This window comes from Lissotriton vulgaris, chromosome 12 (assembly GCF_964263255.1).
Source record: "Lissotriton vulgaris chromosome 12, aLisVul1.2, whole genome shotgun sequence".
NCBI classification, from domain to species: Eukaryota; Metazoa; Chordata; class Amphibia; order Caudata; family Salamandridae; genus Lissotriton; species Lissotriton vulgaris.
The window spans coordinates 696,230,691-696,519,048 of NC_141700.1; the positions used below are offsets into that span (position 1 = coordinate 696,230,691).

At 43.9% G+C, this 288,358-nt stretch overlaps 1 protein-coding gene across 5 annotated transcripts; it reads left to right on the forward strand.

Annotated features, from left to right (window-relative positions):
• Positions 1-1,372: 1,372 nt before the first annotated feature.
• On the forward strand, positions 1,373-168,822 carry LOC147678018 (uncharacterized). 5 transcript variants are annotated; one of them, XR_015302476.1, is made up of 9 exons: positions 1,373-1,742; positions 15,338-15,473; positions 16,969-17,051; positions 55,796-56,005; positions 106,121-106,348; positions 125,044-125,181; positions 137,421-137,461; positions 139,070-139,150; positions 168,003-168,822. XR_015302476.1 is itself a non-coding variant. In XM_086945898.1 (9 exons), the coding sequence occupies exons 1-8, from the start codon at positions 1,670-1,672 to the stop codon at positions 139,147-139,149; spliced, it is 993 nt and encodes a 330-aa protein (XP_086802024.1). In that variant the 5' UTR covers positions 1,373-1,669; the 3' UTR covers position 139,150; positions 168,003-168,096. The 5 variants fall into 5 exon arrangements, 4 of the variants coding, with proteins under 4 accessions (XP_086802024.1, XP_086802023.1, XP_086802025.1 ...); XM_086945898.1 differs by having other exon boundaries at positions 137,417-137,461; positions 168,003-168,096; XM_086945897.1 differs by lacking the exon at positions 168,003-168,822 and having other exon boundaries at positions 137,417-137,461; positions 139,070-141,099.
• The last annotated feature ends 119,536 nt before the right edge of the window (positions 168,823-288,358 follow it).

Consider the following 288,358-nt stretch of genomic DNA (forward strand, 5'->3'; position numbering starts at 1 on the left):
CTCAGACACTGTTACCAGGTGTAAAAATGACAAAATAATGAGGTAATAGTATTACAAAATATGGCACATTCTGCCACCTAATTTGCAGTTTCTTGCCGCATACTTTAGTCAAGCCTGCCGCATAGTTTGGTCCTCCTCTGCTGCATAATTTCACTGACCCTGACTATAACCTTTTAAGTAAAATGTCCTAAATGTTTTGAGTTAGTCCAGTAATATGTTGAGATCCTGAACACCGCAGAAAGATTGAGGACAAGAGATTGTAAAATCATTATCTCGAGCCAGTCAGGTGGCATCATCCTAGTCATTTAGAAATGGTTCCATCCCAGGCCCCACTCCAAATCAAGAATGCGCATTATTTAGCAGGTACTTTTTGTTTAGGTGCTCTTGGCACTGCCCAAAGGCCATCGCTGTAAGAATCATTTCAATGATGTTGAACCTGGTGGTTGGGTACCATTTTCCTACTGATGAAGATTGGGAGGATGGTGAGGGGCCATCATTTTCGATTGACACTGTTTGGCAGGAGTCTGCTGAACATGATGATGGCAAGGTTGGTCAAGGCATGGCAGTGTTCTACAAAGTCTAGCAGGAAGGCTGAAGATGGAGCTGTCTGCTGATGTATTTGTCTAGTGATAATGCTGAGGTGGTTGGTGATTGGGCAACTGTTTACTACTGACTGACAGTGATGGGGAGGTTGTTGGCGATTGCACAGTTTACTACTGAAACTGACGCAGAGGTTGGTGGTGAGTCAGGTGTTTACTGCTGACAATGTTAGGGAGGTTGGCCCTGGAGCAAGTGTTGCTGCTGACAAATGACAGGTAGTTAGTTATTTACTACTGATTCAGATGGAAGGGTTCAGATGGGGCAACATTTTAGCACTAACACTTATGGGGAGGTTCACATTATAGTTTACAAATGGCAAAGAGCAGAGAGTTGGCGATGTGCTGATTGTTTACCACTGATGATGGGGAGGTTGGCTTACAACTGGTGATAACAGGGGCACTGGAGAAGCAGCAATTGTGTATTACTGATCGTGATAGGTGTGGTTGACAATTGCGAAATATATCAGAACTGAGAATGATGGAGGGCTTGGTGATGAAAGGCTCCTACGGGTGTCCAGTGCGGGGGGGTGGGGGGGGGGGGGACTGTCTGCTTACCCCCCATGCGCAGGACTTAAAATGAGGAGGGGTGGGTTGCGTGTTCTCTGGCACAACACGTTTTGCTCGAGTTAGAAAGTTAGTTGTTGTGACAAACAGGCAGTTTCCTGACAGATCCCAGCATGTTAGGCGATAATATCGCACCTCTCCTTGCTTTGGGGCACTGGCTCGCCAGCTCAGTCGTCGCGGAAAGTCCAAGTCCGAATGTGAAACCGAAAGCAGCAGAGCCGTTGTACAGGAGCGCGAGGCAGCGGCAGCCATTCCGAGCAGCGTCGGGGAGCGCAGGAGGTGGCCCCATGGGGACCTCTCGCCCCTTAGTCCCGAAAACCCAGAAAGAAATCATATATCACCCGCGGGGCACCCCCGCGCCGTGCTGGATTAAGAGTTGTTGGGGTATTCTGGGCAAAGGCGCTTGCTCCCACCGGTTTGTGATGAAATGTGGAGCCACGGGGTTTGTTTGTATGTGAGAGAGTAAACCCAACCCCAGACCGCAGCTGTGACCCACGGACGGCAGCATGGCGTCTCCCCCCTCAGCCGGTAGCCAGGGGGCTATCCTCGCCTTCCTCTTGTTTCAGCTCATGAACCCCGGTAAGTAATGCATGTGTTTGTGCGTTGCTGATTGGTGGTTAGGGGGTTCGTAAATGTCCTCGTGAGTTTCACTGAGTCAAAACAATCTCCATGCAGAAGAAAGCTGTGATTTAGCTCTAAAAATGTATCCGCCGGGTCTTTATTTTAAAACATAGGACACAGAAGCACCTCGCTTTCATTTCTAAAGTCATTTCTTCAGTGTTCGTTTCTAAAGAATTGCTTGACTGTTCGCATCAGCGGTCGCTTGAGCCCAGCCTCACACCCGAGTTTATTGCAGCCCTGGCTTGGCGACGGGAGTCTTCAATTATGTCATTTCTTTTATCCGGCTTTGTCCGGTCCCTAGGGTCGGGGAAGCTTGTCATTGCCAACAACTAAGAGACTGTGAATATTGAAACAAGACGCGGGCACCGCAGCCAAATGTTTCTCGAAGGGCATTGAAATTAAGGCTCCCTGTTTTCCGTTTTTACGGATCTTTAAAAGATAAATACAGACAGAAATCAATGTGTTCTCTGTCTGCATTTATTTTTAAAAGTGGATAAATACAGAAAATTGTGCTTCTTTTAAGTGATTCTCAGTGCTGTCTTTCATGAATTATACGATTCAGAAAAGGGGGTGGTGATGAACAGAGTGTCTGAATTAAGCAGACCACTCTTACCCAGTCCAAAGATCAGGGCTTGATCCATCACCGTTATTTATCTCACTGCACCATCCCAGCTCAGAACCTGGCTATATGCAAATCAGTCTGTCCCTGGCCCAGTGCATCATGGGAACAGGGCAGACTGAACTACCAAGCCAATTCTTCACCAGAAAGGAGACAAGCTACCGGGGACCGGTTTCTGGCATTTCAGCCGTCTTCGGCCCGGCTTGCTTGAATCCTGATGGTGCAGTGAGAAAGGGACTCATGTCTGAGTATACCCTGCCACACCTATAGTGGCCAAAAAAACGGTGATGGATCAAGCCCTGATCTTTGGACTGGGTAGGAGTAGTCTGCTTAATTCAGATACTCTGTCCATCACCACCCCCTTTTCTAAATCATTTTGTCCACCATAAGCGTGGAAGGGTATACTCAGATGTGAGTCCCTTGCTCATTGCACCATCAGGATTCAAGCAAGCCGGGCCGAAGACGGCTGTAATGCCAGAAACCGGTCCCCGGAAGCTTATTTCCTTCCCAGTATAAGAATTGGCTTGGTAGTTTGGTCTGCCCTGTTCCCATGATGCACTGGGCCAGGGACAGACTAATTTGCATATAGCCAGGTTCTGAGCTGGGATGGTGCAGTGAGCTAAAAAACGGTGATGGATCAAGCCCTGATCTTTGGACTGGGTAGGAGTAGTCTGCTTAATTCAGATACTCTGTCCATCACCACCCCCTTTTCTGAATCATTTTGTCCACCATAAGCGTGGAAGGGTATACTCAGATGTGAGTCCCTTGCTCATTGCACCATCAGGATTCAAGCAAGCCGGGCCGAAGACGGCTGTAATGCCAGAAACCGGTCCCCGGAAGCTTATTTCCTTCCCAGTATAAGAATTGGCTTGGTAGTTTGGTCTGCCCTGTTCCCATGATGCACTGGCCCAGGGACAGACTAATTTGCATATAGCCAGGTTCTGAGCTGGGATGGTGCAGTGAGCTAAAAAACGGTGATGGATCAAGCCCTGATCTTTGGACTGGGTAGGAGTAGTCTGCTTAATTCAGATACTCTGTCCATCACCACCCCCTTTTCTGAATCATTTTGTCCACCATAAGCGTGGAAGGGTATACTCAGATGTGAGTCCCTTGCTCATTGCACCATCAGGATTCAAGCAAGCCGGGCCGAAGACGGCTGTAATGCCAGAAACCGGTCCCCGGAAGCTTGTTTCCTTCCCAGTATAAGAATTGGCTTGGTAGTTTGGTCTGCCCTGTTCCCATGATGCACTGGGCCAGGGACAGACTAATTTGCATATAGCCAGGTTCTGAGCTGGGATGGTGCAGTGAGCTAAAAAACGGTGATGGATCAAGCCCTGATCTTTGGACTGGGTAGGAGTAGTCTGCTTAATTCAGATACTCTGTCCATCACCACCCCCTTTTCTGAATCATTTTGTCCACCATAAGCGTGGAAGGGTATACTCAGATGTGAGTCCCTTGCTCATTGCACCATCAGGATTCAAGCAAGCCGGGCCGAAGACGGCTGTAATGCCAGAAACTGGTCCCCGGAAGCTTGTTTCCTTCCCAGTATAAGAATTGGCTTGGTAGTTTGGTCTGCCCTGTTCCCATGATGCACTGGGCCAGGGACAGACTAATTTGCATATAGCCAGGTTCTGAGCTGGGATGGTGCAGTGAGCTAAAAAACGGTGATGGATCAAGCCCTGATCTTTGGACTGGGTAGGAGTAGTCTGCTTAATTCAGATACTCTGTCCATCACCACCCCCTTTTCTGAATCATTTCATGAATTATACGACAGCAGCTGAGCAGATCAACAGCATGAGAAATTACAATACAGGATGACATTTCTTTACATAATCATATATATCAACATACATTTATGGCATATGCTAGTAATTGCACTGTATGATTGGCCTGGTGCACACCTTTCCTTTGCATTATGTTGATAAAATAAACGAACTTGGAAGAAAAATACATCTGTTCATTGGCATTTGTGTAATGCTAGTAAAACATAGCTGTGCGTCCGGAGAGGGGCGGTATGCCGCTCCTGTACAGAGCATATGCTAGTAATTACCAATGGATGTATTGTTGTGTAATATTTGGTAGCTTTATTAGCTAAAACACAACAGACATCAAAGTATGAGTGTGCGCCTGTCAGTAAAAACAATATGGAAATGTACAGTTTTACAACTTGATTTATACGCTAACCACAAAATAAATATGGATAAAAACAGATAAAATGGCCCAAAAATAAATATGGATAAATACATACGGAAAAGGCCAAAAAATAAATACCATAAAACCGGGAGCCCTAATTGAAATTAAGGACTTTATTCAAGAGCTGGGTCCTGAAAGAATGTCACCAGTCTGATGTAAGAGGGGAGCAAATTCACAGCCTGGCCAAGAAATAGACCCATTTGAAATGGGTTCTTATGTTTTTTTAAAGCTTTAAAAAAATCATACAAAGTTTTTTTTCAAAGATAAAAAATTGACACGTACCTTGTTTTTTTTCTCGAAAGTTCGCATAAAGCTAGACCTGCGCGTAATTCAAATTAGGAAGCCAGGGTTGGTGACGTGGTTCACTGAGTTGGCACACCTTTACTCGTCCATTGGCTGGATCAGCCTCAAGAATGCAACGTCACTGATGACGTTTTTGCCCACACAAAGCTGATAAGTCAACTGATGGATATCTTGAAACCTTACAGGAGCTGTCCAGCCCACAGGAGCTCCAGATACTTTCCCGGTCCGATGCCACCTTAGCCCAGGTAGGGAATGTGCCCCTGCCCGGTGCCTGGAGCCCTTGCTTTGCCCACCTCTCACAGTGGACTACAGAAGCTCTGCAAGCCCACAGGAGCACCAATAGTACTCCCTGGTCTGATGTCACCATGGCCAGGGTAAGGATTGTGGCCCTGCCCTGGCTTCGCCCGCCTCTCACAAGGGTATTATGAGACCTGCAAAGCCCGCAGAAGCTACAGACTACTCCCGGTCCAATGCCACCCTGGCCTGGCAGGGAAGGTGGCCTTGCCTTGTGCCTGGAGCCCTGGCCTTGCCTGGTTCTCATGGGGGCATTGCGGGAGCTGTCCAGCTTGCTGGAGCCCCAAAATTCCTCCCTGGTCCAACGCCACCCTGGCCCAGGTAGGGAAGGAGCCCCTGCCTGGTATCCTGGCTTCGCCCGCCTCTCGCAGGGGAATTACAGGGGCTATCCAGCTCAGAGAATTCCCAGACTCCTCCCTGCTCCAACCCCACCCTGCCCTGAGTAGGGAACGTGACCCTGTCTGATGCCTGAAGCCCTTGCTTCTTAGGCAAAAGCATTGGCTTGCCCACCTGTCGTAGGGGATTACAGGAGTTGTCCATATGACAGGATCCCCAGACTCCTTCCTGGTCCAATGCCACCCTGGCCCAGTTAGGGAAGATGGTCTTGCCAGGGGAAGGGGAGGATTATGTTAGCTGTCTAGCCTGTAGGAGCTCCATATTCCTTCCCGGTCCGATGTCACCCTAGCTCCGGGGAGGGAAGGTGGCCCTGCCCAGTGCTTGGAGCCCTGGTTTCGCCCGCCTCTCACTGTTGGATTATAGGAGCTTTCCAGCCCACAGGAGCCCAAGCCTCTCCTTCATCCCAACACCATCCTGGCCTGGGTTAGGCGGCTGGCCCTGCCCAGTGCACGGTGCCTGGAGCCCTGGATTCTCAGGGAAAAGCCACTGAATTTTACTAATCTCTCATGGGGGTGGCAATTATGGGAGCTGTTCAGCCTGCTGGAGCCCCAGACTCCCACTCCGTCCAATGCCACCCAAGCCTGGGTTGGGAAGGTGGCACTGCTCAGTGCCTGGCTGGAGCCCTACCTTCCCAGGGGAAAGCCATGGCTTTGCCCACTTCTTACAGGGGGATTACGGGAGCTGCCCAGCCAGAAGGAGCCACATACTCCGCCTGGTCCAAAGTCACCCTGGCCCAGTTTTGGCTTGGGCATTCACATTGGCTCCAATCTCCGCTCCCCACCTGTGGAAGGGCACAAGTGTCCTCCCCAGTCTGCAGCCATCATGCCCTGGGAAGAGATGTCACCCCCAGTCCATCGGCTAATGATTGCCCTGGGTTGGTGCCTTCAACCTATCTGGTGCCTGAGCCTGGGGAGCTAAGGAGGGTTAAGCCCCCAGCCAACTCACCTCTCCCATTGTCCTGCCTGGAAAGCCATTTTTTCTCCACTATTAAGTCTCTTCGAAGTGGGGGCTTACAGAACCGGGGGAGGGACGAATACAAAGTCAGAGTTAGGTGCTCCAGCCATAACCCCAGCCATCTGGTCGGTCAGCCACCAGCAGGTCAACTGGTCATCCAGCCTGGCACCATGTTGCTCGGCCCGACTTGGTGACCGGAATGCCGAGGCAGCAGCCAACGATGAGGTTAGCACTCGTAAGGCCCCCTTGATGAGCCACCCACCGGCTTCTTATCGCCAGGCAGCTCTGCTGGTGCCTGCTTCGGCCGTTTGGCCACCCTGCTGACCTGCTAGGTGTCATGCCCCTATCCCTGCACCCAGTGGCGGAGGGAGAGGCCCCCATGTCAAACCTCATGTGCTTGCAGATAGAGGGGCCCTGTGGATGCACCCACACCCATAGACAGAGACAAAAGCTTGTCTTAGAGGATGACTTTGAATACATCGCAGCAATGTAGCTGCTCTGCTACTTAACCCCTTGGGCGCGGCCGGGATTCTGCGCCTGTGCGGCCGTTTTAAAGAGTGGGCGGGTTCATGCCGGCAGGGGCGGCTCTAGGCTCATGGTGGCCCTGGGCAGGGAGTGTAGATAGGGAGCCCTGGAAGAGGGGGTCCGGGTGGGGCGGAGCCCCCCCTGAGCTCAGGAGGGGGGGTCAGGGTGTTAGGAAGTGGAACAGAACCGGACACCCAAATCCCTGTCAGGGGCCGCCACTCAAATATGTATCCATCCACAGAGGATTATTATATTAAGGATATATATTGGCGTGGAGGCCCCTGGGGTTTGGTGGCCCTGTGCAGGTGCACAGCTTGCACATGCCTAAGGCCGGCCCTGATGCCGGCCCCCAGCCGTCATCAGCACACGAGCACCGTGATGCATGACGGCTGGGGGCCGTCATCAGCATGGAAGAGGTTAAGAAACCCCAACTTTGAATCAGGCCGTCTACAAATGATTTAGATTTAAATGGCTAATACAAAAGTTTCTTAGGAAAGAAACATGTGCACATTGACCTAGCTTGTTGATAATGACATTCACTAACCAATAATGATGTAGTAATGCATGAAAGCACAGGAACATTGATTTGCAACTCAATATGTAAGGCAATCCCTCCTTACCACCAGAGTAAAATAGCTTCTATAAAACATACAATGTTGCATGCTGCAAAAAATAAGCCTGCCCATGCAAGCCCTTTGTAATTGAAGGGGGTGGGGACTCTTTCATCAAGTTTCTCATTAATGTTGAGAACTGGCCTTCAGTTTTGTTTATTTATACTCTGTGTTCACACCACAGGTATCTGCAGTCACCTCTAGATGTTAAGAAATAGTATTGTAAAACAGTATTTGACATTGCATAATTTTGTAGGCACTGTGGATCCTTTAAAAGAAATGTAAACAGGTATTTCTCTGTTTCTTGAGTGCCATCTTGACATCGTCGGTGGTTTGGGAGCACAGCCTGTGGTTTAGCATAAACTGGTGAAGAAAAATATCTTCTTGATAATAAAATTAATCTGGCTTAATTTTCATGTTGCAGACAAAAGCCCTTCTCCGTGCGTAAATAGAGATAATTAATGTTATCTTGGCTTCTCCTGTTAAAAACTTCTTAGACAGCCATGCAAAAGAAATTTTACACGCACTTCTGTACAACAAGAAGTTTCACAATCCTTTGACTTCCCTAATGTTATTAATTGCATTTTTTTGCCTTGCTTAGCGTTGTTTTACTGCTATTTATTCACTCTTTTTGCATAATTACCAGAGTATTTCATACTATATACCATGCATTCCCTTTCCCCCTTTCCTTTTCTCCCCATAAATGTGTTTTACTTTTTTAATTGAATATTTATCTTTGATTATAATGTATAATTTTATTGTATTGCAATTAAACGCTAATAAAATTACTTTAAACCTTGAATGCCATCTTGGCTTACATTTCAACTCGTTAAAACGATTTTAATTCCTGAATGTAACAAAAAACAACTGAAGTTTACCCATTTACATTTGCAAAGTGCATGCCACTGTACTGCACTGTGTAATCTACGCATTTGAGTAACTTTTGATCCTTTAATCTATAAACAAAATTGTTTTATTGAAATCTGCAAATTAAGCTGGAGACCTGTGCAGCAAATCCACTGTGACTGCAAAATTGCATAAATCCGGTGCCGCCAATTCAGACCCATCATCCTAAGAGTTGGTGGATATACCTACATCTCTAATCCCCTAAACAATTGCATCAGCAGAGACATTTAGCAAGCAAAAACTGCTAAAAAACTCTCTGTGGTAAATGTCCCTACTGTTGTAACTTGAGGTCAGGCGGAATGTCTCAAGTTGTGATATTGTTTCCTCCTCCTTGTTCCCTCATTATTCTGGAGTAAATAAAATAGGCGGCGTTAAGTTGGGTAACAATCGCTATGGTTAACAGTGCTGCTGAAATGCAAAGCTGCATTGAAAAGTATAATTACCAAAAACCAATACAACAGAGTGTGAGTAGACACATACGTTTGGACGCACACAACCCTAGCTCTACTTCAGTTGCTGAATTGTTACAATGATCCTCTGATTGTAAACGTCTAAAAAAGTAGGAGAAGTATGCACATCTTTGACTTCCTGTGAGTGTTAGACAGGGTTTGGAGTGCACATTCCAAGGAGTATTGTGTGATGCGGATCATCCATGGGTGAGGGGTGTTCATCAGCTGGTCGACCTTCCATGAAACAAGTAGAGAGAACGGTGGACCACTCAAGGTGGAAGACATTGGCCCGATCATCCGAGATGATATTGACAAGCGATATTGACAGCGTGGACCATCCATGGGTGGGGTAAGTAAATGGGTATGATTGGCCATAGGTGCTTTTTATGTTTATACCTCATGCCTCCTTAGCCTTCATGCTATCTCGTCCTTGAGGTTTAGACAGCGGAATGTCTACGGGATGCCAGAGGTTGCCTATCCAGGTGGGTACTGGAAGCTGACCATGCATCGTTGAACACATATAAACTTATAAGTATGAACTTCACATTTGTTCCAAGGCAGATCTGGGACACCCTCTATTGTTCAACGACTCATGCTAAATTGGGTGCTAAAATCTGGTGGTGTGTTTTCTGATTGCCCCAGTCTTAACCAACCAGTGTAGTGTTGTGTGGAACAACTGGAGCAAACAAGGGTTGCACTTCATACTGTGCTACTGTTTGTGCCCGATTGTTAAAACCAGCTTGTAGCTGGAGACAAAATTAAGAGTTCTATTTCCGCTGCTTTGATGAATAAAAAGATTGTTTTTTGTATAGCAGCTTAAATGCCGAAATATATAATGCCCATCTCGCAAATGTTATATGCACATACCAATATGGGAATAAATACATCTTTAAAATGTACCATGATCTAATATTTTTGTTAAAAACCACAATATAGTATATGGGTTTCTAAAACCAACGTATTGACCTGATGTTTATCATTCTGATTGTTGCCAATCTTTCATTTTTCCACAATATCACAGCTTCAATGCCTGATTATAAGTGCAAATTTCGCAGTTCTTATGTGCAAAACAAATATGCAGAAATAAATATATGTTTAAAAATCGGTACCGTTAAGCTTGTATTAAAACCCCAATATACTATTTGTTTTTGTGCAAACCACACATTATTCAATAAATAGGTACTTCATACCGGATCCCTGTGCACATTACTGCATAAATACCAAAGTACCTGTGTAAAATAAGCAAAGAATTCACTGGATATATTCTTCTAAACCCAATGAGTGTGCAAATTGCGCAAATCTAGGACTTATAGTCATACTGTTTAGTCATTATGCAAATTACTGCCTCAATGCAGTAGCGTATGTGCAAAATAAGCAAAATAAATGAATATGTAGCTGCTTATATTATCATTCCCAATTGACAAATGTAAAACGTTCCAAATGCTGGATCCTAGATAAAATCACAGCTTTAAATAATGCATATCCAAAGACAATGCTGAAAGTGCTAAGTGTCAATCCACTGTGCAAAAATAATTTAAACATACATTTAAAACCAATGAACCTAATCAAAGAACTGAGGCTACATATTTAATGTTTCATAGACGTATCTACTGTTTTGGAGACCTCATCCAATACAAGCCTGTATGGATGGACAATAACTAAAATTATTATATATTATAGAATGGTTCCCCTCAAACATAGATAAAAGAAAGCTTATTCTGAATTCACCAAAGGACAGTTGTATATTTAGAGGAAGGTGTGCTAATCCTCCGTGTTATTGAGACCATTTGGAAATTTACTGTCCAAATTTAAAATATATCTGGTTTCTAATTGTCTCAATAACTGTTCCCTGTTACCTCCTCTACGTGGCAGGGGGACGGAGTCGATTACATAATAATATAGACAGTTAATGTCCTTGTTATAAACTGCCTTAAAGTGTCTTGCGACTAGATAAGCCGGATCACAGTTCATGATTGCTCTAATGTGTTGAAGTATTCTCACGTGCACCTGGAGCTTTGTACTTTCCAAATACCTCAGCCCACAGATGTACGTGAGAACATAAACTGCTAAACCGGTACAGCAGTTATACTTGCCATTGATGTCAATCTCTTTGTCCCTAAACGGAGTATCATATTTATTGGTGTTGACATCAAATATACATGCCCGACATGTGATACATTTGAAGAAGCCTTGTTTCGTTTTTAACCAGGCATTTACAGGTGCTCCTTCACCCTTTTTCCTCGATAATTGTGTTGCCATTGATTGTGATTTTCTAAAAGCTATTACAGGTTTGACAGGTAATTTTTCATTTAAAATAGTATCTGTCAAAACAAGTGGCCAATTTTTGTTTATAATTGTTCTGATTTTCCGTTCTTGGGCACTGTAGGTGGTAATCAATCTCGGTGCTTCTTCAACTTCTCTGATACTATTATTTGTCTCATTTTCCCTGGGCAGTAGATAAGATCTAGATCTAGTACTGGCTTTTGAAACTGCATTAGTTAATATCTTTTCAGTGTAACCTCTATTTCTCATTCTATCAAGGGCTTCAGATTGACTTTTACTGAACTCCTCTGGTGCACTGCAAATGCGTTTCAACCTTAAGATCTCCCCATAAGGGATACTGGCAATGAGATGATTCGGATGTGCACTAGTAGCATGCAAGGCCGAATTTCCTGCTGTGGTTTTTCTAAACGCTTTTGTGGCCAGTATATTCTTTTCGACATACACACACGCATCCAAGATTTCAATCTTAGTGGGACTCAAGTGTGAGGTAAAGTGCAAATTAAAACTGTTAAAATTGATGGTTCTAATAAAATCCTCTGCACTTTCAATATCTCCCTTCCAAAGAATAAAAACATCATCTATAAATCGCAACCAGTGCATAATCCTATGGTCACAAATTTCTCTGTATTGTCCCCTGAGGACCTGCTCTTCCCAGAACCCTACATATATATATATATATATATATATATATATATATATATATAGAGAGAGAGTGGTGGTTCAATCCTGTTAACGTAGCTGGTAAAGTGTTGCAGTATTTGATGTGGACAGGATTTGGTGTTTCATATATATATATATAAAATATATATATATATATGAATCACTGACACAATTGCGACCTCCAAAATTTCGACCTACAGGAATATCGAGTCAAAAATATCGAGGGCAAGAATATCGACATCCTATCTACAACATTGTAAGTACAAAAGTATCGAAAAAATAATATAGATGTTAAAAATATCGATGTTAAAAAAATCGTTTTTTTTTTACATATAAATGTAAAATAAAGTAAATAACACTAATAAATAAAGTCTACATAGTTAAAAGTATCTAATAATGTTTAAAATTAATAAATAATACATATATAATAATAAAACATTATTTAAATATATACAGTAAATATATAATATATATGTACTGAACAATAAGTTGTAATAATTATTTTACTAATTTATAAATTAATAAAATATATTCTAAATTACACATACATTTACAAACATAAAACAATAACATAAATAAAATGTAAAAAACATACAAAATTAAATATACTTTTAATATTTTTACAATTAATTATATAAAACGTTGGATTGCGTAAGGGTAAAAATTACTATTCCCACACCAGAGAGTGCAACAGTAGGGAAAGCGTTGGATAGCGTATGAGTAAAAATTACTATTCCCACTCCAGAGAGTGCAACAGTAGGGAAAGCGTTGGATAGCGTAGGGGTACAATTTACTATTCCAACTCCAGAGAGTGCAACAGTAGGGAAAGCGTTGGATGGCGTAGGGGTAACAATTACCATTCCAACTCCAGAGAGTGCAACAGTAGGGAAAGCGTTGGATAGCGTAGGAGTATAAATTACTATTCCCACTCCACAGAGTGCAACAGTAGGGAAAGCGTTCAATAGCATAGGGGTAAAAATGACTATTCCCACTCCAGAGAGTGCAACAGTAGGGAAAGCTTTGGATAGCGTAGGGGTAAAAATTACTATTCCCACTCCAGAGAATGCAACAGTAGGGAAAGCGTTGGATAGCGTAGGAGTAAAAATTACTATTCCCACTCCAGAGAGTGCAACAGTAGGGAAAGCGTTGGATAGCGTAGGAGTATAAATTACTATTCCCACTCCACAGAGCGCAACAGTAGGGAAAGCGTTGGATAGCCTAGGAGTATAAATTACTATTCCCACTCCAGAGAGTGCAACAGTAGGGAAAGCGTTGGATAGCGTAGGGGTACAATTTACTATTCCCACTCCAGAGAGTGCAACAGTAGGGAAAGCGTTGGATAGCGTAGGGGTAACAATTACTATTCCAACTCCAGAGAGTGCAACAGTAGGGAAAGCGTTGGATAGCGTAGGAGTAAAAATTACTATTCCCACTCCAGAGAGTGCAACAGTAGGGAAAGCGTTGGATAGCGTAGGAGTATAAATTACTATTCCCACTCCACAGAGTGCAACAGTAGGGAAAGCGTTGGATAGCGTAGGAGTATAAATTACTATTCCCACTCCACAGAGTGCAATAGTAGGGAAAGCGTTGGATAACGTAGGACTATAAAATACTATTCCCACTCCAGAGAGTGCAACAGTAGAGAAAGTGTTGGATAGCGTAGGGGTAACAATTACTATTCCAACTCCAGAGAGTGCAACAGTAGGGAAAGCGTTGGATAGCGTAGAGGTACAATTTACTATTCCCACTCCAGAGAGTGCAACAGTAGGGAAAGCGTTGGGTAGCGTAGGGGTAAAAATTACTATTCCCACTCCAGAGAGTGCAACAGTAGGGAAAGTGTTGTAGAAGCGTAGGGGTTTAAATAACATACTTATAAATAAAAATTTTAACTATTAAATAAATATAAACCATACACAATGCCTATACTATTAAAGACATGATTACCAAAATATATTTAGCCCAAATTAAATATTAAAAAATACCAATTTATATTATTTAATGACCAATTAATAATTAATTATCAATTATATTATTAACAAAACAATTAATTTAAATACATTATTACTTAATTACATTTAAATTACTTCCCACCATATTCCCCTATTAACCCACTACCCGCAACAGAACACATTTATCTATTTATGAATTAATGAAAATTATTTACCAATTAATTAAAATTAATAACCAATTAATTAAAATTAATTAGCAATTATTTCAAATTAATTTATAATTCCAACTAATGAATAAATAATTAAACATAATTAAATTACTTCCCACCCTATTCCCCTATAAACCGACAACACGCTACAAAACATATTTATCAATTTATGAATAAATTATATTTTATTTCCAATTAATTAAAATTATTTAGCTATTAATGAACATTAATTTATAACTCCTACTAATTAATAATTAATTAAACATAATTAAATTACTTCCCACCCTATTCCCCTATAAACCCACAACCCGCTACAGAACATATTTATCAATTCATTAAAAATAATTTCCAAATAATTAAAATTAATTAGCAATTAATTAAAATTAATTTATAACTCCTACAAATTAATAAATAATTAAACATAATTAAATTACTTCCCACCCTATTCCCCTCTGCTTCTGGGTCTGCCGCCTCTCACCAGTGAGCCACACTACCACACTACTAAAGGGGTGACATTCACATTCTAAGAAGTGAGCCATCTAAGAATGAGATTTAACAAGCAGTGAACCTGAAAATAAAGAGGAAGCCCTGCATATTGCAAGAAGTGAGATGTCTCAGAAAGAGGTATAACATGAGGTGGCGACATTAAAAATAAAGGGGTTGACATCCACATTATAAGAAGTAAGCCATCTCGGAAGGAACTATGACATGTAATGGCATTAACAAAATAAGGGGTGACGTTTACATTATAAGAGTAGACCTATCTCGAAATGAGGTATAATAGACAAAGGTTCTGAAAATAGAGGGTTGACATCTACATTTTAATTCTAAGATCGTATACAATCAATCAATCATTTGTAAAGCGCACTACTTACTCCTGAGAGTCTCAAGGCGCTGGGGGGTGGGGGAATGCAACTATGACTTGAACAAGTGCAGGGCCAGACTTTTCCGACGCCATTGGACAACGGACTCCCCTTGTACTGCGCATAGTAAAGTCCACATAGAGGGCCATTCCCATTCTCACCAGCTATTAGAGAGGCCAAGAACATTTGTAGAGCGCATCCTTCTCTGGGGTGAGTGATCGCCTGTCCTAAAGACGAAGAAGCGAGCAGATCAAAGGCCAACCATACAATGATCATGATGGTAAGGCAAGGAGGGGGTTATATTGTCTGGCCTCATAACACATATATTTTGTTTTACAGGTTGGTGCCAGCAAGGATATATGAGTGGACTATGCGAGGATTGTAAAGGTCGTCTGAAGGAGAACCTCAAACCGGAGCAGATGAATTATTATGCTAACACTACTACCAAAATCCTTGTGTGCCCTCCTTTTATCAGGTAAAGAACCCCTGTTGTAGTGTATTCACCGTCAGCTTGGGTGTTTGGGGGGCTTGTAAGGTGCCCGTCCCCTAATTGCATGCCCCTGCTTCTAGTGTTCCTGCCCCATAATCTTTCTCACCACAGACTGGTGAACCTTCTCACAATCACCAGGTGGTAAGCTGTAGGTTCAGTGGAATCTAGAAGGACATCTTAATTAGCACCTATGCTATTCTTTACTCTACCCCTTCTCCATCCTCCTATGGGAGCGGTAATCATGTGACGTCATGGGCGTTACCCATCAATCACCCCTAGAGACCAAAGCCTGGCCCTGAACGTGAGTCCACCGCTGATCAGCAGTCACAGTGCACAACCTGGTCACCAACCCCGTCCCTTACCTTAAATTATGCTCTTAACTAGATGCAACACTCAAACCTAACAATGCAAAGTAGTTTGCCTCCAAGTATAAAGCCCCCCGCTAACAAAATGCTAGCCATACACCCCAAATTCCTATCAATCTAACTCTCCACCCATCTCCAGTTAACCTAAACAGTTCATCAAATGGCCCTAGGGTACAGCTTAACCTACCTCCTACTAACCCTACTCTGACTATCCACACTCACGTCTGAGCCTAAAACACAACTTAAACCCTGAGCACCACTACAATCCCTGAATCCTATGTTTAAACCACAATAATACCCATAACTCCTGAACCCAGCAATAACCCTCAATTTAACCTGTAGCCCTCCAACCTTCCAGTAGTGACATCCTTCAACACAACTCATTAACCTCAAATGCAATCATGCATCATAAATCTACCCATCAACGTGACCCCTGCCCTCTGTTGTTAATCTGTGATATACGTTTGAGTCAAATAAAGAGAACGTTAAAACTACAGAGATTTAGTTGGATGTTTTGTTTTTTTATTTAGTTTGTTGGGCAGTATTTTAATGTGTGTGCACTTTTATTTTCATTTTGTTTTAACTAGTGGGGGGAAAAGGTTCCATCTGCTCTCCATGTTCTTCCCTCTTCCTTTACCTCTTCCTTCTGCATTCTTTACATATTTGCTTGTGCTCTGTCCCTGCTTTCTATCTATTTCCTGCTACTTTTTTTCTTTCATATCCAGCACTTTTACACTGTCTCTTTTCTGTGTCTACAAGCCAGGTCGACTTGTGAAAAGGGGCCTTGTGGGAGGACTTGGCCACGTTTTGGGTTATGCACCTGAAATGGATGTTTAATTTTTTCACTGTGACTCTTTAACTGAACCCTTAGCACTCCACCCTACACTTGTATGTCATTCCTGAATCTCACCCATGTCTTGACTAATAAAGATAAAACATACTTCTTTACCTTAGTCAACTGCCCTTAACCTTCACCCCTAAACTTAACCCTATGGAAAGCCCTAGCTCTACCCCTACAGTCATACACTAGCCTCTGGACCTTACCACTTAGTCGAAGCATTTTGCTGACACACACCTTTTTCCTAAATCTGCCTACTGTTGTTTTTCTATTACAGATTTGAGTTGAGAAAATTTTTTATCTGTGGAAAATCCAGTGAAGAATGGGTGAATAAACTCAGGAATTGTATAGAAACTAAAGGTATGTACTCTGTACACCCGCCTATAGCAAATAATTGGTAACATAGGCACTATGCCCCACTGAACCAGTGTCAAACCGCAGTGGACAGCAACTAATTCGGAATAAAAACCCAACGGATGTCAGACGTTTAGTGAAAAGCTCTAGTACCGCTAATATTCTGTCATGGGTGATGTCACTGAAAACCTCATGTTCAAAACACGTTTGTTTGCCAGCCACACATCAGAACAAATAATTAATTCTGAGTCTAAATAATTAAGAGGTGACATCCGCACCTTGAGTCCGCCCAGGTAGTACTATTTTTCTCCTTCCTCCTCAAATCCTCTTTATAGTAGCAGGGTGCCACTCACCACCGCTTTGTGACCACTGATGTTAGTTCATATTTTTTTGGCCACTGATGCATGTGAATGCTTCAGCATCTGCCGCTCCATGTTGGCTTCACCCGAAATCTGAAGGTGGCCATTTTGGTTTATTAGTATTTTAACTTTCTTTGTTGGTTTTATTGCAAACTAAAGAACGCTAAAACCCCAAACACATTGAACAAGTGACAAAAGCCACTTGCAGTGCAAAAGCAGTGAATAAGAACCATCCCTCTGAAAACAATTGTCAATAAGTGAGAAACCACGTTTAGCAAACAGACTGTTGCGACAAAAGTCTATCTTATGTTTTTCTTGCAATGAACCTGACAGTATGCCAGTGCACTGTAGGTGCCCCCACTCTTCGATATCCTCTTCATCATCAGAGACAAGCTCTTCTAGCAGTGGCCACCCAGACAAAACCTGGAGCCTGGGTGAGGGTGACTTCAACCCCTTCAGACTGTGGTGATTGGATTCTGAATGGTAGTTGAGTGCATCTTTTATAGGATGCACTGACCCTCATCCACTGAAGTGCCATCCTTCATCATCGGCTCGTGCTCTTCGCTGGGTGGGTGATGCAATATGCAATGGGACCTCTGGGGAGGGGGGAAGTTGACAGAAGCCTTATACTTTCTATGCCCTGTGTTAGTCAAGCAATAGGATGGTACCCTTCTCTTAACTCTAGAGAGGATGTGGTAAATTGGTAATATGTATGGACCTAAAATTGGCTGTGGGCTACAGGATGCCAAATTTATTACCAGAGGTCTGATCCCTCAGACTCTATTTTTGTATAATTGTTGGATGAATTAATGTTTTAAATACTAGTAATTTATTTATTACCAATGAAGTCACTCCTGATCTGTAATTTTAATTTTTCAAAACGTTGTGTAATAGCATTGTAAATTTTTACATCGCCGTGTGTTCTCAAACTCTCAGATTGTTATTTTACCTTGTTATGATATTGTGCTTTTATGGGTATCAAGGTACCCGAATAATGTTTATCAACTGAACTGATTACCAGAGGTTACCCATGACCAAGATTAAAATATCATGTAAACCAATGGGGCAGAAAATGAGCCCTAGGTTCTAGCGACAGTCAACATGTTTCTTGGGGCTGGTGGCCAAATTAATCAGCGGCTTTTCTTCAGGAACAAGAGTTAGTGTTCTAATCTACTCAGGGTCAGATGTATGAGAACGGTGTCTGGTGCACCATTGGATCCTCTATCTCCTAGGGTCTGGAAGCAGCTTGCTGATTATGTGGCAGGTCCACAAGTGACTATACGCAATCAGTCATTGCAGACAGCCTCAGTAAAAGACTGGAAAAAGGCACTTCTGGGCCCCCTTTTGAAGTGCTGAAATGGTTGGCTTCTTTTTTGGATGTAAGAATGAAAGCCATCTTTCTTTCCACCTTTTGCTCATCCTTCAGAATAATAACAGGAAGTACCTTGAGCTCCTCCCTTAGTCCAACACTGTTTCAACCTATTACCTGGCTGATTAGATCCCATCTATGCTGATGACACCCAGCAGCTAGTTTCGATATTCCGACCCAATCATGTATTTTCATAAATGTATGAGAGACATCTACCAAAGGCTCAAAGTCAACTCTCTTAAATGTAATGGGTACCAGACCGGAATAATGAGTTGTTTTATTGGATCGCCAAGATGATCTTTACCAGCAGAATTCTGGCCTCCTGAAGGCCATTCAACCCCTGTTACAGTTGAGTCGGTGCAGGATGTAGGATACACATAGATAATGACTTATCCCTTATCTCGCACGTAGATGAATTACCCTCTACGTCCTTTGGATTAATAATGTCTTTATGTAAAATACTACCACTGCTGCTCACTCAATATCAGCCTCGGGTAGTCCAAAGTACAATTTTAGGCAGAATGGATTAAGGGAATCCTCTGTTCCTGGGTGTACCTAAATATCTTATTCAAAGCTTACAGCTTAACACTTTTCAGCTTCAGCAGCTCTTGACTCACTTCACTAGCTTCCTGTCAACAAGCGCATCATGTTTAAATGCTTGTGCATTGCACCCAGAGCCTTTTATATAAAAAAAAGTCCTTCTCCGCTTTGACACAACTTGCAAGAGTAAATGCGGTCTCATTTATGAGAAACGACGCATCACTGCGTGAAAGCAGCGATGCGTCACTTCTCAGTGCGCACTCCTTGCGACATTCCTGATGCGTCATATTTAATGTATGACGCATCATGTCGCAAGGAGTTACAGATACGTCAGTATTTCTGACGTATCTGTAAGCGCAAAAGTGACGCATTGCTGGAGTGTGTCACAAAAGTGACGCAACTCCAGCAATGCGTCCTTTCACATGGGGCAAGCCCCATGTGAAAGGGCCTGCGTCAGTCTTACGCCTGCTGTGAGGTACGCACAAGATTTTGACGCAACGGCGTCCTAAAAGTGACGCAGTGAAATCTCATAGATTTCACTGCGTCACTTCTATGACCCTTCCTTGCATCAATACGCCCCCCCTTGCATACATTATACCGGGCGCAGGTATAATGTGGCGCAGGGGTTTACAAAGTGACGCATCTACCTAGATGCGTCACTTTGTAAATATGGCGCAACAAGGCGCATTGTTTACGCCACTGGTGCATCACAAAAAGTGACGCACCGGCGGCGTAAAAGTGACGCACAGCCTCATTAATGAGGCCCATGACACGCAGACTTGTGCGATCATCCACTGCAAAGCTGGTTGAAAGCTCCCACAATTAAGACATGCTTGTTCTGAGAACGCCTTCTCCATACAGTTAACCTATAGAACAGCTTGCGAGTCACTGTTCAGTCTATACAGAACATTTTTGCTTTCAGAATAGCCTTAAAAGCCTAGGTGTATAAGCTCCAGCCCTACATGTCACAAATAAATTAGGAATCTGATATTTAGCGCCAGGGTGCCATTTTTGGGTAGCAGTTTGGAATTTATAAAAATTGTTGATAACAAAAATAATAGAGCATGTTGCCATATACCCTTCAATTCAAATGGTTAGTGGTGGTGAATATTCTTATCTTAAGTACAAGGGTGTGTTATTACCTGTTTTATGAATAAAACAGGTCCTTTTAGAGTGCCAGGAACAGCTTCTGATGCAACAGAAACTTAAAAAAACTCAGGCTGATTATAGTCATGCATGGAATCAACAAAATCTTGCTGCTATGGTGCAGAGGTTTTACTAATTTTTAGGTCGCAGCCCACTGTTTCTGGTTGCTAAAGACATCTTGGGGACAGTCACAAAGCTGACCTAGAAATGCATCCCGACCTTTGCTTACTATTGGCTTTGTGGTTTATAGCTCACATTTTCTAGCCTTCTATTTACTGGCTTTATTAGCTTTAGGCTGGCCAGCTTGAGTTTGTCCCTTCCATTGGTTGCCCTTCGCTTGTTTACTGTATTCTTCCGTGAACCCACTTTCTGTAAACCGGCTGTTAAATCTTGTTCTTATCATGTCACATTTGCTGTATATTCAAAGACAGAGGTCAAATGTCAGGGTCTCTCTTCCAGGGCACTTGGTGTTTATTTTTATTTCTCTTACTTCAAAGTGAGAGAATTTATGTGATAATCCTGCTGAATACCTATGTCACTAACAGGAGATGGTGTAGGATGCCTTTTTCAAGCACAGGAGATGCTGGAGGGCGTTTTTTCTTCAAGTACACAACAAACAAAATCAACTGTTCTGATGTTTTCAGAATATATCAGAATTAGTATAAATGAAGCACATTTTGTGTTGTAATTCTAATGTGTGATGGAAACAAATATTTGAGTACGATCAAAACACACATCAATACACTAGGCGATGACGTTTGCACACATTATCATTTGCATGCATAAAAACCGTATTTCGGTGCAAATGTAATGGTCATTTCAATTGTTTAGTTCAGTTCAGTAAATCTTTATTTTGAAGAATAAAATTCCTCATAAAAACACATTACATAATAAAATGTCATTATATATCATTCCTGAACTTTTAGTAAATAAAAACTTTAAAAAAGAGAGGGTACAATTCATAAAGAGAGTCTGATTATTTACAAAGATAAATTAATTTCTTGTGTTCCTCAATCTTACGGCTACTTTTAAAAAGCTTAAAATGGCACATAAAGTATGGGTATCACTAGCTTTCTGTAGGAACAACAATGCAGCTCTTGCATGGCGAAATTTCTGTTTCCTAAGAATGTCTACCAAGAACAAACGTCTAGGGTTATTTCAATTGAACATGTGTTGTCTATAATGGCAGTGTGCTGTCGCACCACACATACTCCACACTACACCTCTCAGAACTTCCGCTCTATGACACAACACTCTATTGTACAACATGCCACTTCACTCTACGACATGCCACTCCACTCTACGCCCCTCCACTCTAAGACACTCTGCAAACCCGACACATCACTCTACCCCCCCTCCAGTCTAATCTATCCCACTCTTCTTCACATCTATGTGCCCTTGTCTACCCCGCCCAACCCCACTTTGCTACAATCTACCCCAATCTACTCCACACCAATCTACCCCACTCTACCAATTTACCCCACTCCACTCCAATCTACCCCACTCTAATCTACCCCACCCCAATTTACCCACCCCACACCATTCCAATCCCACCATCCCAACACTCCAATCTTCCCCACTACAGTCTGCCCCACTTCATTCCACCCCACTCTAACTAAATCCACCCCACTCAACTCCAACCGACCCCAATCTACGCTGCTATGATCCAATCTACCTAACTCTACTACAATCTGCCCCAGTCCACACTACCCCAGTTGACCCCATTCCACTCCAATCTACCCCACTCCACCCCACTCCATTGGACCTCAATCCAACCCACTTTTCTCCAGTCTACCTGACTCCACTCCAATCTACCCCACTGCACTCAACTCTGCTCCACTTCAATGTACCCCAGTCTAATTTACTCCCACACCATTCCAATTTACCCCACTACACTCCAAACTCCACTGCAATCTATTCAGCTCATCTCTATATTAATCTACCACGCAGAACTCCAATCTACCCCAGTCCACCACAATCTACCTCACTCCAATATACCACAATCTACACTCCAATCTACCATAATCTACCCAAGTCCACTCCAATCTACCACACTCCAGCCCTCACAGTCATCCCCACTCCTCTCTATTCCAATCCACCACATTCCAATCTACACCACCCTATTGCAATATACACTACTCCAATCTTCCCATACCCAATCTACCCCTATCTCCTCCACTCCACTGGGGTCTACCTCACCGCACTCTACCCCCATTTCAATCCACTCCATTCCACTCCAGTCTACCCCACTATGCTCCCAACTACCCCACTCTGCCCACACCTACCCCACTCTGCTCCTATCTACCCCAATCCAATCTTCCCCACTCCAATCCACTCCACTCCAATCCATTCTACCCTACTCTACTCCATCTAATCTACTGCACTCCACTCTAATCTACCCCACCATGCTCCACTCTAATCTTCCCCACTCCACCCTTCCACAGTATATCTCACCCCAATCCAATCTCAACTCCACTTCAATCTATTGATCCCCACTCCTCCCGACTTCACTCCATTCTTACCCACTCCGCTCTACCTCAAAATACCCCACTCTGCCCACTATAATCCGCCCAATTCACCCACACCACTGTACCCCAATCTACCACACTCCATTCTACTCTACCCAATCTATCCCATTCCACTTCACTCCAGTGTACCACATGCCCTGAAATTCTACCCCACTCCAGTCCAATGTATCCCACTCCACCCCACTCAACCCCACTCCAATCTTATCTACCCTACCTCACTCTACCGTCACCTTCCCTGGTCCAATATACGTCATCCAATATGCCCCACTCCAATCTACCCTACTCAATTTACACTAGTCCGCCCTACTCAAATCTACCCACTCCATCCCAATCTACCCCACACCACTCTATCAAACCTCACTCCAGCCTACTCCACTGCAATCTACCCCTCTCCACTCCAAGATGCCCCGGTCCAAACTACCCCACTCCTATCTATCTCTGTCCAATCTACCCCACTGTACTCCAATCTACCCGACTTCACTCCAATCTACCCTACTATAATCTACCCAATTTATCCCACAACAATCTACCCCACTCTACCCCAGTTGACCCTAAGCTATCCAACAACACTCTACTCCTCTCCACTCCACTCCAATCTGTGGAAAATGAGCCCATAATTCTATCGATGCCCAGGCCGCTGGCACAAACCGCCTCTTAGTTCCCATGTTGAATAATTACCAAATAAAGAGACGGGCGCTGGAAGCAGGAATCAAGAACAGAGTTTAATTCTCATGAGGAGAGCCAGTCATTTCGGACACGAAACACAGTGTCTTTCGGGAGGTGCTCTAACAAGTGAGCTGAGACTCTTGCTTTTATACCTTACAAAACACATGATAGTACAATCAGGACAGTATGACGCAAAAGAAAGACATCCCTATAATCCTCGTGTCAATCCTACCCCACATATGTTCACAATGGGGACCCTTGACCTGCTGATAAGAGGGGAGGGCAATCACGCAGCTGAGTGTTCCGTAGAATGTGTACGCCTGATTATAGCCCCGGGGGTGGGGTGGCTAGGATCAATAGTGGATCCTTTGAAGAGGAGTGACTTCATACAATAAGGGCAGTAAATGGTATCTCCTGGCTCAGGCGATGGCCTCGGACATGTGTGGTCAGCCGGACTCGGGGGAAGGGGTCATCAAAGGAGTGGTATTCATGCCGCGTGGACAATCGAGCGCGGAGGGAAGGCTCGTCAACAGAGGGGTATTCATGGAAGGAAAGGAGGTGTTGGTCAGGCGCGGCCGTGACTCTCAAGGACAGGGCCTTGCAGAAGAAGAAGGTTTATGACTTGCCCATGTGAGGAGAAGGGAGGGGTAGCCAGGGTGGACACAGGGACAGAGTCACACAGAGAGAGAGAGAGATCTGATGACCCGTGCTTGAGAGAGCGGGGGCAGTCAGGTGCAGCTGGGGAGGGCCACGTCAGCCAAGACGAAGGATGCCTCTTCAAGAGGGAATGGGGGGGGTTTTGTGCGGGTCAAGCAGGAGAGTTGCCTTTCGCAGCAGGGTCGCGCAGAGGGAGAGGGTTTCATGGTCTATGCATGAGAGAGAGAGTTTTAAGATACGCGCAGGAGGGAAGCCGGGGATTCCAATGGGTAAAAGGCCATGGTGCCTAGAATGACGGTGCATATGCATATGGGTACGGGCCCTTTACTGGCAGAATGATGCGGTCAATAATCTACGGTATTCATGGTGCTCACAGGGAGAGGAGTGGGAGAAGAAGGGGAATGAATGCTGTCTATGTACATCAATTCCTTCAACTTTCACAGTCGCCCCTTTTTACATAACAGCAGTCATTTTTGCAATTGATGGGTTTACAGGTAGACAGGCATCGTTGATGAATTAGCATTTTGTCGATACTAACATTTGACGTACAATCATAGACAGTCGAGGTGATGAGCAGAATGCAGCACATAGGAAATTGCATTTTCGTTGTGTTCCTGACAATTAAACGCACTACATAGCATAAATCTTTCTAACTTAAAAATGTGACCAATGAACAGTTTTGACCAGGTAGTTGAGAGCGGAATTCAGTTCAATACACAAGATTTCTTCGTCACAGTGTCTTTTTATCATTGAGCCATCACTGGTAGGCTCTAGTCCGAGTACTTTCGTTGGCGCTGTTGAGCACCGGCGGTGGAGCTATAGGTCCAGCTCAGTTCTATCCTTTCGCGTTGCAGGGTGCGGTCAGTCCTCTGCTGTTAGACCACAGTCCTGTTCCCTAAATAATCCGTTTGGCGGCGCCTTATGCTCGGCACCTATATTTCTGTGGCAACACCCTATTCCCATATGGAGGCAGTTCTTCCTTTTGGCAAAAAGTCACGTGGAAAAGAGGGTGAGCATGGTTCAAATAGTCGATAAGAGAGAGGGCGGAGTTGGGTCAGAGTTCCTGGGACACACAAAAGGGACCAAGGGGGCAAAGGATAACAAGCAGGCAGGCCCATCAATCGGGCCCAAAGAAGGGGGACGGAGACTCCGGGCACACGTGGGTTAGCAGACGGAGGGCTTCAAGGCGGCCCGTCATTTTTCATTTTCCACGTTGAAATTGCGGTCTCGTCCCGTATCCTGTTGCTCTGCGGCTCCACCTTTGGTCGAGGTCACACGTGTCCCAAGATCCGCAGTCGGGCTGTACATCACATCTGACCCATCTCCTCCGGTGATCGTGAATCTTTGAATAGGTACAAGACAATGTTTTAGAGAAATGGCAGAAGAAGATATCTACGCATGTGAATTCCTCCCTCAATTCTACGCATTTGGGAGATACGCTCATTGGTCACAGTCAGAGGTCCATTGCTAAGCAGTGCACGTGTCAGCATTCCTACTGAGTTCATGGCAGGTTTATTCATCGTCCTATTTATAACGCAAGTGAGGTAAATGGGATTCCCATCAACTGTGCATTACATCATATTCAACATTACGGAGCATTTCCCTTCAGGACTGGCTAACCTTTTCAAACAGGGCGGGGGTGCCATCATCGAAAGTCAGGCAGAACAATATTTTCTCGATGGTCAACAGTTACTCATGGTCATCATGTTTGTATTCGGGACAGCAACTGGGGTCTATCAAAAATGGGGCGGGGATGCTTCGGGCGCTCGCGCTTGGGTGCAAAAAAGAGGGTGGGGCAATCTGGGCATTGGGGGTCAATCTAGACGTTGGCGTTCGTCTCTGAAGAACAGACATAAGGTGCCATGGACATACAGTTCCCCTATAAATGGCCAGATTTGGGGGACTTTAGTCGTCTTACCTGTCCTTTCGTTTTCAGCCAATTCAAGTTCATTCATTTTGCAGAAAGGAGAGGCAGTAATATGGCGAGATACAATCATTTTAGTTTCGGTCAATTTCGCTGAACACCTTCGCGTTCAATATGTATCAAATCAGACTGGTGCCGGTGGGGCACAATTTTACCAAAAAGAGGGAGAGAAATTAGGGAGACTCTCATAGAGAGTGAGAGTCGTCCGCAATCTAAACGAGCCATTCGGTACACGTATGACATGTAGAGAGAGAGGGAGAGAGAGAGAGAGAGAGAGAGAGAGAGAGAGAGATAAGGGGGTGGTGAGAGAGAGAGAGAGAGAGAGAGAGGGAGAGACGTGTACGAAAATAGGTCATTTAGTGCGCTCACAACACAGAACAGCAAAGGTCAGGTAACACACAAATACAGACAGAGGGAAGACATAAATCCGTACATTACACACACACAAACTCAGACAGGGAAGACGGCACATGTATTACACATATATAAGACATTCACGACAAGACAGGAAACAATTGTTAGCCTACAAGATCTGTTTTATATATCCTACGTATCTTTACTATCCTATTTATCTACGTGCTTAGCTCTTTCTACCCTTCCCTCCTTTTTCTTCTAGCTTGTCACGTCTGCGAGCGTTCCCAATTACCAATACTCACACCTCGGTTGGTCGATCAGAAATTAACCTGGTCGTGCTAGTTACCCATGGTTGGGTCTTAAACCATTTTTCAGTTCCCTCCTTTGGGGTGAAGTTCTCCAGGCTGAGGCAACGGCAAGTATTGATCGGGAGAACAGTCCGACAGCTTGGCTATATCTATAAGAGTGTGAGAAAGGGGGCAGTGCATTTTGAACATCAGCAACATTTCTAACTTCCTAGACGGGTGGTGCCGTGGCAACCCTTACCCGTATATTTTTCTTTGTCCTTTCCCTACCTAGTCAAACGTCCAGTTACATTATTTAACGCGTCATTTCTAGTCAATTTTTCGTCATTCAGTACCTGTCCAGTTTCTATGTCAGTCCATCCTCTCAGTCGCTATGTCCTAAGGAGGAACAGTCATGTTTAAGTCCACGTCTTTTTAAAACTTATCGTTATGAGGACTACACACTTATTCCCTCTTTCCCTTTTCGTCGGTGGTCCGACCATCGCTCTTCCACACTTCAGCCGCCGTTCTGACGGAACCTGCAGAAGGGAGGAAAAAGAGGGGGTGGGGGGCAGCATTCAAAGTACATCAGCATGCAGTAGTCCGAAAATGCTTTTACCTACCACTTACTCCACGTACCGCCTTTCTTTACCATCTCGGCGTTTAAACCCAGAGGGACCAGTAATGTCAGATAGATAATCATTGACGATCTGCGTATCTACATGAGTTACTTGGTCGTAACCCTCTTTATCGGGTGCTAGGGTGACGGTCAGGTGGCATTTCCGTGGTGTCGTTTTAAGGGTGTCTAAAACACTTTTCCGGCTGCCTGTGACACATAATGTAGCTGCTAAATATCTGATCCCTTTTGATCTACATCCTTCATCATACTTATTCTTTGCTCACAGTAGTAAGGCATCCAAAACTCATTAATGCAACTGCTACAACCATGCTTTCTTTTTTTTCAAAATACTTTTAATAAACGAAATTGGTGGCAGTTCATTGCATAAAGTGCAGCAGTGCAATAAAATCGTATTAAAACTTCCCTACAGAGCAAGCATGATGCATGTCAGTAATTCATCTTTAATAAATTCATAAATTCATTATCCAATGTCCATTCATTACCTAAATTACACCAATTCATTTTCCAAATCATAATCAGTACCCACCCTAAGTCAGTTCATTGTCCAAGCACATACTCAATATCCTTCATATCTACTTTCATTATCCAAAAACTGCATATATATCTCGGGACAAAAAGCTGCGCAATCAGGGTGCAACAAAGTTTATTCAAAACGTCTCATTTTGTGTCGGCGCCATTTTGGGTGGGGTCAGGCGAGTTCCAGCACAGTCAGAATGTCTCTAGTCTCGCATGGTTGGCCCAGAACCTTCCGTTGGCAGTTCAAAAAGTTTTGTGCTATGTGGTTAACAGTCTAACAAATATGGACCATTAGTCAAAGAGTGGGGAGGGCGGCAACAATTTTCCTACCGGGTCATTCTGGTGTTCCTCCGGAACTGAACAAGTCCGTGCCGTGGCTGCATTTTAGCCATTTCCAATCCGAGGCTGGCGCCGGCAGGAGTTGCACCGATGTCGTGGTTCCCAGTGAGGGGGCGGGGGCGCCCATGCGGAGGGATCGGGGTGCCCCCCGGCTCTTATAGAATCTTCAAGGTTGAGGAGAGAAGGCATGGGGTGCGTGCCCGTCCTGGGCAAAAGACCGCTTTTTGATGTTGACCCTCTTTAAGTAAGAGCATTGGGGTGTCGCTGGAAGCCTCCACCTGGAGGGAGGTGGGGGAGGCTCGTTCGCGCCGCCTCCCCCTTCCAGCGACCCCGCGCCGTTCCTCGGCTCCGTCGCTTCGATATTGGCCGTGCCAGCCATTGAAGATGGGGGGGGGGGTCGGTGGCTGAGGCAAGACATCCCCCCCTTTTCTCTTGACATGTGGCGGGACTACCTGGAACTGTCCAGGCGTCGACATGTGGCGGGACTACCTGTAACTATGCAGGCGATGGCATGTGACGGGACTACTTGCAACTGTCAGGCGTTGGGTGTAGTTGCCGCCATTATAGCACAAAGAAATGCCGCCATCCTCGCTTTGGCTTCGGCCGTGGACGAAAGCCGGATCGGGTGAGAGAGAGGGGTGGTCGGTGGCCGAGGCAAGACAGCCCCCTCTCTCCCCGCGGCCTGCAGGGCGGCAGAAGAGAAGAGATGGAGAGGTCCTTGTCATTCTTTGGACCGCCTGCCCAACATCATCTCCTACTGACCGCGGCCAGGCGAACCCCTCGTGCCTCGAGGCCTCGCCTTCCGGATGGGCGTAACCGCGGACCTGTTGCACTTCGGGAGCTTCCGGAATGGGGGTAGGTACCTATTGAATTGTTTCTATTTCATGTGACCGTTATTTTGGGCGTGGCAGGCAATGAGGCAGACATGTTGGGAGCAGGAATAGGCAGTAGAGCCTAGCTACCTCGTGGCTATTTTTGTTTTCAAACTTTTCACCATTTTACATTTCTTATTACGAACTATTTCTAATGTTTCTTATTTTTAGTGAAGTCAAAAGCTCATCAGGGGGTTACTGACTTAGCCTGATTTCTTTTTATTTTTCTTTCTCTTCCTTAGCGTGTTTCGAGCTAAAGTTTTCTGTTAGTAGGGAACGGTGATCACTTCATATTTTTATGTGTCCTTTTCACTAGGGGGTACTTCTGGACGGACCAGACGAGTTCCCTCCAATAAATGGTCCGGGGTGGAACTAGATTATCGATCAAAAGGGGGACATATATTCCGTCATTAGGGTATCATCCTGGACAGACCAAGCGATGTACTTCCACTTACTAGGGTAGCCTCCTGGACGGACCAGATGGTCTACTTCCGCTAAATGGCCCATGAGCAGGGAGCATATGTCCTCCATAAGGGTAGTCTCCTGGGCGGACCATGCGAGCTACCCCCCAAATAACCAAACAGTGGGGAGTGGGTAGGACTGACGAATTCACAAAGGGGTATAACCTACCCTTTACTACTTGCAAAGACTAGACAGAATATTTCTATTCCACGTTGTTTGCAAGTAGAAAATACCTCAAACGAAACAATTCCTGGAACAACAATGTCCAGGCAACCAACCAATCAGTGGGGAGAAAAACAGGCATGACGGATTACAACGGGGACAAATGTCTGCATTACCTGCCCTTCGCTATCCAGAAAGGAAGACAGAATATTTCTACTCGTCTCAGTTTGTAGACAGGGAAGATCTCAAAGAGCAACAATCGATTATTAATCGATTTCAAACAGTCCAGTGGGGAGAAAAGTAGGCATGACGGATTACGACGGGGACAAAAGTCTGCATTACCTACCCTTTTCTATCTGCAAAGAGGGACGACGTTCCTATTCGCCGCTGTTTGCAAACAGAGAATGTCTCGTTCTCAAAAGAGAACCAATATGTCAAGTAGCATTCAAAGCTAAATGAACCAATACCAACAATATCAGTATACAAATACCGATTTCAATACAATCAATCAATCAATCAGGTGGATAGAACCACCCTACCAATCAGGCGTAAAAACACCCTACTTAATCTTACCCGGACCGGACCATACGGACAGTTCTTCGACTTCCTCCTCCAGCGCCCGATCGTTCTCTTACTCCATGTAGCATTCCTGTGGGATTCCAGTCAGGACAATAGGTCACTCAAGAGAGGTCCGTTCAGAATTGGTGAAGTTCTTTCGATCGGCAGCCGGGCGAGGGCCCTCTCAAGGCAGGCATACCCCGATCATTTAGATGTTCACTTCTTCGTCTGGATCTCTCTTACCGAACCTTATGTCACTGATGGACCCCGCGTTGGGACGCCAATTGTGGAAAATGAGCCCATAATTCTATCGATGCCCAGGCCGCTGGCGCAAACCGCCTCTTAGTTCCCATGTTGAATAATTACCAAATAAAGAGACGGGCGCTGGAAGCAGGAATCAAGAACAGAGTTTAATTCTCATGAGGAGAGCCAGTCATTTCGGACACGAGACACACAGTGTCTTTCGGGAGGTGCTCTAACAAGTGAGCTGAGACTCTTGCTTTTATACCTTACAAAACACATGATAGTACAATCAGGACAGTATGACGCAAAAGAAAGACATCCCTATAATCCTCGTGTCAATCCTACCCCACATATGTTCACAATGGGGACCCTTGACCTGCTGATAAGAGGGGAGGGCAATCACGCAGCTGAGTGTTCCGTAGAATGTGTACGCCTGATTATAGCCCCGGGGGTGGGGTGGCTAGGATCAATAGTGGATCCTTTGAAGAGGAGTGACTTCATACAATAAGGGCAGTAAATGGTATCTCCTGGCTCAGGCGATGGCCTCGGACATGTGTGGTCAGCCGGACTCGGGGGAAGGGGTCATCAAAGGAGTGGTATTCATGCCGCGTGGACAATCGAGCGCGGAGGGAAGGCTCGTCAACAGAGGGGTATTCATGGAAGGAAAGGAGGTGTTGGTCAGGCGCGGCCGTGACTCTCAAGGACAGGGCCTTGCAGAAGAAGAAGGTTTATGACTTGCCCATGTGAGGAGAAGGGAGGGGTAGCCAGGGTGGACACAGGGACAGAGCCACACAGAGAGAGAGAGAGATCTGAAGACCCGTGCTTGAGAGAGCGGGGGCAGTCAGGTGCAGCTGGGGAGGGCTACGTCAGCCAAGACGAAGGATGCCTCTTCAAGAGGGAATGGGGGGGGTTTTGTGCGGGTCAAGCAGGAGAGTTGCCTTTCGCAGCAGGGTCGCGCAGAGGGAGAGGGTTTCATGGTCTATGCATGAGAGAGAGAGTTTTAAGATACGCGCAGGAGGGAAGCCGGGGATTCCAATGGGTAAAAGGCCATGGTGCCTAGAATGGCGGTACATATGCATATGGGTACGGGCCCTTTACTGGCAGAATGATGCGGTCAATAATCTACGGTATTCATGGTGCTCACAGGGAGAGGAGTGGGAGAAGAAGGGGAATGAATGCTGTCTATGTACATCAATTCCTTCAACTTTCACAAATCTATCCCAATCCATTGCCCTCCACTCTTCCCTAATCTACCTCACTGCACTCCAAATGACCCTAATATATCCCACTCCGCTCTACCCCAGTTTACCCCTCTCAAAATTACCCCACTCCAATCTATGCCACTTTACTGTTATCTACCCCACGTCATCCCAATCTAGCCCAATTCAACCTACCCTACTCCCCCACTCCAATCTACCCCACTCCAATGTAATGCACTACACCCAATCTACCTCAGTGTACTCTACTCCAATCTACCCACTCAACCCCAGTCTACCCCACTCTACCCCAAACTTCTCCACTCCACCCACCCCATTTCAATCTACCCCGTACCACTCCAATCTACCCCCACTCCCCTAATTTAACCCACTAAACTCTACCACACTCCACTACACTCTACTCAAACCTACCCCAATACACTCCAATCTTAGACTTTATTTCAAAACATGATCATTTTATTAAGAGTTCAGAAAAATAGCTTTTTTATAGAATTCAGTAAAGTTTAGCAAAGAACAGATAGTTCCAAATTCAGTCTCTCCTAACATCCCTGACTAACACCCTCATCTTATCCTAACAGTCCTGCAAAGCAAACAAATAAGAATTCATAAAGGTTCTTACATCCAGGAATCGGTCAGCAAACGGGCAGCATCTCCGATAGAAATGGAAAAAGCGACCCCAAACTTACAAATCCAGGGGTTTTTATACCCTAATTCTCAACTTAATCTATCTAGAAAAGTAACTAACATCACCATCTTGTGGTCCGATTGGATAAATTCGGGTGGATGTGCACTTCCTCACCATTACAGCATTTGTTATTCACGTGATACAGCTAAATTAATAAGCGTCCATTATTTAGGCAGTCCGTGGCCTAGGCACATTGCATTTTAGCAACATTGCCCTTCTTTCCCATGGCTTGGATATACACTCGCTCATGCTTGGCACCCCTCCTAGGTTCCGGGTGACACAGCCTTGAACTTCTTCCTCAAGCACAGTCAGTTCACTTGCGCTGGCAGAAAACTTTGACGCGCCTGCGCAGATCAATACCCACTCGCAGTAGCTGAGAGCGGCCATTTTCTCACTAGGCCTCACAGGCCACATTCGGAACTATCATGAAAACAAACAGAAATCCATGTTAATTTTAATAATGAAACCCATTCTGTTTACCTCCCCCCCATGCTAATGCTTCCCATTAGTCGTTACCTAGCAATATGCCACACAAAAGTGTTTTATACTTACATAATCGGCCCTCTCCTTTCACAAAACATATACAAAAGCACATTTAAATAGCATTTTATTTATACTAAAGCTATGCATTAGTCCACAACACAACAACAATACATTATTAGCTAGTATTATTGCAACATATAAGCAGAATTAGTATTCCCCATGTGTAATTTCAAAAACAAAAACAAAATAACGTGTGCATCTTATTCTATGGTTGCTTATTTTCACAAAACATGCAATTAATAAACATTATAGTTATGGGACATTGATTTCAAGAGGGGTACACAAAATATTGTGTTTGCCACCTCGCTCCATCAATTCCCTCATCTGGTGATTTTATCACCTAATACCTCCCAAAATTTTGTAAAATTTACTTGAACATGTTTCAGTTCTCTTTCTTGTTAATATCATCTATACTTTTGTCTCTTTCTCTTTTGAATCTTTGAAAACCTTTTCCTTTATTTCTTCCATTTCTATTTCATTCTTTTCTCTCATTCTTGCCTGCTGTGCTTCATTTCTTTTCTTTATTGACCTTCTAAAATCTTGTCTACCTTTATATATACAGCACAATCTTATCATAAAAATCACTATTACTATGACTGTTATTGGAATTAGTATCTTACCTATAATTGAACTACCTATTTCTTGAAACCAATGTTTATTTGCTGTTAAACCTTTACCCAGTTTTTCGAGAACACCCTCAACCTCCAGTGGTTCAATATCTCCATGCAAATCTGTAATGTTTATAATTTACTTTTCAATATTCTGACTTTTATCTGGGATATAAGTACAACAATGTTGCACTTTCAAAATCCCACAGACTCCTCCCTCTTTTGCTAAAATTATATCAAGAGCAAGTCTATTTTGCAAAACCATAGTTCTCATAGACAGCATTTCAGTATTCACCATTAGGAATCCTCTTGCAGTGTCTGTTGATAATCGATCAACAATTGTGGACAATTTTCTAATTCTATTTGCATTGAACGAAATTCCCACTGCTGGTATCAGTGCTCCAAACACATCACCTATTATTTCTAACACAGTTTCTCTTCTTTTTCGACTTAGAACTTTACCTATCTCATGCTTTCCGTTAGTACCTCTATCTACATGAAAAATTTTAGGAAAGACCAAACCCACATAACCTGTCCCATACCAGTGGTTAGGCAACCTATAATAGGCTCTGTTCCCACAAATAAAATAAATTCCAGGAAAAACAGGATCATTTCCTCCTTTAAATCCCCAACCCCCTACAATTCTATAAGTATCTTCACATTGACTTGCACACACAAAATAATTGTCATACGTGGTGTTATCTCTTGTGATACAAAATTTTCCCATCATTGGCGCATCTATATTTATTGCTACATTCACAGTTTTATCCTCAATATTCTCACCATCAAAAATATAATATTTTGATTTTTCGTGCTCCATTTTCTCTTTTCGTTTATAATAAATTCTTCGTTCCTCAACCATGCCTAAAAAAGTTTTCTCTTCAACTCTCATTTTACATGTCAAATTATGAGCAAAAGCATATTCATGTGTTAATTCATCTACTTCTAGGAAATATTCTCCCATCACCTCTGCATGTTTTCCCTTATTCAATTTATTGTCAATCTTTAATTTTGCAAATATTTCATCCACATTGGAATGTTGATATTCCAATACAGGGAGATCTAAGGCTAGAAAACAACAAGCCTCCTCTGAACACTCTCCGAGACAAGACGCCCTTGCTGCCAGAAGAAAGCTGAGCTCAGCCTGGGGTACAGTACTGGACTTGTTGCTTAAAAAGGGAATGCAGAGCAGACTGCAGAAAGACCCTGTAAAAAAGATTATCCAAAACACACTGAACAACTCCGCCAACGAGGAAATAATGCACAGTCCGGGAGCAAACATTGGTAATTCTGGGAGTCCCTTAGCAACACCGGAGCTTGAGCCTCTTCTGAACACCACTATGAACTCTTTGGTTGGAGTTACCTCTACTTCTGCTACCACGCCTCCAGGACAGCCCCCCCCAATAGTCACCATAACTGTAAGTAACACTGATGCAGCTGAGTCTGCTCAATCTGTTCATTCTGCCCAACCTATTACACCTGAGGGGATCTCGACTAGTGATGTTGGTCGTATTCAAGAGCTGGAAGGACGCTGTATGTCGTTTTCAGGGGCAGGGGAAAATGTCTTGGGGGTACAAGGCGAATTAACTCCGCTTGGGGTAAAACATTCCACACAGGTGTTATCTACTGAGCTCCCGACTGTAGCATTACCAGCCATATCTGTTGGGCCCCCAAGCTCATCCCCACCCCTCCAACCCATTGACAATTCTGGCTTGTTGGTTGGGAATCAAGTGTTAGACCCAAATACGTCGGGGGAAAGCTCTTTAAAGCCTCATCTGCTGGAGGAGAAGGATAAAGAACCAAGCGAGTTCTACTCTTTTTCCGACGAGAATGGAATTAATGCTGTAGATGAGTGCTCGGATGAATCTGACTCTATAGAAGGCTCGGAAGTTGAAGAGTCTGAATCAGAACCACTGCTCAGCTCTTCCGAGGATAGCTACGGTGAGGAGAGTTTGAATGTTAACACTGTCAGAGCCAAACCCAAACCGACATCCAGACTTAAACAGTGCGGTTCGGTCGATAACCACTTAGTTTCTAACCCGGTGTTACATTTGGGGGGGGGGGCCCTACAAATTCAGCTACCTCGGAGATATCACACTCAGCAGTAGAAACCATTTTGCAGGCTATTGCAGCTCATAGGGAAGAGACAGCTTTGGACAGTAAGAGATCCCGGGCTGCACTTTGTAAAATGCAAAGAGTTGTTAGGAAACTTTCGAAGTCCTGCAACCTGATAGGGGAAAGAGTCACAGAGATGGAAGCCAGGGTTATGACGAACGAGAAATAGGCCACTCTGAACTCTGAGCGAATTAAACTTCAGGAAGCCGAACTCATAGACATTAAATGGAAGCTGGAGGAGTGCGAAAATCGACAGCGTCGCAATAACCTGCGTGTTCTGGGAATTCCAGAGAAAATGAAGGGGGCGGATACTCGAGCCTTTGTAGTAAAACTATTTAGAGAGTCTATGCCTGATCTTAAAAACTGGAACTGGGATGTCGAAATCCAACGAGCCCACCGGATGCCTTTTAACCTGCCACCCAAACCCGGGGTTTATCCCCGAGCCATTTTAGTTTATTTCGGAAATTTTTTGTTAAGGCAGACGGTGGCTGATAAAGCGAGACCAGACCACAAGTTGGTATACAATGAGATCTCTTATTTTACAAGACCAGACTTTTGCCACGTAACTGTGGAGAGACGGTGGCGGCTCCGCTCTTTGATTAAACCGTTCCAAGATAAAGGTGCCCAAGCATACTTGAACAACCCTGCGAAGCTTAAAATTGTATTTGGTGGCTTCACAAAATTCTTTCATTCCGAGATCAAAGCAAAAGCATACCTTGAAGAACTGTCTTAGAAATGACTCATATAACTGACGATTGCTCACCTATGTTTTTTTTTTTTTTTTATATAATGATCTTCGGTTTGATTATCTGGCTTGGTTCGTTTCAATCTTTGATAAATGCACACATTTAATCAGGATATGATTTTGATATGGTTAAGAAGGGAGGCATTGAAACATTTTAAGGCTGCCATTTAACATTTAATTGTATGTTGTTAGTATAGGTGGTATTGCGGGTCTCCTCTTTTCCCTTTTCTGGGTATTCATTTATTATTTCTATCTCGGTACTTTAACTGGCGGTAGCTCAGATGCTGTGCTGTAACTGCATCACCTAGACTCTGGTTGAGTCTGATCGCCTACTGTTTGGGGGGGGCTTCAAGGGGGTGTGTGAGGGTAGGGAGGGGAGGGAGGTAGGGAAGGGGGAGTGGGGGTGGGTTGGGGGGAGAAAATACTAAAAAAAGAACCAGTTTTGTCAGCAAGAGGCTTAAGTAAGGGGAAGCTAAATGGAATAGAACTGGAGCTGGAGCAACATCCTAAAACAAATTTCTATTTTCCTAAAGTGATCTTACTATCTTTTCCTATAAGTAATGGGTAGATTAACTGTCCAAACTTGGAATGTTGGAGGGCTCTTATCTGGGGATAAACGAAGACGGCTGTCTGAGCTATTGAAACTAAATCCTGTTGATATACTTTGTCTTCAGGAGACTCATGTTCCATGGGTTAAGAAATCATGGCTGAACCTGAAGGGGTATAACTTATTGATAGCCTCTACACAATCTTCGAACATAAGGGGCGTAGCAGTTTTAGCAAAATCAAGCCTTGGGTTAGGAGTACGTCACCTCTCAGATCCCCAGGGTAGATGGGCTATTATTAAACTCGCTTGTGGAATTACTATTTGTACCATATATGGGTCAAACCACGACGATCCAACTATCTTTGAGGTATCTGAAGCTGAACTGGCCACTTGGCAGGGCCCACTAGTTTTATGTGGAGATTTCAACGTCTCACTTATACCGTTGTGTCCAACTCTCCCTCCAAACAGAAATATGATGGTCGCAACCCTAGGGTGTATCAGGCTGTTAAAAGACTGTTGGGTAGCTATGGATTAATTGACGTCTGGCTACAAAACAATGCTCACGACCCAGGGTATACTTATTTCTCACATCCTCACCAAAAACAAGTTCGGATTGATTACATTTTCGTCTCCGAAGACTTAGCTCCACAAGCGACAATTAATAAACCCCTAAGAATAATCTCCGATCATAATGCACTCATACTTTGGATCACAACCAACTCGCAATACACTCAACGGCGGTCCTGGTCGTTCGATAGGAAACTCTTGTCTAATCACGAATTTATTACTCATATTAAAAACTGGACAGAAGAGTTCTTTAACATAAATCGGTTTAGCGCCTCCAGAAATACAGTGTGAGACTCCTACAAATCTGCTTTAAGGGGGGAGATTATTAGCTTTCAGAACTTCGCCAGAATAAAATCAAGAATAGAACATGAGTCAAAGGTGTCAGCACTGGCTAAAGCGGAGCAAGACCACACTTCCTTAATCGCACAAGGTTGAGATGCTAGTAGCCAGATGCTCCAGGTAGTTGTCATAAAAGCTGAGTTAAATTCTGATCTTAGCCAGAAAGCTTCCCAAACTTATAGAGCTCATAGGAGGAAGGTTTACGAAAGCGGTGAAAAGGTGGGCAAGCAGCTCGCACTCCGAACCCGTCAAAAAAATGTAACAAATAACATCTCTACAATTGTAGACGGTGGCAGACCTTTTCGCAAGCAGCTGATATCATCCTTCAATTTCAAAAATACTATCAAAGGTTGTATTCAGAAGAAGCTTTTACCACCAAAAAGGATATCGATTACTTTCTGGCGAACTTTCTCAATAACTCGGAGGCTGTTAGCCTATTAGATGATACCTCCAGGGAAGAGCTAGAAAGTGAGATCACGTTGGCTGAGGTAGAGTCTGCATTATCGCTTTTAACATCTGGCAAAGCAGTGGGCCCGGATAGATTGCCGATCGATATTTATAAAATTCTTGGCCAACAATTATGTCCCCTTCTATATGATCTATTTCTGGGGGTTCAGTACAATGGTGTTTCTCCACTCTCCTGGGATGAGGCCAGCATTATTGTATTCCCAAAGAAGGGAAAACCACCCGAGCAATTAACATCCTATCGCCCAATATCTTTGATTAATTCGGACTCTAAATTATACGCAAAGGTGATGGCTATTAGACTCAGTGGGGTCATTGGGCATCTGGTCTCTCCGTGGCAGCATTGCTTCATCCCGGGCAAGGGGACTACAGACCATACCCGTCGGGCTATTGCCCTATTTGATGCCATATCTGTCACGGGGGGCCGGATGTCAATGATCCTACTTGACGCTGAGAAAGCCTTTGATCGTGTTTCATGGAACTTTTTGTGGGTAGCCATGGCACACACTCATTTCGGCCCTAAATTTCTGAAATCTATTAAATCAATGTATCTACATCCCAAAGCAAAACTTCTAATGCTAGGTTCAGAATCTGGTTATATTAATATTGCAAGAGGCACAGGGCAGGGATGTCCCTGTTCACCCCTTCTTTTCGCTCTCTATATTAACCCCCTAATTCTTAAATTATTGTAAAGCAATAATATTAAACCAGCGCTTTGTAATCAATTTGAGACAAAAGTGTTAGCTTATGCCAATGACATCGCGGTTTTAACACCTGGCCCGATCGAAGCGATCCACGAAATTGAGCGAGTGGCCTTAGAATATGGTAATTGCTCGGGGTATTCTCTTAATAGAGGAAAGACTGTTATCTTATGTACCGATAATACTGTCTGCCCAGATCAAAGAAGAGCCAAGACAGATACTTATCTTGGAGTAGTCATCTGCTCTAATACTAAGCTTGTAGTGAAACTTAATTTTGATCCGCTCCTGGAAAAGATAAAGATTGATTTGGATAGGGTAAATGGTCTCTACCTCTCCATTATAGGTAGGGTCAATTATTTAAAAATGAATGTACTGCCTAGATGCCTATGTTTATTTCGAGCTATTCCTTTATCTGTTGAACCTAAAACTCTTACATTGATCCACGCCCTCATGTCTAAATTTGTTTGGCAGCACGGAAAGATTAGGCGATCACACTCTTTTCTGTCTCTTCCACTGGATAGGGGTGGGCTTACTCTACCTAATATAACTTTCTACCTCTGGGCCGCTTTTCTTAAACAGCTAATTCCTATGGTGTTAGATTCGATCGAAGAAAATCAGACTGATACAGTGTCAATTCCCTCAATTTATGAGCTCGTACTCGGCCAAGATGCTAAAGGTTTATTATTAAGAAGGACCGAGGCAAGTCATTACAAAAGAGAATAAGGGAGAAATCCTAAATAGCGCCTGGAAAATCTGGGATAAAGTAGCCAAACACATGCAAATTGGGAAAATCAATCGTTATACTCCTCTGTGGCATTCTACTATTACACTTGGTCTTGATTTTGAATCTACTGCAAGGAAATGGGAAAGACTGGGTATTAAAACTGTTAACGAGTTTTTGCTAAAAGGATCTGACACTGTTTTTATTGATTTAAAAACGAAATATGGTCTCTCTAATGGGGACTTTCTTAAGTTTGCTCAGTTATTCGCTAAGCTAAGAGCCAAAGGGTCTACATTGTGTCTTTCAAAAATTGATCTAATTGAGGCAATGGTTAGACCAAATACTAGGATAGGAACGTTTTATGACACCCTTCTGACTGAAACACAGGATGATATAGAACAGACGGAAACTAAATGGGCGGCGAAACTTAATAATCCAGATATTGATATAGACAGAGTCCTGGAGTTGAGCCATAAATTATTTATGGCTAGTAACCTAAAAGCTCAACTGTTCAAAACAGTATTCGATCTTTATTTTACCCCGGCCAAACTTTTTGCGTGGGGTAAAAGAGAGAGCGATCTTTGCCTGCGATGTTTACAAGGACCCGCCACTCTAATCCATATGTTTAGCAATTGTTCAGAACTCACTGTTATAAAAAATATGATTGCTTCTTTTTGGGAGAAACTATTTTGTCACAAACTCCCCGAGTCTGATACCCTATTTGTCTTAGGTTTTGACAACTCTTTAAAGCTTTCAAAAACTGAAGAAAGGTTGTTGTTTATTGGTACAGCGGTATTGAGATAAATTCTGTCCGCCCGTTGGAAAGAAGCTTCCCCACCTAGCTTTCAGATGTGGCTAGCACGCTTTTTAGCGGTTTACAGCTACGAATCGGCTACATTTGCTACTAGAGGCTTCAAAGCTAGGCTTCGAGGGGAGGCGATCTGACGGCCTGTCTCAAATTGGAAAGCCGGGATAATTCCAAGTGGAATTGGTTGAGGTTTACAAGACTCTGTTTGATTGTTTCTATGCCACTTAGCAGCTCTTAGTTTTTGCATTCAGCTCCACAGTTCTTAAATGTTCTTAAATGTATGTATAATGTATCCATTCTTGAAGCTTTATGCTCTTTTTTTTTCTTTTTCTCTATTACTTGTATTTTTTTTCCGTGTATATACTGCTTAAAATTATCTCTGATTGTCCTATGCTGCTACTGGTTCTTTAATAAAAAAAATTAAAAAAAGGAATGTTGATATTCCAGCTTTCCAGTTTTATAAAACAAGCTTGCAATTACACTACAAGTTACTCCATGTGTAAGAGGAAGATGGTGATAGGTCACCCCTTCTGACACTGATACTGGTAATTTTACACACACATAGCAGTCATCTACATTCATAGTTTTAATATATTCAAGCAGTAATTTCGAAAAACTGTTTTTACTATAATCACTTGCAGCCTGATTCATCAAGCTTTTTTGCGCTCGCAAAGGACCAGATTCTGAGAATCCGGCCCTTTGCGAGAGCGATTTTTGCATTTGGGATTCAGCATCCCAAATGTAAAAATCGTTAATTGCGATCTCGCAATTTTGCGAGTAATGACATTTAAGGAATCTCTATTTGAGATTCCTTAAATGCAATTCAACATCCTATTTAAATTTGCGAAATCGCAATTCCTAGGCGCAATTTACCGCGAGGTCAGACCTCGCGGTAAATTGCGAAAACACAGAAAAATGCATTTAAATGCATTTTTCTGAGTTGCATGTTACACACACACATGTCCTTTGGACATGTGTGTGTGCAACACCTGTGTCACAGATCATTTGAGGGGTGCTACAGGGTGTCCTTTGGACACCCCTGGCACCCTTCAAATCGCTATCTTATTGGCGATTAGCAAATTGCTAATCGCAAATAAGGAATACTCACCATTCATTCCTATGGGCCTTTTGGCCCATAGGAATGCATGGGGAGTTTTTCCTTATTTGCGATTAGCAATTTGCTAATCGCAAATAAAGAATGTGTAGGAATCGCAAAAAATATTGCGATTCCTACATGAATCCCGTTTTGCGAGTCCTTAATAGCGATTCGCTATGAATCGCTATTAGGGCCTCGCAAAACGGGAGAACGATGAATCTGGCGGTAATTGATCTATCTTGATGCAATTCTGGATTGTATACATGAGTCTCAGGTACCTTTCTTTTCTCAACTTGCTTACTTGAGCTTGCATTCGGTTTTAATTTTGTCAAATTAGTTTGAAAAGGAATCACAATAGCTAATATTGTCCATATTACTACTAACAGAGTCATACAAATAGTAAAACACCTACACCATTTTCTAAAAATAGAACATTGCGTACAGTGGTTATTCATTGCCATTTTCCCTAACAACGTTTCTTCGACCTTTTGTCACTTACAAGTTTCACACTACTCAGCACTCTAACAAGTTTTCTTCGACATTGTGTCAACTCTGACCCTTTCTATATTTACAAATCCGTCTCACAGGACTTCAGGCTTTTTACTTTAATATCATATACTTTGAGCACCTATAATTTCATTTCTTAATCAACCTTTTTTACTCACTATTCCCAATTGGCTCTGGGTCATATAGATTTTCTTGACTGCTATTTACTTCAACAATTGGTGGCAGGACAATGTATGTCCACTCAGGTGATTTGCACTTCTGATTTGGACGTCTCACTCTTTTTGGCCTTTGAATAGTCTCTATTTTCTTTCCCAGTGTTTCTTTTTTTTTTTTTTTTTAATTTTTTGAAGACCTTTATTGAACGAAAATCGCACATACAATCCAGCAAGGAGCCCGAGGGCTCGCAAATACAGTACATTGCAACAGAGAAGGGCGCAAAGGATATGGTACAGAGATACTGAGGTCTAATTTTTAAAGGTTTTTTCTGAAGGATAGACAGAAACAGGATATCGCAGAACAACGAGTTGGTTCCGGCCTCGTAGGAACAGGATAGACAAATATAAAATGTAATGAGATGCCGGAATCGCTGCCTACCACACATGTAGAAACGTCTAAACCCAGAAAAGAAGGAAAAAGAAAAAGAATAGAAGGCCCATAGAACCAAAAAGAAAAAACAAAAAACCCCTCCGTCCACCCCCCGCCCTGCACCCCTGCAACTGGCTACGGCCTAACCCCCCCTAGCAGTGTGCCTGTCGCCCAGTAAAAGGAGTCCCGAAATAGAGAGAGTAAGAAAAGAATCCTAATCTATAACTCTCAGTAAATAAAGAAAGGCGGGGAGGAGCCCACCACCCGTCCCCCGGCTACACCATCCCACAAGTTCACTAACAACACAATGTAGAAAGCCCGGCGATATTAATCAGTACAATCAGAGTAAATTGGAGGTACAGAATCGACACACAGCGCAGTAAAAGGCAGCAACACACCACCCACATGCCCAGGTCAGCAACAGGAAACCACCAAACCATAAAAATAAATGTTCACCCCTGGCCCGTTCTCTCTCCTCTACCACTGCGAACCATGGAAACCCAGATAGCCCAGGGAGACGTGCAAGATAGTCCAAACGGGAAACATTGACTTGAGCACCCAACCATGTTGTGTATACACAGGACCAATGTTATCATGCTGGACCAAAAGTACACCACACTTGTGGCACAGAGCGAGACCGATGCAGGGAAAAAAGTCTCAATGTCCGGCCCCTTCTGGAGCGATCTTCAGGTAGAGGGAGACACGGTGCAGGAAGAGAACTCCCGTCGTGATTGCAGTCCGTGGTGTTCACTTCGGCCCGGGCAGTTACCCCGGGACCTGGGGTCACTGAGCCAGCACCACTACGAAAAGCCGCCATCTTGTCGCATGCAGACGTGGAACAAAGAACACCGCTACAGTCCGGCGAGGCAGCCATTTTCAAGCATCCAGGGGCACTTAGTAGAGCGTCCACCTTGCCGATCAGGGTTCGTGCAGAGTACAACACATCGTGACGAAGGGAGTCAATAGCCGCCAACAGGTCTCCATAGCCCCGAACAGTTCCACGCTCCCTTCCGATATAGTCTCCTTGCACCACACGTCCACGATCTCTCCATGACACAGGCTCCCCAAGGCTGCCCTCCATTATGCGCTTCGCGATCACCAATGGAAACACCTCGAGTAGTGCAGGGCTGCCGACAATGAGCCTCAGATTTACACCTCAAGGAAGGACGTAAAACAGGTCCGAAAAGTGGCCATAGGCATTGTCACTTAAACAAGCAGCCCCGCTCGATATTGTAGGGGTGGAAAATTCGGGAGCCTCCCGCCGCTAGCGGGGCTGTGTTCAAACATTCCTCCGCATTCGCAGTGTGGGTTTCCTCACTCGTGCAATCCCCCCGGATAACTCGCCAGGCACATCCAACTCAGTACCTGCAGTCCAGCGGGGCGCGCGTTCCAAATTTGGCCGCGTCTAGTGGAAGTGGTCCGACCGGTTCCAGACAGCTGCTGACGCCCGGTGTTGTTCACCCGGCAGCCGGCCCCAGCGTCCACTCGAGGCCCCGGTCTCGGGTCCGCTGCGGGCCGCAAACTTCAGTCGGACATTACACCCGCTTGCAAGGGATCGCAAGCCTAAGGATTTCTCCGCGGGTTGCCTGAGCACGTCGGCTTCCGCAATGTGCCTTCTAAAAACAGGATCGCCGGCAGGATAGACACAAAGAAGGAGATGGTCTCCGGAGCCGAGGGACTACACGTCCGATCCGGTCGCCATCTTGGCTCCTCCCCCTCCCCAGTGTTTCTTTTTGACTGGTAATCTCGTTCACTTGATCTTCTTGCTCTTTTGCTGTATTCACTATTTTGAATCTCAATCCTCCAGCTCCTTTAGGCCAGTTGTCTCCTTTGCAGACTTTCTTAGTCTTTGGCTCTGTTATATTATGCTCCACTCTCCAAGCTCTTTTTCTTGTGCTTTTTCTTAATGGAGACTCGTCTGCACTGTCATCAGTTTCACTTTCGGTGTCTTCTACTGTATCATTAATTATGATTTTCACAATTTCTTGGTCTTCATTAGATTTAGTTTCCTCTACTGTTACTCTGTTAGGAACACCTTCATAACTGGTTCTTGGAATCTCATTTTCATCATGAGTTACTTCCTCTTCCCCTGTTTCAGGATTTTCGTTCCTGCTTCCAGAGTCTTCAGTTTGCGGTTCAGTTTTCTCCTCTTCAGCAACTTTCTTTTCACTTTCTGTTCCGTCTTTACTGGTGCTTGCTTTTACCGATTCTCGATCTTGAAGTTGATCTTCTGAATCTGGTATTTAAGCAATTTCCCTCTCACCTTCACCTTCAGACGCAGAACTGGCTTCTGATACTTCCAGATATCGAAGTTCTTGTCGATCTTCAGTATCTGCATCCTTGTCTGGTTCACCTTCAGAATCAGAGTCAGTTGTACTTTCACCGTCGTATGGGTATTCGGGTTCTGACACACGGATTGTGTGACTCGCATGAACCCACCTCTTCAGTCCAGCACACTTGACTGCAGTAGTACTAACCAAGATAACTTGACGTGGTCTTTGCCGCCTTGGTACCAAACAATTCCTCCTACGGTGAACTTTCACTCTTACCCAGTCCCCAGGGACTAAGTCATGAGCTGGATTTTTCTCTTTGGAATTTGCTTCAGTTCCCTCCTGGTGGAGCACAGAAGTTACCACATCAGATAGATTTTTGCCGTAATCCAGTATTATGTCATCATTAATGGCTAACAGCTTATTAACTGGTACCTAAGCCTGTCTCATCACCCTTCCCATCAAAATCTCGTGAGGGCTTAATCCAGTTTTTCTGTCAGGTATGCTCCTCAATGTCATCAAAACAAGCGGCAATGCGTTAGGCCATTTCATTCCTGTTGCCAAACACATCTTTGCAATTCTATTCTTAACTGTTCCATTCACTTGCTCAACTACCCCTGAAGCCTCAAGTCTATATGCACAATGCAGTTTCTGGCGAATATCCAGAGCTTCGCAGATCATCTGCAGAAGTTCATTCTGGAAATGCGGGCCTCTGTCCGATTCAATCGTGACCGGAAACCCGAACCATGGTATTATCTCACGTAAAAACAGTTTTGCGACAGTAATTCCATCATTTCTCGGTGTAGGAAAAGCTTCAATCCATCGTGAAAACAAACAGATTATCACAAGAACATATCGGAGTCTATTACATGGAGGTAGCTCAATAAAATCCATCTGAACTCTTGTGAATGGGCCACCCTCCCGTCCTATGGTTCCCAGACTTACAACAGTTTTTCTGTTTGGGTTAAATTGTTGGCACACCAAACACCCTTGTCACAAACTTTCAGCAATCATTCTAAATTTGGGATTATACCAAGTCTGTCTAAAAAGATGGATCATGGCATCTCTTTTAATATGGGCCTGACCATGGTACATTCGGGCCATATCTGAAATCATGTTACTGGTCTTTCATCTTTGTACATCCAAATTTCATCTTCTTCCCTCTGTCTACAACCTGATTTTATCCAGATATCTTTCTCCTCTGCTCCTGCCTCTTCCTGCATCTGCTTCACTTCCTGCCAGGTCTCAACTACAGTGGTTAGCATCAAAGGACTTGGAACATGTTCTTCAGCTTTTCCCCGATTTATAGAAATTTGGTTTTTAGCACAGTGTTTGGCAATTGCATCTGCGTAGTTGTTTCCTCGGGTTATATAATCATCACCTTTTTTATGAGCAGAACATTTTACAAAAGCCAGTTTCTTAGGCAATTGAATCACATCTATCAATGTCTTCACAAATTCTGCATTCCGTATAGGTGTTCCTGCTGAGGTCAAATAACCTCTTTGGGACCAGAGCTGCCCATAACCATGAACAACTCAGTACCCATATTGACTATCTGTCACTATGGTTGCTCTCACCTCTTTTCCCAGCTCACATGCTCGTATCAAAGCAATCAATTCCGCTATCTGAGCAGAATGAATTTATTTCAGACAAGATGCTTCCAGCACTTCAGCTACTGTACAAACAGCATATGCAGCACTTAGAACACCACTCTCTGTTCTTAAACATGATCCATCCACAAACATTACATAATCTGATTCAATCAAAGGCTCATCCTTAATATCAGGGCGAGGTTTGGTACAATATTCCAAAACGTCCAAACACTTGTGATCAAGCTCACCTTTCACTTTTGCTTCAATGGTTTCAGGTAACAATGTAGATGGGTTTACGTTCACACATCTTGCAATTGTCACATTTTCAGCCCCTAAAATCACTTTCTCATAATGTGTCAATCTGCTGTTAGTCATGTACTGCGTTTTCGCTCTTGTGAGGAGAATCTCTACTGAATGAGGTACATACACCCTCACAGAAAATCCCATCCCAATTCCTTCACTTTGTTCTAGACTTACACTCGTTACTGCTACTGCTTTCAGACATCCTGGCAAAGCTTTTGCAACAGGGTCCAAAACAGCTGAGAAATACGCAATTGGTTTTCTCATTCTTCCATGTCTTTGGATCAATACTGACAAAGCACATCCTTCCCGCTCACTGCAGTACAGTTCAAACTCCTTTTCATAATCAGGCATTCCTAATGCTGGTGTTTCACACAGTTTGTTTTTTAATTGTTCAAATGCTTCCATCTCTGTTTTGGTTAGAACAATTGGGTCTCTGATATCTGCCTTTGTCAGTCTCTGCAATGGTTTTGCAATTAATGAAAATCCGCTTATCCACTGTCTGCAATAGCCTACCATTCCCAGTAACATTCTCACCTGTCTTTGAGTTTTTGGTGGTTGCATTCCTTGTATCATTTTAATTCTTTCAATGGTAACTTGTCTGATTCCTTTAGCAATCTTGTGATCTAAATATTGTACCTCTTTCTGACAAAACTGTAATTTCGATGGAGACACTTTATGTCCCTCTTCAGCCAAATGATTCATCAATGCCACTGTATCAGCTACACAGGCATTCTTTGTTTTTGATGCAACCAGTAGGTCATCAATATACTGCACTAACACAGATTCTCCAGGCATGCTCAAAGTTTCTAATGATTTCTTCAACAACTGATTAAAAATTGATGGACTTTTAGTGTACCCTTGTGGAATTCTACACCATGCTAAAATACGATTTTGGAATCGAAATGCAAAAATTGGCTGACTTTCTGGATGCAATGGAACAGTAAAGAACGCATTGCACAGATCTATCACTGTGTACCACTCTGCATCATGAGGAATCTGATACAAAATCACTGATGGATTCGGAACAATCGCACAGCATGGAACAACAATCTTATTGATTTTTCTCAAATCCTGCACAATCATGAATGTTCTGTTTGGCTTTTTCAGTCCCATAATCGGTGAATTACATGGACTGCTCTCAATTTCTCTCAAAATTCCCTGCTCAATCATTTTGTCAATTACTGGAGTAATTCCTTCAATGACTTCTGCAGTCATTTTGTATTGTGGTGTATTAGGATAGCTAGCACCTTCTTTTATGGTCACTTTCACAAGATCAACCCCTTTCATCAAACCTATATCCTTTCCAGTGAAATCCCACACACTTTCTTTTTAATTCAATAGGAATTCGCTCTTTATCAAACACAGGAAACAATTTATACTGTTCTGCCTCCATCATGAGCATTGTCAATTTATACAAACTATCTTCATCTGGAGTCTGCAGTTCTATGCCATCTGGTGAACAATATATGGCACAGTTCATCTTACACAATATATCTCTTCCTAGCAAATTAACAGGACTACTGTCGCACACCACAAACTAATGCATATCCTTGTATGTCCCAATCCCTATTTCAACTGGTTTTGTCAAGGGAGTATTTATTTGTCTGTTGGTTACACATATAACCTGGATCGTTTCACCCGAGAGAGGAAGATTTTGAATTTCCACTGATCTAACAGTAGAACCGGTAGCACCAGTGTCCACTAGGAAAGTTATTTCCACATCATTCACCTTTCCGCTCACAAATGGACCTGACTGATCTACCTCAAGAGTGGCTCCAAGCATACACTCTTCTTCCTCCCTCAGGCACCGTCAGAAACTTGAAACTTTCATCCGGCTCACTGCTATTCTCTTCTTGCAGCCAATATTGTGGACACGCATTTACTCTTTGCGGTCTTTTTACCTGCTCACCTCCGCTGAATCCTGTCTCTGCACTGTACTTCTGCTGATTTCCACTATTTGGCAGTGGCGGTTGTGGCACCTGACTTTGCTGATTTGCTATCTGCTGTTGCTGTGACTGCTGCTGATTTACCTCAAACTGCACCTGTGGATTCAATGATGTATGTTCCCCATTAACTCTAGGCGGACATTTACACTCTCGTTTCCAATGCCCTACCTTGCCGCAATTAAAACATTGTGTTTTCTTTTTTATTTCATCAATGTTTCCCACCAATTTAGGTTTGCCTTTAAACCCACTCTGATCCCCTGCATTCTTGTTCTCCATCTGCGCCACTTGTTGTTCTGCTACTTTCACTTGTGCCCACATAGCTTTCTCTTTTAATGTCTTTTGTTTCGCTTCAATCTCTTCACTACAATATTTTGCTTGTCTCAATACCTTGTCTACAGAACTCAATTGCCAATCCATCATGCTATGTCTAATCATATCTGAAATTTCTGGCCTTAATCCACATATAAATCTATAAACAAAGTGGCTCATATCCTTCTCACTTAGCTCCTCATAACCACTATACTGTTTAAAAACCAACAACAACCTTTCAAAAAAAGAATGCACAGTTTATTTCGGCTCCTGAGTAGTTCTGTCTATCTTTACCCAATCAGTCTCTTTTGGAGGTATTTTGTTTTTCAACCACACTATTACTTGTTCATACTTTCTCATCACATCCGGTGATGGAGCTCCTGTCTTTGGATCCCTAGGATACTCCTCCCTTGGCCAATCCACAGATATTTTACATTCTGTCCACAAATCTGCTGGCACCACTATGTCAAATAATCCTTCTAAATCAATCCACAATACCTTTGACACCTTTACAAATCTGTCAACTTGTCGGTACCATTCTACTGGTTTTTCTCTTAATCTAGGGAAATCATTTGTAAATGACAATATATCTTGTCTGCTCCAAGGAACATGTACATATCCTCCTCCAGGAACTTCTGTTTCTTTTTCTCTAATTGGAAAAGCTAATGTTGATTTATCACTATTCTCCTCTTTCTTCTTTGCCCATTTGACTCGCCATTTGCCTACATCTCCCCATTTTCGCAAAAGCACAATTAAATCTTTTATCTGAAGTAATCTTCCAGCAGTATTCATGTTCTCAATGTCTCTTTCTGCAACATCCACTCTATAGGTTTTCTGCAATGATTTTATTTTTGCAAACTCTATTCCATATTCACTTGCCACTTCTTCCAATTGATCATACATTGTTTTAGCTCTCCATGTTATACTTTTGCATAAAAACATTAGTTCATCATCCTGGTAATTCTTTAATCTATATGTTCCAATCGTTCCAATTATTAATTCCTCCATATCTACTTTTAGTTTGGCTACATCCAGCACTTTTCATTCCTGCTGTTTTAATTTTAGCGTTTTAATCCATTCACTCAATTCTCTGTCTGATGGATCTCTGGGTGTTTGTGTTAAATCTATTTTGTCTGTACTTCTCTCTGGAGTTGCAGAGTCAGATGCTGCTCCTGTCGGGAATGCGCATGTCAAATTTTTATTAAAAGTTAGTTCTGGTGGATTTACACTTGTATTCTGTCTTATTTCTGATAAATCTGGATAAGTACTTTCTCTCGCTCTCTGCAAACTTTGTTGTAATGGAATTGTTAGTCTCGGTTCTCTTATTTTCTGATCATCAAATACTGGTATCACCGGTCCTATCGTTACTGGAACGGTTACAGCTTCCATGTTCCTAGTTAAATTCTGAACGAACTCGTGTGCAGATCGTTCGTATTCAGACATACTTGACTGCTCATTATTTTGTCTTTCTGGACTCAAAACAATCCTGTGTAAATCATTACCTCGTACAGGTGTACCTGTAATTCTAGCTTCTCCTATTGGTGTACTCAGGACATATCTCGTTTCTACTCTTTCAGGAAAATCTCTAAAATTTGATGGCTGTTCTGGTGTTTCATTAACTTTTTCTTCTATCATTGGGGCATTTGGAGTAGTCCGTAAAGGACTTGGTTGGTATGGTGGCGGTCTTCTATTTAATATTTCCTCTAATACAGCATCCTCTGATTCCCTGTCACCATAGCCTTGATTCCCTGAATCAATATTCCTTCTTTTCTCCACACTTTTTCGTCCCTCATATTCTTCTACTACTCTGACCGGATACATGCCATCGCACATATTACTGTCTCTCCATCTCCCAATCCTAGTCTCATGAGTCTCTCTCCACAAATCTCTACCTCTACTTCTTGGTCTAAGATACTTACTCAATCTTTCCCTTTCCATTTCATGCATCTCATCTTCCCACTCAACCAATGCTTCAAACTGAGTTTGTCTAGGTCTCGGTTCAAGTTTCATCATATTGTCTCCCAAATTCCTCAAAATTGCCACATCAAATGATCCTCCCTCCGAAAAGGCTAACACACCATCATCCTTGGTATACTGTACCCAATTATCCAACCAAACACACGTATGATATCCATATTTCGACAGCATGTAAGAAGCAGGTGTTTTCGGCGAAGGAAGTATTTTTCCCTCTCTTGTAACTACCTCCTTGTCTTTTACAAACACATTTTTCAGTCTCTTAAACCATGAAGGTTTCTTCTTGTCATCGTCATAATAATAATATGACATTTTCGGAAAACTTTCCCTTCTCTCAAAAGATCGCGCACTACTCTGTTGCTGATTCCGTAAAACCAACCTATCACAGCGCGGTTCACACTAATGCACCAGTAAGAAAACGATGCGTCACTATAGTGCTTAACCAATAGCTTCTGCTGCTTTCTGTGATGAACCAATCAGCTCCTACTCTAACTTAGTCACGCGGACCAATCCCAGCGCGACCCTTTTGACGTCACCAGCGCTCCTGCTTCTGCAGCGCAGACTGACCCCTCCTTTACAGGGTTTTTTCAAAAAGCCGTATTTACAAGATATTTCTCAAAAACCAGTTAGTAACTTACAAAAAACAATTCCACTAATCTGTTTCGCTAGTAAAGTGATAGAATTTTCAATCGCACAAGTATTCTGTAACCTGGAGTAGACAACGCTTATCTCCTCAGAATTTTTAGATTCGCCGTTAAAGCAACACTACTGGCTTTACCCTTCTATCAGGCAATAACGATCTTGCTTCTCTAAGAAAGCACATACAGAGTTCTTTTTCACCTCCTTAGAGACAATCCCAGAGTTTCGCTTGAACGCGTATTGCAATTACATTTACACACGTTCATACAGAAAACCCTATTCATATATACATAAACTCTGTGTTACCAGTAGCAGCGCGTCCACTAACCCAGCACAGAATTCCTCTATTGTTAGCAAAAGAGAGAAGCCACTCCCTTTACCCTTCAATCAAGCTTGAGTTAAGACCTATTACTCTCCCAGCAGTAAGTTTTAGTCGGGAAGCACGGAATGATCCCTATACTTGAAGGCTGAAATTTCATAGACTGTCCTCACTATACATTTATCCTTTCACACCTAAGGTCCCTGAACTGTGATATACGACAATACCACTGCAGTATATGACAATACTACTCTTTGAAACAGACTAATGCACTGTGCGACTACCTTGCTACACTTCCTCCACCTGCAGACGGAGGCACTGGCTTCACCCTACTCTATGAAGCCTATTCAAGACCACATTTAACATAATACAAACTCAACAGATGTTAGTTATAAATCTGTACATCAAACTATGTATATATAGCACCTTATATATAATCCTAGCTAATTTCCTTAGCAACCACTACTCTGCTACCAAGCTAATACTGTTACAGCGCGACTCCAGAAATAATTTCTAATCATCACTCACCATTTCCCTGAAACCTTTAAACACTCAGGGCATGCACCAGTGGGGCCCATAACACTGCGCATTTACCCTGTTCACTTACACTTGGCTTCAAGGCTTCTGGTGAATCGCACTAGAGAAATGCTGTAACATTTGGTGGAGCGTCTAAAAACCTATTTAATATTTACACTAAAAGTTCAAAACAGTTTACCATGGTTTCATATTAAACACATCTATTCAGACACACCACCATAAGGGCAATGGATCTGCTAGAATGAAAATTAGGCGTAGGAAGAAACAAAGACCAGCTTTTAATTCTTCATTTATCTAATTTTTATTCGAAGAAAACTTTTAGTATGTCCGACATTATGCATTTATTTGTTCTTTATTCAATCATTCTTAGACTTTATTTCAAAACATGATCATTTTAGTAAGAGCTCAGAAAAATCGCTTCATTATAGAATTCAGTAAAGTTTAGCAAAGAACAGATAGTTCCAAATTCAGTCTCTCCTAACATCCCTGACTAACACCCTCATCTTATCCTAACAGTCCTGCAAAGCAAACAAATAAGAATTCATAAAGGTTCTTACATCGAGGAATCGGTCAGCAAACGGGCAGCATCTCCGATAGAAATGGAAAAAGCGACCCCAACCGTACAAATCCAGGGGTTTTTATACCCTAATTCTCAACTTAATCTATCTAGAAAAGTAACTAACATCACCATCTTGTGTTCTGATAGTATAAATTCGGGTGGATGTGCACTTCCTCACCATTACAGCATTTGTTATTCACGTGATACAGCTAAATTAATAAGCGTCCATTGTTTAGGCAGTCCGTGGCCTAGGCACATTGCATTTTAGCAACATTGTCCTTCTTTCCCATGGCTTGGATATACACTCGCTCATGCTTGGCACCCATCCTAGGTTCCGGGTAATACTGCCTTGAACTTCTTCCTCAAGCACAGTCAGTTCACTTGCGCTGGCAGAAAACGTTGACGCGCCTGCGCAGATCAATACCCACTCCCAGTAGCTCAGAGCGGCCATTTTCTCACTAGGCCTCAGAGGCCACATTCGGAACTTTCATGAAAACAAACAGAAATCCATGTTAATTTTAATAATGAAACCCATTCTGTTTACCTTCCCTCCATGCTAATGTTTCCCATTAGTTGTACCTAGCAATATGCCACACAAAAGCGTTTTATACTTACATAATCGACCCTCTCCTTTCACAAAACATATGCAAAAGCACATTTAAATAGCATTTTATTTATACTACAGCTATGCATTAGTCCACAACACAACAATACATTATTAGCTAGTATTATTGCAACATATAAGCAGAATTAGTATTCCCCATGTGTAATTTCAAAAACAAAAACAAAATAACGTGTGCATCTTATTCTATGGTTGGTTATTTTCACAAAACATGCAATTAATAAACATTGTAGTTATGGGACATTGATTTCATGAGGGGTACACAAGATTTTGTGTTTGCCACCGCGCTCCATCATGCCCACTTAAAAGAAGAGTTATTCAAGGACTGTTTAGTTGCATATTTATTAAATGGAAGTATCTCAGTCTTATTCATATTCACTTTATATCCTGAAACCTTCAAGAAGGACATCATTTCTGTGAGTAATGCCAGAAGAGTCAGCTCAGGATGAGAAATACAAAAAAGAACGTCATCAGCATAAGCTGCTAATTTTTAGGATTGCGTACCATATGGAAAACCTCTTCTGTTTAAAACGAGAAATATTTATTTATTTATTTATTTATTTAATAATAATATTTATAGAGCGCGAACAATGGCCCTTGGGCGTCTCGGTTTAAGTGCTAAAACCAAAAGTGCTAAAACCAACAATAATAGGGTAAGAGGACATCCTTGTCGAATTCCAGGGTAAAGGGGAAAGTATAAGGAGAGCATATCATTAAATAACATTGAAGCTTTAGGGGAATATTATGAAAGCAAGATTATGGCAATAACTGTAGGACCAAAGCCATGGCAAGATAGAGATTTTAGCATTAATGGTTATTGCTGCAAGTGGGGATTGAAGAAGAGGAGCTTTACTTAAAGCAATAATAAAAAAAAAGAGTATCATCAGATGCTAATCATCCTTTTATAAAGCCTGATTGTTCCTTACAAAAAAGATGTGGAAGGTAGGCTTCAATGTGAGATACTAAGATTTTTGCAAATAATTTATAATCCACATTTAGTCAAGAGATAGGTCTATAGTTTTTTCAGTGAGCAGTATATTTGCCATTTTTATGTATAACACATATTGAGGCTTCTTGAAATGTACCTGAAGTGTAACCAACTGTTGTAAAAAATTGGAACAATTTTAATAGGTTAGGAAAAAGAATGTTAGCGAAGGGAAGAAAAAACACCACAGCGAAGCCATTCAGACTGGGCTACATCCCCAAGCATAATAATATAGGCGCGTGTGAGATTTTCAACAGGGAGATATATTTTTTTCTAAAGGATTGAAGGCTATATTTGCGGTAATGGGGTTTGGAGGATTCTGGAGATAGGAGTCAATGTGGGCGGATTGCACTTGGGATTCAGAAGTATATAAAGCTTTCTAGAATGTAGTAAATGTATCCAATGTATCCTTATCTTTAAACAGAGGAACCTCTAGTGAGATAGTCAATGAGTCTATCTTGAATTACTGCTCTTTGATCTTAAGATAATTCTCTAATAATTTACTAACTTTATTTCGGCCACCAGATAATGTGGCACTGCTTTTCAGCAAGATTGAAGAAGCCTCTCTAACTTCTAATGTGTGAGCAGACTTTGCCTCTGTCTGTTTCCAACTTGATTTATCTAAAGTTCATACATTAATTCTGAGAAATGCAGGGTTTTATGTTTACACTTTACATACCATTTATGCAAAAACACAGGCACTCTACACTGAGCCAGTGCATCACATCATTACATAGGCTCCTATGTTGTACTCTGTTGTTGTTCTTTTTTTCACTCTGCTATTTAAAGATACTGCTTTAAAATATATGTTTAAACTTTTCCCACAGATTTGCGGACATGCAAAACAGTCAAAATCAAGAGTGTCACCACTGCCCCAACTTCGGCATTTGTACTAACCACAACTAAAGGCACGGAATTGACTACCCATCACACGTCAACAGCGAAGAATCCCAACTTCCCCCAAAAAGATGAGCACAAGAAAACCCTGGAGCCAAACAATGATGCAACCGACGAAACTAAAAATGATCCATTAGCAGGTGAGTGTTAGGGCACAAAGACCCAACTTCAAGAAAAAAGGGGACGGAGAATGAACAAAACCTAGGGAGGGCAATAGTGTATCTGTGTATTAAAACGAGACCTGGTCCTTTATTTTTGTTGTAAACAAGTTAACTGCATACCTTCTTGGCATTTGTGTTATGTCTGTTTTTATCAGGAGCTTCCTCTTTTCAGTTCAATATATATTCCGATGTGCACAGTCAACTTTGACAGCGCCTCCCATCTACAGATATCTTTGTTCATGCCTCTCGTGTTTGAATTTTTTCAATGGTATTTCCTAAAACCAGATTTCTTTCATGGCACCTCATCCAGACTAGTTTTTAAATTGTTTCGGCTAAAAGCAATACCTTGTTAAAAATAGAATTAAAAGCATATGACACACAATACCCAAAATACATTTTTTAAAAAGCAGCATAAGATTAAAGTTTAGAGCAAACAAACATTTTTAAAAAGGATGCATTATGTAGTAGAAAACATGCAATGAGGACAGTAGTTTCAAATGCTTAATCTTCTCTACTCGCAGAGGAGATGTTCCCAGTCAGCCAGCAGAGCCTCATCTGACTAGGAGACGTGTGACAACCAAGGAAACATTGATTTCATAAGGTTCTTCAAAGAGTCCCACTACAATACATCTCCTCACTTTCTTTACAAGGAAAACAAAATTTAAAAAAAGGTAATGACATGTCTTATGGTATAAAAAAATATATAGCATGTTACACATGAATAATACATACACTTATGGCAAACATATAAACAAATGGCATACCTCAAAACAAAGAATACCCAAAACAACTTTGATTCTGTCAGATGTAGAAATATTTTTAATAAGAAACAAGGGAACCCACTAGGTAACGAAGGACCTGGGGTATCAGCTAAACTAGAAACAAATGGTCCTTGACAAGAGGGAATATAAGCTTTGCAATAATTATAGGCCACAATAAGCTCTATAACAAAGAAAAGTCCAGCCAGACTTTGAATTTTATTCAATGTTTGTTGATATGCTTAATCAGACGAACCAACAATAAAGCAGTGGGACACAGTCCTGCATCCACGATGCTACACACACAATCAAAACATACAAGTACTGGGGTATTTCAGGCATTTAGAAGGCATGAGCAAAGAGAGTATTTTGAATGCATTTGCCTCACATATGTAGGGAACATACAATTTTTGGCACATAATAGTACACTTATTGTTTAGCCCACATATTGTGTTGACAGTGTTTCTATCCAATTGTTAATAATGGATCATCATCAGGACATCCAATGTTTGCCTGAATGTAGAGAGCCTCAAGGGGTGGGGGTATGGACGATTCTGGTTGCTGGAGGCACGGCCTCATAAGGAACGGGTTCCGACGGATATCTTAGAAGGTGGTTGGTATTGCTCCCAGTGCAGAGCAAGGAGTAGATAATTCCGGGCAGTAGTCCAGTATCGAAGGATAATTCCGGGCAGTAGTCCGGTATTGGTTGCTGCACTCGCCTACGAATAGGGCAAGAGAATCTTGAACAGGATGCCTTTAAATTAGGGCTCCTAGAGTTCTCGATGGAACTTGGTTCAAAACGTCCCGGTGCACAGTCGCGCCGGCACTCTTTTCATTCTGGGTTGTTTGGACCTTTAGGTGTCACTCTCCACCACATTGTGGAAATAAGAACCATGACCACCTTGATGCCCAGCACCTGTAGGAATCAAAAAATCCACTTCTCAGGTCTCACTGATACTTAGTCCATTCAAACCAATAATTAAGAATTTGGCACAGAAGCTGGAATATAAAATAACATCTTTATTAAACTCAAATGAGTGAGACTACGTCACACAGAAGCCTTAGCAACTGAATGAGGCAATCTGCTAGAATGGTCTCACTTCACATATTATATTCTCTCTATCCTGCCCCAGGCATGTAAGGGAGTTGTACCAATTACATTCCTAAACAAAATGGAAAATCTGGAGCGTCAGCAGGTGAGTAGTCTTTGGGGTTTTAGCAGGATATCGGCGAAACATTATAATTACATAGTTCACAAAGGTTAATCTGATTTAGATGGCACTGCAGGGCATGGCATGATTACATGTACAGTATCCCAACTCAAAAGTCAATCATTAAGAATGTCCCAAATTCAACCTCCAAAAGCCGGACAAACCTATAATAGAAAGCATAACCCATGTAATGAAGAAACATAAAAAGAAACAGTAACAGATGATGAACAAGATAAGGCATGTGCAAGGAAACTAAAAGTTAACGATGTCCTGAACATCGATTGGCAATCTCAGACATAGATCGATCAGGGAAATTGGCTTTGCGAGGTCAGTTTCAGGTGAAGAGGTCAGTTTCTATAGTTCACTCCAGTGTCAGAAGGAAACCTAGTTAATGTGTACATGAACCAAGAAGGCCAGGTCACTTTGTTCATCAGGCTGCCTTCATGAGCCTACGTGAGGGCAACACAGAAATGGTGGCACAGTACAAAATGGAACCCATATTCTAAAGTGGAGTTGTGCAATCTATTGTACTTGGAAATTACAGAACCTCAGACCCTCCTTTTGCCATTACGTAGGCAATAACCTAAGACTCACTTTAATCTTAATCTAGGTCTATATCAATGTTCATTAGGTCATCAAGGTGTCGCTGTAACATCATCTTATTATTCTCTACTTCTCTCTGGACAGGTCTCCAAAACACACATAGTAGCACAAAGACTCACTTCTGGTGGACCATTTTTGGATGCTAGAGGTGGAGCCACTTCCTCTTCCATAACAATTCAGTCAAATGAGAACTTAATTACCATTTACATTATACAATTGCACTGGAATCGCTTGTGCAACTGTGCCCAAAATCCGTTCAAAGCCTCTCTGGCAGGCTTCTATCGTCCATCAAATCTGCTTCCATTGTTGCATGGGCCTCTTGATTCAGGCCTTCCATGAAAATAGTGCTTCTCAGTATCCGTTGGAGTGCCCTCCTGGAAAACACTCACAGCTCACTTGAAAGTCTCAATGCAGTGCACCAGTATCTCTCCTCTGCGGCAGACACTACAGATAGTGTGCTCTTCATTGATCATGGGTACAGATCATCTCGTGCAGACCTGGGTCTACATCCTCAAGCTCCAACACTCATTATTCAGTGTCAGAGGATGCTCAGGCTGCTCTTTCATGGGCACCATAATGTAGTGCCTTTTGCCAATCTTGGATCCTCCGGTGCACTGCTCTTCCGTTGGAGCAAAGGAAAAAGGGGAAGTGTGTGGCCAAAACTCAGGCCAAGGGGCTCAAGGGACTGCACAATGTCAGAGGTTACCAGTACATGACAGGTAGCTTTTGCTTTTTTGCACTGAAACTCTGGTTCTGTGGCAAAACCAGATCCTCATGTTTCTCTGATGTTCAACGCCTTCTGATGAAGCAAGCACAATGCTCTGAAGATGCAGTTGATGAAGCACTTTCTGGGTGTTGGGACTGTAAGGCCAAGGTATGTAGCCCTCATCCGTAGCTGACACTGATGAAAATTAGGACTCATCATTATCACCGTTCTGCAGGGTATCATTCTCCCTTTGACTCTGGAAGAACCCGCAGAACCTAGTGATGTAGGAAATGTGACACAGTTGTTAGTTTTCTTCAATTTAGTACAAAAACAGTTCAATATTTAACAAGAGGACTGCAAACAGGTGGCCTGCAATCTTCAAAGGAGTGGCCATGGGACTATTGTGATCTAAAATACACTGTCATTCTCATAGAATACAAAGACAAAGGCAGTAGGCAAAACAGTGACTCTAGCCTCTTCAATTGGGTTTCCATGTGAGAGCATATCCTCTACCATCTAAGGGTAGATAACTACATGAGAATTCTATATGAATGGATGTCCTCACACATAGTGACATCGTCTAATGGGGTAAACATTTTTTCTCAATGATTAAGTCTAAGTGTTCCTAAATTCCTTATCTAGAACACCTCAAAAGCAAAATCACATAATCCAGATTATCAGGGACATATCGATACCTCCCTTTTAATAATTGTGCATCAGGCGCACTATTCACTACAAAGGCTAATGATCAAAATGTGGAAACAAAAGACAAGAACGAGAGAGTCCTAGTGTTTCCATTATTAAAACACATATGGTCTATCAAAAATTAAAGCAGCAGAAAAAAAGGAGCTGAAAACCACATTAGAATAGGCATTGAATTTGTCATATTCAAAAAATAATAAACATAAGGTATCTCCTATTGAGATGGAAAACTTATCCTACTATAATATTAAGTCAGTTAACCAGTCTATCACTACCCTGACAGTCAGACTGGAAAACATCGAAGTAGGCCTAAAGAAAACTCTTGAAAACCAGTCTGGTCATACCAAAAGGGAATTATACATAATATGGGGGTCCCTGGTACATCACTGCAGTCTGGAAGTGTGAACCTGAACAATACACCAATTATAATAAATGAGCTGACTGGTGAAAAGAATACGGAAAAGGGTAATAGGAGTAGGACACAGCTAAAATCCCCAGTAACTAGGCACAATGCAATATCAGTCAGGGGAGAAGCGGCAAAAGAAAAATCTATAGGAAGAACAAAAGAAATTACTCGGGTGATAGTCAAGTTTGTGACACAATTCCAAGAGTATGGGTGATACACAAAAATAAAAATAGTACACAAATGTTAGCTCTACCGTTGGCCGCTACACCATATACGGTAATCTCAGCTAATGTTCCAGTTCCTTTTTCAAGGGAAAACATTTTTAAAAGTTTAGGTCACCTTTAGCACGAGCCACAAATCTATAATTTCATCCTTAGGTCCAATCAAGGAAACATAAATCTAGGGCTGCCTGTTCCTTGAGGGAAAGGGCAGTCATAGCTAACTGCAGGTGACACGATTTGATCCAGTATATCTCTTTTATTTTTCTTCAATATTATATAGCCAAATTTGACATACACTGGTGAAGTGTTGTCTGTCTTGTTCACAACATGAAAAATCATATCTGTGAAATTTAGTATCAGCGCAAATTTACCCAACTGTTGTGCAGCGATATGCATCGTCATGAAAAATCCCTTCACAACATAGGGGAACTTGTAATAGTATCAAAAGCAACAACATAAAACAAAAACATGCAATAACCTAAAAAATACACACATGCCAAGCCATCAGATATACGCGCTGTATATCAGGCACAAAAAGCATAGAAAAAGTAAAATAGCATATGTAAAAAAGCGGTGACACACAACACCATTGCATGCACTTTATGCACTGTGAACCTGCAGCCCAAAACCCAATATTCTGGCCTGCTTAATTTGTCAGGCTTAAAATCGAAATTACACCAAAATTACTTTCTTTTACTTTCCTCACTTTTGACAGCAGATCACTAGTCAGTGGAAATCAGCTGTCAAATACAACTTACTGTGTCGCTTCTAACACACAGGACCAGCAGGAACAATTAATAAAAGGATAAAATGCAAAATCATGAAAAAATGCACGAACATTTCTTTTCAAAGAAGTCATAATAAATAAAAAAACATATTTTTTCAACTTACTGCTGATACTGCACATAACACACAAAATATCAACTGTAACCAACCATCTTTTGTAAACATGCTAAACCACCTTAATTTTGACTGTCCAAAAATAAAACTCTTTCACAGACACTCTGCGTGTCCCGTGCGCCAACCCCCTTTAAGGCCCTGCTATTTTTGCAAGGCTGGTCAGAAATGCACTTCTCGGAGACAAAGCCCTAATGTAATAGGCTGCAGATGTCGACGTGAAAGCCTCGCAATGTGCAAGCTTTAATTTCTGTTTGTCAGAGAAGCTTTTCCAAGCAGTGATTTCTCCATCTGTTTTCACTTACTTCTAAATGTAAATGTAAATGTAAATGTATTGCGATTTATATAGCGCACGTATCACCCGAAGGCATCAAGGCGCTTGCCTTGGGAACCCGTCCTGGTATTCCCCTATGAGATGACCCCAGCAGGGTATCCACAAGGTGAAAGCCAGGCATCCCGCCGCGAGGGGCCGTAGTGGAGATTAAGCAAGCTATTGCCCAGAGTCGCAGAGTGTGAACCCGTGAGTCGAGTAGGCACCGGAACGAGAATTATCGAGTCCGTGGAATTTATGAGCCGAAGACCCGCCGAGGCGGGGAATTGAACCCTGGTCCAGGACCGATCTCAGCTTCCGGGTCTGCCGCCTCTAACCCCTGAGCCACACTTCTCCACTGACCTTAAGGTCAAAATCTGCCTCGCGCGCTCCGCGCGCCTCAGCCCCCCTCTCTTTTCCCTCATCCCGACGCTGACAAAGACAAAAAGCCTTCCTAACTCTCTCTAACCTCCAATAATCAACCCTATTGAGAAACACGTGTTATATAAATGGCTTCTTTTAGGGGCTAACATTTATTTATTCTTAGATTATTAAAACATTTACTGTGAATAATTCGCAGAACATAATAACATAACATACCAGCTTTAGAACAAATGTTTGCTACCACCCTATGCAATGGTGCTCATTTCATCAACCTTAAATGGATGAACTTCTCAGTAGGCCCAGCTAAAGTTAGAACCTTCAACCCTGATATTAAACACAAACCTCTGCACCGGGCACATTGGCTCACTGAGCCATTAAAAGCAACCTCAAATGGTAACAATCTGCATGTTTGTATTATACACAAATGTATGCATTTACTGAAGCCTGAGACACTTTAAAGCTATTGTAAATGGCAAGAATGCTGTTTAAAAGTCTATTTAACTCAATTTCGACTTTGATCTCTGGAGCACTTAAAAATAAAGATCCTACAATTGCATTACTTATTAATCTTCCTCAGAATGTTCTTTACAGATTGTAGAGATTGGACATTAGACATCTCTCATGTAATTCCTTAGAAAAATGAGTTTTTACGCCTACGCCAAGTGAAAACCCCACATGCTAATGTCCTGATTATGCAGTAACACACAACTTAAATTAAATTCTAATGCTAGGAGGTCTTAGTATGAGTATTAAGCTTTATAAATATTAAAAAACAAATTTAGAAGCACCTATTTTTAATAATTATTTTTCATAATTAATAATTATTTTTAATGAACCCAATCATTTTTGATAATTCCACATATAAAAGCAAACTGAATCTCTTGCCTATCATTTTTAGACGCATTAATTTATGAGCCTAAGCACAGAAGCCTAACTGAAAACATGACAGATTTTCGCGCCACTTTTTTAAAAGGACAATTATCATTTAGCAACAGAACCAAGAATTATGCTTACAAAAATGCTCAAAGAGAGGAAAACCGCAATTGAAATGTCTTCCTGTGATACAAAATAATGAACCTTATTTTTGTAACCCTGTAAAACACTATTCTGAAATGCAAAGTTCCAACCGTGATTAACTAACGGCTAAGTCCTGACTAAATAAACATTCCGATGTTATTTGTGGCCTTCAAAAAACAACATCTGCTTCCTTAACGGCAGTAAGAGCCCTGCACAGTGTTGAAACCTGAGCACGGTGGCAGTCTTACTTAAAACAGACATTTCAAGTTTTAAAATGCGTGTGCAATAAGATGCTTTTAAATTTGAGCAAAAATCCAATTTAGCTGAAGTGTTTGCCTGTTTACATGTAATACAATGAATGTAAGTAAAAAATGCTATAATTTCGTTTTTCTACAAAACACACAATTTCTTTTTGAGGCCTTTCATATTCCTAGTGAATGTAAATTTTAATTTTATCTATTTTTTTAAGCATTTAACAGTTTGTACATATGCGTTTTTACTTAGTCTATACATTAAATAGCAACATATAGCTATTTTAGCATGTGACATGGTAAATTACTGCATTTTTATTTAATTTCTACTTAATATTAATTAATCTGACATTTTACTTAACAGACTGAAAAGATAAAAAAAACACAAACACAAATTGAGCTCATTTCAGACATAAACAGAAAGGGTTCAAACACTCAGGACACACAATACAGCGCTTTAGCCATTTGTTTCATAAATTGCGCCATCGCTATTTAGTTACAGAAGTTACACTAATGGGAAAACTACATAGACATTTAAACACACATTTAACCCACAGATCAACATATAGGACTGAAACAAAGGACAGCCCACAGACTGTACTTAAACCAAACCATTTGTAAATACTAGTTGTAAGTCATATTTACAAGAAACGCTTCTCAATAGTGTTCCAAAAGACTGCAAAAAAAACAGTCCAACAGACTGCTGTATGTCCAAGAAGCAAAAATACACTCAATTCACTAGTTTTGGCTGGCAGAGCACCAGAAATCGCTCTGCATATCACCGTTCATAAAATTGCACAGAACAAAGGATCCTTATATGTATTAAGTCCATATTTTAATTCCCTCGGGATACAAAATCACCAAGGAAGAAATATGTTTTTATACCCAAACCTATTCAGGTATTCCCTCTAGGGGAGCTAGCTAATTTTAATTCACATCTCACTATGGTACCTTCCAAAACAGCAACACATTCTTTGATGTGAGCTTGAAAACAGGCATGCCAAAAATATTGCAGAATATACAATATTATACCCAAAGTAGTACTCTTCGTACGTGCACCATTCAACAAAATCAGATAGAGAAAAATCTCCTCATTACCTGCCTACACAAATTGCAATTCGCATATACAAACCTATACAAATCCAAAGTTGGCCAACACATAGTCCAAATTTCCAAAGCTATACCAAACAAATGGTTGTCCAAATTCTAAATGCCAAGTTCTAAATGACCTAACGGTCTTTTTTTAAAATACTCACGCCAAAAAGGTTCTCAGTCAGGAGTAACATCATGTGGAGGATCAGAAATATACTGGGCTGCAGAGACAAAGAATCCCCAGAACCTCCGTGCACAGAGTACCTCCTTAGTAGAGTCCTGTCCTGTCCTCCTCAGTAGATTTCTGTCTTCTGACAAGATCACTCCGTCATTTGTAGAAATCAAAAAAATCCACATCTCAGGGATCTCACTGATACTTAGTCCATTCAAACCAATAATAAAGAATTTGGCACAGAAGCTGGAATATAAAATAACATCTTTATTAAACTCAAATGAGTGAGACTACGTCACACAGAAGCCTTAGCAATTGAATGAGGCAGTCTGCTAGAATGGTCTCACTTCACATATTATATACTCTTTATCCTGCCCCAGGCATGTAAGGGATTTGTACCAATTACATTCCTAAACAAATGAAAAATCTGGAGCGTCAGCAGGTGAGTAGCCTTTGGGGTTTTAGCAGGATATTGGCGAAACATTATAATTACATAGTTCACAAAGGTTAATCTGATTTAGATGGCACTGCAGGGCATGGCATGATTACATGTACAGTATCCCAACCCAAAAGTCAATCATTAAGAATGTCCCAAATTCAACCTCCAAAAGCCGGACAAACCTATAATTGAAAGCATAACCCATGTAATGAAGAAACATAAAAAGAAACAGTAACAGATGATGAACTAGATAAGGCATGTGCAAGGAAACTAAAAGTTAACGATGTCCTGAACATTGATTGGCAATCTCAGACAAAGATCGATCAGGGAAATTGGCTTTGCGAGGTCAGTTTCAGGTGAAGAGGTCAGTTTCTATAGTTCACTCCAGTGTCAGAATGAAACCTAGTTAATGTGTACATGAACCAAGAAGGCCAGGTCACTTTATTCGTCAGGCTGCCTTCATGAGCCTACGTGAGGGCAACACAGATGTGGTGGCACAGTACAAAATGGAACTCATATTCTAAAGTGGAGGCATGCAATCTATTGTACTTGGGAATTACAGAACCTCACACCTGCATCCAATTTCATGCCCTGAGTAACCACTACACCTCTCAGATACTTTGCATGTGACATCAGCATGGCACCACTACAGTTACTATCATCATCTCCCTCACAAGTTGTATTGCCATTGAGATTTCCTCTTTGATAAAAATCGACTCTGTGCTTGTTGCATCTTTGGCCATTATGCAAGTTAACATCATTTCTTTTCATGTCAATAACTTTGTATGGGCCTTTAACCTTAGACAAACCCAAGTCCACAAGTCTGGGATTCATTTTCAATCAGTCACCTTCATTCACCCACTTGCTTCTAGTACACCCCTTCATCTTACTAACATCACAGGTGCCATCACACTCGGTGACCTCCTTCAACTAAGATGGAATAAATTTGGTCTCACGAACTGATACTCTCATCATAAAGAAATATGTTTGACCTTTTGCATTGTTCACACAACCACTTTGCGCTCACCTTCCAACACTGTTCTCTCCACTTCCAACCTACTGCTCTCTGCCATCTCAATGACTCCTCTATCCCTAAGGTTTTACCCTCTCTACCATACCATTTGGTTGAGGATTGCATACAGCTCTTTTACTTACTCCCGCAATTGCCTCAAAGACTAATAATTTCAATAGAAGCTAGTTATGTCTCATTGTCCGTGATAAGATACAATGGCACAGCCACTCTAGCAAAAATATAATATTCCTGAGCATCCTGATGGCAGTAGCGTTTATTATGTCTTTTAGAATTTCAACCTGAAAACACAGTGTATGTATATTTATTAAGACCAGAACAAAATGCAAGTTGTCCGGCACAGCATATGAAGTCCTAAAACACCGCCTGCATTGCATACCACAATCTTATATGTGCAAATCTGCACTTCCTCCCACCTTCAACCTTTTCTCTGATCTTAAATGGCCTACTCATACAGTTGTCGCCACCAAAACTGCTCTTTGACATGCTTGATAATTATAGTCTACACCAAGTGACCTTTAAGTGTGAATTCACATATTTCTACCTTAAACTATAAGGTGGTATGAACCTTCCACCACAGTTCAGGGTTGTATGGCATTACAACGCAGGCTTTTACCAAGGATGCCATTACACCGCTGTTTTTACAACGCAAGTTGTTACAACGACTTGCGCTGGATAGTGGAATAGTTTAATTTTCTATTCCAACTCCAGCCCACGTTACAGTAGGGAAGGTGTTGGAATAGAAAATTAAACTATTCCCTATCCAACAGCGTCCTCCAGTGCAAGTCGTTGTAACGACTTGCGTTGTAATAGCAGCGTTGTAATGGTAGCACGTGTTAATACCCGCGTTGTAAAGGCTGTTCCCCCATCAGTACATCCCACTTTCAAGAGACAGCTTAATCAATGCCGTAAAGAACATTTTTGCTCCGACACTCAGACCACGTTCCCTGGGACACTCCTTAGTCACAAGGCTTGGCTCTTCCTCTAAAATGTCATTTTTGTAATGTGCTGCTAACCACTCGTCTTCAGTGATGAGCCCTTTAAATTCCACCAACTCATCATCCACACTAGACACCACCCTCTTCACAGTCTTCATCTCTCCCAACTAACACAAATGGTAAAGGAAATCCAAATAGGCAGTCGGTTTGTTTGTTGCTCCACCCTGCGACTTACTTAAACTTGTACTGGGAGTTTGGCAGAATGAGCAGCCAGCCTAGCCAACTGTGCAGACTCATAGAATGTCCCCATAGGCTGTAACACTTAAAATATAGGGATGTGATCCATGCATGAAACCTCATTCACATCTCTTACATAGGTCCAACAGTAATCGATGGCCCATCCAAAACATCTCTTTAAATAATTAAGTAATTATGCTCACTTCCTTCAAAGAGCATGATGCAAAATCAACATTTCCCTTGAAACCACCATGCACCTGAGACAAAACAGCTCAACTGCCCAATCCACTTGCGTCTACAGTCACTCTTGTTCATCTAACATCAAAACGTGTCAGCATCTTAGAATTCATAATTTCGAATGCTTTGATCTGATCAATATGCCTCTCACAGTGCGTTCCCATCTAAACAAACCTCTCAGGGGCTCTGTTTAGTGTGAGAAAGTCTTGACAATTTTCACATAGTGCATCACAAGATCCTTTAAGAATCTTGACTCAACCTGTATACCATGGTTTCAGGAGCATGTTTTTTGGCCTTGACAAAGTCAGCTTTTTACTTAACACTCTGGGCAAATGTTGTACCCTAGATATTACACCTCTTCTTCAAGGAACTGACATTTTTCAATAAGACGAATCATTCTCGCTCTGTCCAACTTGTCCAATATTTAGTTCAGAAGGTAAAGTGGCTTCACATGCTTTTTTTGTGTTCAGTAGCCTCTAATTCTCTCATACACTCGACCCCTCAGCTATCGTTACACTCTCAATTGCTTCCCTTAGTTTTTTTTCCGCTACCCTCAGTCTCTCCTGTATTTTTTTCTGCTGTGGCATTAGATGATGAGCCGGTCTTTTATCAATTCATCTGTCATTTTGTCAAACTGGCATTCTCTGAAGTGAACAACAAACTCCACAACTGATTCATTTTGAGGCTGCGTATAAAACATGTGACTAGTCATTGCAATATTCACTGCTATAGCAAATATAGTTTCCACTTCCTGGTTTTCTACCATGTATAAATCTTGAATAGGTTGAGCTTGGTGGTCTTTTGTTACAAGCAAATATTTAAAAAGTGTTGTCCATATTTGCCCAAAATGCTTAGTAACATGCATATCTGTTTTGACTGAATTCTAGGCCATTCAATGTCAGCAAATAATTTTCAAACAACTCCAGCCTACATTTAAGGCTGCAAAGGGACTGGGTAAAATACTTGGAGGTTGGATCATGTCCTGGTTGTTTTCCTTGTTGGTTCAGATGCTCAGATAAAACAGTACAATATACAGAAAGTTGTTAGATACAATTGTCATGGTAATACAAGGATAAGCTATGCTTACAATATTGGTCAGAAGATGGCAGTGCTGGATACAATAACACCAGATTGGAGCTTGTCAGTCTTTTGTTTGGATGAATAACAATAGAGGGTGTGGTCACAGTAAAGAAGCAGACGTCCAAACACCATGGTGTTGCTAGGCACAACTTCCGTCTTTCATACCAATTGGTTGAAAAGGCGCGTTCAGGTGCTCACGCTTGAATCCGTTTCAAGCTTCGGGATGAACCAGCATGTGTCAGTATTGTCACTCTTGTAAACAGCTGTGCGCTCCTGCAGGTGGCTCGCAGTCAAGTGACGCAACACTTATCGACAACCTTGTGCTCTTTGGTGGTCGTTGGAGCAGTAGAGGTGCTTGTAGAAATGTGGAGCAAACTATACATTAAAGCGTTTGATAGTCTTTGCAGGAATGATTAAAAGTACAGTCCCAGCTAAAAGTCCTCAGAGCTGCATCTGTATATAGGTAATGAATCATCAGTTCTAAAAACCTCCACGCACGAGGTTCCTTCTCCTCCTCTGTGAGCATTGTCTAGTGGCTGCTGGTCAGTGCTTGTTGCCAAATTATTGTAGTAAACACATCCTTGTAGACCACACCCACTTGATCTCTTCCCAGACAGCCAGAAGAGTCTCAACTTACCAGGAAACTCATGGCAACAAGGGAACTATTGATGTCATACGTTACATAAAGAGGAAGATTACATTACCACTTCCAAATACCAGCATAGAGAATCTGGCCCGTGCCTTATCTCTCAAATTTTAGTTTATGTTTAAAACACTTCATTTATTACCAGTGCTGTAATCACAAAAAGCTCATTTTTTAATGGCCTTCATGACAGGTGGACTTTATGAACTCCACAACTTTGAGAGAAACTCATGAGTAACTTTCAATACTCATGAGGAAAATTCACCTCCCAAGACAGGGAAGAGAACAGGAAATGATGAAAATTGTCCTTCCCCCACAGGCATTAGCCTACAGGGCAACACTTTACCCATCATTCCTCCAGGAATATGGGTGGAAGGGACGTAACGAAGGGGCCAAGGACAACCAGGACTAAGACTGATGAAAATTACCGGCAATTGAAACATTACCTCAACGTCGTTATTTCTCCATCCCGTTCATTACTCATGATGAATACCAAAGTAGTTCCAACAAGACCTTCATACTTTCCAAGCCAAAAAACAACAGACTCAAAAAAACCTGCTGCTGAGAACCACAGGTTTTTTTTTTAATGAAAAATGTAACCAAACAAAATAAAACTAGAGAAAGGCAAAAGCCAAACCCCCAAGCCAGAGATTCTTATGAGCATGCAAAACATTTTGAAGGGAATAATGTGTAAAACAGAGTATTTGGACCCACCCTAGAAGATGCTCTATAGATTTCAGCAATGGATGCACCCCGTGCCTAAGCCCTGGAGGAGAAAAGACTTCTAGTAGAGCAACCGTGAATGACACACAGTAGGGGGGGGGGGGTGTTACTGAGTAAGCCAGAAAAATTGCCTGTCTTCTATTGGAAACCAAGGAAATGTTATCACTCTTGTGAAAAGAGCCGAAATAAACAAAAAGCGAGTTAGATCTATGTAACGATTCAGTCCTGATACATCTCCATTGCCTGTTTCATATCCAGTAGTTGCCAACCTATCTCCCGAGGAGCCTCCGACACCTCCAAAAGAGTTGGAAGCACAACTTACTGATTCCTCTGAAAAGCTGAAGCCATCTTCTAAACAAAGATGAGTTGGGACGAAACACCACCCAATCGGCAAAGAAAGTAAGGAAAGGCTCTCTTGCCATGAGAGCAGCAAGTTCCCCAATTTTTGAGGCCGAAGTAATAGCCACTAGAAAAAGTCCTTTAGGGTTACAAACTCAATGTCTGGATGTCTGGATGGAGTCAAAGATGTCAGCACCAAAGTTAAATGCCACAAGGGAAAGAGAGGCTTAGTCAGTTGTCGTTTCGTTTCGTTTCAAAATGCTTTATTCAGTTTGTACAAGTACAACCATATAGCAACATTCATAATGCAGTTGAGGTCACATTTGTAAAAAGGGGAAAGAATAATGAAACTTTTTCTAAAAACAATTACATTGATATCCAAGCCAATCAAGTTAAAACCTGCAATATATATCGCATTTGTATACAGTAGAAATTGATCACTATATGTAGCAGCAATTTAAAAGTTTGGTGCAAAACATGCCAAGTGGAATGGTACTGAACAAAAAGGCCTATGCTGGGCATAAAGTGCAATAGTATGTGCAAAATATGCAAAACTTGAACATTGTATTTAGCAGCAATTTAGAAATTTAGTGCAAAACATGCCAAGTGAGGTAGTACAAATCAGAGAAAGGCCTACGCTGGGCATAAAGTGCAATAGTATGTGCAAAATATGCAAGGATATGACTAAAGTGCAATGTCTTTATAGTCTCTTACGTATTTTAGCAGCAGTTTGTATACGAGAAATTTTAAAAGGAATTAGTCCAAAAGGGTACAAAGCCGGGGGACAATCATTACCCGGATACAAGACAAATATAAAGTACATAGTAACCAAAATTCATGTATAAGAGAAATGCATGTGGTTTAACAGTAGCTCACAGTTGGTCAATAGGTGTCTTTACCAACGGGGATCATATAATGATTGATTTCCTGTGCCCGATGCATTTAAGAACATAGATGGCTACACGGTAACACACATTCGGGGACGACAGGTCAAACAACAATTGCATTGCAGCTCTTATATTACGCGTACTGTATTCTAAAAATAATTGCTTTAGATAAAACTTTCTAAAACCAGTATAAAAATTACAAAATAGTAAAAAGTGGCAGATACTCTGTTTAGATTTCCCATCGCATGGGCACGGACATGACCCGGGCTTTTTTACAGTAGGGAAAGCCACCAAATGGTGAACTATACCCAGCCTCAGGCGTGCCAGAACGAAGCGATGGGAGTTAATATTGACAAATGTAAGATAAGATGGGAATCCTGTGCTTAAATTATATTCCAGGTACAATTTGAATGTACTTTGTATAGCATACCCCTTCATTCTAATCCCTTTTGCATGATCCATATAGGTGGTTTTGAGGTCACGCATCGTTAAAACTAATTCTGTTGGGATATCTTTGAAAATATCCTGACCAAAAAGGGTCTTGTACCAATGGAAAATGTGTTTTAGCCAAGGGATTTTTTAGTGCTGATCCAATTTAATACAGTCTAAAATTACTTCCTGAGTAAACTTGGTTTCATCTTTAGCCCAAATGGATCGCCAGAGGGAAAGGGGACGTAGTGCAATCAAATCTGTGGCATGATGTATGCCCAGCTCCCTATGGGTGATCTCGTTTGATGCTGAAGCAGGGAGACATAATAAGCGTTTAAGGTACTTGTTTTCTTCCTGCTGAATGGATAGGGCAATCTGCGAGTTATATCCCCATATCCCTGCTCCATATAGAGCAGAGGACATGCACCTGGAATTATAGATGGAGATCATCTCTCTTATTCTGCGCCCCCCCAGTTTGGAAGCAAATCTGAAAATACAGTTTGTATTTCTAGTCATCTTCATGCCTACACAGGATTGCTCGTTTACCCATCTCCCATCCCCTGAAAAAGTAATGCCTAAATAACAGAAGTGTTGCACAGACTCAAGTTTATCCCCATCAAGGAAGAATGACTTGCTTTTCTTTAATTTCTTTCCACAGGTCATGGTCATAGTCTTACCCTTGTTAATTTTAAGCTTTCTGCCCTTGATAAAAATATTAAATTTGTCAATTAGCTTTTGGAGCCCATTCGCGGTCCTGGAAATCAGGACCGCGTCGTCCGCATATAAGAGGACGGGTATTTGTTTACCATTAATCATAGGGGCATCAGCAAAAGATTCTTGTAGGGACTGGTCGACCTGGTTTATAAAAAGGGAGAACAACAAGGGGGCGAGAACACACCCTTGCCTAATTCCTCTGCCAATTTTAAAAAAGGGGGTGCATTCTCCATTCGGTCAGAATCTGACTTTACTTGATAAGCTGCTATACATTCTGGCCAGCAAATGAATAATTTCAGGGGGTGCGCCCATAGCAAGTAATGTTGGCCAGAGCAGTGTGTGTTCCACTAGATCGAACGCTGAGCTTAGATCGGCAAAGCACATGAACAGATTCCCTTCCTTGGCTTTTGTGTACTTGCCGATAATAAGCTCAAGGTTCACACACTGCTCCATGGTTCCTATGCCCCTTCGGAACCCATACTGAATTGGTGACAGGACATTTTTGTCCTCGACCCAGAACTCTAATCTTACCAGAAGCACGCGACTCGGTATCTTTAGTGACGAGTCCAAGAGGGAAATTGGGCGATAGTTTCGTGCTTCAGCCCTTGAACCTTTTTTAAAAAGTGGCACCAAAATAGATTGACCCCATGAGGTAGGTAGCTCGTCCTCAATTGCAGCATTAAAGTAGCGTGTTAAAATAGGGGCCCATAAATCAATCTTGGATTTAAAAAAGTCCACAGGGACCCCATCTGGGCCCGGGGCTTTCCCCCCCTTGCTTTTCTCAATTGCGTCCCGCACCTCATTTAAAGATACCAAAAACAATAATTTCTCCCATTTAAAACAGGTTGGAATTACAGTTAAAACATTAAGATTTGGAACCGGAATAGAATCAAAGGTACAATCAGAGTTAAAAATCCCAGTAAAGTGTACAATTCAGGCTTGGCAACTGACATGCGAGGTTAGTTCGGGAATGTTGTCGTTCTTTAAGAACGGGCTGTTTACAGTGTCCCAGAAAAGTTTATGATCTTTTGTTTCTGCAGCCTGATCTAATTTAGCCCATGCCTCGTCCTGTAGTTCTCTCTTCCGAGTGGGTAGTGCAATTTTGTAGTTATAACGCTCTTCCCTGATCTTACAAGGGTCTCTTGGTTTGGCATCAAGCGAAATTTTTAACCTTTTTAATGACTGTGCACAATTGTCATCAAACCACGCTGTCTTAACTTTTCTTGGCTCCCGTGTTTTGCGTGTCAATGATTTCTCGATGGCTTGCGTAATAATTAGAAATTTAGATAGCAAGATTTCTGGGCATGGTGTTGGGGATAGACAGTACTCCACCTCTCCATAGCAGTTTGTGATTACATTAGTGACAATTTTAGCGGGGTCAGTTGTCAAGACTGAGAAAAAATCTTCAAAAGCGGGGGACCAAATCATCAGAATCTTTTAAATAGCCCCAAGGATCCTGAAAAGCCTTGATTGCAGCCCACTGGTTTCCCAATGTAGAAACCGACAACTGCTTCTCATAAGAATCCCATAGGAACTGCAACACATTAGGGAAGGGAACAAGCTGCTGGAGAGAAGGAATGACCCTCACCCCAGGACTGGAAATGTGCCCAATGATGCCCATATGAGTGCAAAGTCGAAGGACAATGAGAATTCTGAACTGCCATTGCTAGGCGGTTGGCCAAACCGTTTTGCTGCCAATTTCTCCTCTCAACATCCACACCAACAGTTGCAGCCTGTGGAAGAGGACTGTTCTCGAAAACCAGGAGGGGGAAGGATGAAGAAGAAGCAAATGAGGATCTTAAAGAGCCGGTGACATGAGAATCATGAACCATGCCCTCCGTGGACAAAATGGGACCACCAGAATCTTTACCTTGTCTTCCCCCAGCAGCCTGTCCAGAAGTCTGGGAATCAGAGGAAAGGGAGGGAATGAATAGTGCAACTCGTTCGGCCACAAGACTAAAAGGGCATTCACCCCCATGGACCCTCCTGTGGGACTCTTGCACAAAGCCTTCAAAGGTGGGTATTGATCCATGAGGCAAAAATGGCCAGACTGTCTAGCTACCAAATTCAGGGACCTTGACCTGGTGCCTCTCTGATTGTTTATGTAAGCCAGTGACACTATCTTGCCTGTCCTGATCATCACATGATACTCCTGGAGGACTGCCAGAAAATGCACCAGACCCTGTCTGACAGCCATCAACTCCCTCCAGTTGGAGGATCGCCTGCTTTCTGCCCAGGACCAAAGGGCCTGCGTGTAGGCAGTCTTGAGAAATGCCCCACGCCTGAAAGAGTTGGCAGAACATTTGGGAGGTCCGGTTACAGTTCCATTACCCTGGATAAGAAATCTGGGTGAAGCCACCAAACCAGAGCCTCCCTGAGCTGTGGTGTCAGAGAGACCATCTTCTCGAAGTCCCTCGAAGAAGGCACTCAGAAGGCATGAAGATGACTCCAAAGAACATGAAGATGTAACTTGGCCCTTGGAACTGTAAAGACTGTTGCCCCATGTGCCCCGCAAGCTCGAGGCAATGGTGAACAGATAGAGACTGACTCTGGAGTGCCTTCTATTCTGAAGAAAAACTCTGAAGCAGGCACCTATGAAGATCTGCTCCTGTGCAGGCTGTAGTTAACACTTGTCCCAATTGAGAAGGAACCCATGCTCCTGAACCTGCACTAGTACCCTCCTCAAGTCCTGCAGAAGTTGTTGTTCCATGGGTTCAACTAGTAGTCAGTCATCTTGAAAGGGATACAGAAGGATACCCTGAAGATGAAGAGATGCCATCAGAGGAGCCAACACCTTGTTGAACACTCGAGGAGCCATCTTAGACCAAATGGAAGTATATTGAACTGGTAGTGATGGTTGTTGGAAACAGAAACACGGATACTTCCTGTGAAGTGGGTGAAATGGCACATGGAAGTAGGTATCCTGAAGGTCTTAGATGACCATCCAATGGGCCCTGCATACCAAGGGAATAATCTGTTACAGAATCTCCATTTTGACGGTCTGAGAAAATGAGTTCAGAGGTTTAAGATCTAGCAGCATTCGGAAACCTCTTGAGGCTTTCTGTACCAGAAAAATGATGGAAGAGAAACCTCAAATCCTGGACTCAGAGGAACCTATGAAATCACTTCCTTCTGAAACGGAGCCTCATTACCCTGCTGAATAGCTAGCTTTTTCTTCTTGTGTGATGGCCATGGTGTCGGTCTCACTCCAGATTCCAGTGAAAGGGCCACAAACTACATCCTGAATCCCTAATAAACAAAAGTGAAAAGGAGTATATTATTTCTATATGTATTACTTAATTGTAAGCACAATAAACTACATGAATCAATCGTACCGAATTCTATTCATCGATGAGTCTTTTTCGTCTATTTCAAGTCCACTTTTTTGAAGTCATATTAAAAGCATACATCAAACCAGCCAATGCACTTCGTCAAATAGGACTTCATCAGGGCTGTAAAATAAAAAAAATTATACAAATAAACCTATATATCTTCTTATAAAAATACTAGCAGCCCGCCCCAGCGTTGCCCGGGGCAGAAGGGGGCTTGGGGCAGCATTTCAGGCTTGCGTGCACCTTACCTCAGCGCTTGCTCCCAGTCGCACAAACCCAGGCCCACTCCAGTCCGCCTCACTTCACCGCCCCCCACTACTCTCACTTAAATGTCTGCACCAAATGTGAAAGCCGTTTTAAAACCTATCATTTATTTTGCTATCCCACTCCAGTCCGCCTCACTTCACCGCCCCCACTACACCAAGCCAGTCTACACGCCCCGCTGCAGTCCGCTATCCCGCTCCATTCCTCCTCACTTACCGCTCCTCCCGCATACTTCACCGCTCCTCCCCGCGTTTCACATACCTCATGGCGCTGCAGTCTTGCTACGTTCTACGCTCCTCCATACGCTGTTGTCCTCCATTCCGCTCCAGTCCGCCTTACTTCACCGCTCTTCCCCGCGGTTCACGTACCTCATTCCCTCCAGTCTGGCTAAGTTTTCCGCTCCTCCCGGCGCTGTTGTCCGCTCCTCCTCGCGTTCCTGTCCTCCGATGATGTCAGCACACACGTTGTTAGCACACACGGCCGGCGCTACTTCTTAGGGACTACTTTTTTTTATTGTTTATTTTTTAAATAACATTTATTTTTATTTTATTTATAGCTTATGTCCATCTACTGGACCCCCCCCTTTCCAACGCTGTATTGGGTGTTGCGATTGGTGGTGTACTTTTCGAGTTTACCTGGCTCAAAGGACACAGTTCTCTCTTTATAATAGTAGTATAGATATATAAATATATATATATATATACTGAAAAAATTCAAAGATTACAGAGACATTATAGTTAGGTTCACATTTTACACACAAAAAAACATAGATTTTCAGCAGTTATAGTTAGAGTTATCTCAAGTAACTATAACTTGTGGCCTAAGGTAGCTATAGTTCGTGCCCCCACAATGCAAAGTTTTCTCATCAAAAATGTTACAGCAAATGCTGCATTGATATTCTCAATGTTGGTATAGAAGATGTTATGAGTGATGTAATATATGGGGCAGTTAGCAGTGCATGCTGAGGGCACGAGAAATAGTTATCTTATGGCACGAAAATGCCAGTCAACAGATGGTAATTTTCAACTTCTCTAAAAATAAAGCAGGTAACTATATAGTTCCCAAGTTTTAGGTAGAGAGCAGCTCCTTTATATGGCACACCCTACAACACTACTGACACTCTGAATCTGCTGACCTCAAATGTCTGTTTTTCTAGTAGAGTTTTTAAGCATAGGATTTGCACAATGACATCTACACAGAGCAAGTAAGTGACAAATTCTTTTGCCATTTATACAGCGAAGTCTTTAAGCATAAGATTAGCACAGTGTCATCCACACTGAGATGAAAAATGGCAAAATCATTTTTCCAAAGCAGGAATACTATGACAGCTTTGTATTGGTAAAATTCCAAACACTTGGTTTAGTTGGAGTTGAACCGCAGTTGCCTGGACTACAAAATCTTGGCTAAAATGAAGCACTTTCCCCATGAAACCTATCATGTATGAGATATGTCTCACCATGGCCCATTCCTGCTCCAGCCAACAGCCTCAACTTTCTTCTCTAAGACAAACATGTATATGTATGTTGAATGAAATTGCTGTCAACTGCAAGTGACATAGTTTTGTTCTAAGTTTGAAGGTTCACCAGAGTGCACTTCTGAGGTTTCCTTTGTGTGCGTTCCAGTTCCACAGGCTGTTTTCAATCTGCGAAACCCAGGCTTGGCTGAGCTTATCACAAAGCGAACATGAAGTATTTTTTTGCTGGTTTGGTGTCAGCAGAGCAGATAAGGAGCCGCCTCAGGGAACCAGGAATAGGGAACAGAGAACTGTTGCTCCAGCCAACCAATGAAGTCCCTTTGTGCCGACATGTGTGTCCGCAAGTAACACAGAGATACACTGCTGCTGAAGCCGCTATCCGTCCATCGTGCTTCTGGAATAGAGACCTCCCTCGTGCGTGCCCTTTGTGCATAGACAACTCTTGTCCATTTTTTGTTGCCTGCCGTTTCCTAATGTTGCTGCAGGTGTCTTTCACTTCTGCATTGTCGAGGCTTGAGTCTGCATTATTGTGTTTTTCTGTCACAGAGTTCTACTGCTGTTGTAGTTGGTGTGTGCATCAGTTTGTGTCAAGTTGCACATTTCCGTCAAAGCATTTTGTCTGCTGCAGACGCAGGGATGTGTCACCTTGTGTATTCCTGCCACGCACCTTTCCTGCATATTAGGCCCCACTCGCTTTTCTGTTGCAGACACACAACACTGTTGCTGACACCAGCATCTGTCCGTCCTTGCTCGGCTGTCAGAGTCCTCCAGTGATCGGTATCCCTTCTGTACCCATTGTTCACAGCCCTCTCTGAGCGCATGGTTGGCTTTTGCCTCATTATGCATATTTCGCAGATCTGTTTCTGCTCTTGACACATCAAAAATTCCTGTCACACAGGCTGCGATTGGTCCATTCCCCGGCGTCCATGCTTGTCATTAGTGTCTCCTTCTCCCTAAAGTTGCATTTCTGACAACGGCCTCATACTCCCGAGAAATGTATATCTCAAACCACGTTTATTTCTGAGGCACGTGTCTGGCACAGCGCGCATTTCTGTCAAAGAACGTCTTAACTGAGCGCAAGGCTTGGACTTGCACGTTTCCGTCACTAGTGACACTTTGTGCTCAGCGCAGTGCCCCGTAGAGTGTACGTTTCTGTCACAAATCACCCTTGGTGTCGATGCGATTGCTCTGCACGGCGCTCATGTCTGTCAGAGTTCAATTTATGTATGTATGTGGCTCGTGCGTGGCGCAAACCTAGCCACAGGGCCGCAGGGAGCTGTACAGAGCCAAAGGCAGTGACGCAGTGAAAAGTGATTGACGGGGATCTGTCGCTGGCACTGAAGCGTACTTACACCACGAACATTTCCGGTTCTCGCAGCTCCTCCCGGCCTGTTGTCCTCCGCTCTTCCTGGTTCTGGTAAACGCCGCTCCTCCCCTCACGCAGACGTCGCGGCCGGCGCTAGTTGCAAGGGACTACTTTTTTTCATTTATTAATATTTTAAACAACGTTTTTTTTTATTTTTATGTAGCCTATGTCCTTCTGCTTGCCCTGAGGTTTTCTAAGATGTCTTGGGTGTGTAGATTGGCGCTGTGGTTCCCGAGATTACCTTGCCCAAAGGTGCAAGTTCTCTCTTTATAATAGTAGTATAGATTTACAATATACCAAATCACCATTAAATCACAATGTTTATAAACCCAACACTCAAGACCCCCTGCCCTGAATACCCAATATTTACACAGATCGTTTTACGCTCTAGTCCTATGAATAGAAAGCCACTCACTTGGATATGTTTTTCCAATAAAAAAAGTGTCTTCATGCAGTAGTAAAGATGGGTGAATAGAATCCCAAGCACCTTCAGTTCCAATGTGTTTACAAGGAATATTACCCTCTGGTGTGATCTGTAATTCGGAATAGGCAAAAAAAATCACTAATATGTAAATCAGGTGTCTGTTCTACTTGTGACATATAAAATATAAATTGACACACTTGTGAAGTAAGGAGATGTCCTACATCTATCACTAGACACCTACCTAAATTTAAAGAAATCCATCTAAAAACACAACTTGTAAACCAATCTCTGGTGGTCAAATCTATCCCTGCAAATAATTATCTAAATATATCGAAGTTGTCTATCTTTGTCCAAGTTTAAAACCGCCATTGTCATATTTGGAACCAAAGGCCAAGTGGACCATCGAAAAATAGGCTTGCGGTTTCACTTTTGCTACTTTATCTAGTATCCAAAATTATAGAACAGACAACCAACTAACTAGTCCCTTGGCTCAAAGCAACATTCATAATTTATGATGAAGCTAAACCACATTAATTTAATTCAGCTTTTACGAAAAAGCGGGTCTTTAGTATCAAATTCGCCAGAGAGACAGGAGCTTTTTCATGTACTCACCTGCCTCATCCGAGTCAGTATTCCAGTAGCCGATCTGTGTTTGTATGTCCTTCGCGGTTCATGCAATTTAAACCAGTCTTTAACCAATCACTTAGCAGTTAACAAGCAAAATATCCATATATATTTCCGGCTAGGAAACCGTTCTATGCTGTTCAATGTATAAGATGCCAGATGCCTTGTGAATCTGTGGATAGTTACATGGCAGGTCTAAGGTCACTGGCAGCCACATGGAACTACAGAGGGTTTCTTGATGAAATGTTAAGAAACTAGTTAGTGTTGAAGGTCAACAACAGGAAGGTTCAAAAGAAGTTGTGAGAACACCGGGGGATTAAAATTGCAAATAGCTGTTTACATTATGAAGAAAACAGAAATCCATACTAATATAATAAAGAGAGAGCCCAAACCTTTGAGGCAGGTAATCTCAGGAACCACAGCACCAATCACAACACCCAATACAGCGTTGGAAAGGGCAGTTGCAGCAGAAGGACATAGGCTATGCAGACGCCCACCATATACATTTAAAAGGTAAAAGAACCGCGCCAGCAAAGTAGTCCCTTTTGGGCGTGTCTGCGTTGTGCTGTGGGCGTGACAAACGCTGGGGGCGTGTGGTACGTTCCGCCCTTCAACCCATGTCTCATATCGTGTGCTAATCCCACCCTGCTCCCTTTAAATACCCCTGCACCCCATAATCATAACCCACCCTTACTCCTTAAAATACCCCAACACCCTTAAACACTAACCCATCTTAACCCTATAAATATACCCTGTACCCCAAAACCCAAACCTATCCCTAAACCCTAAAAATACCCTTGTACCCCAAAACCCAAACCTAGCCCTGAACCCTATAAATATCCCTGTGCCTCAAAACCCAAACCTACCCCTGAACCCTAAAAATACCCCTGTACCCCAAAACCCAAACCTACCCCTGAACCCTAAAAATACCACTGTACTCCAAAACCCAAACCTACCCCTGAACCCTCAAATACCCCTGTACCCCAAAACCCAAACCTAGCCCTGAAAACTTAAAATACCCCTGTACCCCAAAACCCAAACCTAGCCCTGAACCCTTAAAATACCCCTGTACCCCAAAACCCAAACCTACCCCTGAACCCTAAAAATACCCCTGTACCCCAAAACCCAAACCTAGCCCTGAACCCTAAAAATAACCCTGCACCCCAAAACCACCCCTGAACCCTAAAATACCCCTGTACCCCAAAACCTAAACCTAGCCCTGAACCCTAAAAATACCCCTGTACCCCCATAACCCATACCTATCCCTAAACCCTAAAACTACCCCTGTACCCCAAAACCCCAAACTGTATCTGAACCCTTAAAATACCCAAACACCCCAAAACATATACTTCAGTACCCCAAAACATATACCCCTATACCCATACTTACCTTATCCAAACATTAAAAAAAACATACTTTTACCATTCATGCATTTACAACGAATTTCGTTGTAAATGTATGCGTGGTAAAAGCATATAAAATGTAATGCCATGCGTTATAATGGCATTGCGGAGTGATGGTACTTTCGTAATGAAAGTATGCGGAGTGATGGTATGCGGAAAGAAAGTTGCGGAATAATGGGTGTTTACCCTCCCCCGGTAAGTACATTGGTGGCACGGCGGCCCACATCTCCAGCAACATACTCATATTTTTTCACCACCCATTTGAAAAATGCACAGGCCTCTCCCATTGATGGCCAGCACGACATACACTTTTAGACACACCTCCCGCCACAAGTTTTAGAATTGCGAACTTTAGAGCTGGGGAGCCACGTTCGAATCTCGGCATCAGCTCAACATCCTGTGATTCCAGGCAAATCGTTTTGTCTCCCCGTGCCTACCACAAATGAATGTGTTCTTCTGTAATGTAAATTGTGCTCATGCAATGTTGTCAAGTTCGTGCTATATAATATTGCAAGTAAAAATAAAATAGGGAAACTCGAGTTCACACACTACTGAACGCACACTCCTAAGTGCATCAGCAGTGCACTGTGAATCGGAGCGCTTCACAGACCTGTCACAGATAAGAAATGCAATCAAAACGAAATCCTACAAAACAATATACTACTGGACGGCAGCAATTCATACCCGGACAACGTCGGGACGTGCTGCTAGTTATTCATAAAGGAATTAAATAATTAGCTTCCAAGGAGAGAGTGGATGTCATTCAAAACAACAGTCAAAAGCTAAAAGTGGAAGACAATAATGTCTTGTTCAAACTGGGGGGACAAAACTTATAACCAATGTGGAATGAAGGGATACCAAGCAACAGATGCAGCCTATCCAGCCATTGGTCAAGTGTGCAGAAAGTGTAAATTCAAGGGGTATTTTGGTAGAGTGTGCTATGGATGTCATCTTACAAATACAACTTGGGGGAGGTAATGGAAGATATTGTCTCTATTGTGTGATACAAATTGATGGTGAGGAGATTAATGCAGTGGCAGGTTTGGGTGCAAGATATAATCTCATATGTGAAAAATACATTAGTAAATTTCCTGACCGCACCCTCAGATCACCAGATGTCAATCTGGTAGCGTATGGCAACAAACCCATAGAACTAGTAGGGTTCATTAAAGCCAATTTGGAGTTTAATGGGTGGTGGTTCCATCCAAGGTTTATTTTGCCAAGGATGGTTCCTGTCTTTTGGGATGGCCCCAGTAAAAAGATTTGAAAACCCAAATCATTCTGATCAAGTTTTGGGTGCACAATCAGGCATTGGGGAAGTAGGACAGGTGTCTATTTGAAGAGCAGTTATTTTCTTTGTTTGATGACAAGTTGGGCAAGCTCAAGAGGTTCATGCATAAATGTGTGTTAAAATGTGGAGCTTAACCTGCAGGGCATAAGCCCTGTGGGGTGGCACTTGTTATGCTGGACCCATTGCTAAAGGAGCTGCAGAGGTTGTGTGGTGAGGGAATTCTAGAAGAAATTGAAGCGTTGAAGAGTTTGGCCTCAGTGGTGCTGGCTAAAAAAGGGAATTGGGACTTACGCTTATGTGTGGATTCACGCAACGATAATAACGCCACTTGGGTTAAGAGGCACTCTTTGCCCAACACAGGGGAAATGATTACCACGATTAAGGAGGCTAAGGTCCTAGGATGCTTGATTCCGGTCCAGGCAAGACATGGCTTGGCAGTTCGGGCTGGACTGTTCCCATGAGGCACAGGGCCAAGACTGATTTGCATATGGCCATGTCTGAACTGGGGTGGCTTGGTGAGCAAAATAAAGATGGATTAAACCCATCGGTGACTGAGGGTGAATGTTTTGCCATTGTATAATCAATCAATCAGAGTACTTGTAAAGCGTGCTACTTACCCGTGAGGGTCTCAAGGCGCTGAGGGGAGGGGGTGCCGCTACTGCTCTAAGAGCCAGGTCTTGTGGAGTCTCCTGAAGGCGAGTAGGTCTTGGGTCTGCCTTAGGTGGGTAGGGAGGGTGTTCCAGGTCTTTGCGGCGAGGTAGGAGAAGGATCTGCCGCCGGAGGTTGTTCGTTGGATGCGGGGAATAGCGCGGAGCTGGCGGTGGGGGTGTAGAAGCTGAGTCTGCTGTTCAGGTAGGCTGGTCCGGCGTTGGGAAGTGCTTTCTGTGCGTGGGTGAGGAGCTTGAAGGTGATCCTCCTGTCGATGGGGAGCCAGTGTAGATCTCTCAGGTGGGGGTGATGTGGCTGCGGCGGGGGACGTTGACGATCAGTCTGGCGGAGGCGTTTTGGATGCGTTGTAGTCGTCGTAGGTGTTTGGCTGGGATTCCTGCGTAGAGTGCGTTGCCGTAGTCCAGCCTGCTGCTGACGAGAGCCTGTGTCTTTGTTCTTCTTGTTTCGGTCGGGATCCACTTGTAGATCCTGCGGAGCATGCAGAGGGTGTTGTAGCAGGAGACGGCGTTGACCTGTTTAGACATGGAGAGGGAGGAGTCGAGGATGAATCCTAGGTTGCGTGCATGGTCGGTGGGTGTCAGTGCTGTTCCCAGTGTGGCCGGACACCAGGAACCATCCCAGGCTGAGGGGGTGGGTCCGAGGATGAGCACCTCCATCTTGTCCGAGTTCAGCTTCAGACGGCTGTTCCTCATCCAGTCGGCGACGGCCTTTATTCCATTGTGGAGGTTGGTTTTGGCGGTGTGCGGGTCCTTGGTGAGGGAGAGGATGAGCTGGGTGTCGTCAGTGTAGGAGATGATATTGAGATCGTGTTGGAGGGCGTCTTGTGCGGGGGGGGGGGCCATGTAGACGTTGAACAGTGTCGGGCTGGGGAATGAATCCTGGGGGACGCCGCAGATGATGTCAGTGGCCTCGGATCCTAAGGGCGGGAGGCGGACACTCTGGGTTCTGCCGGAGAGGAAGGACGTGGTCCAGTCAAGGGCCTTCTCTTGGATTCCAGCTTCTAGGAGGCGTGTCTTTACGCGATGGCAGACCGTGTCGAAGGCGGCTGACAGGTCCAGGAGGATGAGGGCTGTTTTTTTGCCGTTGTCTAGTTGGCGCCTGATGTCGTCTGTGGCGGCAATGAGGGCTGTCTCTGTGCTGTGGTTTCGTCTGAACCCGGACTGGGATGGGTCCAAGATGTTGTTGTCTTCCAGGTGGCAGGCCAGTTGCATATTGACAATTTTCTCGATGACCTTCGCCGAGAACGGGAGCAGAGAGGAGGGCCAGAAGTTCTCGAGGTCCTTGGGGACCGCCTTGGGCTTCTTGAGGAGGGCGTTGATTTCGGTGTGTTTCCAGCTTCTCAGAAATGTCGCTGTTTCAAAGAGATGTTGATGACCTTCCGTAGTTGGGCTGCAATGGCAGCGTCTGCTTTGTTGAATACGTGGTGTGGGCACGGGTCTAATGGAGATCCTGAGTAGATGGAGTTCATGACCTTGCGTGTCTCGTCGTCATTGACGTTGGACCAGGAGGTCAGGCGGTTGGCGCTGGTGGTGTTCACTGGGGAGGTGGGGTCTGGCGTAGTCGGGGCAGTCATGGTGTTGAAGCTGTCATGAATGTCCGCGATCTTGAGGTGGAAGAAGATGGCCAGTGAGTTGCACAATTCTTGTGAGGGCGGTATGTCGTTGGCCTTGGCGCTAGGGTTGGAGAGTTCCTTTACGATGCTGAAAAGCTCTTTGCTGTTGTGTGTGTTGTTATCCAGGCGGTCTTTGAAGGAGGATCTCTTGGCTAATCTGATGAGGTGGTGATGTCTGCGGGTGGCGTCCTTGTGGGCTGCGCGGTTGTCCGGATTGCGTTCGTGGAGCCATATCTTCTCCAGTTTCCGGCATGTGTGTTTGGAGGTCTGCAGCTCGTCGGTGAACCATGAGGCTCTATTGCTGGTGTGGTTGTTGGAGGGTTTCTTGAGTGGGGCGAGGGTGTTGGCGCAGTCGTCGATTCACTGTCTGAGGTTGCGGGCTGTGGTTTCTGGTTTGGTGGGGTAGGTGGGTAGGTTTTGGGCAAGGGTGGTGATCAGCTGGTCTTCAGTGACTTTGCTCCAGCAGCGGCGAGGTAGCTGTTGGGTGCGGTGGTGCGTGGTTGGTTTATTGAAAGTGAAATGGATGCAGCGGTAGACGGTCCAGTGGAGTACGGTGGTGTGGTCGAAGGTGATGTGGGTGCCTGTGGAGAAGACTGGGTCCAGCGTGTGGCCAGCGGCGTGGGTGGGTGTGATGACAAGTTGTCTGAGGCCGAGGTTGGCGATGTTGTCGATCAGGGTGGCGGAGTTTGCATCGTTGTTGTTCTCGAGGTGCAAATTCAGGTTCCCGAGAAGGATGTAGTCTGAGGAGGCGAGTGGGTGGGTGCTGGCGAGGTCGGCGATGGAGTCGCTGAATTGAGCTCGGGGTCCGGGGGGTCTGTAGATGAGTGTTCCTCTGAGGGTGGTGTTGGGGTTGGTGTGGATCTGGAAGTGCAGGTGTTTGGCGGGGTTGAGGGTGCTGTCTGCCTGGGTGGCGACCTTGAGGGTGGACTTGTGGACAATGACTATTCTTCCTCTGATGCCGTTGGCGCGACCCCTGCGGTTGATCTTGCAGCCGTCCGGGATGGCTATGGCGATGAAGGGCGCCGAGGAGTCGTTCCACCAGGTCTCGGTCAGGAAGGCCACGTCTGGGGCAGAGGTGTCACGCAGATCCCAGAGCTCGACGGCGTGTTTGCGTGCTGAGCGGGTGTTGAGGAGTATGCAGCGGAGGTGGTTGGGACCAGTCCTTGGAGGTTTGGTGGCTCTGTCGCAGGTGAAGCTGCAGGTGTGACAGGAGAAAGGTTTGTGAGTCCGTTTCGGGGGGGCTTAGAAGCAGGTGTGGTTTCGGCCGCCGTTGAGTGCGTAGAGGGTGCTGGCGTATTAGCGGAGTTTGATGTTGTGGTGTTCGTGGGGTCCAGGAGTTCTGGCGCTGGGCGCGGTCCAGGCGCGGACGGGCGCAGATGGGCTTGCCTTTGGCGCGCCCTCGGCTCGGATGGGCCGCAGGGAAGCAGAACCGGGAAGGAGCGGGAAACGACGGGAAAACAGGCGGGCGGCAGGGAGCGGGTACGAGGCAGCTGGCGGCGTGTGGTGGCGTGGGGAGCGATCTGCCTGCGAGCATGGTCAGAGGTCGCAACTACGCCACTGCACGGCCTCCTTAAGAGGGGGAGAGGGAGAGAGGAGCAGCTGGGAGGCGGGAGCGGGGTGGCCAATGCGGAGCAGGGGGGCGGGGCCGCAGGGACGCAGAGGCAGGAAGGAGCAGTAAACGGCGGGAAAACAGGCCGGCGGCAGGGAACAGGTATGAGGCAGTAGGCGGCCGTGTGGTGGCGTGGGGAGCGATCTGCCTGCGAGCAGGGTCAGAGGTCGCACGTTCCATCCAGTATCTTGTGTGTTTTGCTGTTCATCCTAAGTGGGAAGGGTATGCCCATTCGTGGGTTCCGTGCTCACTACGCCACTGGGGTCAAGCTATCCTGGCTGAAGACGGCTGATAGCCAGAAACTGGTCCTAGGATGCTTGATTCCGTTCCAGGGAAAACATGGCTTGGCAATTCCGGCTGGTCTGTTCCCATGGGGCACAGGGCCAAGACTGATTTGCATATGGCCATGTCTGAACTGGGGTGGCTTGGTGAGCAAAATAACAATGGATTAAACTCAGATCTGTGACTGGGGTGAATGTTTTGCCATTGTGCAACATTTCGTCCATCATCTTGTGTGTTTTGCTTTTCACCCTATGTGGAAAGGGTATACGCAGACGTGGGTCCCGTGCTCACTACGCAAATGGAGTCAAGCTATCCTGGCTGAAGACTGCTGATAGCCAGAAACCGATCCTAGGATGCTTGATTCCAGTCCAGGGAAGACATGGCTTGGCAGTTCGGGCTGGACTGTTCCCATGAGGCACAGGGCCAAGACTGATTTGCATATGGCCATGTCTGAACTTGGGTGGCTTGGTGAGCAAAATAACGATGGATTAAACCCAGATCGGTGACTGGGGGTGAATATTTTGCCATTGTGTAACATTCCGTCCATCATCTTGTGTGTATAACTGTAACTATAACTGCTGAATTCTATAGTTTTGTGTGTAGAAAATCTTTAATATTTAATTACCATACGCTAATACAAAGGATTGTGTGGTGGGGGATGGACGCAGGGCCTGCGGCCAAGCACTGCATCCTATCCCACGAATGGAGCAAATCCCACGCATGCAGCAAACCCCACGTCATGCATGTCTTTCTACTGTGTGTGTTTAGGGGTTGTCCATGGCCTGCGACTAAATTCTGTGGCCAACCCCAAAAAGGCAGCCAAGCTGTGAGCCCCCTCTCCAGGAAGATTTTGTTTAGGGTAAGGGAGCACAGGGATCCCCCTCCCTGGCTGATTTTGGCCCCAGGTTCTCCATCCCACAGGGCCTGACAGATATTTGTGGGGAAGCGAGGCATGTGTTCCCCTCCCTGGGCTGATTTTAACCCTGGGGATCCCAACCCCTAGGGCCTGTTGCATATTTTTAGGGGAGGTAGGTATGTGGCTCCATGCTTGGGTTGTTTTTGGCCCCAGGGACCCCATCCACCTGGTCCACCATTATATTTATGGGGGGGCATGCAGCCCCCCTCCCCGGGCCGATTTTGGTCCCGGGGACCCAAACCCTAGGGCCCAGCCTTATTATAATCTGTGATGGGGCACGTGGTCCCCCTCCAAGCCCTGGGAACCCCATACCTAGGGACTAGCAATAAAAAGGGTGCGTGCCATAACACTGTAACCTATGGTTTGTTAGTGAATTCATAAGGTTTTTTCAACGTCAAGTAATATTGAATTACCTTACTCTAATCCAACCCCGCTGTTGGTTGCAGGGCCTGGCCTGTGGCCAAACACCCATATACAGGCAGCATGAAATGGGGACATTCAGCCCCCCTCCACAGGCCGATTATTGCCCATCTAAGTAGTAAATGCAGAGCGGTGCACACAGCCCTCCTCCCCAGGCCATTTTCAGCTCCAGGGACCCCATTCCCCTGGGCTCAACCATATTCTAAATGGGAGGAAGGCATGCAGCCTCCCTTCCAGGCTGATTTCAGCCCCAGGGTACCATCCCCCTGGGCCCGGCTTTATATTGCAAGGGGAACTGACTGCGCTGGCCTATTTTGGCCCCGGATCCCCATCCCCGGGACCCGGCAGATCATTATTGGGTGCCCTGGTCTCACCCAGGGCCCCCAGTGTTGTTTTGTTGGGGGTCACTGGGGCAGCCTCAATGCCTTCACAGTCCCTGCCAGCTCCCTGCCTCCAGCAAGAGCCAGCATGACTCCTGCATGGCACAGCAGCAAAAATGAATGCTGCTACCTGCATGTGGGAGCAATTTTTTCATCTGTTTCTTTGCCAGCTTCATAGGGGCAGGGAAACAGATGTAAACTCCTCTCCCAGCAAGCAGGTGCATTTTTCCTGCTCCTACCTGCTAGGAGTGGACTTACTGTTTGCTTTCACCTGGTAGGAGTTTTAAAATTGCTCCCTCCAAGCGGGTCAAACATGCTATGTCCCGGGGATAGGGACCCCACGACATAGCCGGAGCCCAGTATTGAGGGATGGGGTGTTCCAGGCTATTAATGGCTCAGGGAGGGTGGGGCTGCGCTTCCCCCTCCCTTTACATTGCACGGCTATGCCACAGGAGTTGGGGACCACGGGTCCGAAAGCAGCCTGGCAGGGGAGGCCACATCACCCCGTCCCCTTTTCTAGATATCTGATGAACCCCAGGGATGGGTCTTCCCGAGCCGAAATTGACCTGGGAGGGGAGCCGTATGGCCACCCTCCTTGTATTATATTTTGGCAGGGTCAGAGGGGGTGGATTCCTCATTGCTGAAATTGGACCAGAAGGTGGCCGCCATGTGACCCCACTCCCACTTTTGAAATGTTATGTTATGTTAATGGATACCTAATAAAGCGCAGCATGTCACCCCCGAAGGTTGAATGGAGAAGCAGCCATTTGAACAGCCAGGTCTTGAGATGTTATTTAAAACCTGGAAAATCAGTGTATGCCCGAATGAAGAAGGGAAGCCTGTTCCAGTCAGTGGTAATGTGCAAGATAAGAAAAAGCTCAGCCATCATACCTATGCGTTCGAATATGCCAAGGGCATAGAAGAAGTTGACTCTTTGATCTAAGAGAATGAGTTTATACTGTAGATGTTTGGGTCAGTTGTCTGACAGAGCTTTATAAGTTCCTTATGGAGAGCCAATGAAGGGGTTTGAGCAAAGGAACTGAAGATGTGCCTGGCGGCACTTTGTTAACCAAGTGAGCTGCAGTATTTTGTACCACCTGCATTTTAGATACAAAGAACTCTTTGCAGACTACAAGTATATTTTCATAATCAAGGGGGCTGATCACCAAAGCTTGGATAAGGGTTTTTTAGGAATTCAGCGGAAGTCAGTGAGAAATCCTCCTAAGAAGGCACATTTATTTATTTATTTATTTATTTATAAAGTTTTATATAGAGTGAACAAGATCCCGAAGGATATCAGAGTGCTTTACAATATGGTGTGAGGAAGAACATAAATGCAATATCAACAGCCGGTAGAGAGAGAGAAAAAAAAAAAGACTGCAATGGTCGCGGAATGCGGGACGATTGCGCCCAGGAGGATAATACAATAAGCAGGTGTATACAGGCAACAAGTGGGGGGCTCGCAGTCTGCATTAAAGAAGAGCTGTTACAAATGGAGGTAATGTGATAGTGGGAACAATGTCAACGAGCAAGCGATTCTATCCCTCTTAGGTATAGGCTCACTTGCTCGTGGATGTATGACGTTACAACGCATACTTTTACAACGCCTACCTTTACAACGCATTTTTTACACCGCAACATCCATTGCAACGCATACCATTACAACGAATACTTTGAAACGCATTCCACTACAACGCATACTACATTTACAACGCATACCATTACAACGCATAACATTACATTGCAGGTAAGGTAAGTATTGGATAGTGTAGGGGTAAAAATTACTATTCTAACTCCAGGGGTTGCAACAGTAGGGTAAGTGTTGGATAGTGTAGGGGTTAAAATTACTATTCTAACTCCAGGAGGTGCAACAGTAGGGTAAGTGTTGGATAGTGTAGGGGTAAAAATTACTATTCTAACTCCAGGGGGTGCAACAGTAGGGTAAGTGTTGGATAGTGTAAGGGTACTATGTGTTGTAATGCTATGCGTTGTAATGGATGTTGCGCTGTAAAAGTTTCGTTGTAATGGTAGTGCGTTGTAAAAGTTGCGTTGTAAAGGTTGTTTCCCCTTGCTCGTTATCCTGAAACACATGCCACAGGTGGATGTCACCTGGTCCTTCATTGATAACGTATTATCTAGCATAATACCCAGGTTTCTGGCTGAGTTTCTGGGTGAAGGAGCAGTGTCAAGCTCAACAGGCCCAGAGACGTTTTAAGGCATGGGCACAGTGGGCTCTGGCTTAGGGTCCCAGGTTTTTAGGGGGCCCCTTGATAAAGACATCTCTGTTCTGCAGAGAGTCTTGCCCTGATGACCTTGAATAATTCTTAAGCAGATCATGTTAAATACCGTTTTCCTCCAATTTATTTTTAAAGTGGGAGAAGTGTGAGAGAGAGTCTATTACGGACATTTTTCAGACAAATGTTGGTTTTATGTTTCATGCAACATACCTAAAAAAAGTTTATTTTAGATTAAAACATGACCTCTCATATGAGAAATGGGAGGGTATCACAGATATTATTTTCAGTTATATTACTAGGCAGCTGCTATAGTACAATATTAAAAACATGTCACAATCCCTGAATATTAGATGTAAACAGATTTAGAATTGGGGGGAGTATGCCTGTGCACTGTCGGAGACCTGGCCAAAGAGGGCATGAAAGAGATGAAATTAGATCATAAATTCAAAGCGGTTCTGAACAGGGGCACCCAAAATACGTTTGGCCCAGGGCCCCCAAAATCCTTAAAATGTCCCTGGGCAGGCCACCATTCATCTGTCCAGTGGAGCTGTGCTTTGCCAAACAGAAGAATCTCTGTTTTGTCCCCTTTAACTGAAGACAGTTCAAGGACATCTAAGTGGCAATTTTCATCATGTAGGTGATAAAACGATATTTGACATTCTCAATGTCCTGCCCAAAAGAGATGACCAATTAGGTACCATCTGCATGAGAAAGTATTTCAAAACCACAGGACTTCACTAACTGGGCGAGGTGAGCAATATAGACGTTAAAAAGCGTAGGGCTCAAAGCTGAGCCCTGAGGAGTCCCCTTGCCTAGAGAGAGAGTTTTAGATTGAAAGGGGGAATCCTTTGAGTCCTATCTTTAAGAAAAACTATGAACCAAATGGGGACAGTGCCCTGGATCCCTGTCTTATTGAGGCGTTGAATCAGGGTGGAATGTGAAACAGGATCAAGCGCTGCTGACAGATCAAGAATAACCAGCGTAGCTGGGTTTCCGAATAACCAGCATAGCTGGGTTTCCGGCATCCAGAGATAAGCTGAGTGAGTCTACTACTGCTAAAAGAGCTGTCTCATTACTATTGGAGGGCTGAAAGCCCAATTGGGAAGCATCCAGCAGGTGATGACTCTGCAAATAGATGGAACGCTGTTTGTTAGCAGAAGACTCAAGAAACTTGTCTATCAAAGAGAGGAGAGAGATACAATGGTAATTTGCCAGTTCCTTTGGATCAGCATGTGTTTTTTTAGGATGGGTGTAACATGGGCAGCATTCCATTCCCAAGGAAAGGCCTCTATGGTCAAGCATAGATTACACAAAGATGTGACGGTTGGTGCAAGAAAGCTGGAAAGGGTAACTATAACATGTGGTGGACAAAGGTCAGAAGGAGAGACAGGTGGCCCCCTCTCCCAATTACATTCTGGCCCAACCAGGGAGCATTTTTAAAAACAAGGACAGGAGATCGCGCTTTAAAATATATATATATATATATATATATATATATATATATATATATATATATATATATATATATATATATATATATATATATATATATTTGGCATTAATTTATGGATCCTCTGCGTGTCTGCTTCAAGTTCTTTAAAATAGTTTCTGGCTCCGGAGACCACACCACCAGGCCTAGGGGTCAGGGTATATCTACCCTGCCCACTTCTGTTTAAAAAAAGAGAATTCTTGGGACTCGGCTAAGTCAGAGTCCCAAGATGGCTGCCAACACTTCCTTGTTGATGTGTTGGAAGCCAATCGGATCTCACCATGAGATTTGAGTGGAGGCTCCGCCCAAATATCTATATTTCTTATTTCTTTCATAACTCCGAAACTACTGAACGAATTTACACCAAATTAGAACAATCACTGGAAATGCAATCAGTCTCACATTTGTTTGAGTAAGTAAAGTAAGTAAGTAATATATTTGTAGAGTCAAGAATGCCGAGGCATCTGGGCGCTAGGTGTGACATGTAACGTGAGCTGATTGAGGGGGGAATGTTCCATTTTACTATGAGGGGAATAACCAGGTCTTAAGAATTATCCTAAACAGGAGTCTGTTCAGTTGTAGTCTAGTGGTGACCAGCAACGCATTCCAGAGCTCGGCCACCTGATGGGGAAGACTTCTTCCCCCCATCTGGCCTTTCGAATTTTGGGACTTGAACTAGTCTGATCTATTGACTGATCTAAGATCCCGCTGTGGGCAGTACCAGGGGAAGAGTTTCTGCATGTCCGACGATCCCCCACCATATAGTGCTTTATGCACCAGGCACAATGCTTTGCTAGACCAGAAGCCAATGGGGCTCCCTGACGCTGTTAGAAATAGGGTGGTATTTAGGGATGGAAAGCAGAACACGCGCTGTGGTATTCTGTAGAGAGTGAAGTTTTACTAGTTGGCGCTTGTCGATGCCTAGAATAAGCGCATTGCAGTAGTCAGTTCGGGAAAGAATTAATGCAACTACTACAGTCTTCCTGAGATCCTGGGGAATAAAAGGCAGAATTTTGCGCAGGATCTTTAGGTGAAAGAAACAGGAGGAAGTCAGGAGGTTGATCTGACCTGCAAAATTTAACTGATCATTGAACATAACTCCTAAGTTTCTGGCCTTTGCAGCCGGATCGGGGCAATGACCCGATCCGGCATTGTACATGGAAATGTCTTTTACCTATGTGTATGTATGTGGTGTGTAATGGAATTATGTGGGTTGGGTTGGATTGGATTAGTTAGTTATTGAATTGTATGGAGTGTTATTGTGTGTGGTGTAGTGGTTTGTGTGTTAGGTATTGTAACTATGTCTAATGTTATTTTGTGTTGTAGAGTGCTATGTAGTTATGTTTAATTATGTGGTGTTCCGTTGAAATTTGTGGCATGATGTGGAATTGTGTGTTATGTATTGGATGTATGTGGTATGCTGTGGAATTGTGTTGTTGATTTGTATTATGTGGTTTGGTGTCGAATTATGTGTTCTGGATTGGAAATGTGTGAAGTTGAATTATGTGGCATGGAACTGTGTGGATAGCTTTGCCTTTTTGGTGATGAAGAAAAAGAAATACATAGTAGCTAAGCTCCAGATCTGTGTGTTGGGGAGTTAAAAAAATAGGAAAAGGGTTAGAGATATTGGAATTGTAAATGTAAGTATGTCTTACGTATGTGTTATGGAGTGGAGTGGATGTATGTGGAGTGGAGTGGATTTATGTGGGCTGGATTAGAACTGTTAGTTGTGGCATTGTGTGGCGTTGGATTGTGTCTAATGGAGTGTAATTATGTGGATTAGAATTGTATGTTGTGGATTGTTATGTAGTTGTGTTTAATTATGTGGTGTACTGTTGAATTTTGTGGTATGATGTGTTGTGGATTGGATACATGTGGTGTGTTGTGGAATTGTGTTGTGGAGTGGAATTATGTGGTTTGGTGTGGAATTATGTGGCGTGGAATGGATTTGTGTGGCATGAATGGTGTGTTGAGTGAAATTGTTTTGAGTGGAATTATGTGGCATAGTGTGGAGTGTATTTATGTGGATTGTTGTTATGTTGCATAGTGTGGATTTATGTGGGTAAAAATACAAAACCAGAGTGAGGGAAAAAGAAACAAGAAGGAGATAATGTGGGGGGGAAAGAGCAGCGATGGATGAAGAAGAAATGAGGATGAGTGAGAAAGAGAAATGAGAAGGAGAGAAAGTAAAATAATGATAGGGCAGAAAGAGAAATGATGTGAGTACCTGAAAGAGAAACGAAGAGAAAAAAGCAGGAACCAGAGTTCAAGAGAAATAGAAAATACAGAGTAATGGTTTGGAGTTGGAAAGTACGAATGTAAGAGAAAGGTCAAACCCTCCATTTTTAAGAACAAAGACCTTATGATCTCAGGGTGGTGCCAAGGATAAAATAATAACCTTTGAAGGGAAAAAAAGATACCTTTGTCAGTTAGAGAAGAATATAGTATATTTATTTGTCTTAGAAAATATTGTATATGTTATGTTGGAAACGGATCACTGACAGAATATCGACAGTCAAAATATCGACTTACCAAAATATCGAGGTAAAAATATAAAATGCCAGAATATCGACTTCCTATCTACAAACAGGTAAGTACAAAAATATCGACTCCAAAATATCGATAGGAAAAAATATAGACAGTCAAAATATAGAATTATTTAAATATCTTAAAAGTAATTTAAAGTTAATATAATAATAAATATAATTAATTTAAACATACTTGAAATACTTAAATAAACTTAAAATTAATAAATGATTAATGTAACTTTAAAAAAAAATTATTTTAAAACATATATATATATATATATATATATATATATAGACATATTATTAACAAAACATATACAATATTTTTTCCGTAGGATAGCGAGAAGGTTAAATTTACTATTCACACTCCAGAGAGTGCAACAGTAGGGAAAGCGTTGGATAGCGTTGGGGTAAAAATTACTATTCCCACTCCAGTGAGCGCAACAGTAGGGAAAGCGTTGGATAGCGTAAGGTTACAAATTACTCTTTCCACTCCAGTGAGCGCAACAGTAGGGAAAGCGTTGGATAGCGTAGGGGTAAAAATTACTATTCCCACTCCAGTGAGTGCAACAGTAGGGAAAGCGTTGGATAGCGTAGGGGTAAAAATTACTATTCCAACTCCAGAGAGTGCAACAGTAGGGCAAGCGTTGGATAGTGAGAGGGTAAAAATAACTATTACCACTCCAGAGAGAACAACGGTAGGGAAAGCGTTGGATAGCGTAGGGGTAAAAATTACTATTCCCACTCCAGAGAGTGCAACAGTAGGGAAAGTGTTGGATAGCGTAGGAGTAAAAACTACTATTGCCACTCCAGTGAGTGCAATAGTAGGGAAAGTAAATACTTCATATATAAATATAAATAACATAAATATTAATACCAATTACAAACTAATTAAAATGTTTTACAATTTTATAAAATATATTAATTAATCAATTAAAATTACAAAAAAAATTAACTAATAATAAAAATAACCTACTAATACTAATTATTTACCAATTACCAATAAATTAATTTACAATATAAAAATAAATAAAATTTAGACACAAAAAAATATTTAAAAAATGTAATTACTTACAATTAAATTACTTCCCAAACTATTCCCCTATAAACACACAACCCACTACAGAAAATTAATTACTAAAATTAACATATTTATCAATTAATCAATTAAAATTATTTACCAATTATTTTTTAATTATTTACAAAGTAATTAATTGACAATTAATTTTAAATACATACCAATAAATAAAATAACATATTTAATTTATTATAATTAAATTACTTCCCACCCTATTCCCCTATAAACCCACAACCCGCTACAGAAAATAAATGACTAAAATTAACATATTTATCAATTAATCAATTAAAAATAATTACCAATTATATTTTAATTAATTACCAATTAATAATTAATTAACAATTAATTCTAAATAAATACCAATAAATAAAATAACATATTTAATTAATTATAATTAAATTACTTCCCACCCTATTCCCCTATAAACCCACAACCCGTTACAGAAAATAAATTAGTAAAATTAACATATTTATCAAATAATCAATAACAATTAATTACCAATTATATTTTAATTAATTACCAATTAATAATTAATTAACAATTCATTCTAAATAAATACCAATAAATAAAATAACATATTTAATTAAATATAATTAAATTACTTCCCACCCTATTCCCCTATAAACCCACAACACGCTACAGAATTCTATTACACAAAAATTAAAAATTAATATTAACTTACCTTAAATTCGATATTTTTGTTTTCTATATTATGTCTAGTCGATATTATGTCCATTCTATATTTTTGATTCGATATTATGTCCATTCTATTCGATAATAAAATTTTCTAGTCGATATTTTGGTAGTCTATATTATGTCTAGTCGATATTATGTCTATTATATATTTTTTACTCGATATTATGTCTAGTCGATATTTAAAACTCGATATTTTGACTCTATACCGTTGGAAACACCAGGGAAAAGGGCATCTTGTCTGATGGACTCCTTCCGAACTGTTGTTGCTCTTTAGAGACCTGCAGAAAATTAATGTGATCATCCCTCTATTTAGACAAATAAATAAATAGAGTATTTTACCTTCCTTGACTGCAATTGACTAGTTTGCAAATGAGAACGTGTGATGTAAGACAGGCTCAAAGAGCTAATCAGTAACAGTGTGACACGAGGACACGAAGCAGATGGAGAAAGTGAGCCTGTCTATCATGATTTGGCTTGTGAAATGGAACTGTAGGTGTCAGTAGCCTTCTTGCCCATATGCTGCCAAAGATTAATATCTAAATTGCGCTTTACATTTCACATAGGCCCTAAAATGCACGAGGCCAAACGCTAAGCATCTGGGTTCACAAGCAGAAGAAAGGTGGGCAGTATATGTATTGAAACTGCACAAAACATGTAGGAGCTGCCAAGACATGCCTGGAATGTAAATCATATCCAGGAACGTATACAAATAGTCTTGTCTTCAGAAGTAGCCATCACAGGTTTTGGAAACTTTGGAGCTGTTATAAGCTGAAATGTATTGCAGGTAATAAGGGCTTACTTTTGTACCTTATATGCTGAACGGTTGCATGTTGGTTCGCATCTGTGTCAGTCATGCAGCTGTGGAAAGGAAAGCTGTGTTTGCCAAGGTCACGTTATCCCACTGAAGATTTCTATTCTTAGGACCTAGGAACCCTCAGAGGCAGGAAAGTCACGACTGTTTCATTAGCCCAGGGACTCCATTTGCAGACATAAATGCATCCATAGAACAGCAAAAGTTATAAAACGAGCAAGAATCGGTCTATGCACGGCGAGAGGTGCATTCTGGGATGAGTCCATCATGTATATTGGGTACGCTTTAAAAACGCTTTACTTTACTCAGTCTCAGAAATCAGTCCTCAAGAAGGAAGCTGACTTCACTCTGAAACAAAAATGTGCAATCATGTTTGCATCTATTTGAAAACGTGATTGGTGTCATTAAGAGGCCGCATTGAAAGCTTAGGCACCAACTCACTCAGCGGGGAGAGGATGTGGGTAATGGCCAGAGATGCTGACTCTGAAACCGGAGAGCTAGGTTCGAGTCTCGTCATGGGCTCAACATCTTTTCAATCAAGGCAAATCACTTAGGGGCATATTAGCAAGGGCTGGCAATATAATTATCGCCGCTTTAGCGTCCGTTTTTGGGCGAAAAGCGGCGATAAATATATCGCAATATCATCAAGGACACGCTAGCGCGTGTTTCCTTGATGTAGAGCCCGTTTTTTCACAGCCTCGCATCGCTAATGAGATGCAAAGAAGGCGTGGCTGTGAAAACAACACATGTTAATATCGTGAAGGCAGCTTCGCGATATTAACATGGAGGTGCAGCGATAAAAAAAATCGCGCTAACTCAGCCTTAACTCAGGAATTTAACGTCTGTTAAATTCCTGACTAAGGAATACTTTTAATGGGAGATGGATTATGCTGATACGACCACAGGGTCGTATTAGCAATGTTATCGCTGTTTTCAATGGAACATCGCTGGAAAATGTTCCATTGAAAACACCGCTATCGCTGTAATATTATCGCCATAGTGCTATGCGTTGTAAATATAGCATTATCATGGCGATAATATTCAGCGATAGCCAGTGATAATATTTCCATCGCTATGTATGGCCAGCGATAATTATCGCTGGCCGTTGATAATATGCCCCTTAATCTCTCCTGCCCACCAAAAAATGAATGTGTCCTTGTATTATGCAACTGGTGCTCTTGTAAAGCGCTTCAATACCTTCTAGTAGAATTTGCGCTATATAAAACTGCAACAGCAAAAAAAAAAATGTGATGGGCCATACTGGCAGCCAGCCCTGGCTTTCTGACAACAACAGAGCTCTGAAATCTCAAAATACTTCCTGGTGTTGATGAGCTAATCGCTCATGGAACTGAGATACGTGAGAGCTCTGTTATGGATTACAGATGACGTGAGGACACTTTGAAGTTATTTAAGGAAGTGCGAATCAATGTTATGCCGAATTTGTGTGCATGATCACGTTATGGTAACAGTTTTTTTAACAGGTGGCTACATAAACAAAACACCGCTTGCCAATTTCACTGATAACCTTTCATTAAGGTGCAAAATTAAATCAAAACATAGATCTAGCGCCAGCGATCTTGCTGACTGTAACTACCATAAAGCACAAAGAGAATTTTATCAACCACTCAACACAAACCCCCCACCTCACGGGTGAGAAAGAAGTGAGGAAACTTTGAAACGCGTAGGGCGTTTCCCTTTTGTGCCAATAAATCACACTGAGCACTATTTGAGGCCTCGGCTCTGGTTTTTTCCAAATACGCCAAAGTTTGGTGCTTGGAGATAGACACTTCTTTTTATAAAAATTGAAGAAGGACTAACACTCCTATCGTGTATATACAGAAGTTTCAACAATTGGTGGCTATTTTGTAACATTGTTTCTGGCGTGATAACCAAGAGATAAATTCATACAAAGGAATACTTTTGCAAAGTTAAATATCTATAAGAGCAACAGTTCCTGGGAATATATACAGTTATCATCAATTAATATTCCTGAATTAATATCAAATATAAATATTCAATCACTTAAGTCGCTCACTGTTATCACTGTGGGTTAATGCTTAATAAATCTACATAGCCCATGTAATGTTACACAATGCAATCAACAATTCATTTCTTGCCCCTGTAGGCAAAAACATACAGCATTAATTTCATTTTTCTCAAAAATGCCACAGTTGCATCAATGCATCACAATCAAATGCAGTTCCTATCCAGCCCCAGTGGGCATGTTATGTTATGTTATGTTAAAATGCGTTTGTATAGCGCTCGGCTACTCTAAAAGAGTGTCCCGGCGCTTTCCACAGGCAGCTACAATGTAAAACAACATAACAAGAAGAACAGATCCCGACAGAAAAAGAGAGACAGCCACCTAAACAGAAAGATTAAAAAGCCAAGTCTTCAAATTCTTCCTGAATTGAAGCAGATTGGGAGTACTGCGAAGTACCAGTGGGAGCGAGTTCCACAGCTGGGAGGCCTTGAGGCTGAAATAACGTCCCCCAATGCGGGCCTTCCTCACACGTGGAACCACAGCCGTGAAAAGGGATTCAGAACGCAGTGAGCGAGCAGGACGATAGAAAGCCAATCTCTTCTGCAGGTATCCCGCGCCTGAGCCAAACAGAGCTTTGTGCACCAGCGTCAGGGATTTGAACATAATCCGCTTCCGGATCGGCAGCCAATGGAGCGTCTGCAGCAGCCCAGAGGCCCGCGCTCGTCTATGCAGACCAAAAATCGCGCGGGCTGCAGAGTTCTGTGCCACCTGCAAACGCTTGAGCAAGTAGTCCGGAACCTAAGAAAAGAGCATTGGCATAGTCTAGCCTGGATCCGATGAGCGCCTGCACCGTAATCCGTCTGTGCTCCGCAGATAGTAGAGGAAGAAACTTGCGGAGCATTTTCAGAATGCCGAAACAGGTGCCGGACAGGCCGAGAACGTGCGCTCTCAGAGAGAGCTTGTTATCAAGCTTAACACCTAGGTTCTTGGCAACCAAGGAGGATTTTGCCGGGGGACACATGGCTGCCGGCCACCACTGCCGCCACTCGGGATCGATGGCACAGCCGAAAAATAGAACCTCCGACTTACTGGAGTTGGCCTTCAGACTATTCCGCTGGAACCAGCCAAAGACCATGTCCAGACAGTCCCGAATTCTCTCCCCATCAAATGGCTGATCTTTGCCACAGGTGAAGAGGAGTTGCGTGTCGTCGGCGTAGGACACAATCTGGGCTCCGTAAGCCTCCGCCGCAGCCGCCAGGGGGGACATAAAGATGTTGAACAATGTCGGGCTCAACACAGAACCCTGTGGAACCCCGACTCCCAATGGCGGCATCTCGGCGGAGCTCTGGGAAACCCAGACCGTCTGGCGGCGGCCCTCCAGAAAAGATGTAAACCATCTGAACACCGTCCCCCTTAGGCCGATGTCATAAAGCCTGGCGAGAAGCGCCTCGTGGGGGACGGTGTCGAAGGCCGCCGACAGGTCCAACATGACTAACATGGCCTTGCCACCCACATCCAAGGTCTCCCTGATGATCTCAGAGACCTCCACCAATGCCGTTTCCGTACTATAATTCGGGCGGAAACCGGACTGGGATGGATGGAGCAAGTTGTTGGATTCTAGGAAGCTCGACAAGACGCCATGGACATGTTTCTCAGTGATCTTGGCCAGAGCCGGGAGAAGTGAAATTGGCCTATAATTGGCCAAAACCTCAGCATCAAGACCAGGCTTTTTCAGGAGGGGGATCACCATTGCCCTTTTCCAGGTGCGTGGGACACTCCCCTCCCTCAAGGAGGCATTGAGGATCGGGTTGACCAGGGGATTCACCACTGCCGCCATCCCGGCCAAGAATTTGGCGGGGCAGGGGTCAAGTGGCGAGCCAGAATTAAGACTGGCCAGCAGAATCCGGGACATGTCACTGGAGACAGGTGGAAAGTCCGCCAGTACTGCTGTTGACATGGACGATGTTCCAGGTCCTGCCCCGAGGCCACAGCAACCCTCCACCGAGCTCTCCGAAAAGGAGGCCTGAATTGCCTTAATCTTGTCGGTGAAAAAAGTGGCAAGATCACACGCCCACGCATCAGATGATACAGGCGGTGGTGAGTAGGAGGTAGGGGACATGAACTCCTTCACAATCGTGAAGATCTCCTTACAGGAGTTCGCCGACGCCTCAATCCTCCTGGCAAGGTATTCCCGCTTGGCACCAAGAATATCACGGTGATAGGCCTTCACCGCCGACCTATAGGCAAATTTAGCCTCTCCATCATATTGAAGGCGCCAGGCCCGCTCAGCAACCTTACATTGGCTGCGAGCCACACGCAACGCCTCCGTAAACCACGGCGCAGATTGCCGTATCGCCGTGGACCGGGGGGTTACCCTAACAACATATGTTTGCCGTCCTACATGACGCCCATGTGGGCATAGGTAGGTAATCGAAAACATTAATGCCACCTTAAGCCTCTAAACAAGTATTCCATGATTCCTCTCAGTTGTCGCCAAAGTTGAAAGAAGAAGTGCCCAAACCTAAAAGGTGAAATATTTAAAATCGCTAAAAGGCCTGAAAACTGCAGAACTTTACATACATCTCAAGTTATGTTTTCCCACTAAAATAGATCGCTAATTCCTCACTAGAATTTAAGCCATTAGGTGCCATGCTTTCAAAGTCAATAATATATTGTGATTCCAATTTTCGTAATGATAGTTCACGATTCCCACCTCTGACCCCAATGGTAACAAAATCAATCACAACCATCCTCAATAATTTCTCAATTTGATAATGATGATCATGGAAGTGACGTCCTACAGGATACTGCCTGCTACCAGAGCCGAGGACTCAAATAGTGCTCAGTGTGCCTAATAGCACGAAGGTGCTCTAGCACGTTCTTCTTAGCACGATATATTGCGCTACCCACATACCATTTGCTGCAGGGACATATTAAAACATACATGCAGTACATGGTATTACATGTCAGAGGTTTCCAAATCACAAACTCTCTATTGGAGTTGGGTAAAACAAGCTTAGCACAATCATTACTTTTGCTACAGGCTTTACAGTTTTTACAGCACCTGAATTCTGGTTGTCCCTTGTCACTCAACTTTTCCGTGTCTGTGACATGGTTGTGACTGAGAGCGTCTCGCAATGAGCGACTCTTTTTAAAAGTGATCTGTGGATTACTGGTGAGATTTGTTTTCAGGTTGTCTCAGTTAGAAGCACATACCAATGTTTCTCAAATATCCTGCGGACCTCATGTGCCTGCCCTGAAAAGGTGGTTATAAATCTCATGGTCTCAGTTGTATCCTCCTGTTTGTTAGGATGGAACAATTCATTTCTAGTGACTTTTTTTACTCTCTCACAAGCTTCACCAATGGTCTTTTGGCTATAATCGCGCTCTCTGAAACGTTTGTACATGGTTGCTCTTTCAGTTGCAAATGCATCATATGTGCTTCAGTTGCATTTTGCACGCAATAATTCCCCATGGGGATGCTGAAAATAAGATTGCAGGGGTGAGAGCTATTGGCACTTAGAATACTATCCCCTGCAGTTTTCTTTCGGAACAAGCTGGTCTCTAATGTTCCTCCCTTTACATTTACAGTAACATCCAAAAATTCAATACAAGTTTTACTGATGTGTTTAGTAAAGGTGAGGTTAAATGTATTTACATTAAGTTTTCTCACAAAATTACTCAATGTATCTACATCACCACTCCAAATGGAAAAAAATCATCATTAAAATGCAGCTGCAGGACCACGTTGTTCTGGAATCTGTCATTTGCGTGGGCACCTGCTCCTCCCACCAGCCCATAAATAGGTTGGCATAGCTGGGGGCGAAGCAGGTGCCTTTCGCAGTGCCCTGTGACTGCCTGTAAAATGAATCATCGAAGATAAAAAAATTGTTGGTAAGACAGAATTGAATCATCTCAACAATCATCTCTGAATGGTGAAGCAGGGGAATTGATCGTGTCTTAAGAAAATGCCTTATAGCCTGCAAGCCTAGTTCATGCTGGATACTGGTGTATAATCGATTCACGTCTATAGCAACAACTGTATACTTATTATCCCAGAGTATGCCATCTATGATCGTCAGAAAGTGTGTGGTATCTCTGCGATATGCCGGAAGTGCTACCACAAAAGGCCTTAGATAGTGGCCGATGAATCTAGATGTGTTTTCCAGCAGAGAACCCATAAAGGAGACAATGGGTCTCCCTGGAGGGTTCACCGCATGTTTTTGCAAATTTGGGAGTAAATAGAGAATGGTTATTCTTGGATGGGCACATTTGAGATAATTATACTCCTGCCTTTCCAGTAATCCTTTTTCTCTCCATTCAACTAATATGTCCCCAAATCTATTAATAGATCTGCACATCTCAACAGCATCAGAGGTGCAATAGCATTTGGTATCACTCAGTTGTCTTACTCCCTCTGCTAGATATTTCTGTTTGTCTAGGACCACCATGTTCCCGCCTTTATCTGATTGGCAGATCACGATGTTTTTATCATCCTTTAGATTCTCTAAAGCTCTTAACTGCTCAAAAGTGAGATTCTTGCTGCTGGTGGGGATTTTCTTATATCTGATTTTCTTCAGATCTTTTAAAACTCCCTTTTCAAACACTTCAATTGCTTCGCACTGAACATTAGGCAGAAATCTACACACAAATGTGCTAAATTGTGTTTTACAGTTTTGGATATTGCCAGTGGATCGCAAATAGTCCTACTTCTTAAATAAATAAATGAGGTAGGTCTTAGTTTGGGACCCATTGGGATAGAGAAAAAAATCACAGGGATGGTGGGCTGCTGGGGTCAGCAGACCACCATGTCTTATTGCTTTTAAATAAAACAATTTTTAAAAAAGCCTGTTTTCCTTAAAGGAAAATGGGATATATTTTAAAAAAACGATGAAGGTTTTCTTTTCATTATTTAAGAGTAGGCAGTGGTTCGTGGAACAACTGCTAGCTCTTAAAAAATATTTTTTCAACCATTCTCAAATAAGTTACCACCAACTTTGAGTTGTGATAAAGTGCAAATATTTTGCAAACACATTCGTTGCAAAACATTTATACATACCATTCAGATTCAGTAATAGGAAGGGATGCCCCAAAAACCCCCCTTCCAAATACCGAATCAAAAACACAAATTGTGATTCGGTAACATGTTACCGAATCGCAATTTGTGTTTTGTACCTATGTAAATAAATATTTGCACTTGTAAACGGCTTGATCAGCTGTTTCCAATTACAAAAATGGTTCATACATGTGGCCCCAAGTCACCTTGCTGCGATGCGTGACAGATAAAGGGCAGGAATGCGCCATTTTTATAACAATACAGCACATTCCTGCCTTTCCCAGCGCTGGTGCACAATGTGCTGCCTAGCACTAATCGCAGGTGAATATATGTCGATACTTAGCAAACTAAAACAGCCCATACTTTTACAACGTTATTTTTAGTTCTTTAACAAATTCCACAACACTACAACACTACCCTAAAACACTACCCTACACTACACAACACTACACTACACTAGCCCCTAAAATACTACCCCAAGCACGACCCTACCCCTACCCCCAGTCTGTCCCCTACACTGAAACACTACCCTACATGACCCCCTGACACTACCCTAAACCCTAAAACACTACCCTACACTACACAAACACTACAACACTACCCTAAACCCTAAAACACTACCCTCAGCACAACCCTACCACCAGTCCATTCCCTACACTGAAACACTACCCTGCACGACCCCCGACACTACCCTGAACCCTAAAACACTACCCTACACTCCACAAACACTACAACACTACCCTAAACCCTAACAAACTAACTCCTGCACGACCCTCCCCCATCCCCCACTCCTGTCCCTACACACAAGCACTACACTGCACGACCCACACTACTTCTCAAACACAAAACCCAGCCCCTCTTACCTCTCTCTCCTCAGTGCACGTCCCTTGTCCTCACTGCAAGCGCCCGTCATCGCTCTAATCATCCAATCCAGTCCTCGAAGAATTCTCCACTCCCCACTGCCATCACTGCTACTTCCTTGTCCGTCATCGCTGCAATCATCCAATCCAATCCTACGCCAGAATTCTCCACTCCCCACTGCCGTCATCGCTGCCTCAAAACCTGGGAGCAGCCATACATGCATTACAACGCATGCGTTGTAACAGCTTGCATGGGAATACCCACGCACTACTTATGGAACGCCTCCCTAGGGCAGAGTAAAGCAACGCAGCAATTCGCACTGCGTTGCCTTACTCTGTATCATTTAAGCCTCTCAGTGCCACTCAAGGCGGTCTTGTGTGGCTTGATAAATCTCTTCTTAGAAGTTGTGTCACTTTTGCACTGCGTTGTTTAGTGCAAAAAAGACACAATCCCTTAATAAATATGGCCTATGTTTTTTTTCCACCAGTTATTAGTTATAAGTATTTTGGTACTTTGTATTTTATGCTAAGTGTTTGCATCCTGTGTTTTACAACCGATAACCTTATGTCTTCTGTTTCGCCCTGTAATTTGCGTTGTTTTGTGCTCTGGATCTTGTGCTCTGTGTGTTTTTTGCATATTAGGTGTCTAAAGTTCAAACATATAACTCTTAATTTCTCAGAGTTACTGTTGGATCTATAAACAAAACAAACCATAAACAGTTAGCAGACATTGTCTCTCTCTGTTGCCAACTTGTTCTGTTTATCATTACTTGGGCTCCTATGTTGTACTCTATTGTTGCTCTCTCTTTTAATCTTCTGGTTAAAGATACTGCTGTAAAATACGTGTTTAATCTTTTCCCTAGCATTTGTGCTAACCACAGACACGGAAATGACTACCTGTCCTGCCCAGGTCGCCACGAGTGCAGGTACTACCCCTTCTCCGGCATTTGTCCCAACCACAGACAGGGAATTGACTTCCCATCCCACGGCAACATCCAAGAACCCTCCCTTCACCGACAAAGATGTGCACAAGATAACCCTGGAGCCAAAGATTGATGCAACTAACAAGAACAAAAATGATGCATTAGAAGGTGAGTTTTTGGACACAAAGACCCAATGTGGGGAAACGGAGGTGACAGAGAATGAACACAACATAAGGAGGAAACTAGTGTTCCTTGTCTATTAATGAGAACTCTGGTCCTTTATTTTTGTTATAGAAAAGTCAACTGGATACCTTATTTGCATCGTTATATGTCTGTTTTTATCAGGGGCCTCCCCTTTGTCAGTTATATATGTATTTCTATGTGCAGTCAGCTTTGACAGCACCTCTTCTCAGGCGGTGGCTCCTCCACTAGAGCAGAGGAGCGTCGCCCCACTGCTTTTACAATTACAATTACTTATTACAATTTTATGTTCGCGTTGCGGGCGGGCAGGTGGCCGGAGCTGCTCTGCTCTTTGGCAGAGCAGGGGAGGAGTGGTTTGCTCACTCCTGAGTGCACAAAGACTGTTTGTCTGCCCTCTGGGGCCGCCCACATCAGTCATGCACACTCTGCCCTCTTCTCTATGCATGCACCCCTGCAAATCCCACCCTTACGCCTGCCTCCCCACCTGCGAGCCATGCCGGGCGCCACTGCTTTGATCTACAAATAACTTTGTTCACATGTCTCTTGTTCAGATTTTTTTAGTAGAATTTCTTAATAAACAGTTTCTTCCATAGCACCCCATCCATACTAGTTTAAAAATGTTACGGATAAAAGCATGTAAAACCAATTAAAAAGATTCAAATTTAGAGAGGAGACAATACAAACAAGCATTGGCAAAGCAAATGGGTCTCGGCAATGCAAATACTATTGACTTTGTCAATGTTAATCTTTTTTAGCCAAAACCAGACAATTTAAGTGTGTAAGTAAGCTTTTGGTATGGTACAGAAGTAACGTCCATCTATATACAACCTGTCTGTACCTAATAAGGGTTACAGAAGGTGTAAAATATATTATACTTCATATAACTTCTAAGTCACCAAGTAACATGTTTAACCGTCTCCAGAAAGAATTGCAAAAAAACTAAAATGTAAAAAATAGCTACCAGAACTTTGCCACCGGATGAGAGCAGAAATAAAGAAAGGTACAATTAAAAGTAGGGAAATGCAGTCAGATCTTTGAATGGGGGCGTGCAGTCAAACAGTGGTTAATTGTACCTTTGAAGTATCCGATGAGTGTGAGATTGGTTTTGGAAAGTGTGCCCATAGACATGCCATATATTTTCAATCATACATGTGTATGCACAGTCCACCATCTTTGAATTGCTTTTGTTATACTTTTCTAAAAACATTCAAAGGGACAAGCATTGGAAGCCAATGGTAGATGTATCAGCTTTACAGCGCTTGCTTACCTTTGTTTAGTTTTTAGAATTGCTTGTATATAATTGAACATTACCAACCCCCTCAAATGCAGTGGTGCATTGTTCTTAAGCACTAAGATATGAAGTTCTTTCAATACAAGTCTACAATGAATATATAAATACAGTTTCAAAGTTAAAATTGGAGAACTAATCACTTTATTACAATAATGAATGGTGATGTAACCAGTAATTTGAAGCATAGTTAAGGCTGTGCAATAGGAGACACTTCTCTGGATGTTGTGTGTGCTTCAACACAGCTAATACATTGTTCCCATGATGAAGAGAATGAATCCTGTCAGAACACAGAACTGCATTATGCAGGATTGACCCTGATTAATAAAGCAGTGTGCAGGTATAAAGCAACAGAATGAGCATATTGAATAATTACATTTATCAATTGTGTAACTATTTTAACCCACTGGAGCCTTCTATGAACATGCCCATAATTATAGACAGAAAAATTCCTTTCACAACTGCTTTGTCCTAAAATATTCTATGTACCTATGTAAAATACCATGAATCTTTACAAAAGAATAGTAAATATCAAATTACTTGTCTCTTGATTTTGAACACAGACCTAGTAAGGTTATTATAAACCATAGGACCTGATTCACAAACCTGTCTATTAGTTGCACTAAAATAGTACAATTTAATATACTCATAAATGATAATTGTAAAGGTAGATGGGTAAATAAATGCACATGGGCTCCAAAATATGGGCTTAAATATATACTGTTTGTGTGAATTCTCCATATATGCCAAACCTACTACTGAGGCATAAATGTGAGAAGTGACAAGGGAAAATAATGGAAGAGCACCGAGATGGCCATACAAAGAACAAACCTGCAAACGTTTAAGATGAAATTCACAAAAGTTACCCCACATTAAGTTGAGTAGTGCTACGGCCAGCCTCGAAGCAGGTACAGACCACAGCTTTACACACAGCGTAACATCTACAAATCATTCAGAAACAATGGAGACAGAGAATAACAGCAACCAGGGCAAAGTAAAGAATGCCAAGATAAAGGCAAATGATATCGGAGTGTAAGCAAGAACACATATCATACTAGTTGGTAGGATGTAAAAATATTAAATTAATAAATAAATAAGCACAGAAGGCTTTTCATATGTGGCAACAATTAGTAATCAACACTCTAAGGAGCACAAATAAGCACAGTTAAAATCTTAACAAACACATTGTCAACTAAGATAATCATACAAAGCATAGAATACACGCAGTAAAGAACCATATCTGACTTGTCTACAAAAGAAAATCTTCCACATTCATTTCCCATGTTAAGCACAAGTCAGTGCAGGGGACTCTTGCTGACAACATCTGTTCAACATCAATCGGCAGCTGAGCGTCATCACACCATTAGGAAATTAAACGCAGCCTGGTAACTAAAGAAAGCTGGACCACAGGCCGACCTCTGCAAATGTTCTCTTTGTAATGCATACTCAGCAAATGTATGTAACATAACAAAGCCTCACATGTGGATGTTGGGGACGTTAAGCCAGGCATGTATAACACACCTCCCTCACTGCTAGGACAGGCTGGAAACAAACCAAATGAGAAATGAGTGATGGCACACTAGTCTCAACACCTTCTGAGGTTGATCACAAGTCCAGTAAACATCACTTGGAAAGTAAAACTTTACAATAATGTTTCCTCACAGACATGCAGACCAGAAGTGAACATCTACAAAAAGAGTAATGTAATGTCAACAAGCAGTGATGAGGGAGGGGGTGGGGGACGGGACAAGCAACGAGGCAGGAGGGGATTGAGGGATGGGCAAGCAACACTGGGACATTAATTTTTTTTAAAAACTCACCCTTTGAAGTCAGAGAAAGAAGAGTAAACGGGCACCCTCAGAAAACAGTGTCTGACATTTGACCTCTGTCTTTGAATGCACAGCAAATGTGATGAGATAAGAACAAGATTTACGGGTCTGGTTACAGAAACAGAGCTCGGAGAGAGTGAAAACATGAGCGCTCCTGTGAAGTACTCTTAAACAAAGAAAAAAGTAGTTCCTAAAACAGTTCCTAAAATGGGAGCCATGGATGGATAGTAGTAATTGGTCCATACTCTCCTGGAGAACTAAACACATGGACACCCACGCTCCACCCTGGAACGCCTTCCCCAGGTCAGAGTGATGCAAGGCAACGACATGGTTGCCTTTTGTTACTTCAGATTTACCGAGCAACACAGGGCCATGCAATGTGGCATTGCATTGCTTGGTAAATCTGACTTAGGAATTGCGTTGCCCTTGTGACATTCTGTATTCAGCCCATGGTATATTACATAGAAAAGATATATGGTGGTACACATGAATAATAAATAGACCAGTGGCAAACAATATAAAAACAAATGGCATCCTCAAAAGCAAAGAATGCCATAAAAGCCTTTGACTTTGTCAGATGTAGATCCATCCCCACACAGTCTGTGAATCTGACTGAAGCCCTTCTCACTCACAACTCCATTACGGAAATAAGAACCATGACCACTTTGATGTCCATCACCTGCACCCAACTAAATTGAAGACCCACTGCGCGTCTCAAACATTCCACATCTAACCTCAGCATGGCATCACTACAACTACCATACTCATCTTCCTCACAAGGTGTTTGGCCATTGAGATTTTCTCCTTGAACAAAGCTGCTCTGTGCCCTGTTTCCTCTCGTGCCATTCTGCAATTTAGCATAATTCCTTCTCATTGCAATACATTTTTAGAGGCCTCTAAAATTGGACAAACCCCATCCACATGTTCCACCTTCACTTTCACTCAGTTCCCTTCATTCACTCACTAGTTACTGCTAAACCCCTTCATTTTACCAACCTTGCAAGTGCTGTCATGCTCTGTGGCTTCTTTCAAATGCGTTGGGATAAGTTTTGTCTGACAAACTTGTCCTCTCATAATAAAGGCAGATGTTTCACCTTAGGCTTTGTGCTCACACAGCTTCCAAAATGGTTCTCTCCACATCCAACCTACCTCTCACTGCCATCTCTATGACTCCTCTAACCATACAGTTTGCCCTCTGTACCATACCACTTGATTGTGGATTGCACCCAGCTGCCTTATTTTTAATCCTGATTGCATCAAAATGCTTCTCATTTCTTCAGAAGTTAGTTATGTCTCATCGTCTGTGACAAGATATGATGGCATGCTCACTCTTGCTAAAATGATCCTGAGCATGTTGATAGTGATAGCTGTTGTTAAATTCAACCTGTTATCACCATGTATGAATATTCATTAAGACCGGAACAAATCTTGAACTGTCCTACAAAGCATATATTGAATTTAAGTCCAAGCAGACCTCCTTTAGTGCTGACCATGATCCTATTTGTGGAAATCTGCACCTCTGTCTGCCCTCAACCATTTCTTAGACATTGGGTGATCTCCTCATACATTGTCGACCACCATAACCTTTTCTTGACATGCATAACAGTCATGGTCTGCCCAAAGTGACCTTTACATGCGAGTTCACAGATTCTCTTTCTTATGCTGTGAGGTGGTATGTCCCTCCTTCAAGTAACAATACATTCAAAACCTTAAGGAAAGGTTTTACACCAACACTGTAGGAGAGTAGGGTCTGCTTTCCTATGGTCACCCCACGTTTTGCTTTTTGCGTCACTGGTTTTCGACTTAATGTGGATATGGGCCTGCTAATCAGACCCACAGTCCAGATGTTCTCTCTCTAAATTCACTACATTGCACTTTAGGTGCATTACCAATTGGATACTGGATCACCTTATGAGCCCCTGTACAGTGTACCATAGGTACCCAGGGCATAGGTGCATCCAAGGCCTACCAGGGGCTGCAGCATATCTTTTGCCACCCCTGGCTGGCCATTCAAATTGACACAATTGGCTGATCACTCAGCTGGGGCAAGGTGGTGTAATCACCCCTTGCTTAGATATAGTATACCTATATCTAACCTTATATCTAGACACATATACACCTATAAGTCACTCCTATGGCAGGCCTTAACAATCCTGGAGACAAAGTGCTTGGTTTTATGTGAGATGGTGCTCTAGCATGAGCTGAGCCTGTCTGCAGCTTTCGGAACCATGTCCTTTAGCTGTTCTAGGATATTGCCATACCATATACTCTTAAGTGAATTATAATCCTCGCGGTTAGATGCTAACTATGGTTTGGCTTTATCAAAACATGTCGAGTAAGGTGTCATACGTTTTGGAATACTACCCCCTCTGCAGTTCTGGCGACGGGGGTAGCATTCCACCCTTCTAGAGGGAGAAGACATGTTGTTCCTACTATTCCCGGTTAAAGTTAACCAGAGCCTCAGCATCACAAAATGGATGCTGCTGCCACAGACACAAGTCTGACCTCCTGCTGCTGGGATTCCTTTAAGCGTGGGAGGCTTGGACAATAGGTTTCCTGCCTTGGGAGGTGCTAGCACCACCCCAGACAGGACTTTGTGTATTGGGACAGGGAGGGCTGAAAGTATTGAGACACTGCCTGGAGCACACAAGGTGTCCCATGCATAGGCCAGTTCAAACCGGTGCAGGGGCACTCCAGCCCTAGCTCTGGCACGAAACTGGACAAAGGGAAAGGGGTGTAACCAACCCCTTCCCTGCTTCCACCCATAGGAGGGACCTAGCAGGTAATCCAGCCCCTAAGATTAGTATATAGGTAGGAGCTGAGTCTAGAGACTTTAGATTATCCTGACTGAAACACTAAAACAAAACTCTGGACCTTCATCACTCTACTTTGGAAGAAGACGACTGAAGAATCTCCCTTGTCAAGGAGTGACCACCCTGCACAAGCAGGCATCATCCAGCGAATGATGACTTGCTTTGCCGCCATCTCCCGCTGGAGCCCGAACCCAGAGCCTGACAAGAACTAGATTCCCAGACATCCAACAGCCCGATCCACAGTCCCTCCAAAGCCGAGACCCATGGAGGCGACGAGAGTCGTGGGACTGGCCATCTTGAAAAGTCTGCGACCTGCTAACTGTGCAGCCCCCGAGGCCTCCTCAAATCTGTACATTGGGGATTGAGAAGCCCCAGCCCCGAGCAGCATCTGCACCAAAGATCAGCCCTGCACACTCCACGAGTTCTGTGTGGGGCCCTTTTGCATTTTCCTGCTCGACGCGTCTGCCCGGTCACTTTCCCGTTGGCTAGTGGCCATCTTGGTGACGAATCCGAGAAACTACACTACTGGTCTTGGTGCTCCAGACTGGCCCTTGCTTCCCTCAAAAGAAGCAGCCCCTCAGACCTTGCTGGTCTGAGTAAGAAGCCGATATTGTTTCCTGCGTGGGGTGCCTTTGCCAAGGCTTGTTGCCTCCAATTTTGAAGCCAACACTGCCAACAGCTAGAGCCTTTGTGGGACAGTCCGTGCCTGACTCCTGGTTGTCGTCGATGACTCCTGGTCCACGTGGCTGCAGAGACAAGCTTCCCATCAGCACCTGATCGCATTCCGACATCGCCTGGTTCCTTCCTGGTTCCATCCTGGTCACTGGCTAGTGACCCAGACTCTGTCCCCTCTGCTTTCAGGTCTTCTACATCTTCGATCCACCCGGACTCTTCTCTTCTGGTCGCCTGCAGCATCTTTTCTCCAAGGCTCCATAGATCTCCACAACGAAACCCGACACACTTTGGGACCTATGCACCCGCTTCCAGTGGGTTAGGTAATGCTAGTACTACGGTGCTCCTGTAAAGGTTTACACTCCTAGTGTCCTAGTTTCCAGTGGTTAAGTTCTAGTCCAGTCGGAAGACTCCCAAACCTTTAACTTTTTAACTTTTACGCACCCATTGACTTCTATGGGTGCGTATACACTGCACACGCATCCCGTGGGCCTCCTGCTCCCTAACCATTGTTAGTCCAGTGTAGCCCCAGCGATTCCCAAAGCCCTAGGCCTTACCATTGTTCGTGACGTGGTACTTATACCATTTTTTTATTATATGGTTTAGCGGGCCACCCGGCCCTATCCATAATTGTGCAACTTTTGTATGTTATATTAAGTTACTTGTTTTGCGCTTGTGCTTCTGTGCTTATAAAGAGTTCAGGAGTTTGTTTATTATTATTTATATTATTATTTATAAATTTATAGAGCGCCTGGTGACCCGTAGGCATCCCCGCGCTATAGAGTTGAAAAAACCAGGAGGAGAAAGGACCGGAAGACTAATTGGGGAATAAAAAGGTTTTTAGTTTTTTCCTGAAGAGGGCGTGGCAGGGTTCCAGATGCAAATTGCGGGGAAGTGCGTTCCAACCTGCAGAGGCTTTGACCGAGAAGCGACGGCCACCGGTACGAGCCTTCTTAAATTTAGGGACGATGGCCAGATGTTCGTCGTCGGAGCGAAGTGTTCTTGGGGCTTTGTAGGGGGCGACCAGATCTTTCAGGGCGGCCGGGCCGGCCCCATTGATGAGTTTGTGGCTGGTGCACATGGCTTTAAACTCTACTCGCTGGCGGACAGGGAGCCAGTGCAGAGCCTTGAGGGCCGGTTTGGCAGAGGCTCTGGGAGGGAGGTTCATAATGAGCCTTGCCGCGGCGTTTTGTGCCCGTTGGAGTTTGGCCAAGGTGAAATTTAGAAATAAATACATATATATTTTGAATATATATCCTGTGTGGTGTCCTTTCATTTGGTATTAAAGGGATTGCATATGGTAAAACAGCTGGCTTCACATGCCCTCTTGAGTTTAGCCTAAGACTGCTCTGTCCATGCTACCCCTAGGATAGCTGGTCTATAAGGTTGACTTTACAACCATCACCATAAGGGTTGTTTGGACTGGTGCAAGGTGCTCACTAGAATAGTGAACATCATATACCAGGCCAACTTCTCACAAACACTCACTCTGCTTTGCCTGGGGAAGTACTTCCTCAATAAGCTCCACACTTCATCCAAAATGTCACCTACCAAGCAGCTGTCCACTCGTCCTTAGTGAGGGGCCCTTTATATTCCACTAACGTCATCCACACTAACCTCCACCCTCTTCAGAGTCTTGATCTTTCCCATGTAATGCAAATGGTAAAGGTAATTTAGATATGCAGTCTTCCTGCTTGTTGTTCCACTCTGGAACGTACTTCAACTTGCATTAGTTGTTTTGCCGATGAGCAGCCAGTCTAGCCAACAACTCGGGAATATTGAATGTATCCTTAGGCAGCAACACTTGAAATAAAAGTTTGTGATCAGTGTGTAAAGCCACATTCAAACCCCACACATAGGTCCAGAAGTAATCGAAGGCCTACCCAAAAGCCTTCCTTTTTAATAATGGATTAATTTTGCTGGCTTTCTTCAAAGATTATGATGCAAAATGGACAAGTCCCTCAAAACCATCTTAAAACTCGATAAAACCGCCGGAATGCCCAATCCACTTACTTCCACAGTCATACTTGGCCTTCTAACAACAAAAGGTGATAGGATGTTAGAATTCACAATTTCAAATGTTTTCGCCTTCTCAATTCCCACTTCCTTCCCTTCCTCAACAAAACTCTCAGGGGCTCCATTTTGTTTTCGAAATTCTTGATACATTTTTAATAATACTCCACCTAATTCGCCCATATTTCATGGTTTAGGGGCATCTTTTTTGTCCTTGACAAAGTCAGCTGTTGGCTTCACACCCTGTGCAATAATGGTGTACCCTAGATATTTGACCTCCTCTTTCAGGAACTGATATTTTTCCTTATGCAGTGTAATTCCAGCTCTACCAACTTGTCCATCACTTGTTTCATAATCAAATTGTGCTCATCAACAATCTGATCAAAGATCTGAATGTAATATTGGAAGAAACTGACTTGCTTGTGCCCCTTATATCTATCAGCCATCATGTGCTGGAAAAAACTTGCAGTTGAAGGAAGAGCAAAAGGGAGAGAGACAGTAACATTGATAGACACCTTTGATTATTAAAGCTGTGAGCACTTTGGATTCTGGGTGCAACTTAATTTGATGGTAGACACTCCGCCGGTCCATCTTTGAAACAAATGTATTGCCCTTGAACATGAAAACCATCTTGCCAATGGTGGGCAGAGGGAAGTTGCTTTAATGCTTTGATTCACGCAGCAAATTCCAATACAGAACCTTAATTTACCATCTGATTTTTCTGGGGTGATAACCACAGGAGACATCCTTTCATAACATTCTTTACCTTATCCTTCACCATTGACTTAATCTCTTCCCTCATTGCAACCAGTATCCTCCTTGGATGATTACTAACATTTCGAGCCCTTCTTTTCAATATGAGTTTATGTACATAAACTCTTAAAGCTCCTAATTTTCACTCCAAAAAACATATTTGATATTATTCATTATATTCCTGACACTGGTGTCTTCCACCACAATTTTCTGATCTTTGCCCATGCAATTGATAATGATATGCAGGTCACGTTGATGAACCCAATTAAGAATAGCGGTCCAGCCTCAGCCACATAAACTTTGCCCTGTTCCTTTTCCCTCAAAACTCTGTATCAGCCCACACATACTCACACGTTGATGTTACTATCTTAATAGACAGTAGGATTCATATCTTTACTTTCCAAAATAGGCCTTCGCCATGTCCTCACCCACAACTCTTCTGCTACTATAATGAACATTGAACTAGAGTCCACAATAAGGTCCCCAAACTTGTGATTGATCACAAACTCTGCTTTGGGTCTACACTTCCTTCTGGACTCTTCTTCAACATTCCTTAGCATCAACACCCTCAGATTGTACTCGTCCCCTCCCTCAATAGACACAACATTGCCTTAATACGTTGCTCTGGACATCCTTGCAAAGTGGCACTCTTTCCACACTTGCTATAGTCTTTGAGGCAAAACAATGTTTAGGACTATGAACGTTAAATTCACACCGCTTGCAAAATGTCCCTGAATCACATTCTTTCTCAGCTCCTCCACTATTGTTGCTCAATCCTCTACTCCCACTTGGATTTTTCCTGTACCCCACTGCCACCTCGCTGAGGAGATTAACTTGCAAATTGGGAATCCATTGAATCTCTCATATCACATCTGATACTTGGAGTTTTGGGCAAGATGTGACCTGGTTTTATCAAGTCATTTGGCATTTGTTTTTGGTTAACAAAGTGGTCTGCTCAGGTTACCCTCCCTGTATTGTATCTCTTTCAGTTCCATTAGTGTGAATCCCCACTTCATAACTGGTATTGTATCATCTAACCTGTCGCTTTCCTGATGAAGGCTTGGGTCACCAAAATGTGCATAAATTTGATTTCATGAAGATCCATCAACAATTTAAGCCACTATCTCTGTTTCAAAGTGATTATTGCTCTAACATTAGATGTAACTCTGTGAGATGACCTGTTTATAAATATTGTTTAATCAATTATGAATTAGTCTTCATTGAGGCAAAAAGGTACATTAAATCTTGAAATTATTGTACACTAATGGTTTACTGTTGTGTGATTGCCTGTCCGAATGAAGGTGTGGTTATCGTGTTGCAGTATGTTTTGAATTTTTGGGGTATTTTGATACCAGTATAAATATCTGTATATCACTGTTTTTAGCGATATGCTGAGATAACAATTAGGAATGCTCTTTTTTTAATATTTAGTCTGCTTGGCCCTTATATACGTGTATCATGAACTTTGAATTAGACATAGTTGCCTAGAGATATTGTATATACAAAAACACCAATGTCACCTCATCATTCAGCTAGTCATCATGAGCACAGTTGGAAGCCACAGTGACTTTACACCCTTTTTAGGTTTCGCCTGCACAGAGCTTACACTGTGCTTGTTAAATCTATTGTATTTAATAAATCTTAAAAGGAGCTTACAGACCGCCCTTCTCATTTGTTGCTGTGCTTGCCTGTTACTTTTCCTCCCTTTCTATTGGTAGTTGCCTACTATTTCCTGTTCTTTCCTTGTGTGTTTCTCCTATCAGTTTCCCATGGCTCAAGTACTCCTTTCCATCCACTTTGGTGAGGAGTGGAACTTCTTTTAGTAGGTTTGCCTGCACAGCGTTTACTGATGTCTTTTATTTAATGTTCTTGTGTCAGCATGAATGGAAAGTGTGCTTGTAAGCTGCCTGTTTTTTTTTGTTTTTTCTATGATGTCTTTAAAGTAACGTTTTCATTTTGTTTGTCTGTCGTATTTGATTTAATATCCTTGTGTCAACAAGCATTTCAAGCATGCTTGTTTATTTGAGGCTTTCAAGAGAGCTAAAACTATTTCCTTGCTATTCTTCAAGCTCTAACCATTCCACTGCCGAAAGTCACCCGGCCTGCGCTTGCGTCACAGTCACGTCACCTCCTGCGGCCTGTCCCACTGTAGTATTGTCTTTATGCACTCTTTCAATGTATGCACCCAGAAATTCCACCAAGATGCACGCATGAAGACCAGCCCAGCCAAGTACCACACATCAAGATTAACCTAATGCATTTTTGTGCTGGTTTTCGAATCACCTCACTAAAATGCATTCACCACGCATTAAAGCCCCTTTGTGGATGTGCGATTCTGAGACACTAATGCAACCAGCCCAGGTGCACTGATGGCAGATTGCTGTGCACACTGAGTTTCCCAGGCAACTAATTTAGTTTGCCACTTTTGGCCTAGGTAGCTATGGTGACTAGCACTACATTGTTGCAGTGGTGTAGCGCTGGAAAAACAAATTGCCAGATCCGGCGTCTCTGAGCACATCACGTGGATGCAGGATGCATCACTCTGACAGAATTCAGTTTGTGCTTTGTAAAAATAAACAAAGAAGAACCGCTGGGCCCAGCGAGCCTTAAGTGGATTCAGTTGCCTAAGCTCTGTCCAGGCTGAGGCAAGTGCACCCAAAAACAGCCCCCGAGGATCGGCCAGCTATGTTCGCTACTTTAACTCTGAGACCTGAATGGACACAATGCAAGCAGTCCTGGCCAGCTGTGACTACACTAGTAGACACCCAGCTGTGTAAGAGAACAACAGAAGGTCAGGCCTCAGGAAATTGCTCAGCCTCTTCACCCCTGCCAATCATCACCAGCAGCAGACCTCCTTCCGCATACCCCAGTTCACCCACAGCCGAAGAAGACATAGTCAGATCTAGCTGCCTCACAGTCTGTGGCAGACATTATTGTGGGGAGGCACTTCTTGGCAGAAGTCAGGTGAGTCCGGCACTGCCTTTCTCTGACTTTACGGCCTGCTTTTTATTCTATAATAGACACCTGAAGAAGCATAATTTGCTCTCTAAAACTTGGAGACTTTTGCATATTATGGATCAATGATGTGTTGTCATGCTAAGCATGCCTCCACAGGCCTCTTTCCTCAGAGGCAGGTAAGCATGACAGCCTAATATAACCCCACAGTGTGTTTTTGTTTTGAAATGCAGAGCATCTGTGCTCATAATAGCAAAAGTTTAAAACATTTTTAGAAAGTAGTATGACAACAAAAAAGCGACTACTTCTCCCTTTAATAAAATCCCACTTGAACATTTAATGATTGTAATTCTGTGTCTTAATTGCAATGAATGATCCTCTGTGTGGCAATCATAGCCAAGTCTGGGGCGGTTCAAAGGTTCATGCAGTCTTTCATCCCAATCACCTTTCTGTGCTATTGTCTGGTACCCTGTCCCTTCCAAATTTTGCAGAGCACACTCGCGGAGCAATGTGGCCCGAGTTTATTTGTTCTTGCTCTGAATGTTTTGTCATGATTGTTCCTGTATAATTCAAGGCAGTAGGATTCATGTCTCAAAAGAGGTTGAGTGTCCTGGTGACTTTGAAAATAGGTGAAGGATGGAGTGTAGCTCCAATTTCCTTTCTTTTAGTGTAACAGTTGCATTAAATTGTATTTACAGTGGTGACTTTGAATTGCATTAACATTAGAGTACATTTTAGGCACTCTTGTGCTATGGTTGCTCTAGGTGGTGGTTCCTTTATAGGGCAGACACTCCAGCATGTCCTTTCTGTACTGTTCTCTAACAACACTGTATTAACACCTTCAGCGCGGCGCAGATTCCTGTGCTGTGCTGAACGTTCTAATGAGCCAACGGGCTCATGACGGAACGGTTCCGTCAATAGCATCGAAGGGGTAAAGGGGGGATCTGTTGTAGCAGGTAAGGTTAAGGGTGAACGAGGCAGAGTTCTCTACAGCTTAAAAGTGGTATGTACCGTCCTGTTGTTCCTTTCACCATTCTGATGTAGCCGTATTTTTTTCTGTGCATAGTACCTACATTAAGAACACTATGACAGGTGTGCTACATCAGTTATATGTTGCTCCCCCACAAGGTCTACTTTATTACTCCAGCCAAAAGAGTCCTCTTTTTTAGGTTTCGCCTGCACAGCAATTACGCTAGGCTTGCAAAAATCTCTTGTATTAAAAAAAATAATCTTAAAAGGAGCTTAGAGCCCTCCCACTACTTACCTTTATTTACCATTGGCTGGTTTTGTGTTCAGTAGCCTCTAATTCTCTCATACACGCACTCACATCCTCGGCTATCTTTGCGCTTTCCATTGTTCCCTTAGTGTTGGGTAATTGTTGCCCATAGTCTCTCTCTCCTGCATCTTTTAGCTTTGGAATTATATTCTGCATATTTTTGCTGTGGAACTAGATGATGAGCTGGTCTTTTATCACTTCATCTGTCTTTTTGTCAAACTTACAATTGCTCACCAATTCTCTGATGTGAACAACAAACTCCTCGACTGATTCATATTGAGCCTGCATATAAAACTTGTGATGGGTTATAGCAATCCTCACTGCTGTGGCAAATATAATTTTCAGTCTGTTTGGCTACCTTGTATGAATCCTTAGTGGGTTGACCTTGTTGGTCTACTGATATAGGCAAATATTTAGAACCTGGTTTCCATAATGGTCGTATGTGATTTCGTATAAAAACAATTTCACAGAATACTATTACTGAGAAACCATTTAATCCAAACTGTTTAATAGAAATTTCCAGAATGAATGGCATTTACATTTCATAAAAAACTATTTATGAAATGTCTTTTTTTTTTCGAAATTGGCTTTTGAATGCTCATGTTTTTAAGTGTAAATGCAATGGTTGCAGATCTTACTTTCAGAAACAGTTTTGCCTGAGATATTTATATCAGTACTTTAGTCCAGGGGACATTAGTTCATATTTATTTCTTTTACATTGTCAAACAATTACTTTGAATGCTTTTAATTCACTGGCCTATCACCACCTATAAACACCTTCCCTCGCTGACCCCCCAAACCCTTAAATACCATCGACCTATGACCCCTAAAACTCCTCACCACACTTAAACTACACTCATCCCTGAAGCCTAAAAGTCCTTTCTACCCCAAAAATCCACCATTCTGGAACCACAAAATCACTCACTCCCCCTAACCCCACCAATGATTGAACCCTAAAACCCCCTTTCTATGCATAAACTCCATTCATCCAATCCCCCTTAAATACCTCAGCTCACCCAAACTCCACCCATCCCTGAACCCTAAAAAACCCTCACCGCCCTAACACACCAGTTATTCATGACCAAGAACTTCCAATCACCCTAGACTACTCATCCTCTGAACCCTAAAATTCCCTTTCTACATCTACACTACACTCATCCCTTGAACCTTAAAACCCCTAATCACCCTAGACTCCACCCCATCTTGAACCCTAAAAACTCTTCCCCACACCAGCCACTACCCATATTTGAACCATAACAAACCATCACCAGCCCTAAACTCAACCCACCCATGAACCCTAAAACCCTCAGTTCCCTTACACTCCACCCATCCCTGAAACCTAGAAACACCTTATCACCTAAACATCACTCATCCGTGAATCCTAAAAACCCTTAACACCCTTGCATTTCATCCATCTCTGAATCTTAAAAATACCCCTTTATATGCCTGAACTCGTTATTTCTGATCCCCAAAACCCATCAACACCCTAAACATTATCCATCCCTGACCCAAAAACCACAAAGTAGTTATAAACTCCACCTAAATTTCATGTAATTTTGGACTTTACCTTAAAATTATATTTCCATTCAAATGTTTCCTATAATTGTAGTTTTTTTTAAATATTTCCTTAAAATTGTCTTCCCATGATTTAGTTCCCTCCACGGTGGTTTCTCAATTTTAGTTTTACATTAATTCACACACATCAGTCCATCACACACATCCATCCATCTTTGCCTAGGGTGTTTATTGACATGGCTTTCTTTCTGTTTTGACTGAATTCCAGACAATTTAAAGCCATTAAATAATTTTCTAACTACTGCACCCATCCAATTGAGGCTGAACTGGGATTGGGTAAAGACTTGGAGATTGAATAATTGTCATGAAGGATAAGCTATGCTTCTAAAATTTGTCAAAAAATGTTACACAGGCTGCAATAAGACCAGATTAGATCTTTTCATACTTTTGTTTGAATGGATAACCACAGTGTGTGGTTATAGTAGGGAAGTTGGCATCCACCGCACTTTGGTTTTGAGAGGAACATCGGACTGATAAGCACAGTCTTTCATGGAGTGCTGCCGAGTGCATGCACAGAACATACGATAAGCCAGTTCATAAACTTATCACGCTTTAATCGTATGACAAGGTTCGGCCTTAACCAGTGTGTGCCAGCAATGTTATGCTTGTAAACAGCAGAGAACTCTTTTAGGCGGTGCGCTGTCATGTGAGGCAGCGCTTATTGGCTTTCGTTGGTGGCCAACGACAACTGAGATTAGCTAGTGAATCAGGGAAAAGCGCAGTACAGAATTCAGTAGCTATCCAAACCACTTTTTCCATTCAACCATACTTGATGTATAATTTAAGTCAATACGAATTTTTTTTACTAACCAGGGGGCATATTACCAACAACTAGCGATAATTATCGCTAGGTTGGCTTAGCGGCAATAATTTTATCGCCATGTAGCGACGATTTTTATCGCTTAGGAGCCTTGATATTATCAAGGTTTATCTCCTAAGCGATAAAAATCAGCCGAAATGCATGAATATCACTGAAAAGTCAGCGATATTCATGCATTACCGAGCAAATGCTCTTAGCCATGTTATCCACCTCCCATTGGATAACATGGCTAAGAACTGCTCAGGGCAGGTGTTAGCTTTTGGAGATATTTGCGCTTAGCGCGAATATCTCCAAAAGTTGGTAATAGGAGATAGCGATGTTAGCGACTGTTTCCAGTCGCTAACATCTTGGCACGCCCACTTTGCATGTCATTAGTGATAAATATCACTGACATGCAAAGTGGGGCCCAAGATGGTCGCTATCTCCTACTAGCTGTCGCTAACTGGTGTTAGCGACAGCTAGGTAATAGGGAGATAATTTTATCTCCGCTTTCTTGGCTTTTAAAGCCAAAAAAGCGGAGATAAAACCCCTTGCAGGTTCAGATTTACCATGTTCTTCCGGTTAATTACCTTCCCATGCAAGAACGATTGGTCGAGGGAACTTTCATTATGCCCTTGCGATAATAACTCGCCACAATCCTCAATTCATGCCATCCTATTTTGCAAATGTTATGAATTCCACGCAGACGATGGATTATTCCATTATTAAAATCCATGGGCCTGCGTACCTGCCGCCCTGCGTTTTTAGCATTGCAATATTTGGACAACGAGGTACAAGCCAAATCTGTGGCATGTTTTCTGAAATATTGTTTAAACCACAGACCGAACCTTTAATATCTATCGGCGTGTATTTGTAAATATTTTTCCTTTAAAAAACTGTATTTGCTATATAAATGATGAATTAATTTGTAAAATTGGAAATGAAATGCTGGAAAATATTTGTTGTAACTCGGATTGTATTAATATTAATTCTTTGCTAAACATTTTTTTATGAACTTTTATGGTGTTTCGAAAAAGTATGGAAACCGAATAAAGATACTTTTGATTTGATTTGGTGGCCATTGGAGTGGTACAGTTATTTGTAGAAATATCAAGCAAACTACACATTGAAGTGGATGATAGTCTTTGCAGGTATGAAAAAAGTGTGCTCCCACCTGAAAATGCATAGAGCTGCATAGGCTTAGGGTGAACACATTTGTGCTAAATATCTCTGCATGTGAAGTTCCTTCTTCTCTGTGAGCATTGTCTGATGGCTGTGGGTCGGTGCTTGTTGCCAAATTGTAGTAGTAAACACACACAGAGGACAGTAGTTTCAAATGTTTAATCTTTGAAGACTGCACACAGAGAAGATCTTTCTAGACAGTGAGCAGAACCTCAGCTCACCAGGAGACTCATTGCAGCCAGGGAACTATTAATGTTATAAGGTTACATAAAGAGACATATTACAACACATTACCACTTCCTAATACCAGCAAAGAGGAAATGGCCAGTGCTCAAATTATACTTTATGTTTAATACATTTCATTTAGCTAAGAAAAAAACACATTTATAATGACTTTCATAATTTGTAGACAATCAGCTCCCTGACTTTGAGAGGGGAAATGGAGAGATTGAATGTTCTATGTCCCACTTATTGTTGTCCATGTTTGCCTTTCTATCACTGCGATCAGATGTAGTTAAAGCAGCTAATAGTATAGTTTTTGGTACAACCTCTCAGTATTGCATTTTTTAGGTCTGGTGTGAAAGCAAAGTTGTCTCAATTGCCTATTGTTACCAAATCTTTAAGCGTAACGAGTATAGGCTGCTAGTCCACCTAGAGGAGTATAACTCTCTCACCACAAGCTACTTGCTGTTTATTGTATCGATCCATTTCCTATGGAGTGCTTGCATTGCCATGCATGAGGGAGCTCTTTACATTTCAAAAGTACCCTGAATCATTGCACGTTAAATTCACTCTCATAGATTTATTTTATACAGAAAACAGTTGTTATTTTGCGGCCTGAAATTGGCTCAGCAAGGAAGTGCTGTCTCTGGAAATGCCCATGACAGTGAACTAATTGATACCGTCTTATGGCATCATAAGTGTGGAAAAGAGACAGAAAAGAATAGGATGCATTGTATGCAAGGCACAAGAAAGGTATGAATGAAGAAGCTGACCAGCAGTGAATGGTCTGGGGTAAGGACAGTAGCCAGGGCAAGTAGATGGATTAGGACCCTTTTCACGCATTTACAACGTGTGCCATTACGCCACGGTTTTTACTCCGCAAAAACTTTTACAACGCAAGGCTTTACAACGCAATCCATTACAAGGCATTGTCCATTACAACGCAATTTACTATTCTAACTCCACCGGGGCGTTGTAATGGGGAATGCGTTGTAATGGTTTGCAGTGTAAAGCCCTGCATTGTACATGTTTTTGCGGAGTAAAAAATGCGGGGTAGAGACATGCGTTGTAATGCATGCAGAGTACAGGAGGTTTCCCTGTAGATAGGGCTTTTTATAAAAAAAGTTCACATACATGCAGTGTTGATTGTTTGGCCCAAGGGAAAAATAAAACCACGCAGCTAAAGGCTTGAAATTTGCTTATTAATAACCAAAAAAACAGCAAATGTAGTTGAAGTTCTTGAGGGTCTAACACTTTAATTAACTTTTTTTTATATTGATTGCAGGTGCAGAACTTAAAGATGAGCTGAAAGACTCAACACCACCACCCCAAACAGATAAAACAAAGCACATGATGGTAGTTGTGCTCTCTCTGTTGGCTGTGGTTGTCAGTTTGGTCTCTTATGTAAGCTGCAGGAGAAAAGGTGAGATCCCTGTTCTACGTCTACAAGCTGCTACCTTTGGCAGAGCCCCACCAATTCCCATCAGGGATGACTATTGAGGCATACTTAGTCACTGTCCTGAGACTGATCTTGACGTTTGCCATGGTGCTAACTCAGTGTTAACAATAAGGGCTAGAACGGCTCTCTCTTAGGCGTGACCCAGAAGTTTACCACCACTCTGACTGAGGGGTGACACCGAGGTCTGTCACTAGTCCATGGGAGTCACACATGGGGAGAGCATGGAGCCAACCCGCGATAGTGATGTTTTAACTACCACTGTCCTTAGGGATGACACTGTGGTATACCTTTTCTCTCTGTTTCATCAGGAACTGCACTCTAGAAGTGTTAATAAGGGTTTATTTACAATCTAGTAAATATATGAGGGCCACACGCAGAAGTCGGCAAAGCAAACAACTCCTCTTCATAAACAGGCTTATCTGATGATGAAATTCTATGACATCTAATAAATACCCTTGCAACATTCTACACACACTACATCACAATATGGATGGTGTTAATTTGGCTTACGGTAAACATCTAGCCTGTCAAGTAGATGTGTATATTGTGTAAGTGTGTGTTAGCTAACACATGGTATTAACTATGCACTCTATAGTATCATGTACAACATCTCCCTTCTTTCAATAAAACATTTGACTTAAATTAATTTAATCATCAACTGTCTTTGGTGCTTTTGATATCTTGCCAGAAGTTAAAACAATGCCACTGTCATTATGTGATGGAACATTCAGTTCAGCAGGTGAATCTACATCCCTGCTTGAAGAATGTTCTTCACACATTTCATTGTTACAACTCTTATTAGCATCTACAATCATACCACTTGCCTTATTATTTGTGCTGTCGCCATCCAACCCATCCCAAGTGTGATAATCCATAACATTATAAAATTGTTCTGTAGAATCTAAATACAAATAGCCATCAACACCAAACACATTGGTTTCTTTATCCATTAGTATTCTTTCCCGTCCTGGTTTCAACATCACAATATCTCTTTTACTTCACCATCCTTTATCTGTTAATAAGACTGCACTGTTTGAAACTTTCTCAACTTGAAATGGCGAAGTAAACACAGATTCTCCTTTTTAAGCTTTCACAGTTTTTTATATAAAAACCCAATATTCTATCTTGCCTATTTTGCTTCTCATTCTAATAACAACATCATGAAAAATGTGGTCATTTTCTAAAAAATTTTGTTGACCACTGAGTTCATTATCATCAATCTTACTACACTTTTTGACTTGTATAGCTTTCCAGATTTTGGCGGGAGTATAGTATTACCTTTCCATCCTTTCATCAAATAGAAAGGTGAAAATCCAGTTACTTCATTACATTCTCTCGTATGAGTTACTTCATTACATTGTCTCATATGAATTCGCTCACGGGCAAATGAGATGCTACAGCCAACTGTACACCTTCTTTTAAAAATCTATTAGCACGCTCAACTTGACCATTGGAAGATGGACTGTATTATTGTGTTTTCTCTTGTTGCCAAGATGTTTTAAGAAATTAGTCATCTTGCTAGTGGTAGGTTGTGTCCCATTATCAGAAGCTAATATGCTAAAGTTAAACCTTCATTTGCAAAAATCGTTCGCAAGCACTCTATTACTAATTTTGTAGTAATATTGGAAGGGAATTCATAATGAATCCATTTGGTGTAAGAATATGACAGAGCTACAAGCTACCTACCATCAGACTCCAAAATGCCAAATGGACCTGAAAAATCAATGGCAACTTTAGTCCAAGGTCCCTTGGGAATGTCTACAAAATGCATTTCATTTTTGGTAGTTCTCCAATGTTTGTCTGCTCTAAGACACTGGACACAGTTATCCACAAAAGTCTTTATATCAGAATCTCTACATGGCCACCAGACATAACTTCACAACAATGTTTTGGTTGCAGTGGTGCCCCTTATGGTCCATCAATATTTTCCTAAGTTAACATGGTGTTATAATTAACTAATGTCTTAGTAACTTACAATTTTCATTGGTTAACTCTTCTGCCACTTGGTAGAATGATTTTAGATTATTGCCCGAATTTCACAATGGTGGCAACCTACCAATCAATCATAAATTCCATTACTTTTTGTAAAATACTGTCCCCTTTCAAAGCGTTCAACTTTTCTTTCTCTGAAATGGCCCCATTACTATGCTTTACTGCATCAATTGCTGGCACAATACATCATTCCATGTCTTTCAAACACACGTCAATTTGATTCTCCAATGGTAATCTAGATAAATAATCAGCACAACTGTTTGACCCTCCAGGAATACGCCTTATCTTGAAATTAAATTCCTGCAGTTTCGATATTAATCTAACCAATCTAGATGAAGCTCTGCCACTACCCCACCCGCACCCATCCATCAGGTAGATGAGTGGTTTTTTATATGTTACTAGCTCAAGCTCTTTTCCCCACAGATATGTCTTCAGTTTTATTACTGCCCAGACATATGCCAATGTTTCTGTCTCTATGGTGCTGTAAAACCACTCAGCAATCTTCAGTCTTCTAGAAATGATTGGCACTATGTGCTCCTGACTGTGAACTGTTTGCATTAAAATGGCTCCAAAGCCAACTGCAGTAGCACCCGCAGTACCTATATTTTGACCATTAGAGTCATATGGATGCAAACCTGGTGGTGTTACAATGGCAACCTTAGTTCCTATAAAAGCACTTTCTTGTTCCTCATGCCACTCAAATTCGGTACCTTTTCTCAACAGTTTACTTAAAGGTTCAACCTTATCTGCATATCCTACAATGAATCTCGAATAATACTCCCTATACCTCATAAAGGATTTCAGTACTTCTTTCTCATTAGGTCTTGATGCTTTTTTAATTGCTTTTATTACAGCTTCTCTTGGTTGTATTCCTCCAGCAGCCGACATAGGCCCTAAGAACTCAATTTTAGCTTGTAAAAATTTACATATGGATTTTGAAACAGTCATTGCTCTGTTACTTAATATTGATAGAACAATACCTAATGCGACATTATGTTCATGTATTGTTTCTGCATGTATGCCCTCGCTGAGGCTAAACCAAAGGTAATCTAACATATCAGTAAGCACCAAAAGGTGTCACAAATGTTGTGTAATCATTTGACTGTTCTGACAATTTCACCTGGTGATAGGCTGACTTGAGATCTATCAACAAAAATTATTTAGAACCACAAGTTGCGGCAAACATGTCCTGAATTTTGGGTAGTGCATGGCAGTCCACAGTTATGTTCTTATTGAGAGATGTCAAGTCAGCACATAACCTGACTACAGGTGGACTACATTAGCAGAAACCCATAATGATGAGTCAGTAGGTTCAAAATCCCCTTCATTGCACAGCTTATCCAATAACATTTTCAGCACAGCTCTTACTGATAGTGGTACAGGTCTAACGTTGTGTTTGACAGGCATTGCCATATCCTTTATTTTAATTGCATGCTCAAACCCTTTTAGGCACCCAATGTAATCTGAAAAAACGTCCTTGTTTTTACTCAGTACACATTCAACAGTTAGATCTACTGCCTCAGTTACATAAGACATAGGTATTTTACCAAGGACAATAGGTTCCAGTGATCCAGATTTGAGAATTACACCAAGTATGCCTAGATCTTTCCACCATACTTTGTTCCTGCCTCTTTCTGCTACATGTATTTTTGTTAAAATGTTTCTTCCTTTGAAGTTTAACGTATCCTCAACACACCTTAGCATCATAATGCCAATTTCTCCAAATGCTTTTGGATTTATATCCGTCTTATGTAATTGTACCTGTTTCCAAAACCTATCATAAGTTTGATCTGCAGTAATACTTATAGGTGACCCCGAGTCTGCCATAACACTTATCATTTCCTATGCTCACAACTCCTAGCGGCGCTCTAACGTTTTCAGAAGTATCTTTAACTGTGAGCACTATGTTAGAGCACATTTCTTCATCAAACTCTTCTGAAGCATTTACTCTCACTTTAGTTACATTCCAATCTGTAGGAAGGTAGGATCCTTCTGCATGGTTACCCCCACTTTTTGACTGCTTTTGACTAGTCTGACTGGGATCCTGCTAATAACGACCCCAGTCTATCTGCATTATCCCTTAAATTGTTGTGGTTAGTATTTAGGTGCATCCAAGATGGATACTCGGGTCCCCTTATCAGTCCCTAGTATATGGTACTAAGGCACCCAGGGCATAGGTACCCCAGAGGTCCCCCATGGGCTGAAGCATGCTTTACGCCACCCATGGGACACCATTCAAAATGGAATTACAGGCCTGCCATTGCAGCCTCTGTAAGCTGGTGCTAGCACCACTTACTACAGATATAGGTTTCATATATCTAGTGTCACTGCACTTAAAATCTATAAGTCGCCCCATAGCAGGCCTTTGCAATCCTGAAGGCAGGGTGCTTGATTCTAAGTGAGAGGGTGCCCATGCATGAGGAGGACACCCCAACAGCCTACGGAGTCCATTCTCCCTGGTTGTAAGTGAAACAGCTAAATATTATATAGAGGGGCACCGCGTAATACCACGATGACCATCTCAAAATTGGCTGAAACTAATCCTATTATGTTTGGTATCAAATATGTTTGCATCATACCCCCACACTGTAAATGGTGTGGGGGTATGATTCCAAGCACTGAAAGAGCCCTCCGCCAGGCTCTCAGCGTCCACGGTGCCAGTCTTCTAGACCTGGATAGCAGAAAATGGTTGCTGCCAACCAGAGACGCGATTCTGCCCTCCTGCTGCTGAGCCAAGCTCAAGCAAGGAAAGGCAGAACAATAGGCATCCTGTCACAGGGTGGTGTGATCACTTCCCAGACAGGATTTAGTGTATTGGGACCAGGTGGGTGCGCTTGCCTGCGCCACTAAGTCTGCATGAGGGGCACAGTTGGCGCCTCCATACATCGTCCAGTACAAACCAGCTCTGGGAGCCGCTGGCACACAATGCCTTTGGCAATCCCAAGGACTTCTTGTAGTGTAAGATTTCTGCAAGCCAATAGTCATTCTTGAATTTTCTTAGAGTAACAGTAGAAAACTAAATGATCCCTGGTGTAAATGTCAACCATTTCATTAAATTCGCGACTGGCCGCCAGTATTTTCAAAGCGGCAATGTACTCTTCTATATTTTCTTGCTCTAATTATTTTTGCATGCAAAACCTATGTCTCTCAACTATCACCTTTGGTTCGACTGTGAATTTTTTTTCCATGCATTTAACAGATTCTTGATAGTTATCCAGTGTTATGAATTCACCTGGTACATTTTTATACTCTGGTAAATTGTCGCAAAATTCTTGCCCTTCATTACCAAGTAATCCAAACATTATAGCATTTTTCCTTTCTGAATTATATGCTTTTCCATCAGTTGCCACCAAGTAGTTCTCAAAAAATCTGTGCTAGTTCCATCATCTCATAGGTGGTTTTCCTGGTTCATTAGGAACACAGACGGTTCACTAATGGCGTTGCTATGTGGCATGGTGGTCTTAACTTCTTTTATGTAATATTTTTCCTCTGTGAAAGACATAAAATTCTGGCACAAAACTCTCCTATCTTAGCTTGCTACCACAATATAAATTAAGATTGTTTCCTTTAGCATGTATATATGAACTAGTAATTGTTTGAAAAGTACTTCATGCCAGCCAAAGCTTGTTTTAAATAGACAAGGCATATAAACTAACTGTTGCTGTAAATAAAACTGCCACCACAGAACAGGAACTGTAAAAATAGTCTCACCGATTTTAATGGAGTTTAAGCACAAGTCTGACAGAACACATGCTCCACTGCAAATGAAGCCAAGCACCTCCATAATAGGAAACAGTCACAATTGGGCTAAAAGTGTACTGTTTGCTTCAAAACAAGGGTAGGCAGCCCAAAGTAAGATGGTGGCATGCCCCGTTACGCCTCCGTGACATGTGACACACTGAACACCTGAAGCTGCTCTGCTGCAACATTCGGGCACATGCTCCTCAACTGCTACTTCGATACGACAGTTACAGCCCAACAGTAAAAGCGCTAATTCGATTAAAGTCTCTACGTTTAAAAAATATATATTAATCCCCGGCTGCTACACCCCCATCGTTGTTTTAGTTTCACTTCCTTATGCACTGATTGTCCTTCAGATTCCTTTAATACCGAAGAGCCCATAAACGCTTCACTCACTGTAGTGGTTTCGTCCCTCTTAATGCTGTGGGCCTCAATTTAACTCCTCTCCAGATTGTAACTTCAAGAACCACACTCCAGAAGTGTAGATAAAGGATTATTCCCAAACGAGTAAATATATGAGGCACATTCACAGGTGACGGCAATAGAAACAACTCCTCTTCATAAACTAGCTTATCTGATGATGACATTCTATGACATCATCTAAATACCATACCAACATTCTATACACACTATATTACAATATGAATTGTGTTGATTGGCTGAAGGGAAACATTAAGCCTGTCATGTTGATGTGTATATTGTGTAAGTATGTGTGAGCTAACAAATGGTATTAACTATGCACAATATACTATTATGTACAACACTCTCCCTAAAGGTGGAAGAGAGGTCCACCCAACATTCTTCCTTCTGTAAGGTGACATTGACATCAACTTCCTCTTTCCATGTGTGATGTGGTTCCTAAGGGTAAGTGTAAACTATTCCTTAATCCAGAGTACCTGGTAGAGGTTTTTATTGCATTGAATCAGAAGCATATGTTACTTCAGTTTTCCTTCTCTCCTTCCTGCAACTGCTCTACCCTACATTCTGATTGATTTTATCTTGAATCCCCAATCAAGTCACCTAAGCAACCACAAGTGCTAACATCTCTACACATCCTCACAGCAATCACTTTTCTTAGGCCTTATACCATCAGCTATTATTTCATGCCCCAGATAGTGTACTCTCTCTTCCTATTTGGCATTTTTCCAAGTTGTATGTCGGAACTATGCATGCCTTTATCACACATGCCATTACATCACGGGCATTACAACAAATGTATCTTTACCTCACATTCTTTTGCCATGCACATCATTACAACAACATGCCTTATGTAAAGCATTGGACTTTAGAGAGGTATAATTTACTATTCCAACTCCAGCCTGGGAGATAGTAGGGAAAGCGTTGTACTTCTAAGTCCAGCGCAGCTTTTCCTAAGGCATGTCATTGTAACAAAATGCGTGGTAAAGGAATGCATAGTAAAGACACATTTGTTGTAATACTTGCAATTTAACAGCATGCATGGTTCATGCTACGTTGTAAATGTTGTTTTCCTTTTTTTGTCTTTTAATCGTTAAGCCATGCTTTTCTAAATGTATCATGACCTCCTCAAATATCCTGCCATGTTCACACACATTCTTCCCCACAATAAAGCTATAGGGCCATATGTATCATCATCACCATTTGCGATTTCTAAATAGCGATTTTTAAGGAATCGCTATTTAGAAATCGCAAAATGGTATGTATGTAGAAAATCGCAATTTTTTTGCGATTTCCAACTATTCCTTATATAAGGAATAATTTCCCATTAATTTCTATGGGCCAGGAGGCCTATAGAGATGACTGTGAAATAATTCTCAATTTGCATTCAATTTCACATTCAATTAGTATTTATTATGATTTAGAATTCCGAAGAATTCCACATAAAGTACATAAATAAAACATCATTCATTACGTACAGAAATGCGAAGTAAGAATACAAGTGCAATTTTATACTAAAAAACCAACGATTAAAAAGAGGACATTTTCCTACAGTAGACTTTACTATACAGTGGGCTACGTCATATCAATGCAAAATATCTTTTTTCAGTTAATACAAAATATGGACTGTCAGGAGAACCTATTTTAAAAAAAGTACACAGAAGAGTTAATCACAATCATAATTGGGTCTAAGGGAAAGGGAAAAGGAAAAAGCCCTGCCCCATCATACAAAGTGCAGGTGCTCTAGGCAATTTCCGGAGGGGTGCCTACCAAAAGCTCCCCTACAAAAAGTGCAAGTACATTGTACAATCATTTCGGGCAAATGCCTCCCTCCCTCCCCTAGCAACAGTATATTTGATTTAACATTGAGAAATTATAAGTACTCGAGTCACTTAAATGAACAACTTTCCATTAAAACACACTATAGGCCGTCAAGAGTACCTGATTTTAAAAAGGTACACAGAAGAAACAATGCCAGGTGTAATCCGAATTTAGGAAAAGGGGAAAAGCACTATATTGGCATAGAAAAGTGCAAATGCTCTGTGCAAAATTTGGAGGAGATTATTACCAACTCTCCCCTAGCAGCTATACTAACATTTTAACCCCAGAGTATTAAAAACAGCTATTTACATATCATACAAAAAGTGCAAGTGCTCAGTGCAATTTCAATTAACAGATATAGCAGCAGTATAGATGAGTTACCATTTAGCTATTTCTAACTTTCAAATCACTTAAAAATATTTCAATCCTAATAAACATTTAAAAATTCTTTAAAGAACCGAACATTTTTAAAACACATCAGTTCAAACGGAGGGGACAGAAGACAATTACGGGCCTGTTCAGCTGTTGAGATGTTATACTTTAAAAAGGCAATCCTGAAATATCTTCGTCGTATTGAGTGGAGTGCGGGACACACAATCAAAACATGATTCAGATCTTGTATTCCGCAATTACACAGATGATAATATCTTTCATTTTTGGGAATACCCTCCCAGGCACCTGTTAAATTCTTAGGGGTAATAAATTCAATCTTAGCAACAAAATAACCCTACGAACACCGTGTTCCAGGTTCCAGAGAACATATGGCTGGGGGGTTTTGATAATAGAGCTCCCTGCAATGCAATCCATCCTCCCATTCAATTCACATAGTATCATATCTCTTTCGCGAGAGACCACATAAATTGACTTCTTAATTATCTGCTTTAACGAGGTTTTACATAAAGCTGCTGCTCCTTCCTTATCTAGACCGAACATACTTAAAGCCTTTATATAATTTCTAAAAATTGCGCTTTTCCCCTTCATATCTATGAATATTTCCCTGTGCAATGCTGCCCTCAATAAGTTATCGGGGCCATTAATCAAAGCGTTGCACCATCTTAGAGAGGCAGCCATTGATAACACATATGTTGACAGAAGACCAAATTCGAGCCTAAGTGCCACAATTGGCGCAGCATAGTTCAAATTACATATTTGGCGCCAGATCTTTCCTTCCACTTTCTCAAATTTGGCCCATTCACACTCATCTACTGTTTCACTAGCATAATTCAACGTCGGCGGTATTTTTATTTTATACACCGAAATGATGTGGGAAAAATGTCTTTTCCCGCATTGCATATACAGGCGATTAATTGCAGACGCTTGTGAAATTGCTTTTCCTTTACAATGGTCCATATGTCTGCCAGCAGAACACCTATTTGAGAAGATTTTTCCTAAATATGCATAAAATTTCACAACTTCAAGTTTTCCCTTTTCCAAAAACCAACTCAAATTTTTTCTCGCCTTACACCCTTGATAGCTAAACATCATAACATTCTCAATTTGCGAATTCGCAATTTGCTAATCGCAATTTGAGAATTATTTCAAGGGTGCAGGGGTGTCTCAAGGACACCCTGCTGCACCCCTGAAAATGACATGTGTGTGTGCATATGGCGCACATACATGCCCAATCGGCATGTATGTGGGTCATATGCCACCCTCACAAATGCACAATTGTGCATATTTACAAGAAATCGCAAAATACCACCAACTAAAAGTTGGTGGTAATTTGCGATTTCTAAACCTGAATTCGCAATTTTGAAATGCTTCATACATAGCATTTAAGGAATCGCAAAATTGCGATTCCTTAAATGCTTAAGCAAAACAAGGAATCGCAATTTTTTGCGATTCCTTATTTTACTAATTTTTTATACATTTCAAAATCGGTAAAAAGGCCGTTTGCGATTCGCTAAGGCCGAAATTCTGCGAATTTCGGCCTTAACGAATCGCAAAAGGCTTGATACATATGGCCCATAGTTCTGGAAGCACAATACCTGTGACATATCTCCAAAAATGTGTGTCTCGAATCTTCATGTAAGTTGGCCTGATGATAGACAGCAGACATATCCAGCACACTAAAAGTAACCCCCCTCCCCCCAGGTCTCTAGCATCTCAGATATGGTGGGAAGGGGTTGTCTGTCCACCCAAGTATTTTTATTTAAATCACACAGATCTATGCATAAGTGAATTTCCCTTCCTTCCTTTGGTGCTATTACTACCAGCGCCAACCACTCTGTCACCTCAATGGATTCCATTATTATGTGACCTAATATGCTTTTCAAATTCTTGGCGCAATGGGTCTTTCATCATATTTGGAATGTTTCTTATTTTGTGGATCGCAGACTTAGCATGTTTTTTTCAAAATTGTTTAATTTAAAAACCCTTGCAACAGGCCCCATTCCGGTTTAAACACTTTGGATACTTCCTTTCTGCATCGTAATGCTACTCATTAACATCCCCAATATTTTACTTTTTTGTTACCATCACAGGTTCTTTAGCATTTGGGTTTATAATGATGGAAAAGGTTTTCCATTATTCTCATATTATTAGTACATCGTACTGTTTGATCCCTTAATAATAAGTCAATTAATTGCTCAAATCAGCAGGACAAAGCTAGACCTCTCAAAGTTGCCACATAAGATGCAATATCTTACTCAGCCGTTTGTACTCTTTAAAGAATTAATGACGTTCAAGGACTAAGTCGGTTTTAGGTGTAGACTGTAAATCTAACATTTGAATAGACATTTCATATCCATTGCTAGGTTGGCCATTCCCCATTCCTAGCGATACCTCAGGTAAGTCCTCATGCACTCTTCTACCTTCCATCAGCAAGTGACGAAGTAAGAAGGCTTGTCTTCTCTCTGGACCATACTTATCACCTCCAATTGCAAGCACATATGTTAGAAATAAGTTTTCCACTATATGATTGGATCACCAGGACTAATTAAAAATGGTGAAGGAGATGCCATGCTTTGATCTGCCGTGGTATCTGCAAAGAAAAGCAAATAAAAGCTCAAATATAAAAAATGCATTTCTAATTCAATACTGTTGTTTCCTCTTCTGCTCTTCTTTCTCACTCCTTCACCTCCGACTTAACAACTTCATGTAAGTTGGCCTGATGATAGACAGCAGACATATCCAGCACACTAAAAGTAACCCCCCTCCCCCCAGGTCTCTAGCATCTCAGATATGGTGGGAAGGGGTTGTCTGTCCACCCAAGTATTTTTATTTAAATCACACAGATCTATGCATAAGTGAATTTCCCTTCCTTCCTTTGGTGCTATTACTACCAGCGCCAACCACTCTGTCACCTCAATGGATTCCATTATTATGTGACCTAATATGCTTTTCAAATTCTTGGCGCAATGGGTCTTTCATCATATTTGGAATGTTTCTTATTTTGTGGATCGCAGACTTAGCATGTTTTTTTCAAAATTGTTTAATTTAAAAACCCTTGCAACAGGCCCCATTCCGGTTTAAACACTTTGGATACTTCCTTTCTGCATCGTAATGCTACTCATTAACATCCCCAATATTTTACTTTTTTGTTACCATCACAGGTTCTTTAGCATTTGGGTTTATAATGATGGAAAAGGTTTTCCATTATTCTCATATTATTAGTACATCGTACTGTTTGATCCCTTAATAATAAGTCAATTAATTGCTCAAATCAGCAGGACAAAGCTAGACCTCTCAAAGTTGCCACATAAGATGCAATATCTTACTCAGCCTTTTGTACTCTTTAAAGAATTAATGACGTTCAAGGACTAAGTCGGTTTTAGGTGTAGACTGTAAATCTAACATTTGAATAGACATTTCATATCCATTGCTAGGTTGGCCATTCCCCATTCCTAGCGATACCTCAGGTAAGTCCTCATGCACTCTTCTACCTTCCATCAGCAAGTGACGAAGTAAGAAGGCTTGTCTTCTCTCTGGACCATACTTATCACCTCCAATTGCAAGCACATATGTTAGAAATAAGTTTTCCACTATATGATTGGATCACCAGGACTAATTAAAAATGGTGAAGGAGATGCCATGCTTTGATCTGCCGTGGTATCTGCAAAGAAAAGCAAATAAAAGCTCAAATATAAAAAATGCATTTCTAATTCAATACTGTTGTTTCCTCTTCTGCTCTTCTTTCTCACTCCTTCACCTCCGACTTAACAACTTGCCTCTAATGTTCAAAAAGTCCCATGTCCTTTCTCAGTGTTTGTTTTTCCTTCTCCCCAAGGCAGTCTGTTCACCAGGAAGAATTCGGAGACCTGCAGACATGAAGGTAAGGATGTACACTCATTGTTTTCACCTATTCCACACTTTCTTCTTAGTGCCCACCTCACTCTTTTCATAACGCACATCGCGCGACCCCGACTTCAGCAGTGTGCAGTTTGCACTCCACAGAGCGACACTCTACTAAGCCAAAGGGCCGTGCACTCATGCACACAATCGTCGGCAGACATGCTCAAAAATATCCATGCAGGCTGCCCTTATGAGTTTTGAACTCGTGCAGAAAGTTGCTTTGGGCCCTGCGCGTGAACATTGAACTTGTGCAGCTAACTCGAGGATAAAATTCTCTCGTGAAGATCCTCAGGCCATTCATGTGCCTAGTTGGACTCGTGCAGAATCTCTGGTCTATGTGAACAAGCAAGCTCCTATTCTTTTGCCGTTACTGCCAGTATACACTAGGGGGCAGATTTACAAGCCCCTTGCGCCTCTTTTGCGCCGCCGGTGCGTGACGCAGCGCTGGCGCAAAAGATGCGCCATGGTGCGGGGTATTAACAACATGACACATCTGGGAGATGCGTCACGTTGTAAAGCCCTGCGCCATAAGGAGGCGTTCCTGCGCGGGGGGCGTTCCTGCGCAGGAACGCCTTCTAAAAGTGGCTGAGTGAAATCTACAAGATTTCACTCAGTCACTTTTAGGCCAATGCTGCGTCAAAACCCTGCGCCTGCTTAAAGCAGGCGCAAGGCTTGAGGCAGCATTGAAAGAATAGCCCCCCCCCCCCAGAGCATTGCTGGAGCTGCTTCGTGCTTGCGATGACACTCCAGCAATGCGCTGCTTTTACGGCACAGATGCGTGACGCATCGGTGCCGTTTTGGCCCCATGGTGCGCCGCTTTGTAAATACGGCGCATCATGGGTGGCGGAGCTGCGGCGCACAATTACTGGTGCATCCCTGCTAATTTGCAGGGATGCGCCAGTAATTGTAAATCTGCCCCTACGTGCACAAACCCAGGCTCGATGTCTGGAGTGACTAAATTATTTTTATTTGCCCTCAAGCGAATTACAGCATACCAAACACTTCTTCTCCTATATTTTATTCAACCCTTGCTTCACAGGAGGTACACACCACTCCCTCACGCTCCAACAAGAGGAACAGGCACAGGACGTGATAATAAATCTCCTTACCGGTCTCCTGTCATCTGGTCCCCTACGCGTTCTACACTAAGGCAGCAGATACAAGTTCTTCGAGTTTTGGCATTAGGAATGAACACTGAATGCTTGGGTTATGGAGCTGAATCCTTAGAGCAAAATTGATAATTGTTGGGAGCTAGGTCTGTAGAAGTAGATTATGAAAACAAGGTTGTGTAGATGAATCCTTTGAGCAAGAGGTGTAGAGGTGGATTATCTGAGTTAAGATACTGCCAGCTATGGCAACAGTAAAACATTCTCATATCAGGGGAAAGGGCGGAGAATCTTCGGAGTGAGGGTTATAGAGATGGATACATTTTGAGAGCTAGGGTGGTGGCAATAGATTCAAATAACATGATTTGCAGAGATGGGTCCTTAAGAGTCAAGGCTGTAGAGATGGTCCCTGAGAGAAAGGGATGTGAAGGTTGGTGCAATTCTACTCAATCATGCCTCTAACACTTCTTTTGTGTTTTCAGCTCCTGAGGACAAATATGAGCCAGTGAAGCAGAATGAAGACAGGAAGTCAGCAAAAGATGAAGCTTTCTCTGGGCATTAAGGTATCTAACAGACAAACAGAGAAACCTCTGATGACTAGTACGCAGCTAAGAAAAAACCTAGCATTTTTCTCCCTGCTCCCAAGCTTACAAGCCAGCAGCTTGGACAACGCTCACTACTGCTCCAGATCCTACGACAATGTGGATTGTGGCTGTGACAGGTAGCTGCATCCCAGCAGTGCTCCTTTTTACACAAGACTACAAGGAGATGTCTTGAGTGTGCTCACCACAGTTATAGACCGTACAACTATGCTGTTTTATGTGAGCTCTCAATTTCATCAGACTGCAAGAAGATTGCTCGAGCATGCTCCCCAATGCAGCAGACTCTTGAGGAGGCAGCCTCAATGGAGTCTTCTGTTACATGAGAAAATTCAAGGAAAAAGGCTGGGGAGGATCACCTCTGTTCTGATTTATACAGTATGAACCCACACTTGATGAAACAAACTGAATTTCAAGAGCCGCCAAAGCACTAACCTGTACAGTTTGTTTCATACCCGGTAGCTGGATGGTTTATTACACTGTATAGTATTGCTCATACCCGGTAGCTGGATGGTTTATTACAGTGTATAGTATTGCTGGAGCCATCACTGCCCCAGACTTTGTAATATGGTCCACCTTTGCTCCAGACTCGAGGCTGGACTGACTAGTACAGCAGACAATATTGTTAACCCACCACAGCACCAGACTGGTTATCTCAGCCCAATACCTACTTGCTATTCACAAAACAGTGACATTTCCCACATAATATCAGTGGGCTCAAATCTACATTCTTTGTCCAAAATGAGGATGAACTTGAACCTAAGGTGCATAGGATAAAGCTGATAAGGCGATCAATTGAGTTGCATTCCCCAAGCCTCTTTTGTTCAAATACTGTGCTGGATTGTCTCAAAAATGTTATGGGGCAGTGAGTGCTTTTGTCAGGAACACTGTGGACCATTTATTGCTCTTCCTGTTGAATGAACCATTAGCATCTCTTTGTATATAGTGCTGCAAAAGGCCTTCCCTAGGGCCTGCTGGGTCATGGTACAAGAATATCATTATACTACATGTTTAACATAATAGGTTGATGAATACTTGAAACAGTACTTATCAAATCAAGATGTATCTTTATAAATCACTAATCAGACATGAAGTACATTTGGTTGCTGAAACTTAATCTGTTTTTAACTCATCTGAGTAAACCTATTTCTCCCACTTTAAAGGCCTGAGTCCAGTGAATTAGTTAATTCTTTGGTACCATTGCTCCCTTGCTGGTCAAAGACAGTGACTGAATAATCTGGTGAGTTGCGAACCAGTATGATCAAACCCTCATGCACAGTGAAGCTTTCTCCAGCCCCAGCTGCATTGCTGGTGCTGTAGAAAGCAGGCACAGGCTCCCAGTCTGCAAAGGAGCACAACGTCCCTGCGCTCACGCCAATCCTGAGGCTGCTTTCATGCAGCATCATTATTGGCTGCAGTGCTGTCTGGGAGCCTGTCCCAGAAGCAGGAAGGGCGCAATGGAGTGGACAGTGGAGGCGGCGGCGATCAGATACGTTTATTTATTTTTTTATTTTGTCCCCCGAACCACCCCGAACTCCCTTCTCTGGCCCGCCCCGCCACTTTGGCAGTGGACTGGCAGCTGCTGCCTGGAATATTGAAATAAAATAGCTGCTCAGCTGTAATATCGTATTAGAGCTGAGTTGTGACATCATAATGTTTGCTTCCCAAACCAGCAGGCAAGGTGAAAGGCAGATAATGGAGCATCATTACAGTTGCAGAAAATTATTTTTGTTATGAACTGTTTTTATAAAGTGACCACTGATCAACACAATCAAGAAGTTTATAGCAGCTTTATTATTTCCACAATGTTCACTACAGGAAAGAAAGAATGTCTCTGCATATTTTTGCTTATTGTGAACATCCCTGTTTATTCTGATTTATGTTAAACTGATTCTAGTATGATTTTTCACAAATTACTGACTACTTTGTTGTTGTAATTTCAGCCTACAGATTCTGCTTTCATTCTTCATGTCTACAACCATATTACCTCATTCATACGAAAGAGTAGGACACCAAAGATGTAAGCGGTTAGTCGGAGGGTGATGGTGATAGTGTGACCATGTATTTAAAGTAACAGTTCCGCCTACCCTGTGTTAAAAGGATATGAAGGTCACCTCAGACAGGGGCGGCCTTAGGCATGTGCAAGCTGTGCACCTGCACAGGGCCACCAAACCCCAGGAGCCACCACAGCAATTTATATCCTTAATATAATAATTCTCTGAGGATGGATACATATTTGCGTAGCAGCCCCTGGCAGGGATTTGGCGACCTCCGGCTCTGTTCCACTTTCAAACACCCTGACCCCCCTCTTCACTGGCATCCACGCTCTGCCCCGCTCGGACCCCCTCTTCCGGGGCCCCCTACCTACGCTCCCTGCCCAGGGCCGCCATGAGCCTAGAACCGCCCCTGCCTCAGAGTTCTATAACCTTTATAGAGGAACTCAACCTTCGGTCAAGTTCCTGTATAAGGTAACAGAACTCCTCAGTGACTTGCAATATTGTTTTAATGTACAGAAGGGGATACTTTCTCCAATTTATAAGTTTTATCTTTACCTGCATATCTACTTACGCAGACATACCTTGCAATGTAGTGGTGAGGTTCATGTAATGGATGAAATACAAATGTCATGAAATATATTGCATATGCTAGTACTATAACACACAGATAAAAAGAAATGGTCACTAGCTGGGATGTATGACGGAAACGCGCATGCCATTACCACGCATTTCTTTACAAACGCATCCATCATCACGCATATGCCTTTACCATGCATTCTTTTACCTCCCAAATTTTTACCATGCCCATACCTTTACCACGCATTCCTTTACAACATAAATTTAAGTATTTTGCAAGTAAGTATACAGCCTTCATATATATACATATATATATATATATATCCAACAAAAAGGTTGCCCCATTTAGAAGAGCCAGCATTCAGGGAGGTTTTGTAATTTCGTTTTTTATTTTCAGGAAAACAGCGTGGAATGATGAAAACAAAGTCCATGCAATTTACAAGCCTGACGCGTTTCATGCTCCCCTGAGCATTTCTTCAGAGGCTTCTGTAAACTCTGTGTGGAGCTTTCAGAGTCTTTAAATGAGTAGCACCTGCTCCAGTGGGCGTTGGCGCCCCCAGAGCCTGCTGGTTCTAGTAGTTCAATAAATCACGCTCCAGTGAGCTGCTCCCAGAGTAAAATAATACTTCAAATTTGAACCCGTGTGGGTCTGGAAAATGTTCAATCACCTCTGCGCTGCAAGTAACATCCTGAAAAACGACCTTGCCTGCCAGTTTCTGCTGCATACCATATGCCTGCAGCTTGGACCACTTCCATGTGGTAGGGCTCTTCCCTGACCGGGACCGGCCAGTAAATACATCCAACAAAAAGGTTGCCCCATTTAGAAGAGCCAGCATTCAGGGAGCTTTTGTAATTTCGTTTTTTATTTTCAGGAAAACAGCGTGGAATGATGAAAACAAAGTCCATGCAATTTACAAGCCTGACGCGTTTCATGCTCCCCTGAGCATTTCTTCAGAGGCTTCTGTAAACTCTGTGTGGAGCTTTCAGAGTCTTTAAATGAGTAGCACCTGCTCCAGTGGGCGTTGGCGCCCCCAGAGCCTGCTGGTTCTAGTAGTTCAATAAATCACGCTCCAGTGAGCTGCTCCCAGAGTAAAATAATACTTCAAATTTGAACCCGTGTGGGTCTGGAAAATGTTCAATCACCTCTGCGCTGCAAGTAACATCCTGAAAAATGACCTTGCCTGCCAGTTTCTGCTGCATACCATGTGCCTGCAGCTTGGACCACTTCCATGTGGTAGGGCTCTTCCCTGACTGGGACCGGCCAGTAAATACATCCAACAAAAAGGTTGCCCCATTTAGAAGAGCCAGCATTCAGGGAGGTTTTGTAATTTCGTTTTTTATTTTCAGGAAAACAGCGTGGAATGATGAAAACAAAGTCCATGCAATTTACAAGCCTGACGCGTTTCATGCTCCCCTGAGCATTTCTTCAGAGGCTTCTGTAAACTCTGTGTGGAGCTTTCAGAGTCTTTAAATGAGTAGCACCTGCTCTAGTGGGCGTTGGCGCCCCCAGAGCCTGCTGGTTCTAGTAGTTCAATAAATCACGCTCCAGTGAGCTGCTCCCAGAGTAAAATAATACTTCAAATTTGAACCCGTGTGGGTCTGGAAAATGTTCAATCACCTCTGCGCTGCAAGTAACATCCTGAAAAACGACCTTGCCTGCCAGTTTCTGCTGCATACCATGTGCCTGCAGCTTGGACCACTTCCATGTGGTAGGGCTCTTCCCTGACCGGGACCGGCCAGTAAATACATCCAACAAAAAGGTTGCCCCATTTAGAAGAGCCAGCATTCAGGGAGGTTTTGTAATTTCGTTTTTTATTTTCAGGAAAACAGCGTGGAATGATGAAAACAAATATATATAACACCAGCAATGCTCTAGATCTGCTCATCTCAAATGTCTGCTTTTCTATCAAAGTCCTTAAGCATAAGATTAGCACAGTGCTATCCACACCGAGATAGAAAGGGACTTAGTATTTCGCCATTTCTACAGCAAAGTCTTTGGCATAGGACTAACACGGTGCTGACCATGCTGAGCTGTCAACTTACAAAAGCCATTTACCACTCCAGGCACAGTATTACTGGTAAAATACCAACCAAGCCAACGTAAAATGAGTAAAAGCAACCCCTGAAACTGTGTTTTGTTCTACTTAGAGCTCTTCAGAGAGGTATAGCTTTGCCGAGACACAAGGGAGCACCCAGTATAAGTCAAAATAATTCTCTTTCAGGCATAGAGTGCTGTTTAAATTATGCACAAAAAAAGCTGAAAACTCTGGGTAGTTCTCACGTCTAGGTGGACATAGCCAACACTCTAGGTCTGCTCACCTCAAATGTCTGCTTTTCTATTAAAGTCTTTAAGCATAGGATTAGCACAGTGTCGTTGACGCCAAGATAGAAAAGTACAAAGTATTTAGCTATTTCTACAGCAAAGTCATTAAGCATAGGACTAGCACAGTGCTATCCATGCTGAGCTGTAAAATGACAAAAGCCATTTACCACTCCAGGCACAGTATTGCAGCTTTAAATTGGTAAAATGCCAACCAAGCCAACCTGAAATTAGTAAAAGCAATCCCTGACACAGTGTTTCGCTCGACTTAAAGCTCTTCAGAGAAGTACAGCTTTGTCCAGACACAAGGGAGCACTCAGTATAAGTCAAATAATACCCTTTCAGGCATACAGTGACGCATAAATTATGCGAATAAGAAGCAGAGTACTGTGGGTGGTTCTCAAGTTTTGGTTGAAAGCCGATCCTGTATAGAGCACCCTCAACACCAGAAACACTTTAGATCTGCTCTCCTCAAATGTCTGCATTTCTATCAAAGTCTTTTAGCATAGGATTAGCACAGTGGTATCAAGCCAAGATAGAAAGGAACAAAGACCCTATAGTTAGTGTGAAAGGGGTGGGCAGTGGGTGTTGCAAGCAACACCCATTCATTTTTACACTGCCCCCTATGTACAAGGATGGCGTATATAGGAGGCAGTGACAAAATTAAGACTAGGTAAAAATTGGTCTTAAGATGGAGAAACAAGGAGAAATGCATAATTTCCCCTCGTTTTTATTTTGTCCATGTGTGCTGCATTGTGCAGCACACTTGGAAAAAGCAAAATGCTATTGTTTGTTTACGTGTAGGAAGATGTCCCTTACTGCGCACAATCAAACTTTTAAAAAAATTCCATTTTGTCACTTTAATGTGTGCTGCATAAAGCAGCATGCATTAAAGTGACAGAATTTCATTTTTAGGATTGTTTATGTGCAGGAAGGGACACCTTCCTACACATAAACAATCATCCCCTGCACGCAGACGGTGCCCGCGATGGTGCTAAGTTGCTATTCTTGTAAATATGGTGCAGCCTTGCATTTCAGAAGTGAAGGAGAGAGGTGTTAAGCCAGGAAGGCTAATGTCTCTCTCCTTCACTCATTTGTACATATCCCCCTTGGTGTTTAAGGGTCAGAATGAGTGTTTTTTAGTAGTGACGTTCTAATGGCTTGTTTACATGCAGGTAGAACATTGAGCAGAATTACATATGTTCAGAAATGTAGGAGCAAAGATGGCTCAAACTCCACTATCCTACATGTTAGCCTCTCTCAACCCTACATCTGGTTCTAGTTGGCCCCTGAGGTACAAAATAGGAAGATATGTTTTCACAGAAACAGTGTTGAATACATGATACAAAGAACCTCTTTGGAGGAAGCTGGGAGGCCAGAGGTTACTTATGAATCAAGGGTGAGGAAAGGGCATATTATCTCTGCTTCTATACTGATGGTAATTGCACATTGGTTTGTAATCCTCAGATGCTTGTGGCAATTCAAGTATTTGTGCAAAATAGTTCTTCTAGCAATGTGTTGTCGTTTTTTTTAATTTTAATGGTGAAAACCAATAATTAGAGGTGTGTTTTGATTTTACAAATCTCATTTTTTATACTATGGCAAGCTCTGTGATGAGTGACATCTTCAACCATCTGTTCTCGCATATATATATTTATATATATTCACTGAAAAAACCATAGGTTTGACACCAGTTATAGTTAGCTGGAAATTTTACTGACATGAGTGATGTCACTGGCCATGTCATGAGTGATGTAATATGTGACGTCATCAGCAGTGCATTGCAGGCGCGCAAGTTATAGTGAGTCCAACTAACTATAACGTGGGAATTTCAATGGTTTTATGTCAGTAAAATTTCCAGCTAACTATAACTGGTGTCAAACCTATGGTTTTTTCTGTGAATTTAATAGGTTTTTTAAATGCTAATTCCTAACTATAACTGGTGTGAAACCTATGGTTTTTTCAGTGAATTTCAAAGGTTTTTTAATAGCAAATCTCTATAGGTATGAAATGTAATATTTTTTATAACGAATTTTATATTGTATAATTATGTAATAGTTTTTGTTTTTGCCCCGGAGCACTCCCGGGGCGCGTACCGATGCGCTCACCGGTAAGCGCAGTGCTTCGGCGCGCCGGTGAGTGTCCCGTTAGCGCTATTCCCGCGAACGAAAACAACATCGAGACGTATCGCGTAGCCGCGAGATGCGTCACATGACGCACTGCGTAAGCGCACCCGGGAGCACCCGAGCGCATACGATCGCGCAACGTAAGCGCCGCCTGGGCACGCACCAGGGCGCGTAGCGTAAGCGCGTCGGGTCATGTGACCTGAAAATAATACTTTTGATTGGTTCAGAACACTTTTAGTTTCCAAATGATGAGAACGCCCAGGTCATGAGACCTGAAAATAACAATTTTGATTGGTTCACAACAGTTTTGTTTTCCAAATGATGAAAGACCCCACCTTTTTTCCTCATTTTCACTTTGTTGTTTGAGTGATGAAGACCTGCATTCATTCTGTGAGAAATGGCTTCACTAGTAGCAGCTGCAGGTGCATCTGCACCACCACCACCTCCACCACCACCACAAGGACCACAACAAGACCACATTGGTGGTCAAGAAGAAGAGGAGGACGAAGAGGAGCAGGAGGAGATGCAATTTCTGCCTGAGGACAATCCCCCATACAGACCCAAGGAACATTTTATTTGGGAGTTTTACAAGATGCCAAGGGGTGCAAAAAAAGTGAATGCAGCTAAGGTGACTTGCCTCATCTGTCACGAATAACTGTCAAGAGGGAACCCAAACAAGAAGTACTCTTTTGGGAACCACACTATGATTAGACATATGCAGAGGAAGCACCCGAACAATTATTCGGCAGCAGAAGTCAGGGAACTGACCAAGAACCCACCCCATCCTTCTTCTTCAAGCACCTCCAATCAAGCCACTCCATCGGGTGCAGAGGCTAGGGAGATGGTCCCTAATGTACACACCAGGTTTGCAAAATTTAAATTTCTTTGCATATATTGCAACAAAACAATTTCATATGGTGAGTAAAGCATCACTTTACTCAACCATCACTGCAGCAAGCAACTTTAATTTTTTTCTATTTTTTTTTGCTCCAGTTGAGCTGTTTGCAATTCCCTGTGTTTTGTTTGACCCCAGAAAAACTACAAAAAAAATATAAAATTTTTCAGAAAAGCCAAAAAAATAAAAAAAAATAAAAAAACAATAAAAAAAATTTAAAGCAACAAAAACAATAAAAAAACAGTTCTTTTCGGAACTACCTCCAATTTATATAAAAATGCTACATTTTAAAAAAACTGTCTTTCTTTTTTTCTCCAGGGTACGCGTACCGGTACGTGTACCGGGTCGCGCACCCCCCAAAAAATGAAAAAAAATAATGTGTGTGTGTGTTTTTTTAAGTGTCTGGGTTTTCTCCATGGTACGCACCCCGGTACGCTCCCTGGTGCGCGTACCAGGCGCACCCCCCGCGCAAATCAAATTTTTTTTTAAATTTACATTTTGTTTGGGCCCCGCGGGGCCCTTTTATGGCCCCCACATCAAACCTAGGGGGTCAGGGTGGGTCTACTCTGCCCCCTTATGGTCTTTTCCCCCTTTGTTTTTGGCACCTCTTGTGTCTCAATCCTACAGAGACACAAGATGGTGGCCGCTCCGGACTGTTTGGAATGTTTACAGACACCCGAGAGCCAATCATCATTCCGCGCGCGAACTCGGGTAGCGCGTTGGAGCGCGCCACGGTGCGCGTACCGGGGCGCGCTTATAGATATATATATATTTTTGAACCTAAATTACTCACAATCCACTGGAGCACATATCTAATGTGCTCCAGTGTAGGTAATATATATATATATATATAGAAAGATGAGTCGCCACAAAACTTGCCTTTAACCATTTGTTCGTGCAGGGTAACAGGACAAAGCGTTTTTGCCGACATGTTTCGTTTCTGCTGGAAACTTTTTCAAGGGTTGCGCCTGTCACCAATTCAGTTCGCTGGTTTACTGCAGGTAAGATTTTCAAATTTTACATAGCTCTGAATAGCTCCGCCCATTAGGAATCACTTCCGTTTGTTAGCAGCATTCTGGTACCTGTAGTGTAGCCAGCGTCCAATTTGAAACTGTTTTAAAACCCTTCAGTGGGTGGTGGATATTTGTCCTGTTGTGGTGCCAGCCACTTTTGAAACCTCTGCTGACAATGTTATGATGCAGGTTCCCCTGGTGTCAGTCCACTTTTCGGATTGACTGGGGGCCGGATACCGGAGTCCAGTCCCCGGGAGCACCGCAGACCCCTAATCCGTGTGACGGTGTTTGGCAAAGAAGGTTCAGGTGCGGGGCTGCATGGCGCTTCGTTCCGTTGTGCGTACCTCTTCAGCTGAACCACGCTGATATTTATTACAACAGGGTATCTCCCACGGGAGAAAGATGAGTCGCCACAAAACTTGCCTTTAACCATTTATTCGTGCAGGGTAACAGGACAAGGCGTTTTTGCCGACATGTTTCGTTTCTGCTGGAAACTTTTTCAAGGGTTGCGCCTGCCACCAATTCAGTTCGCTGGTTTACTGCAGGTAAGATTTACAAATTTTACATAGCTCTGAATAGCTCCGCCCATAAGGAATCACTTCCGTTTGTTAGCAGCATTCTGGTACCTGTAGTGTAGCCAGCGTCCGATTTGAAACTGTTTTAAAACCCTTCAGTGGGTGGTGGATATTTGTCCTGTTGTGGTGCCAGCCACTTTTGAAACCTCTGCTGACGATGTTATGATGCAGGTTCCCCTGGTGTCAGTCCACTTTTCGGATTGACTGGGGGCCGGATACCGAAGTCCAGTCCCCGGGAGCACCGCAGACCCCTAATCCGTGTGACGGTGTTTGGCAAAGAAGGTTCAGGTGCGGGGCTGCATGGCGCTTCGTTCCGTTGTGCGTACCTCTTCAGCTGAACCACGCTGATATTTATTACAACAGGGTATCTCCCACGGGAGAAAGATGAGTCGCCACAAAACTTGCCTTTAACCATTTATTCATGCAGGGTAACAGGACAAAGCGTTTTTGCCGACATGTTTCGTTTCTGCTGGAAACTTTTTCAAGGGTTGCGCCTGCCACCAATTCAGTTCGCTGGTTTACTGCAGGTAAGATTTTCAAATTTTACATAGCGCTGAATAGCTCCGCCCATTAGGAATCACTTCCATTTGTTAGCAGCATTCTGGTACCTGTAGTGTAGCCAGCGTCCGATTTGAAACTGTTTTAAAACCCTTCAGTGGGTGGTGGATATTTGTCCTGTTGTGATGCCAGCCACTTTTGAAACCTCTGCTGAAGATGTTATGATGCAGGTTCCCCTGGTGTCAGTCCACTTTTCGGATTGACTGGGGGCCGGATACCGGAGTCCAGTCCCCGGGAGCACCGCAGACCCCTAATCCGTGTGACGGTGTTTGGCAAAGAAGGTTCAGGTGCGGGGCTGCATGGCGCTTCGTTCCGTTGTGTGTACCTCTTCAGCTGAACCACGCTGATATTTATTACAACAGGGTATCTCCCACGGGAGAAAGATGAGTCGCCACAAAACTTGCCTTTAACCATTTATTCGTGCAGGGTAACAGGACAAAGCGTTTTTGCCGACATGTTTCGTTTCTGCTGGAAACTTTTTCAAGGGTTGCGCCTGCCACCAATTCAGTTCGCTGGTTTACTGCAGGTAAGATTTTCAAATTTTACATAGCTCTGAATAGCTCCGCCCATTAGGAATCACTTCCGTTTGTTAGCAGCATTCTGGTACCTGTAGTGTAGCCAGCGTCCGATTTGAAACTGTTTTAAAACCCTTCAGTGGGTGGTGGATATTTGTCCTGTTGTGGTGCCAGCCACTTTTGAAACCTCTGCTGACGATGTTATGATGCAGGTTCCCCTGGTGTCAGTCCACTTTTCGGATTGACTGGGGGCCGGATACCGGAGTCCAGTCCCCGGGAGCACCGCAGACCCCTAATCCGTGTGACGGTGTTTGGCAAAGAAGGTTCAGGTGCGGGGCTGCATGGCGCTTCGTTCCGTTGTGCGTACCTCTTCAGCTGAACCACGCTGATATTTATTACAACAGGGTATCTCCCACGGGAGAAAGATGAGTCGCCACAAAACTTGCCTTTAACCATTTATTCGTGCAGGGTAACAGGACAAAGCGTTTTTGCCGACATGTTTCGTTTCTGCTGGAAACTTTTTCAAGGGTTGCGCCTGCCACCAATTCAGTTCGCTGGTTTACTGCAGGTAAGATTTTCAAATTTTACATAGCTCTGAATAGCTCCGCCCATTAGGAATCACTTCCGTTTGTTAGCAGCATTCTGGTACCTGTAGTGTAGCCAGCGTCCGATTTGAAACTGTTTTAAAACCCTTCAGTGGGTGGTGGATATTTGTCCTGTTGTGGTGCCAGCCACTTTTGAAACCTCTGCTGACGATGTTATGATGCAGGTTCCCCTGGTGTCAGTCCACTTTTCGGATTGATATATATATATAATTTCCTGCTGATAAAACGGCGATAATTTTAACACCGGTCCTTGATAATATGCACCTAAGTTTACTGGTTTAAAAAAAAAGGTATATTTCTATGATAGTATGTAAAACTTTCAGTTTGTTTTTGTGCAGCAGTTGTACTCTCTACGCATGCGCAGCCTCGTTTCGAAGCCCACGTTTTTTTCTTTTTCTTCAAATTCAACAAGCAAACTTTTCTTTATTTCAGATATTAAATTTGCCCCTTTCTTTTCGCGGATCGTGTGTGTCATCCGCTGCTGTACTTTTGTAATATATTAATAATCATACTTTATCTATATTTATTTGAAATGTAGTGCTGAGGTGCCAAACGTTGAGTACGTACTCTGTCCACCGCCATTTTAGTAGTTTTTCACTGTAATTTTTATTATATCTGTTACTTTCATTTAACCGTCCTCCTATTTTCTCTGTGATCGATGAGATTTCCTGCCACAGGCACCACGGTGTTTGTCCTTGGCCTCTGAAGTTATACTCCGTCCACCGCCATTTTAGTAGTTTTCCTCCGTTCTTTTTATTATATATGTTACTTTCATTTTACCGTCCTCCTATTTTCTCTGTGATCGATGAGATTTCCTACCACAGACACCACGGTGTTTGCCCTTGGCCTCTGATGTTATCAGACTTGGGCACACGTATATGTAAAAACTCATTTGAAGGACGTAAGCCACAGCCATTACAACGCGTGACCGTCAACACAAAGACATTATTAAGAATATGTATTTATCATGCGTGGTAAATGCATAGTAGTTTTAAAAGCATGCGTGGTAAAGGCATGCGTGGTAAAGCTATATGCATGCTAGTGACTTTGTGGTGACGATCACGCGTGCTTATGACCGCATTGTAATGGCTGTTCCCCCCAGGACACTGCAGCAACTGGGTATGGGCGTCGTGGACTCCAGGGCAGTAGGCGGAGGGCCACACAGCTCCTCATACTATATAGAACTCTTTGTGGGGTGATTGTTTCTGTGGTTTGAGGGGCATGATTGAGGTCCACACATTTAATTTTGTGGGGGGGGTAACATTTGCACGGGAAAATGTGGCATGAGGTTTGTAAATGTGGTACACATTGTTTTGTATTATTTAGATTTCTTTTGTAAGTTGTAGTCTATCCAGAGGACATATAACTCAGTAGTTTTCAATATAGTCTTGAACATCTTACTATAGTATTTCAACACTATTTTTATTGTGGACCGTCATACCCCCCACCCCCACAAAATAAAAGCAGTATGTAGTTTTTTTAATTAACTTTTATTAAAATAATTACTGTAAACGAAACGTAATTATAACTATATTATAAGCAACTAGAAAAATAACTTTAAAAAAGAACAATATTATAAACAAATTGTGAAATGAACTCCAAAAGATGTCTGATTGGTAATCTGCAAAACAAAAACAAAAATTAGAGTTTACAATTATGTAGATGTGAGTAAATGAGCTGAAGCATTACAAGTCAAGGTAACTCTACGGTTTTACGTGTGCAGTGTGCCTGGTACAATTCTTCTGTTATATTGCCGCCTTTAAGTGGTGTCTATATGGAAGGGCCTACTGCGTTACTGACAGAACAGTAGCACAACGGGATTGTAAAGATGCGGACTTATTTCTAATGCATTGCAATGAAGGCTTTGTAGATCTAGGCCTCTGTGCTTACAGTTGTATAAACACTGCGGCCAAACACTTCGGCCAGTTGAATTCACATTTTCTTTCGAACAATTCTTCTACACGTCCAAGCAGACAGCAGTGTCTATAAGTTTAAGATAGAAAGAGAAATGATGTCACAGAGAGTGAGAGAGAGAAAGAGAAAAAACAACATTAAAACTGTCTCGCAGAGTCTGAAGTTGACATTTTTTCTTGAAAAGTCAGACGTAGATTTACAAGCTCCTTGCTTCACTTTCCCCATGTTAAAAGTGATAGAAAAGTGGCATAATAAGTTTGTAGATCTGTTTGTCAGACTGTTGTAACCTATCTGTTGTCACTGCTCGGAGGAAATTATTCATTTTAGACAGAGAAGCTGCTGCACACTACAGATTCTCTGCTTTCAGAAATAAAGGTAACACTAGGGTTTTACGTGTGCAGTGTGCCTGGTACATTTCACTTGTTATATTGGCGTGTTCAAGTGGTGTCTATATGGAAGTGCCAACTGCGTTACTGACGCAAAAGTGCCACAACGGGATTGTAAAGATGCAGACTTATTTCTAATGGTTTGCAATGAAGGCTTTGTGGTTCTAGGCCTCTGTGCTTACCGTTGTATAAACACTGCGGCCAAACGCTTCGGCCAGTTGAATTCACAACTTGAGTTGAGCTGTTCTTCTACATGTGCAAGTAGACAGAAGTGTCTATCAGTTTAAGAGAGAAAGAGAAATTATGTCACAGAGAGTGAGAGAGAGAAAGAGAGAGAAAAGAACATTAAAACTGTCTCGCAGAGTCTGGAGTGGAGATTTTTTTCTTGAAAAAGTGAGCTCCTTGCGTCACTTTACCCAAGTTAAAAGTGACTCAAAAGTGGCATAATAAGCTTGTAGATCTGTTTGTCAGACTGTTGTAACCTGTCTGTTATCACTGCTCGGAGGTAATTAGAGGTTTGACAGAGAGAAGCTGCTGCACACTACGCATTCTCTCCTTTCACAAATAAAGGTAACACTACGGTTTTACGAGTGCAGTGTGCCTGGTACATTTCAGTTGTTATAGTGCCGCGTTCAAATGGTGTCTATATGGAAGTGCCTACTGCGTTACTGACGCAAAAGTGGCACAACAGGATTGTAAATACTGCAACTTATTTCTAATGCATTGCTATGAAGGCATTGTAGATGTAGGCTGCTGTGCTTACCTTGTATAAACAGTGCGGCCATCGGACTTCACAACTTGACTTGAACTCTTCTTCTATACGTCAAAGTATATTCAATACGTTGCAGAGAATTCCATTGCTGCTGCTTGATAGGCCGTGATTGCTTCTGAAGGATTTTTGGTGAAGGAAACAAAAGGACATTTTGATTAATCATCGTAAACTGAGTTGCAAAACTACTGTCAAGAGGGAATTTTAATGTGGTTTTTAATATTCCGTACTTAGACTGTTGCAGCCCATTGAGTCTCAGAGTTTGGAGTTGAGAGTTTTTCTTGAAAAGTTAGACGCAGATTTACAAGCTCCTTGCGTCACTTTCCCCATGTTAAAAGTGACAGAAAAGTGGCGTAATAAGCTTGTAGATCTGTTTGTCAGACTGTTGATGGTGCTGTACGTGTGGAAGAAGAATTCACTGTAATCAAGATAGTTAACTACTTGAATTCAGATAAGGTTGTATAAAGCAGAGTGGAGATAGTATCATCGAAAACTTTAAAAAAGGAAGAGAAACAATGTGAGAGAGTAAGAAAGAGAAAGAGGAAAAAGAACTTTAAAACGTTGGAGACACACACACGACTGGGGGGTGTACGGGAAGCCAGAGGCGCAACCACAGTCAACATTTTCGGGGAGGGGGGGCTTAAGTTCAAACAAAAAGAATAGTGGAGCTGCAGGGGCTGTAAGCGGGGGGGGTTATCAAAGCTTCATTAACAAGCAAAATGTCTTTAAAAGACCTGTGACGTACTTGGGTGCGACTGTGTGTGGGCGCAGGAAGGTATGTCATCATAGCTGAAGCCTTGTTAGCCCAATGTGTGTTTTGCACGCCTGCTGCATACTATAGATTGTCTCCTTTTACAGATAAGTTGTTGTTTCAGAAACAAGCTTCTTTGCTCACCTTGTGCTATTGCCGTCGTCATTGTTACATGATCCATTGTGAAGTTGTACATCTAAAAGGAATTAAAAGGGGGGCGTGGCCAAGATGGCGGGCTGAGTGGTCGCACTCAATGTGAGCTCCGCCGTCCCTGGACCCTAATCCTGCTGTGAACGCGCTGATTCTCCCCCCGGGACGCTGCAATTCACAGAGCGGGGGTGAGTAGCCACGGAGTAGCGGCTGAGGGACCGCTGACGCCTTTCAGGGCGCTTGACTGATTCCGAACACGGCGCCGCTGTGTAGAGCGAGTGGGGCCTAGCACACGGCCTGGTGAAGAGGCGGACCCTGCCCGGGCTTGGACGTCGGCCCGGGTGATAGTGGCGGAATCGCTGACCCTACCCGCCGGCCCCGTATATCTACGCCTATCACTGCTGCACGTACCGGGGGCCTGGGCTGCCTGACCCGGAGACATAGAGTTCCGACTCTGGCCGGTATCGGACTTCACGCGAGGCCGGGGCTCAGGTCCGGGTCCCGGGCCTCGACTACTTTGGCGGCCACTAGGTGGGTCAGGAAGAGCTGTGGGCCTTACCTGCCAGACCCGGGCGTTCCTGCCTGGCCCTGCGGCACCCCTTCAGAGCGTGGATCGGCAGAGGCGGTGGTGAGGGAGGAGAGGTGCCGGACTTGGGGCCTCTCATTACGCGAGGCCGTGGCTTCGGCCTGCGTCCCAGACTTCGGCGACGCTGCACAGAGGTGGCCCCCCGGCCCACCGGTCGGGATTGCGGAGCACGGAGCTGATCTCCTGGGTCGACAGAGAGCCCCGCGGTGAGTCAGACAGCTGGGGGACACCGGAGGAGGGAGTTGCGGCCGGTACCCCTTGGGGCCACGAGAGATCGGGAGCTGGGCTGCTGAGTTTCTAGCCGCCATTGAACCTGGCCACCGGTGGAGAGCTGGGACGGACCCTTCCTTCGGGGGGACCCCTGGCGGCGCTTTGGGTCGGCCGGCCCCGGGGCGGCCAGGGTGCTCACCCCTGCCTGTGAGAAGACGAGAGGGCCGACCGGACATTACCGCGACCTCCGCACGGTCCCTGAGGGCCTGCAGTGGCCTAGCTTGGAGGGAGATCCCCCAGTGGCGCTGGTGACGCTGAGCCCGAGGCCGCAGAGCTTGTGGAGCGGGAGAAAAGAGCAGTGCCGGGCTGATTGGTGCTGAGGGCCCTGGAGGGCGGCCATTCGCTGGGGGATCGGACCGCTGGTCCCGCCGCAGTTCCTGCTTTATCGGTGGGGCGGTTCGGCCCCATAGGTCATTAGTGGGACGGCGTGGGAAACCGCCGGCTCGGTTTCTGAGCTGCACCGGGGGTTGGACTATTGGATTTCCAGGAGGAACACCTCAGTGGCCATCATGTCGCAGAACAGAGGGACTCGGAAGGGAGACCGCACGTTGCCGGAGATGCTGAATCGGAGCAATACAAGACAGGACCGGGGACAGCCATCTCCGTCTCCCCCGAGTGGTTCCCAAGGAGCGAGTGGAGGAGAACCACCAGTTACGAGGTCCTTCCTGGAATCCCTTTTCAGCTCACTGAGGGAAGACTTTCAAACGCTCAAGCAGGAGGTCGCAGGTGAGGTCCGTGAGATACGGAGGGAGGTGGACGGTCTAGGTGACAGAGTGTCCACGGTGGAAGAAGCGGGCCATGCTGGAGACGAAGAAATCACACAGTTGCAGCAGGAGGTCATCCGACTCCGGGAACAGCACCTTGATCTGCAATCGCACACGGAGGACCTTGAAAACCGCTCCAGGAGAAACAACATCCGGGTCCGGGGAATTCCGTCCCGAGAGGAGGGGGACGATGTGGCGGCATACCTCGGGGAGCTGTTCCGAGAGGTGCTGGGGAGTCGGCTGACTTTCCTATCCGGATTGATAGGGCGCACAGAGTGGGCCTGCAGCGGCGGGCTTCGGCGCCCCCTCCCGACATCTTGGCCTTCTTGCCGGACTATCCCCTGAAGGAGCGGATACTGCGGGAAGCTCGGAGAAGACCCTCCCTGGAGTTCCGGGGCCACCGGGTAGCTCTTTATCAGGACCTGGCCGCAACCACCCTACAGAAGCGCAAAGCTTTTAAAATTGCGACAGACTTTCTCAGAGAGCATGGCACTCAGTACTCTTGGGGACACCCTTTCCGGCTCATTTTTAGGTGGAATGGCACTTTGCATCAGTTGCGCTCCCTTCAAGAGACGTGTGGGGTGCTGGGGATCACCGCTACAGAGGACGGAGCTCACACGCCCCGCCGGGGCCGTATCACCAGAGATGGATGGCAGACGATCCCCGGCCGACAATCATCTGCTTCCTCGACACGGCCAGACTCTCCTGCGGTCCAGGCGGAGTTGGGTGCTGCTACGCAGGACGGGGCCGATGCTCCTGCAGCGGCTGTGGTGGCGCTGACAGCTTGAGTGAACTCCGGGGGGAGATCGACATCGCTATCATGGAGCTGCAGGTTTGGGGGTCTAGGGGGGAGGGGGGAACGGAGAGGTGCGTAGTGGCTGGACGTCCACTTGTTTGACTTTCCGCAGGCTTGTCCGATTAGGACCGGACTGGGACACTGGGTTTATGGGGTCTTGGGGGGGTGAGAGGGGGTGGGGTTGGGGTTGTTGAGCCAGTCCCAGTTGCGGGAGGGGACTGGGGGAGGGGTGGTTGTTGGGGAAGACGGGGGACAGTTGGGGGGGCTGGGAGTTGGAGGTGGGGAGGGGGGGTCGTCCAGTGCACATGGGGGGTTTTAGTCATCCTGGCATTGCCTGTGTTTTTTGGTTTGCTTCCGCTTGACTATAGCATTTGTAGACTGGCTTGTCCAATTGATTTCAGCGCAAATTGGAATGGTGTGGGGGGATGTGTGCGAAACTTTTGGCGGGCTGGGAGTTCTTGGGTGGTTTGTCTGCTCATCAGTATGCACAACATTGGTTGCTTTTTATGTCCCTGCTCTTTGCTCTATGCTTTACTGCACACCGTGCCGAGTAACGCTTTTGTCCTCCCAGCCTTGCTGATGGGGGGCCTTGTTGCTTTCTGCTATGCCGCTGCTCATGCCTCCTGCCACGTGTAAGGTCGTGACCCTGAATGTTCGGGGTCTGAATAATCCCGTTAAGAGGCGGGCTGTCCTTTCGCTCTTGGAGAATACCCAGGCAGATATCTGTCTCCTCCAGGAGACGCACTTATTATCACAGGACACACACAGGCTCCGATCGCATAAATTCCCTTCACAATTCTTTTCCTCTTGCACCACTATAACGGCTGGGGTGGCGATTCTGGTGGCACGGCACTTCCAGGGGGAGATTCTCCACAAATTCACCGAACAAAAGGGTAGACTATTGGCTTATCGGTTTAGGATAGGGGGTCTTCTATTTACGATCGGGTCCCTGTACAGTCCCAATGAACGGCAGGATCGCTTTCTGCAGGCGGCAATCGAGGAGGTCACCGCTACCCAGGATAGGCACATCATACTCGGGGGGGACTTCAATATTGTCTTTGACTCCGCACTGGATAGGTCGGCGCAACGCTCCCCTCAAGTCGGAGAGCTATCCGCGGACCGTAGAGCTCAGCTGGAGGAGGTGGACCTCCTTGATCTGTGGCGACATCTACACCCGACGGATAGGGAATATTCGTATTACTCCCATGCCCATAAGACGTACGCGCGGTTGGATCACCTTTTGGTTACCTCTCCGGTAAAAGCGCTGGCCTCGGGATCGGAGATAGGAGTGATATCCCTTTCAGACCATGCCCCGGTGGAGGTCCTGCTGAGTGTGCCTCCGACGGCTCCCCGCCCTTGGACGTGGCGCCTTCGTGACACACTGCTGCACAGGAAGGAGGTGGTGGCTCGCATTGAGAAGGTGATTCAAGAATTTCAATCCCATAATGATAATACGGACACTAGCCGGGCCACGCAATGGGCAGCCATGAAAGCCGTTATCAGAGGGGAATTCATAGCGATTTCCTCAGCGGATAATAAAGTGCGGCAGGCCAAGAGAGATGAACTTACGGATCGGGTTAGGGAGCTTGAACTGATCCATCGCAGGAAGGGGGCTCCCCGGATTTGGCGGCAGCTCAAGGAGGCTAGGAAGCTCCTGGAGGCCCTGGACCTTGACCGGGCGGAGTATGCGGCATTGCGGCTGCGTCACACCTTCTACACTGGGGGGGACCGCTGTGGCAGGTTGTTGGCGAATAGGCTCCGAGTAGCGAGGCAGTCCCAGCTCGTTAAAGAGGTCTCTGACCCAACGGGGCAATTGGAAACTGAGGACGCTCGAATAGCAGCTGTCTTCCGCGGTTTTTACGAGGAGCTCTATACGGGGGACCCCCCGGATGAGGTAGCCATGGACGCTTATTTGGACTCGGTCCCATTGCCCTCTTTAGACCCTTTGCAGGCGGATCATTTAGACAGAGACATTCGGATTGAGGAGGTGGTCTCCGCTATTGCCAGACTTAAACATGGCAAGACTCCGGGTCCGGATGGCTACATTGCGCTTTATTATAAGACATTTTGCACGTCTTTTGCCCCCATCCTGACGCGCCTTTTCAATTCTTTTGCGGAACCCGGCGCCATTCCGCCCGATCTACTCCGGGCCACGGTCTCGGTTATCCCCAAGCCCGGCAAGGACCCGAAGCAATGCGGGTCATATAGGCCGATCTCCCTTCTGAATATTGACCTGAAGCTGTATACGGGGATCCTGGCCGCTAGATTGGCTCTCCACTTGCCGGGGCTCGTCGATCCTGACCAGGCGGGTTTTGTCCCCGGGAGACAGACGGTGGACAATACAAAACGAATTGTCCACCTATTGGAGAAGGCCTCCCGGATTCCGGGAGAACGGATGATGTTGGCGGTGGATGCAGAAAAGGCATTTGACCGGGTCCATTGGCCTTATCTGGAGCGGGTGCTTATGAAAGCGGGTATAGGAGGGAAATTCCGCTCCATGGTTCTTAATTGTTACTGTCGCCCGTCGGCGGTGGTCCGTGTCAACGGGCTCGCTTCTGACTCTTTTGCTATCGAACGTGGCACCAGGCAGGGCTGCCCGCTCTCGCCCCTGCTTTTTGCGCTCTACATGGAGCCGTTAGCCCAGCGGATGCGCGATAACCCGATGGTGACCGGCATCCGGATGGGAGGCTTCACACACGCTATCAGCCTCTACGCTGACGATGTTATTCTATCCATTGATAGGCCCCGCATGGCTCTACCGGCGTGCATGGAGGAATTGGCCTCTTTTGGAGCGGTGTCAGGGTTCAAGATGAACATGGGGAAGTCGGTGGCGCTGGATGTCTCCCTCGAGCCGGACACTAGAGCCTGTCTGGAACAGCGGTTTCCCATGCTCTGGTCTTCGGGAGCGGTCCCATATCTGGGGATCCAGATTGCTCCTACCATACCGGCTATAGTATCAGCGAACTACCCGGCCCTGGGTGCCAAGATTAGGGAGGAATTGGGCCGGTGGAACCGAGGCATCTTTTCCTGGCTTGGCAGAATAGCTGCTGTCAAAATGACGGTCTTGCCTCAGGTGCTGTACCTTTTTAGGGCCCTGCCACTCCAACCGCCCATGGGATGGATCTCGCAACTGCAGGCGGACGTTTCTCGGTTTGTCTGGCAGGGTAAGAAGCCTAGAATGCGTAGGGCTCTCTCGCTGCTGGCCCCGGAGGTTGGTGGGTTGGGTATCCCAGATTTTCACAAATACTTTCAGGCTACTCAGTTGCGTTATCTTGTGGAGTGGAGTAAGTGGGAGTCTGATAAGCATTGGCTCTTTCAGGACCAGGCGGTGGCGGGGAGACCCCTGCAGGAGGTCCCGTTCCTGCGTCGTCCTCATCGGCCCAAAAACCTTTACGCCTCCTTTGTCACGAGGGTACCCCTGCGAGTGTGGGATGCTACCAACATTTTGCGTGGCCTCACTACGTTTCCGTCACCGCTTACTCCGCTGGTGGACAACCCGGACTTTACCCCAGGGATGGAGAGGGGGGCCTTTACGAGGTGGCGTCAGGAGGGGTGTAGATCCTTATGTCACCTTTATGGCCCGGAGGGGGTAGTCCCTTTTCCCCAGCTCCGTCAGGAGTTCTCCCTCCCGGAGACGGAACGACTTCATTATATGCAGGCTCGCCACTGGGCTCTCCAGCCGCAAGTGAGAGAGACGGCCGATCGGCTTTTCCCCCCCTAGGAACGTTGGCTCATGACGCGGACCTCTGACTCCAAACTGATTACCGACTTGTACAAACTACTACAGCCGCCAGCGACACACCTTTATCACCCTGGGAGAGAGCGTTGGGAAAGGGAGTTGGGGAGGACACTGAGCCTTAGAGAGTGGGAACACATATCCTATAGAGCACAGCACTCAGCTTACCACATGGGGCTCACAGATACGCTGACTAAAGTCTCCACCTACTGGTATTATACACCTGAGCGAGTACATGAGTTTGATCGTAGCAAAGATGACACATGCTGGAGGGGATGTGGGCACCGAGGTACTCTAACGCACATACTATGGGACTGCCTGCTCCTGGAACCTTACTGGAAGGAGGTGTTAGATGAAATTGATTCTCACTTTGAAATTGAATTGCCACGCTTCCCTGCCTATACCTTGTTGGGACTTCCCAATGATCTAATGTATCCTCTCCGTTCTTGCAGGGGCAGGCAGATAGCGATAGCATTAGGTTCCACTGTCCAGAACATCTTAATTCACTGGCACACTGCTACAATACCGTCTATCACTGGCTGGCTTCACAGGTTGTGGCATGTGTTGGGTATGGAGAAAATGTCCCTCACAGTGGCGGGTGATGTGGACCAGTTTGGGGAGCTCTGGCAACCGTTTCACTCCCTGTTGCTTACTGAATTTAGGGAACTTACCTGCCCCAAATATCTCCGCCTTCTGCGGCTGCCGATCCCGGAGAAATCTGCCCCGTGATCTCACTTTGGACTTATCCTCCTTGGTATTGTGACTCGGATGTGTGCCGCGGTAAGGGACTGTGCACTGGACGTGGGGTGGGAGTGGGGGTGGGTGTTGGGGGTTTGGATGTTGGGAGGGATTGTTGGGTGGGGGGGTTCCACGGGAAATGTCATAACATGCTGAGACGACAGGTGCCTTCTGTTTCTGAACGGGCGTGATCCGTGGACTGTCGACTGTTGATAGCGCTCTTAGACACCGGCTTTTCCGCCCTGCTATATATTCCTGAGTTGTCTGTTTGTCCTTATGTGTTGTGATGAATAAAATACTTTAAACCTAAAAGGAATTAAAAGAAATATGTTATGATTGATAATTGTTGCTAAATTAATTTGGAGTTAGATAATATCGCGGTTTTATAGATGTTCATTGTCATATTTGTACGTACCAGGGGGCATATTATCAAGAACCGGTGATAAAATTATCGCCGTTTTATCGGCAGGAAACTGCTGATAAAACGGCGATAATGAGCTTGATAATTCGCCCTTGTTAATTCCCATAGAAGCCCATGTTCTGGTGTTAACATGGGCTTCTATGGGAATTAACAAGGGCGAATTATCAAGCCGATTATCGCTGTTTTATTGGCAGTTTCCTGCCGATAAAACGGCGATAATTTTAACAGCATTTATAATAATATGTCCCTGTTTGTATTGTGAATATATTCTGGACATTTCAGCGATTATAAAAATGTTAGTGCTATTGCGAAAAAAAATTATACATATAAATTAATACATTATATAGGAGTGCGTTCGTGTAAAATATTAAGTCGCATTTTTGTATGTAGTCAGCTACAACCCTTTGACTCCTTCTGATGCGTACTCAAGTGTCACTGCTCACCTTTTGGGGAAACAACAGTTTCTTCATGATGTAGTCATGAACTCCAACAAAGACGTCTCATATATGTGCTGAGTCCTGATATCTCTATGGCTAACGACATACTCGTGCTCCCATCATCATCATCATCGCAGGTTCTTGACCCGCTCAGTGCTTCGGGCACTACTAACTCAGTGACCCTAGAGGCCACGCATGTAGTAGTGGGCCACTTGTTCAGTGCTTTGGGAACAACTCTAAAATGGCGTACAACACGTGCGCTCCGTCTTTTTAGGTCAAGCTGGTGTAGCAGTGCGAAGCACTGTGTCCAGCAAAGCATCTATTGTTACTCACGTCCTGGGAATGTGAGACAGGGGATGGGCACGCGCAGAGGATTCTCCCATGGGAGCACGCAGGTTCACCCACACGCCGTGCACATCTCCTGTCCCACATTTCCAAGAAGCGGATAACACATACACAGAGACACACACGCGCGCACACACACACACAAACACACACACACGCATACACACACACACACACACACACAGACAGACACACGCACAGACAGACACACGGACACACAGACACACGTGCGCGCACACACACGCACACCCAGGCCCCCCCCCACTCCCCTCTCACCGGGCTCTTTCGGCGTGTCCCTCTCTCCGTCGGCAGCCAGCAGGTCAGTCTCGGCACTCGGGAGCCTGGTGTTGCTTCTGGTGCCATGCCAGCATTCAGCGTGCAGGGTTCCGGACGTTCTCCCGGCAGTTCCTTCCTGTTTCTTTTGCAGGCCCCGCCCATGTCCCAATGAATGCTGCCTGGCTTCTGCTATGCATAACGGGAAGCATTAGCACTCCGTGGCATCTCAGACGCATAGCGGGTAGCATTAGCACCCCTTGTTATTTTAAGGGTACTGAGCAATAAAAGAACACCATGCATTTTCAGGATCATACGAATTAGCCCTCCAAGGCATCTTCAATAGCATATGGGTTAGAGTTCTCTTGTTATGTCTTTTTCAGGAGCATAAGCCTTAGCATTAGCTCTATCTCGCACGTTCATCAGCATAAGGTTAGCATTAGCGCTCACCTTTATATGCATAAGCAGTAGCATCAGAACTCCATATTGCATTTTCAGGCGCAAGGGTTTGTAAAAGGAAAGGAATTTGGTGTGGGGGAGCTGGGCCCAGCCCAACAAGCTTCAGAGAGGAGCACGGAGCTGTCTGCATTAAGGCCAGGCTTACATGCCACATGCGATGTTTGCAACATGCCACCCCCTACCGTCCACACCAATACTGCTCTCCTGGAAACAAACATCTTATCTAAGCTGAGAGTAAGTCAGGTGAGATGGGGAGGTGTGGAAATGTTTGTGTTCAGAGGCCAATCACTGCTCTGATGCCATCAGACGGGCGCTGACCTGTGAACACAACAGGGGTTCCTACTACCCCACTTTATTCACCATCTGCCACTTCGGCGCCAAATTAGTTTTTGACCAGGAGCAACCCGAGCAAGGGCCAGCCCTGGTTGGCATGAGCACCCTTTGGCATTTCCAGGTGCATTTGCTGGTATGATTCTGCTTTCCGTTTCGCATGCTTTCATCCTGTGTGAAGAGGTTTGCTATCCCACAGCATGCTATGGCGCATGCTGCCACGTGCCACAGTGTAGACGTATCTCTGCATCCCCTGTTAGAATTCGTTCTAACTTGCACTGTCATTGCCTTTTGTCTTGCTGCTTGAACAAGGTGCTGAGTTATAACCCTGACTGACACTGAACCCTGAATTTACAGCAGTTGTACCCCAGATTGTACCATGGTGAAGAGAGGGGTGACATCTAACACATTTACAAAGTTTCACATGGTGTAGGCAGTGTTTGTTTTTCTTACAGCTGGTGGTTGATGGGCTACTGCAAAGGACGGTAATTGTTTACCTTGGTAAACATGCCCCTCCCCTCCCCTCCCCCTTCAGTTTTTATCCTGTCCAGACCTCCCTCCCAGTCACTGGTGCGAAGACAGAGATGTGCGGAAGGGGCTGTGTGAAGGACAGAGTTAAATGGCCGTCAAAGGTCACATTGTAGGCATGTAAATGATAGGGGATCAGACCCTCCGAAAGCTCCTTGCTCTCATGCGCTCCTTTGTCCAAGCTTTCAACTAGTATTTGTTTTCTAAAGAAATACGAGACGCCATGTTTTTGACCTTTGGAGAAAAAGACAACTTGTGGGGGCACTTAAAAAAAATAGGTACATATAAAAATAAAAAAGGGACAGCAAGACATATGTGATACAATTGATATGTCTTAAAATTAGAAGAAAGGAAGCAACATATCTTTATTTTCAATAATTTTTGTGTAGATTTGATTTTTCAAGAGACGATCACCATGAGGCGCTTACTGCAGCAGACAATTTAAATGTTATGTTCACAAAACATGTATGTCCACGGGCCCTCTCGAAAAGGAAATGTGTGGCCATTTTTAAAGAAATTGTGCTCTGTAAAGCCATTGTTATTTGTAATATTACTACATGTAAGTCACGTAAATACAACACATATTGCATTACAAATGCTACAGGTGTCACATTTGCGAAAGTTAAAACTATTGGCATTGTAAATGACAAAGCTATTAATTTTGCTATTTTCAAAAACAACACATAAATAAAAAATGTGTCATTTACAATACCAATAGCTCAAACTTTCGCAATGCGAGACATATTGCATTGCAAATGCTTGTTTATAGATAGGGTCACGTGTGTAGTGACGAATGCGCTGGATGGGTGTGGTGTGGGTGTAACCAGCCATGAGGGAGTGTGTGTGTCGATCTGACAACTAGACCTGCAACTAAGAAATCACTACAATGGAAGTTTGGGACTTGTACTTTTGTTGTGTTTTCCTAGTACCGTAAGAGTGGCCTTCTTTTTTCTATGTGACGTTATAGAGTCAGCATGTATGTAGCCTATTATGTGACGCACTTTATTGTACAATGCGTTTCAAAAACTAGTTGTGGTAGGGTGCTTTTAAATTAAACTGTATACTCTGCTTTTGAGTTTGTTGAGTGTAGAAGTATATATATTTTTTTAATTTGTATTCTATCATAAATGTGCTGACTTTTCTGTTTTAGCGTGCAGTACTATATTATTTTATAAATAAGAAACTGTTAAAATCATCTTTGAAATTAGAATGGAAGCATGTAAGCTGCTCTCTGTGAGGAATAGCAATGCCTGCTCCCGCAGGAAGTGGGGAGCCGGCTGGGATTGCGGAGGCATTGGGGCTGTTTCCACGATCCGCAAAGTTAGATTTGAGCGTCAGGAGATGGGGTCCTCGGGAATTATAAAAAATTAGTGATAAAGGCTATTTTTTTATATGGTAGATTTATTATACGCGTACCAAGCATGTATGGACGAAGTGCAGCTGGAATATTGGAAGTCGTCCAGTAAGCGTACGTAAGAAAGAAAAATACAAATAATTTTAGATATTTATCAAGTTTATGTTTTAAATGTTGGGTGGCTCTAAAAAGAGCCCTTGTGTTTATTGGGAGATTTTAGTACCTGCAAGTAAGTACCGATGCAGAGTCTTACGTTTATGAGGAAGACTCTGCTCCCCTCATCTGTAAAATGTACACCATCTCTCCTATAGATGTCATGCATATTGAAACGCAAATTGTTGTGGTAGATGGACCCTATTCGATAGTCTCGGAGAAAGGCAGAGACAGATTTATTCACATGTTTCCTAGCTTTTTCAATCTGTGGTCAATAGTGGTTGGACCAGTTCCATTTCTGCCTTTGGCATATATTAGAATAGACAAAGGCAGTTTGGGGGAAAAGTGCCATCAATTCTCTAAAGGTGTCCTTCATAAGCATTTCCAGACCTACCCCAGTCAAAGTGCCTAGGTCATTGCCACCACAGTGCACAATTATGAGGTCAGGGTGTTGGAGATGTAAAAAGGATTTCACCAATGACATCAATTGATGCCACTTTAATCCTCTCTGTCCAATCCATTTAATGTCTACATTTGGTAAACGTAGGTCTTTGTGAATTCTTTTCTGTTGTGCGTACCTTTGACTCCAGAAAATGTATTTGTGTCCCACAATCCACACTGTAAGCATTTGGAAGAGAGGTCTGGATGCACTCTGATGGTCTCTGTAAATGAAATGGCAGTTTGAAAAGTAAAAATTTTCTAAAATGGTGGACAACATGCAGTTTTGAAAAAAGAAAAGAAATGATTGGTTGTTTGACAACATTTTACAGAAAACTAGGGTGCATGTTTCTGTTTTTTAAAAGCCTTATTTTAATTGGTTAAGAAAAACTGATAGAACAGAATGTTACATAAGATAAGCTGGTATATTCTTAACTCAAGCATACTTGCTGTTTTAATTTGCAACAATGTATGATGAACTTTTCACCTGTGAGCTGAATTAGGTGTTTCCTGAAGTGTTTCTATGGTAACTGGCACGTTGTGGAATGGGGGAAGGGTTGAAAGTTGTGTCAGTTGTAAAGGGTGCAAAAGTTCAAGCAATATAAACGTGTGTTTCTTTTTTAATATAATGTGGGAATAAATGTGATTTTTTATTTATTTGTATATGTGTGTAGATTGAGTGTGTAGATTGATTGGAAATGTTTGCTATTTGCTATAGGACTTCCTGATCCCGTAGGACTGCTTAGGGGAATTTACAATGATCCCCAAGGTCAAAATCTTTGATGGTCTTTGTTGAGCCTTTGATGCAGGGCACGGAACAAAATTTGTTTTATTAATTTAATTGTTTACTTACCTGCAATCATCCAGATTCTGTTGTTTATCACCCCCACCCTGCTCCTCCCCCGCCCCGCCTGCCTGCCCCACCGCAACTCCCTGCACGGGCCGCGGCTGAAAGACGCGGTAGTGTTCTAGTCATTTACCACAGACTTGTGGGGAATCCTTGATGAGGCGCGCGCTCACCTACGAGTGCGCACTTCACCGAAGACGTTCCGGAGTTTAAACTCATTTTCAATTGCTCCTTAGACATTCCTGAAGAGAAAGTGCAAATATTTCTTAGAGAGTTAAAGAACGTTGTATGACAAGTTAGTGAGAAAGTAAACTTACCTGACATTATAGACAATATTGAATGTATTCAGTCACTGTATTTTCTATAAGTTAAAACAAGAAACGATAACATTCGTGTTAAGCAAGGTCTTAAGGGAAAAGAACACATTGAGTAAGGAATACTAGACAGACTTTTGACTTAAGAAGGAACATTAGTGAAAAACACAAGATATTCAAGGATTGATAGAATAGATAACAAGCAACTGCATAAAGAAAGGTTAGTAGAAGAACACAAGGAAATTAATAGTATACAAATTAGACAATAAACTGGGAGGGCTAGGTTAATGAATGTTAAGTAATTATAGGGTATAAGCAGTGAAAAAAATAAAGAACCGCAAGCTACAAGGTTGCAGATAAATACTAAAGGGGAGGCTAGTTCGAATGTCGAAGGGGCAGGTAATTAGTAGGGTTAGACTAAGTTATAGATGAGGAATAGAGATAGAGTAAACAATTGAAGTATTCACAAAGTAGTGTGATAATGATGTCTAAATATACACAGATACACAGTGTTATTCTGGACAATGAATAGTATCATTTGCATTTCAGTAAAACATATTTAATATTTTGGAATGGGTAAGGTGAATAGACATATTCTCTATTTTTTAGTTGTGTATTTTACTATATCAGCCTGAGTCTTTTCCTATAGTCATAAGGAGTGACTTTTTTCAAAATTTAAGAAAAGCTAAGAATAGGATATCCTTATTATTAAATAGATTTATATAACTTTGCAAAGGACTAAAACTCTACTAATGGAATGTTATTAGATAATAGTATTTACATTGTATTTTTGGGAGGCCAAAATAGGTGAAAACTGTAGTTTTGTATTATATATTACGAAAAGTGATAACATTAACTGTTTATATTTTTATACAAGGAGCAAGAACATAAAGGAAAAATTATGGAAAGAGAACAGCCTCATACTGAGGACATTTTGGATATTTCCTTCAGTATAATTGAAGAACTAATCGTATCTGTCACAGGCAATGAGAGTGAAGAAGAGGAAATTAGTGCTGGAGACATGATGTGTGATTTCGAAGAGGAAAGCTTGGATGGAGAATTTCTTGAAGTATTAAATGATGTCAAAAGTTTAGAACAAAATAATTCAGAAATTGCTAATGAGGGAATTGGTCTGTATGACATATCTGATGAACTTCTATTGGAATGTGTGTTAAATTAGGAGATGATAATATAATAAATATATTGTTTAATAATAACAAAGGTTTGAGCACTATCTACTAATGTATTTATTGTACTAAAAGTGAAGCACTTATAGATTCAGTTATATATTCTTTAAATGTTTGTATTGATTTAAACTATGCAAAGTGGGTCTGAGGGTATGGATTGCTTAAAATCCGTATATGAAGTATACATGCAGTCTTGTATGCATCTGTAAACTTGTGTTTTATGCCTTCAATTCCCCAGTTTGTATCCTTAGACTTCTTCCAAACACTCTGACACTGCTATTTTAGTATTGTAGTGAGCCAGTCAGCAGTATGTTCTTTTCCATTGTACTGTGGTAATACTGAAGCTGTAATAAATTTAGTGAGGAACTTTCTTTGCAGAAGTGTAATGATCCAGTCAGTATCTAGATACTCATGGATTAAAATAGGACTTAGTCCATAGGCTGTTTTAAACCTCTATAGATTGTGCATGCATTGTTCTATGCACCAGTAAACTTAATGTTTTATACGTTCAATTCCTCAATGTGTATCCTTATACTTCCAGCAAACATTCTCACACTAGTGTTTCAATATTGTAGTGAGCCATTCAGCAGTATGTGTTTATCTGTATACTGTTGTAAAACCGAGGCTGTTATAAATATAATCAGGCTCTTTCCTTGCAGAACTGTTATCATCCAGTCACTACCTAAGTAGTCATGCATTGAAATAGGCCTTAGGGCATAGACTGCTTCAAACCCTTATAGATGATGTATGCAGTCTTCTATGTACTTGCAATTTGTCTTTTATACGTTCAATTTACCAGTTTGTATCCTTACACTTCCACCAAACACTCTGTCACTGTTGTTTTAGTTTTATAGTGACTCATTCATTGGCAAGTAGTAATCCATTCACTACATTAAAACACTAATGGGCACATATACAATAACTGGCATATCCCCAGGAATATGTCAGTTATTGTGCTCCGTGACACCACCACCATGGATGTGCTGTATTTACAATGCGGTGTACCATGGGACAAAAATGACACATATATGTGATGTTTCTGTGCTGTAAAGGTGGTGCTTTGTTTGAGTTATGTTGCAAGTGGAACGTATCTCCAGCAATACTCTGGGGGCCCTATGCTCAGACTGCTGTGTCAATCCTTACACCTGCTTCAAGGTAGTGCAGGGTTTTGACACAGCATGAGCCCAAAAGTGACAAAGTGAAATCTTGTATATTTCAGTCAGCCACTTTTAGGAGGTGTTCCTGCGCCGGAACACCCCCCCCCCCCCCTCCCATGTAGGAATGTCTCCTTCTGGTACAGGGATTTACAATGTAATGCACCTCCCAGAGACATCACATTCTAAATACCACATACCATGGTGCATCTTTTTCACCCCCGCTTCATCAAAAAAGTGATGCAACGGCGCTGTGAAAGAGGCAAAAGGGTGTTGTAAATCTGCCTCAAACAAACACTTACAAATTCACTCAGGCAGTTTCACTAGCAGTGCATTCTTGTTGAATTTACTTTTGTTATTATTTTACATTAAAATTATGAAATGTAACTTTAAAAATAAAATAAATATAAGTATTTATAATAAAAATGTAGGAAATTACTATAAAAAGATAGAAATATAATAATTAGTATATTTTAAAATTAGCATTTACAAAACCTTAGAAATTCACTGAAAAAACCATAGGTTTCAGTCACGTTATAGTTAGGAATTGGCAATTAAAAATCTTTAGAAATTCACTGAAAAAACCATAGGTTTCAGACATGTTATACTTAGGAATTAGCATTTAAAAAACCTTAGAAATTCACTGAATAAACCATAGGTTTCAGCCATGTTATAGTTAGGAATTAGCCTTTTAAAAAAAGTAGAAATTCACTGAAAAAACATAGGTTTCACCCATGTTATAGTTAGCTGGACATTTCTCTCATACAAAACCATTGAAATTCCTCTGTTATAGTTAGTTCAGCTAACTATAACTCGTGTGCCCCCAATGCACTGCTGATGATATCACATATCACATCACTCATGACATGGTCAGTGACATCACTCATGACATCACTGATGACATCTCAAATGACATCACTCATGACATCACTGATGACATTATCCTTGTGAAAGAGTGGGAGACCTCCTCTCAGCGTAATATAACCTTTGATACACACATTGAAAAATAGAAACTAAAAATTTCAAAACAATGGAGATACCAATACCAGTTACAACATCCTGTTCAGTAATTCCAACATCTACATACACATCCACTCATTCACCAAGTCCTATATAGTCACACATAAATGTACTCACTCATCATATGTACTCATACACCTATACATCCTGTTACACACAATACTCATCCATAGAGTTACTCACACACATACTCACACATGCAAATAATCTATCAAACATCCATTTACCTGCATATATAGCTATAAACACACCACTACACTTACTTCTACAGAAACATACACATACTTATTCTCTTAAACAATCACTTATAGAAACACATACTTATTTATATAGGAACTCTTCCAATCCCTCACGCTCTCGCATATACTCACTTATATACATCAATACTCACATATACTAGTTTAAAACATATGTAGTTACTTATAAAGATACTATTGAGACAGTTGTTCACTCACTAACACACCCAAACACACTCATCCACCCATACAGTCCTGCACACATGCTGTCTTCAAAACACATACAGCGAGTCAGTCATTCATGCATCTATGCGCTAAGTAATACCCCCCACCAAACCATACAGACACTCATACTGATACTCAAAAAAACAACTAATAACCCATATAGACACTCATGTAGCTACTCACCAACCCATGCAGCCACTTATACACAAAGTGGGACACTGATACAGATATTTACATATTTAAACATTACTCGCTAATACATGTATTTACTAAGATACACTTAATAAGTCAGTTATACAATCATTTTTACAAAAATAAACATCCATTTAGACACCTATTTACCCATTTATTCTTCCATCGACTTTTAGCTATACATATATAAAAAACATACATTTTTTAGAAGAAAGACACACATTTACTTGATGATGTCATCAGTGATGTCATGAGTGATGTCATGAGTGATGTGACTGAACATGTCATGAGTGATGTAATATGTGACGTCATCAGCAGTGCATTGCGGGCGCGCGAGTTATAGTTAGCTGAACTAACTATAACTGAGGAATTTCAATGGTTTTGTCTGAGAGAAATGTCCAGCTAACTATAACATGGGTGAAACCTATGTTTTTTTCAGTGAATATATATCTCTTTTCACTCTGCAACTAGTATTTATACTTTTGGCCTAAGAAGTCTGGCCCATATGCTACAGCTAACAAATTTCTTTTGGCTAAAAATCTAACAATGTATGTGGGTGTCTTACATGTTATTGGGTTGGCTGGCAGCTGTGGCCTCCTTTCTATTAACTAATATAGAGTTTACTCTCCCGTTTGAAGCAGTCACGTCCCCTACCCCAAACATTCCACAGACCCTTTTCAGGCAGTAGACTCACGTTTTCGTAGGCTAAAATTAGTTCATATAGCTGTCTCTCGTGGAATATTGCCTCTGCTTCAAAGCAGTCAATGTGGAAGATACATTCCCCTGACTTCTTTTACTAAAACCTCCCACTTTCCTGTTCTAAAATGTTGGCATGTATGCTGCCCCGCATGCATAACAGCAAGTGTATGGTATCTTGTTTTTAGGTCGAGCTGACGTTAGCATTCATGCGAAGCATGAATGCTGTCAGCTCGACAACTAATGTGATCAGTATTTAGGAGAGTGGACACCAAAGTGTTACGAGCTTTTTCAGTCTCGGATTTCACCTCGGGAGCGCGCAGCATTGTCTGCAATGGCAGTGTCAGTTTCGCTTTTTTATTACTTTCGTTTTTCCCGAGGCTGGCTGAGGCTGGCTTGGAATGAACAGGCTTGCCCCCGCGCATGCGCAGAGTAACTCACAGCCCTTGCTTTTACAGACGCAGGCAGGCAGCCCCCACCCCTCTGCATGCACGCACGCACGCACGCTCACACAGGCGAGCGCATGCACACGCAGGCACACACATACAGGCACACAGACACTCGCTCACACACACACACCCCCCTCCCCCACAGTCACACACACGCACGCACACACACATACATACAAAGCCCGCCCGCCCGCACTCGCGCGCGCACATGCTTTTCCCCCGCCCCCCTCCCCCCTCGCCGCTCCCCCGTTCAGCAACGCACTCACCGGCTTCCTTCGTGCGGCGGCTCTCCTCAGCTGCAGGGCCCGGCAGCAGGACTCTTCTTCCCTCCTTCGGCACCGGGGCGCAGGGTAGGCTCCTGCCTGCTCCGGTGCTCCAAACACGGCGGCTCCGTCCAATCGCGGCTCTTCCGTGGGAGGCGGGGTAGGCTCCCGCCCTCCTACTTCCTGTTTCCTGTTGTCGCGCCGGCCTGCCTGACTTCCTGGTCGCAGGCCGGCAGAGTGACGGCGGTGATTGCGGTATGTATTTAGTTAGTTATTTATGCATTTTTATATAGCGCGGACTTTACCCGAAGGCGGTATTTATTTATTTATTTTTTTGGGACGCTGCGTGCTGTCCCGCACCACCTCCTGCTGCATTTCCTGCTAGTCGGCGCCCGTTGCCATTGACAATTCTTTTGCATGTCCTATGTGAAAGCTGCAGTATTTGTCTTTGGTCAGTATTTGACACTTACTGAACACTGTTTTTACGTCAAGAATCCACTTGATAACATTGCACACGTGTTTTGTATTTTAAATTTGCTCCTCGCAAACAGCATGCACGCATTTAAAACTAGTTCTTTATGTTTTTCCTTCTGTATTTCTTGCTCTCGTTTTCTCGCTCCCTCCTACAAACTTAAGTATCGGCCCTTGCACTGAGTTCTTCCTTTCTCCACCTCCCTCTGTGCCCCACCAGGTCATTATTTACCACAATGCAATATACTTTTTCATCGCAGTTTCAAAACTTTTTAGCTCTTGCTCCTAATGCAGCTGTCGAGTGACCTTTTGTAGTCAACGTAAAAAACAGATTTCATAACAACTGTTGAAAGGGGCTTAGGCGTCACCCACATACATGTTGGTTGCCTTGAGTAGCAGGACATTGTTGCTTATGGTCTCAAGCCAGTGATCTTGGCTGTGTGCCGGATCTGTTTATGTAAAGTTATGTTAAAGGCAGTAGGCCTGAGATATTTGTTGTGAAAATGTTTGTTTTTTCCCAAGATTTTCATACGCGTAAATTCTTGCGGCCTAGTGGACGTTGGTAAACCACTGTCATTCTGGTTCTGTACAGTAAGCAAAGCAGCATTGCACACGTGTTTTGTATTTTAAATTTGCTTTCTCTAGCTGCATTCCTCGCAAACAGCATGCACGCATTTAAAACTAGTTCTTTATGTTTTTCCTTCTGTATTTCTTGCTCTCGTTTTCTCGCTCCCTCCTACAAACTTAAGTATCGGCCCTTGCACTGAGTTCTTCCTTTCTCCACCTCCCTCTGTGCCCCACCAGGTCATTATTTACCACATTGCAATATACTTTTTCATCGCAGTTTCAAAACTTTTTAGCTCTTGCTCCTAATGCAGCTGTCGAGTGACCTTTTGTAGTCAACGTAAAAAACAGATTTCATAACAACTGTTGAAAGGGGCTTAGGCGTCACCCACATACATGTTGGTTGCCTTGAGTAGCAGGACATTGTTGCTTATGGTCTCAAGCCAGTGATCTTGGCTGTGTGCCGGATCTGTTTATGTAAAGTTATGTTAAAGGCAGTAGGCCTGAGATATTTGTTGTGAAAATGTTTGTTTTTTCCCAAGATTTTCATACGCGTAAATTCTTGTGGCCTAGTGGACGTTGGTAAACCACTGTCATTCTGGTTCTGTACAGTAAGCAAAGCAGGTTAAGCTGCAAACTTTTCGATTTTCAAGGGGAGAGGATGTAGCCTTATGGTTAGAGCAATGCAATAGGTCTTGCATTATTAAAGTTTGAGCTAATGGCATTGTAAATGACAATGCCTTTTATTCATTTGCATTGGTGCGTAAACAAGCACTTTGTACTTCTAGTCCATGCTTATGAGAAGCAAGGCTGGCAGTCTCTTTTACTGCCAGCCTTGCTCATCTTAAGGAAGGACTATATGTTCAAAGTGCGTGTTTATGCACCGATTGCAGGTTGTAAAAACAAATGAATAAAAGGCATTGTCATTTACAATGCCAATAGCTCAAACTTTAATAATGCGAGACCTATTGCATTGTAAATGCTTGTTTGGATTTGTATACCCGCCTCATGCTAATCTTGACTGCATACAAAGGCCTAGGCCTCCCTTTTAACTGATGCAAAAACCACAGTTGATGGACAGAATGCAGAACAATGTCATACATTCACCCTAGTACAGAGATCTGGGCCTAAATCCATCGTTTTTTTGCACTCCACACCACCCCAGTTCAGACATGTCCATATGCAAATCAGTCTGAACCTGTGCCTCATGGGAACAGTCCAGCCCGAACTGCCAAGCCATGCCTTTCCTGGACTGGAAACAAGCTTCAGAGGACCAGTTTCAGGCATTCCAGCCGTCTTCAGCCCGGCTTGCTTGAATCCAGTGGTGTGGAGAGCATGGGACTCACGTCTGAGCATACCCATCCCAGACTGATTTGCATATGGCCTTGTCTGAACTCTGGTGGTGTGGAGTGCAAAAAAACGATGGATTTAGGCCCAGATCTCTGTACTGGGGTGAATGTATGACATTGTTCTGCATTCTGTCCATCAACTGTGGTTTTTGCATTTGTCACCCCGAGTGGGATGGGTATGCTCAGACGTGAGTCCCATGCTCTCCACACCACTGGATTCAAGCAAGCCGGGCTGAAGACGGCTGGAATGCCAGAAACCGTTTCTATGAAATGTGGCAGGGTTATAGATTATGGTGTGCAGATCATCCTTTTTGGTAGTACAAGTAAGAAGGGTAAAAAGTCTTAACGTTCTAAGGTATTTTAAGTTAGTGATATCTGGGGCTCTATAGTTTCACAAAATTTAGCTAAAGTACCGCAGTACATGCCGATAACAAGGCATTATGAGATTGACTAATGACTGTCTTCACAAAAGTTAAAGGCAGTCATGTTGTTTTAGGTACACTTTGGCTGTGTTCTGACTTGGTTAGGGTCTTAGATGAAGATATGTATTAGGTTTTTTATTTTTCCCTAACTAATACCACTTTATTAAAGTGGTAATAGGTAGGAAAAATCATTTATAGGTTTCAATATATTTAATAAAATTCACAGTCACGCTGTACTACTTATGTAGTACCGCAGTACTTACAAACACTTTTAAAATTAGATGTGTAAAAAAAATTCAAATGCTGTACTACACTGTATTTCACAAATATAGTGTACTGCAGAGCATCTTCCATTTTTCTAACATATTTAATTCTTTATAAAAAAAAGTCTGCATAGTTCTGCTGTAATACCAACAAAGTACTCTACTACTTAATACTTTTTTTTTCAAAATGTAGTTTGTTAAAAGATTATTCATGCACTGTACTAGACTATATTTCGCTACATATGTTTTGTATTTTTCCTGTAACTACAGTTGTACTTTGTAGGAACTAGCGCTGTTCTCTGTAAACTGTTCTAAACATATATAGAAAAATATAAATACATTTTGCTACCTATTACCACTTTAATAAAGTGTTAATAGGTAGGGAATCACAATAAAACCTAATACTTACCTATAGCTAAGGCACTAATCCAGAACGCATACAATGTGTGCTAAAAACTACATGGCTGACTTTTACGTTTTGTCAAGACAGCCATTAGCCGATCACATACTGCCTTGTCATCGGTATGTACCGCAGTATGCCTTGAAGCTACTGCGAGATACTGCAACACAATATATAACAACGTATTTTAAAACTCATACCTTTAAAACTACTTTAACTATTTACACCTCCTACAAAAATTATCATTACACCACATAATCTATATCCCTCCCACATTACATCTACATCCGTTCTCCCACTTTCACGCTATGTCTATTTAAACTAACGGAGTCCACTCTACTCTATGCCACTCCACTCTATGCTTTTTCACTCAACACTACTCCACTCTAGATCACTCTACTATACGCCACTCCACTTTATGCTAATCCACTGTACGGCACCCCACTGTACCCCACTCCACTCTATGCTGCTCCACTCTACAGCACTCCACTGTTCTGTTTTCCACTCTATGCCCCTCTACTCTGTGTCACTCCATCTATGCCACTCTACTGTATGCCACTACACTGTACCTCACTCCACTGTATGCCCCTATACTGTACCTCACTCCACTCTAGGCTGCTCCAGTCTATTCCACTCTGCACCACTCTACTGTGTGCTAGTCCATTGTAAACACTCCACTCTTGCCTACTGTACTCTACACCATTCTACACCACTTCCCTCTACTCTGTTCCACTATATGCCACTCCAGTCTATGCCACTCCACTATACACCACTACACTCTGCTTCAGTCCACTCTACACTATTCCTTTGCAACCCACGCCACTCCACTCTTCGCTATTCCACTCTATACCACTCCACTCTATGTTACTCCTCTCTACACTATTTCACAGTACACTACTCCAATCTATGTCACTCCATTCTACTCCAAACCACTGTACTACACTCCATCGTACGCTACTCCACTATATGCTATTCCACTCTAGCCCACTCCACTCTACAACACTCCCCTATACACTATTCCACTGTACGCCACTCCAGTCTATGTCACTCAACTCCACTCTACACTATTTGATTGTACGCAAATCCACTCTATGCCACTCCACTCTTCGCTATTCCACTTTATACCACTCCAATCTACGTTACTCCACTCTACACTATTCCACTGTACACTACTCCAATCTACATCACTCCATTCTTTTCCAAACCACTCAACTACACTCCATTGTACGCCACTCCACTATATGCTATTCCACTGTAGCCCACTCCACCCTGCACCACTCCCCTATACACTATTCCACTGTACGCCACTCCAGTCTATGCCACTCCAGTCTTTGCCACTCCAGTCCACTCTACACTATTCCATTTCATGCAAATCCTCTCTATGCTACTCCACTCTGCACCACTCTACTGTGTGCTAGTCCATTGTACACCACTCCACTCTTGCCTTTCTGTACTCCACACCATTCTACACCACTTCCCTCTACTCTGTTCCACTATATGCCACTCCAGTCTATGCCACTCCACTATACACCACTACACTCTGCTTCAGTCCACTCTACACTCTTCCTTTGCAATCCATGCAACTCCACTCTTCGCTATTTCACTCTATACCACTCCACTCTATGTTACTCCTCTCTACACTATTTCACTGTACACTACTCCAATCTATGTCACTCCATTCTACTCCAAACCACTGTACTACACTCCATTGTACGCCACTCAATTATATGCTATTCCACTCTAGCCCACTCCACTCTACACTATTCCACTGTACGCCACTCCAGTCTATGCCACTCAACTCCACTCTACACTATTCCATTGCACGCAAATCCTCTCTATGCCACTCCACTCTTCGCTATTCCACTCTATACCACTCCAATCTACGTTACTCCACTCTACACTATTCCACTGTACACTACTCCAATCTACATCACTCCATTCTGCTCCAAACCACTCAACTACACTCCATTGTACGCCACTCCACTATATGCTATTCCACTGTAGCCCACTCCACCCTGCTCCACTCCCCTATACACTATTCCACTGTACGCCACTCCAGTCTATGCTACTCCAGTCTTTGCCACTCCAGTCCACTCTACACTATTCCATTGCATACAAATCCTCTCTATGCTACTCCACTCTTCACCATTCCACTATATACCACTTCATTTTACGCCACTCCACTCTATGCTATTCCACTGTATGCCACTCTGCTCTACACCACTCCACTCTATGCCACTCCACTCTATGTCACTACACTCTTTCTACTCCATGTTAATCCACTCTACTCTATTCCATTCCATGCCACTTCAATGTACGCCACTCTATTGTCTGCTACTCCACTCTATGTTGCTCAACTCTACACTATTCCACTGTACACAACTCCACTCTACGTCATTCCACTATACTTTATTCCACCTAACACCGCACCACTCTACAACACTTCATTGCACACCAATCCACTATATGCTGTTCCACTCTATGCCACTCCACTCACCGCTACTCCACTCAACGTTATTCCTCTCTATGCCACTACATTCTACCTTTCAAAACTCTACAACACTACACTGTACACCACTCCTCTCTACTCTATAACACTGTATGCCAGTACACTCTACCACACTCCACTCTACAATACTCCACAGGATGCTATTCCAATCTCCGCCATTCCACTCTACACCACTCCAGTCTTCGCCACTCCACTCTATGCCAGTACAATCTATGCCACTCCACCATACACCACTCCACATTATGCTATTCCACTGCATGCCACTACACTGTGCCTCACTTCAGTGTATGCTACTTCACTTTATGCCACTCCACTGTAGGCTGTCCCACTGTATTCAACTACACTGTACATCATTCCTCACTACTCCACTCTATGCCACTCCACACCACTGTACTGCACACTATTCCACTGTACACCACTCCACTATATGCCACTCCACTTTACACAACTCCACTTTACACCACTCCACTGTACACCTATCCACTGTATGCCAGTCCTCTCTATGCCACTCCACTTAGTGCTACTCCACTCTATGTTATTTCACTGTATGGACCCTACTGTACACTATTTCACGGTATGCACTCCACTCCACGCCCCTGTATGCCACTCCACTGTATACCACTCCACCGTATACCAATCCACTCTACTTCACTCCACTCTACTCTACACCACTCCACTGTATGCTACTCCGCTCTATGCCACTCCAGTCAATGACACTCCACTGTATGTACGCTGCTCTGGGGGGATGGGTGGTGGCCTGCCGTAAATGAAGATGGCGGCAAACTGAGAAGGCTCCCGCACCCTCCTTCGGCCTCAGTGATAATCTGGAGAATTGCATCTCTATGTGGGCCAATAGTGGCAGTGTGGCCTTCAAGTTGGCAGCCCGCAAATGTGAAGCTGAGCAGCGGCACGGCTTGAGGAGCACAGTGTGGGCTCGTGGGCATGCCACCAGCCACCTGGAGCGCTTGGGGGCCAGGAGCAGTCACTGGACAATTGCAGTTGTTGGAGCCCACCTGGAGTTATAGGTGGCCAATCATGTACTGCACTGGGCTCTGAGAGGGAGTCACCTTAAATCTTGGAGGGATGATCGATGGCCCTGGGGATGGCAGCATAACCAGGTAAGGAGATTTCGGGTTACAGTCTACTATAAGGCCACAAGGGATTACAGAGACTGGACACAGGACATACCTCTCCACCCAGGAGACAGCGAGGGATGTGCCCTATGTGACATGCATTGGTGGGTGCGGTAATGGAGAACTTGTAGGCTCACGGTGAACAAGAGGGTATAGTGTGAGGCATGGAGAGGCCTCCCTACTCTGAGGTATTCAGAAGCAGCTAGTGAGAATACCCTTGGTGGGACTGGAGGCCCCAAGGGGGAGAGCTAACTCTGTGACCAGTAGGTGGTTCTCCCAGTGGTATTGTCTGTGCCGAGCAGGGCCCGGGCCTACAAGGCCAGTTTCTCTGCAAGTGGAGAGACAAGACTGAGAGGCCTGCACAACACACAGCACATGGAAGAGAGCTGGCCTCTTCTGGAGGGACACAGGTGACCCATTTACGCATAAGGATTGTCCACATTGTGAATAGCACCTCTTATGCGTGTTGAACAGGATCTTGGAGGGAAGTGGTATGCCGTCATAGGGTGCACTAAGTCACATAGAGAGGGTGCAGAGAGTGGGCACCCTGGAGCCCTTAGGAGAGTGTCAGAAGTGGCTCAGCAGCAGCACACTGGCACCCCGGATAAGCAGGACTCGATCCTGAATGCTGTGATTGTGAAAGGTAACATTGATAAGGACTCTATTGACCTGGGTATACTCCAAGATAAACACTGTAAACTCGTAGACAAAGTGAATGGTGAGGAACTGGGCCTTTCTGTTAAGGGAGGCAGACCAGGATGGCTGACCTACTGTGCAGATTAGAGCTGCTGGATCGGTGAGTCAAGAATGCTGACGGACACAGTCGACACAATAACGTGAGGATTGGTTGTCAACCCGAAAAGATGGAGGGAGCTGACATGATGGGCTTCCTTGAGGCAATGGTGAAGGAGGCGCATTGCGCTCCATGGACTGTCAGTGTTCTTCTCCCTGGATAGGGCGCACAGGCTGCCTGTGAAGTTGCTGCCGCCAGGGACAGCCCCTCGGCCTGTTGTGGCCAGGCTGCTCCATTACCGGGACAGGGACGTGATACTGCAGAGAGCCCAGGAGGCATGTGGCTTCCTCATTGACGAAGCCTCAGTGGCAATATTCCCGGATTATACTGTGCTGGTGCAGCGATGGTGCGCCTCTTTCCTTGCTGTGAAAAAAGAGATGAAAGAGGCCGGGACCAGGTATATGCTGTTGTTCCCTTCCTGCCTCAAAGTCAGCTAGGGGTAAAATGCTGTTCTTCAACGATCCTCCAAGCAGTATGGGACTGGCTGGGATCCTACAAGGCCAAAGTAAGCAGAGCGGGGGCTGCCCAACAGGCAACATCAGAGACGGAGAAGCCCGGCAGAGAATAGGAGAGCCCTCCCTAACCATGATCATCAGGCTGGAAGGTAAAGGGCAGTGGTGGTGAATGTGGCATCCTCTTTGTAAAATGTATCAGGCTGATCATCAGACCAGGACAGTGCAATGACTTCCCCAGAACATTTGGACTCTGACACTGTGCCGGTTGGACTGCAAATCACCCCCAGGATGGCAGATGACATTTAATGAGACTGTAGCTGCCTCACTGTATAGAGTAACTTGAGGGCCCTACGGCAAGTGCATTTATGCTACTTTTGAGGTCCATCAAGGCACGAATCAGGGTAGCCCTCTCTGCCCCATGTTATTCACGCTGGCACTGGAGGCCTTTGATGTTTGCCGCAGGAGGACTGTGAGAGAGATGGATCTCATTGCACGACGGGGAACACAAAGCTTCGCTTTATGCAGACAATAAGCTAATTTATTTGAGCGATGGCAGCTCGAGTATCGCATGGAACCTCTCCAACTTGGAGGCCTTTGGCCAAGTTTCTGGACTGCAGACAAACTGGAGAAAATCTTGTGCTTTCCCTTTGTCCCTTGAATTTGTGGCCCCCAACAGTAGTATTGGATCTTAGACTCCAATGGGAGCCCAGGGTCCTCAAATATCTGGGGGTAAGGGTATAACCCTCAGACAGGGACTTCTGGGAGGGCCATCTGGGAGGGGAGCTGTGCGCCCTCTGGGATAATGTTGCGATTTGAAGGACACTTAGGCTCCCCATTAGGACTCAGATAGCCCTGACTAAAATGGTCATGCTGCCTAGGGTGCTTTACTATTTTGTCAACCTGCCTGTCTGGATGCTGAAGACGTGGTTTAAATCTGCCAATGGATTGCTTAGGGAGCTGATCTGGGATGGGCAATGAACCCGGGTGCCCCTTCGCACATTTCAAAGGCCAACCTCAAGAGGTAGCCTTGCAGTCCCTAATATTGAGCTTTATTAGTATGCAGTGCAACTGCAGTATAGTCCTTGCTGGGTAGCAGGGCTTAACATGGCAGAACTGGAGGAATATGGGACTAGGTGCAAAGAGGGTGAACTACCGGACATCATGTTGGTTATTATCCTGCCACCTTCAAGGCAGCTGCATCTCCTTCATATAGCGCTCCGGTGTTGAGGAGGGGCAGCCACAGAGTGGGACTAGCTCTACCTATTGCCCCGGCGATACCTCTAGTAGAGTTTCCTATTGAGTAGTGGTGGTTTTTATACTGAGCCCAAAAACGTTCTGCCTGGACGCAGGGAGGCATGGAAACATTAGGAGACTGTTATGCTGAGGACTCCTTTCTCACAATGGTGGAACTAGAGACCAAGGGTGGAGTACCGGGTGTCCAATTTTTGACATATATCGCACTGATGCTGGCGCTACGACAACTGTTTGGGGTGCTGGAGCCAGATCCCCCTGTTCATGACCTGCTCCAGACTTCAGTCATCTGATTTCCTGGCTCTGCAAAACTCCACTGTTCATGAAGGCTCGAGCTGCCTTCTCTGCTAGCTAAGTGGGAAACCTTGCTTGGCAGGACATTCGCTGGCAAGAAATGGGACCAAACCATAGAACGGTCTTATAAGTACACCTGCAATATGCAGTTCAAATTCACACAATTCAATTATCTGTACTGTACATATCTTGCTCAGCACAGATAAAATATTATGCTATACGCCACAGACTTGGGCTGCCCCAGATGCTCCCTGGTTGGTGCAGATTTTCTGCTTAAGGTGTTGAGCTGCCTAACCATTGAGCGGTTCTGGATGCAGGTTTCAGGGGACTTGGAGCACGCCCTAAGTTGCCAACAACTTCAGACTGCTGATGTATGCCAGCTGCGATTACATAAAGGACGACTAGAGAAAAAGATAGGCAACAGGTTCCTTGACTTGGCCCTGGGAATTGCCTGCAGAGATATTGCACACCATTGGAAATTCCCTCAGAGACCCCCGCACAGTTGACGGCAATAAATGTGGAGTCCTGGGCCCTAACAGAGGGAGAGGCGCTGCTTGCATTGGACTATCGAGGGGTCCGCAAGAGGCCTCTCGCTGATTTGTGGGCCGAGGTGATGGACAGTTTGTTGGTCCGGGGCCTCTAGGCTGAGGTGCGTTGAGAAACTGGCAAGTGATAGTCATGACCTCTTATCGGTGAGAGAAGTTATCTTACAGGGCACCCCTCTGATCCTCCCCAAACCACCATCTAGAGCACCAGCTCTCCCTTGCCAAGCGTAATACGAAGGGGGAACCGATGTTCCTTCTGTTGATTAGGCGATTAACACCATTGGGATATCTACTGAGATACTGCTTGGGTTATAAGTTATAATGTATGTTTATTCTCCTTCAATTGGTGAGAGTTGAAAGAGGGAAGGAATGTTTGTCAATCTTGATGAAAGCAGCGATAGTGGACAATTGGCAATTCCAGATGGCTTGATCTATAAGCAGGGCCCTGATAAGATACATCAGGGGTGGGGATGCTTTGCATGCCACATTATTTACTTTCTCCCTGTCTGCCAATGATGCATGTATTTGGATTGACATCTACAATGTATAAAATACTAAGCCAATAAAGAAAACCTTAAAACAGAACTATATGCAGCTCTACTCTAAGCTATTCATCTGTACATAGTTCTGCTCTACCCCACTCTGCTCTACTCTATTCCACTCTGCGCCACGTATGACATTTCTATGTGCACCACTCCAGTCTACGCTATTCCACGGTACGGCACTCCACTCCACTCCACTCTATGCCATTCAACTCTATTTAGGTGTACACCAGTTTACTCTACCCAACTCCACTCCACTGAACTCTGTTCAACGACAGTGTACGCCCTTACACTCTATCACACTATACTTCACTCTATAGCACTCCACTGTATAGCAATGTACTTCTGTCAATGCAAGTCTACAGCACTCTACTCTGCTCTATGTCACTGTAAGACATCCTACTCCAAATCACTCAACGCAGCTCCTCCTATGCCTCTCTGATCCACCCCGCTTTACTATATTCTATTCTACTGCACTTTACTCCACTACTGAACCCTATGGTAGTCAACTGTAAGCTGCACTACTCTATGCCACTCAACTCTACGACAGTCAATGCCACACAACTCTACCATACTGTACTGCACCGTACTCTACTCCACGCCACACCACTATTAAATACAGTAATGCACTCTGTGGCTTATTATAACTTGCACACCTCCACAGCGTATTGAACTCAGTAGCCACACAATATTAACTATAACTCATGTCTTCTCCATGCACTACTCATACCCTTTCATTTTGCATGACTTATACGTTTTGAAGTCATAAAATTTACAACAACACTTATGGCATCGCAAATCACATCTTTTGTAAGAATACGGCACATGGAAGAGTGGTGACTTATAGTTTTTTCAGTGTGGCTACCAATTTCAATACACTATATAGAGGTGCGGGAGTTATGACAATTTTAAGGTGACATGTAAATTATAAATTTAGAGTTATTTTATCACGCTTGCACTCTCAAATCACCTCTATTTAACTGTTGTTGCGTGCTCTAGGGTGTACCCTCCTTCTGAGTACTGGTAAATCAAATGAATAGCGTGACCCTTAATTGAGTGACGTCCCCTAGTCACAGCGGTGTCCCAACTGTTGGGATTGACACCACACAGCACGTATGAGGCACCTGTATCACATAAAACTTTGGATACGTTTGAAAACCTTGTTAAATCAGAGCTATCTAAGTTGAGCTACAAGAGAAAATCCAGGCAACACAATCTCACACAGAAACAGATTGATGCACTCCGGAAAATCGCCAGCAACCCACACATCATTTGTCAGAAAGCTGACAAAGGAGGGGCTATAGTCATTATGAATGTTTCACATTACGAACAAGAAGTGGAAAAACATTTAGGGGATAAACAGGTTTATTTGCTTTTGGACCACAATCCTTCTGACCAATTCTCAAAGAATTTAAAGGATATTATCAATAAAGCATATAATGATGGAGTAATCAATGAAAAGACTAAGAAATGTTTGATTACAAATTACCCCAGAAGCCCAGTAATACATATGTTACCAAAGATACACAAGGATTTGGTACATCCTCCTTTTCGACCCATAGTGTCAACGGTTGGGAGCATACATCAACCTATAGGTCAATTGTTGGATAGATATCTACAGCCTAGCGTGATGAGGATGAAAACATTTGTAAAGGACACGACCCATTTTTTGGAGAAACTAGGAATGGTTAAAATCGAAAAAGAAGAACAGATCATACTATGCAGTATGGGCGTTAGATCATTGTATACATCCATACCCCACCAAGATGGAATTGAAGCGATTGAACATACCTTGCTCAATAAAGAAATGGATTTGGATTTTAAAGTTTTCCTCATGGAACTACTACACTTTACCCTCTTCCATAGCTATTTCAAATGGAAGGACCAGTTTTATTTACAACTCACCGGGACTGCCATGGGAAATTCGGCAGCCCCTTCCTATGCGAATCTATATATGGAACATTTTGAAACTGAACACATCCTTAATCAAGAACCATGGAAGTCTAACACCAAACTGATACTGAGATACATAGATGATATGTTCATCATATGGACTGGCTCAGAACTTGAACTCAAAGAAGCTATCAATGAACTCAACACACGCGATGAACGTATCCAATTCACATCGGAGATCAATGCCACCAAGATCACATTTCTGGATGTAGAGATACATAGAGAAGGGTCTCACTTTGAAACGGATATCTATCGTAAATCGACAGATCGTAACAACCTACTACATCACAACAGTTTTCATAACAATTCCCTAAAGATACATTTGCCATACTTACAAATGCTAAGAGTAAAGAGGATCGTATCATCTCCGGAGATATCAGAAACCAGAATCAAAGAGATGGAATCAAGATTTAGAAATAGAGGATATCCTCAAAACACATTGGATGATGCTAAACTGAGATGTGCTCAAAGAAACAGGAAAGATCTACTGATTCAAGCCCCAAAAAAGGAGAACACAAGAATGGTTGTTGTGTCGAAATATTCAACCAAAAGCAAAGCATTTAAGAGCATCATCAAAAAGCATTGGACAATACTATCCCAAGAGACTGAATTCAATAACATCTTCAAAGAGACACCTTTATTCGCCTATCAAAGGGCGATAAACTTGGGAAACATGATCAAACCAAAGGTGGAGAAAATCAACGAAACCTTTCATGGTACATTACTGTGGCGCTTCGGGGTCGCCTTGGTCTTGGACCGTAGGTATGGGTATGATCGGGGCCGTGGGGGTGGGTACTATCCCCTCAAGGAGACTCACAGACACCGGGAATCTGGGTAACGCAGGCTTTATTGACTTGAAAGTGCGTTTACGGTATATGGTTTTACGGTAATAAGGAAGTGCTGTCTCTGCTTCGTCCGTGAGTCTTTGCAGGCGTTTCTCAGACGCTGTTTTCCTCTCGTCCCGGTGTCTTCTGGGACTGGGGGTCTGATCCTTCTCCTCCACGGTGTCGGGCCGTCTCGTCAGGGTGGAAAGAAAAACAACAGCGTTTTAGGCTCCTGGTCGGACCGATATCACAGGGAAAGGGAGTGAGGACTCACACGTGCACAACTCGGCTCTAGGGTGCAGGGTAGTGAGGGAGGGGGTAGTGCATAGGGTGTGAGTGAGGTAATCCTACGGCGGTTTCGCCCACTTAAAGCCCGCCCAGCCCGCAAGCCGTGACCGTACCTCTGGTAGCCACACTTCCCTCGATGAAGTGTGGCTGGGCGAAGAGCCTTCCTGTTGGCCTCCTGGCTTTCCCCGTCGTCCTCTCTCGGCCGGTCCCGTCTCGGTCTCCTGCCTCCGCTGGTCTCTCGTCTCCTCTCCTGCCTCCTGCCTCCGCTGGTCTCTCGTCTCCTCTCCTGCCTCCTCTTCTCTCCTCAGCTCCCGCCTCTCCTCCGTCTCCGCTCTCAATCTCCGCTCGTCCTCTTCTTCACTTCGCTCTCCGTCGCTCTCACCTCCGACTCCTCCGAGTGCATTACACACCTGAGATTGTTTCTGGGCGGCCTTTACCTGAGCCGAGGGGGCGTGTCCGGTGACGATATCGTTGTCCAGCTCCGCCCAATTAAAGAAACAGTGTTCTCCAATGCCTTCTGTGTCCGTGTCGTCCTGTTCTTCAGCTCCCCGCCAGGCCCCTGTATGCTGTTCAAAGAGAGGTGAGACAGGTAAGCCAGGCGGACCCGAGTCCACCCCGTCACAATTACCATGTCATAACTGCAGTCACTGCAACAGTATCATTAGAGGGAATACCATCACCCACCCAAGTAAAGGATACAAGATAAAACTACGCGTGTCAGCAATCTGTGACTCTTTGAATGTTATATATCTATTGAAATGTCCCTGCGGACAAGGATACGTGGGAAAGACCGAGAGAAAAATTAAAATCAGATTGAATGAGCATAAGTCGAACATTTGCAATAAGCAGACTAAATCCACTGTTGCAACTCATTTTTGCGAGGCTTCCCACAACACCAGCCAACTGAGGTTCACCGTTCTTGAGATTGTGAAAAAACGAGAGGGAATTGACAATAATAAGAACTTATTACAACGAGAGAATTTTGGGATTTTTAAATTGGAAACTTTAAAACCAACCGGAATGAACGACCGGACCGAATTTAGCTGTTACCTATGATGATTACCATGAAGTACTTAATTGTATTGTGCATGTTTTCTTTTCTTTTTAATTGCCTGCATTTAAGAATAATGCATTGTGCATAATTTCTTTTTCAATGCTTGCCAGCTGACTAAGAATGTTTTGATATTTCAAATCTTTTCTCACACATTTTTCATTTTTTCTGATAGTTCCCCTCATTTTTTCCTGATAGTTTCCCTTATGATGGTGATTAGCTTTTTTTCCTTGTCTATACTGCTTACTAACCCTTTCTCCCTTTCAACACACTTCACCCCTTTCCATCATGGTTGTCAGAGAAGTTGTTTTGAACTCAGTCCGTTTTCACTGTTTATTTACGTGATGTTAATTGTATCTAAACAATCGGTTACAGTTTTTCACCTAAACGCTGTCTGATATATTTCATGAACTTACGTGATGGCATTATTATCATGAGTTTTCTGCTACATAGAACGATTTTTTCTATTCTGAAATGTTTTACCCCTTTTCATCATGGCCGCCAAGAAATAATTGCGGACGTTGTCCGTTTTTACTATCTACTAATATGAAGGCGATTTAACTTTCCCTCATGCACTGATCGGGTGAACCGCGTTTTCTGCAAATGGCGATTAAGAATGCATGAAATTTTCTATTCTTCCGAGTAAGTACCAGAGACTAATGTTCTATTGGTGAGTGGGTGTATGCGCTTCACGTTTTCAACCACCTGAGTTTACATTCCAACGTGGGTTTTAAACAATTGGCACTGTCACCTTGTTTCCAGTTTGTTTATAGTTTGATTTCACTCCGATTTTTCCACCAGTTCATTTCAACTGTTCATCAATCACATCACTCCTACTCACGGGGTGTTACTATCTGTTAATGGCAACGCTACTCGATATAGATTTACTTCGGACTCTGATGTTTAAGGTGTTATCATTACATTAAGAATGAGTTTTGATATATAGTCCCTGACATATCCTTATATGTGATCATTTAATTTGTAGAATCCAGTCCCTGATGAAGGCTATTGCTTAGCCGAAATGCATTGGACAAGGAAGCATTAACTATAAGGCTGGATTACTTGGATTGTTTTTTGAATCAGTCTTGGAGACTTGAAAATAACACAATAATGAAAATAAAGAATTTTGAAACTTGCAAAGTTTGAACTTATATTTCAAAATATTCAAGGAACTTTACAACCCAATTTTTGGGACACCGCTGTGACTAGGGGACGTCACTCAATTAAGGGTCACGCTATTCATTTAATTATAAATTTAGGACATAAGTATAACATTCGATTTTCTAATATTTGTGGTTTTCAAGTTTGTTTTGTAAAGAAAGAATACAAGTTTTCCAAACTATAACTAGGGTTTAACCTTTGTCATTTTTCGATAGATAGATAGATAGATAGATAGATAGATAGATAGATAGACGGACGGATGGATGGATGGATGGATGGATGGATGGATGGATGGATAGACGGATGGACGGACGGACAGACAGACAGACAGACAGACAGACAGACAGACAGACAATCACCAGTGCTTGCCACAATGAGGCACACATTAAGCGCAGATTAAAACTGGCAGAAAATCTAATACTATCTGAGTCTGAGTTGAGCGAAGCATACGCTATCCGTAATCTTGTATCCCCACTACCTGTCGCTTCTACCGAAGACACAATCTCTGAATCTCAGAGTCCAGTCCGGTTGTCCTTGTGCCTGTGGATGATTATCTGCAAGTGAAACCACAAAGAGCGACCTTATGTTCACTCTATGAGAACCTGCAGCCCGGATGCACCTCCTTAAATTTACAACCATACATACATATTACCTCCTCATTCCCTTTCTCTTCCCATTCCTTGGTAGACTGATGTCTATCCTCATTCCTTTGAATTGACCGCCACGTTCCCAAGCGGCTTTCCCTTTACATGTTATACCACAGTCATGCCCTCCCTATAAACTCCACTGCCTCCTACATCACTTCCTGATTTCATTTTGTGCACTTTCATGGGCAGCTACTTTCTTGTTGTGGTCGAAAGTAGCTGTGGCACCTTTTCTCTTTTCCATTTGTAGTGATTTGCAGTGCACAGCCCTGCAATTTTGGAATTTGTCACTTTATGCTAATAGGGTGCAGGGTACACAGATAGGAGATGGCAGTGCAAAGACCAGCGTCAGTATGATCCAAAGTTCTCCTGCTGGTCAGGCAATGAACAACTTTTCATTTTTGTGCAACAGCAATGCTTGAGCACACTTTTGAAGTGTGTACCTCTCCCTTCGTCCTGCGGCTGTGCAAAGGCCCGTGCTCTCGCTAAGGAAACAGCAGGCTTGGAACCTGAGTTTCCACCATCTAAAGTTGCTGGGAGAGCTCTGTGGCTCTCATCAGTTATGGCTGAAACCAAAGACCTCAGGATCATGGAGGTGATTTCTCATGGGCACCTGATGGGGGTTCATTCAACTCCTCCACATTTTCATTTTGCTTAGACTCCTTGGCCAAAAGGTCCTGCCAAGAAGGAGCTCTTTCAGAACAATATTTATTTATTTGTTTACAAAGTTTTATATAGTGTGAACTACAGCCTTAGGGGTATCAGAGATCCCTGCCATCAATGGAAAGGACTAACCATTTGGTGAGATGATTTCATGAAAAAATCGTGACTATACAGAATTCCTTCTCGAGGGTGGCTCCAGATGACTATTCGGACTTGTCAGTTCCAGCTGTGGAGCTGCCCGCTGGAGAAAGTATCCCAGGGTATTATTAAGGGTCTTAAGTCTGGTTCTCCTGCTGATCCTTGTCCAGCTCAACTGTTGGCCACGGTGCCACGTCTATTAATCCTGTGTTTAATAAGGTTCTTAACACCTCACTGTCAGCTGACTCTTTGCCTTCCATTTGGAAACACGCGAAAATCGTTCCGCTATTAAAGAAACCTTCAGCGGACCCTAATGTTCTAGCTAATTATAGACCCATATCTTTACTTCCGGCCTTCTCTAAAGTATTGGAAATAATATGTTAGCACAGTCATTTCGGACTATGTGGAAAACAATAACCTTTTGCATATTAGTCAGTGAGGCTTCAGGGCTAACTATTGCATAGAAATCTGGAAGTTTTAACTCCTCCCTTTATGGCCACCATACCCAGTTTGAAAGTGGGGGTCCAGCAGGGCTTGTTATTGAGCCCTACAGTTTTGTATCTATATGCATCACTGGCAGAAGCATGCAGGGCCAAAATAGTTTCATACGCTGACGATACCCAGTTGCTTTTTATTTGTAAAAAGAGGGCAGACTTTGAGGGTGAGAAGATCAGAATATGCCTTTCCAGGCTGTTTAATTGGCTGATTAGCAATCAATTGAAGTGTAATCCTGAGAAATCAGAGATTATCTTTTTTGGCTCACCTTCCTCGGAAGAGTGGTGGCCTGGGGATATGTCTCCACCACCCTCTGCCTAAATCACGGTCAAAAATCTTGGCATCTCTTTCGATAGAGCTCTCGCGATGAGATCACAAGTCCAGTCTGTAGTTGGTACCTGCTTTGGAAATGTCTACCCCTGCTATCACTGAATACAAGGAAAGTGGTAGTCCAGGTGCTGGTTACTTCCAGACTGGACTATGCGAATGTCTTGTACCTGGTTTAACCTGAGTATCTTCTCAACTGATTGCAGGTAGGTGAAAATGCAACGGCGAGATTGGTGCTTATGCTTAATCCCAGGACTCATATGTCCCCTCAACTGAAGGCTTTACACTGGCTTCCAGTGAGAAAGAGGATTAGATTTAAGGCTTTGGTGCTGATTTTCAAAGCTCTACAGGGTATGGGTGCTGGCTATCTCAAAAGAGAGTATCCCATTACACGCGTTGCAGAACGCTGAGGTCTTCTTCAAATGATCTGGCCTCGATTCCCAGGATACGCCAAGCCCAAGCTGGAGGAAGATTCTTTAGGTTCCTGGGAGCCCAACCCTGGAACTTGCACCCGTTGACCCTCAGATCTTTAACCGTCCTCACTGTCTTTAGGAAACAGCTCAAAACCTGGCTATTCTGCTACTAGGGGTACTTGGAAAGGTAAATGGAGACCATTTGCGCCAGGACACTCGTGCTGAGTAGCTGTGCATTCTATAACTTCGCTCATTCATGCATTAATTCATCAGAGCGCTTTACAAATGTTCAGGAGACAAGTAGAATACACAACATAATCAAATGACGGTACAATGTGTATCAGCATCCCCAGAGAAATAACAAAACCAAAAATAAGAACATAAGAACATAACATGTGAGAAATAAACATGAGTGCAGACTATAGGACATGTCCGGAAGTAGAGTTTGTGAGTTCTAAAGCAGAAATTTGTTCAACACTAATTTAAATATGCTTTCTTTATTCAAGAAGAGAGCTCTCTGGGCAGTCCTTGCTAAAGAGGTGGCTTTGGGTGGTAGTCCATAGTAGCTTTGGTTCAGAAAACCTCAAGACCATATGGAATGAGTCTAAAGCTCAAGTCATTTAACAGAAATATTCTTAGATGAATTACAAGATGAAACAGCAGATAGTTTCCCTGTTGTCAAAGGGGGATTTCTCTATAAAGATAGACCTTCGGGATGCTTACCTGTATGTGTCAATTGCAAGGTCCCATCAACACTTCCTCAGGTTTGCAGTTACATCCCTGCTTCACAATCAGGGCTTCAGACTACATCCATATTTGGAAGATATTCTCACTCATTCCCCTTTTTATGCACAGACAGTGAAGGATAAAGGGGTGGGATGCGATTCAGTCCATCCAAGACTTTATTTTTTTATATAACTTGGAAGAAATCACATCTGTCTCCAAGCCAGAGCCTGGAGTAGATTGGTTGTTGGTTCCGAACCAATTTGGGGAAGGTTTTTCTACCAACGACCCAGAGGAAGAAATTGAAAGACCACCTGAGCATGCCACTATTGAAGGACTGGGAACCAATAAGGGAATGATGTCATGTCCAACAACACACAGGTAATTAAGGAATCGTTATAGTTTCTCAACGATTTCTTTGGTATGGGATTTTGATGTTTCATACATCTTAACTTTTCGTTTAGGGAGCCACAGTTCATCAACCCTTGGGTGAGGATTGACTGGGACAAAGTCGTCTCCCATGTCCTTCAGGAGTGGTATCCAAGTTCAGAGGAGTACGAAACTCTCATTCCAGTTACAACGTACATTCAGGATCAATTTACTTGGCGGTGGAGTCCTTCAACTCTGTAACAGGGTACTGTAATTTCTCTACCACATGAATAAATGAATAATTGAGTGAATAAATGAACGAGCCATTTTTCCAGTGTTTAATTTGAGCCTCTGGTTTCCGGTGCTCAGCACTTGATTGTCAGCACTGGCTCTTATGACAATCTGCACATGGTGGCACTGTAAATCGAATTTAGAGATAAGGACAAGAGCTGTTTATTAATAAAATACACAATAAAATGACTAATACCTACCATCCAGGCCATTTTATTGCTTTGGGGGCCTGGAATTGTCACACTTTTAAGAGTTTGATGATTAGTAATTTGTTGATGCTGTGGTGAATGTATGACATTGTTCTACATTCTGTCCATCAACTGTGTTTTTTAGCAATTTTCACCCCGAGTGTGCTCGGTATACTCAGACGTGAGTCCCAGGCTCTCCACACCACTGGAGTCAAGCTATCCAGGCTGATGAAGGCTGATAGCCAGAAACCGGTCCTTGGATGCTTGATTCCGGTCTGGGAAAGACATGGCTTGGTAGTTTGGACTGGACTGTTCCCATGAGGCACAGGGTCAGAGCTGATTTGCATATAGCCAGTGTCTAACCCAGGGTGGTGTGGAGTGCAAAAAAACGATGGATTTAGGCCCAGATCCTTGTACTGGGGTGAATGTATGACATTGTTCTACATTCTGTCCATCAACTGTGTTTTTTGCAATTTTCACCCCGAGTGTGCTGGGTATACTCAGACGTGAGTCCCAGGCTCTCCACACCACTGGAGTCAAGCTATCCAGGCTGATGAAGGCTGATAGCCAGAAACCGGTCCTTGGATGCTTGATTCCGGTCTGGGAAAGACATGGTTTGGTAGTACGGACTGGACTGTTCCCATGAGGCACAGGGTCAGTGCTGATTTGCATATAGCCAGTGTCTAACCCAGGGTGGTGTGGAGTGCAAAAAAAGATGGATTTAGGCCCAGATCCTTGTACTGGGGTGAATGTATGACATTGTTCTACATTCTGTCCATCAACTGTGTTTTTTGCAATTGTCACTTGCAGTGCTGGCAGAGGCAAAAGGTGATGCAAGCTGCAGTGGCCTCCTGATGAGGGCCCTGGCACTTATTTCTTTACAAATTAAGCACTGTTTTAGAGTGCAACTTCTGCCCAGGCTACTGTATCCTGACACTAAAGCTTACAGCTGAGACAGTGAGAGTGACTCAATTGGAATTAAAAAGACAAGTTTTCAGCTGCTTTTTAGGTCTCGGCTGGCGAAAGCAGCGCGCATGCATTGCTCTCATCATACGAGAGCTTCTTGGAATCAATACAGATTCCAAAGCTCTCGGAGGCGGAGTTGAAGCCCCGCCCATCTTCCTCATTCGCTGGCGTCATCTTCAATGCAAAACACTGGCTTGGGATTGTAAAGGAGGCTTATTAGTCCCTCCTTGTTGCCGCCTTGTCTCCATTTGGCCCCGCCCACCTGGATTCGATCTCTCACTTGCGACGTGACACACTCTGCTTCATTAGCTGCCACGCACTATGTTTTCCACACAACGACAACAGCTTTTTGTTAAAGGGCAGTCAAACCAATATGTGCCTTGTTTACTGTATTTCGGAGCACGGCGCCCACTTCAGGCACACTGCGCTCCGTTTGTTTACTTATTTTCCTTGAGGCTGCGTGGTGGGGGAGGTGGGGCGAGTGTCGCTTGTCTCTTCTGGGATCTCCCAACTTTGCAGGACGTTTTCTTGATCTGGGAACTAGTCTCTCTAGCTCCCCTCTTATCTGCAGTGGGTCCTATGTTACACCGTAGTCCTCTGTAAGGAGAAACAGAAGTGTTGCTTGTCTTTCTTATTCATATATTTATAAGTAACCCTTCTTCTTTCATGATAATAGGTTATTCCTGATCGGGTTTATTTTCTCTAAGTAACGCAAATAAAGAGCAAATAAAACGTCCCGTCTTTCTGCCGTAGTATCTCTCCTGGACCTTTCCAGAATTTTTGCTTGTCTGCCCTACTATCATTTTGGGGTTCTAGATTCCCAGTCTACCAGAGGAGTGCAGAGAGCTTCATCTTTGCTGCTTTTGGGGTCCACTTCACATACGCTATTCTCCAAGATAATGATATGCGGGAGGTCGGTCCTGTATTTGGACGGTGTGTTATTTTAGGGATGCCCAGTTTCTGCGAGGAAGATCCCGCACACGTGGGCGGTCACTCACCCATGATGTCTATGGTGAGACAGGTCCCCAGGACGCACACTGCCTGCACTCGCTCCCCATGCTCCAGCCGAAGGGTACTTGTCTGGGCCGCCATCCTGGTGTGCTGCTTCTCTGTAAAGCTGGATGGCACTTCACACATTCACGCTCCTTGACCACAGTCTCACTCAATAACCCTTTCACAGCCCGCTTCCCTCGCGCAGCCCCGCTCTCGCACCTCAATGACTGACTGACTAATGGTGTGACCTTGTGCACCTTTGCCCTGCAGACTGCCTGTAATGCGTGCGCTCCTCCCCACCCTTGTCCTCATGCACGGCAGTCACTCCTGTTCTGTCCTCGCGCCACTCGGTGTCCCACAGTCATCGATTGTTGCTCTGTCCTAGCTCTTCCGTCTCCCTGGCGTTCTGTCCTGCGTGCTGCTTGTTACTTGGTGTCCCTCTATCCTTTCCGCTGCTCTTAGACACGTTGCCAGCCCATTCTCTAGCTGCAGGTGACACTGCAGACTCGGTCGACATGCGCTCTCAAAAGTGTCCTTCTGTCGGCCACTGGACCCGCCCACATACTTCTTCAATGGGTGAGTCCCCTATCCAGGTGTATTTCCCAACCCCTCGCCTAAAAATACCCTGTGGTCATGTATTCAAAGGGCCAACAAGTTTACAAATTGATGAAAGATGAGTAGGAAAATGGAGTCTGAACACAAAAGCCTGTGTGGCAGGTAGATGAAATGGGGAAGACAGGATACCTCAAAGTAGACACTGGTACCCCTGACTTGCAGTGAAATACAATGTACTTTCTAGTCATACTTCACACCAACAGTGGGTATTCTACGATCTAGGAAACAAAATTTACAGAAAGTAACCATTACCTCAACGAGACATCCCTTACTCCATAGAACAAAGATTCCTGTTTCACCACAATCAGAGAGGGAGTGTTGAGGAAAGGGGGAGTGATCACCCCAGAGACAATATATGCATACCTTGTAGTGATGTCTTAACTTTGATCACTGTGCCACTGGAACCAAGGTATACCTGCCTCATGAGCCCTAAAAAGGGCGAAACCGGTTCTGGCTTGCTTGTGTTGCAGTTCAGGGAGGACCTGTCCTGGCAGTTCGGGCTGGACTGTTTTCATTGGAGCAGGGTCAAAACTGATTTGCATATGGCTGTGTCCAAACTGAGGCAGCATGTTGAAACAAGCATTGAAAATGCCATTGGTCTCGCCTTTGATGAAGTTAAAGCCATTTGCTTTGCTATACAATACCATTAGCAAAGCAAATGGCTTTACCTTAATCAAAGGCGAGACCTATTGCATTTTCAATGATTGTGAAAGGATGCTTTTGAGGAGACCTGATGAAGATCTTGTGGGAGGATATTCCACTGTTTTGCTGTTATATAGGAAAAGGAAGGGCAGAGAGTGTATCAGTAGTCTAGCATTCGACGATCTAAGGGGTCGAGTAGGTATGTAAGGCAAGATGAAGCTCTGGGGGCAATTTGGGCCCTTATTGGATAGGGCGTGAATGATAAGTACTAGAGCCTTAAAGATGATTCTTGGTGAATAGGCAACCAATGAAAGCCTCTGTGCTGTGAAAAAATTGAGTGGTGTTTCAATAGGCTCAAGATGAGCCTGGCTGCTGTATTCTGCATGGTTTGTAGTGCGCCTCCTGATAGAATCCCTCTGGAGGGCATCAAGGGGGTCCCATGCAGTCACTCACTACACCCAGCTGCAAAGGGATCTGTCTCTCCTCCTGCACAGTGCCGCCCTGCACAGTGAAACATGGAGCAGCTTTGAAGCATGCGCTCAGCATTTCGATTGTAAGCGCTGCTTCCAGGGCAGCACGATTTCAGGGCTGCCCTGAGGGCAGCACATCCGACCTAATGGGGCACACTTTGCCTGTATGTGCAGGGCTCACCTGTTTGAAAGTGCACCATGGTGCAAACAGGGAAAATGTGCCCTATACGTAATAGGGCCCCATGGTGTACAGAACAAAATCTTTCCCCTTTAAGCTGTTCTTCAAGGAATATCATGCAGTTCCTGCAGGACAGTTTTGATGAAAACCTTTCAGTGGCCACTTTAAGGCTTCTCTGGTCTGCACTACAGGCTTTTAGATCCACTTTGAATGAATTTTCCTCAGTGATCTCCAAACTTTTAAGGGTTTTGAGTTTAGACCAAAGTCTAATGTTTGTTTCCCTTCTTGGTATTCTCCCTTGGTTCTATCATATTTGCAGAACCCTCCTGTTTTTCCTTTAGATGAAGCTTCAGTGAAATGTTTGACCTTAAAGATTTTCTTCTTAGTGGCAATTACCACAGGAAGAAGAATTGGGAAGTTGAGTGCTTTAGTCTGCCGCCATGCCGTCATCCATGTGTAAAAATCTTTGATGACAGGATTGTTCTAACTTTAAATTGCTATTTCCTTCCAAAGAATAATTCGGCATTTCATGATAAACAGGAAATTGATCTTCCTTCTTTGGGTGTCAGTTCCTCTTCTCGTTCTGACTCATTGATTCATCTTTTAAATGTCGTTTGAGATTTGAGGAATTGTCTACAGAAGGCGGGTGGTTTCAGACAGAGTGATAATGTATTTATCAACTTCAGAACAGCTAAAAGAGGATATAAGTTTGCAAAAACATCTTTTAGTAGGTAGATAACAGCAGTTATCCCATGAGCCTATGCAACCCCCAGGGTAAATTCAAGCTCAACTTGCCAGAGGGATGGCTTCTTCTTAGGCAGAATGAGCACCAATTTCTATTGTGAACATTTGCTGAGCTGCCACTTAGGATATCTGTTCTACTTTAATACTTAATTTTATGTTGAGTATAGGCCTGGGATCTAAGTTATGTTTTGGAAAGAGGATTCTGTATAAGGCAGCAACCTTCAAATAAGAATTTTTTTCTAAGATCATGGCAAATAACTGCTTTTTTACTTGGATTTGGTAATAAAGATTTATTTTGTCTCTGCACACAATGTTATTTTTGGAATTGCCAGTATGCTCTGGGTGGGTTTCTGATCCTCAGACTGTGATGATGGAATTCTGTTTGGGCATATCCTCAGTCCAGTAAAAGAATGAGAGGAGGAAGGAGATGAGGAGGAAAGGCCTAGATTAATTACTGGTAATCTTCATTACCCTGATTCTTCATGCTTCATCCCATTGCTTACAACCCACATCACCCTTCCTGCCAGCCTTCGTCAACAATCTGATTATTGGTGTTGGAAATTCTGGAAGGGGTGGGAGGCATTGGAGTTTATATAGAGAGCACAACTGCTGAGCCTCATCTTTGACCAGCTGTACCCCTTAAACCCAGATGGGTCGGTCCAGACACATCCCCCCTGCTGGAATGAGCATGTCCAGTCCCACATCCATCATTACCTTCCGGCACTGATTTTTCGGATGACCGTGACACATCCCAGTCCCAGAGACAACCTCTCAATTCACTTCCTTACATCAGAAATACAATACACGGGAAATATCTTGTCACAAAACAAATTAATTGCAAATAAAATAAACTCACAGAAATTATTTATTTATAGCGCTAATGGTAGGATTAGTGCTATTGTTATGATTAGTTATAGTGAGTATTTTTGTTCACTAAAAGGATCTGAAATGTACACCTAGCTGCCCACTCAGATCGTGTAAGAAACTTCACCTAGTAGTTCGATCCGCAAAGGTGGTTAAATGTGGCGGCAATGCTTTTAGGATACAGGGATCTTACTATCAAACATCATCCCTACAGAAATCCACACTATTCCAAAATTGCTAAACTTTAGGAAAGCACTAAGAACGTGACTCTTCCTAGGCCGCCTGCTCCGACTTTACATCCATCTTGTTCTTGCGTCCATGAACATCCGTCTTCTCCTTTTCGGAAATAGTACCAATGCCAAAAGGCTCAACCGCAGAAGTAGTGCTCTCTAGAAAAGTATAAAAAGTTAATAAATACAAATAAATAAATAAGAATTAAAGTTATACTAAGTATCTCGAATGGGGTTTCACGTGGAGATGGGACTGTAGTTTCTTTAGAAGAAGGAATATAGTGGTGGTGTAATTGAGACCTATGGCAACAAAGGTTTCCATTTAAGCAAAATGCAATTTCAGAAATATTTTTCTACTGTTAAATGCAGGGGAAGGGAGATTTTTTACTTTAGATGAAAATATTTTCTACCAGTTAGGGATTACTTTTGAATGTTAGGTGCTGGCTGAAATGGCAATGCATTTAAATGGTTTCCAATTTTTAACATCTGAAACAAGTTGTAATTTTGGTGGGATGCACTCAGGTGAGTTGACATATATTGCGCCAGCATTACTTTTTCAGCTCATAATAGCCCACTCCAAACCCAGCATAACCTTCACATCCCCATATGATCCAATTCAGAACACCATTTCCTTCTTCTCAGCTGATGATAGCTCACTCCAGACTCATCCATGTTGGTCATCCATTTATAGCACTCTTCTGGAGGATGTATGACGTTACAACGCATGCTTTTACCACGCATGCTGTTACAACGCAAGTGTTACAACGCAAACCTTTACAACGCATTACACTTGGGGGTGCTGGATAGTGAATAATTTAATTTACTATTCCAACTCCAGTCCCCGTGGACACTAGGGAAGGTGTTGGATAGTAAATTAAAACTATTCCCTATCCTAGAGCGCCCCCCAGTGTAATGCGTTGTAAAGGTTTTCGTTGTAATACTTGCGTTGTAACAGCACTGCGTGGTAAAAGTTTCGTTGTAAAGGATGTTTCCCCTTCTGGATAATGCTCTCCAGGGAATAGGCGGTGAAGAGTACAATCCAGTAGGCAGGCGATACATCAGTTTATAGAGGACACACAATATTAGGCTCCGAAGAAAGTGACATGTTTTGGAATCGTGGACAGAGAAGACCCTCCACACTCAAGGCTGTATTCAGCCCAGGTGGACCACTTGAGTAGGATCTTCCCACCCTCCTTCAACTACTCAAACCAGAGATGTTTCTACAGATGAGTCGCCACTTGTTTTTTTTTTGGTTAAATATCTGTGCTGCCCAGGGCAACAAACTCCTGCTCCATGTAGTCCAGACACCCAGTTGTATAAGGTTTCATAGTGGCCCCATGGTCTCCAGTTCTCTTTCTTCACAATCATTAATTAGCAGGGTTCGTGCCACGATCAGGCAGAAGAAGGTGGGGGTGGTAAAATCATATTGAATTCACGTGTCATGGTTTTCGAAGGTCCATCAGATCATATTTAAATATAGATCACCTGCTCCATCCTCTTCTCCGATAACTTCTCCTTCTGAGGTTTCTCAGTGAAAAACGCATGGCTTAATCAACAGAGTTTGGTTTGTCAAGGTGTGTAGCGCTGGCTCTTCAGGAATTCTAAAATCTGTCTACTTGTCATTCACAGTCCAGTCACTGGGCTTCCTCTGAACATGCCCTGCAAAAGAAAAGATCCATTGATGTATCTAACATTCCTCTTAGGATTCTCGACTTTCTGTGGTATACGATATTTATATTATTGATATATTTGTAACTATTCCGTGTCAGAGATCCAACAACTCAAAATGCACAATATACACGAGTCTTTGATTTTACAGCTGTAAGAGTAATAAAAAAATAAAAATAAGATCGAATTCATCAAATTTTAGAACATTCAACTTGAAAATCACATATACAACATCACTGACGTTATTTAGATGCTGTCAAAATAAGTCAAGAATGTATCTGCTATAAGCTGGTCCTAGTGATGCATCAAAAATCAGAATCCAAAGGTATCAGTTTCAAACATCCATTTTACTTTGTTTGCAAAAGCACAAAAGTGGCACTGTCAGTGGAGAAGTAATATGCAAAGGATTTATCTGGAAATTTGCGCAATGTATCTTTCATAAGACTTTATAAATTATTGGCTGCATCTTCCATGCAGAAACAAAGTTATCTTAGCTACAGCACTTTGCACTGCATGGTGATTGCAGATCTATATAAGCACATAGCACAAGACACCATACAAGCAGAATAATCCTTAAATATCAGGAGCAGCCTTATTTCTCTAAGCATTGTGCAGAACAAGAGGAAAAGACTTGTGATTTCAAAAGTCGCATTACAGATAAGTAAGCCAGAGAGTGTGGTTCTACAGCTGCTTTGCCTATTAGCCAGGAAATTCATTACCACTAGGGATGGGCCATATACATATTGAAGAATAATGAGTAGGTCAAATCTAACTCACGTTTATCAAATCATTTAATATTTGCTCCTAGCAGTGTAAGGTAATTGAGCACTTACTCATTGTTTTGGTGTATTTTTAGAGCTTCCAGCTCCATAGTGAGGACTTCACAAGGGCTTCCTGAGGTGAATTGGGGAGCTCTGGAGAAGCCCATAGCCCTTCATTGTTAAAGGCAAATTTTCTTAACAGACTTGGGAATAGTTGAAGAATGTGAAAAGAAAAGTAAGAAAAGCTGCTTCTTTGATGCAAAAAAAGTTATAAAAGCAATAGTTGAGGAATTACTGTACTAGAAAACAGTAATATTTGGAATATTTATTTAAATTCTAAGATGTTCCTTACTTCACTTGAATAAGACCTCCCTCTGGTCAGTGACATTAAAGAGAAGGTACAACTGAAAGTCAGAAGAGCGGGGAGGGACCTTCCACTGGGTTGGTTTTAGAGATCTGTTGCTGGGCCCCCAAAGGGAGGGGCACTGCAGGTGACATTTGTGTAAGGTGACACCTGCTAGAAACAGACTATATTTACAGGAAGCACTATATCACTATTCTTAGGTGCTTGATATTCCTCGTGTGGGACGCCGTTTGCTTGACACAAGCTCCAAGGTATCGGACACGAATACCTGGAACTCTATGGAGCCCGGCAATTTTATACTCTAGTGGCAAGATACTTCGCTTCTTCGCCTGGACTCTTAAATACACGATAATAGTTATCGGCCTGACTCTACAGATGACTTTTTTACGGTTACTTATTACTTGATGACTTTACTTATTGTGTATCTTTGCATTCATTGTTGTGAAGAGTTGTGAATACACACCTTCTTGGCTTGCATGTAATTGTTTTGACTTTATGGATGATCACCTTACAGATACCTATTACTGTACGCAACCACATATGGTGCTCTTTGGGAATTAGTGTTGTGAAGATTTGTGAATATTCATCTATTTAGCTTTTCTGGAACTACACGACTCCTGCTTCTCCCTCGCCAGCTTTTCTTCACAGAAATTATTATCCTTTCTTCAGCCTTGAGAAAGTTATGGTACTTATCTAGTACTTACGAAACCAAACACGTGTCAGCTGTTTGCATTATGATGATTTGAAGAATAAAAAGAAAAGAAGATTCTCAGATTCTGAAGGATTTTGACTGATTTTTTCTGTCCTGTTTTATTTACTGACACTTAATATATTGTTTGTTGGTAATTACTAGATTGCCTAGTTGTATTATTGCTATCTAGGATGGTGCACACTTTACCCAGTTCTTTTTTCTTGACATTTACATGTTGAGTTTCCCTCTCAACATATTGGTCACCCCTGGTAGTGAGTGACTTGGGTTGTTGTTGCACTCCGCTAGTTTCATTATACTAGTCCAATATTTATTGTCCTCTATTTGCTTTCAACTCTACATGTGTTTGTGATTGTGCGGATATTCCTCTTTGAGGGAAACCACTACCTTCTTTCTTGTTTTTTCCCTATCACTATTCTTACCATGGCAAAGTTCCTTTCTTTTGCCCTATCCAAACAACCAAACATTTGCCCCAGTCTAGTTCTGAGCATCTTCTGAAGACAGTTAATGGTTGTACCTTAAGGATGAATGGCCTATTGGTAGCATGTAAATATCATTAAAGGTATTGCCTACTATAGGACTGCTACAATCAGCTGGAGAGAATTATGATCTTGAGTGAGGATTGTGTCGAAAATAAGCCCTACGAGGAGCCTGGGGCAGATCTGCCCAGAAGTTTGTATCTGAAGACCCATAAGACACAAAATACCTAGGCACATCAAAATCCAGCATACACCCCTCTCTTCACTTTTAGGTAGAGGGAATCCTTTAGAAATGCTGTCACATAGGAATGAGTGTTAATTTCCTGTAAAGGTTTGGTGACTGATGGGTGGAGACCCAAAGGGTACAGTGGAAGGGGCTTCCGAGCCCTGGAGATGTGTATGGGGTATACTACCAGTTAGGACAAAATATCACCCTGAAAAATATTGTGTGCAAAGTATTGAGTACCAAAATATCGAATTTGTTGCCCATCCATCAATTTGAGAATAGAAGAGAAATTCCTGAGCTTTACAAAGAAGTTAAAAGTTGCCTCAGACCCGTTAGGTACTCATACACGAGCTAGTCCAGACAGCGCCAGAAGCCAAGCGCTTTACAAATCTGCGGGATAGAAAAGAATAGAAATGTGAAGGTAAGTGCATAGCTACGTACAGGTTTACTGTGCCATACATGTACCTAACGGGTAGTTTAGTAATTCCTTCTCTGATAACTAACAAACATCTCACAGCACAATCAAAGACTTTTCAAACCAATGCAATGTCTCAGAGACGACATCAGAAGGAAGGCACAATGACCTGTTTTCTGTTCTAGCAAAAAATCACCAACATCTGCAGGACAATCCTATCAATGGGATGTGTAGAAGACAACTAACCATACACGTCAACACCTTTCGCCTCCCCTCTCCACACCCCAACCCAAGTACATTCAGGGCCTTATTTGTGGGAACTGACGCATCGCTGCTTGAAAGGAGTGATGCGTCACTTCTCAGTGCACCCTCCTTGCGTCATGATGGATGCGTCATATTTATTGTATGACGCATCATGTAGCAAGGAATGACAAATACATCAGTATTACTGACGTATCTGTCCGTGCAAAAATTTCACATTGCTATAGTTATGTTGGAAGCATGACTCAACTCCAGCAATGTTCCTTTCATATAGGACAAGCCCCGTATGAAAGGGCCTGCGTCAGTCTTACGTCTGCCATGAGGCAGGCGTAAGATATTGATCCAATGCGCCACTTCTACAAGGCTTGGATGCGAGGAAACGCCCACCCTGCATACATTATACCTGATGCAGTTATAGGGTGGTGCAGGGGTTTACAAAGTGACTCATCTGCATAGATGAGTCTCTTTGTAAATAAGATGCAACATAGCACATTTTTTACGCCGCCGGTGCGTCGCAAAAACTGATGCACAGAGGGTGCAAAAGTGTTGCAAGGGCTCATAAATGACCCTCAGTGTTCATGGTTGAGGTAGCTACTTGTTATGTGCTGATTGTCCATTGAAGGTGCAGGAGGATGTCAGATTTAAGATATAGACACATAAAATAAATGTGCATGCAATTAATCTAAAAGTAACTCATATGCATAATCAGCAGATATGCAGAAACATTTGCAAGGATCTAGCCCTCTGGACCCAAATTTGGCACCCCTAGCTTAGACCATTGACCGACTCATCACATTGCCTGCTGTAACCCAACAATCTCCCACAATCATTGATAACTCTTTATACCAGCTCACTTCTTGAAACTCTAAAAGTGCTGCATCGACTCTGATTCTCAAGAATTCCGTCTGATATCCTTTTTGTACAAACCACACTGCTGGTCTCACAATTATTCACAGTCCTGAATAAACGTGTTCTTCTTGGGCACTCAAACGGCCTCTTTGGCTCTAGTACTCATAAATCCATCCTTTGACCCCTCCACCCTTTTTACTCATCAGCTTTAGCCCTACACATCCTCCCATCTGCTCTTTAGGGGTAGGGGAAGGCCAACGAGGGAAAACTAGACAGTAAGCAGGCCCAAAAAGACAGGATTGCCTTCAGTTCCTGCCTCTGTCTTCATAATCTTGGAGCTGGAGGCAGAAAGAGGAGTGCCAGGGGTACCAATAGGCAAACCAGGGGTAGCACCTGCAACATCTGACTCTAGCTACTTGATGCCTGTGTTTTGCAGGTACATAGAGCTGTATTATTCTTCTACTAGAAAGGCACTTCCATTCTTGTTCAAATATGTACTCCAGCGTGCCCTTTATTCCTGTAAACGTGCTTATCTTTGTTGGCACTGAGATTGCATTCCTGCCAGGGTGAAGCACCTGTAAAATAATTGCCCAGCTTGTAGGGTAGGATTTTACACATTCTGGCGTAAGTCGTTTTTCTATCTTTTATATAGATTTTGCTGCACACAACGTGGAGTTTCAATGGCAGTGTATAGTGCTCTATAGCGCTGCTACACACATAGCGCTTCCAGAAGCACATCCGCATTCACTGTTAACCTCTAAATTAATGGTGGCCACAATAGGGGCTACTGTAAAACTGGACATGGCCAAGGCCAACATTGCTACCAGCAGGGGGAACCAGTTGAAAAGTGGAGTCTGATATCATTTTTTTAAAAACTCTGCCACAAAGAAACTAGCAACAAGGATAAACAAGGACAAATGTGACTGCAAATCTCTTCTTGCTTAATTAATCACAAAGAGGCTGCATTTAAAAATGTCTGTGGGGTTAGGACATGCTGCATAGATCTGTTTTCCCCAGCATTTTTCAGTGAGTAATTAAAACTGTAAGAGAACATTTAAATAGGCTGCTGATAGTCCAAAACGCAGCAGCTAGGCTACTGTCCGGTACACCTAAGTTTGTTTCCGTTAGAGGAGAGCTTAGGAAGGTTCACTGGCTTCCTATAAAACAGAGAGCGCAGTTCAAGGCACTCTGTATAGTATTTAAAGTCATCAATGGAATTGGACCAAAGTTTCTTAGGCAGAAATTCCACTGGTACACCCCGGTCAGAATGTTACGTTCATCTAGTGCTAAACAAATGCATGTCACTATGGCAAAAAAACTAAGTTGGGGAGGCAGGAGTTTAATTCACTGTGCCGCCAAAGAATGGAATGAGCTCCCCTTCTCCCTTAAAACCGCTCCAAGTCTTCTCATCTTCATTAGTATTCTCTCGAGCTTTCTAGGTAGGCCAATACTAAGCGCCAGGACACCCATGGGTGATCGAGCGGTCTATAAATGCATATAGCATAACATAACATAACTCTGGCGGTTAACGCACTTCCTTGAGAGATCTGCATTTTATCTATCCAGCTATGACTCGTAATGTAGCATATAGGGTTAATGTGCCTGCTGCTGCAAAGCACATCCTGTAACATGCAAGTCACAGATTGTTATTTTATGTAAATAGAAAAGTGGGTTGCTGCTTTTGTCACAGAGATCCTTTTGTTACTTGCAGTTCATAAGTTTCAATCCTATTAATACAGCACAGTGAGCTATGAATCGGCATCAAGGAGCGACAGGCAGACTCCAAAGGAAGAGGTTTAGAACTACTGCTTCCCCCCCCCCTCACCCCTACCCCCAGAGTCTGTCATTATTTGAGGATTGGTAAAAAGAGGTATTTTGGGTGGTAAGTCTAATTAGTGCAGACAACAACAACTACTGCAATATGTTTTAAATCATAACTTTGTGTTTCTCTCGACCATGCACTCTTAACATATATGGCCTACTAGCATGGACAACATGTTACTTCTACACCTCCTTGTAACCTCATTGCCTTGTGTAATATTTCCTGTACATTGATTTACAAACTTGAATTATTTATTGTATCTGTTTAGTGTGGGTATGTGATGGTAAAGCGCTCTGACACATCACATTGGGATGAGTAGTGTGATAAAATAATTAAATACAAAATAAACTAGTATTTACAGTGCTTGTATATCTCATGCATTCAGTCAAAGCCCTGCCTCTAAATCATAGTTTCTTTTACGCACTTGTGAAGTGATAACACGCTGTGTGGCTTTCTTTCTCTCCATTGCATTGACATCTATGTGTTAGACTATAGGTACTTCAAGTTGATACTTAAACAAAAGGAGGGGTGATGTCACTTTAAATCAAGCCTTTGTTTTGGGCTCACATGGAATTGAAAGTAAGACATTCTCCCACACTTTTCAGGCTGCTGCTCCCTATGGAAAGCAGGTAATGTGCAGGTGCTGCTGCAGGTGTCCCGGTGTCTGTAAATTGCATCATATTTGACTGGGTCCAGCCTCCACCCCAGACGTAGCTCAACAATAACTGCCGGATCTGGGATCCCACTCACACCCCTCATTTCCAGCACTGACTCAAGGGCACTGTAGTTCAGGCCTCTGCTTTCATTGAACACCCCAATTACTTTATGGAGTTTTAAGCAATCTTCACGCTATTAAATTAAAGCTTTAGAACCCAATTTTGGGTCGCAGCAATAACTGGACTGGACTGTAGTGACCGTGACATGGAGTCGACTTGTCACCTTAATAAAACCTGCCCCAAAAAAAGCAATAAGACGTCATTTTTTTGAGTGGCAAAGGTTGTGTTATTTATTTAGTAATTTGGAGTTTTATATAGCTCGAACTAGACCCGATGATATTGGAGCACTTTACACGAGAATGAGTTACATTACACAAGGTCCTATTTATTTATTTATTTATTTATTTATTTATTTATTTATTTATTCATTGCAGGGATCAGGAGATTAAGCCTTACAGGATGTTGATCTAACATCGAGATTCTATCCTGATTCCCCATTTCAAAAGTCAGCAGCTCTGGCCCTAACGCCACGGCCTCTGCAGGCCTATGCATTTAAATAGCGCTTCGCACCCCTGATGAGGCACCAAAGCATATCTACCGTCGGTATGCTGCTCGTGAGAGTCTTCTGGTGGGAAGAGTGCGGGTCTGCCATGTGGTTGAGGACTCGAGTTGTGCTCTTACTGTGGTCTGGCACTGCTCCTTGGGTTTGTTCAGCAATGGGGCCAATAAAAAAGGAGCCCGTATTCTGTTGTAAATACTTGTTCTGGTGTACCTCTGCTTTTGTAAACACCCCCATCTGTCTGTACAATTGAGACCGCAATCCTGCCCTGCTGATACAATCGGGAAAACAACATTGGCTAAACCAATCATTTTTTTCATTTTGTATGTGGGCGGGAAACTTTGGTGCCCACATGTTGTGCCGTCTATAGAGTTCTGCTGTCAATCTGATTGTGTGCTGCCATCACTTTTTCCCACACTGAATGATACCACACACGCTGGTCCTCCGTTTCAGCCTGCCGCCTTTACACGCACTCGCCCCTACTATTTTTCTCGCTCACAGGGGTGTAGCTTAGTCAATAAAGTTAGGGTGGCGTGAGTCCAATATTTCCCAACAAGTAACATGATGTACCCACCTACAATAGGTCGGGCTTCTGGCTGGGTTAATGGACAGGTTTAGGAAAATTGGGTTTCAGTTATGGAGAAAGTAGGGTTCGTGGCACATGGCCGCAGTGGGATAGTCTTGACTTTCTTCATCTGCTCCAGTCAGTTCCTCCACTCATCATTGTAGGGGAGGGAGGCCAGTGAGAGCCTGCCTGGCACCAGCACAGGCCCAACAGGAGCGGGCCAGGCCTGGGGAGGGCAGCGAGAGCAGGCCTCGTAGAAACCCTTGAGTCCAGTCCTACAGATCTTTAAAGAAGATGGAGACACACACACTGGATGCTCACAGTCAAGGTCACCTGCTTAGAACCCATACTCAGATACACACCTTGGGCACAGACAGGCAGGTCCACCACATCATGTGTGCCTAACGCTCATGAGACAATGGAAGGGCATTTACAAGTTTCCATACCTCATTTAATAGGTACAACAAACCATCAGCAATGCAAGCGTCCCTCATATAACTGGTGCAGCTGGGCATAACAGCATAAGTTTCCTTCCTTCACAGATTAAGTACACCACAGTGGCTTCAGTACAAGCTTCACTCTCTCACAGAAAGGATGTAGCGCACTGTCTCCAGTTTTTGCATACAATTCTCACAAAAATGTACAGCACAGGAGCAGATGTGGAAGCCTCTCCCTCCCAGAGAAGGTACAGTAAACCATCAGCTGTGCAAGCGTCTCTCTCTCAAGAACAAGTACAACATGTTAGCAGCAGAGCAAGCGTTTCTCTCCAAAAGTAAAGGTCTAGCACTATGTCAGCAAAACAAGCTTTCTGCAGGTACAGGACAGTCTACGTCAACAATGCAAACACCTTTACCTATTGATGTGCATGCTTCTGTATGGTTGTGCGGATTGGTAAATGTATGGATGGTTGAGTGGGTAAACGGTTAAGTGGCGGGTGAAAGGCTCTACTGATGTGTGAGTGAATAGAGGAGTTGATGGTAGGATGGTGGAGTAAGTTGGTGGGCAGATGGGGGAGTTGGGCATGAGGGCTCGTGAATATATGTTTGAATGAATGGTGAATTTGTGTGGATCGAGAGATGGATGAGTAGATGTCTGTGGATGAAAAATGCATGTTCAAAGTTAATGTCTGTGGACCGATGGGTATTTGTGCGAAGGTGAGCGATAGTTTGTGTGTTGTGGGTGGATTAACAGTCACTGTGCATGACGTATAAGTGTATGACTATGGTGTGTGGATGGATGTGTGGACAGATAATGTGGGAGTAGTGAGACGTGAACCACCTCAGGTGAGGTATAACAAGCAGTGGCACTGCAAATAAAGGGGAAGACATGCATATTCCAGAACTGAATGAATTCACACAGCTTCGCCAAAACACTAGTACTGAAGGTTATCTCCCCCCTCAACAGGGAAGATAGCATTGGAAAAGGCATGCTTAAGGGATTGAAAAGGCTGAAAGAGCCACCTAGTGCCCCAGACATGCAGAATGCCTTCTGAACACCAATATAACTAAAACAAGCATTTACAATGCAATGGTTTCGCCTTTTGAAAAGTTTGAGCTATTGGCATTGTAAATGACAATTTTTATATCTGTTGGTTTTGAAAATAAATGGCATTGTCATTTACAATGCCAATAGCTCAATCTCTCGCAAATGTGAGACCTATAGCATTTCTGATGCAATAGGTCGCGTATTTACGAGAGTTTGAGCTAATGATATTGCAGATAACAATGAGTTTTATTTAAGTTTCAAAAACCAAAACATAAATAAAAAGTCTCACACCATGCTCTCCCACACACCATGTTCTACCACACACCATGCTCTCCCACACACCATGCTCTCCCACACACCATGCTCTCCCTAGAAGACTCACACTGCTTTGTGCTGGATAGTGCGAGTTGATAGCGTGTAGCTATAGGAACTGGTTACTTCTAGATAGGGAGCAGATGTAGCGATCTGATAGGTCTGCTTGCGCAGTTAATTGTTGGGTACAGAAAACTGTAAAGGAGGGGGGGTGGAGATGGTATGGCCAGAGTGTATAATCATGGCACTTAAAGTACTGGACAAACTGTGATTGAGTTAGTGTCGACGGGAAGCATGAATCGGGCAGAGCAATTATTTTTGAGCAGAGCGGGACAACACGCAACCCACCCCTGCAAATGACACCATGCACAATTAAGCTATTTTACGTTTCGGCTACAAAAAAAGAGGGCCCTGCCATCTACATGCAACAGCTGTTTTTTTATGTAATAGGAGCATGTAGAAAACACGTAGTTTATTTTGTTAGTCTCCTGAAAAAAATGCCTTGTATCCCAAAGACATGATCACCAGTGTCACAATTTTGAGAAAGGCATAACCTTATACAGCCATAACCAACAAACTTATAAAACATCATCAGCAACAAAACACCAACTATCCATACACTTCTTTTACTTACCATAATACAAAAAGAATAGGATCTTGTAAACCAGTGAGACGAGGTGTAAAACCTGATTTGTACTGGGAGGCCAAACTAGCTGCAGAAAACCCAACATACGGCTATACATCACGTAATACAGATATTCTAAATCTAACAGGCATATTTCGAAAAAAATACCATTTTAATGCAGATGACTACTACTTATATCTGGTGCATGTGGCGTTAACTTTTCAACTAGGAAGGAAATACGAAGTAGCACAGGCCTGTACAGTTTAATCGGATGCTTTTCAGTTTGGAGCACGCTCATTGTACAAATCTGGACCGTTAACCTTTCCCTATTTGGTCAAGCAAAATAAATTCAGTAGGTGATCTAGCCCTGGCCTGGTGTTCGGTTATAGGTTGGGGCATAGGCCATGTCGGGTTCTATAGAAACAGACTGGAAAAGCCCCCCACCCCCCTTCCACAATCAATGACTGGGGGGTAGAAACTTAAGCAGTTAAGTGCTGGCTCAAACTTTTTCATCGCCAACTAATGATTTCCAAGTAGTTCCCTTTCAATACAGTTACGTAATGTTCTTCCAGACACCACGCTTAATTTGGAAAGTTAAGATGCAAGTTCTAGAGCGCACACATTTCCATGAATGGCCGAGCGCCACTGCGAAGAATCGACAAAACAGGGATGCAATTTAGCAACAGAAAAGCAGCAATATGTGGGGGAGGGGGGGCTACTGGAATATAAAAGGACTCTGTACCGATCAGTGAGCTGGAGGAAGTACTGGCAACGGTGGTGGAAAAAGGGGTTTATATTTCCCCCAACAAACCAAACTAAATTATAAGAGTGTTGTTGCGTCACTAATACATTGAATTCGACTCTATGCCGTTCGATTTTTCTGGAGCGCGGCTGGGGCCGAGAGCGCAAGCCATGCATGCAGAATCAGATGTTTGGCATCCACGCTTAGACTCCCCGCCTCCACGACAGAACAAGCATTTACAAGTACAGCAACCTTCAAATTTAATAGGTTGAACTGCACACAGGACAACTACTTACAGGTAGCCAGGGAGCTACCAATAGCTCACGAGCTACTCCTTTGGAGATGAGAGCCTGGTCTAGATCATTAAAACTTACATTATCATCAACACCACAGAATTAGGGTCTATTTTAACACCGCCGCCCCACTCAAAAAAAAAGCTTAACTTAGTTACAAGCGGGACAATATCAATACAGAGAATTATAGGTACGTAGGGTATAACTGGTTATGTCACAAACATATATATGTACTGATCATGTGCCGTCTCTAGAGCATGCTTTATTCAACTAAACTAGGAAAGGTGTACACGCTATATCACGTGGTCAGTCTGTTTCAGTAAGTTCCTAAAAGCGCGCTGTACATGGTACAGGTTGCACATGAACTTAACTGGTGAACTGATACAAACAATACAGACCGGAAAAGCCCCCCACCCCCCTTCCACAATCAATGACTGGGGGGTAGAAACTTAAGCAGTTAAGTGCTGGCTCAAACTTTTTCATCGCCAACTAATGATTTCCAAGTAGTTCCCTTTCAATACAGTTACGTAATGTTCTTCCAGACACCACGCTTAATTTGGAAAGTTAAGATGCAAGTTCTAGAGCGCACACATTTCCATGAATGGCCGAGCGCCACTGCGAAGAATCGACAAAACAGGGATGCAATTTAGCAACAGAAAAGCAGCAATATGTGGGGGAGAGGGGGCTACTGGAATATAAAAGGACTCTGTACCGATCAGTGTGTTGGAGGAAGTACTGGCAACGGTGGTGGAAAAAGGGGTTTATATTTCCCCCAACAAACCAAAATAAATTATAAGAGTGTTGTTGCGTCACTAATACATTGAATTCGACTCTATGCCGTTCGGTTTTTCAGGAGCGCGGCTGGGGCCGAGAGCGCAAGCCATGCATGCAGAATCAGATGTTTGGCATCCACGCTTAGACTCCCCGCCTCCACGACAGAACAAGCATTTACAAGTACAGCCCCCCCCCCTCTCTTTGAAAGCACCCGCACTCACCGGCTGTCTTCTGGCGGGCGGGGCTAACCTCCTCACACGGGAGCCTTGCTCCCTGCAGCACTCCTCCACGCACACGTGGAGTAAAAACGCTGCTGAATGCAGATGAAGTCCCAAGTACAACAAGTTTGCAGAGAGGGGCCTGAAGGGCAGCGTCACCTTTCCTCGTGCTGTGACGCAGAGGGGGCAAGGCTCGGGACGCGGTGGGGAGATCGAGCTCTGAAATGCAGTACCCAAGGCTGATTTTGTAGGTAAATTGTGTTCGTAAGCGGTCCCGTGCTGTCCTGAAAGGCAATCTTCAACTTGTTCCGGTAGCTTCGGCGGAATCAAAATGGATTAATGAAATGACACCGGAGCCGCGTGTCTCCTTTCGAAAACAGCTGGCGAAAACAGTCACAATCCATTCCACACTGCTCCCAGCTCGAACAAAAAAAACGCCGTGCTCGTCGTGCGAGCAGTACATTCTTTCCACAGCACCACACGCCGTCACTGAGCAGTGACTTTTCAGCATGCCTGTGACGAAGCAGAGAACAGCGTCCCTCTAAAGCCCCGGCAGATGATTAAAAAAAAATAAAAAAAATGGCGGCAGCACCTACGAGGACACGGGGGGGGGCGGGAGAGGAAAGGACGGCGGGAGGGGGGCTGGAGAGGACACAGGGGGCGGGAGGGGGCGGGAGAGGACACGAACGGCGGGAGGGAGGCGGGAAACGTGGGGACGGCGGGAGGAGGGACACAAGGCAGGACAGCAGCAAGCACGGCCCGGCCGGACCAGATTCGGGGGCGTTCCCGGCGTCGCGTGACGTCGGCAAAAGCCAAAGAATCTCGGGAACGCCCCCGTGTCTGGTCCGGCATTGATGGACAGGCCCCTCGTCCAATGGCTAGGCTCCATTTATGGAGCTAGCCAATGGGACGGGGGGCGTGTTCCATAGTGCTTACTGTACTCAATAGATTTCTCTGGAGGAGGAGCCTAACGGCTCCGCCCCCCAGCGAAACCTAAAAAGGAGTCTCCTTCTCCCACGCCATTGGAGGGTTGAAGAACTAACTCCACTTGTACTGCGCATAGTAAAGCCCATACAGAGATCAGAGGTCATTTACACTCTCACCAGCTAATAGTGAAGTCAAGAACATTTGTAGAGCGCATCCTTCTCTGGGGTGAGTGACAGCCTGTCTTAAAGACGAAGAAGCGAGCAGATGAAAAGGCAATTATACACTGATCGTGATGGTAAGGCAAGGAGGGGGGTATATTGTCTGGCCAAATAACACTTATGCTTTGTTTTACAGGTTGGTGCCAGCAAGGATATATAAGTGAACTATGCAGTGATTGTAAAGGTCGTCTGAAGAGGGACCTCTCACCGGGGCAGATGCATCCTTATGCTCACAAAGAGACGAAAACCCTTTTGTGCGTTTCTTCTTCGATGATCAAGTAAAGAACCCTGTATATAGAGGTCCTGCGTCTCGTAGTGTATTCACAGAGAGCTTGGGTATTTATGGGTTTATAATAGGCCCATCTCCCTAATTGCATGTCCCTGGTTCTAGTGTTCCTGCCCCATAAGCCTTCTAAACACAGACTGGTAAACCTGCGCTATCACCAGTTGTGCATGGATCGGATAATCCTCACAGGCAGCACACAGGAGTGGTGTGAGTGCCAGGAAGGGGCACAGCCAGGCCATGACCCAACTAAGAAAATATTCAGGATGTGTTCCACCCCATGCGTCTCCCCTGAAGCTACACACTTTATAAAATATATAAAAGCATGCTAACATTTGTATTTGCGTTTATCCATTTGAGTATTTGTACAGTCTTTTATTTTATTCTCTTGTTCTATTGGTCTCTCTCTCTTCCTGTTGTAGTGGCCGTTTCCCCCTCTCACTCTTCCCTCACTCTCCCTCTCTCTCCCTCTCTCTCCCTTTCTATCTCCCACTGGCTTTTTCCCCATTTTTTCTCTCTCTCTCGCACTCTCTTTCCCTCTCTCAAGTTGGGAAAAGCATGCACTCATGTTGTGTGATAAAATGGCTGTCTGAAGTAGTATTTCAAACACTGCATGATAGGAGATGTGCCCAAACCCAGAACCCGTGGTGTAAAGCGCCTGAAAAAGGAATGTGCCTTGGGCTCTGTATCGGTTATGGACCAGTGTTTGAGAAGGGTATGCTGAATGGCGCGATACAAAAGGAATTGGCCCCTCAAACTGGTCAATTAGTTCTTCCAATGAGAGCAGGCGAGTCTCTTCAAAAAGTTCTCCCACAGTCATTAGGTATAAGGTATGTCAGTGGCGTAGGCTCCCTTGCCCAATGGCCACCGGATCCAGGGAGGGCCAGGAAAGCAATGGCCAGGACATGTGTGTTCACTCGCTTGGTAAGGCTCAGGGCACAAAAGAAGCTCCATAAGGTGACTCGGAGCAGACAAGGGTGTAAGTAGAGTCAGTAGGAGTTTACCATGAAGAGTCCGTTCACGCCTTTCATTCACAGTGGTCATGCCTCTGTACAAGTCTCTTCAAGGTAGAAGCCCAAAAGCCATTAAAGTTGGATGGCAAGGTAATATAGGTCATAGTGAAGTGCCCCCAGGCCCTCAGCTCAGTAGGATGACAAGGTTTGGCGAAGGCCACTCTACACCTACACCTACCACTGTGCCAGATGATGTCACCTAGTAGCTTGTGACCCAGCCGGAACGGATGAGTGGCTCGGTGCCTATTCCAATCATGGAGTCCCACTCTGCAACTCTGGGCAATAGCTTGCTTAATATCCACAACGGCCCCCGCAAGGGTAAGAATGCCTGGCCTCCACCTTGGGGGTGCCCAGGAGTGGACGCCTCACAGGGAAAGCCAGGATGGGTTCCACAGCGGTATTCGTACAAGCGCCTTGAGACCCTTGCGGGTGAGTAGTGCGCTATACAAGTATCAATTTACATTTACATTTACATTTAGGTTAGAAAAGTAATAGAATAGTCAGGGTAGGAGCACATTTACAATAGGGTGATAGCCCGATCGATGCTCCAGGATGGATCTTCCAGAATGCAAAGTAACAGCTGTCACCTTTCAATCAATCAATCAATCAATCATTGACACTTATAAAGCGCGCTACATACCCGTAGGGTCTCAAGGCGCTGGGGGGGGGGGGGGTGCCGCTACTGCTCGAACAGCCAGGTCTTCAGCTTCTTCCTGAAGGCGAGGTGGTCTTGGGTCAGGCGCAGGTCGGACGGGAGGGAGTTCCAGGTCTTGGCGGCCAGGTAGGAGAAGGACCTTCCTCCTGTAGTCGCTCTTCGGATGCGGGGGACGGCGGCGAGGGCGTGGTTGGCTGATCGGAGGTGGCGTTTGGGAGCGTAGAAGTTGACTCGGCTGTTGAGGTAGCTCGGGCCTTGGTCGTGTAGGGCTTTGTGTGCGTGGGTGAGGAGGCGGAAGGTGATTCTCTTGTTGATGGGGAGCCAGTGAAGGTCTCTGAGATGTCCGGAGATGTGGCTGGATCGTGGGATGTCGAGGATGAGTCTGGCTGAGGCGTTTTGGATCCGCTGGAGTCTCTTCTGGAGCTTGGCGGTGGTCCCGGCGTAGAGGGCGTTGCCGTAGTCCAGTCGGCTGGTGACGAGGGCCTGGGTGACGGTCTTCCTGGTCTCTGTGGGGATCCACCAGAAGATCTTCCGTAGCATGCGTAGGACGTTGAAGCACGCCGAGGAGACGCTGCTGACTTGCTTGGTCATGGAGAGGGAGGAGTCCAGGATGAAGCCCAGGTTTCGTGCATGGTCAGTCGGTTTGGGAGCGGTGCCCAGGGCGGGAGGCCACCAGGAGTCGTCCCAGGCGGAGGGAGAGGAGCCCAGGATGAGGACCTCCGTCTTGTCCGAGTTCAGTTTCAGGCGGCTGGTCGTCATCCACTCGGCTACCTCTTTCATCCCTTCGTGTAGGTTGGCTCTGGCGGCGGCGGGGTTGTTGGTCAGGGAGAGGATCAGCTGGGTGTCGTCGGCGTAGGAGATGATGCTGAGGTGGTGTTTGCGTACGATGGCCGCGAGGGGGCTCATGTAGACGTTGAAGAGGGTGGGGCTCAGGGATGATCCTTGGGGGACGCCGCAGATGACTTCGGAGGCCTCTGACTTGTACGGTGGTAGGCGGACTCTCTGTGTTCTTCCGTCGAGGAAGGAGATGATCCATTCCAGCGCCTTGTCCTGGATTCCGATGTTGCTGAGGCGCCGTATTAGGGTGCGGTGGCAGACCGTGTCGAATGCCGCGGAGAGGTCTAGGAGGATGAGGGCCGCTGTTTCTCCAATGTCCATCAGGGCTCGGATGTCATCGGTGGCGGCGATGAGGGCGGTCTCGGTGCTGTGTTTGGCTCGGAAGCCGGACTGAGAGGGGTCGAGGGATCCATTCGTCTCGAGGAAGGCGGCCATCTGCTTGTTGACGGTCTTCTCGATGACTTTGGCTGGGAACGGGAGAAGCGAGATGGGGCGGTAATTCTTGAGGTCGGTGGGGTCCGCTGTTGGTTTCTTGAGTAGAGCGCTGAGTTCGGCGTGTTTCCAGCTCTCGGGGAAGATGGCGGTGTCGAAGGATGTGTTGATGATGTCTCGCAGGTGGGGTGCGATGACAGCGTCGGCCTTGTTGAAGATGTGGTGAGGGCAGGGGTCGGTTGGTGATCCGGAGTGGATGGAGTTCATCGTGCGGATGGTGTCTTCTGTGCTGATCGGGGTCCAGGCGTGGAGGGTGGTGGTGGGGGGGGGTGGCTGATCGGTCGTGGTGTGCGTTGGTTGGTTGTTGAAACTGCTGTGTATGTCTGTGATCTTGTTGTGGAAGTATGAGGCGAGGGAGTTGCAGAGGTCTTGCGATGGGGTGATGTCGTTGTTTCCTGCGTTGGGGTTGGAAAGCTCTTTCACGATGTTGAAGAGTTCCTTGCTGTTGTGTGCGTTGTTGTCCAACCGGTCCTTGAATGCTGTTCTCTTGGCGGCGCGGATCAGCTGGTGGTGTTTCCGGGTGGCCAGTTTGTAGGAGGTCCTGTTGTCCGGTGTCGGGTCCCTTTTCCAGACTTTCTCGAGGGCTCGGCAGTTCTTCTTGGAGCTCTTGAGTTCGTCGGTGAACCATGGGGCCTTCTTGCTGCCGGGTCTGCTGGGCGGGGTCCTCAGCGGGGCGAGTTCGTCCGCGCAGTTGCTGATCCACTTCGTGATGTTATCGGCGGCCTGGCTGGGGTTCGCTGAGCTGGCAGGAGGGTGTTGGCTCAGGGAGGTGGCGAGCTGGTCTGCTGTGATCTTGTTCCAGCTCCTGCGGGCGGTGTGTTGCTGGTGTTGGTGGGTCGTCGTTCTCTTGAAGGTGAAGTGGACGCAGCTGTGGTCCGTCCATTGAAGCTCTGTGGCGTGGCTGAAGTCGATGTCTGTGCTGGATGAGAAGACGGCGTCGAGTGTGTGTCCGGCGAGGTGGGTGGGGGTGGACACCAGTTGCTTGAGTCCCAGGTTGGCGAGGTTGTCGAGCAGGGTGCTGGTGTTGTGGTCGTTGTTGTTCTCCAGATGGAAGTTGAGGTCTCCCAGGAGGATGTAGTCAGCGGAGGGGAGGGCATGCGGGCTGACGAAGTCGGCGATGTCCTCGCTGAATTGCGTGCGTGGTCCAGGGGGTCGGTAGATCAGGGTGCCTCTGAGGGTGGTGTTCGGGTTGGTGTGGATCTGGAAATGCAGGTGTTCGGCGCTGGTCAGGGTGTTGTCGGTGCTGGTCGTGAGACGGATGGTGTTCCTGTGGATGATGGCGATGCCTCCTCCCATCTGGTTGGCGTTTCGGTCCCTCCGGACGATCTTGTAGCCCTCTGGGATAGCGATGGCGATGTCGGGAGCTGATGAGGCGTTCATCCAGGTCTCCGTGAGGAAGGCAACGTCAGGGGCTGTGGCGTCTAGAAGGTTCCAGAGTTCGAAACCTTTCAGATTGCTGGCAAGTAGGTCTCTGTCATTCTTGTTAAATTCTGGTACCCAAGTACCAAAAAGTTACCTCCTCCCAACAGTGGGGGTCCCCCACCTAGTTTCATTCTAGTTCGGCACCAGTGGGAAGATACAGGAGTTTGACCAGTTGACTAGAGACCAAAGGCAGCAGCAAAGTCTGTGAGGTGCTGGGCAATATTGACTGTGGGGGGCTTTAAGGTCCCTGAGATAAATGAGAAGGTCAAGAGCATAGAAGGCGGCAGAGTGCATCCCATCAGTTAGATCCACACCCCATACTGCTCCCTCACCCTCATCCACACCACCAGCAGCTCCACGGCCGAGGCAAAGAGCAGGGAAGGGGGAAGCAGCAACCCTGCTATGTCCTCCACTGACCTTGTAGAATCCATTTTGTTTCAGATTCCAGTTTGTGACACTTAATAGGAGCTTGCAGAACCTCTAAATACCTGATGGCCTGTGCCGAGCTTACAGTAACTGCAAGGCCTTGAGAAGTAAAAGGAAATCAAGAATGAAGGCACCATGGACTGTGTGTGACAAGCTGTTGTTTTGCTTCAGTTGCAGAACATTTCATGAGTCAATATTCAGATGTAGCTAAATGCCCGTTGTTGATTAATGATTAGACAAATGTTTGGCAAGTCCAAACTCTGGATAAGGCCCGAATGACTGTGTTAAATAGGCAAGATATATCAGAAGGTATAAATGACCACGAGGATTATTGTGCTTTGAGCCTGCCTCCTATTGAGGTTATTTACGTGCTGCTGTGTTTTATAATATAATTACTTTGAAATTTTACTGCATACTTGTGCTTTATTATTACTAACCCTGGGCAGAGCTGGCGGAGCGGGACTACGCAGAGGGCCACAAAGTTGGGGACAAACTCTGTGGAACTCGGCTCCACACCGCTCTTCCACCCACCTCCACCCATATTAAGAATTAGTTAAAAGTACATTAAAAGTAAAATAATAAAGACTTACTTTGACTGTGGCGTCCCCGGGCCGCCGTCCTCCTCTTCATCGGCGTCTCAGGGTGATCTGCGCATGCCCGTGCGCCCACTCATGCACATTCCTTGCGAGAAATGGGGGGTGGAGGCGGGGGCAGGTCAACTGCGCTCCGCTGCGGAGTGTGTGGAGATTTGCCTACTCCGCTTTCTCCACGGAACGCGGAGTAGGCAAATCTCTGCGCACTCCGCGGGCGGAGCAGAGCTCTCCCTCCGCGGTTAATTATTATGCTTCTACATCTTGAAGGAAGGACAGATGTATTAACAACCCGAACACCCACAGTTGGATGTGAGTAAAGCACCCGGATGAGACTGATAATGCATGGCCCAAAGCTGAAGCTCTGGAGGAGGACCTGAAAACAGTGATCCCAGTCAGGGCCGGTCCTAGGCATGGGCGGTATGGGCAGCTGCCCAGGGCCTTGCGCTCAGGGGGCCCGCTGCCAGCCCCGCAGAGTAGACCGCAGAGCTGGGGGCCCGATATGAAATGCGGGAAAAGCGCACTCGCGCAGGCAGTAAGGCACTTAGAGGGGCCTCACATCTTCCCTTTCGCCCGGGGCCTCAGAAGGCCTCAGAAGGCCTAGGACCGGCTCTGATCCCGGTGCAAGGTGTCGAAAGCCTTTTCAAGATCCAGGCTAAGAGCCTCGGATCGCTGCCAAGTTGGGATGGGGGGGGGGTGTAGCCTCCCTGAAAGCTGCATAAGTGTTGGAGGTCCAACAATGTGTTTCTATGGGGTATGAACCCATCCTTTTCTGGGTAAATTAATTCACATAGGAGTGGTAAAATACAGGAGGCCAAAACCTTACAGAAAATGTTAGAGTTTAAGATAGCAATAGGCCTATATGATGATGAATCATATCAGGTAATTTCTTGTTCCCCTCTTTAGGCTGGAATATTTTGTCATCATGAAGGACTGAATCAAATGAAAAAGGGTATAACATTTTTTTAATTTTCTCTGTTTTGGGGTCCCTAAATTATGTCTTGCCTAGGGCTCCAAAAATCCTGGATGGCAGGCAGAAGTCACATGAAAACTGGGCTCATTATGGGCAGGAGGGGCTGGTATTAAGGAAAAGAGGTGGGATGGGGGAGTCAGACGGGGTGTCGGGGGACAGCAGAGATAAAAAAATTTTTACAAAAGAGCCAGGGAGGGGAAAGGGGGCAACAAAGACAAAAAATAAAAAAAATAAAACTTCCCTGCTGACCTCCAGCATCGCGTTGCACTCTTCCGCTCCTCTCCGCCGCTGCAGGCATGCACAGGCTCCCAGACTGTCCTGCGGCCAATCCTGAAGCTGCTCTCACATGAGAGCATCTTCATGGTTGGCCTGAGCGACAATGATGTGCGCTCAGGGCAGACTGGGAGTCTGTGCCTGCTCTCGCCAGCCCCAGCAATGCAGCTGGGGTTGGAGAGTAGTCACTGCACATGTGGTTTTGGCTGACCTGAGACCACCGGCCAAAATGCCACATGCACAGTGTAGGTAGAGCCCATCACTCCCCCTTCAGCCTTTCATGACCCTGGCCCACCCCAAGCCCCGGCACAAGCTAAATAAAGTGATAATAAAATGTGTTTTAAACTCGGTTTTTTTGCAAAAAAAAATGAAGTACTGGCAGGGGGCCGACACTCCTCTGCCAAAGCAGCGGAGCCGCCGCTGTCTAACAGGAAATCAAGCTGAAGTCTGGCTCCAGCTTTCAGTGGCTCGCCTCCTCAAGCACAAGCTCTTTTCGTATGGCGGAGAGGATGTGGCCGAACGGGCTAGAGATGTCGATCTCAAATCTGGGGAACTGGGTTCAAGTCTCGGCAATGACGCTCAGCATCCTGTGATTCTGGGCAAATCACTTAACCTCCCCGTGACTAACAAAAATGATTGTGTCCTTTTGTAACTAGTGCACATGTAAAGCACTCGGACAACTGATAATTTCGAGTCAAGTTCTTGCTAACTCTGAAAAAATATATATGAGTCAACTGATGCGCAAATAGGCCCACAATGAGACTCATCTCTAAACAAGCATATCATATTAGAATGTTTCATTGTGAAACCTTGAGAAAAATGTGTGCACTTGTTATTTGTAGAGTCCTCCTACAATGGTAGTTAGAGTGTGAAGTTTGTCTGACTAGGAGGAGGCAGCCCCTGTTGTTAGAGGAAATGTTGCAGTGATCTGTACCCCCGTTTACCTGTCAACAAACACCCAACCCAGTGCTTAATTTGCATAAGTTTAAGTGCTGGGGCCCAAATTTTTGCTCACAAGACAACCACCAGTGAAATTGAGGGTAGAGGATGGTTAGTCTTTTTAATTCCCCGTCATGCCTCTTTAATCCACCACTGGACACTCCCTGCCCCTTTAACTCACTCTTTCAATTTCGTTTTCACCAGTTTTCTTTCTTTGTCACAGTTTTTTATCTTTTGGTTCCTCCTTCTATCCCTTTCAGTGTTTTTCCTTCTCTTGCTCTGGTTCAATGTCTGATGTGGAGAAAATTGCAATTTCCCAAAAATGATTGCTGGTGGGACCCATCTGCTACCACCGGCTCAATTGAAGCACTGCAACCCCACAGTGGGTGCTCAACTTCATGATATCTGACCCTGACCTGAACAGGTGAGGGCTCAATGATGCCTGAGGTCCTAGTCCATGTGCAGCATTAATGTAATCAGACAGGACTCCCTGTAAATAATCTCAAAACAAATCCCATACTCTAGTAGAATAAACACCCATGCCTCCTCATAGTTCTAGTTCACGGACCTCAAAATCCCTGTAGGATAAAGACTCAGGCGAATTTAATCGGGGAACAAATTTGAAACTTTTGTAAACTATCCCTGGGGCACCACTGGCTAACAGGGAGACAATAAAAGTTTGCAGGATTCAGGCAAGGAACTCCAAATGCTGTGAGGATGTAAATTGTTTTAATTGTAAATTGTCACAAGCATGCGTGCGGATGCCACCATCATAGCCAGCGCTTAATTTGAAACATATTTAGAGCTCAAGTCCAAAGGGCCTCATTTATGAGGCTGTGCGTAATTTTTCCGCCGCCGGTGCGTCGCTTTTTGTGACGCACAAGTGGCGTAAAAAATGCACCTTGTTGCGCCATATTTACAAAGTGACGCATCTAGGTAGATGCGTCACTTTGTAAACCCCTGCGCCACATTATACCTGCGCCAGGTATAATGTATGCAAGGGGGTGTATTGACGCAAGGAAGGGTAGTAGAAGTGACGCAGTGAAATCTATGAGATTTCACTGCGTCACTTTTAGCACGCCGTTGCGTCAAAATCTTGCGCCTGCCTCTCAGCAGGTGTAAGACTGACGCAGGCCCTTTCACAAGGGGCTTGCCCCATGTGAAAGGACGCATTGCTGGAGTTGCATCACTTTTGTGACACACTCCAGCAATGCGTCACTTTTGCGCCTACAGATACGTCAGAAATACTGACGTATCTGTAAGTCCTTGCGATATGATGTGTCATACATTAAATATGACGCATCAGGAATGTCGCAAGGAGTGCGCACTGAGAAGTGACGCATCACTGCTTTCACGCAGCGATGCGTCATTTCTCATAAATGAGGCCCAAAGTATTTAAAGAGACACGCCACCAGCACTGTCGAATAATGGGACTGCCAAAAATCAGGGTTGTCTAGTCTTGATTCCATCTCACGCATCTTTTGTCCACCATCTAACACTCACTGCCCTTTATCTCACTCTTGTAGATTTTATTTCATCCTTGCTTTCTCCCTTTGTTACTGTTTTTCCATCTTCCCCCTTTTCTGCTTTTCTCTCACCTGTTCTGGGTCTAAGTCTGATGATGAAAAATAAGTCCTAGTTCCAATAAAACGAGTGCTGGATGCCCCCTGGCCAGTGATACATGCAACGCAGGCCCCCATTAAGACCTGACAGCAGTCTACTCTACACTGGCTCCCAGTGGAGTAGAGGAATATTTATAACGCCATGTGTTACTGCCACAGAATCTTGATGGACAAAGGCCCTAGCTATTTACAATCTATGGTAACACCTTATACACCTTTACGGAATCTAAGATCTGCAAGGGCTAACCTTGTCAGACCACAACTGCAGAGGGGCCAGGATGGGAGCACGGTCCTTCAGCTGTCTAGCGACCAAGACTTGGAATTCTCGACTGCCAAATCTGAGAGCAGAACCTATGGAAAGGACATTCAGTAAGGGATTCAAAACCTTGTTTTTCAGTACTCCAGCAAGTACTGCTTAGCTCTGCTATCTCTGACTGTCTTGGCCACTCATGATTCTGGGTTTCTCCTCTCCCTTTTCCCTGCTCCTCTTGGGGTCAGAATCTCAGAGCGGGGACACACTGGTGAGTGTAATTATACGCTTTATAAGTTGAATCAATTAAAAAAAATAAACAGTAGTATTGGGCCGTAGATAGGTCTCACCCCTAAACTGTACAACTAGCAGTAGCAGCCGTCCTAATCCTGAACATGAGGGGCTTGAAGTCTCATACTCTTGCACTATGGCATCCCTGTCGTCCCAAATGGAGTCGCACTCAACACCATGGAGTATACTTATCGAAACAGGTTTGGGACGTCTCCTCTTCATCTGCAGCATGGTCCTGCGCTGCACAGATGGCCATTGGCCAGGCATGACAGTGAGATTTCAAGGGTCTGTCCCTTCCCCTAGAAGTACACACACCCTTAGCAGGGCTCTTCAGGCTTCACTTCTCCTTCCTCCAGCCATACTCTGTGTGTGCCGTACCAGTATCCATCATATTAAGTCTGACTTATCAGAGAGCCCTTCCTTATTCACAGAATTTCCTGGAACATGCACACTTAAGTCACATGGCCACACCTCTGCAGGTGTTCACTTATAAACAGTGCTTAATTTGTAAAATATGAAGTGCAGGTGCTGAAATGTTTGTCAGAGGCCACACCCACTCTTTCTGGCCCCACCCACTCACTCCACTGGCTCCACCCACTTACTCTATTAGCTCCACCCACAGCACAGTTATGTTATGTTATGTTAGTAACATTTTTAAAGCGCTCTGTTACCCTGAGATGTCCTGGCGCTATACGCTACCCTCTGATGGAAAACTATGACTGTGCTTGTTGGCAGAATAGCAAGTTACACAAAAAGCCAAGTTTTTAATCGTTTCCTAAAAGGAAGGAGCCCTGTTGAGTTTCTTAAAGAAAAAGTAAGGCTATTCCATGCCTTAGTGGCACAGTAACGAAAGCTCCTACCACCCCAACAGGATTTGTTAAAGCAGTGGAGAGTAGCTTGTTTTACTTGCATAGAGCATAAGGCTCTTCCCGGGCCATACCATTGTACTGATTGCTTCAGGAAGTCTGAGCCGAAGCCATAGAGGGCCATGAAAACTAAGCTCAAGGCCTCAAACTGAATCCGTCGTTCGACAGAGAGCCAGTGAAGGGCTCTAAGTCCTGCCCTCACCGAGACGAACTTGGTGGTGCCTGTAAGCATCCTGGCTGCCGCATTCTGCAAGATCTGGAGTCTGGCCAATTGTCTCTTCTGGATGTCAATATAGAGACCATTACAGTAATCCAGTCGTGAAAGAATGAGCGCCGTGACTGCTATTTTCAAGCTGTCTTTTGGGAGGAAAAATTTAATTTTAGGCAGGATTCTAAGAATGAGAAAACAGGAAGAAACGACCCTACTGATCTGACCTGAAGTGGCACTGCTAAAAGTCAAATATAATACCTGATCTGAATTTCAGAAAGGGAGCCTTCGTAAGGTTTTGATTGGAGGTTCCCCGTGAACCATTTTGAAAAGGATTAAAGCAAATATGCATTTAAAGCACAAGTTTGGAATAAATTAACTAAAACCACTAATGCATTGAAAAGGGACAATTTCAGTGCTCTATGTGCTGATTTGGGGAAAGGACAACACTGGGGGTAGGGCATGCCATTTTTAACAAAGTCTATGATTTCAAAGGTACAACTTTGACATAGCTTAAGTTATGTGACGAAATAAAACAAAATGTTGTGAAACAGTAGTCCAAACAGATAAACTGAATTAAATCATGCAATACACTTGAATGAGTCAGCCACTGTCACTTCCAGTGGCTGAAGGGGTATGGGGTTAATCAGTAAAGTGGAATATTCCGTTAAAGCGACTGCTTTAGAGAAACAAAAAAAAAAGGATTACCACCAATTGGGCTTGTTTGTTACTATAACTTACTCCCCTGGAGCTATATGTGCATTTATTAGACATTCAGAATAGTACAAAAGAAAAACATGGAACTATGTAGTTCTGTATGACACAGGCAACACAGATTAGAAACGAGGCATATGTTCAAAATATTACTTTTTAATTAAAGATTTGTATCTTAAGATAAAGCAAAGAAAAATTTGATCTCCACGAAAATGTCCTTGAGGTATACCTAGGTCAAAGGAATAGGTAGTGGCTGGGCAGTTTGAATTTGACCGTATCTTAAATAAGACATACCTATTAGTGCAACATAACCAGGCATAGTGCCATACAAAATGTAATTATATAAAGACAAACTAACAAAAAATAAAATATATAAATACAAAGAAATACATGTCCTAAAATGAAAAACAAAAAAGCAAGTTAAGTGTTATAAAAACAAAATAAATAAAATATATTCAATAGAGCAATAAATATAACATCCAAACAAGGAAGACACATAAATATAACAAAATAATAAACAACTTTACACTGTCAACAAAGTGGTATAAATGCAAATAAATAACCTATATAAACTAGAACAACTAAATATCCTGACACAGTAAAGCCTAACTTTTCCAAAATATTGCAATGACACACATTTTGTCAGTTGGAATGGGCTACATCTATTTTTCTAGAAAAGCCCAGAAACAGTCTAAATTGCTTGTGCATTCCAAGTCCTCCTCTTTCCTGGCTTTACTCCTAGTGTCATCAGCTGATCTTCGTCCTTTTGCAAGCCAGGACTGAACATAGGGGGATTTATTTATAAAGTGGGTTGAATCTCCTAAATGGTGGACCAACAAGATTTAAAAACATTAAAGAAGATATTGTTTCAGTCACCAATGATGCTCTTGTGGATGTGCATATAAGATTCATTTGAGAAAATCCCCGCTCACATTCTGCAGTACTGATAGCAATAGTTTGTATGGCCATCAAAAGTTCCTTGAACTGCCTTTTAATTTCTTTGCTTCCAGATTCCTTATACTCTCTGTAAGCACATATGGTTTCTCGGCTGGCAATGTTAAATCTTTTACACAAAGACTCAATATCACTTTCACCATAAAGAACAGGTAGCTCATCAGGCCAGTACTGTTTGTATCCAACTTTCACTCCGCTAATCAGTGTATCATACTCAGCCTTTTTGTCAGCAGAATTAGTTCCTCCTGTAGACAAAAAACGATGTCTTAGATTTTCTGCAAGGCTACGAAAAAACTGACCCTGTTCAATGATTTTGTCAGTGGTCTTTCCTTTGTGCAGCACCACACCCTGGAATATATTTTCTTCCATGGCCTTTTTACATAGTGAGAAATGGTTCCCTTGCCTGTCTACCATTGCCTCAAACACTGCTATTTGCCGACAAATAGTCTGATGAGAATCAATGATTGTAGAATCACGTTTCTGTAACTCGAGTGATAACTAGGTTAACTCCTGAAGAGCATCATGCATGAGGTCAAGATTAGCAACAAACTGTATAGATGGTAACCGCCTTCCTAGGCCTGTGTACATATTTCGTATTGAACTGTCACGGGAACCATCATCAGCTGCACTAGTAAGTGCTTGCAGAGAGCAGGATAAGAATTCCAATAGCCTCCACTGTCCTGAAGCTTGATGCAACCCAACGAGTATCTAACACTCTACCTATTCTGCAAAGTTGAACGTCAAGAGCTTCAGCACATTCCTTAAGCTCCAAACAGTTTTTAACAGAGGTGGAAAATAGAGAATACAGCTTATCGAGTAAGTTTTTTAAATGATTTGTAGCACCAATATCTTTCATCACATAATGAATGGCAAGTTCCAGGCGATGTGCTGAGCAGTGCCAGGCTACAATATTGGAAGAGATTTTTTATTGCAACCTCTTTACAACACCACTGTGGCAGCCAAACATCACTGAAGCTCCATCACAGGCAGTGAAACCAGGCATTTGGAGAGAAAGTCCTCACTTATATTAACTGGATTTTTTTTAGTGCAGACAGTAAACTGTTTATTATGCCATCATCTGACAGATCACTCAGCTCAATGAGGTCAACAAACATATTAGCTGGGGAGTCCATGCCAGGTAGCTGCATTTGCATGTACACAATTAAAGAACTTTTCCTATTTAACGCAGTGGCTTCATCTAGTAAAATACTTACTTTTGGGGAAAGCTCATTAATTTTGGCAAATATCTTCCTCTTCATTTCTGAGAATATGTGGCGTTGTATGTTTGAGCAAGCAACATTGGAGTGCAAAATTCGACCCAGATCTAGTCCATTCAACTGGTGGCAGTCTATCTCCATTTCAAAACAGTACGCTGGCCTGTTTCGCTTTGCTTCCTTATAAGCTGCACGCAATATTCTGGCTGTTGCTGACATTTGTACAGATTGCGCTTTTGCAGTTACTTGCAATAAATGATCTCTCTTAGCGTTTTCTAAGATTTTTAAAGTTGCAACATGAGCCTTGCTTAGTGCATGTTCTCCAATCTTTTTCCTCAATGACTTCTGCTGCTGTTCTATATTGGTGCCATATGCCTTCACAGTAGACTCAGTCCATTCATTGGTCAATTTAATTCCCCTGGATTTCTCAGCACCAAGATCACGGACTAGGCGACACACAGAACAGCCAAGGTTAGGGCCTTTAACAATTAACCATGGATGCTTGCGTTGGAAATATATTTTTGGGTCATGTTTCCAACCTTTAGGAAGAATGCCTTTCCTGAATACTCTGTCTGAATGTGGTTTCAGTGATAATATGTCAGACTGTTTGCTAGTGCTTGGAGTTTCCTCCATCTCTACAGCAATCTCCACAGCATTATGCTGCTCATCTCTAAGAGGACTATCTTGTGTCTTTTCTTCTGTAGGTGTGATGATAATGCTGCTGCTAGTAGTGGTGGCACACTCATCAACTAGTGGCTTTTCTCGCACTTCATCTTCCTTGTTCCCTTCATCCACTGAAAGTGCATGGTCTTTTTTAGCAAGTTTGCTAGCAGGCTCCTCATCAATCTTGGGCTTACATTTTGTGAAGTAGCTTGAAATCTTCTTCAGTCCACTGTGTGACATTCTAGGGAAGCAAAGTGAAAGAAAACATGCTAGACATGTGCGAAGTGTGATGATGTCAATTCATCTAAGTAACATGCCCAAATAATATTTATTTGCAGGTTGCACCAAAGACATTTCTTCATCTGCACATATATTATCTATGATGACTCACTACATGGACAATCCAAAAGGATCCTACTGTGCCCACCCAAATTCAGGCCTTTTCCAAATCATACCCCTGGCAGCCCTGCAGCGTTCAATCGAAAGACACACAAAGTCTTTAAAGTTTGCCTCACTTTTAAGTTTTTGCTTCTGGTATTACAACAAAAGCAGGGTGAGATGGCAGTGTGCAGACTTAGTTACACACTGCGATTCACAAAAATGATTAATTAATCAACACTCCGTCTCTAGGCCAGACTGGGAACGCACATCAACCCTGGCAAGTTGTTAGACCAGCCCCCTTACGGTGTGTATCAACTCAAGCGAGTGCAGCAAGCTTAACGACTGCTGTAGGTCTTTGCATGGGGTGGAATTCTCCCCTCAAGAACATTTTGTAAAAAGAAAATCCAATAATGCACAACACATTTTCCATTAAATATTAGCTGTATTAACTTTCAAAGCAAAGTAAATCGTAAATGATGACCTGATATAAGCACCGAGGCCAGAAAACATGGAAATCTCATCTCACACATAAGTACTCAGACAAGGAAGCATGTAAACGTCACACAAAGGTAACCACACCAGAAAGCATGGAAATGTCACACATAAGCACCCATGCCATACACCATGGAAATGTGTGTGTCACACATAAGCATCCATTCCAAGCCATAAACCGTGGAAATGGCACACATAAGCACCCATGCCAGAAAATATGGAAATCTCACACATAAATACTCAAGCAATGAAGCATGCAAACGTCACACAAAGAACCCCCAGGCCAGAAATCATTGAAACGTCACACGAAGGCACCCAGGCCAGATATCATGAAAATGTAAAAGAAAGGCACCCAAGCCTGTAGCGCTGGAACAATTTTCCGAGTGTTGGAGCTGCCCTCAATGTTACATCACTGAAGAAGTCATAAGATTGTGAAAAAGCCAAACTTCACACTAAGGACAAACATAGCAAATGAGCCTTGCCCATTCCGGCGGAAGTGGTGAGAGTGTGGGCCATAACAATTTGGCTAGTCTCTCCCAACAGGTGAGTGATTTGGTAGTGATGTTGCGAGTCATGGCATAAGTGGTATAATATCTTGCTTGCCCTATCTCCCCCACTGACCGATATGGGATTCAGTCTCTAATAACAAACTTCATGCCTCATCAAGGAGTGTTTGCTGCTGGAGCTCTTCGGCATGGAGGAAATCTCTGACAGTGCCAAATAACGGCGACTGTAGGTTTTGGACTTCCATTAATGATATTCTGAAGACCTCACTGCTATCTTTTTTGCACTCTGATTGAAAACAAATTATGCCTCACCTGATGGTGTTCTTGAAGGCCTCGCAAAGGGTTCCAGCTGAACTTCTTGAAAGTTTATGAATCGTATATTATGCCTCAATTGCCATCACAATGTGTGACTTAATATCACCATCCATGATGGATAGGTAAGTGCAGGGCCTTCAGCGACTGACCCAGCATGCTTTGGATGGACCCGCCAGCCATTAGATTCCCCTCTCACCTCTAAGGCCGCACTAGCAGTCAGCAGTGTGCAATTGGATAATTATGAACGGGGGTTCTGCCCTCCCTTAGCTTGAGACCCTCCAATTGTGGCCGTTTATGCCGCAATAGGCCCACGACTGGCACAAGTCATGTCGCCAAGGGTAGTGGTATCCGTGGCCCTGCATTGCAATACAGTACAGAATAATCATCTTGCAGGGGCAGATGCTCAAGGCCGGACAGTTTCTTGAGGCTTCAGTGAGCCTAGCATGCCAAGCCTCTGTATTAGGTCACCAATGATCCCAGCAGATCTAGGTGGTCATAAGCTTCATGGTTGTGGTAGATCACACCATTATCGCATGGGCTTCTTTAGGCTTCACAGGCCCCTGTCCTCTACCCTTCAAATCCGTTTCAACATTGTTAAAGTTAGGCGTATTTACTGCCGGATGGTCTCCAGGACTGTGAAAACGCAGCTGTCACGTCTCACAATAGGCCTGTGGGGACAGGCCAGGAAGATACCCTTCAGCAGTAGCCCTCAGTAAATAAAAAATAAAAAACAGCATGGTGTCTCATATACTCACAAACTAAGTATTAACAAATAAAAATAAGGCGGTATGCATAATTTGCTGGCACATACAACATAGGTTACAAGTCAGGAGGGAAAGAGTTCAGGTGAAAAGTCTGAAGACTTCCCAGATGTCAGGATTAATACTTCTTCGACACCTTGAGGACCAATCTGTGAGGAAGAGGCACAGCATTGTTTCCATTTGGTACAGGCGGCATCTATTACTCAAAATGATTGCTGCACTGCCAAGAAGTGCAACAAATACATGCAATGCCAGTGTCCCTAGCACCATCACTTTCACTGATGCTCTCTTTATAACATTTCAAAAGGCCACTAAAGACCTTGAGAGCAGAACAGCGAATCCATCACCTCATCAACCTTCTAGAAGGAGAGTGATGTTGACCGATCAGGATATGCATCTGTACACCGATGATCCTGGTACTAAAAACATTCAGCCAAGAATGAGCTATTTGTAGTCTTTGCAATGGCACTTTCATTGAGGCACCGGCTGCTGCTAGAGAACGGAAACATATATGGTTTGTTGTCTGCAGTGGATCCTTTACCAAGGCATCCACTCAAGATGGTGCCCTGGGTCATGGAGTTGTTGGTGGTGCTTCAGTCTGAGCCCCAGTTCTCCAGTTCTCTGAACAACAAATGAATGGTTCCTGTAATGGGTAGTTCTTTGTTTGAGAACCCTCTTGTCCTGTTTGGTGTTCTCTCTCAAAGAAAAGACTGGGCAAGAAGGCAAAATGTTTCTCACTATGGAAAGAAAATATGCAAGTCAATTGGACTCTTGGTACAAGCCAATGCCATCCGGCCGCCTAGGCTCTCTACCTCTGTCACCATTTTGTTCGCTAGACCTTCATCCTGCCTACTTTTCTCCAAGAGGAGTATAAGGTTAAGCATAATTTGAGCAAGGATTCAACAGGACAGAAACTCCTGATGCCCAGTGATCTTTGTTTCACCATTTGTACTGACCCTTGAAACCTTGGGGGAAAATGCTTGCCCTTTTTTGTGTACCTGGAGGAATCACTGGTTCCGACTGACACTTTCAAGATCTATTTGGCAGCTATCAGACTCTACTGAAATGTTCTGACAGAATCGTGCTCTGCTAACAAGATCATCAGTTCACATCTAGCTAGCCTCATGCCTAGTACCCCTTAAGCTGATTGTCCTAATTAATCAGTCTTATACATAGAAGCACAGGCCTGAGGAACCAATGGCTTTCAGTAATATTAATCTGCTTTCAGTAGAAAACTGCGTAACATCTGTGTGCCATGTTCATGACCTCCAGTCCCTGTTTACACATGTAAGATACACTCTTTTTTTCCCTCTCATAAGATAACACTCTGGGCACTCCTGCCCTTTGTACCACAGGTGTCTGAATTTCCTTTAGATTGGTTTTTGCCCCATTTTCGCACATTCCCCCATTGCTCCTTAGTTGACATATTGTTGCAAATCATCGACGGGAGCTATCATAGATCGTATTTGAACAGAGCAAGTGGTATTTGGCCTAATGACTATGTATGTGTCACCCATGCTGATGTGTATGCAGTCAACCCTGAATGCAAGACCATCTACCTGTTGCCATCCCCTACATTTTATTTCTATGCAGCACTGCATTAATTTCTTCCATTGAAAATGTCAGCTCATTCTCCCAGAGGCTGGCATTCTTCAAGCATGTTCTTAGTAGGGCATCAGCATGACAGCTGCCCCCCACTACCACCCATGCCCTCTGTACTGTTGGGTTCTTTTTCCAGGGGCAATGCATAATTTAACTGTGGACCATTTTTTCTTTAAAAAAAAAAAATATATATATATATATATATAGATAGATATGGATATAGATATAGATATAGATATAGATATAGATATAGATATATCCATCACTGCAGGTTGCCCAAACGGATGAGGCCACACGAAGAATTATTCTTTCCGTAGTTTTATTGGCACTCAGCAAACACAAAATGAAGCAGCAGCATCCATTCAAACAAGTTCAGACGCCGGACGCGTTTCGGGAACACACTTTCCCTTCATCTGCGGCGTGTAGTTCAGAGAAACTGCAAACACGAAGCATCGCGCACATCTCCATAAGTACCTGCCTTCTAGGCGTGGCAAATGCAAAGCCTCTTGGGCATTGTAGTGCGCTGCTAATTAACCCATGTGGGTGTGCTCACAGTTCAAAATTAAAACATAATCTTTTCCCAGTGGATAGATGGAAAACCAACTGTCATCTTGTGTCCCGCTTTATGGTTGCCAATATGGGTGAGCGGGCAGTGTCCTGCAACAACACCAACTCCAACTTCGTTCCTATTTTTTCAACCACCCATCGCACTTGATAGGACCCGCTTTGTTGCGGTGGGCCCCACTCCACGGCCGAGGCCAGCCGTTATACATCCATCACTGCAGGTTGCCCAAACGGATGAGGCCACACGAAGAATTATTCTTTCCGTAGTTTTATTGGCACTCATCAAACACAAAATGAAGCAGCAGCATCCATTCAAACAAGTTCAGACGCCGGACGCGTTTCGGGAACACACTTTCCCTTCATCTGCGGCGTGTAGTTCAGAGAAACTGCAAACACGAAGCATCGCGCACATCTCCATAAGTACCTGCCTTCTAGGTGTGGCAAATGCAAAGCCTCTTGGGCATCGTAGTGCGCTGCTAATTAACCCATGTGGGTGTGCTCACAGTTCAAAATTAAAACATAATCTTTTCCCAGTGGATAGATGGAAAACCAACTGTCATCTTGTGTCCCGCTTTATGGTTGCCAATACGGGTGAGCGGGCAGTGTCCTGCAACAACACCAACTCCAACTTCGTTCCTATTTTTTCAACCACCCATCGGCACTTGATAGGACCCGCTTTGTTGCGGTGGGCCCCACTCCACGGCCGAGGCCAGCCGTTATACATCCATCACTGCAGGTTGCCCAAACAGATGAGGCCACACAAAGAATGGCGTGGGTGGTTGAAAAAATAGGAACGAAGTTGGAGTTGGTGTTGTTGCAGGACACTGCCCGCTCACCCGTATTGGCAACCATAAAGCGGGACACAAGATGACAGTTGGTTTTCCATCTATCCACTGGGAAAAGATTATGTTTTAATTTTGAACTGTGAGCACACCCACATAGGTTAATTAGCAACGCACTACGATGCCCAAGAGGCTTTGCATTTGCCACGCCTAGAAGGCAGGTACTTATGGAGATGTGCGCGATGCTTCGTGTTTGCAGTTTCTCTGAACTACACGCCGCAGATGAAGGGAAAGTGTGTTCCCGAAACGCGTCCGGCGTCTGAACTTGTTTGAATGGATGCTGCTGCTTCATTTTGTGTTTGCTGAGTGCCAATAAAACTACGGAAAGAATAATTCTTCGAGTGGCCTCATCCGTTTGGGCAACCTGCAGTGATGGATGTATAACGGCTGGCCTCGGCCGTGGAGTGGGGCCCACCGCAACAAAGCGGGTCCTATCAAGTGCCGATGGGTGGTTGAAAAAATAGGAACGAAGTTGGAGTTGGTGTTGTTGCAGGACACTGCCCGCTCACCCGTATTGGCAACCATAAAGCGGGACACAAGATGACAGTTAGTTTTCCATCTATCCACTGGGAAAAGATTATGTTTTAATTTTGAACTGTGAGCACACCCACATGGGTTAATTAGCAGCGCACTACGATGCCCAAGAGGCTTTGCATTTGCCATGCCTAGAAGGCAGGTACTTATGGAGATGTGCGCGATGCTTCGTGTTTGCAGTTTCTCTGAACTACACGCCGCAGATGAAGGGAAAGTGTGTTCCCGAAACGCGTCCGGCGTCTGAACTTGTTTGAATGGATGCTGCTGCTTCATTTTGTGTTTGCTGAGTGCCAATAAAACTACGGAAAGAATAATTCTTCGTGTGGCCTCATCCGTTTGGGCAACCTGCAGTGATGGATGTATAACGGCTGGCCTCGGCCGTGGAGGGGGGCCCACCGCAACAAAGCGGGTCCTATCAAGTGCCGATGGGTGGTTGAAAAAATAGGAACGAAGTTGGTGTTGTTGCAGGACACTGCCCGCTCACCCGTATTGGCAACCATAAAGCGGGACACAAGATGACAGTTGGTTTTCCATCTATCCACTGGGAAAAGATTATGTTTTAATTTTGAACTGTGAGCACACCCACATGGGTTAATTAGCAGCGAACTACGATGCCCAAGAGGCTTTGCATTTGCCACGCCTAGAAGGCAGGTACTTATGGAGATGTGCGCGATGCTTCGTGTTTGCAGTTTCTCTGAACTACACGCCGCAGATGAAGGGAAAGTGTGTTCTCGAAAAGCGTCCGGCGTCTGAACTTGTTTGAATGGATGCTGCTGCTTCATTTTGTGTTTGCTGAGTGCCAATAAAACTACGGAAAGAATAATTCTTTGTGTGGCCTCATCCGTTTGGGCAACCTGCAGTGATGGATATATATATATATATATATATATATATATATATATATATATATATATATATATATATATATATATATATATATATATATATATATATATATATATATATATAAAATAACCTACTGGCGGTCGCCAGTAGGTAGTTATAGTTAGGACCTAGTTTCCATAGGAAATCCGCAACATTCTATTGGGAATAACTTTGGCGCCGGTTGTTGAATCTTTGCGAATTTCTCAAAGAAGATGGCCCGCTCCGCTCCTTCCCTGAAAGTTTTGGGGGGATTCGTCAAGTGGGGGGCTAAGAAAAAAAGGGGGTCCCAAAATGTGGTTTCCCTATGTTATTTTCCGTAGGACGATTAGACACGGCTACAGCCCGAACGGCTGAATGGAATTACAAGAAATTTGGCAAAATCGTAGAGTCAGATTCGCAGATCACCCTTTTGCTTAAATGGTGTAATTCCCTCCAGTAGTTCCTGAGTAAATCAAAAGAAAACATATATATATATCTATAAGCCCGCACCTGTGCGCGCACGTTGCGCGCATCAACTGTGCGCGAGCGGAATTCTGATTTGCTGTTAGATGTCTGTCAACATTCCAATCGGTCGAAATCAGGAAGTGTTGGCCGCCATTTTGTGTCCGAGACAGAAGAGAGCCCAAAACAAAAGTTGAGAACGTGAAAAGGGGGTAGGGTAGAGACTCCCTGACCCCCTAGGCCTTCTCAGGGGGTCCCTGAAGGACCCTAACGGCCCCAAAAAAATATTTTTTTTGTTGAAAAAATCGCGGGGTGCGCGCACAGTGCACACACCTCGAGGCAGAAGTGAGTCGAAAACAAAAGTGGAGATCGCGAAAAGGGGGCAGGGTAGAGACTCCCTGACCGCCTAGGTCTTCTCAGGGGGTCCCTGAAGGACCCCAAAAGCCTAAAAAACATTTTTTTTAAAAAATCACGAGGTGCGCGCACGTTGCACGCACCCTCAAGACAAAAATTTGCGAGGTGCGCGCACGTTGTGCGCACGTCAAAAACATAAAACAAAAAAAAATTCAGTTAAATAACGAGTTTGAGTGTTTAGATGTTGGTTGGCTCTAAAAAGAGCTGTTGTGTTTATGTAGTGTTTTTTGTACCTACAAGTAAGTACCGATGCAGAGTCTAAAATTCAAGAGGAAGGCTCTGTTTCCATCATCTATGAAATGTACACCGTCTCCTCTATAAATGCCTTGCATGTTGTAACGCAAGTTGTTGTGGTATATAGAACCCATACCATAGTCTCTGAGGAAAGCAGAAACAGACTTATTCACATGTTTCCTTGCTTTCTCAATCTGTGGACAATATTGGTTGGACCAGTTCCATTTTTGCCTTTGGCATATATTAGAATATACAAAGACAGCTTGTGGAAAAATAAATATATAATAAATATAATAATTGATACATTCCTCTTTGTTCACTCCCTCTCTTCATCTCACTTACTCCCGTTTGTTTATTCCTTCCCTCACTTTTTTTCATCCATTTTTCTCTCCCTGTCTCCCTCTGTCTCACTTACTCTAACTGCCTCACTGCTTCTCAGTTCCTTGCTCTCCCTCTCTCTCATTCTGTCCCTCTCTCTCCCTTACCCTTAAACTCCTTTCCTCTCTCTTTATATCACTCCTCCTCTCTTCCACACTCATTTTCCCTCTCTCTTAATTTTGTTCCTTCTTTCTCATTCATCTTCTCTCACCCTCATACTCCTTCCCTAACTGTCACTGCCCTTCACTCACCGTCACTCCCTTTCCCCCTCTGCACTTTATCCTATCTGTATTTCTCACCCCTTCACTTTCCTGCTCCCTTTTCCTCACTCCCCCTCGCTCTGATTCTCTCACTCCCCTTCCCTCAATCTCCTTCTTTTACTCCTCTTTTGTCACTCCCTCACTCCATCTCACTTACTCCCCTTCGTTCACTCCCTCACTCACTTTTTTTCATCCATGTTTCTCTCCCTGTCTCTCTCTGTCTCACTCACTCTAACTGCCTCACTCCTTCCGAGTTCCTTGCTCTCCCTCTCTCTCATTCTGTCCCCCTCTCTCCCTTACCCTTAAACTCCTTTCCTCTCTCTTTATATCACTCCTCCTCTCTTCCTCACTCATTTTCCCTCTCTCTTCATTTTGTTCCTTCTTTCTCATTCATCTTCCCTCACCCTCATACTCCTTCCCTAACTGTCACTGCCCTTCACTCAGCGTCACTCCTTTTCCCCTTCTCCACTTCCTCCTGTCTGTATTTCTCACCCTTTCACTTTCCCATTCCCTTTTCCTCAATCCCCCTCGCTCTCCTTCTCTCACTCTATTCCTTACTCCCCTTCTCTCACTTCCCTTGACTAACTCCCTCCATCCCCTCACTCCACTTCTCTCTCCCTCACTCCCCATCTCTCACTTTCCCTTACTCCCCTTTTCTCATCCTCATGCCCCTTCCCTCACCGTCACTCCACTTCTCTTACCTTCACTCCCTTTACTCTGCTCTACTTCTCCATCTCTTACTCCCCTTCCCTGTCTCCGTTCCATGCTCCCCTTTTCACACTCCTACTCCCTCACTTTCCTTTCCTTACTGCCCTTCCCTTACTCTTTCTCTCCCCTTACCTGACTCCCCTACCCTTAGTCCCCTTGTTTCAGTCACTCTTTGACTCCCCTTTCCTCACTCACCATACTACCCTTTCCTCACTCATTCCATCAGTCCCTTCCTCCCCTGCACTCAGTCATTTCAGTCCTTCATTGATACACTACACATTCATTCAAAAAAGTATGACACAGTATATAAGAGATATAACTCTTCTTGGAAAAGAACAGTTTTTTTTGTCTTTTTTTTGGTAGTTTTTTAACAATTTTATATTTTGGGGGGATTTTTTAGAACAAAAATAAAAAACATGTAAGAAAAAACTGCTCAACAGGAACAAAAATTATTAAATGAAAAAAATTATTGGCGGGAGCATGTGTGCTGGGTAATCTTCAGCTCCATTAAGTTAAGACTCTGCTCTCCATAACAAAGAATCTCATTGCACATGTTGCATCGGAGGTGGACCTTGGCGAAAAGTGGCTGGATATTCAGAGCAGTCGAAGAAGGAGATGCTCCTGCAGATCAAGTACTGGGGACAGCAGCTGGAGGGTTCCCTGCAAGGGCTTGGGTAGATACCCTTGCATAGTTGTTAGGATGCACATTTTTCACGTGCCTTATCATTGTGTGTATACTAAAAGAGTAGTGTTTCTTTGGGTCTCCTCTAGAAAGCACACTACCACAGATTTTGCAGGTGACCTTCGGTGCATTTACTTTCTTCTGCCCCTCTGGAAAGGTAAAAAAGTTCCAGATAAAGGACTCCTTGGTCTTCTTACCACGTGGCTGCTCTTCAACACACTCCACATTTGAGTCAGATGATGATGTATCCTGTGGCTGCTGTTGCTGTGCCATTTTGCCAAAAAAGCTGGAACAAATCAGCAAAGATCCTTCTCCCAGAAAAGTGAAAGAGATAGTGAGGGAAGTGGGTAGGGTTTTTGAAGATTCTGGAAAAGAAAGTAGTATAAACCAATCAAAAGTGTTGTTTTCCAGTCACATGACTTTGTTTTCAAGTCACATGTCTTTACGTGCGCGCACGGGCGCGCGCACGTTGCGTGACCGTCGAATATGAATGACGTTTTACCTGATTTTTGTAAATACTTTTAAAAACGTGAAAAGGAGGCAGGGGAGAGACTCCTTGACCCCCTAGGCCTTCTCATGGGGTCCCTGAAGGACCCAGAGGGGCAAAAAAATATATATATTTTTTTTTTTTAAATCGCGAGGTGCGCGCACGTTGCACACACCCTTGAGGCTGAAGTGACTCAAAAACAATAGTGGAGAACGTGAAAAGGGGGCAGGGTAGAGACTTCTAGACCCCCTAGGCCTTCTCTGGGGGTCCCTGAAGGACTGCGAAGGGGAAAAAAATATATATATATTTTTTTAAATCCAGCGAGGTGCGCGCACGGTGCTCGCACCCCGAGGCAGAAGTGACTGAAAAACAATAGTGGAAAACATGGAAAGAGGGCAGGGTAGAGACTCCCTGACCCTCTAGGCCTTCTCAGGCGGTCCCTGAAGGACCCCGAAGGGCAAAAAAAACATTATATATATATTTTTTAAATAGCGAGGTGCGCGCACGTTGCACGCATGTTAGAAAAAAAAGTTAAATAACAAATTTGAGTGCTTATATGTTGATTGAAGATGTAGACTATGCTGTTCAACTTTATCCAAATCATAAAAAGTAGCTGTGCCGTTGCATATTACAGGATACAGTCAATGTATTACAACAAATAAAGGCAGTTTCTGGAAAAATAAATAAATAAAAAATATAAAAATTGATACAGAAATTAGCATTTTAAAAACCTTTGAAATTGACTTAAAAAACCATAGGTTTCACGCACGTCATAGTTAGGAATTAGCATTTAAAAAACCTTATAATTTCACTGAAAAAAACATAGGTTTTACACTTGTTATAGTTAGGAATTAGTATTTAAAAAACTTTGTAAAATCACTGAAAAAACCATACATTTCCCACACGTTATAGTTAGGAATTAGCTTTGAAAAAACCTTAGAAATTCACTGAAAAAACCATAGGTTTCACACACGTCATAGTTAGGAATTAGCATTTAAAAAACCTTGCAAATTCACTGAACAAACCATAGGTTTCACACACGTTATAGTTAGGAATTAGCATTTAAAAAACCTTGCAAATTCACTGAAAAAACCATAGGTTTCACACACGTTATAGTTAGGAATTAGCATTTAAAAAACCTCGCAAATTCACTGAAAAACCATAGGTTTCACACATGTTATGATGAAGATGCTTGGTGTGCCGGCAAATGAAGAGGTCACACTGCAAATTGTCCGGATCCTCACACGGTTTCACTGGCGCTCTCTACCATGGTTACCCGGAAGGATGCGAGATGCTGAGGCAGAGAAGCGTACAACCAGCCCTGGTGTACAGAGCTTCTCTAGAAGTACATTCTGCAGGGACCAATAATAGGATCACCTCGGGACGTTGGATATATTAGAGCAGCACATGGGCAAACTAGTGGAAGGGCAGTGCCACCATACATAACCAGCTTCAGTAGACCAGGAAAGTACTGTGTCATTACACAATCATGTGTATAGGAATTTGGGAAACCTGCTTTGTTAGTGTTCCTCAAAGAACACGAACTCATGATGTTCAGGAGGTGTCCATCTTAGGTTAGGAGGTCGCCCTTTTATTTCAGTGAAGGGTGTGGTTCACTCATTATCATCAGCAGTATAGTTTTCTTCCTATGGTTCACTCTTCACAGAAGCCTGAAGAGATGAGGATTTTCTGTCCTCATCAGTGCAAAATGTAACTTTCATAAACGTAAACATCTGTGAAATGCAGCGGGCTGATCCAAACACCATTGACAGACCATTAGGCCAATGCTTGGAGAAACTCACCCACACAACATAATGGCTGAATGTGGGGCTCACCAAAATGTCCTTTCTAAAATAATGCTTTATGGTGTATGCTTCCTGACAAGAGTTCTAGCAGAGAGCTAAAGTTGCTTGCAGCCAGACCTAAAAACACAAACTATGTAGTACAAGAGAAGACATGTACCACATTCTTGTTAGTCTTATGTTTATTCCCTACAGCGCTTAAATGCACATAATATCATATAAAGACACTGAAAATACAATATCTTCAGCAAACTTGCACAGTCATGCCCAGCCCTACCTTATATGGGTATGCCTTGAATATGTGACAGATGTAGGCTGCGAGGGAAGGGCAATTTGTCCTCACGTTTAGTCCGTCTTTGAGGATTAAAACGAGTCTCTCTCGCTTTCATTCACTTTCTTTCATACATTCTCTGTCTCATACACACTCTATCTTTTTTCCAGCTCTTTTTCTCAATCTTTGTCTCCCTATCTCTTTCTCCCTCTCATTTTTTCTTCTATCTGTTTCTCTCTCTCTTTTAGTGCCTCACTGCCTCTTTTGCTCATTCTCTTTCCCCAGATCTCACCCTCTCCTTCTTTTTCTCTCTCTCTTTTTTCAAACTCTTTGTCTTTTTCTCACTCTCATTCTCTCTTCTCCATCTGGCTCTCTCTTTCTCTCTGTCTCTCACTCCCATGTCTGTTTCTGTCTAGCTTTTTGTTCTCTCTCTCTCTCTTTTTGTTTCTTTCGCTCTCTCTCTCTCTCTTGTCCTCTCTCTCAGGGTTTAAGAACCTACAATCATATTCTGTGTAAAATGTCTCTTAGAAGGAGTATTTGAAACATTGCTTTACAGTCCAAAGCTGTTGTATGAGGTTTCAACGCATGCTTTTACCACGCATGCCTTTACAACGCAGGTATTACAACGCAAGTCGTTACAACGACTTGCGTTGGGGGGCGCTGGATAGTGAAATAGTTTAATTTTCTATTCCAACTCCAGTCCCCGTGGATAGTAGGGAAGGTGTTGGATAGAAAATTAAACTATTCCCTATCCAACAGCGCCCTCCAGCGAAAGTCGTTGTAACGACTTTCGTTGTAATTCCTGCGTTGTAATGGTAGTGCGTGGTAAAAGTTTTGTTGTAAACGATGTTCCCCGTCCAAAGCTGCTGAATTAAACCAACCAATCACTAACTGTGGTTTGGGCAACACTCACCCATTGCCATCATATACATCATATTCGGGGGGTTTTCACTTGTGTTGACACACTGGGCAGGTGGCTACTACAGCACTTTGATCTAGCCCATGTTTTCCTTGCATTACCCATTAATAGTGACTATGGGGCAAAGAGGTTATAGGCATGTTTTCATCCACATGCACACCAGATCTCCACATACACAGCTAAGACTCTGATCGCACTAATGGAATACAGTGAAACTACTAGATCAGGGAGTATATAGTATGCATTCAAATCATTAATAAAAATAAGCAAAAAATAACTCTGACAGTATGTTGATATATTTTGTCACCAACGATATGTATCACAAAACTGAACGTCAGGTTCCGTTATAAGGTCATGGAAAGTAGGTGTGATATCCTTTGTCTGCAGGCAAAGGTATCGAGAGAAAGTGGATTATCCATTTGGGTGAGTGGTAGCCCTCCACAAGTAATAATGTCACTAATCTTGCTAAATCCAGAAAAGGTTTCAGTAACTTAAACCTGAGCTCAAACCCTAAGAGCTATTGCACACAGCAGCCAGCCTTAACTTAATAAAATGTGTGTAAAACGTTTAAAAATACCAGGACAGTTAAAAAGTCAAAACACAGCGCATTAAAAATTCCACTCCGATTTATAAAAATAGAGACTCCTGTAGTGAACAAAATTACACTAAAGAGACAAAAATACAATAAGGGCAAATGGAGACATGACTTTTTAAAGTTTTTTAAATAAGAATGTCTCCAGAAAGCATCAATCGCCACTCACAAGCAACTGGTTGCTTTAGACTGGGACAAGTGTAAGGTTTAAGGCTGACCGCAATGGAGCATGGGTCACAATCACAGGTTGGGAACATACCTTTGGGTCGCATATACAGGTTGGAAACATACCTTCATAAGTAGAAAATTTCCGAGAATGTAGAGTCCTCAGCGGGGCAGCTATAGGCAGGATCTGAAGACAGGCTCATTGATGATGGGTTGACAAACGATGAAGTCTCAGTGAATCCGTTGACAACGCTGGAAAATGTCCAAGCCAGGAAAATTTGGAGTTTGTGCCCAGGAAGTTGTTGGCATCAATAGGATACTGCTCTGCGTCAGGCCCAGGGAAGATTTCTACCTTTGGCCTTGGACTCTTTTCTGAAAGTGGGATTCCTTCTTAGGGGCAGGGATGCAGGTTGTAGCTGAAGGAGATATGAGGTGTCAGATGCTTGTTGGGATCAGGTCCACTGAATTAGATTTGCTGCTGCGGAAAAGAACTTAGCAGGAGCTACGGAAAAGTCAGGTCCATCTTCGATGCACCCTCACCAGATCGCCTTGGCAGGATGGTCCTAGTCTTCTGTTGGTTCTCTAGCCAAAAAGTCTTGAAGAGGTTTCTAAGTCCCAGATTTTAGGGCCAGGCAGGAGGAGTGCACTCTGACACCAGCCAAGGGTTCCAGGACCTCAGGAACAGCATTTGGGGGTCAGGACTCACACCATCTGAAGCCACCAGCAGAGAAGAGGTTTGCTTCATTCAGCCTTTGTGTCTGAATAGCTTAACAGGACCAGCCACCTTACATTTGGAGTCCACTTCATAGTCCATGGTTCAAGTGGGAGCAGGTGGACCCATTATAATTCTTCTCACAAGTTTCAACAGCAAGTTCAACCCTTCTGTCTTCATATATTATGTACAGCAATGTTTTGAAGAGGCTGTCCAGGGGTGTCAAATGTATGCCTGGCACTAGCCTTTGGGTTGGGGTAAATCCTAGCCTCTTCCTTACCAATAGGGAAAAAGTTCCCAGGGGTATTTCTACCAACCTTTGCAGACGTTCCTGTGTTCCCTGTTGAAAACAATACCACAGTGCCTCATTCGACGTAAAGCCAATATGACAGAACCTTTCCTCCCTTATGCAGAGCTCCTGTGCCACCCTAGAGGTGTGGCCAGGGAATTATGCAACCATTCCTCTGTGGTCACTCAAAACAGGTACTGGGCAGCTCGTCTTCCACTGGGATTGATGTCTGGCTGGCTAAAAGGATAAAGGAGGGGACAGGACCAGGTGATAGCCACCTTTTCCTCTAACGGGGTAGGCCTCTTTAAATGTAACTATGTTTCTGGGCAATGCCCAAATGGCCATCCACTTCATATCCTGGGTGACAGTTGAGAGCTCAGGAAAATGGACTTCTACAGGCTTTAGGCAGGAAAAAGGTGAATTTTTAAAAGTAGCTTTTTAAGTGGAAGCTTACCAGACAGCACAGCTGTCTAGTTTGCTGAAGACATCTTGGGAACATTCAGAAAGTGTCCATGGGAATCCATTCTGTCCATTGCTTACCAATGACTTTGTAGTTTGTAACTAACATTTCATTGATTTCTATTTTCTGCCTTCATTTGTTTTAGACTGTCCAGCTTAGGTTTATCCCTTCCCTTGCCCAAACCTTGCTTACTGTATCCTTCCTAGATATCACTTTCCATAAACAAGCCTTTAAATCTTGTTCTCATCCTGCTGTGCATTTAAAAACAAAGGTCAAATGTTAGATTTGTCTTCGGAGGGAGCTTGGTGTTTACTTTTCTTTCTGTGACTTGAGAGTGGGAGCATTTGTAGGAAAGTAGGAGGAATGCAGATTCCTGCTGATACCACTCCTATGCTCCAGTTTACGAGGCTGTAATATAGGTGCTAGGCAAATATTCATGTCAAAGTTCTTCTATCAAAGCACTGGCTTTTGCTTAATGTAACCCTCTAGTGGATGTCTAATGATCTTTCTGTTTACAATCAGTGAAACCAAGATCAAACCCTTTTAATAATAACACTCATTGGCAAGCCAAAAGGTGTAGCCTACTCAACTACACTTAATGAGTAATAGCTTCAGTGTGTGCAACACAGGCAGTGCACTGTGCCATAAAATCCTAGACAACATATATTACTTGAAGGAACACTTAATTCTTACTTAGGGGTGACTTATTAATATTTAAAACTAGGTCTTACGCCTGTCACAAGGGGTTATTTTGACTGGTTGAATTAGCAGCTTAAACCTGCACAAACAGGTTACTGGTGGCATATGTTTTGCTGTCACTCCAGTGGTGGTTCAATGTATAGAGTGTAAGTGGAGAGGTGTGGTGCAGCAGCCAGGGCATCTGACTTCGAGGGATCTTGGTTCGATCCCCAGCTCCGGAGGCAGTTCAGCTCAGCACCATGTGACTCTGGGCAATAGCTTACTTAATTTCCACAACGGCCCCTAGCGCCTTGAGACCTGCTTACGCTTTACAAATACGAAACTACATTTTTATGCTGCAGTCCATTATTGACCTCATAATTACAGCCCTTGGTGCACTTAGTACCCTGTACTAGGAACTTAGACGTAAATTAAATCTGGAAAATTAGGAGAATGGGCAATTTCAGCATGTTTAAGGGCACAGAGCACATGCACTGGGGCCTAGTTAGCAGTGTACCAGTGCACAGAGGCAAAACAAAACAGCATTAGTCCAAAGAGAAATAGAGGTGAACAAGCAAGATGCGGCCTTTTCAGATATATTTAACTTTTCATAATACATCAATCACCATGATCATTCTTCCAATATTAAGTAAATTGTTTATTCTAGTCCCACGTTCAATGCTAAACTTCAGGGGGGAGAGGGCAGGTTAGGAGGTTTAACAATTTGCACCTGGTAGGGGAACGGTTTAATAAACTCACACACCATGTTAGAAGACTAACATGTCTAGAGTCAGGGCCCACCTTAGGCTTGTGCAAGCTGTGCATCTGCACAGGGCCGCCAAACCGCAGGGGCCGCCACGCCTATATAGATCCTTAATATAATAATCCTCTGAGGATGGATACATATTTGTGTGGCAGCCCCAGTGGCAGGGATTTGGCAGCCTCCGGCTCTGTCCCACTTCCAAACAACCTGACCCCTCCCTCAAGACTGGCTTCCGCGCCTCTTCCGGGGCCTCCTCTTCCGGGGCCCTCTTCCGGGGCCCTCCACCTACGCTCCCTGCCCAGGGTCGCCATGAGCCTAGAGCCACCCCTGCTAGAGTCGTAAGGCTGCATTAATAAATCAGTAGATTCTACGTCTTTCAGGCTTCACTCAAATGTACTAGGCTGCGTTCTACCTCTTTATTGAGATGTTATTATGACCCTGGAATAAGATTGTGTCTAGAATGCCGAAGATTCAGCATATCATCACAGCAACATAAGGCATCATGTTTGCTTGCATGGCATTCTGCAGACATGATGCAATCAGACAACTCTCTTGGAACAGTATCTCGGCCTCGCGTGCAACATGTCATTTTTTGCGTGCAGCCTATAGAAACCCAGCGGGAGAAGCCTGGCTTAGCCTTCGAAATGTGCACTGCCTCGTTCAAGCAATAATTGGCATTTTCTGGGGACTCACGTGACTCGCTGTACTGCATATATTGAATGATCAGAGTACAGATACAGTACTGTAGAATGGCACGCATTTAAAGGGTGAAGACAGAAATTCGACTACTTTGTGATTTTAGTAAAAACAAAGTAAGGTTGGCAGGAAGAAGACGGCTATTTTTTGCGATTATTTGGAAGACTACAATGGTAATTTTAAGGTGGAGGACCCAGAGGGGTGACGGGCATTATGTCAGAATCGAGACATTAGAAAGAAAATTAAGCTCCATATTAAGGCAGCTAAAACTCGGATGTATGACTTTACCACGCGGTACATCACAACGCGGTACATCACAACGCAGCTTTTACAACGTAAGTCGTTACCACGACTTGCGCTGTAGGGTACTGGACTTAGGAATAGTATGATTTACTATTCCAACTCCAGCCTACGTACAGTAGGGAAGGTGTTGGAATAGTAAATCACACTATTCCTTAGTCTAGAGCGCCCTCCAGTGCAAGTCGTGGTAACGACTTGCGTTGTAAAATCTGCATTGTGATGGTACTGCGGTGTTTTGACCGCGTAGTAAAGGTTGTTTCCCCTAAAACTCGGTGTCCTGCAGGATTTCAGACTGGAACCAGAGAGGGGCATAACACTGCTATACATTATCAGGGATTCAGAAGGCAAGGCTTGGAAAACCCCCAAAAAACCTGAGTCATAACAAATGTAAGCCTCGTCTAGCATTGGAAACGCCACCGCTTTGCACGATACATAAGGAGTCTGAGTGCTCATGACAACTACAACATCCTCAGACTAAAGCTGTGCAGGTGAGATACGGGGAAGGTTCCAGACCTGCATAGGAAATATATCATTAATGAATGTTTAGGTCTCGCCGCCACAGCATTGCGCTGTGCTTGTGAAATCTATTGTTTTTACTATTAACTTAAAAGGGACGTCTATCCTGCCTCTTCTATTTCCTGGCTTTTCATTGGTTCCTGTGCTTACCACTCACTTCTCCTCCATTTGTATTGGCTGGATCATATTTCCTTCCGTTTATCAATGCTTGTTGCTCGTTTGCTTCTCCTATCAGTTTCCTGTAGACGAAATACTGTTAACACCCACTTTGGTGGAACACTTTTTATAAAAATGTTTTACTCTTTCTGCTTTTTCGCCTTGCAGCAGATTTATATAGCGCAAATTATCACCCAAAGAGATTAAGTGATTTGCGCAGGATCACAGGATGTTGCTCTACCAAGACTCGAACCCGGATTCCCAGTTTTCGAGTCAGCAGTTCTAGTCACTATGCCACATCCTCTCCACTCCTGTGATTCTTGTTTAAATTGAAATCATAAACCTACAAGCCTGACACAACCATGTAAAGCTGCTTTGAGTTTAGTCCGGGAACACACTGCGTAATTTTCGCAAATACCACAGCAGAGTTGCAGGTAAAGCTGGGTTGCAAACTTTCCCTCTAAACAATATGTAGTAAATAAACCTCCAGATGTGGCGTAATCCATTAACGAAACAATTTGGCAGGTTGTGAAGTAGTGTTGTGTCTCAGTTGGTAGCTTTTCAGCCCTAGATTTATGGCAAATCACTTAGGGCCTCATTTATGAGGTTTTGCCATAGGGAGTGCTGCAGACCTTCCTGCTGCGCTGCCCCACAGCATAAGAAAAGGGCAGGAATGTGCTGTATCTATCAGATATGGCACATTCCTGTCCTTTTCCCCTGCGCCGGTGCACAAAGGGCTGCCGTGCGCCAACGCAGGCACCTTTGCACCATGGTGCAAGGGTGCCTGTGTTGTGGATGATTATTTTTGTACAGGAAGGGAAACTTTTCTGTACAAAACTAATCACAGAGGCTGTTTCCTCTTTCTATGTGTGCTGCAGAATGCAGCATACATAGAAAAAGGAAAAAAAATGAGGAGAAATAGAGATATTTCTCTTCGTTGTGCCTCCCTTACGCCTCCCTTGGGGAGACGTAAGCTTGTGGCGCTGCCTCAGATGTACTATGTCTCGTAAATTTGGGGAAGTGTCAAAAGGCCATTGATGTTGCTGGGAATGCCCCTAGCAAGACCCATTGCACGCCCCTTTAACGCAGAACACTGCGTTAAAACGACTGATATTTATCAGGCAGCATTGAGCCAAACAAAGTGGCTTAGTGCTGCCTGATAAATATCACGCAGGCTTCTGCGCCACGGAACGTCACAAAAAAATGACGTTCTGTAGGCGCAAGGAGTCTCATAAATGAGGCCCTTAATGTCTCCATGCAAACAAAATTCACAGGTGCTAGTCACAACAATGTTACGAATAACTGTCTCCTTTCTTATCACTTTTACCGACCATATCACCCTTTCTCGCCACTCCGGATTTGTCTGTAATTTGTTGTTCGCTGTGAGGGGTAGGGAGGAATGTTGAGGCATATGGAATAAAAGGTCAAATGTTTTTTTCGGCACCCATTAAGCTACCTTCAGCATGTAAGGGTATTCTAATGCGATCACGATTGCTTTCTTTTCAAAGCGAGTAGGGTGTGTCAACAAGCTTGAAGCTTTGAAAGGGTTTCTTTAGCTCCAAAAGAAGTGCATAGGTACATTGTTTTTACAGTCCCTCCTTGCCTTGGTTACAAACTGAATAGCTGTCAGTGCATTTTGAAAACTTTTTTTATAGAAGTGACCTTTTGTGGTGTGCTCCTTTTGTTATTCTAAAGGCAGCATAGCTTTTTTTATGTTTTCTTTTTACTTGAAAAGCGCTTTCATTTTCAATATGTAGTACATGGAAATGTAACTTTACGGGCAAACTATTTAATATCTACACGTTAACAAAAAACATATATCCATGTTGCCGCCCAGTGAGCAATTTTTTTTATTGGCGCTGGTACTTGTAGACACTGTGTGATGCTATAAATTGTGCAATTATTAAAATGATGTAATTCAATATGACTTAAGTGACCCATTGCACATGCAATATGAAGGCCCTGTAACCGTTGCACATACTAATTTACGCGTACACTTGCACAAATTGTGTGTGTGTATATGTGTGTGCACTATTGTCTAGGTGTCTTTGTTGCATGAGTGTTGCTCTGTACCCCCTGTACATTCACACATGTCCTATTGATGATGGTGTGTGGGAAGGGTATGCCCAGACGTGGGTCCCGTGCTCACCACACCTCTGGATTCAAGCTAGCCTGGCTGATGAAGGGTAATGCTCAGGAACCAGTCCCAGGATGCTTGTTTCCGGTCCAAGGAGGACCTGGCTTGGCAGTTCCGGCTGGACTTTTCCCACAAGGAACAGGGTCAAGTCTAATTTGCATATAGCTGGGTCCAAACTGGGGTGTTGTGGTGAGCAAAAGAATGATGGATTCAAAGCAGATCCTTGTGACTGGGGGTGAATGTTTGCATTATCCAGCATTCCGTCCATCAATTGTTTCTTTGCATATGTTGCCCTAAGTGGGAAGGGTATGCCGAGATGTGGGTCCCTAGCTCACCACAGCACTGGATTCAAGCTAGCCTGGCTGATGAAGGGTGATGCCCAGAAACCGGTCCCAGGATGCTTGTTTCCGGCCCAGGGAGGACCTGGCTTGGAAGTTCTGGCTGGACTATTCCCACAAGGAACAGGGTCAAGTCTAATTTGCATATAGCTGGGTCCAAACTGGGGTGTTGTGGTGAGCAAAAGAATGATGGATTCAACCCAGATCCTTGTGACTGGGGGTGAATGTTTGCATTATCCAGCATTCCGTCCATCAATTGTTTCTTTTGCATAGTGGCGAGGGTATGCCCAGACGTGGGTCCTGTGCTCACCACGCCACTGGATTCAAGCTAGCCTGGCTGATGAAGGGTGATGTCCAGAAACCGGTCCCAGGATGCTTGTTTACGGTCCTGGGAGGACCTGGCTTGGCAGTTCTGGCTGGACTATTCCCACAAGGAACAGGGTCAAGACTGATTTGCATATAGCTGGGTCCAAACTGGGGTGTTGTCGTGAGCAAAAGAATGATGGATTCAACCCAGATCCTTGTGACTGGAGTTGAATGTTTGTATTGTCCAGCATTCCGTCCATGAATTGTTTCTTTTGCATATGTCACCCTAAGTGGGAAGGGTATGCCCAGACGTGGGCCCCGTTCGCACCACACCACTGGATTCAAGCTAGCCTGGCTACTGAAGGGTGATGCCCAGAAAAATCGGTCCCAGGATTCTTGTTTACGGTCCAGGGAGGACCTGGCTTGGCAGTTCTGGCTGGACTATTCCCACAAGGAAGAGGGTCAAGACGGATTTGCATATAGCTGGGTCCAAACTGGGGTGTTGTGGTGAGCAAAAGAATGATGGACTCAACCCAGATCCTTGTGACTGGGGGTGAATGTTTGCATTGTCTAGCATTCCGTCCATCAATTGTTTATTTTGCAGGTGTGTGGATAGCCACACACCACCCAAGTTAGGAGCTCAACATACGACATCGGATGGAAATTGTGTAGTCACAAACATATATTGTTAGATACCTTTATATATATCACACAAACAATGTTTACAATTTTTATGTTTTACATTTCTTTTAACACCTGGTGGTGGTCCCCCGGACACAAAGAGTTTGTGCTGGAGGTCGCTCTTTTCGCAGTAGAGCGGCCACCTTTGCAATGCACTTCCTGCGCATATCCGTGGCCTTAGTAATTACTTAGAATTCAGGAAGGCCATCAAGACTCACATTTTCCCTGCACCATAGTCCTTTGTCTGTTCCATCTGCCTGTGTAAGTTTTCTTGGTGTCAGTGCCGGGCCGCCCCTTTGCCAGGGCAGCTGTAAAGCTCTATAAGTCACAGTAACATAACATAACATAACAGTTGTCTCGCTCATTTATTTTTGTGGCTTCACAGGGACAATAGGAGGCGATGAAATTGTCGCCATGGCACTTCAAACTGCTTTGGCCTTAAAGGGGTCCACATAGACTTAAATCACTTGTCTTCTTCTCTTGGGAGATCACGCATAAAATTAGTTTAATTAAAGCTTTTGAAACGATTTGTTTAATGCCCTTTAACGAAAAAGAATTTGAGACTAAAAGAATCCTTGTCCTGAAAGTGTTTTCTTCATAATTTATATAGTGCATGGTTTTAGAAGCATTGAATAAATGTAACCTCTCCCACTGGTGCTACCCCAAAAAATATGTTTGTACTTATATAGGCTATTTTGATTTTTCACTCCAGGCACTTTATTATAATTTTGAAGGCGCTATAGATGGGCGGCATTAGTTAGGTGAAGATTTGAAGGCGCTATGAGTGTACAGCTTCGGGGACAGTCGTTCGTCATCTGTTACTAATACCCACTTCCTTCATTATTCCATGTGCAGACATAAAACTACCCTATACACACCCCCTTGATTTCCTGGGTCATAACGTTCTGTGGCAAACTCTGTGGAATGTTTGGGCGGCCTTAAGTTTTGGCCTGAAGTGTTTGTATTTATCATTATATACTGCATTTAGAGATAGCTGCAAGCATGGAATAAATGTAACATCTCTTACTGGTGCTGCTTCACCACCCTTTTGGTCCCTATATAGGTTATTGTTTATTTTTTACACCTGACGTTTAAGTTATAGTTTTGAAGGTGGTATAGATGGCGAGCTTTGGTGGCGGTGACGCTTTGAAGGCTCTATAGATGTGTGCATTTGATGATAGTCGATCGTCACCAGTTACTAACACCCACTTCCGTCATTACACTCCAACCTACATTTCACGCAACATATTTATGCTGCACATATATCCACTCAATTCCAAAACACATAATTACACTACACATAATTACACTCTGCTTAATACCACGCAAATACATCTCACATACATACACTGTATGCCACATACCAGCACTTCATATAAATGCACTCCACACCATGACACATAATTCAAATAAGCATAATTTCACTCAACGCCACTCAATTCCACACTTCACAATTCAACTCCACACATTTACGAATGCACACCACATAATTTCACACGAAACCGCACAATTCAAATACACAACACAATTCCACAAAACACCTCATACCTCCAATATACACCACCAATTTCACATCATGCCACAAAATTTAACAGCACACCACATATATGACCTTCACAACAAGCCACTCCACAACACGCCATATAATTATATATATTTAAGTCCATAACACACATTCACACTCTTCATAATTTAAAAAAAAAATCAATACAATGTAACTACTTTCAACATAATTACACACCACACAATTTCGCAACAAACATTTCGAATACAACATATCTCTCTCTTACACGTCTACCAACCCTGTCATCTCTTCCCCACACACTCACTGCCCCTCTCATCTCTCTCACACTGCCACTGCACATTTATCTTGCAAAAGGCACTGCCTCCTCTTATCCCTCCCTCACACTACCTCTCTCCTCTCTATACTGTCTACTCACACATACCACCTTCCTATACCTCCTCACGCTGTACACTGGTTCATCTCTTGCCTATGGCTTCTTTCACTACACTCACTCACATACATGCAGACTCAGGCACCTGTACTGAAAACAAACCTCATTGTCTCTAACATAGCGGTGGACATATGAGGACCCTAATTTTTAACTTTTACGTTTTTTTCCCGAGCGAGGCATTTAAGTACACAGGAGAGTGTTGGCCATTATATAGAGAGGTGCAGAGCTCCTAAGTCTAGTGTCAGGGTATATTGTTCACTGTGGTAAGATACATCATAAAAATCCACTTTTTAGATTTCGCCTGCACAGTGTTGTGCTAGTGAAATCTCCTGTATTTAATATATCTTAAAAGGGACCTATTATCAGTTCCTGATGCCACATTATTGTGTTCATTTGCTTCTGTGTGGAACTTTCTTTTTGTTAACTTCCCCTGGCTGCACACATGTACCATACTTCTACTGAAGCTCTTAACTCTGTTTAAGCCCCATTCACTGCAAGATAAGACCTCTTCCCATGGAAAGAAGACAGACAGCTACTAACAGTTTGCTAGAATGCTTTCCTTTTGTTACTTAGTTGTGTAAAGTAGTTGCTTGAGCCTTAGAACATTTGTGGCATTTCTTATTCATACCTCAGTACCTTTCTTTGCACTTTGTAGGCAATATCGGAATGATTTTTTCAACTCAATCTATTTGGTCATTATGATCAAATTCTAAATGTTGTATTCAGCATTGCACATTAAAAATAAAGATGATATACTAGAGTTATGCTACATTTTACTACTAAACAGGCAGCCACAAGTGCAGTTACCTTGTAGACAACAAGCTCATGATTTGAATGGTGCAGCAGGTGCAGTAGTACTGGGGTCAAAAGTTGCTAGAACATCTCTAAACACCTAATATTGCTATATTTTACAACTAAACAGGCTGTCATAAGCACCGTTATCTAGCAAGCTCTAGGGCACGGGTACTCATAGTACTGCCCGTGGGCCGCCAGCAGCCCAGCAAGCCTTCCTTGGCAGCCCGCGGACCTTGCAGACATTGTACCTGTGTTTTTTGTTTTTTAGAGTGTCAAACACTGCCGGTTGCAGCAGCGCGGACTCTGCTCTATGGGGGCCGGGCGATTCTTTAAAAGACCATTCACTTGTTAATGAGGTTTTATTGTATTTCACCTTTTCTTAGCGTCCCTGCATCTCCACTGATTGAGTCAGCCTATAAGTGTTTTGGAGCTTGAAGAAACACTTGTATACTTTGCTTGAAAGAGCCCCATTTGTTGAAAAGTTATTTAAAGGCAAGACAGACACAGATAGAGATAGAGACAGAGATAGACAGAGACAGACAGAGACAGGGACAGACAGACAGATAGAGACTGAGCCAGATAGAGGCAGAGATATATAGAGGTAGATAGAGGCTGAGACAGGGACAGCCTGACAAACGCAGAGACAGATAGAGGCAGAGGCAGATAGAGGTAGAGACAGACAGTGAAAGAGACAGAGAGCGAGAGACAGAGAGAGACAGAGATAGAGGCAGGACAGATAGAGGCAGAGACAGATAGAGGCAGAGACAGAGACAGACGGACAGGGACAGGGGCAGACATATAGAGGCAGAGAGGGAGATAGGGACAGACAGAGACAGGGACAGACAGAGACAGTGAGGCAGAGAGATGGAGTGGGAGACGGAGAGGGAAACGGAGGGAGAGGGAGGGAGAGAGTGAGCCAGAGGAAGGGAGATAGAGGGTGACAGAGGGAGGGAGACAGAGAGAGAGGAAGAGGGAGACAGAGGGAGACCGAGGGAGACAGGGGGAGAGAGACAGAGGGAGACTGAGGGAGACAGAGAGAGAGAGGGAGACAGAGAGAGAGGGGGAGAGAGAGAGGGAGACAGAGAGAGAGGGAGACAGAGGGAGAGAGACAGAGGCAGACCTATGGAGACAGAGAAAAAGGGAGAGAGAGAAGGAGAAAGAGAGAGAGAGAGGGAGAGACAGAGGGAGACAGAGGAAGGGAGACAGAGGGAGGGAGACAGAGAGAGGGAGACAGAGAGAGAGGGAGACAGAGAGAGAGGGAGGCAGAGGTAGGGAGACAGAGGGAGGGAGACAGAGAGAGAGGGAGACAGAGAGAGAGGGAGACAGAGGGAGGGTGACAGAGGGAGGGAGACAGAGAGAGAGAGAGAGGGAGACAGAGAGAGAGAGAGAGAGACAGAGGGAGGGAGACAGAGAGCGAGAGGGGGAGACAGACAGAGGGAGTCAGAGAGGGAGGATGGAGACAGACAGAGGGAGGAGGGTGACAGACAGAGGGAGGGAGACAGATAGAGGGAGACAGAGGGAGGGAGCCAGAGGGAGGGAGACAGAGGGAGGGAGACGGACAAAGTGAGTGAGACAAAGGGAGACAGAAGAAGACAGAGGGAGACAAAAAGAGACAGAGATAGAGAGAGAGAGAAAGAGAGAGAGAGAGAGAGAGAGAGAGAGAGAGAGAGAGAGAGAGAGAGAGAGAGAGAGAGAGAGAGAGATGTGTGTATGCCGGGCCTGGTGGCTCAGTGGACGAAGGCGTCCGCTACAGGGGCCTGTGTTCAACCTCATGGTCATAGTTTCTTTTTGTTGCTCAACCCCGCCCCCTCCCCCACTGACCCCGCCCCCACCGGTGCGGCCCTCGGCCACAAACCACACTGTAAATTTGGCCCCCGAGAGAAGGTTTGTGAGTACCCATCCTCTAGGGTCATGATTTCAATAGTGCAGCAGGTGCTGTGCCACCAGGACTCAGAGCGCCAGACACCCCACTAAACACCTAATATCCCTATATTTTATTTCTAAACAGGCAACCACAAGTGCATTTACCTTGCAGACAACAGGATCATGATTTGGGTGGTGCAGCAGGTGCAGTAGCACCAGGCAAGAAAGTTGTCAGAATTCCTCTAAACACATAATATTGTTATATTTGACTACTAAACAGGCAGGCACACAATTGCAGCTACCTTGCAATTGAAAGGGGCTTGATTTGAATGGTACAGCAGGTGCAGTGGCACCAGGCCACAACGTTGTCAGAACTCCTCTAAACACATAAAATTGCTATATTTGAATACTAAACAGGCAGGCACACAATTGCAGTTACCTTTCAATTGAAAGGGGCATGATTTGAATGGTGCAGTAGGTGCAGTGGCACCAGGTCCCAGAGTTGTCAGAACTCCTCTAACCACCTAATATTGCTATATTTTACTACTATACATGCAGACACAATTGCAGTTATCTTGCAGTTAAAATGGGCTTGCTTTGAATGGTACAGCAGGTACAGTGGCACCAGGGCCAAAAACTTTAGAGACCCTACTAAACGCAGAATATTGCTAAATGTTACTACTAAACAGGCAATCACAAGTGCAGTTATCTAGCAGGCAGTAGGGCCATGATTTCAGTGATTGCAGTAGCACCAGGGTCAAAAGTTGTCAGACTCCTCTAAACCCTAAACGTTGCAACAATTCACTACTAAATAAGTAGTCACACGTGCAGTTACCTTACAGGCAATAGGGTCATGATTTGAATGGTGCAACAGGTGCAGTGGCACTGGGACCAAAAGTTGTCATAACTTCTCTAAGCAGCAAATATTGCTATATTTTACTACTAAACAGGCTGTCACAAATTCAGTTATCTTGCAGGTACCAGGGGCATGATTTGAATGATGCAGCAGGTGCAGTGGCAACAGGCCCAAACGTTGTCAGAACTCCTCTAAACACATATTATTGCTATTACGTCAATTAATTCTATTATTTCCCTTTCATTTCATTTTTAAAAATGTTGCTATCACTTACCCGCACTCTACCACTAGGAACAGCACAATATATTGCCTTTTTTACATAAACAAGCCCTAACACATTAACATACTTCCTGCAACTTATATTGTACAACTACTCAGCAAGCTGCAACTTAAAACAAAAAACTGCTTATTATTCATCACATATGTGAAACTTAAAGCTTTCACCAATGCTTGTTTTTATTGCGCTTGAGTCATACATAGAAGTAAGTTCTGAAGTGAGCTCCATGCTCTTATCATGGAGGCCACAAATGTCCAAGTAGGTCACACAATGTGACTCATATCTAAATAAAATGTATACCTTTGAAATGTTTCACAATGAACCCTTTAGAGGAATTCGTGCACTTGTGATTTGTTGGAACTTTCTGTCAGGAAGTCAGATTGTGCTGTTTATCTGACTTCGAGGATGAAACCATGTGCCTTAGAGACAATGTTGCAGTGATATGTACTTCTGTATCCCTGACAATAAACACCCACCCACTTATAGAACTTAAAAGGAGGGCTTCTGGCCCTGACCTGAGCAGGAAGGGGCTTAATGATGCCTGAGTTCATAGCCCATGTGATGGATTGATATATCTAGACATGACTTTCTGTAAATCCTCCCAAAACAAATCCCATACTCCAGTAAAATAAACACACATGCCTCCTCCTGGCTGTTCTGGTTCAGGGAATACAACATTCCTGCAGGATAAAAACTCAGACATGGTTCATCAAGAGGAAAATAAAAAAAATGTTGTCAACAATTTATCCATGGGTTCCTTACGAAGAGATAATGTAATTTGGCGGGATTCAGGTAAGGAACTTTAAAAGCTGTGAGTTTTTACATTATTTTTACTTGTAAACTGTCATAAGTGTATGTGGCTTTTGATGTAATCATTTAGATGGATTGTAAGGTCTGACAAACTTCATTTATGTTTTGTAAATAAGCATGTCATCACCATAGCCGGGGTTTCATTTGTAACATAATAAGCACTGAAGGCCAAAGTTTTTTTAGAGACATACAACAAGCACTGCTGAATGCTGGGATTTCCACAAAAAAAATTCTTATCTTGATTCCATATCATGTTCTCTCGTCCACCACCTGACACTTTGGGGCACATTAGAATGGCCGGTGGACTTTGTCCGCCCACCATCCTGTCGTACAAAGGGACCGCCCGCCATAAGGCCGGGGGTCCCGTGGCTGCCATTAGGATGCGCCCGCCACAGTGGCGGGCGCATCCAGCATTCCTGACATTGTGGTGGGCGGTGCACTCAGCACCGCCTGCCACAATACCAGGAAGGCAAGTTGTGCACTTCCATGCACAACATGGCAGGCACCGCCCAGTGTCTGCCATGTTGTGCATGGAAGTGCAGGGGGTACCATAGGTACCCCCAATGTGCACCCCCCACCCCTCAGAGTTCCTGGGGGCCCGCAACAGGCCCCCAAAGCAGACTCTGCATGCCTTTCACCACGGAAAGGCATTTCAAACCCCACATCATAATATGGCTGGCGGTGTCTTTCAAACACCGCCACCATAATAAACCCTTTTCCACCCGGTCGACTTCTCGACCGTGCAGAAAATCGGCGGACGATCTTTCCGCCCGCCGCGGACCCCCCGCCATGGTAATATGGCGGGGGGTCTTTAATGGGAGGATGGCGGGCAGATCGCCCCCGCCGGGCTGGCGGTGGCTACCATTTTCGTTCTTTTCATCTTCCTACTTCCTGTCCCGACTGGCAGCACGAAGCACCTAGGCACACAGGCTCCCCTGAGCCAATCACAACCCTGCAATGCAGTGCTGTGATTGGTCTGAGTGCCATGGTTCGGCGCTCAGACGGGGACTGGGAGCCTGTGCATGTTCCTCACCAGGCTGTGTAATTAACCCTGCATGACTGTTTGGCTCGCCCAAGAGGGACGGCTAAACAGTCATAAGCACTTAGGGAGTGCAAAACACTCCTCCCCCTGCCCTGGCCAGCCCCAAACCTGACTGCAATAGGAAAAATAAAATGATAATAACGTTGCATTATCATTTTATTTTTCCGTGTTGAGCAGTGGGGCGATGCTCCTCCACCTTAGTGGAGGAGCAGCCACTGGCCGGATGGCGCTACCCGCAACCACTAGCTCAAATTAAGCACTGCCTGATTTATTGGGCTACATACATGGGTCTCACCCTCAACTGTGGGTCTGGCAGTCGCAGCCCTCCTAACCCTGTACATGAGGGACTTGAAGTCTCATACTCTGACCTAGGAACTAGGGCATCTCTGTCCTCCTCAATGGCGCCATACTCATGGTTATGGAGGATACTCATCGATCTAGGTTGTGGATGGCTCCTCTTCATCTCCAACATGTTCCTGCACTGCACAGGGGGTGAAGGACCACGAATGCCAAGTGGAACCTACCCACATGCGGTTCAGGATGAACCTACTGTTGACATGTACAGGCCCTAGGTTTTCACGGGTTCTGTCGCTTCCCCTACAAGCATGCACCCTCACCAGGCTCCCCAAACTTCATTTTTCTTTCCCCACAGCCATACTCTTTGTCTGCCAGACCCAATTCCAGATTATTGGGTCTCCCTTCTGACATAGCCCTTCCCACTCACAGAATGTCTGGCAACATGCACATATAAGTGACACATGGTAGCACCTCTGCAGACGTTCACCCAATCAGAACCTAACTGATCACATCAAACCCAACCTATACACATTTCTGTCAATGCCCCCACGCGAACTCCCTGGATCACCAGATCACCAGGCCTTGAGCTATGTAAACAAGAGGGCTGATCTCCACTCACACTGTAGACATGCATACCTGTAGGTAAAAGATCCCTTCAGAATCACTGGTTATAATCACAAAGGTAAGTTACTCACATGCAGCTGACAAGTTGTCTCCTGTGTTAACTTCTACAGCAGAACGTCGTGCACATTTGGGGTCTCGTGGAGTGCAAATATTCTTCTTGCAAGGCAGTAGGGAGAGTAATGGCAGTGTACCACCACACAATCAGAGTACTGCCATCCTTTGCAAACATCGCTTACTATTTCATTTTTTTAGCTTGCTTTGTAGTGTAGCTTTCTTCAGCAAAAGCCTTATCAGCGTCAGTAACGTTATTTTCAATGTCTTTTAGTGTTGTAATAGTAAATATTTCGATTTAAAAAATGTTTTGTTGTGTCCACAAAACACCATAAATGCAAACCATGAATGAGTCCCCAATCCACAATTGCATCTCAACATTGATTCTGAGTTTCGCAGCGCACAACACTAGAGTTCGAATTACATCACTTTATATTGTGAGTGCCAAGCTATGTTCTTTGCCAATGTTTGTCTGTAACATTTTATTTAAAAAAATAGTAAAAGCCAAAAGTAAAAACTTTGGAAGAAAAGCAAACACACATCTTAAGGTATCTCAAAACTATATATTGAATTTAATGTTTTTACTCTTTATTAATGCCATGTTTTATTTGTCAAATATTTTCCACTCAGAAAACTGCAGAGCATTTAAAAAGAAACAGTAAGTGTCCTAATGTAAAAGAAAACACTTGCAACGACCTAATTTACTTTCTACGGTATTCATCCTTTTGATACTCGGTAGTTGCCAATGAAGCAGATTAACGGGCGTCCTGGAAAAGTGTCATGCTAAGTACACCTAATGCTCAGACACCAGCTGATTGAGTGCAGTAGGTGGATATTACATAAACACCATAAAAGCTTATCCAGAATGCTAAAGATAAAACGAAAAACAACCCTTATAATCTGCCCTTCAGGCAAACTATTGCAAAATATATATGTTTCTGTGCTTTTATAGCTAAGAGGGAGGAGTGAAGAGCAACACAAAGCAAGGGAGGGGTGGGCAGGGGGAGGTTAGTATTTGAGGAGGAAGCAGCACAAGAAGGAGAGTGCTCGAAAACACATGCCTTCTCTTGGAGTGGTAACTGAAAACGAAAAAAGTAAATGTGAACAGTGGGAGGATGCAAGTCAGACAATAAAAAAGATTGTAAAGAGGCTGTGCTCCAGGGGTGGGGCAAACGCAAGAAGAGGAAGGCAAACCATAAAAAAACAAGCAAACAGATGAGAGTGGCAATGAAGACAAACAAAAGCAAGCAATAGGAGATAGTAAACGCACTGAGTTCACAAAAGGTCCTTCGCAACCAGACAGCTGTCTCATGGGCGAGGCCCTAAACTGAAGGCTGTCTGTTCAGCTGCGAATCGCCTCCCCTTTGCCCAGGTGCAATGTTACATGCAATACTGCTAGTGACTTTGTGTAGCACCAGTCCCTGAAGGTGGCATGGACTGCTGCCGGTGGCACACAAGGAAGACTGGTCAGTGTCACTTTATTTGTGCCATATTCATAGATAAACTCTGTCAGGCGACAAACATTCTTAGCTCACTGCCCATTCCGAGCTAGACTCAAGGGCGCTGCTTTGCTGGCCTTTTGCATATTTACAGCCTGATTACTGCACAACAAACTGTGATAAACCAATCCAGTTGAATCATCACTCCCACGGTCCTCCAACAGTGTTGGACCACAAGTTTGCTGTGGCTTTTTCTTTAGTTGTGATTTAGACACACGTGCCAACCCCCCTTGAGAGTCAGCATTCACCTGAAGTATTTACACTTTTACGTATCTCGTTGACTGACTCGGATAGTTTCAATTACTTTGTCATTGAGAAGGCAATTCATTGGTCACTAATTCTAGAAGATAATCTGGCCTTGTGAACATTTACATATCCTGATATTTTTCATTCTGAGTTAACAGATCTTGAATTTGTGCAAGAATCATATTTTACTTCCTGGGTGAATACTCTTTCAAGTGTACTTGAAGTTCTGGGTAATTGTAATCCGTATAAGGTATTCATAACAGCCGAGGTGAAAATTGAATGGGGAGCTACAGCTAAAATGGTGTACAGGAAACACAAGCATCGCTGTTTTGGACTGGTAAAGAAAACTGCACACCTGGGGGAATCTGTTTATTTGGGAAACAAAGGGAACTTATATGACTGCTCTGGATCACTGTATATTTTGGGGAAAAAATTGTATTCCTTTGAACTGGAAAATGGTTAGAAAAAAACTATAACTTCCTGGATAGTGCACAAAAATAAACGTCATGGAGGGTCCTAAGAATTTAGCCACATTAATCATAACTGTTTCAGAATCCATAATTAGTTTCGGCCTGAGTGCAGTGTAAGCCTTTAAGCCTGCTGGACATACTGGGTCACAGAAGACCCTCTTAAAAATGTACTGTGTTTTCTGGGCCCATTTTGTCCCTTTTTAAGAGATGCTTATTGAGTCTGTAACAAAAGACTTGCTGTGGTTCTTTATTGAGCCCTGTACTAATAAGCTCCAGAGACTTTGAGACCCTGAGACTTCCTAGCGCTCCTTAGCGCTTTGTTGCTCCTTCACCCCTCCCCTACCCCCGGACCGCCCTGGGCCGAGCATCGACGCCGAGGGCTGGGATCTGGCTTTGGCGGCCATATTGGGTGTGGGCCAGGCGTTCACGCGCTCTAGCAGCGCTATAAAAAGGGAATTGAATCCGCGCCCTGGGATTACCATCTGTAGTGACCTTTCTCCCTCCTGAGGCAGAAGCCGGGAGGTCTCGCTCTCTTCTTTCCACTTTTAAATTGTGTGTTGGACATTGCTCTAGCAGCGCTATAAAAAGAATGTTCACGTCTTCGCGCAGCGGACGCGTACAGCGGACGCGCCGGACCTGCTCCGTAGTCGTGCCAGAGTCCTGCCCGTCTGCGCCCGTCAGCGTCCCGGAGGCGGACGGAACGGCGGGCAGGCTTGGTCTTTCTACACACACTTCCTCTGGCGCTATCATGATATGTTACTCGTCCCTCGAGCTCCGATCACTCCAAAAAGCCTGTTGCGCCTGTCACGTAGTTTTCCCTGGTCGTTATAGGGGCAAGAGGAGATGTCCGGGCTGTGGTTGGTCTTTGGTCAGTGTCCCGCCCTCTGCATCTACTAGGGAGGTGGTTAGTGTGAAGCATCTCTGTTTACTTCTTAATACCAGATCTGCTTGCAGACTTGCCCAGGAAATCTTTGATCTCCTTGTCACCGAAAAACCGGTATGCCTGATGTTGACTGAGACCTGGTTAGGCGAGTCATCAAACCCCGATATTGCTACAGCTATCCCCCCTGAATACAACATCTTTAGACAAGACAGATCGGTAGGGAGAGGTGGGGGCGTGGCACTCGTGGTGAACAAAGCCTTTACATGTTCTATCATCCCTATGGAGGCCATCACGGGTTCGGAATCCCTTGCCTTCTCCATATCACTGACACCCCAACAATCTCTTAAAGGGCTTTTAGTTTACAGGTCCCCTGGCCCGGCAGGGTCCTTCTTTGATGAGCTTCAGTCGATAATTTCGACGCTGACTCTAAGAGCGGAGCACTGCGTACTGGCCGGAGATTTTAATTTTCACATGGATGAGAGTTCTGACCCTGACACAACTAAATTGCTCGATATTACGGCACCTTTAGGCCTGACTCCCTATCTCACTGGACCGACCCATGACAAGGGCCACACTCTGGATCAGGTCTTTTCCACGTCCCCTATTGAAGTGACGGCAGTGCTGCCGGTACTTTGGTCTGATCACCGGCTGGCCTATTTCTACATACCGTGCATTAAGAAATCATCTAGCACTGTCCTGAGACATCAGGGACCAGCATCTAGGGCATATCATCGGGTGACTCCGGAGATGCTGGCCCAGGCCTCTGTAGACCATCCTCTCCCTTTCACGGGTGATTTGGACAAGGACCTAGAATCTCTGCAGCTGTGGCTAATGGACAGGCTGAACGATCTTGCACCTGTGATCCCCCCCCCGACAAACATCTAAACGGGTTTCTGCCCCTTGGTTCACCGAAGCGCTGGCGCATTCTCGTCAGCAGTGTAAAGTGGCCAAAAGGGCTTGGCGGTCTCAGTATGATGCTGAGGCGAGGCTTGCCTACAGATCAATGGTTAAAGCCTATCACCGGGAAATTCTCCAGGAGAAAAAAAGATATTTTGCCAGGAAAATTGAGGCCGCAGCCAACTCCTGTAAGGAGATTTTCTCAATTGTTAGAGAATTCACGACCCCTCGATCTAATGTGACTCAGGCCGCCCCTTCTGAGTCATGGGTTTCCACCCTCGCCAACTTCTTCACCACCAAGATACAGTTGATTCAGGACTCCTTTCCTACAAGGCTGATTGATGTTCATCCCAGCCTTGCGGATGAGCTAGCTCTTCCAACTCCACCAGGTCCAGTCTTGACAGCTTTTCCTCAACTTTCGGCACCTTCATCACTGGCACTTATGGCCAATCTTAAATCTGGGTCGCCTCTTGATCCATGCCCGGCCAAATTTTTGGCGAAAATGGCAGCTATCGTAAATCCTCTCGCAAATCCGCCCTTGAATCTCTCCTTGAGCCAGGGGGTTGTCCCGTTGGCGTGGAAGCAGGCAATGGTCATCCCTCTCCTTAAGAAGCCGAGCCTTGCCCCGGAGGCTCCCGCCAATTACAGGCCCATCTCGCTCCTCCCCGCATTGACTAAGATCTTGGAGAAACATATACATTTCGTGCTCTCCAACTTTCTGGAGTCTCACGATTTGCTACACCCCTCCCAATCTGGCTTCCGCCCCAATTTAAGCACCGAGACGGCGCTGTTGGAGGTGTCTGAAGCCTTTAAAGAGTCGCTGGATACAGGAGGCAAAGCTATGCTGGTCATGCTTGATTTGTTGGCGGCTTTCGACACCGTCCCCCATGAGGGTCTCCTCGCCAGACTTTATGAGATCGGTCTGAGGGGGACGGTGTTCAGCTGGTTTAGATCCTTCTTGGCTGACCGTCGACAAACGGTCTGGGCCTCTTCTAGCTCCGCCGAGATGCAGCCACTGGGAGTCGGAGTCCCTCAGGGCTCCGTGTTGAGCCCGATTCTTTTTAACATCTTTATGACCCCTCTGGCGACATTGGTGGAGTCTTTTGGGGCCCAGATCGTATCCTACGCCGACGATACCCAGCTCCTCTTCACTTGCCGGAAGGGAGAAGAGTTTGATGGAGAGAGTATCCGTGAGTGCCTTGGGGCTGTTTTTAAATGGTTCCAGCTAAACAGCCTCAAGTGCAACTCAGATAAATCTGAGATACTCTTCTTCGGCTGCCCATCTGACCCAGATTGGCATGAATGGTGGCCTGCCGACATGTTCCCTCCAGCGCACTCGTCCCAGCTAGCAAAGAACCTGGGAATTAATATTGACAACGGGCTGACGCTTAGATCTCAGGTTATGGCTCCTACGGGAACCTGCTTCGGCATCCTCAGGATGCTCCGGAAGTTTTTCCCTCTGCTCTCCGAAGAACATAGGAGGATTACGGTTCAGGCCTTAATTGGCTCAAGATTGGATTATTCCAACATACTATATCTTGGCCTGCCGGAGTATCTCCTGCAACGCTTACAGGTGGTACAGAACACTGCCGCACGGGCCATCTTTGGCCTCCACAGGCGGGCCAGAGTCTCTAGCCTATTGCAGTCGCTCTATTGACTGCCTATCCGGAAGCGGATAGTGTTCAAGGCTCTGACACTGGCCCACAAGGCTTTGTACGCCTCGGGAGCCCAATATCTCCAAAGAAGGCTCGCCTTTTACCATCCGGCCCGATCTTTGAGATCGGAGTCCCTGTTCCTGGCCGTGGTTCCCCGGGTAAAAAAGGCCCGCATTGGAGGCCGCTCTTTTAGGCTGCGAGCTCCGCAACTCTGGAACTCTCTCCCTTTGACTCTACACAGTACATCTAATCTATTGGCTTTTAGGAAGGGGCCTAAGGGTGGGCGTAAAATCCGTTTCGCGGGCGAATTTGCGGATTTTCCGCGATTTCGCTATCCGCGAATCTCGCGAAATCGCGGTAAAATCCGCAAATCAGCGGGGACGAATTTTCAGCCAAGCAAGGGTTACAGCACCAGGTGCAAAAGTTGAACCTAATTTCTTTGTAACCTTTTACAAAAGGGTTACAAACAAATTAACTTCAACTTGGACACCTGCTGCTAATTGCTTCCTGGCGCCTCGTTGCCTACTTGCAACTATTCTCTGACCCTGCTCTGACCCTTGAAGCAGGGTCAGAGAATAGTTACAAGTAGGCAACGAGGCACCTGTCCAAACCTCATCAGGAAGCACTTACAGATATAAAAAACAGGAAGAAGGGAGAGGATGGCAAATACACCCATTTTGAGTTGTCAGGAGGGATTAAACTAAAAGAGACCTTTACAGCACAATTTTCATATGCATTTTGCTAAAAATAAAAAGCTGTATGTTCTGTAGGGGCAACTCAGGAATCTGGCCCTTCAGAGATCCGGCCTCTCTTTCTTTCTCTCGTTCTCTCTCTCCCTCTCTCTTTCCCTCTCTTTCTCTCTCTTTCTATCTGTCTATCTATCTATCTGTCTATCTATCTCTCTCTCCCTCTCCCATAAACGACTGCATGGGTAACTTCGCTATGCAAGCGGCTCGCGAAGACGCAGAAATCCCTGCGAACACGCAAAAAACCCCGCGAACACGCAAAAAACCCCGCGAACACACAAAAAACCAAAAATCCACAAATTCGCGAATTTTGCGGATCGCGAATTCGCAAATCCGCAAATTCGCAGATTGCGAATTCGCAAAATTCGCCCATGCTTTGGAAGGGCCTCAAGACATGGCTTTTTGCCCGCTGGGGCGCTCCTTCTATAGTGCTGGATTCCTTCAGCCCTCTGTAACTATTCTATTTTGGTTCTGTTGTTGTCTGTCTTTTCTGGTCACCAATAAAAGCGCCGGGACACTCCTTTGGAGTAGCCGTGCGCTATAGAAGACCAATTTAACATAACATAACATAACAACATAACATAAAACGTACCCTGTGAAAGACCCAGCTCACTGGAGGTTGTTTGCTCTTTGAGACTTTGTCTGCAATCTCTTTGCAAGAATCCTGTTAATCAAACTCCAGGACTGGGTAGAGTCCAGAGAGTGGAGCCAACTTGAACAAACAAGCTATAAGGCAGGGCACTGGATGATAGACAATAACCTGGTTTAGCAGATATTGGCACCAAATTAAATGAAACCTAAACTACTGCTCTTCTATACATTCCTTTCATTAGATTCTCAATGGCCTTTGACTTGGTGGACAGAAGCAAACTGGGGCACAAGTAAAATTATATGGAATAAACCTCCATTGCTAAATACGCTACATCACCTGCATACCTATACACGGGATTGGGTATGACTTGGGGAATACAAACCCTTGTTCCACCAAAAAAGTCTAATCTTTCTGGCCCATAAGACTAGGGCTATTGAGGTACTTGGCTATTAGCGTCCCTGGCATTCTATAAGAGAAATAACTACCTTAATGCTAAAACTATATCTGAAAACGCTTGTGCACTGAAAAGGAAAGATAAAAGACACACAAATGATAGACGGAATGCAGAACAAATCAAAACATTCCCCCAGTCTAGAAATCTGGGTTAAATCCATTGTTCTTTTGCTCACCATGCCACCCCAGTTTAGACCTAGCCATATGCAAATCAGTCTTGACCCTGTGCCTTACGGGAACAGTCCAGCCTGAACTGCCAAGGCAGGTCCTCCCTGGACCAGAAACAAAGAATCCTAGGTCTGTTTTTGGGGTTTCACCCCTCATCAGCCAGGATAGCTTGAATCCAGTGGCACAGTGAGCCACTGGAGACCCACGTCTGGACACTTAGGGCCAGAAAGCAAAAGATACACAAATGATGGACGGAATGCAGTACAAATCAAAACATTCACCCTAGTCAAGAGATCTGGGATAAAGGAAAGATAACATACCAAGCGCATCTTTGCAACCAATTGTGGACATGCTCTAATATAGAGCATTTCAATGCTACGTTTCTCAACCTAATGTAAGGATGGAACTTGACCTCCAACTGCTCGCCCTTGTGGCTGTGCCTTGCAGGAAGGCAGTATCATTGACTAGAAATGGGCATTGCAGTAGTCCCTGCAACAAGGCACTACATAGAAAAGCAACCACAGCTCAGCTGCCTGGGGAGATAATGACCACGTGAAAAAGGCATAAGTGACACACGTGAATGGACAAAGCAGACGTTTGTGTATCCTTTAACAGTGGCAATGCACAAGTCAGCTCTCTTGGCCCCTTTAGTGCCTGATGGAAGAAGGAGGAGGGGGCCGATGGGCCTAATGCGCGCTCCATCCACAGAGTGCTGTTGAAAAGCACAACACTGCAGATGGATGTCTGGACTGCTCATGTCTGAGGGCCCTAATTCAAATATGCCCCTCACACAGGCATAGCCCATGTTTTCTAATAGACAGGCTATGCATTCCTTGGGCAACACGGTATGTCTGCTAAAATGGGGATATCAAGGTAAGGAATCAGCCTGAGCCCCTGAGGATTGAGCCTCACAGACTGACGACATACCCTGCAAAGAGCATGCCACTTCGTGGGTGATGTTGTTTCCCACACCCCATTGGAACATTATGGTGTTCCAGACCACAAAGGTGGCGCAAACATTGTTTGACACCACTTCAGTACAGCTAAGAACTGCCCTAAAATACTTTGCTAGGACAGTCAAAGATACACAAAAGAAACATGACCAACACGTCCTTTTAATTTTCTTCTAGAAGGGAACTAGGGTTTCTAGAACGTTCAGTCCACCATCTTGGGCAGAGCCGAAGAATAAAGTATAAAGTATTGAGAAGCTTACCTTGCTGTAGCCTCATGGTGGAGACACTCTTCCAGAAGCTCCCGGCATGCGAAAGGAACCAGACTTGAAGGAAAGAGGAAAAGGTGTGAGAACTTAGTAGCATTCAATGCTACATGTGGAGCAGAATAGATCTGCTTTTAGTGCCTGCCTGGGGCAGCATACCTCCATCAGTCTCCTACACTTTCTTCATCAAAGGTACTCATTTCTGAAGGATATATGTAGGGAATCTTAATTGTTTCAAAGAAACATTCAAGATAACAGCATAAAAGAGAGTAGTTACTGCTGACTCTGTAAGGATCTTCTTAGAGTATGTGCACACATGTATAGACACATACTTGGTTAAGTATCATAAACCCCTTTCCTGGGAAAGAAAACTGATTCTAAGTCAAGATTTCTCCATGAGTTGTCAAAGCACTGAACTTCAAATGTTTGTCAAGATTCTTGTGAACCACATTTCCAGAGAGGAGTTGTTGCTCCTTTGGACATTCGCTCTTAACAAACTTAATCTGAGAGCATTTTCTAGACATTCCCCATCGACATCAGCAACACATCTGAGATCTTCTGACATAGGCAATGGGTAAGAGATTGTTCATATTAGTTACTCTAGCCGTGACTGACTAATGAAAGACCATCTGAGGGTTATGATTATAATTATTTTCATGTTTAAGGGATACCTGTTGTCCTGTAATGATTCTGTATGCTGACTGGGCCTTAGCTCAGACAAAAAGGTGTAATTGTGAATCCAAACTTTCAGCATCTTGGGAATTTGTCTTGTAGGGTCATTCATCTCAACGACAGGTAGAAGAGTATTTTTTCGATTGTTGAATTGACTTATCTTATTTTATGTAACAGAACATGCAAAGAGTATCTTCAGCTCATCACTTGCAGGACCTACTCCCTCAAGTCCCCTTCCATATCACTTCCCCTTTTCCTTTTGTTGTGGTCCCCATTGCTTGTAATCATGGCTACCGCAACAAGCTAAGGGTGGTGATTCTACTCTTGCGTAAGAATTCAGGGAGTCTGATAGTCAAGGCACAGATCAGTTCATCCCTATGTGCAACGAGAGGGCATAAAGAGCCACAGAGTTGGAATCTCAAGCCTTGCCCCCGACTCTGGTAGGGCTGTGATTCCAGCCCTAGCAGAAGCGGGTACAGAGTTTACGATGGGTCTTCCCCTCTTTAATCCTGGCACTTCTGCTCTGTCTGGCTTCTCCTTTCCAGCACAGGCATCATGTCTTGCTGGACCTTATGTCCAACACTGGATTCCCATCTTGTTGACATAAGGGGTTACCCATGTCACATGCATGTCCCTGCTGACAAAACGCTGGAGGTAATTCTTAACATACGGGGGAGGAGGACCCATGTCAAAGTCTGTAAGAAGTAAGCATTGGGTTTAAGAGCATAATTTGACTCTTACAGTTTGTATTAACTATTGCAAATTCGTTTTTATGCCTGCTTAAAGCACGCAAAAGTCTTATCATTGTTGCACATTTACGTGTATTTTAATTGCACTGCTATTTTGTTATCCCATGTTGTATAATGCACATTGAGTCTGACAATGACTGCTCTAGTAGGTGTAGCCTCAGTTTGAAGTGAGAACCGCAGATTTAGCGAAATCTGCCTTTTTACTCTAAGTTACTGTATCCCATCAGGATCTTCTCGCATGTTTCCCATGAGAAGAGCCATGCACCTGTTCATTAGTGTCTATATCTGGTTTTCAGCTGCATCATGTGTACTTTCCTCTGCTCTTTGCATTGTGAAAAAGGGTATGAATGTAGCGGCAACATGTATGGAATTGATCATTACTCTGGTCCACTGAAGTGGCAATTCGGCCTTAGACTATTTTGATGCTTGCTGGCTCTTTTTGCATTTAACCTGTATCCTTTGAGCTTGCCCGAGAACCTGATTTATTTCACAGGTTCCAATGGCCACCATGTAAGTACTATAACGTTTTGTGAGTTCACAGGTACTTTGTGGCTTTTTTGCAAGTTGATGTGAAAATTGTGCTTTAAAATGCCCTATTTGACCATTTTTTTTATTTCTCCCCCACAACCCTGGTGGAAGGCGTGAAGCTCAATGCACTTGCTCACAGAAATTGTTACACCCTACCACTTTCAAAGATCGCCACTGCAGAGCAGACTGCCAAGAGATGTATTCTTTTTCTAGTGTATTGCTGAGCTGATCCTTCAGGAGGCCTCTGGTCTATCTTAGAAACGGAGAGATATTAGAAACACTAAAGCAGACTCTTACCTTGGAAGGCCCCTGGAGAGTACACTCAGGGCCACTGGAATTATGCAATTCTGAGGCTGCGGCTTTTTTTTGCATAATTATTTATTTGACACAAACTCCATCATCCGCTGCATCTTCTGCAGATTTTACCAAAATAATTGTTTTGCTTCTAGCTCAAATAGATCAAAAGCTACTAAAAATGAGCTGATGTGTGTTTGCACACAGTGGAACGCACTTTTGCAAAAGTTAGCTGGTCATTTTTTAGTTCTTTGTTTCTGTATTTAGTTAATAAACTGGTACTAATGAGGTGAAATATTTGCCCAGACAGTCATAAAATACATACAACGTATAATATAATGAAGAAATACTACCAAAAATGTGCCTCATTACCCCGCATAATTTGGTTTATCTTGCCACATAATTTAGTCAACCCCGCAGCATAATTTGGTACTCCCCTGACACATAATTCCAGTGGCCCTAAATAAACTCTATGGAGTGAACAATGGTGGATGGGGCAGGATTCCTGATTCAGGATTACTGTTGGTTGACTGTGAGTCCCAGGGTGCATCGGGGCAGCTTAACGTTAAGCAGGAAGTGTCTGTGGAAGTAGCCCGTGCATAAACCAATGCTAGGGAACCCTCATACATTAGGGCTATTCCATTACAGTAAGCAACATACTTCTAATTACCAAGTGGGGTATGGATGTCCCCAACTTGTTTTATTTTCTTTCCATACAACAAAGCACAGGTTAGACATTGGTCTATTTTGTGTTTTTTACGTTCTGCTGAGATCTGAGCTTCTAGGCCCACCCCGCCTTCCTGCGTAATCTTTGGTCTGCTCTGTTTTACTACCCTGAGAGTCAAATGCTAAATGTATATACATTTTAACCAGTTCTCTTTTCATGACAAAGTTATACCCTGGAACATCAGGGGCAAAGAACTACATTTGATACAATTGGAGAGCATTATCCCCTGCCTGATCTGTGGCCCCTGAGCTGGTTCCAACACAGCTCTACATAAATGAACATCTGTAAGGACCATTACTACATTGTTTAATAATGCCCACCAGAGAGACAAGTTCATGCATGAAGGTTTTACTAGAATTATAGCAGTTCAGTAAAAATGACTACATTAACACGTATTTGCCTGCATTTTCAGTTATACGCCAGGCCTACTGGCTTCACCAAAGGTTATTTTAGTTTGACTGTGCAAGTTCTACACACTGCACTCAATCGGTCCATTGGAGATAGCATGACATTGAGAGAACCACTGATGGTGGAGAAGCAGAGAGGACATGTCATTAGGGCAGCCCTCTGACAGGGAAGAGTTGGGTAAGGCATCTGAGAATGTAATAGGCAGCCCAATAGAGGAGGTGCGGGAATCCCATAGGACAAGGGAGCTCCACAAAAAGGCCAATGAGGATAAACCCACAGCAGTAGGATTATGACATTGAGGAAAGATCACCGATGAGTGTGTGCAGGGTCAGAAGTCTCCAGTCCCTGCCTCGATGCTGCAGATGCATCATGAAGAGCAGAAGAGCATCCTGCAGAGACTCAACGAAGGCCAAAAAGAGCCCCAGACCGAGGGGCGTCGGAAGCACAGTGCCTTGTGGGGCGGGTGACAGCAACACATCCTGGTGGACATAAACCTCTTAACTGAGCATCAGGTGGCCCAGGTTGGCACAAACCTAGCAGGAGAAACCAGTAAGCCCCACCCCTCTAATATAACATCTGATATTAAGTGTGTGTCCCGGGACTAACCTGAAACTGCTCCATGGAGTACCATGTTGAATGACATGGAATGGTGCCCCAGAACCTCGTCCCTAAGTGTTGCAGCTGTACCCCTGCCAGCTTGACTGATGATGGTGACATTGCCCCTCTATGCCTGTATCGCGGTATGCTCAATGGTCATGCCGGGCGTGCACAGGCAGCAGTGCTCTTCCCTAATTGCTTCAGAATTGAACACGTAGGTTTTAAGATTGATCTGGAGTGCCTCGTTCTCCTGATGCAGGGACTCCAGGCACTTGCTGAACTACTTCAGGTGAAAGGGTGAGATGACGATGCCTGGTTGGTGGGCAAATGAGGAGAAGGAACTGTGCCTTTGTGTAGATCCCGTAGTGCCAGTGATACTCTTGCAACTACTGGTCACCATGGTTACCCAAGGTCAAAGGATGAGAGGAGTTGGGGAAGTAGATCCTGCCACCAGTAATGGTGTACTTGCCAACCTCTCTTTAGTCGTTAGGGCGGACCATCTTTCAAGCGCCTTCGGCAACAAGCAAGAAAAGGGCCACCTGGAGGACTTTGGATGAAGCAGAGCAACACTGGAGGAAACTAATAGAAGTACAGTACCACCACACAGGCCAACCACAGTAGGCTAGGAAGGTAATGTGCAATTTGCACAGTGTCATATACAGGAACTTGTAAATATGCTACGCAGAAACTGCAGGATTATAACACAGTACCACTATTGCATTTAAGAAAGCTGAATTGTAGGGGAATCTCTTGATCGAAGATCACATCGTCATGTTGACGAGGAGTCCATCTTGGATGAGGGAATCACCCTCTCATTTCAGTGACGTTTGTTTTCCGCTCATAATGATCAGTAGTGTAGTCTACTCCTCGTGGTCCACTCCTCACAGTCCTGGAGACAGTAGAGTTCAACAATTTGATGGTCTTCTCATCAATGCAAAATGCAGCGTTTGTAAACATAAACATCTGTGCAAATGCAGTTGGCTGGTCCAAAACATGATGGACAGGGCAAGCCATCAAACCAGTGCTTGATGGGGACTCGTATAACAAGCCAATGGCTGAAGAGGGCTCAATCAAATGCCCTTTTATGATGGCCTGGCGTGAGTGGCAATGTATTGGAATGTGAAGTGTATGACTAGGAGTGTGCTTCTGGTTTACTCTTGGTTTTTGGAATGTTGGGAGAACAGTTGTGACTTGGACTTGGAGGAGGAGGAGTCAGAGCTGTGGGTGGAGTCTGTATACTGGAATAAACCTACTTTCCACCCAATACCTTCGCAGTGTGCGTAATTGGAAAACCTCACCTTTCTGCCTGTTGTTTGTTTGCTGACAAAAGATCTGGCAAAGAGCTGACCAGCCCAAGGGATGACATGCACAACACACTTGGAGGGATTACTTGTATTTATTTTTTACATGGCTTACATGCTCAAAATACCACTGAGAACCACAAAACATGCACAGCCATGCCCGGATCTGCCATCTTACATGGGTATATAACACAAAATGCCCGAACCACAAAATCTCCACAAACTTATTAAGAGGGAAACGATCAATTTATTGTGATCCCCCTCGACATCCTACTTAGTGTCAATGTTTTTTATCTTTTCCAAATTATCACAAGCTATATGACAGAAAACGACAATACATTAAATATTTACACACCTATATATACTTTGTACATACATGAAAAACAAATTCTTTACACAGTACAAAAAGAAAAAATTCTTGCATCAAACATTACAAAAAACTAAGAATACATCACAAACAACATTGTAGCAAACATTGCAATCAAAAAATGAGAAAAATAGGAGAAAACAATCCTAGGGGGAATTATAAGCAAATAAATGGCTCTTAAACAAATCAATACTGGACCAGCTGGTCCTAGTATCATAGATATAACATAATGTTCCACCCTATGAAAGTGCCGACGCGTTTCGAGATCAGGCTCAGTGTCGCTGATCCCTCATCAGGGCTGTTTTATTCTTTGTATCTGCAAGATGCAAAGAAAATATTTTACTCATCCCTCTCAAAACCGTACTTCTTTTAAGGCAATGGGCCGAGAAAGGAAATTGCTACATACCGAACTTGATTATAAGTAGAGCAGGACATTAAAGCGTAAAGGATTTCAAACCAATTTCTTTTTGAACGTGACCAGGCAGGACAACCTACAAGAAATTTTAAGAAAATACTTTTTCATTGGTGAATCTAACCAACTCGTGGTTTCATTACTAAGGCGTGACCCAATGCTACATAAAGCGTACCTTGCTATTGTCGACTGCCGCCAACTGGCGTTCTTATATCTTTGAATATCTTTATTCGGCAAATTGATCACCATAAAAGAATGCATATACAATATACATTTCCAATTCTCCGGTTAAAATTATTAAAAATGCGAATAAAAGAAAAGAGGTACACCACAGTCACTGATTTGCTATCAGCAGCTACAGCATCAGACCGTAGGTCCCCCCGAATGCAATTTCAGTAAACGGGAGCGCGTCATCCACGCACTGCCCAGGAATTTTGCCACCCCGCATATCATGATGGAAGATGAAGAGTCCGTAGAAAGTACACGTAGTGCCTGGGTATGGCACCTCAACCCCAATTCCCTGCAAACAGGTTTCAGCCAAAGTTTCCGCGCCCCTTTATAAGCTGGGCAGGTAAAAAATAGATGGGCCACAGACTCCTTTGGTGCTGCACAGCCAGGGCATGAACGCAGGGGGGCACCAGAGTTCGACCACCTCGCCATGAAGTAATGCACCGGAAGAGTCCCATATCGCAGTTTTAGATATAGCGCTCGATCAAGAGGTTTGGTTATCAGGTCAAGGAAGGGTTCCAATTTTCTCACACATTTAAAGGACAAAAATTGGTCCGTGAGTGGGCCCCCATCCGTAACCCTCAGTGCATTACTCTGCACCCAGTATAGCTTTTTAATCACTTCCTTGGGTGGCGGCGATTGTAACTCCCAAGCATCCCTTAGCCCCAAGTTAAGAACCAGGTCTCTCAGTTTATTCAGCCATCCTATTTTTTTACCCGTGTCCAGTTGAAGAAGATCGTCCAACCCATCAGCATATTTTACAAGCTCCTCAGTTCTTCTTAAGCGAGTCCAGAAGAGCAACGGGCGTAGCCTTACCAAGTCCTTTAGTGCTCTTCTGCCCAGATCTAGTCTCAGGGGGATCAGTGGGGTGGAAGCAGGAAGAGCCACCACATTCCTTAGAAAATTGTTTTCCGCTGTCGATAGTTCTGAAACATTTTCGAACCCCCAGAGTTCGGAGCCATATAGTGCCGCCGGAAGGATCTGACCCTCATAGATCGCCATGGCCGGGGAGACAGGTTTGCTACTTGACTCACGGAGCTCCCTCAAAGTCACCCCGGATACCCTTTGGTGGCTGAGTAACATTTTGGCCAAGTGGTCCTTCCAAGTCATTCGACTATTTATCCGGACACCGAGATAGTCAAATGAATCGACCAACTCCAGAGGAACACCATTGAGCAGGAAATTATTTTTAAATCTTTTAGAGGGGGAGAGTGCCATCAGTTTGGTTTTCGAGGTATTGATGGTTAAGCCTCGGATGGTACAAAAGGAGCTAAACCGGTTCAAGAGTTTTTGCAGACCCACTGGGGATTTGGAGATTAATAAGGTGTCGTCAGCGAAGAGTAAGGTGGGGATTTTTTCCCCCGCCAGGGATGGGGCGTCCGTCTCTTCCCCCTTCAAATGGTCCACCACTCCATTCACAAATAGGGAGAAAAGGGTCGGAGCCATGACACAGCCCTGGCGTACTCCTCTCCTCACAAGGACCCTGTCTGTTAACTGTCCCTGGGATCCCCATCTGACCCTCGCATAATTCCCCTCGTGGAGCTTTACGATTAGATTCAGGAGACCACTGGGAAATCCATCGTGCCTACCTTTCTTCTGAAACCCGCTTGGAGGTGGGAAAGAATACTGGCCTCCTCCATCCAATCTCCTACTCTTGAAATGATAACCCTGCCGACCACTTTCTGAATTATATCTATCAACTGATAGGTCTGTAGTTCGCAGGGTCATCTCTTGCCCCCTTCTTGAACACAGTTACTACCTCTGCCCCCTTCCAGGAATCTGGCACCTGGTGACCCCTGGTAATCAAATTAATTATTGTGGCGATTAATTTGGCCCAAGCCTGCGGCTCCGCGATCAGCAGGTCCCCAGGGATCCCATCCTGCCCGGCTGCTTTCTTTGGGGTTAGATGTCTAATCGCCATCACTACTTCTGTGGTCGTGAATGGAAGGTCGTCCTCCCCTAGGGGCTCCCCTAAACCCAAACTATCTGCCCCGGGGCTAGCTGTTTCATCAATACCTCCATATAGGGATGAGAAATGATCAAACCATTGCTGACTAGTTATGTGTACAGCCAATGGTTGCGATTTCCTCTGCCTGGTTCTATTAATCAGATCCCAAAAAAGGTTCGGGTTCCTTCTACTCACAGCATTGGATAGATCCTGCCAATGCTGTTCCTCCCACTCACGTTTGGCCAGTGATAATGCTTTTAGGTAGTCCTTCCTGGCCGCTCTAACCAGCAAAGGATCCCCAAAGAGCAGGGCTTTTGTCAAGTTTTTCCTTTTGCCCTTACACTCATCTGTATACCAAGGTTTATTAGAAATGGGAGGTGTGATAGTATCCCTATTGCTTTTCCCTTTCGAGGTAAAAAATTGACCAACATGATCTATTGTAGTTTTATAAGCTGAGTCAAGGGAGAAGTGCGGAAACCCGCTAAACTGATTTTCACCGACCCAGACTTCCAAATCAGAGGACAAGCCCTCTACCAGAGATTTAATGGCCCCTAGGTCATCCTCCTTAAGGTTAGCCCTATCCCATTTTAGTCTACGATTGTTGTTATATGGGATAATCTCTTTAGATGTTTTTAAGGTGACATTCGCCCTCCTATCTTTAAGGGTACCCCAATTAAACTTACAACACAGGGGGTTGTGGTCGCTATCCTGACTTGGGAGGACCTCCATGTCAATAAGGTCTGCCCAGAAACTAACATCCATTAGGATGTAGTCAATTCGGGACAGCCCAGTAAGTCTGTTGAAGGTCAGTGCCCCTGCCTGATCGGATATAGTCCTGCCATTGAGGGCTCTTAACTTATGGTCCCTAGTCAGTGCATTGATTTGAATTGCCCTAGCTGACCATTTCCTAATGGGGGGCAGGGATAAGGTTGGGATGGACCATTTTGAGTCTTCCTCTTCAATACCCAAGGGGTCATCTCCGAGGAGGGGTTCAAACGTGCAGTTAAAATCACCCCCCACGATGATTTTTGCTGATGAAGGGCAATTAGCTAAGGCGGAGTCCAGAGCTGTTAAAATTGAAGAGGCTGAGTCCCCGGGTGCCCCTCTAGCGTAAACATTGAAAAGGTCCAGCCTACTACCCTCCACATTTCCTCTAGAGGAGAGATGGAGTATTTCATTACACTCCAAGTTGTGGCATGTGACCACCCAATCCAGCTCTATTTTAATCCAGACCACGAGGCCACCCGCTGGTCTGCCCTTTCCCTTGCTTACTGCTGGCAAAAAGTGGGTGGTATACCCCGATTTGTGTAAGGGTAATAGGCTCCAGGTTTCCTGAAACAGGCAAACATCAAACCTCTCAATGAACGTGTGCCACTCTGGAATTTCTAACTTCCTTTTTAACCCTGCAATATTCCAAGAAAGGAGGTTTATTACCCGCCTTCCCTTGGGCACTATAGCGTGTCCCCCCTTAAACACTCCCTCATTATCCGAGCAGCTCCCCCCATCCTGCGTCAAAGGAATAGGGTTTGCAAGACAACCAACCATGCTAGCCATAGGCCCGGCTGACATGGAGGCCTCAGTAATGTTATTAGTAATAACAATTTGAGCTGGAAAAGGACTAACTTCCCCTGTGTCTATGCTGCCACAAAGTCGTCGTGGGGCCTCCTCCCCAGGGTGTTCACATATCTCCCCCCCGGGCACTGAACTTCAACCGCAATCTTCCAGCCCGGAAAGCTGCGAAAACCGATTGAAAGTGTCCAACGGGGTAAAAGGTCTTAGATGATTCATCCTGGTGCCATGGTTCATCGTATGTCTATAAGACCAGGCAGAGTACTGGTCAGACGCCAAGGCAAAGTGTTGCCCATACTGAGGATGATTGTTGTTATAGGGCAAGGTAGGGGGTGGCCTATAGGATTGAAACTTGTTTGGATATTTAAAGGGAATAGCCTCTAACCTGGGATAGAAGTATGTTAGGGCCTGAGGGATGATGCGAGTTTCCCCATTTCCAGGTGGCCAATTTAGGATATAGTCAACAGCCCGGGGATCTCTAAAGTTGACCACCACTAGATCCCCCTCTATATCTTTAGTTCTACTCCCCAGCCAGTTGATCCGTCTAACATGCACTATATCCCCATCTATATTGGGCGCTATCGGCCTATACGTCCTCAGCCAATGAATAATTTTATTTTTTAGGTCAACGTATCCCTCCTTCTTATTTTCTGCTAACTGGGGGACCCCAGTCAAGACCACCACAAAGGGCACTGCTTCTGGGGGAATCTCCACTTGTGGCACCTTTTTATGTGGTATTCTATTATATCTACCTTCCCCTTGGTCGTTCTGGTTGTTACTTGACGGGGCCTTTGTGATTGGTTTATTTGGGGCATCACCTAATTCAATTACTGGTGTCTTTAATTGTTTTGGAAGCGGTGGGTTTTGGGAGGGAAGGTCAACTCTACCCTGGGGCTGTGAAGTTTGCTTGGCCGACTGAGCTGGGGCAGATGGGTTTTTTGGAACAGTGGTAGAAGGGAGCCTTACCGAAGGTGCAGAATACGCTACCCCATTCCCCTGGGGTTTAGTCAGAGTGACCATGCTAGTTATGGCAGCTTCCAGTATGGTCAGTCTAATTTCCACCTTTTTAATGGACTCATTAATAGGTAAAAGGAGAGATCTCAACAAAAACTCCAAGTTCCCTATCAATGTGGGGGGAAATGAAGTAACAGCTGCTGTAGCTCCAGCATTGCTGTCAGGAACCACAGCTTGTATAGCTGTTTTAGATGAACTATGAACCAATGGTGGTACTACTACTGGTGTAAGATCCTGTTCCTCTGCAGGGGTAATCACGGTTGAAATGTGGGTTTTTGCCCCTTTACCAAAATCACTATGCGGGGTTTTAGCTTTACCTGGTGCCACCCTTTGTTTCCTCCTTTTTTTACTAGGTGGTGGGCGGTGGATCTGGGCAGCAAGTAAAAGCTTTGGTTTCTGTTTCCTAGACTTGGATGTGACAATGGTGCGACTTGGACTAGGGGTCGGAGAATCAATTATAATGTTGTCCAAGGGCAAACAGGGTGTGGAGACAAAATCACGGAACAATAGGGGAACGCCTTCTTGACTAGCGTTATCCTCACTCAAGTCAACTGAACCTCCCTCCCGGGTCAAAACAAGCAGGGAACTATCAGTGAGGGGTCTATGTTTCATGCTCTCAACTGAGCGACGCCGCTCTGCCCTACGCTCTGCTAGGATAGAATCCTTTTCACCCTCACTCTTCTTGGGAAAGTAGTTCTCCAAAGACACATTGCGTAGTCTTCCTTTTTTCCCAGGGGTTTCCTCCTCTGTCGACATAACCAACGTGTGGCAGGACACGGGCCACTGAACTACAGATGTTAAGGGATAGGCCCAGCCCGGCCTCCTCTGGCCTACGAGGGCATTAGAGGGCCCGCCCTTTGCCCGGGCTTAGCCCCGGGCGTCGCGCACGCGTCCCGCTTAGCGGGGGTTAGTTGCTTATATTAAGGTGAAGAGGTGGTGGGGGGCGGGGCAAGCAGGGAGAGCGTCCAGGTGCAGGTGATAGCAACACAGGGACTCCTGGGAAATGGAGTCCCTGTCCCTCACCTGGCGCTCGCAGCCCTGGATGAGTGTTCTTTTCGCGCCCTTTGAATCCGCCCAAGTCGCCAGCAAGGATCCTTCTCCTCGGTTGAGCACCCAGCAGGACGGGCGATGCGGGACCCGCGCAGCGGGTACCGCGAGGTGCAGCGGTGGAAAATGCAAATTCAGCAGCAGTACGTTGCAGGGATTACACGGTGAGCTCCCTGGACAGCAGTTAGAGTTTAGGCGTCTCCCAAAGTTCCTACGGATGCAGCGCCTTTAGCTCGGTGGTGGGGGGCGGGGCAAGCAGGGAGAGCGTCCAGGTGCAGGTGATAGCAACACAGGGACTCCTGGGAAATGGAGTCCCTGTCCCTCACCTGGCGCTCGCAGCCCTGGAAGAGTGTTCTTTTCGCGCCCTTTGAATCCGCCCAAGTCGCCAGCAAGGATCCTTCTCCTCGGTTGAGCACCCAGCAGGACGGGCGATGCGGGACCCGCGCAGCGGGTACCGCGAGGTGCAGCGGTGGAAAATGCAAATTCAGCAGCAGTACGTTGCAGGGATTACACGGTAAGCTCCCTGGACAGCAGTTAGAGTTTAGGCGTCTCCCAAAGTTCCTAAGGATGCAGCGCCTTTAGCTCGGTAATGGGGGCGGGGCAAGCAGGGAGAGCGTCCAGGTGCAGGTGATAGCAACACAGGGACTCCTGGGAAATGGAGTCCCTGTCCCTCACCTGGCGCTCGCAGCCCTGGATGAGTGTTCTTTTCGCGCCCTTTGAATCCGCCCAAGTCGCCAGCAAGGATCCTTCTCCTCGGTTGAGCACCCAGCAGGACGGGCGATGCGGGACCCGCGCAGCGGGTACCGCGAGGTGCAGCGGTGGAAAATGCAAATTCAGCAGCAGTACGTTGCAGGGATTATACGGTGAGCTCCCTGGACAGCAGTTAGAGTTTAGGCGTCTCCCAAAGTTCCTAAGGATGCAGCGCCTTTAGCTCGGTGGTGGGGGGCGGGGCAAGCAGGGAGAGCGTCCAGGTGCAGGTGATAGCAACACAGGGACTCCTGGGAAATGGAGTCCCTGTCCCTCACCTGGCGCTCGCAGCCCGGGAAGAGTGTTCTTTTCGCGCCCTTTGAATCCGCCCAAGTCGCCAGCAAGGATCCTTCTCCTCGGTTGAGCACCCAGCAGGACGGGCGATGCGGGACCCGCGCAGCGGGTACCGCGAGGTGCAGCGGTGGAAAATGCAAATTCAGCAGCAGTACGTTGCAGGGATTACACGGTGAGCTCCCTGGACAGCAGTTAGAGTTTAGGCGTCTCCCAAAGTTCCTAAGGATGCAGCGTCTTTAGCTCGGTGGTGGGGGGCGGGGCAAGCAGGTAGAGCGTCCAGGTGCAGGTGATAGCAACACAGGGACTCCTGGGAAATGGAGTCCCTGTCCCTCACCTGGCGCTCGCAGCCCTGGAAGAGTGTTCTTTTCGCGCCCTTTGAATCCGCCCAAGTCGCCAGCAAGGATCCTTCTCCTCGGTTGAGCACCCAGCAGGACGGGCGATGCGGGACCCGCGCAGCGGGTACCACGAGGTGCAGAGGTGGAAAAGGCAAATTCAGCAGCAGTACGTTGCAGGGATTACACGGTGAGCTCCCTGGACAGCAGTTAGAGTTTAGGCGTTCTTATATGTAATCCACCACCAGGTGGTGGATTACAGGTTACATTGTAGGTTGTCCTGCCTGGTCACGTTCAAAAAGAAATTGGTTTGAAATCCTTTACGCTTTAATGTCCTGCACTACTTATAATCAAGTTCGGTATGTAGCAATTTCCCTTCTCGGTCCATTGAATTAAAAGAAGTACGGTTTTGAGAGGGATGAGTAAAATATTTTCTTTGCATCTTGCAGATACAAAGAATAAAACAGCCCTGATGAGGGATCAGCGACACTGAGCCTGATCTCGAAATGCGTCAGCACTTTCATAGGGTGGAACATAATGTTATATCTACGATACTAGGACCGGCTGGTCCAGTATTGAGTTGTTTAAGAGCCATTTATTTGCTTATAATTCCCCCTAGGATTGGTTTCTTCTATTTTTCTCATTTTTTTATTGTAATGTTTGCTACAATGTTGTTTGTGATGTATTCTTAGTTTTTTGTAATGTTTGATGCAAGAATTTTTACTTTTTGTACTGTGTAAAGAATTTGTTTTTCATGTATGTACAAATTAAATATATAGGTGTGTAAATATGTAATGTATTGTCGTTTTCTGTCATATAGCTTGTGATAATTTGAAAAAGATAAAAAACATTGACACTAAGTAGGATGTCGAGGGGGATCACAGTAAATTGCTCTTTTCCCTCTTAATAAGTCTGTGGAGATTTTGTGGTTCGGGCATTTTGTGTTATATATTCTATAAAGGGTCTATCCCCCCCACCAGGTGTTTATGGACCTATCTTCTTGCTCTTTTTCTCTGGCTTCCACTCTCTTTCTCAAGCTGTAAGAACCTGCAATCATGATCGAAATGAAAATGTCTCTCTGAAGGAATATTTGAAATATTGCATTGCAGTTGAAAGCTGCTGAATTAAACCACTCAATCACATACCGCGGTTTGGATAAGCAATGCCATAATTTATAGCACATTCAAACATTTTCACTTTGGATTTAACAAAGCATAGCAAGCTCCCCCAGCACTTTGATCTGACCCACATTTTGCTTGTTTGCACATTTTTACACGTTAAAAGTGACTCTAGGGCAAACAAATATGGAGATGTTTTCATCCACATGCCCACCAGATGCTGACATATACATCGTTATAAACACCATTCACATCAATGGAGTAAAGTTAAATTAATAGACCAGGGAGTATGCAGCATAGTTTCAATACTAAAGTATTCAAATGTTCCACTATGGCGCAGACAACAGAGACAATGAGTTATATCAGAGAATGACGGGAAAAAACCTGATATTATATTGATAAGACATTTTAAGTCACCAACGGTATAATATCACAAAAGCTGAATTCGGAGAACTTGCGATATCCCTTGTCTGCAGGGAAGGGTATACTTTTTGCCTGTTGATACATCCATCACCTTTCTAATTACTTCATTATTTAGGGCATTATTTTGAATCTAGAACTTTACCAGGAAGTTAACCTCTATGGTGGTATTACGATTTGCTCCAAGCAGGGCACATGTTTCAAGACCTGGTTTAAAAAATTGTGAAAATAATGCTTTTCCCCATTTTAACTAATCGACTTTAAAAAATTTACATTGAACAGAGGTCACTAATGGTTGAGCAAATAAGACAACTGGTACTATATTATAGGCCTGAGCTTGTGCTCCATTGGCAGATAGGTAACGTCCACAGTCACAAGGCTGCATTAATATATTGGCACATTCAATATCATGCAGGCTTCACTCATGCGCAGTCATGAGCACCGGTAAGTGTTCTACCATTTTATTGCTCTGCAATAATAGCATGCAGAAAATCAACTACCACTGTACCATCTAGACAAGTAAAGAGGTAAATATAGATATCCTATTCTTACATTTTAGAAAGACTTTATTGATCATAGCTATATATAAACCTAAGATAATGAGTATTCTGTAATGAAAACTGAATTATGCATTCATATAGAAAATAGTGTACAATGGGACATCATCTAGAAAAGTGCATGTAGACTTATGATTGATTTCAAATGTTAACAAAAGGAATATTGTCGGAAATCCATTTTGTTCTACTTTGTCACCAATATTATTTACCGTTTGCTGGCTGGCATTATTCTGTGGACTTTAACCCTGCTAATCAATGGTACAGTCAATCAAAGTCAACGGGAATTTCCCTGGACTAACTTTATGGAGAATAATTTTATATCCTAAATATCATTTAGCTAAGACACAAACACATTATTTGAAAATAATTTTTTGCCACCAACTAAAATGTAACGTATATACGTTTTCTTTATTAAAAAATCTTATCCTCACTTGACAGGGTATTCTCCTTAACATAAGGAACCCGCAAACAAATTAAAATTTCAGAGAAAACAATTTTTTCTGAAAAACAATTCATATGCACATTTCTTAATACAATAAAAAAATTCATAAAACATACATCAATAAAGAAAAGCTATTTCAGTTTACTTGAAAAACAAATATCACAAATAAATACATATAACTTGATTACAAAAACAGACAAAAACCCCTTCTTTTAAGCGGAACAACAGATGTTAGTCCCAGATACTCAGATCCAATAGCCTTATTATCATACGTGTGAGCCTTCCAATGTCCAAGATTAAGGAGAATACCCTGTCAAGTGAGGATAAGATTTTTTAATAAAGAAAACGTATATACGTTACATTTTAGTTGGTGGCAAGAAATTCTTTTCAAATAATGTGTTTGTGTCATAGCTAAATGATATTTAGGATATAAAATTATTCTCCATAAAGTTAGTCCAGGGAAATTCCCATTGACTTTGATTGTCTGTAGTACCCTGTTTCCTGGAACAAGTGGGGTCTTCTCTCTTTTGTTAAATCAATGGTACATTGCCTATGGCCCACATTGAAACATGAAAGAATTGACAATTCCTAAACGATATATTTAAATTAGGTATAAGTCGTCACTAACGCAAAATAATATTTGATTTGGAAAGAAGAGGTTGGTAAAATAAATGAGAAAGGTGAATAGTAAATGAAAGATAGTGAAAAACAGTACACATAATAAGAAAAGGCATATGATTACAAACTAAACAAGAGGTTAAGGGTGGTGAGGCCTCACGATAAAGACAACACATCTGCATTTCAAGAAGGATCATGATGTGACCATGTATGAGGGGACATAAAGACACACTGACAATTGGAGAGACTGAAATAACCTGCAAGAACAAAGTAGAAAATAAGCATCTACATCAGTATGCACTTGAAAAGAATTCATACATCTATCATTTAATATCTTTCATTCAACAGGAAACTCTAGCCGTTTTCATGTATTTCACTTTACAGTCATCCAAAAATATCCTCAAGTTGACAATATCTTCATATGTTGTTACTTTGTTTTTATGCATAACTTTAAAAAGGCACGAGTGAAAAGCACCAAATCTAACATTTAGAGCTCAGAGGTGTTGTGTTGTTGCATTTGTAAGAATTGCTTTCATCTGTCAGCAGTGGCGTTTACAATATCTTGAAAGACAAATTATTTATGACCTGTCCATTAAACTTGGTTCTCCTCCTTTGCAGTTATAATGAGCTTGAGTAGCTAAGTATATTAAAAAAAAATTAATAATAACACCTCACGGTCTGTTAGACGAAGACGCAAATTGGAGTTTGTGGTTCAATCTATGTGCTCTTTGAATATTTAAAGAAACTGATGATGGGAAGTCTAACACCTTAAGGGGACCATTTGGATGGTGGGCAGATCGACCTCGCCGGGCCGGCGGTAGTCACCACTTGCCTGGCGGGGGCGATCCACTTGCCATCCACACTGCAAAGACCCCCCGCCATATTATGATGGCTGGAGGGTCCGCGGCGGACGAAAGACAGTCTGCTGCTTTTCCACGAATCGACTGGCGGAAAACAAGGTTAATATGGTACACCTCCATCCATATTATGATGCTTGCAGAGATGTGCCTTTCCATGGCGGCATTGCCGCCATGGAAAGGCATGTGGTCTTTGTCTTCGGGGGCCCGTAGTGGTCCACCAGGATTTTAGGAGGTTGGTGGGTGCACATGGGGGGTATGTACCTATGCATTTGCATGCACAAGGTGGCAGGCACCGTGCGGTGCCTGTCACATTGTGCACGCAAATGCACGACGTGCATTCCCAGCATTGTGGCGGGCAGTGCTATGAGCACCACCCACCACAATGCTGGAAATAGGGTTTGCCACAGCCACAGTGGCGGTGGCATCCTAATTTCAGGTGCAGGACTGCTACACCCCTTGTGGATGGTCTCGCATTCCGTGCCTTAGTGTTTGTATTATATTTTTAATTTTCTTCAACACACAGGCGCAATGCTCTGATCTCCTCCAAAACTAGTACTTTTGATATGGAGGAAGATGTTTTGACCAGTGATGGAGGATTACTTTTAGGCTGCTTTTGTGTGGGACAGCTAGGGTTTTGTGACACTTTAGGTGTAATGGAGCTAACATTTTTTGCTGCTGGAATCAATTTTGGAAACAAGGTTGGGGCGTTTGTTATTTGCTCCACAGCATAAATTCTTCCATAGGTTAGGAAAAGATCATTTTATATTCAAAGTATTTCCAGAAGATTGAGGTAAAGAAGTAGTGTTGGTTAATTTTAAAGCTCTTGTTTTATGCATGTAGAAAATTGCCTGACAACATATTACTAAAGATCTCAGTATTAGAGAAAGCACTGGATGATAATGACAAAAAACATTCCAGCTGGTACTAAAGCAATCTGAAAAGTAACATATACAATCTCATTAATAGAAAGGTATTTGTCAATAAGCAAAAAGAAAATAGTATGATTCTTAAAATGGGGAAAAGGTGACTGAAGTGGTGGCTGAAAATCAAAATAGCATTTGGCATTTGTAATACTCTAAACTTGCTGCCACAACAGATTACAAAAAGGAAGCTCAAACTGATATCTTTTGTTTTGACACATTTTACTGGTGTACACATAAATAAAATGTGGCATTGCCAGCCAAGAAGTTGAAGAATGCAATAAAAGTGTGGTGCTACCTCTTTTAAGAAACTGCAGGACACTCTAGGAGGTGGGGAGCAAATTGGACTAATGTTGTTTCCCATGTGGTTTTCCAGTATAAACTCATTGCAATTTATGGTTCATTCACTGCTTGAAATGTATGTCCTGCCTTTAACCCAGAGCTTGTTAAGATTAGTGTATTTTTCTCCTTGGCTGTAACATCTTTTAATTAGACAGCACAATAATATATGTAAGTGCAATGTCAGAGCTTTTAATGTGGAAGTCTAAAGTAAACAAAGAGGTGAAAAACAGAAATGTCTCAGAAAGCAAAGCCAGACATATAGTCAGCACACTCTCCATGCATCCTAAATAGCATGAAATGGGGCCAACCTGAGGAGACACCTGGTTGCTTCATGCAAAAGTCCCTTCACCTACGATGAGCATTGAAAAACAGTTTCCGAACTCAGAAGTGAAGACAGGGATGGCTCACAGATTATCTTGTGGGTTTGTTATGTAAAATATAAATGTAATGCTGTAATTGTCAAATTACTTCCTAGCATACGGGGGCTGAATGAACAGGTGTCTATCTTCTCTTAGCATCAACACATGGCCCCAGATTTACTATTCCTAACTTCACGTCTACATACCTTGAAGATATAAACATTGTTAAGGAATATGTAGATGTTAACAACACCTTCGACGCTCATGACGAGCTGAGCTCGTCATGAGCCGCGGTGCTCGTGTGCTCATGACGAGCTGAGCTCGTCATGACCGTTGGAACGCTTGCACACTGGGCTAATTCCCCTGATGTGGCAGCGTTCTACAGGAATAGGTGTGGTCATGACGAGCTGAGCTCGTCATGAGCCCCCGTGTACCTTGGCTCATGACGAGCAGAGCTCGTCATGAGCACAGGGGCGTTGTGCGCGCCCCTGCTCCCTCCAGCACAGCGGAGGAATCAGCCCCGCATCCAAGGGGTTAAGAATAGTAAATTTATACTAATCTCTAAAGACACACCCAAGCAGTAAGCTGATAGTTGATATTCTTGACATGAATACTATCACAGGTGGATGATAAAAACTTGATATTTTGACATTAAACCACACCTGTTGAACTAAAACACCAGATGACTGATCAAACAAGCATTGGCATAGCCAACAGTTCTCGCCTTTGGGACCTTATACGTGTTTAGGCAGATCTATTGGCTTTGCTATTGTTTAAGTCGAAAGTGAAATTATAGTCTGTGGAAAGGACTAGAAACGAGGGATGAAGCCCTGAGGCAAGACACTGAGAGTTAAGGAAGAGCACTGAATGGACAGCAGAGGAAATGATTTAAAAATTAGGGAAGAAGGGCTCAGGCAAAACAACGAGCCTCCCAGCAAACCTTGAAAAGGTTATTTACCTTCTCTGTCCCATCCTGTGGCAGCTGCCCCAGGCCAACATAAAAAAACAAGACGTGGATACCTCTTCTAGGAACAGAAACAACGTGTTTGTAGCAGATAAATGATACGTCCCCAAGGGAGATGGGCGCTGCATGTTTTTTGAAACACAACATTGAAAAGATGACCCAGGACCCAAAATAAATGAGCTGGCCCTGGAAATGCCTCCCTTCCCTGCTGTTTGTCAAATATTTGCACAGGGAGTGGTGGAGGAAGGGAGACCTCCTGGACGAGCACGCCAAGTATAGCAGGAACCAGGGGTAGGATAGCATTTTAACTAATATGTGGAGAATGTAATAGATTAGTAGCACTAACACAGCCACAGGCAAGCAGCAGTAAAGAGTATAAGTGTATTGTGCAATGCAGTGCTTTACATAGTAGTTCAAGAGT

Coding starts and splice junctions, on each gene's coding strand:
- LOC147678018 (XM_086945898.1), top strand. CDS start 1,670: ATGGCGTCTCCCCCCTCAGCCGGTAGCCAGGGGGCTATCCTCGCCTTC. Junction 17,052..55,795: donor GAATTGTATAGAAACTAAAG/GTATGTACTCTG, acceptor CTTTTCCCACAG/ATTTGCGGACATGCAAAACA. Junction 106,349..125,043: donor CAAAAATGATGCATTAGAAG/GTGAGTTTTTGG, acceptor TATTGATTGCAG/GTGCAGAACTTAAAGATGAG.